We start from the raw sequence: 226,594 nt of genomic DNA, 5'->3' as shown, positions 1-226,594 counted from the left end.
TTTTTTAGGAGCTCCGTACATCGAAAGAAGAAAGCGAACGCCACTTGTGATGATCTCATGCTGAGTTGAATTACAGTTTTGGAAAACTTCAGCACATTCAACTAAATCTTGTTTTTCAAACATTTTGAAAACTGTCCTTTTACCCCTCTTATAAAATGCAGATGTCGTATCACATCCAGTTATTGCATGTAGAAATAGTATGTGATTTTGACACTTTGCAAAAGAAGATAAACTTTTAGAAGTATATATTTCCGATTGATGTTGAGCTTTTCCTGGTTTTAAAAAGAAAATAGTTTTTTCAGTTGGAGTTCGAGGAGTGAGCAATACGAGCAAATCTAGATCTTCACCAACAACAATAATTGTATGTGTCGAATTAAATTGCTCTATTGCTGTTTCAACAATCAATACATCAGCATCCTTATTGGCTTGTTTTACCAGTATATTTTCAGCAGTCAATTTTTCTTTCAACATTGAAATGAATCGAGACTTGTTGTGAGTATTTGAAAGAAATTTCTGTTGACTGGTCGGAACTGTCATAAGTTCATCAAATAAAATATCAGAAGATGAAGATGTTGCTAAAGTTCGACGTCGTTGAAAAATATTTTACCCTATACCATATAATATTACAACTCTAGAGATGAATATACGTGGCGTACTCATGCATGTTATGACGATTACAACTGTTACAACTTTTTGCACCGCTATATCTCGGAAACGGTGGCTCGTAGGAAAAAAGTATAAATACATTTTTTATAGATAATTTTATGATCTATAATTTTAGTTTGAAGTATTTTTATGATAAAACTTACCGTTTTGCTGAAAATCACGAAAAACTCATTTTTTGACACATCACCTTCAATAAAATTTTTTCCATACACGGGAATGATGGGGAACTTTCAGGTTTTGTTTATAATTGTATTTTGAACAATTGTACCAAAATTCAGCTTGTTGCGAATTTATGTAATTTCACCCCAATTTTTGGTCTAATTTGACCGGACTAATAGACGATAGACAGACGGAAATATAGAAACTTTCTTATTCTACAAGCTGTGCAACGAACGTACAGAAATTGTTCTTTTTTTTCTATATACTGCCGAACTTTAAGCTCAAGAAGTAAAAAATATTTATATTTGTCACAAACATACTAGTTATCAAATACTATTTTGCATTTTCTATTTCTCTCAATACACTGCATAATTAACATCTTTAATTTAACATCTTAAATTTCGTGTTCACCAATATTACAAAATCTTCAGTTTATCTGTCCTCGTTAAAATGTCGTAGTATTACCACATACCTAGTACACTTCGTCACTTTAATACCCCTTTTATTAGATGTTGGAGACTCTGCAATTGTTTAATACCGCATGATGTCGACATATTTTTTTACAATTTTAATAATGCCAAATATAAAGCAAAATTAACGTCCATTTGTAACAACTTTAATATGATTTGAAGTGTATATTTGATATACTTGCTTTATCTTTTCTTCCTATTTTGTAAGTTTTTTTATAGACATTTTTTCTATATTTGTTATTATTAATTTTATGTATTAAGTTTTCAATATCTGGTTGACCGAGTTTCACTCGGCTCGTTTGGTAGTATTAGATCAGATTAGGACAGATAAATATGCGTATAGTATGCATTTTGAAGTACACGCGCTACTTAAAAATACACATTAAAAAAGAAATTCCATAAGCAGTCTTTGTTTTAAACACTGATAAGTGACATGTAGAGATTAAAGAACAGAAAACTGGAATTATTGTTTGACATCTCATTTGTTACCCAAGTTTTCTCTCTGTCGTTTTTTTTTTCCTAGTTCTCTCTCTCGACTCTAGAAAAAGGTCACAACCACATTCTTACTGCCAGAAGAGTTTCGCCTCTGGTGTGGTTAACATACTGAGTTACCGTGCTCTTTTGTGTTATTCCTAATTTCTCAATCTCAACCCTGCTCCCGAAGATGCCATTTACGAAAGTGTGCGAAACGTTGAGCCCAAAAACTCAAATAACACGGTCCCATCCCCGAAAACGATCACATGTTGACACTGACCGTGGAACCTCTGAAATGAATGCTTGACAAAATAATCTCAATTCAACACACTTTCGTGTGCCTTTTATCCGCTCACTGTTTAGTTTTTGGTAAATTTTCTCACCTCAGGAGGTGAATTTCAACGTCCTCTATACAGTGGAGTATGTTTCGGTACGTACAATTGAAGATAAAAAGGTACGTCAAACGTACTGTCAGACTGTCACCCAAACTTCTCAAATAAAACAATCTCGTGTTCGTGTAGTGTCATCTGATGTTGCCTAGCAACAAATATAATTCACTGCCTGAAAATTGCTGAAAATGCATGAAGCTGTAATTTTCAGAAGTTAAAACTATGATCAATCGATTTCTTGACCCAAAAAACCCCTAACCTGTAAATTTCATCGAAATCGTTAGAGCCGTTTTCGAGAAACCCATTACATATATATATATATACAAACTTTGCTCGTTTAATAGTATTAGATTATAGACGATTATGGGCTGTTGGAAATAAATCTTTATTATTATTAATATTATTACTCTTAATATTATTATCATCTTTGTTGTCATACTAGCCGGTATCTTTTTTTAATTTTTGTATTTAGGGATGCACCAGATATCCACTGGTTGGTTCTACAAACTTTATTCTAAAGTTAGGGTTAAGTGAAAACTCAAAAATTTGCATTTCTATCGGTTTTAAGGTTTCTCCATTTATTTCTGTTACATATAGGTAGATACATCTCCATGTTACAAATATCCATAAACAATACCAATGACCAAGATAAATATAAAACATTGGTTAGAATCTTTAACAAATGCGGAATTTTGCATTCCTTACGGTATATTGTCTTTGCCAATAATCAATAATCAGTAATATTTTGCATAAACATTCAAAAACCGACATTATTAAAGATCCTTTTGTTAATACACTTAAAAGAAGTTAACATCTAAAAGAAAACTGCAACACTTTTGGGAATGTGTCTTGGTGTACTCCAGTAAAATAAACGTTTTTGCGAAAGTATGTAACAATAATTTTTAAAGAAATGTTACTGTTAACTAAAATCTATTTCGAAGAGGCATATAGAATTTGCAGCTATTATTAGATAGTGTCTACAGTGCTTGTTATCTATTAGTAGCTGGTGTATGAATGTAATAAAAAACAAAACATATTTAAAGTAAGTATACAAATAACTTTTACAATAATATACCTCTAATTTCTAACAGCCTTTATGTACCAGATTATTTCCTTCTCTGGTTAATTAATATTTTATGTAGCACAGTTAATCCACATATCGCATTAACATGTCCTAAATATAATTCGAAGTGTCAATTACAGTGTGCAGTAAACGTGACTAATAATTCTAAAATAGTCATTACCGTTGTAAGTATTGAAAATATTGTCATTTTAGGTATAAATTTTTAGTACTTTTCTATTGTTAGATATGCATTTGTTAATAAATTATGTCAAGTGTTGCAGTTTGTTGACAGGATAAGTTAGTAGAAGAACGTGAATCTACATATAAGTTTACGAGTTCGGGGTAACATAACTGTAGGTAACAATTAATAAGTAGGTATTAGATATTGATATACTTTTTTTTTAAATATGTAGTATGTATTTAAAACAGTTCACAAGCAAGACTTCTGAAGAAAAGGTACGAAACGTTTACGTTCCCTCTAAACATAATCATCAAAAAAAGGTTAAAATTTAGTTTTTCCAAAAATAAAATTTCCAGGATCAGAGGGGTTTTCTGAAGTGAAAAACTGTTTCCACAGTGTGACAAACTGCTCGTAGTTTACTTCTTTCTTGCCCTAAAAGCAACACACACTTAGCTGAAAAGAATCGCTAACATGAAATACTTACACAAGACATTTTTTGAAAAGCTTCTTTACACTCTGATGGTTCCAGTCCGTAGCAGGAGCAAACGCTTGTAAATTCATCAACATCGATGCTGCCGTCGCCGCTGGCATCTTCTAGCTCAAACATGAACCTCAAATATTGTGTTTGCCATTCTAACGCATTTTCGGGATTCTTAGCGTACTCGTTCCACATCGAAGCCCATTCCTCCACACTGACCTACAGAAAATATTTAATATTACATAACATATCGAGCAAAAGTTGTTAACCGCAGCTAGCAAGGCATGGTGTTCATATCTGCGCAGGAGTTGGTTGAATAAACTGATCTGACAAGTATGTGGACGGTTTTAAAGGGTTGCGACGAAGTTTAAATTATATGAATAGCTACCGACTTCCCTAAACAAATTTGCAATGTAAATTTTTTGTTACAGGCGTGCATGTTAATTTATATTTAATTAAATACATTTTATTTATTTATTTTTTGTTAATATAATTCACACATTAATTAAAAGCATTACACGACTAAAATAAAAATCTTCGAGAGAAAAGACTAGAAATTTATTGTTTGAAGAATGAGGAGAATGAAATATGATTAATCCAATGAGACACGGAAAAAATTTTTAACGAATTTTTCTCAACCATCTACTTCTATTAAATTAAATAATAAAATAATAAAAAAAAAAATGGGATTTATGCGCCACATTTGATATTATTAATTTCATCTGGTACAAGGTTATATCTAGAAAGTTATTCTTGTTAGATAGATTGATCACTTGCTACGTGCACGTACTAAAATCATTTTAATCGTACTTAGCCGAAAATTCACAATGCTTTTGATCTATTTCAACTTTATTAAGTTTGCATTAAATGGACGACGAAAAAAATAATAACTGTAATGGCTGTACAACTAATTATGGTATATGTTGATATTATTACTCATCCTGTCTCTTCTCCCCACATTTCATAGGAATGGATAGAGAAAAGTGAGAATAGAACCAGTATCAGCGTTAAATTTTCTTCTGATATTATTAGAGCTTTAAATTTACAGTTTTAAACAGTTTTTTAAACACAATTTTGTGATAACACACTTTTTTAAAGTGTTAATTTCTTACTAATTAATTAATAATAATATATGTTATACATTTGTATAGCTGGATAAATTATAACTATTAATAACAGTTGATTTTGCAAATTTTATTTATTTTTTGTGATAACATCACCTCAATACAATTATTAATATAAAAAATACTACTGCGTTCCCAGAATTTTTGTAAAATTAGATGATTAGATATTTAACAACATTTGGAGACGATGTTATCAATTTTTTGGCGATTTACTACGTTTGTGAAAATTTTGAAAACCTACATGTATGATGTTAAGAACTGGTTTGGTTGAAAAAAATCACTTGTACATGAACATATTATTTTTCACACTTTAAATGGGATTTGCTCAGTAAAATTTTGTGATATCGTTATGAAATTTTTGGTTGGGGTGATAAAACAAAATTTGGATACTGTCGAGTATTTACACAATAAGCTTAAAATACATTGACACATTAAACCAGTAGTTTCAATGATTATCTGTCTACTAAAGACTCTAGTAGACGATAGTCAGTTGGAAACGGGCGACCTACTTTTTCATATTGTGGAAACTGAAACTGTAAAAGGTTTAGAAAATGTGAAATTCGCCATCCGTCAAATCTAACCTAATGCTCGGACAAAATAAAAAGTGAAACATATTTTTTACGTTTAAAATTGAAGAGAAGGCGGCAAAAATTTTAATATACGAATACTTGCGCTTTGATAATTTCTTATTCTATTACATATTATATTGTCACGAAATAAATCCATACGTCGCCCCGATACGATGCCTATGGGCCGTCGAGAGCTTTTTAGTATTTGCGGCGGTGATGGGTGAGTCTCCGAAAAAACTCGAAACGGCGTTCTTGATCTATCGAGAGGAACGTATAGGTTTAAAAATAGAGGTCACTGTCGGGAACGAGGATTATTCAGTCGAATCGAGTCCAACGAATGTTAACAGAAGCCAACCAAGTTGCACCGGAATTATTTTGTACATAATCGCTATGTAATTAGACGTGTAAATTTGGGTTACTAAGAAATAAATTGTTGAGTTTTACCCACGCCGGTTTTTAATCACCGTTCAACAATGCATGTTTTACACGAACTCCTACGAACTTCAATTTCATTTTCCTGTAAGTTATGATTTTTTATGAATGTTTATGATGTTTAAAATATTACAGTTTTAAATGTCAAATATTTTACGATCAGTTTCCTGGGAATTGCCATAATTAGAATGTGCAACATTTCCCGATAAGTATTGTGGCTTCACTTTTACAAGTAGTTTGAATTCAGCCTGTTTTTTTACCTGAAAAACGAAGTCTAAGATACATGTAGCAACCTAAGTAAAGAATTAGGAGTGGTTTCTGTCAGATTATATTAGCAGTTTCTTTTGATCATCTGCAGATTATTGTGATTATTGATTAATAAAAACACTAATTTGTGGGTTCATTTTGTGCTGACGTAGATGTAAAAAAAAATTCTTATGGAGTATTATTTATTAATCATTATAAGTTTCAATGGTCAGGTTCAGGATAGTGCATGTTTCCATTCAATTAACACTTTATAAATGTAATAAGTGTATTAAAATGATGACGAAAAGTTATAATCAATTGTGAGTAGGTATACAGATGGTAAAAAATCTGAACCAAGTGTTCAAGCCATGTATGTAGTTTGGACTCCTGTCTTTTGAATATTTCTAATATTTAAATTATCATTTGGAATATATTTGTTGTTATTTATCAAATTAATTCGTGTAGCTTATCGTTAAAATTAAATCTTATACTGTTTTGCTGTTGGGCATCTAACAACTATGACACTAGTCTGATGTCTCTGAAATAAAATTCTAGCACCAATCTACAAGGAAACACTGGGGACTCGTAAGATGGCGATACTAAATCCAAATAAAAACTCTACTATTGAACAGAACAATCATACGAGAATTTGATTATTTCCCATACTACTACTACTACTACTACTATTGGCTACTTTAAAGACAAATTAAGGCGGGGTAAAATTACGGTTGAATTTTTCTAAATTTTTGTTTCAATTCAAACAATTTGGACTGAAATTTATAAATGTGTTTAACATATTAGAGGAAAATAATTTCAAACAATTTTTTTTCAGTGCAAAAAGAAAAAGTCTTAAGCTCTAAGGACAAGCAAATGAACATCTTCTCTTTAAATGATTTTTGTATACTTAATTTAAATAAAGAATAATACTCGTACATAAATTGAAATTACTTCTACAGAGAGAATTTAATTTAAGGGCAAATTAATTGTATGTTTTTCATTACATTTGGAATTGTTATTTATGATACAAGCATTTAAAATATTGTGGTTTATTTTACGAGTGCAGAAGGTCTTACACAGATAAGAAAAACTAAATTTTTAAAACATGCATCCTACAATATTTTTTATAGAGCTATTGTGAAATGTAATGGTAAAATTTTGGAATAATTAAATAATAATATTATTATTTTTATGCATATTGTCATCAAAGTAAAATACAACTTAAATATTGCGAGTGGTGTTATCAAAACTAATTAGTTCGTAGGATACTAAGCTTTTAAAACACTGAATTTACATTAATTTTAGTATTGTTATACAGGGTGTTATTTAAAAGTATGTACAACAAAATTGACAGTTCTTCGCGAAGTCTAAGAAGTCTGAAAAACTTATTTTGTATTATCAAAATTATAAGGGGAAAATTAACCCTTATCCAACCTTTTGACGCCACTGAAGGATAAATAGGTAAAATTAATTTATTTTAGTAAATCCTAGCAAATGTAACAATAAAACTTTTGTCACGACTAAATGTTGCTGTAGAAACGAAAGATGATCTTTTTATCAGAGGCGTACAACGAATTTGGACGTAAATTTTAATAATTTTTATCTCACTTTTACCTGAACTTGTTTTACTTTTAGCACCCATACTTCGAGAGCAATTGCCGATTTTATTTTGTACATACCTTTCAATAACACGCTGTATACGTTTTGTATATATATTTCTTAATTGTTGTAGTAATTAAAGTTATTTTGACAATTTATTCCATAGTTCGAGAACTCATTTTTAGTTTTATAGACTGACATTTCACTAATAAAAAAGTTGATAATTAGTTGTATATACATTTTACAAATTGATAATTAAAAAAAATTATTGCTAATTTAAAATTGACAGATGTCAAAATACACCAAATGTAAGATCTATGTAGGTAAGCAGTGGAATTCGAACCCCACGCCTCTCGCTCTCCGGGCAAGCATCCTAACCACTAGACCACGAGGCCACTTATCTTTGTCTGCATACCGACGTGTTATTGTGCCGCCACAATCTAAAACAATTTTTTGTAATTTTGAGAATTCTGGCATGATTTTACAATGAAAGCAAATCTATTTAATTTCAACCATAAAAACTATAATATAGTGCATAAATAGTAGAACAGTCAAAAATCGTTAAGCGTGCTTTAAAAAATAAAGGAAAAAAATAGATCATATTATGTACAAGTCAGTCCATTACTCATTATTCAGTTTTCTCAGTCACATAAAAAACTGTTTTATTCATAACAACTTGTTCATTCAAGTGTTTAGCAAACGTTCAGTAAAGAACTTTTTTAACTGGTTATTTAGTTATTTATGAGTTTTACTTGGACGGAATTTAAAGTTGTATATGTAGTTTATATTTGAATTGTAAAATGTACTAAATGAGAAAGAATTGTTAATGCCTAAGGATGTTTTAAATAAATACTTTAGCTATTAATCGAAGTGCTATCGACAAAAATGTACCTCTAATAAACGATAGAAATTCAAAATTAAAATTAGAAAAAGGCAGCTTTTTATTAATATTCACGGATAAATCAGTTCGCTAGAGAAATACAAATAGTAGAAATTTACCTGTCCATCCATATTTGAATCGGCTCTCTGTCTCAGTCCGTCCCAGATCTGGATCATGCTTTCGTACGTTTTCTTATACTGCTCTGTCCCAGATGCCCATCCTCGCAGTGTACATATTTTCTGAAAACATTTTGAGTGAATAACTTGCTTAAATAAGAGATAATTAAAAAACATTTTTTTATTTTTCATTAATGATGTAACTTTCTGTTTAAGCTCACGACACCACTATTATAGAAACGTAAGAAGATTAATAGTCCAGAATTGTGTTAACTAATTTCCCTAATTAATGTAGTTGTGCAGCTGTGCTTGGTGCACGAAATGGAATTCATACATGTGTGTGTCCCGAATAGATTTACAAAATGAAACGAGATAAATTTGTGCCAACTTTGGTTAGTGAAATCTGCAACAAAGGCTGCTGGAAGCGTCTAAAACCAAACATTTTGTGAAATAAAACTTGTTAGAATGTCAGGCCAAATGTATGTAGGTCAGCTTTACAAAGAATTTTTACAAAGTTATTACTATTGTCAACGGTTATGCTGCACATTTGAACTCATAATAGCTATTGATCGGATGTGCAGAACTAATGTTATATTTATCAGATGTAAGTCTACAGTACGTGACCGTTCCAATAGAGTACTTTAGAAATACTACCAGAATGTGCCGACATTGCATTTCAATGCAGACCATACACTAGAATGCTGATACAATCTTTGTTGCAGTTTGCAAGTCAGTTTTAGTAAAATATTTCTGTAGAACACTAAATAATTATTATAAAAAATTTCATCTTTTTCAGGCGTCGTCAGTGATTAATGGTCCACGACATTACGAATGCATTTGTCATTACCTGTACTTTTGACGTTTTTCTCATTTCTTATTGTTGTGATCATTAATTATTATTATCCTCAGATTTACACCACTACCATTACTTACGTACACTTTCATATAGCTGATGAGAAGGTGGCGTTGATAAATGCTGTGTGCTTAAGTGGATTCTTATTACGGTTTTCATAAAATATTAATTACGGACAACGAATTATTATTTTCTCTTTTCTCCACAAAATGCACTTAATTCATTAAAAATTTATATATTTTTTTTAGGTAGAAAAATTAATAGAATTTAGGCTGTAATACATAAAAGCAGTGTTATAGGTAACTGTAACAATTCATAAAAATAATGGTTAGTCAGGAATAAAAAATGTAAGAACTTAGTTACTAATGAAGCTTAATATAAGGGCGGAAAAATAATGTGGACATTCAGTGTTATTTTTTGTTATCGGCGAACTCTATGAAATAAGAAAATACTGACAAAGTATGCAATTGTGTTCAAATTAAGGAAAAATATTGCTACTTTATTGGTTAATTCTGCAGGAGACAGTACAGGTGTAAAGAAATAATTAAACTTCTCTACTTTAGTAACGATCTGTGACAGATTTAATTTTGATAAGTAAACATTGTATAGATAATTGACTTTATAGTAAAAATTGGTAATGACATCTTACTGTTTTTTAGATAACCACATTTTTACATTTCGATCAGCAGCTTTGTTTATTTTTGAAGTCGTGTATTAATATAAATTAACTTTAATAAAAACCATGTTTTTAATATGTTAAACTTAAAGTGACACGTTTAAAACATTGATATTGATACAGAGTAAATACTTACCTCTATTGCAAGCTCAAAATCCTTTCTATCGATGGTTCCACTTTGGTTAACATCTGCAAAGAGAAGATGTTTAATTAAAAAATGTTTGGTTATGAAAATATAGTAGTGAAAAATTTGTTCCCAGCACATGAAGAGAACAGATTTATTTTTAATATAGGAATGCCTTGGAGCGTAGATTTTAATTATAAAATTTGAAGCGTTTAGTATTTTTATTAACTTCAAAGATGTTGGTATGCTGTGGCTTATAGATTAAGTTAATTAAAATGTTTATACTACTTTATAATTTTTCGTAATTAAATTGCAACCTACAATATTGGTGGAGGCGCCGGGAGAATAATGAATTTAGATGCTCTTTTTATGACAAATAGTAAAAGTGTAATCGTTTTATAAATGTTTATAGAATATAAAATAATAAAGACAACGGTGTAGTGTTACAGATTAAGTTCAAATTGTCGCACGAAGTTCCCAGGCAAAGAGAGCTAGTGGTCGTTTCCTCTAATTAAACCTAAGTCGACAGAGTTAGGCAACACGTATTCGAATTAATCTTGGACTGGCGACCTTCTGAATAAAAATGGGTAAATTACGGCCAAACTGTATTTCTTAGAAACGTAAAAAACCTCATTTAGCTGTTTTCTAAAACAGTGCTGACTAAAACCTGAAAAGGGTGACATACAAATGACAGAATAAAAATCACTTCCTTTATAAGATTTTTAAGACCGAAACTGCTGCGATAAAATTCAAAGATGTAACTGGTTATTAAAAATTGAAATGGAAAAAATAAAGATAAAAGAGAAGTTAACAAAAGTAACACTTGGAAATCTTATAATACAGGAGAAACAAAAGTATTGACATTTTATTTTACGAGTACAATGTAGACTACTCCACAAATGGAATAGAACTACAAAATAAATAACTTTCATTTTAATTGTTTTCATTAAGATTATGAATTGGTTTGCTGAAATTAAAACTATTTAAGCAGATGTTTTATATGATAAATTATGATGAAGCGGTGAAATCAAATGTCAACATTAGGAAGTAAATATAAAATCCATATTTAAGTGTCCGAATCTTCTGATCAATAAAGATGAAATGAGCGTCTTATTTAAAATATCCAACATTAAAATAAAATATTCCAGTCGTTCTTTTATTTTACGATGCACATAATGCGGTTTATGGCTTCTGTTCGTCGTTCTAACAATCACTTTAATAGTATCTGCAAAATTTCTGCCATAAGGATTTGTTACGTTTCGATAACAAATTGTAGAATTTATTGCATGAGATCATCTCTTTAAAAAGAATTTTACTTGCTCTCATTTACAGTGTTGAACGCAGAAAATAAAAGACCATTTATGTCAAAAGGGATACGACTAAATTTTTGACTTCTTTAAACAAAGGAAAATTTCTAATAAATTACCCCAGCATTGGCTTTCGTCGTGCCAACTGCTGTAATCCTGAAAATTAATTTTGTTCTCGACGTTCCGCTTCAGGGAAAGTGGTAGTAGCGTGACAAGATCCTTTGAATTACATGAAGCATTTAATTCGCAAATTTTTCTTAAAAATGTAATAAACATCCAGACTCTGTCTTAATGTGGTAAAAGCGTTGATTAACACTAACACGTTTATTCTTAAACACTCTGAAAATTGACTCGATACAAATAGAGTTCCGTTTTGAACAATTGATTTATCATTACTAACCGTCGTAATATATTTTAAGACGTTATGATCCTTTAAAACTAAATAACTTAAGTAAGCATGCTTATAAAACATAAAGATAACTAAAACTATTATTAATAAAACTAATATACGTACCGAAAAAAACGTGAAAAACGTAGAGAAGTTTCTTCTTGCGAAAATCCGAGATGGGCATGTTTTGAAGGGGCGTCTAGAACAACATGAATATGGCGTTAATTTAAAACGTAAAAATAATAAAAATACTAGCAGAGGCAGTGGCTCTAAAGTGCAATTAAACGATCGTAATAACCCTTAACAGTAAAATTATAAAATAAGTGCGAACGTAAAGCTGGGTTATTTAAAGTATTGTGCAGTTATATTTGAAATTGTAAAACATTTACACGGTATGGAAGATTGGCGACAAAAATAAAAGAAAATGAAGTCGTATCTTTTATGCGCAGTTCTGAGGAAGATGTATCCGCAACCGACCCAGGCCATGACGAAACTGAAATATGTTTGTACATTATTGTCATCTTCTGTGGGAAGAGTTTTACCACCGTACTATTACCTAAATAACCTACTAAAAAGCAAGTAACATACCAGGAATTCGGATGGTAATTTTGGACTCGACGATACTAATTTTCTTTAGGTTCTTTGAGCACTTAAGTAGGTCTGGTTTTTATCAAGTTAGTGACGTTAATTGTTGTAATAGCCTTAAATGATTTTATCTCTCTTATTCAAAAGGGGTTTTATTTGCCATTAAGGAATTGAAGTTTATGGAAATTGCACTTGATAAAGTGTTGCAGGTTTATTTTATTTTATATAATGATGTAAAATGAATTAGCTTAATACGTGTTATCCTGAATAGTGACGACAATGGTTAAATCATCATTTCAAAATTAAAGTTATCTTCATTCGCTATCTGTTGATAATTAAGCTGGATAATCTTTTAATCAAGTGTCTACCTAATTTTATGCAAATAAGTAAGATTTGTATTATCTGCATTACATTATGTGCTGCATTATAAAATTTTAAAATTAGAAAAACTTGTGTCATAACTTGAGATGTAATTGTAACTTTCTGTAGAATAACTGTACTGACGAATTTTTTCGGATTATCATAGAAATGAATATCTCTGTGTTGCACTATTTGGAATTTTCATTTTAGCTGTTACACTGCTCAGAATTGTTATTGCGGACAGAATATGTTATCAAAAATTTATTATTATTATTATTAAATAAATGTGTTCGGGCAGAGGTGAAACCTGTTATGCTATTATTTACAAAACTATAATAAAAGTAACAATATAAAGTTATTCAGTGCGGTAATGGTCGTAGTTAATTATAAATGACAGTACAGAATTACTTAAAACTACGTAGTTCGGTAGTGAGTTCCAAGAACCAAAAACTCTATTTGACGAAAAGTGCTGTGTACTCCGGGTTTTGAAATTCTCTTTCTGACGTTTGAAAATATGTCCTCTAGTTCATGTATTAGGATTGAGAGAAAATAGGTGCCTAATAGGTGAATTTACAGTTATTAAGGCCTGAAAAGTTGTAATAACATCTCCTCTTGTTCTTCTTATTCTTATAGAGAGTGAGGGTAGGTTTATGGCGGCTAGTCTATCCAAGTGTTACGGACCATTTATACCATATGGCATTCTGGTTACTCTGCGTTGAGTAGATTCCAATAGTTTCTTATCTCTTTCCAGAACAGGAGTCCAAACGTTATTTGCAAATTCTAATATTGTTTGTATTCGTATTGTAATTTGTTTGAAAACAATATATTTCTTTTTTTAGTTCTTTTTCTGTACCTACTTCAATGGCTTCACGAAATTATTTATTATTTTATAATTTTATCAATGAAAAATTGACGTTATTGCCAAAACCATTGGTCCAAATTTCTGAGGAAATTACTTAAGGTTTGCTCATTGTAGATAGCGATATTCACATCTGACGTTTGTCAAATTGCAAATAAAACCATAACAGAATTAATAAGTATGGAGTCTTATTGTGTATTAAACATATTAAATAAGAGCATCACTTGGACGTGCTTTTAACTTACTATTTCAATAATCAATAATTAACTCAAAAGAAATTAAAGAAATAGTTACAGTTGATATATCATATTTTTACCAATGTTCTAGTTTTAGGAAATTGATTGCTGTAAATTTCTAAAATTGAAGACATTTTTGTAATTTTTCAACTAAAAGAAAATAACTATAAGTTGTACTTATGTACTAAAATTTTACGAGTTTATAAAATAACGTATTTACGGAATATATAATTGATGACGTATTGTTTTGTGATAATTATTTTCTTTAGGTTACTGTTTATACTTACATAGCTGATAGAGAGTGAAAGTTTATTGGAAAGAAATAGGACAAGCTTACGTGCGTTCATCATAGGCTCCCTTTATTTGAAAAGTTTTGAATCATAGTGTATTATAATATGTATAATTAAAAATTCGAAAAAATAGAAATAATCAATGAACCTACTGTTTCATACTCGTAGAATTGTATATATTTATTTGTTTATTTATTTATTTATTTATTTATTTATTTAAAAATGCAAAGCTGTTATGCCCAAGAGACCGTGATTTACAAATTTAATACAAACTTCTATTTATTGTGATCAACCAGGCATGTAGGGCGGTCTTGAAATTGGTTAATGGAGGACTCTGGATTATACTTGAGGGCAAGGAGTTTTACCTTCTCCGGTAAGAAAAACTGTCTCTTTCTTGTTTTAAACGCATTTTACGTAGTTTTAGTCGATATTCTCGTATTCTTAGGATCAGCAGTTGTTGAAAAAAGATGACAAAAGGTGAATCGATTTGGGAGAATATTTTGAAGGTCGTGATCGCATTTCCGATGTTCAGTTGTACAATTTCTTTATCTTACGGCGTACATAGGGGAAAGCTTTTTGAAAAGCAAAAGTCGTTCTTGCGGCTATAAGTAGAGTGTGATGGGATCCACCTTTAAAACGCTATAGACGCTATAGTTCTTTGCAAGTCGTCAGCGAAAAGAGTGACTGCGAAGCTGTTGGGCACGATCGATCATGTAAACGGGAACAGTAAGGGGGCCTAAAACTGTTCCTTGTCGAACCCCGTTTAGAATCTTGCTTGGATTAATGAAGCACTCATCAATTTTTACTCTAATAAATGTTTGTAACGACAAAAAACTTGTATTTACTTGAATAATCCGCTTCTCTCACTCCAGAATGCTTAAGTTTTTGCAGTAGGCGACGCGTTGGGCCTCATCATATGCTTTGATGCAGTAACAATAAATTACATTGTTAGGATGATCGTTGCCAACTCTTTTGAATGACATATACTGGATTCTATTAACTTACAAAGAAGACACGTTGCTAATCTAGAATTTTCTAACACAGTCGGTAAATCTGATCATGTGACAATTTTGGCGAATCTTCAATCACCATAATACCGACTCCAAACCAAGTTAGCAGGATGATGATGGGACGAAAATTTCTAGCGTCAAGTTGGTCATTTTTTTAAAGGTTGGTGTTCTCCAATCGTTGGGACTTAGATAGAAAAAACCCACATGTTTTCAGAGTGGCAGTGCTGAATTCGTCAGTTCCGGAAGATGTAGTTTTCTTCAACTTTCGGAGTATAATCTATATTTATTCCTCAAGGAACTTAAGAATCAGCTGATCAATAATCCAAGGTTTTTTAGTGTACTGGATTTCATAAAGACTTTAAGGTTGGGGTTAAGGTAAATTAGTTTTTGAAGCTGGGATTTAAACGCTTCCCAATTTTCGGATATAGTATCATATTATTGATGCCTAGTCAATTTTAAGCAACATTTGGTAGGTAACAGCTGTCTCTGTGGTAATGGTTACTTGGTTTAGCCTTGGTTGTTTTTACACCTGGTCGGTTCCGATACCACTTGGTACAGATGGGATTCGCTAATCAAATTTATCGCAATTGTGAAGACCGGTTTAAAGATCTGGAGGAGTGTAGTGACCATTTCAGCTCAAAATCTCCACAAATGATTACTCTATTGATTCGGTAGGATGGACAGCGTATTGAACAATTTTAAATCTCTATAAAATCGGTAGATGGAGCTCGATATACAGAACCAAGAACAACATCCAGATAACAAGACAGATGAATCAGGTAAATCTTAAGTAAATCGCGTTTCAGTAATAATCACAAAAAAGGTTTAATTATTTACACAACGGCCAATAGTTATAGAAACTTGGAATATAAAAAAGCAATTCTGACATGTATTAGTGGACATAAGAATAAAGAAGAAGCTAGATGAGTAACAATTAATGAGTCATTTCGATCATCCAACACTGTTAGAAAATTTTCTTTTTTTTTAATTTAAAGAATTTTGCGCTTGTAAAGAAAAATGTTTTTACATATGGTTTTATTCTTACAATTAAAATTTAAATAAGTCACAAAAGTGTTGAATGTGGCCTCGATCTTGCTATAAATGCAAACTAACAATTTTACAGAGACAATGTGATGTATAAATAAATTTATAGACACTTTTTAGTTGATTCTGAAGAACGGTTATCACCTGTAAAATTTTTAGTTAAAATGTTGGATCTTTCTTTAAAGTTCTATTTCAGAAATCATGTACTGTTTCTTAAAGCGAGGGCTCTTTTACAGGCGAATAGTGCGAGGGCTTAGGTCTTTTATGTATGGCAGCGTCAATAGGGTCGATAGGGTCGTTACTAACTTGTGTTAGATTCTACCAGTTTCAGTAACCATATTTTCGGATGTTGTGTTTGTTGTAGCAGCATTAAAAGTGGTAACAGCATCAATAAGATTCAGTAAGTGGGGCAAGATTGGGAGAATTCTATATCATGTATGTAGAATATGAGGTTTAACATTTAAAATTGTAAAGTTAATGATCTTATTATTTTCAAGATAATTCTGAAACCACAGAGAAAATATTTTTGAAAATTTTATGGATGAGGTATAATACGAGTATTGTATCACTTTCGGACATGTTCATTTGTTAGACTGCTCAGATCTGGACGGATCTATTATTTGACATCGCAGTGAAGTTTTGTATTGAGTATCAGCTAATCGTACGTGAACGTTCAAGTTTGTGATGAAGTGTGGCAAACTTGCCTCAGTTTTGTACGGTTATCAGCTAAAGAAAAATAGCATTGTTGAAATGTAAACAACATGCAACGTGAAAACTATGTCATGTTACAGCAAGAGAAGTAGTTGTGCTTTCACGCATTTAGCAGTCCGAACAATAATTTAATAGGGTATATGTTGAGTTTGTGTCAAAAAGTATCTTTCTAATTATACCGTGGCAATCACTTTAATTTCTAGTACTCCTATTAATCAAAATTTGGATTTCAATGTTATAGGGTTGTCAACTATCGTAACACAAATGAATTTATATATATACATTATGGTAGAAAAATTAGAAATTTTGGTAAAGAAGGCCGGCATGCTTAGCATAGCTGAGCTAACTCTAAAAATTGAGTTGAGTGAAAGCTTTTCTTCAAAGGGGTTAGTTCTTTTTTTATTTAGAGTTACGTAACATAGGTTGAATGTACAAATGACAAAATTTGGACTGTATTCTTTCTTTTAGTGGGACACTTTATGTTTAAATATATACGTAAATAATAATGAAACACAATATTAACAAAATTGGTTGATGAAATCTTCTTCATTGTTTGTATTTCATGTTTTGTATTCTCCTTTATTTTACTCTATTTCTTGTAGAAAATGTTCTATTGTATGTAAGATGTTAAAGTAAGGAATTTATACAAAGAAAAATATATTTTTATTTCTTTAATATTTAACGATAGAATTACCTCTCCATATAAAAATAGTTACATATGATGGTAAATATTTCATTATAATATTTTATTATTATTATTATTTGGTTGGACTAGTTTTGGACTATTATTAGGCAACTATTTAGTTTAACCAAACAAAACATCTTATCATCATATGCCCAAAATGAGTTTTTTGACTTTCATGGTATTTTTTTTAAGTAAACGGAGTTGGTGTTTGTGTACGAAGATGACGCTGCTGCTTTGACGAACCTCGGTTGTGGCGTCTGGTACTTTTGTATTAAATATTTATCCATTTAAATTAGTCGTCGCAGGAGGTGATATTTAAAAGGGCTGCATTGATTAATTTTATTCTTGTTTTATTCAGGTGTTAAAAGTCACAGTATACTTATTTATTGTTGCATATTTATAAAGAAAAACGTTGCGTCTATTTATCGACTACGATTTCTTGTAGTGTTATTTAAACATTTAAAAAAAATAAAACTTCCATTAGTTGCATTATTAGATTGTATCATACAGCTACCGTCTTCAGCTCCAAAAATGTTTAATTTTTCCATTGCGATTTAGTATTGGTGGAATAGCGAAAAATTCCATTTTTGTTGCCACGATAGATGACTGTACAAACATGAAGCATAAAACCAAGTTTACATTTCAGATGACACCGTAAATCTAAGGAAATATTGCTGTAGATTTTGTACAAAAGGCTTTCGACAAACTTATTGTAAATCCGTAAATGTTTGTTTCACTTCTGCGTTATTTAAATAGACCTTATCGAAGTTTTAGTTTCTTCCAAACAGTCTTGCTTTTGTAACTGACGGCCGCACAGAGTTGAGATAAGTTTATCATACTTCAATCCATGCGTTAAAAACCTTTTTTGTCTATTCCATTAATCAAGGGGTAGAAGTTTCACACATAATCAAGTGATAACCAAAACAAAACCTCGTTGCGATCTCAGTTGTGAGACTGTAAATCTGAGTAGTGTGGCAAATATATGTATTTAAGATAAGTACCTGGACATCGTTTTCAAATCAATGATGTCATTTATACAGTAACTGTTTTGATTTATTGACAATTTTATCGGTGTTATAAGATATGGTTTTGTATATGCTAATCTTATGTTAATAGAAAAGTGTGGCTACGGCTCTGGAAATAATATGTAAAGATATAGAAAGCTTAGATTCAAAAAATTAGGGTTAAAATTTGGTAAAATCTGTCAGACATTTGAAAATGTTGTTCATACATTTGTTTGGTACGAGTCCTTAGTTTTATTGTAAAAGCTTTGATCACTAGACTGTATTTTAAACACCAATTCAAGCACATTTCGTTTTCATTTTTAAAATTAGATTTGCATTGTATGCGTTGGGTATTGGTAGGTACATCGAATTATTGATAATTATTATACATTAAGTAATCGAATGTAGGTATGTATTTACATTTACTGTTAAAATGTTACATGAAAAAACGTTTAATATATGCGAATGCGGGTTTCCCACTTTATATTCTAATTTTTTTTTCGATTTACAAAATTATTTGTTGCAAAATGAAATAGAATATTTGTTGCTATTAATCTAAAGTATATGTACTATAGTATCTACATATATTAAAATAATTTAACCGGCAATTTCATGATATATCTAATTATCTAAATTTTGTTTAAACTTTACCGTGGATAGTTCATTATACAAAGGTTAAACATATTTTTTTACCTCATTTTTTTACATTGCTGCCAACTGTTAAAATCAGGAATTAACCACTCCAGAATCTGAAAGTCTAAATAAAACTTTTAAAATGTTGACGAATATAAAAAAAGGTATACAGGGTGAGTCACTGAGCGCGCTTTCATTAATTAAAAAAAAAAAAAAAAAGATGAAAGATGTACAGCTCTTGAGGACCATATACTAGATTATTTTTAACTATACAGAGTGTTCTGTTTTTAAGACATAACACAGCTAAATTTTCTTAAACAGAATATTCTATACATATTTTTATATATTCTAACTGACGTCTTCTTAAGTTTTATAACCATGGCTTATTATCGAAATTTCGATGAGACGTTGCCAAGTTATTCCAGGTATTTTGAATTTTTTTGGCAACTGAAGCGTTCACGAAAAAAATCGCAATAGAGTTGTTTTTAAAATATGGCTTACGACATTTTGTGAAAAAATAAATAAGGACACACGCTTTGTTGTGGTATAAATAAAATTGGATTCTAATGTAAGTATGTACAGAATAATTTAAAAAAATCAAATTATAACAATTTTCAAATATCGGTATTTCAGTTGTTCACCCTGTTTTATTATTGCGCCTTATTCTGTTTTTTGTTCTATTTCTTGTTTATTAAATATTTTCTATATTTAAAGTTGTTGTCTTCGAATTTTTTTACTTTTTTAAAGGGTGCACCGACATACTAAAAGAAAGCATAAAATCGAGTAAGATGCAGTAATAAAGTATGTGGTGTATTTTCTGAAAAAACTGAAATATCGATAGTTGAAAATTTTAAAGTTTAATTTCCTTTATAAATACTTTCAAAATTTTATTAAGTTGATACCATAACAAAGCGCGTACTCTTGTTTATCTCTTCATAAAATATTGTACCATAGATCTAAAAAGCTGCTTTTCAAACCTAACAATAGCCTAATAAGAATATGTAAAAATATAAAGGTTATGCTATTTAAGAAAATTGGGTTGTGTTCTATGCCTCGAAAACAAAACAGTCTATGCATAGTTGAAAATAATTTTAATGCACCCTACTTAAAGAGTTAACTTTTGTCTATCTGTAATTAATGAAATATCAAGCATCACGCTCTTATTGACTCACCGTGTATATTTTGTCCTGGATTGCGTGTTATGACTATCTTTGCTTTAACAAATGCTTTATCCACTATAATTTGATGCATTTTTGCCACATTCTGCCGTTGCTATTGTTGTGTCCATAAATGATTTGTGTATCAAGAGTGGCTCTGGACTCTCTTTTGTTAATAATTACTATACATATATGCCTCATTACCACGTTAAGACATATTTTTTATTAAGCAGTAAGGAGCGTTGAAATTCAAAGTGCTACAATTTTTTATAGATATAACATCCTTAAAATTTTGATGACTTTTTTGAATTACTACTGAATCTTTGTAAAAATTAAAGCTGAATTTTTGTTCAATGAGTTATATCTTGACAATTAGTAAAATGTTATACAACGTAAAAGAAGTGCATCAATGACTAAAGAAATCACAAGAAAAGTAATTACAATTTTAATGACAAAAAGTCGTCCAAGTAACATGGGTGTTGAAAAATCACTAAATTGTATACATGAGTATCAACCAGAGCTAAAAACGCAACGCAGGCGTCGATACGTTTGAATAGTACCTAAGCATAATCTTATAGGGTGTACCATATGATCAAAAAATAAAGTACTCTAGTAGGCCATGAAATTTATTTTTAAAATAAAGATGTTAGTAACACAAACGTGTTCCTTATTAGGTTCGACAGTTACGGTCAAATAACTGTAAAATAAATTGTCAAATATTAGTAATGCCAACATCGTTATTGGCATTACTAATATTTTAAAAATTAATTTCAGGGCCTACTAGAATTATTTTTTTTGATTATATGGTATTTTGCATGCTGTTTTTTTTTTCTAATAGTGAAATAAGATTTGCTTGTTAAATTATACAGGATAACTGTGAATATGCAAAAAAATGAATTTTTTCAATGAGCCTTGGAAGAATTATGTCTTCGTCAGGACGTCCGTGAATGAGTTGTTTGAGATTTTGTTGTTATTTCTGATTTTATTTTCAAACAAATATTTCACAGTCACCCTGAATAATATATAGTTCCTACAATAAAGCTGAACGCTATTTACTATTTCTATAAAAGCTAAAAGCGCAAGCTAAAACTATAATTTCTATAAAAACCTACTTCTAGTCAAAAATAAACTATGAAAAATATATACATTCTGCTCTTGCGAATATACCTATTTGTACGTACCCCGAAAACACGGGGCATTACGCGGGACATCATTTCACGCAATATTGTCTTTCCATAATTAAGCGTATCCATTCCAATATGGAACAAGTCTCCAATGTGCGACCTAGAATAACACAGTTTCCATAAAACACAATTAAACTGAAACATGAAAAGTTATGGTAATAAATTAATGAAGGTACGCTTGAAGATAACTTTGTAAAGGTTAGAGAACACTTCTTACTCCGGATAGATACCTGTCTTATTTATTTCGTAAATAAATTAACGAAAAAACCCACTAAACAAAAAACGAACTAAGAGTGTTGTGTAGTTTTGATGAGGTGAGGATGATGCATTGAATATATATCTGCACCGTCTCTCTAAGAGTACGTAAGTTCCCAATAAAAAGGAAATCGTAAATGTAAGCTTGTGTTTAGCAGACAATCTGCTGAAACACGGATAAGTAAAAATCTTTCGATTTCCCTAAGCGATCGTTATTCTATTCTTTCGTCTATATGCCACTTTCCACTTGTTATCTAAAAGAACGAGTCTCCTGTTTGTTGTAAAAATATATATCACTCGAAGATTGTACATAAACGAAAATTTTGTTATAACTTCAAAAAAGATATACAAATTGATTGATTATTATTACTAAGTTATAACGACCGTTGTTGGAGTGTCATATTAGTTTAACATTAAAATTTTACTTTAAATTGATGATGTTTTAAACACATGTAAATCTGTTTCAAATCAAAACACAGAATAATAGATTCATTACCAAACAACACTAGAAATTACAATAATACCAAATACTCACTCATAGTGAAATATAAATAGCGCTCGGATGGGTGCGAGTAAATAGACAAACCGCTAGGGCAATGATGCACTTGAACCTCCTGTTAGAGAGATTATCCTCCAGGTGGCTAATTGTATTTCACAAACAAGTATTAATTTTTGTTCAACTTTGTTTTTTGGAGAAAAATTTTGACAGAACAATGATTGTTAACGTACATAGCATTCATTCAGGCCTGGTTACTTAAACTGCAACTTAACCCTCAGTAAATGTAGCGAGAATGCGAGTCTATGAGCCACTTGAAGATTTTTCGCATTTGTTTCGGCTGTGGTTACAAAATATTTTCGAAAACTATTACATAGCTTATTTTCCTAGGAGCTTATAAATAAAAAATGTCTGAGTTGTTGTTACCTGTTTTACTACAATTGAAAATATAGTAGTTCACACAACTGACACTGGTTAATTGTGCCCGATTAGTATGAAAGTGTTTTGTTGTACTATTGTGCCAGTTTTTCCTAACAATTGCAAAAATGTTAAAGTTAAATTTCAACACTGCTAATTTCTATTTGGAGACCGTAATTTTTTTTTGGCAAAATGCGTGCAACTAAAGCTACAATCGGAACCTCACATGGGTTGAGAAAGCACAACGTGGTACAATGACCATCGGATTATGGAGTCTATTTGTTATTAACTCGAGAAAACAATGTATTCATGACTGTATTTTATAGATTGTCTTCAAAAGAAATTCATTTTATCGAACTTCAGTAACGTTGTTTAAAATTTTACATTACACATACCAAAACCATCATATATTTAGCTTCATAAAAATACTGTCAACATCCAAGTTTTTAGAATTATTATTAAATAAACTTTTATTACATATATGCATGAAGCCACGAAGTTCTATGGAAAGAAGATTATAGATTTTTTTCTGCTCCATTTTCACTGCAGATTATAATGTCGATGTCAAGTTTTAAGTGTCCGAATGCTACTGCATAGATCAATTAACATTCTTTGAGTTTAACGTCCTAAACTCAATTAAAGTTGAATGCAGAGTGCGATGAATGAACGTAGGCTATTAAGGTAACATTTTCTAAGCGGAAACTCGATTCTAGTTGCTTATATTACGTTACACTATCCTTCCTCTCTTTGAAATTCTGTGGACAAGTTTATACACTGGATATATTTATTAGATATTAACCCTAAGACCTTCTAATAAGATTACATCTTCCAAGTTTCTTAATGTACCACCACGACTAAAGCGATTTGATTCAATACAGTTTCAGAAGTAATTAAAGTTGTTTTGAAAGTCTAACTACAGTGTGGAACAGTGTGAGTACATACTATTTTTTTATATAATACGTTACATTAAAAAACCAGCTTGATTACTTTTGGTCACATTTTTATGTATGTAACTAAATACATAAAATGAACATGTGAACAGTTTGGTTTAAAAAATAAAGCATTTAATTATTTTATGTATTATCACGTTTATGACACCCCAGAAGCACCGAAAAACCGCAAAAATTACTGGCGCGGTTCGCTAACCATGTTGCCATTATTTAGGACCTAAAATATATTTTTGTAAAATTTTACGGAGTGTTTTATAATAATCAGCCAAGAATCTTGCAACGCTGAATGAATTGAAAGTGTTGTGACGTCTGATAAGAGTGATAACAAATTTCTCGGGGAAAGTTTATTAGCAAGATCTAGTCCTGATGTAAAACAAGATTTGTCATGATATTTCGTTATTTAGAATAGCACTTCTAATTGAATTTTTGTTGTGTTCAATTACATTGTGACTATAGAGTGATAAATCACGATGCTTCCAACCACCGCCGGAACATCTCTTAAGTACTTTTTGTTTTATTTCTTGTCAGTTTTGCTAATCTATAATTATTGATTTTTGTTAAATGAATGAAACCAATATTTTTAGATTCTTCTTCTACGCCAGAGTTACACATTATAACCTCAGTTATCAGATCACTATAAGTATGTGTTTAAAACATTTTCGGTCGCTGTTGTCATATCATGCAATAGATATGCAATCGCTAATGCCTTTGAAATAGATTTCCGCATATGAATCTGCGACATTAGAAAGTTATAGTAATTTTTTAGATATGCCAAAATTGTTTCTCAGACCTATTTTTCTCACATTTACAAAAATCAATAAAGGCAAAAAAAGTATTATGAAAAAATCATACGTATAAATGTTGTTTAATTTGTATAATTTGTTCTACATAGTAATGAATTACAAGTTGTGATTAAATTAAATGTACACGTAAAATGTTTTATTGTCCCAACAAAGTATTTTTAATTTGGTTAATTTATAAAATGTTGTGTACAGGACTTGTGTGCGAACCGTTTGAAAAACATTTCCATAAAAGATTTAGTTTCCTTAGACGATTTTTATTCTTAGCGAAACAAATAAAAGCAGAGAAGATTGCATTCAGCTTTGGTGAGTCGGTAGTTTACTAATGCAGTTCTTTGATAACGTTTGCAAAGAAGATCAATGCCACATATATAGACTTCGCGGTACTTGTTCAGTTAGCTTTTGGTTAGGAGATCTATTCTACCTGAATATTGGAAACATATGATACAGACGGAATGAAAGTATCCGAGGTAAATATTTAGCATTTTATATGTGACAACCGCTTTTACTTTCATAACATAACAGTCTTAAACTCGTGCTACAAAAATAGATATTATTATTATTTCACAAGAATGAATCTTACACATCGACTGAAAGTGTTAAAAACTTAGGTTATTTCAGCAGAAAAATGAAATCGTATAGTTTCTCTACAATTAAATCTCAGATTAATTATCATCTATACCATTTTTTACTGCGGCACGTGTAAAGATATTAATAAAATTCCCTTTATCTCTGAAGGACAACAATTACCGAATGCAGATCAAAATATATTTTCGAAAAGTTTTGTGATACCAATAGTGCTCAATAATTTTTGCCACAGGTACACCCAATTACAAGAAAATTTTACTATATTTATTAGCAGTATATTAACATATATAAAAAATTAAAACGAAACACCTAGTCGTTAAAAACAAGATGACTGACTGACTTGCCTACCAAATAATTCATTCCAACTTCTAAATAATTCCTTACACGATAGCATTGAAGTTACTAATACTAAGAAAAGATAAGATTTGATCTATTTGTAAATATTGTAAATACCATACTTATTTGTTTAAGCTGATCTTAGAAATTTAAATTCATTACCAGCTTTGAATTGAACAGATTTATAGTTTATTATATTAAATAAAAAAACGATATTAATTAAATAAGGAAGCAAATATACAGTACCTTAGTAACTAGTTATACCATACAAAATTAGATTATACAAAAATATAGGAGATTTATTTTCATGTTATACATAGATGATGAAAAATTGTTCCACTTTCAGGGCGCAGCTATTTAACGTAGAAGTTTTTTGCAACTTATAAGTCAAATAAGAAAGTAACGGTCGTAAATTATACTCCTGTTTTCTTTTTGCACCTTCGTAGTATCTAACGTAGTGTCCCCTGTCTGATAAATAGACACAAGTGTCAGAAAATTGCAGTTCGTAATTTGTTTGACAAAAAAAGCCATCAGTTATGTCGGACTCCTTGAAGTCAGTGTGCACTCCTTCAGGCTGATCATTACTACTCCTATTATTTATCATCCTAGATTCGTAATCGCTGATATCTGATATATTTTCTCTATAAATCCACGCTAATAAGGGGAAAATTAACCTGAACAATACATATAAATAGGTATGTGTTTATGTATAATAGCTATTTATGTATTAAGAGCATAATTAGAGAGATTATGGTACGAAGGAATGTTTAAAGCCCGACGAAGGAGGGCTTTTAATTTCCCGAGGGCCACAATCGACAATTATGCCCGTGGTACATACTGTATTACTTCCTGAGTGCAAGCTAATCAAATATTAAACAGGTATCGTATAGATGGTAAAACGCTAGCCAAAATTTGTATAATTATTTCCACCAACAACGGGATGACGTCATTTCCAAAATTTACAATAGTAAGGGTGGATTTCACCAACCTCAGTTAAAGTTAACGGACAGTTAAAAATAATCGTTGTTATCATTATAATAATCGCTTCTATGGATTTACTCTATCGTTAACTTTAACTGAGGTTGGTGAAATTCACCTTAAATCTTACTTAAATTTTATAAAATAAGATACTTCTGGACTTGTGGTTTATGAATCCGTGTTGAGTTTTTACCATAGACATCCAAATAAAAAAAAATATATGAAAATTTTATAACATTTTTAAATTTAGCTTTGAAACTGCTGATGACGTCATCTCAAAATTTTGCTGAATAAATTGTATCTAAAACATGCAAAATATGATCAGTTTCTACTTGCACTTGTATTCATATTGTCAAGAACTACAGGGTGACTCAAAAAGAAATGAATGAGACAATATAGTTTATTAATCAATTCAAAAAAGGCTCATCCTATTTTCCCGAAAATTTGATTATACTACACTTTTATTATTAGTATTACACTGAATTTATTCAAATCGAGATATGTTCTTGTTAAAGTGTTGATGACGTTATCATAAAATTTTGATGTCGGAAAACTCACTGGAAACAAACGCACAGCATGCTTCTTTACCTGTACTTTAACAGTCCACACATATCTTTATTTTAATTTATACGGGTTATCATAAAAAATTAAATTTATTTTACAATTTTTCGAAAAATCTGTATTTGTTTGTCTGTACTTTAGGAGCGAGGGAAGTTGTATCTAAATAACTTTAGACTAATTTTCTAGCTTTATTTCGTTGGGTTATTCATAGCTCTCATTCGTCATTAAAAAATTCTTTCTTTTTACTTCCCGAGCGTAAGCAAAGGAAGTATTGTAATCGAGTCCGTCGGCCGACTCTCTACTTTTACGTTTTCTCGATCTTTCATGACCCCTAGAAGACGAAGAAATAGGTCTCCCATTTCCGTCTGTCTGTCCGTCTGTCCGTCCGTCTGTCCGTCTGTCCGTCCGTCTGTCCGTCTGTCCGTCTGTCCGTCCGTCTGTCCGTCTGTCCGTCTGTCCGTCTGTTGTCACGGATTTTTATTAGACAGATAATCTCCGAAAGTACTCGACCGATTGTTGTGAAATTTTGTACTTATATTAAGAATATCATGTAGATGGTAAAACGCTAACCAAAATTTGTCGAATCATCCCCACCACTAAAGCGATGACGTCACTTCAAAATTGTACATAGTAAATGGGTTTTCAATTGTATAAAATAACATAGTCCTACACATGTAGTTTACAACTCTGAATCGACTTTTCACCCGAAACGTCCAGATTTTTGGAAAAAAAATCAAAATTATAAAACAACATTTTGAAATTTAATTTTTAATCTGCTAACCAGAATGCTTTGAAATGTTGCAGATGTTTTAAGGCTATAAAGAGCATCATAAATCTTTAGTCAAAAAATATTTGCTTATCCCCTCCAAAAACTTGATGACGTCAGCTCAAAAGTTTGTGGAATAAATCATATCTAAAATGTACAAAATATGATGAGTCTGTACTTGTGAACTATCACTCCATTAATATTTTTTGGATTTGCATATACAGGGTGACTCAAAAAAATTAATGAATGCGTAAATATATTTTATTGATTTAATCAGGAACTACAAAACCGAATGCTCTGAAATCTTGCAGATGTTTTAAGGTCATAAAGAGCATAATAAATGTTTAGTCAAAATATATTTGCTCATCCCCTCCAAAAACTTGATGACGTCAGCTCGAAAGTTTGCCGAATAAATCATATCTAAAATGTACAAAATATGATGAGCCTGTACTTGTCATTTATCACTCCATTCATATTTTTTGGATTTGCATATACAGAGTGACTCAACAAAATTAATGAATGCGTAAATTTATTTTATTGATTTAATCAGGAACTACAAAACCGAATGCTTTGAAATCTTGCAGATGTTTTAAGGTTATAAAGAGCATAATAAATTTTTAGTCAAAATATATTTGGTTATCTTCTACAAAAAACTGATGACGTCAGCTCAAAAGTTTTCCGAATAAATCGTATCTAAAATGTACAAAATATGATGAGTCTGTACTTGTGATTTATCATTCCATTCATATTTTTGGATTTGCATATGCAGGGTGACTCAAAAAAATTAATGAAGGCGTGAATTTATTTTATCGATTTAATCAGGAATTACAAAACCGAATGCTTTGAAATCTTGGGAATATTTTAAAGTTATTATAAGCATGGTAAACTTTTGTTCAAAATGTATTTGTTCATCCCTCCTAAAAAAATTGATGACGTCACCCTTAAATTTTGCTGAATAAATCCTATCTAAAATGCAAAAAATATGATGAGTTTGTACTTGTGATTTATCATTCCATTCATATTTTTTAGATTTTCTTAAGAGGTGGTTCAAAAAAATTAATGAAGTCAATTTATTTTATTGATTAAATTAAAGGCAACACTTATTATTAGTATTACACCCCAACCAACCCAATTTGGTAGACACAAAATTTGTTAAAGGAAAAACTCGGTTGAAACATAAGGGTAGCACGCTTATTTACATCGACTTTAACATTACAGACCTGCATTTGTTTTATGCGTTCACTTGATTCCGCGAATGTGAAATAGACATGTTTATAATCAACCAATTGTGAATTTCACCGTCAAGAATTAAAATAAAACCCAATGTTTTATATAATAAGCGGAAGTCGAAGCAATAAAACCGACGGTCGTTTTGTTTACAGTTTCTGTGTTTGGCTCTCACGTATGCTGTTACGCCTGTCAACTTAAATTAACAATGTTTATACATACACGATTTTCAGTTGCCTCTGATACGTAGGTATACGTGAGTAAATTGTTTCGTTATTTTATTGATTATTACAAATCAATATTCAAACGACCCAATTCATTTTCCCGAAAATTTGAGAATATAATAATTTTATTCTTAGTATTACACTACATCTATCCCAACTGATATACGTGTCCTTGCAAAAATGTTGATGACGTCATCGCAATTTTTTTTTAAATTCCCACTACAAAAATGTAATGAGAAAAAAAACACAATAGGCATGCAGTCGTCAAGTTTCCGACAGCGAGGGAAGTACTGTCTAAACTCTTTAGACCAATTTTTTTTTATGGATTTTATTGCATAATTTATGCTCGTCCATAGTTGATCTTATGTGTCTTCTTGTTTTGCGTATTCTTTGCATAGTTGAATTTTATCTATGTTCTTATCACGTAATGGTCGCTATCGTTTTTCACTCTTCTATAACTTCCAACATTTTGTAGGCTGCTTTAGTGATTACCAAAGAGCAGCGTGGTCAGTTTAAAATGTGTGCGAATTGGCACACGCGTGCACATAAACAGCGCGGTGCGGTATCGATCAATTAGTTGGCCGAATACATTTGTTGCACTGGGTCCACTTTTTCTCGTGCCCATCTCGAAAATCTCAAGCGAACACTTGTCATATATGCAAATGCTCGACGTTGATTAGAGTTCGACCAAAGTTGTGCATACCTATGAATTAAAACCGTCTCTCCGCTCTCTAGTGATCAATTTGATTTTCGGTATTGCAGTCCGGTCACCTCAAAGTTATTTTATTGATGTTTTTCTGTTGGGACAGTGGACCCACTATCCTCGTTCGTCTTTCATTTACAAATTCAACGAGTTTAAAACCATTTCTATTTGTGTTTTCATGTGTGCTGTATTTTCCAATAGCAGATTTGTAAATTTCTTGCTCCTCGATTTTTGCATTAAAGTCAACTTTCATTTTATTTCTTCTTCTTTATCTCCAATGGGAGCATGTACAGTTACTATAGTGGTCTTTCTCTGCCTATCTAATTTCTTCTTCAGCTTCTTATCAGTTAAGAATTCTGTACATATGTTCTGTTAGTAGATAATTTATTAAAGAAAATATGGCGTGCCATATCTGTAATATCTTGACTAGTCTTCTTAGTTTCTTGTGTGGCTAATGAATCAAATTTATATTTTTCCATTTCTTTTATTATAATCTGAAAAGCTTATTTCCTAGCTGTGCCCCTTACATTCCACGATGATACATGTATATTTTCACTTTTTCAACAAATCCTGTTTTTGTCCTCTCTGTTTCTTTTAACTCTACTGCTTTTCTATTTTAACTTATTCTTGTAAATGTTGTTTAATGAGATTTTCTACGCTACGTTTGAGAACTGTTTCATTACTAATATTTCCCTGGAAGCTGATTTTATTCTCTTTTCCTTTTTTCTCATAATATTCTCGTGTGAGTTTTTCCTTTGTTTCAGCCAATTCCTACTTTAATTTATTATTCCCTTTAGTTATTTTCGCAATTCGAAAAATCAAATTTTATGATTTTTCGAAAATGGTGTGGATATGTTACAATGTACTTCAGAGGCGAGGGAAGATTTGTCGAAACAACCTTCGACCATTTTTTTTATTTAATCTTACTGTTATAAATGGTCCGAACTAACAGTCATTATAACATTATTAATTTTTAAAATTATTTTATCACTATTCTCCAAAAATTTGAACAAACACACGTTTTCTATATTTTTTTTGTATAGGAAAAGTTTTGTTGCCGAGAATAGTTAATACATGATCGATTGTAAATGTCGAATCTGTTTTTTAAATTCATCACTCATTCTTGCTTCACACGTATGTCTTCATGCATATTATTCACGTGAGTTATTCTCTTTATTGAACGCCACTACACTTGACTGCACGTCATTTGCAACTTTGTCGATGTCGCAGTGTCTGCAAACGAATTCTGCAGTCTAAGTGCATCTTCCAGACTCTGCTGACTTAATAAAAAGGTTCTAAATGACAAATACACAATGGCTGGGTATCAGCTAAATTGGTGCATATTTTTTTTATTTCATTGTAATCTTGTGGTGCAAGTACGTTCACTCGTTTATAGTATTTAGGTCAAATCCGCTTATTTTTACAGTCCTGACATGTGCTTCATCGACTTAAATTTTCATTTTGTTCTTCTCCCGTACCGGGTATTAATTTAATCCATCCAAAGAAAATCGACTGTGACCTCAAAGGATTTATATTTCAGGGAAATTATAGATATTAAATTTTCGACTACATCCACTCTTTCCGGAGTTGCGGAAACGACGCTAACTTTTTTGCTAAGATTATCTATAAAACTTCTGTAGAGGTGCAAAATTCAAAATAAATTCATTAGTGGGTACTATTAATAAAAGTTAATATGTCTCATGTACCTACTCCTACAAATTTGAAGTACATTTCTACATTCTAAGTGGCAAGAATAAATATCGAAAGTTTATGCGAACTCTTGAATTTACACTTATTATCGAAGTTTTCACTCATGCAGAGAGTATATAATTAAATTGTACAGAGTGAGACACTAAGGGCGCGGTCCTCGATATATCATTAATTATTATTAGAGATAGAAAAACTTAATTTCATTTATACCACAATAAAGCGCATAAGATACTGTAAGATAGATTTTAAAAATAACCCTATTGCGATATTTTATGTGAACCGTTCCATTGCTAAAAAAATTGGTCGAAAGTTATTTCGACAGGACTTCCTTCGTCCCCGAAATGAAGTGCCACAAATCCCGCTTCTTTGAAAAATAAAAAAAAAAAGATTTTGTGAATTTGTATTCAATAAAACAAATAGCTACAAGAGTATGCTACTTTATAAAATTTATTACAAACAATTTTGAGATGTCATGAGCATGACATTGATAGGGAGATTGGGCAAATTTTGGTTAGCGTTTTACCATCCACACGATATTCCTGACATACATATAAAATACAATCGGTCCGGTAGTTTTAGAGATTATCTCCCTATTAAAAATCTGAATTTTATTTTGAATGTTATTATTATAGGTAATCCTTACCTTATCATTATTTCTTTGTTATAAAAACGCGCGTATTCTGACATTTTCGAGAAAATGGAGTGGCTTGTTCTTAATTTGATCAATAATAAATTGAATGATTTTTTTTTGAGTCACCCTGTATAAACAAATCTAAATAAATTGATTCAGTCATTAATTTTTTTCAGGCACCCCGTATAAGCAAATCTCAAAAATATTAATGCAGTGATAAATCACAAGTAGACTCATCATACTTTGCACATTTAAGATTTTTTCAGCAAAATTTTGGGGTGGCGTCATCAATTTTTTAGGGGGAATAAGCAAATACATTTTGATCAAAAATTGACCATGATTATCATAACTGTAAAACATCTGCAAGATTTCAAAGCATTCGGTGTTGCAGCTTCCAAATTAAATTACAAAATGTCGTTTCATAATTTTGATTTTGTTTCCAAAAATCTGGACATTTCGTGTGAAAACTTAATTCAGAGTCAGACACAGGACTATGTTATTTTATACAATTTAAAACCCATTTACTATGTACAATTTTGAAGTGACGTCATCACATTATTGGTGGGGATGATTAAACAAATTTTGGTTAGCGTTTCACCATCTACATGATATTTCTAATATAAATACAAAATTTGACAACAATGGGACCAGTACTTTCGAAGATTATCTGTCTTATAAAAATCCGTGATGGCAGGACAGACAGACGAAAACGGGAGACCTATTTCTTCGTCCTCTGGGGGTCATGAAAGGTTGAGAAAATGCAAAAGTAGAGAGTCGGCCAACGCACTCGATTACAATACGTCTTTTGCTTACGCTCGGGAAGTAAAAATTCAAGAAAATTGGAATAATGTGGCAACGTCGCAGCGGAATGTCAAATAAAATTGTGGTTATAACGCCTAAGAAGACGTCAATCAAAATAGTTGTTATAGTTTCGGAGATTTCCAATTTAATACTACATGTACTAAAACATCACCAATAGATAGAATAGACGATACATGACACTCGACGGTTGGAAAAACGGTATCTGCATTTTCGTATTCTACAAACTGCGAAACCTCGAGAAAACATGAAAACAGACAATTATCAAAATAACCTTGTTATACTATACAATACTTCCTTAAGCGAATTATTTTGTATCTGTTGTAGTCTGCCTGAACGTTAGTTACATTAGCTGGCATCTGAATTCAAAGCTTAATAGGTTCCCTCACCAAGGGATTGCGTATAGGTATATCTAATTTCTGTCTCAACTTTACTCATCTTGATATACTAATTTATGTCAACTTAGCAGCACTTATAGGTTAAAGTCAAAGTACATGTCTATTTTCATTAATGTCAGCCATAAAGGTGGTTTATGCTGACAAGTCAGAAGCTTTAATTTCAGTACCACTGGAAAATATGTAATAAGTATATAATATAAATCTTGTAACAACCAAGCTCGTTACATTATATAGTGGTACTATTTGTTTTGTTACGCAAGTTTACTACAATATACTTTAATGTATAATTAAATTTAATGGTAACTTTGGACCATATTTTGTTAATATAACCAGCAACCTAGGCTTAGGGCACAGTGGGAAAATATAGTTTGACATCAGATACTTTTTTACTTAGTGCTGTTTTTTTATTAATTTTGTGTTGTAATTTTGCATCAAAACGACAAACAATTATCTCAACTCTTTTGTAAAATATCGGTTTTCTTAACAGTTATAAATTTCTGCACGACATAGTTTAAAGAATGTTTAACCATTTTTTATTTTTTATTATATTTAATACTAAGTTTGGCATTATTTATATCATATTTGAACAGTTATTGGTATTTTCTGTTTTACCTTCTGTCATCGCGTATGCCTAATTCTAAATTTCAACATTGAAATCAGTCAGATTTGAAGTGCACAGGTTGCCATGCACTTCTTTTTTGGACATTGAATCTGTCGTTTTTATAAATGAGCATAAACTACTTTTTTAAAATATTAAATCATTTAAAAACGCACTTAGTTCCTATCTACGAACGTGAAAAACAATTTATTTTTAATAACACGATGTTGATCGATTTTTCGCAATTCTATCAATTCTATAAATTAAACAAATCTGAAACTTAAAGTATGCGTATTCTTATATTCTCTTAATATTTTTATTTTGAAGCTACTAGAAAATTTATTTCAGGTTTGGAAAAAACTCCGAAAAAGCTACTGTTTTGTCTTGTTTCATGGAAGAAAAAATACAACTTAATGAAGCTCAATATTCTCTTGATTTTGCAACTATAAAACTAGTGCAATTTTCAAATTGAGAATGAATTTTCTTCGTAAATGACATAAGACTAGTAATCCTATAGTCCATATTTGCAATAAACATTTTTAAGAAAACAGTCGTTTACCTATTTCACACTGTCTGTTAGATAATGTTCTTTGAATTGGGAATTCTAATTAATTTATACCGGAGCTTAAAAATTAGATTCGCCTGGAAATGTGAAAGGTGGTTAAATATGGCTTCCCTTTTCAGGGCTATGGTTCTCAGAAATTGAAGATGATTTTGATTATAAAAATTTAATATTAATTTTCCTTTCAGTAGTTATTAAGAAGTTATTTTAAATATATGTAATGGATTGAAAACACGTCTTTTCGTATGCTCACTGTAATATTAGTTAATTCTGAACAACTGAAGCCACTCGATAAAATAAATTAGGAGTTTATGCAGGAATTTTTGAACGCTGCTAAGCTGTGTAAACAGTTAAAGAAAAAACAATAATAAAAGAAAATTGCCGAAACACACATCGCAGAATGTATTTCTCAGTAAAGATTTATTTAATCATTTTGTGAGATGCCGCCATCAACTTTCTAGATTGAATGAAATTGTTAGTGAAATTTCTCTAATCTCTAGACTGGTGTTAGTCCTTTACAAAATTTCCAAGAAAGGTGTTATAGACTGTCAGATAAACTGTAAACTGTTATTTTATTATGGCAAAACGTCATGGGTTATGACAGAATGTAACTGAACTAGATTGTTAATGTTACAGTAGAAAAGTTACGAAGAGCTTGATCTGTAAAGGTGTTTACAGTTCGTATCAGAGTGAGTAGTAATATCATAAAAAACTGCTATTCATAATGAAATAATGGTAATTGATAACCATAGACCGGACTAGTGCGGGTGACCTTCAAACTGTCCGTAGGTTTGTGTTCTCGCTGCATTTAGTGATGGTTTGGTTACAATTTAAATAACTAGGCCTAAATTAATGCTACGTAGATCCGTTAATGATAATTACTATTGTCTCAAAATTTCCGCCCCCTGGACCGAGTTTGTAATGCGATCTTAGCTTTTTAATCTACTGTATAGTACAGACGGCGCTGGATATGCGTGAATTCGAAGGAAAAAGTAAGTAATCATTTTTTCTACAGTACCTAGCTACCGTTAGCCACCCGAAGTTTAAGTGGTTAAATGGTTTAAGCATTACGACGGGAGATTCAAATGCGCTGCTGCAATAGCAGTTTGTCATTTGCTCGCACTCCGCAGGTCTATGCGGTGATAACATTGTGATGTCCTTATGTAACTAATGCTAAATGTTGTTATCCAGTGCGTTGTCAAACGAAGAGATTAAAAACGAATCACATGGATAATGGTTCCCTGCTTAATTACTTTGGAATTTTTTTTTATTTTTGTCACTGCTAAATCTCTGAAGTGTACTACAGTTGTAATTTCGAAGTTATGCACACATTATTTTAGTAATTTACACAACTTGTTCGGGATAGCCTGTTTCTATCTTAGCTTAATTATAAAAATACTAAAAAGTAGAGTAGTTTTTACTAACATCTAGGCTACCGGTTTCAAGTTAACACAGTGCCCAATGTTTGCACGGTGACATTGGCACTGTGTTCCTGGTGCGACTATACCCACATCTCCTCTTTATACGTAATAATAATAACATATGTATTACACTACGAAGAAAGCATGGTGGTATTGAGAAAAAAAAAAATAAATAAAAATAAAACAGTCTGTTTTCAACTTGTACTTCTTGATTATAACAGAAACAAAAAACCGTAAAGTATGAACACAACATTTTTTTTATACTTTTTCTTTAATGTGTTAGACAGCTAATAAAAAAAATAAATAAGTTAATGTCAATTTTGCATTAAGAAAGTTGCAATTGTATTGTTCTTTCATTTTTAATCGTCAGTTATGAAAAGCCTAGTTTAATGTGCGCGGGTTGCACCGATCGAAGATGACCCACCTCACGCGCGTGCTCTGTGGGTTGCCTAAAAATAGATCAAATGGCGCATCGCGTCGCCAGCAAAGTTATTCAACAGTTACTGACATAAGTAGCACGCAAAACGAGCGAAAATTGTGTTTATAAACAAGTAAGTAGCCATTATATTCGAATTTCAACAACGTTTAATCGTTATTCATGAAAAACACTATCGCCTTAATGGTCGTTCGTGATGCAATTGTGACAGTTAAACTTAACCTTACTTTCTTGCTTCAGAAGACCCAGAAAACGAAACCATGAGCGATGAGCCCGTTATGGCAACCAACGACGACGCCAGCGAGTGCAAGAGGGGCGCCGTCCAGTTGGGATACTGGCAAGATAACTATATTCCTTACTTTGTCCGCCAAATTGAGAAGAGAGCCCCAGAAATCAACCGGGGTTACTACGCCCGAGTGAAGGGCGTAGAGCGTTTTATAAAGACCTTTTTAAAGAAGGCAGGGTCCTCTTCGCAGATAGTAAACTTGGGGGCTGGCTTTGACACTTTGTATTGGAGACTGAAAGACCAAGGCGTCTATATGTCGAATTATGTCGAAATTGATTTCCCGACTGTCACAGCTCGAAAATGTTACGCAATAAAACGGAACAAGCAATTGTTGGAGCGCATTCACGAACAAGACGGCGAGGTTAAACTCAGCGCCACTGATTTACACGCTGGAAATTACCATTGCATAGGGGCTGATCTGAGGAACATATCACAACTCGAGATGAAGTTGCAGCAGGCTGAAGTTAGTTTTGCTAATCCCACATTGTTTATTGCAGAGTGTGTTTTAGTGTACATTGAAAATGATTGTGTTAACAGATTGTTAGGATGGATTGCAAGTAAGTTTAAGTCGGCTCTGTTTGTTAATTATGAGATGTGTAATATGAATGATACTTTTGGGGATGTTATGTTGGGGAATTTGAGGGCCAGAGGGTGCACTTTGGCGGGGATATCGTTTTGTAAGAATTTAGAAACACAGAAAAGTAGGTTTATAAGTAACAATTGGCAGGGTGCCAAAGCTTGGGACATGGTACAAATTTATTATGACCTGCCTGCAGCTGAGAGGCAGCGCATAGAGAAAATAGAATTTTTGGATGAACAAGAATTGCTCATTCAACTTTTTCAACATTACTGCATATGTGTTGGGTGGTTGGGAACAGAGTTTGCTGATATTAGTTGTAACGGTGGAGACTAATAGTTTTAAATTTTATCTTTGTGGTCAAACCCTTAACGTTTTAATTTAATGTAAACAAGCTCTGTGATATTTTGAAAAAAATATAGCTTTACCTTAAGGCTAGTTTTCACACAAATGAGCAAATTGCGAACGATATTTTGAAATTAATGTACTTTAATTTAAAATAAAAGGATGTATACTTCATGGTTGACATTTTTTTGTGAAAATCTCGTTGAGATTCTTGTATGGAAACTTAGCTTTAGTGTTTGTACTGTAATAGAATGTGAATGTATTTCATTGTAATCATCCCTGAAAATTTGTGAATATATTGCTTTTTATTTAAAATGTGATACTTTTTAGTATTAATTTCATGTAATGATTTATTAAATTTATTTGTTGAAACGCGTTTTTTATGTCAACCACCTGTTTTTGCCGCATTGATAACCACGCGAAGGAAGTGTTAGCGGTTCAGTTCAACTGTTGTGTCATATTTTATGATGATCCGCACTATTTCGAAGCACAGCGCAATAAAAGTGCAATTTGTCTTAAAAAAAAAACAAAATCACTAATGTTTATTTTAACCAAACAGCCATAAATCGTAAAAAAAAGCGTAAAGGAAAAATACAAGCACAGGTCGTGTGGCTTCAGTGCTTTAAATTATACCTCATGTTTATTCAAATATAATTGTTTTGGATTAGCTTAGATTTTGATGAACCTGACGCTCACAATCAGTTGAAGGTGGAGTTAAAAACTTTTTGATTGATCACGTTAAACGATGAGTTGTATATATTTACCTTGTATATTCAAAATTCTGCTATTCAAATTTCGTTACTATTTTTGCAACATGGTATAATATCTAATCTTTGGAACTGCTAAACCCATTACTTCTAAATGGTGTAATCTTAGATTATCTTGAAGATGGTTAAATATTTAACACAATTTGTCTATTATTAATCCTCCCAGAAAAGTGAAAGACGCCATACCGTAATATTGATAATTAAGTGTTTTATGTGAAACATATTTTTAATCTGTAAGTATATGTAAGCTGTCCAAAAGAAACGTCTGAACTATCAAATTTTACAATTTTCTCATATAACTGCATACCTTGAATGTGTAAAAAATCAATTTAATTTTTTCGAAATTTTTGGATTGCAGTTATTAGCGTTAATCTGTGCGCACTAAATTAGTAAGAATAAAAGAAGACACAACCAGAAATATTTGATTAAAACCATCTTTTTGACATGCATGCGGTATTTGTTAAGCGTTGAAAACAAAAGAAGAAATAGAAAATTGAACCAGTATATTTGATACACATTTCCAAATTTTGAAAAATTTTTGCGTTTATGTTTTATTTTTCAAATCAAAGAACTGTCCTGTTTTTCGAAGTACATTCAAATTGTTGTTATGATATTAAAAAAAAAAAAAAATAATAACAACTAAAACTTTGGTGTGTTAAACTGGTTCAGTTTTCAATCTCGATCGTATTTACAAAACATTTTGTGGGCTATTACTCAGATATTTTTGAAGATTTTGGCATTTCACGGTAGGATGATGTGAAAAATATGTGGTCAAAATTTGAAATTAGTCTAACTCAGTAAAAAAAGCATCATGAGATCGATCAAACTGCGTTGATTTAAATTTGGAACATGGAAAATAAATAAAGTTTATTTTAATATCTAAAAATTGTTAATGTTTAATAATTAATATAGTTATAAGAAACAATACAATGCGAAGAAATAAACACCTTACATTAAAAAACGATATTTTTTAATAATGTAGAACATAAAACATTAAAGGATGTTGGAAACATATACAAGGCTATCATAAATGATTCTAACAGTGGACACTGCTATATTATGTTTCGCCTCTTTCGCAACGAAAGTTCAAATGACAATCATTCTGACATATGTTTGACATATTAACTATATTAAATTATAACTTTTCAAATGTCTACTATTAGGTACTAAGAAGTGGCAAATCTGTAATATTTATAAATTTCACAGGTCACCGGATGTAAGACACATCGATGAAAGTTCTGTATATGTACAAAACAAAAATTATGTATGTACTTACAAAAAAATAAAAACAATTATAGCTTATTACTTATTATGTTTAATAATAAAAATAAGTAATCAAAATCACTATCGAGTTCATTTCACGATCTTGTTGATCGGATAAAACTGTTGGTTGTGTTCTCTCAATTTCTACTTTCTTGCATTACATTTTCAAAAGTCCTGTTTGCTGTCTGTTCTGTGGCCAGTATTTTCGAATGTGTATATTTTGTAGCTTCACGTGTTTTCTCTGTCAACTGTCCAATAGGAAATAAAGCTGGAGAAAGAATAACGGTCCTATGAACGAAAATTTTATGTACCGTCATACCGTTGAGCCATCCATATGCGTCTACAAACACACTTTCGCTTTTTCAACGGCGTATGCGTTGAATTCCTTTAACTTTATTTCCTCTTCGCAAGAAATTGCTTTTAAAATCATAAAATCTATAAATTAATGTTTCCAATGTTTCGCCAACTTCCGCTGAAACTTTGGAGTTCTTGAAAAATCTTGTTGCAGTGTTTTCATCATTAGGTTTCGCTCCCTCCGCCCGCGGTTGGTCCACAATCAATCTTAGTTTGCTGCGAAATGAATCCTGATTTTTTTGCGTGGTTCTGCGTCTTGTCAACGGTTTTAACTCGTCATTTTTTGATGTTTAAACGGCAAGCGACTTGCAAAAGACATTCAGAAAACCTGATCCACGCATGTAAAGTAAACAAACTAATTTCAGATGTTTGCTTGCTACCTGCTGGTGTCAATTTTTCGTTATTTTGGGCAGGGTTTGTCAGTTCGACTACCAAACAGACATAATCCTTTTGACTGCAACTCAGTGGATTAGGAGTACCGGTCAGTTCGGCTAGCCCTGATATTATAAGGGTTGGGCGTGGGGACTACCAATCAGTTCGACTGCCACTGAGAGCTAGGGTTGGGCGGAGGATATATAAACTGTAAATACTGTGGGAAAGCAGAGAAAAATGTTGTGCCTCGGTGGGATTCGAACCCACGTCTCCACGCTCTCCGGGCTGGTATGCTAACCGCTACACCACAAGACAACTTATCTTTACTCTGCTTTACCCGCGTGTTATTGTGCCGCCACAGTACTCCCCCCCCCAGCGACACAGCGCGCGGTCGTGCTGGGGTGCGAAGGAGATAGTTGCTGGCGTCGCTCCTACCACTCTTACGGTCGTTGTTCGAACCCTGGCGGTGCTGCGGACCCCGAACACAGCGGGCACAGGGCGGTGGCAGAAGGATGTTGCGTGCGCGTTGCCTGTCGGAGGTCACCAATGTGGGAAAGCAGAGAAAAATGTTGTGCCTCGGTGGGATTCGAACCCACGTCTCCACGCTCTCCGGGCTGGTATGCTAACCGCTACACCACAAGACAACTTATCTTTACTCTGCTTTACCCGCGTGTTATTGTGCCGCCACAATACTATAGTTAAGTTATAGTTATAATTCATTAGTCCCTTGCTTATTGATAATATATTTTCGCCTTCAGTTCTTAGAACCCGAAGATGTGAGTGATTTTTTAAATAATGAATTACACACTGTGCTCGTCCATAGTAGAGTTGTCCAGTTTAGAGATATGACAATTATTGCGGTGATGTTGCGGTGTTTCCACCTTCATTTTGGGCTCCTGGCTACAGCTTTCCACATAGAACAATCAATGCTGGCGAATCATTTCATTATAGGTGCAATTCTTCGTTCTATGGAGGTCACCCTACTGTATCTCAGTTTATAAATGTACTCCTTAATTTTCGGACAGAAAATTATGTTAACTAATTATCAATAGACCAAGAAAAAATGTTCAACACAAAATTTACTTCATATCACAAAAAAAAAATGACGAATTTGTCACGTTTGTACGAAAGTTGCTTTCGCTTCTTTTGTCTAAATGTATAATAAATATGTTTGTCTCCATCTTCCCCTTTTACTTAATCCTTCATATCGAATACCGTGAACAAACTGACTGGTGTATTTTACAACCACCCGTTGCCGTGGTCGAACTGACATACCATTTTGAGAGTAGTTTCACAAATGTGGGGAATTTGGGTTAACATTTCTGTGAACGCTATTGAAACTTTACCATTAATACATCTATAACTTGAAGTTCATTTTTATTTTTAGAAATGTAGGTACTTTGGTGGTACAAGGTTTTTTACTTGTTTTTTCACTAGTAGTGTAGAAATGCACCGTTATCAATTTATCATGCTTGCCTTGAGTTGTGAAATTGTTTTTCTCTACCAAAATGATAACTAAATTTGATCAAGATTAATAATGGAAGTGAACTAATTCATTATTGACGAAGGTCTATAATAAAGCCTGAGGTTATGTAATACTTGACAATTGGCCATTATTACCAGATTTGTGAACTTACTTTCATGAGGAATGTAAAAGTGCTAACTGCCATAATAGAATCACGGAAAGACTACATAGTTCACTAGCTGACATATTTCGTAAAAAAATTAAAAGATATAAATTAATTCACGATTTGAAATTACAAACCTCATTACAAACCAACTTTTCAAATGTTGAAAAATAATGATGTCAGTGATGTTATGTTACTTTTAATAAATTGGGTGTGTTCTGTAGTGCGCTACTAGTGAAAAAAAATAGTATATACGCCACGGTAGTGAAGAGCTCACGATTATAGTATCCTTCGATGCTTCGTGTCTCGGGCTCTAATCTGCGTTCGGTCTATAGTGATTGTTTTCACTACCTTGGCATATCATGTATGCACTATTTTCCACATAATTTAGTTCTTTATGTGTTATTTTTACCCTTTCTTTTGCGATCTGAAACTTAATAGGGGGACAATCTTGTGGGAGCAGGACAGGGATTTTGCCAAATAATGTGTTTTTCGTAATCCAGCTTACTATATGTATATTTGACTCGGTCAATCCAGGATATGTATATTATTATTCTGTAGCCATGCTTTAACCCTCTGTGACGTATCCACGGGGCCGTTGTCTTGCTGAAATATAAAATTTTGATTAGGATAGACTCTTGTCACAGAAGGGAGCATAACGTTTTCGAGAATATTAATATAGACGTCGCTATTTAGCCGACCTTCCACATGCAGCATTAACCCAGGATTTACGCTGAAATCCATGCCCACATGTTTATAGCAATACGTCCACTTCGTTCAATCGAGTTCATAACGGGAGTTTCGTGGCCTATAAACTCGCACTGGAGCATTTGGACACGATTAAAATATTTTTTTTTGTCCGAGAACAGTACTCTGCTTCAAAATTCATTGTCGTGTACCAAAGTTTGCAACGCGAACCCGACTCTGGCTTCCTTGTGCTGATGAGTTAATTTCAATTTTCGAGCTGCCGCGTATGCCAGCTATCCTCAAACAAGACTAGCAGTTTTTGCTAATTACAGTTGCTTCAGCAGCATTGCTAAAAGGGCTCTCTGATTATATCAAGCAAAGCTTCGTTTTCGTCAGGTGTAGAAACGAGATGTCCCCCTGATTATGGACGACGTTCTACAGTCCGCTCTCGTTTCCACTTCTGCACGATCAAATTCACCGTGCTTTTTTGAATCCGCAAAGTCACGGAGACTTGCTGCTCAATCATAATGACGGTAAAGGTGCATTTACACTGACATTTTTTGAAATGACAAGAACAGACTGTCCAGGATTCTATGTCCCTCATAGTACTAGAATGTATAACAAACATATCATTGTCCGGCTGCCGTGATCTTTCACTTTTGAATTTTGGTTTTTGTTTTTTCGGTACTACTGATACCTTCACAGTCAAATTTAAACACAATGAAAATGTTTCCATTTATACGTTCTAAAATCCGTGATGCTATACGTCAAGCAACGACGGTAAATGTATTTTGATTTTATGTCAGTGATTTTCTGGCTTTGGCGATAATATCGGGTCTTGGCATTGACTAACCTGTTACAACTAGGATAAACGTTATAGGTTCGAGTTTGTTTGTTCTAGCCCCAATTAAATGAGATTGACGTTTTGTTACCAGTTCTTCGCTGATTCCTTCACATCCCAATAATAATTTCAACTTATATTAAATGTGAAATGTTTCCATTTATAGATTCCAAAATCCGTGATGTTAACATGGTCAACGACGGGAATGCATTTTTGAGTATATCAGAGACTTCTTGACTTTGGGGATAATATCTGGTCTTAGCACTCACTAATGGAAACTGAAAGATTTCGGAGGCCAGATATTCTTTGTTTTTTGACTAATAATTTGGTTGTGAAAAAATTCTCGCAACGTTATTATTGTGGTCGCAGCCGAATGTGCGATAGCCTTGTTGAAAATAATCTACTTCCATTGTATTGTCATAAAACTGTGGGATAAAACCGGCCAAAATTGTTGCTGATATTTAACAGCGGTTCAGTTATTTGCAAAACAGAGGACTAAAATTATTATTAATTAAACCATAATCGAACAGAATATTTTGAATATTTTAATTCTTATTTTATCGTTATTATACATATAAAGACGTGCGTATTCATTCACACAGTTTTAAGAAAATGGGGTGACTGACTCGTTCTTAATTTGACCAAAAAAAAATTTGTGATGACCTCACCAACATGGATAATACTAGTCATAGCACAAAAGAAAAGTAGTTACAGTGGATTAGCAGTGCAGGAAAAAAAAGGGAAGAGTCAAAATTCAGCATCGAACCCACGACCGAATATCGCCGCTTTGCCGATAAAGGCACTGACCCACTGAGCCATGATGAGTTCTATTCTGTGGTGGTAATACAACGTTATTATGCGATTGTTTTTGCGAAAATTTGAACGTTTAACGAAAAAATTGAACGCGGATTCGTATAGTACAAGTATAGGAGTATAATTTTATATAATATTAAAATTATTTTAAAATACGGTTCATTGAGATGACGTCATCAAATTATTGATGGAGAAGATTACCCAAATTCTGGTTGGCATTTAACAAGCATCTACATGATATTTCTAACATACATACAAAATTTGACAACAAACGGTCGAGCAGTTTCGAAGATTACATGTCTAATAAAAATGGATACAGACACCAGACAGACAGACAGACAGACAGACCGAAAAGGAAACCACTGTTTTCGTACTGTAGGGGTTATGAAACGTCGAGAAAACATAAAAGTGGCAATTCGTCCGATGGACTCGATTACTATACTTCCTTTGCTTACGCTCGGGAAGTAAAAATAGTAAAAATTAGATTCCTACTTTTCCTTAATAATATTTCTGTGTTAGATACCTACTAGTGAAGCCTGGTGTATCACCACTGTTACTAACTTGTGATTGTTCCAGTAAGTGCATACTTTAAACCATTTCTTCTCCATGCAACGATTATGACCATTAAAAATATAGGTGTTGAAGAGTTGCATATTAGACAAATCTATTTAAGTTATAATTATGAACAGAGAGCGGATTTTATGAAATTTGCATATCCGTTATTTTTTGCATATAAGTCTTGATATTTAGTATGTGAACGAATCATGCTAATTAAAAACGAATACAGCTATAAAAAAATTGCATATTTGCATATATTTGCCTTCTGCTGCATATTTCACGTAACGGGTGCATATTTTGCATTTTTATCAATTTTTGTTCTAATTTGAAAAAAAAATTGTCATTCTGTCGGCATTTATCTAGAAAAACGAAATTTCGTGAATCATATTGCAAATATTGTCCTGAGCTTCAAATTTCAAATAACTAGTAAAGGTTTGGGTTTTATGGTAGTCTGGAGAAACCACCGGGTGTTAAGCCATTTTTCCAGGTAAATTTGGGCTCAAATTACTTGTGGAAATACTGTTCATTCCCAATATTTTTGTTCGTTACTTAAGCGTATTAATGGTATGTTTAATGGTGGTCGAAGAGACGTTACCCTATTATTTTTCATCGTGAGTTTGCATTGAAAGCATTTAAAGCGATACAGGTGTGTCAATATGTCCACGATAACTCTAATTAATTTATGGATTAAACCTTTTCCTGAACTTATTCTTCAAGAAGGAACTCTGTTTTGTCGCGCCTGCTCTAAACCGGTAAGGATTTTTATACATCTGTGGACGTAGTACGCACTTTTTCTACTTACAAAAGCATATTTTAGAATCACCGGAAAAACTTTTTGTTAGAATATTTCGAAAAATATTTAAAAATAAACTGTTACCAAAGTAGTAATTAAATAGTCGATTACTCCTGTTTTTCAATTTGTTCTGTTTATATTTATTTTTTAGTATAACAATATTATCTTTAAAATGTGATTTATGTATTTTTTGTAATAAAACGTATGCTCGGGAAACCTGTTTTTGTAATTTGTAAATGAATTTAGTTCGGTTATTACGATTTTTTTTTAATTTTTGGAGCATATGCAACTGCATATCTCTGCATATATTAAGAAAGTTACTGCATATTTGCATAAATTTGATGCATATCATATGATCATATTTCCCAAAATTTTGCTGCATATTTTCCGCTCTCTAATTATGAAAATACTTCAATGTGTGCTTTGTGTGTGAAATTAAAAAAAAATCAAAATCACTATAACAAACAGAAGTTCAAACTTTATGTTGTTAAACGTCATGTGAAGATGAGAATAGAAACGTAACCTCGTACTTTGCGTTGTCCATAACTAATATAAAGTTAAAGTTGATCCAAGTTGTATTATTTTCGAACATATAAGCTTAACCATGCTTATGAATATTGTTATTAAAATAATATAAATTAAAATAAAGTTCGGATGTGTGGCGACATTTCTGAAGTAAGGACAGCGAAACTGGAAACAGCGCTATAAAAATGGTCGAGAGGTAGAGATATTTGTAATTCTTAATTTACTGTAGTGCAGCAGTAACTTCGGCTATTTATTTGGTAGACAAATTTTTGTTTCTTTAATGTCTCTACACTTTTTTTTGTAAAAAACCGATAACGAACAAAAGTACTAGGATGGGTCATTCTTGGAGAAAAACAAACCCAGATTTATGGACTGACGTTGCTAAAAGTCTCAACGGTGTTCTTAAATGGCAATCTTTATTTTTTTACAGAGGCATTTTTCAAAAATGTAATTAGTAACTATATGATTCTAGATGAATGTGATGAATGTGAATATACGGAATCTTATAAGTTTTAATTAATGTTTTCTTACAAATTTTCTCTACAGCCAACCGTGATGCAAATGTGAATATATAAATATACGTAAACATAACTATATGCAAAACAACTCATCACGGTTGCAAAATATGTAAAGTAATTCGGCGAAAAAATTCAACATCGTGCCATGTTTAATCCGTTCTACAGGAAGACTAAAAATTGAACTAAATATTAAGAATGAGACAGCATCGAAAAACGTTGCACAACTGTTAAAACCCGTCATCTTTTTAATCGTAACATTTGCTTGTCCAAAATACAGCTTTTGTTAATAAAAATACTGTTTTAACGTTTTTAATTGCGTTTTTAAAAATAATATTTTTGTAGAAGGTCTGAGACACATTCTGTGAATAAATTACGGGAAATTATTTTACGTATATATATTAAAATGAATATAAAAAACCATACAAAACTTGTTCGTGAAGCCTATTCCGAATGATTTTTGACTGAGTCAGTGACAGCAGAAAAGCTTCATTCTTGGGCACTAAAATATTATGCAGCTAATTACACAAATAATAAATACTCCTAATTATTAAAATAATTTTGAACAGTGTAATTTTTATCTGTATTGTTTACAGATATTTTGCTTGTGTTGTGTTAGTTCTGTTTCATACCATCTCCGCCACGTTAGAAAAACAAGATTTGGTATAATTACATACACTTTCCGTTATTGAAAAATTTTGAAAAAAAAAGCAGTCGAGTAGGCCACTATTTTATAAAAGAGATTAAGGTTAAAATTTTACGTAAATGTAAAAGTTTCGTTGGCTTAATGTCCTTCTGCTCTTATTACATGTGGTAAGTTATATTTCATTTGGAAGTACTGGTAGTCAAAGTATTACTTAGAATTTTAAAGTAACGGCAAAACACTGTGTATTTGCATTTCGAAAATAAGTAATAAGTACGGCGGTGCCCGGTTTTGGTAAAAAAATACGTACAGGAGCATTAATTTTATCGGTTTCCAAAACCTCTGTAATTAGCGTGTCAAGAAGATTCAAATAGAGTGGACCCGTTGAGTTCTCTCATGATAGATAAAATTGGAAATTGCCGCTATCCGTTGTGTTATCAGTTCCCAGAAATCTAAGCGCCTGTGTGGATCATTTTCCATGTGCCATCTGCAGTAGGGAAGGAACTTATGTCGTTTCATAATACGTCCAGTAGTAGTCACGAAAATATATCATGCTGAAACGACGACTCTAAGGGACCGCTCACCCTTTGCAGTTTTTTTATGTGTTTTATTTTGCGTGGCATCTGCTGTTTCCATCTATATTTGTCTATTAATTGCAAAAGATATTTTCAGTGTGCCCCTTCAAATTTTTCTTTTACTGGCGCACAGACATTACACCGTGTACTCGTTTCTCAGTGAAATGTGGAACCATGTTATGTTAGCTAGACGCGGATCTAGATCGTTGGAGGCCTGCTGCTATTATTGGCTAAAAATATTTCATTTACACATTTTCAATAATTTAATATAAAAAAAAATCTGAACAAAGGGAACATAATACCTTCTTACTACATTTGATTTCAGCATAAAATATGTCCGATGGCGTTCTCATAAGTAATTTAAATTTTGTGATGTCATTTTCTATTGCAGGGATAGACAAAGAATTTAACCTTTGATTTTTCATTCTCCATCTATATATTTATTCTTCATAAAACTGGCAGTGTCAAGTAGATAATAATTAGTTTAATTCGGAAAAATGTCAATGAGGTTTTTTTAAAAACACAGTCTACATACTTGGCATATACGAACATGTTACGTCATTTTTCTGAATCAAATCTGCTGTGAATATTCATTTTGCAATCTTAATTCGATGTCCACACTGTAACGTTGTAAAATACAGTTAACGATGTTTTCGTCAATATTTGCAACATGTTTATTTGTAGTATCCGCTACGAATATGAATTTCGTCCCTAATTCATTGTACACATTTTTTCTTCTAGTAACTTCGGTTATTAAAGTGTCCAACAATCGATTAAGAACTTCCACAAGAAAGACGTCACGACCTTGTAGTAGACTCACCCCTGTTATGCCGTCTGAATATTTATTAATTTTAATTCCTCGCATTACTATAACTTTCTTCCACTTTATTAGCTAACTTCCTTCGTTTTCAACTCGTAGCTAATAAATTTTTTATTCGATTTTTCTCGAAGAGGTTAGATAAATAATTTGAATGTTCTAATGTTATTATTGTTATAACATCTTCGCACAAATCTAGTTCGGGTTCTTCTAAATTTCTAATAGACTTGTTAATTATTTCAAGTTCTTTTCAAATGATAAATCAGTATAGCGGTTTCTAGTTTTAAAAGCTTATTGAATATTTTTTTAGATTCCATATTACTTACAGTCATATTATTCCGTAGTGTTATTATTAATAGCAGTAGTTCCTAATATACTTAGAATTAAGCGTAACTTGTATCGCCTCTAGATCATCTAGTTTGACTCAAACTTCTAACTGAAAGTGCAACTTTACATGTTGATTTAACATATTCCACTTGCAGCTTCGACTTCTACCAAGTTTCAAGAGTACTTACATAATCAGCTAAGTTGTTAACTTCCTTAAAACATGCGTGAAGTCCTTTATACATATTTTTCACATATTCGTACCATTTTCACAAGACGACCCCCAAAAATTTTTATTGAAAATCCATTTTCTTGTAAAAATAGATGTAATCTATTAAACAAATTATTTCCTGTGTGACTGTCAATGGACATAAATGACAAAAATCTTTCATCAATTTTTCCTTTGGAAGCGTATCTCACAATAATTGTCAGTTGGTCCGTATGTGATAAGATAACTGATAAATCTGGAGTAGAATCACTACATCACTACATAGGATAAAATAAAGTCTCTGCCCGTCTGTCTGGCTGTCTATCTGTCTGAACGCATCAATCTCAAAAATTACTGTATAGATTTTCATGCGGTTTTCACCAATAGATAGAGTGATTCACGATAATAATATGTAAGTACCCAAAGAATAAGTTGCAGTGTTAATTTTGAACAAAACCAAGATAATTATCTGAATACTTTAAGCACTATTGATTCCAATAAGGGTAGTTCCACACAAAATGGATTATGTAAGTGGATTTTTTAATTTTTAATACACTGTAAGATTTGCTGAGAAATGGATCAAGGTATCGTACATTCTTGAAACTAGTGAGCCAACAGAAAAGTAATAAACGTTTAGATGAAGATGAAATTTTGTTTTTCTAATAACTAAATTTAAAATAAATAAATTGTATTTTTCCTTAAGTCGAAAGAGGCTTTTTAACTTCGGGGCTCTGATGCTCCAGGATCCAGCATCACAAGCATTCCTATAAATCCGTCTCTAAGATTAATCTTGACAAAATATGACATATTATCTAACACGGAACATGGGAATGACAATCCTACCATGACATGTTTATTTGATTTAAAAAATGAAGGAGAGGGGTGGAGAATTGTTTCTAAAATTTGATCTATAGGTATATTATAATCTTCAACTTTATTGTGAATTTGGTGAACTTGTCAAATAAACGGAAACACTTCCACCTAAATTCATATTTTTAAGTTAAATATGTTTTTTGTTATTTCATAGTTTACTCAAAATTTTTTTACTCAAAATCTATTAGGTATTGCAAGGGTAGTTTGCGTGTTCACAGTTTAGTATGTTTAGCGGACATATCAGATTTATTTGATACAGATCTAGGTTCGGACTTGTCGCATCTTAAGTGATTCAGGTTGTTGCACCCCTATAGCACGGTCAATACCCGACTCACCAAAACCTCAACATTTACAACTGTTCAAAAGTTATGAACGACGAGGTGGCTTGTTGAACAGGTAAGGTATTTTCTCCAGACGAAATAAAACGTATCAAACCTATTTTTTTTTTAAAAAGCGTTAAAATAATTCAGTCGAAATTTACCCCTCCTGTTTGGGACTTTTAATTCTTTTCGTATATCAAAATCAAGCATTTTAGTGTATAACGAAGATTTTCTTCAAAATGAACAATCATTTTATTTTATTTATTTTCTCACGATTCGAACACAATTTTGTCGTGCTTCTTCAGAGTTAGATACTAACACTTAGTGTGTGATATTTTGGTTGGTTACAGATTCACACAAAGGACGGAAAATAAATAAAATTAAAACAACTGTGTTTCTTTTTAAGAACTTCAAACATCCAAAAATGCACACATGAGAAAAGAATTTTTCAAGCATTTGGAAAAGCACTTCTAAAAAAAGGTGACAGAATTTTAACATGTAATTGTAGTAAGGTCATTAGTCAAACATGAGCTACTGAACTTTTTAGTAAATTAGTCACAGGCAATGACCATTTTATTAAAAAATGTTGTCGCTGACGAGCAACTTTGATTATATCAACTTCAGATTTGTTTTTATATGTAAATTATACTGTAGATTTTTTATATCATGGTTGTGTGTTTAGTGATACATGTAAAGATTTCAGCAAGGCCTTTGACAGTATCATTCACAGCAGGCTTGTTCATAGATTGGACGATCATGGCGTGAGTTGCGTATTATTTTAGTACTTTGGATTAAATAAATTGTTAGATAATTTTCAGTAATGAGTTCTGTATGTGCCTGATACATTTAGATTTTTTATTAATTTACTTAATCGTTGATCTGCTAAATAACAATGACTCCTACATTAGGGTTTTGAAAAAAGAGATGTAAACGTAAGTTTATAAACATTGTTTCTTTTTGCACCCGTTATGTCCCATCTTTTGAAATGTGTAGCAAAAAATATGGTTCTCTGAAATTACTGGACAGATTGTCAAATTTTGTATCTGTATTATGAATATCATGTAGATAGTAAAACGCTAATCAAACTTTGACTAATCAAACGAATCATCCCCACCAATAATTTGATGACGTCACCTCAAAATTGTACATAGTAAATGAGTTTTAAATAGTATAAGAAACATACGCCTACACGCGTAGTTTATGCGTCCGTGTTGAAAAAAATCAAAATTGTATAACAATATTTTGCAATATACTTTTGAATCTGCAAAACCGAATATTTTGAAATTTTGCAGACATTTTAAAGTTATCGTTAAGCATAGTAAATTTTTAATCAAAATATATTTATTGATCCCCAAAAAATTGATGACGTCATCTCAAAATGTTGCCAAATAAATCCTACCTAAAATGTACAAAATATAATGAAAAATTTATCGTTGCATTAATATTTTTTAGAATTGTTTATACAGGTGACAAAAAAATCATGAATGGGTCAATTTATTTTATTAATTAAATCCAGGAATTCCAAAAGGGATTTCTTTGAAATCTTGTAGACGTTTTAAGGTTCTCGTAAGCATGATAAATTTTTAATCCCAATATATTCCTGTTAGAGCAAAATCAAATTTTGATAATTTAAAAAAAAGCTGGCAGTTACTTCAGGGGCGAGGGAAGTTCTGCTGAAATAACCTTCTACCATTTTCTTGTTTTAGCTTTCTTTTTGCTTGCTTCGTTCTTTCAATTGCTCTTAACGTGCACCGCTTAACACTCGAGAAAGTATTAAATTTATGATTAATCAACTTTTATAATTTGAGCCTCGACAGTTTTAAAACACTTCCGAGGCCCCTGGTGTCGTATGGTTTAAATTGTCTACGTGATAGATACTCTGTTCACGTAAATCGATTTTACCACCACTTGGGTTTTCTGCATCTGAACCGCTCTGCAAAATCAGCCTTAAACAATTGTTAATTTTTTAAATTGTCCTTTACTTTTTTTGATGTCTTGTAGGTTATATACCAGAAAGTTGTAAAAAATATGGAGTACATCAGGAAAAAAACACAAATGAATTTCAACAAAAATGTTTTAGCAATTCCCAATTTTTTATTTAAGCCTTGGAAACAACTAGAAATTTTTCATTTAAAGCTGTGAGAATTATGATGTAACAGACTGGGGTGTCCATATTTTGTTTTACAGACAATATTTTGCATTTTAACGATGCTGGTGCTATCGACATGTTACGAACGCCACATTTAATGACATTTTAATAATGCTATCAAAAGCGTTATGGGGTTACCCTACCTGCTGGCAGTCTGCTGTTCCAAACTTTTCAATTTTTAAATAAGTAGATATTTTTCTTAAAAGTCAAAGTTTTTTTCTAAGCAACGAATTTAGCACTTTTTAGATCTTTATCTTACACGTTATAAATTTTTCAGAAGAATAAATACACAGACTTTGGCTAACGCTTTGATATCTTCTTATAGTATATGTCAGATTTCAAAGTAATAGGTTTGATACTTGTTTATTATTTACTCAACAAAATTGAACTGAAGGTGGACCAATACAAATAAGAAGCTTGCCTTCATGTTCTGCCTGTCTGTTACAGTGTAATGCTTCCATTCCTAATTAGCAAACTACATGAGCGCGCAGACAACTTTTCAGTTTTATTTAGCGATGTTTTTCTGACAGCATTTAGGAATGATTCATTCATGTACGAATTTTGAAAATTGCCTAGTTTGGGGCTTGTAGAAAGCCTTCAACAAATGCTCTTCATGTTTATAAATAATAGGAGTATTTACTAAGATAGCGTTGCTATTAAAAAATAAAGTTTTACATTTTCAATCAGAAAATTTAGATTTGTTTTTATGTTTGGTGTGTTGTATATAAGTTGCCATTTTTCAAATTTATCGAGTGATAAAGATACTTGAGCCCATTTAAAAGATTGATTAGGCAAAGCTTGAGTAGTATTAAATATTTCAAATTTAAAAACCATTTAACATTTTATTTATACTATTATTGCTTTTACATTCTTTTAATTACAGTTCCTGTGTTATTTACTTAAAAGTTATATTTTACTTGTTTCAAACACGCTACAACTACTCATGCAATCTACACTATGAAAATTTTATCATATTAGTAATCATTTATAGGTTTACACGAACTCTGGTAACTACCTACTTTGTAACTACCTACTTTTGTGATTGATTAAATTTTAATAACACTTGTTGAAACGATTCCATCTACGGAAATAGCAGGATATCGCTTTTAAGGGGACAGTAAAAAAACAGTTTTTTAAGTGTGTCTTGTTATTTACGCACAACAATTGTCGCTTGTATCTTGGGCTATAAATATATTATCTTACATATCTAATGATTATTTGAGATGACGTCATTACGATTTTGGTGGGGATAAACAGATATGTTAATGTTTATGTACAATACAGTACTAATTATAACCTAAGTATATTGTAAATGAGTTTTTAGAATTTCAGCCCATTTTGAAATATTTGAGAAAATAAATTGGTTTATACAATTTTTGTTTAAATAGTGGTGTTAGCAATTTAAAAAATCATTACCAAAGCACAAGCACAACGGTTATAAAATTGTATTTATAAATACATTTTTTTAATTGATATCATAAACTTCTTGGTGCCATAAATACATTAATTTTGTTATGTCTGATCTAATAAGACTAAACATACAGTCATTGTATCTTTACAGACGAGAAACTATAGAAGCCGGCTCTGACCTAATTGATCCCATTATTGCTGAATAAAAATAATACAACACCTTAGGGTCTATTTTTAATAAGTAGTAATTTTTTTAGATCACGTAATGAACTTTTAAGAAGGATACGTCAATTTCGTTAGTGTTTTGTTATTCATAAATTTGTGCTAGCACTAGCGCTTATAATCCATAATTCAGTGTTAATACCGTACTAAGATCACATTCAGTTCGCATTTTTTTTTATTTTTGGTCAGACTAGAGTTTATTCACTCGCTCACGAATCGAACGGACTGCAGTCTTGACCTGGGCACTTCGATCATGTCGTTACAAGTTTCTTTGCACTGAATTATTCTGACCAAAGTATGGGGTCTAAGTGTTATTTAATCTCTGACATAAACTGCAAAATTTGATGCTTTAAACTTATTTTTTAGAAGAACATGTAAGTATACATAAAGTAAAAATAGAGGTGGATTATTGAACTGCATGCAATAAAGGCGAGTAATAAGCTTCAAGTAAAATTTACCTGACAATATCTTTAGATAACGTCTTTGTTTTTTGACAAAGGGACGACTTAAATCACTTTTAAATAATAATAATAATTGGTCTGTTAGTATCAGACAATTTCTATCGAACAAGTATTTATAACTAATAAACAAATAACTCGAGACAGGCACATGGAAATGAAAAACATCGGCATCTAGCCATTTACAGATATAAGTAGGTACATAAAAAAAAAACTGTTGTAATTGATCGTATTTTTTACTCGACTGGGACATTTGAACTAAGGATTATATTTGTGTTGTGACAAAATTTTCGACATTTAAATACTTACATTTTAATATACAAGAAACATCATGTCACACGACGAATCCAAGCATATGTCAATCTAGTTTTTTTGTAGTTTTTTTCTAGTACCTAATGAAAATAGCGGTCGGTAAGACCTACAGTCACAGGGTATAAACAACACGCCAAAACCGCTGACAATGACGTCAAGGATCCGTTGCAACCAAGACGCCTACGTCATTCTATACATATAACGACGTGTGTAGCCCAAAACTGATGTTAAACCGATCACTGGAAGCTGAATTTTCCCTAAATGTTAGACATCGATCTTTCAGCTGCGGCGGCTGCGGGCAATACCGGCAGCAGTACGTACGAGTAATTCGAGAATTTGTTCACGAATGCAGCCAAAGGCTTCGATAGTTTCTGCATTTTAGATTTTTTATTATTATTGGAAGTTTATTCTGTTTCAAGTTAGTAATGGGTTTTGTAACCAAATGGAAAACTATTTAATTAAAAAAATTAAACTAGATATCTTATTCGGATTTTAATGTTTTAGTCATCATTTGAATCAGGAAGTTAAGGAAGGTCGAGTTATTTAGACCGAACTCTCCGTGCTCTTGAAGCACAATTTATTCAACATGCATATTAAAGCGAAGAAGTAGCAATGTTTCCTTTATTAATATTTCGTAAGTACAAAAATTTTAGTTTGTAGGTATGATGAGTAGGTAGTGCAAACAAATACTAGCATTGTTCTACTAATTTCAGAGAAATTTTAACAAGAAGTTAGGTGGACCTTTCTGAGAAAACTGGAAACGTATTTTTGTATCCTATGTAAGCAGTCGTAAACAAGGAAACCAAATTCGTAAAATACCAGCAAGACCCCCACTTCAAAGTATATTTTTAAATATTTTTATTTAAGAATAATTGGAGATATCTGTATGCCTTTGAAGAAGATAAAAAATTAAAATTTGTTAATGTACTGCAAGCATTAAAGTAATGACAGAGAGTTAGTGCCATCAAAAATTTTAGATTAGTTCAGTTTTTGGTTCAATTATAAAATTTTATTTTAAAATAAAAGTAGGGATTTAAAGCCGAAGAAGAATGCTACTTTATGTTTTGGTTAAAATTTTCGTATTAAAATTTGCATAATGTCTCTTGAAAAATTAATATATCAGGTGATTTATTTTACTGATTGTCTCAAAAATAATTAATTTTAGCGTTAGTGTTACATTTTAGACAACAAAATTAATACATTTTTTGTTCCCATTTACTTATTCTTGATGTTATCTCAAAAATTATTGAGCATGTCTGATAAAAATACATACATACATGGGGCATTCGTTGTGGTTCAGATACAGTGAAAGTTTTCTGCAAATAGTTTTCAATTTTTTTTCTCAAGTATTCGAAGAGAGTAGACAAAACTGTGTCGGATGTAATAGTATTTATTTAATTTTGTTATAAATTGTAACCAAGATGAATTTAAATTCTGGGTCAGAATTCCAAATCGGTTGGATGTCATTATGACGTCACGCACACATATATCACAACCTTAAGACTTTTTTAATCAAATTTTCTAAAATACTAGGGTTCTTGGATGTTTTACTATTTTTTTTATAAATAATTTAAATTTTGATTTATTAAGTTAATATACAGTGCTTCCATATTCTACTATTTCGTTAAATAGACCTATATAAATAATTCGAAACGTTGTTGCCTACACTTATGTAGAGTGTACTGAGATGAAGTACGAAAACGCTAACTAATTTCTGCTAAAGCTTTGGGTGTAAACGAGTTAAAGTATCCAGATGTTCAGATTTGAGCAAAGAGAAAACAAGATGAATGCTAGTAAAATGTTCAAAGAGCAGTTTAAGTAATTAATTTAATATACCTAATAGATAATCAGTCGTAAATTTTTTTCAACAGAGATATCATTTAAATTTATATGCTTCGCGGAAATGGGTGCATAAGTTTTAAAATTCATACATACAATTATTTATTAAATTATGAAATGACTTCACGATGTAAATATTGAATCCTGCTAGTAAAGTGTAAAGGTGACAAATCTACAGTTCACAGCAAGAAAAAAAGCAGTAAAACAACATTATAAGATAGTGATATTCCAATTTTATCAATATTGGTATAGTTGGCAAATTAGGTCTATTTGAATGAATGCGTTTTAAGGAGTGACGAACCATGGGTTTAGATGAAACAGCGTAATCTCAGGTGCAATGTAGAAAATCAAAACTTATAAAACATGACTTGTGGGTGGCAGTTATGTCAATTAATTTGATTTACTCAAAAAAGATGGTTTTATGATGTGTAGTGTAGCCAGATACAATCTAAAATGCTTTTTAATATTCGCAGTGATTTATCTTTAGCATCGTCATAATTTTGGTCAGAGAATGTAGTGCGAAATATAAAAGAGTATATTTACAAATACATGGGAATACAAATATTTGTGGAACGAAACAAATCTAAATAAAAATGTCAGAGTGAACTTTACGGGAAATGTTCACATTTACTCGCAAAATTATTAAGGAAATTGATGTTCTTTGTGTGATTTACCTCAACTGTTAAAAATATCACGCTTTAATCAAGATAAATATTCACAAATTTCTATTATGTATGTTAATACTGTAAAAAAATTGCCAATGCGCAAATAACTGCGATCAATAAAAATGAATGATTAAATTTCCATAAATATCTGCGTACTCAGTCGGAAGCGATTGGTGTAACAATATAAATTTATTGTTTTCGTGCTAAAGAATAATTCGAGTACGTAACGAAATTTATTGAGTCAGATTTAATCAACGAAAATGGATATATTTGTTACATTGTAAATAAAAAGGTTTCAGTATTAAACCGTTCAGCCTCAGTGAATCAAAACAGTGGAAAAATTAATTGAAAAGGTGGGATTAAAATTTGCTGAAAAACTTTTTGTGGGTACTGTGGTTTGTTTCGATTTCAAGATGTCTACCGATAAATGAACAAAGGGGAAATGTTTAAAGTTATTAATTAGATATACGAACTTTTAATCGATTTTGTTTTTAGTGATCTTTGACAGCGGCTTACTACCCTGTTAAAAAAATTCTCCTTACTGAAATTAATTAACCAAAGCAATTTTATCAGCTTGAGATAAAACTTTCTGTGCTGGAGAACAAAGACTGGAAAACTTTTCTTCACATTTATCTAACTATTAAACTTACAATTTGCCACTAAGTAGTTTTAAAATACACACGTCCTAATGACGACAATTTCGTCCTTTACATTAGGTAGTGAATATTTTTCAACTAAAATAAAATATGTTTATACCCTGGGACTACAATAGGTCTTTTAATCTTGAGTGTGAAGTTTAGTTTCCGAGATGAAGTATACGGCGTTAATCATGAGGGGGTTTAAGACACACTTTACTCCTATGGTGTATATAGAAATAACGATATAGTCGAGTCTTGCAACCTTGAAAGGACAAAGTTGGTTCTGCGCTGCCGAGATTACGCAAATCATTTTCGATGAAATTACTGCATTCAAGCAGTGGGGAATTAAAGCGGCAATTATGAACTGCCGAAATGCGTGTAGGTTGAATGTATTCACGTTTTTAGGATATTTCAGCACGGTATTTTCTTTTATGAAATTTTACTTAGTATTTCATTCGCTTCTTAGGTAGGCATACTTTAATGAAAAACAATATTACTTAACTTTTGCTTTTCAGTTCAGATTAATTATTTTTTGGTTGGCAGATTATATTTTTACTTTAACATTTTTCAGCAAGGCGTGAATTTATGTTGAGGTTGGAAATTTGATCGATTTCTTTGTTATTTCGTTTGAGGATTAGGAACCACTAATCTTAAAAGAATATCCTTAAGTTAAGACTTGACATAATAATGAATATAGAAAGTGTATGACTTTTCAAAGGAAAAGTTGATTTTATGAACGTAATAATATTAACAGTAATAAATAATAATTGTTTATTTAAAACACTTTGTATTTTTATTAAATAATGTCCGCAGCATTACAGAGTGCAAGCAAATTGTTGTACTTAAAATCGCACATACAAAACGATTTGAATTTTATTCCTGAAAACATTTATTAAAAATGATTATTTATTTAGAAAATGAAACTCTTAAGGTGGACGAAGCTTTAGCAAAAATAAAAATTAAGCTTAATAAAGAATTTTAACAACTAAAAGAATTCAGTTCTCAGAAGAAAATGTTCATGTAAACGCTCGACCTTGATCTCGGGATATATCTATCAATCAATTTCGCGGATCCGATCCCTGTATGAATACCGTGTAAGTGGTAAAACGCTAACCAAATTTTGGCTAATCATTCCCATTAACAATCTGATGATGTCCCCTCATTTTTTTAATTTTACAAATTAATGTCCTGCACTTATGGTTTATGAATCGGCCTTGATGGCATGCAGACTTTGGCAAAAACATCCAACTTGGATCATCACATTTTACACCAGAATAAGAGCCCCGACGTGTGGTGAACTCCGTGGTCGTGTTGTAAAAATATCGAATTACTAATGCAAAGACCGCTGGTTCGATTGACTCGTGAGTTATAATTTTTACTTCCGGAGAGTAAGCTAAGGAAGTATTGTAATCGAGTCCATCGGTCGACTGTTTGTTTTCACATTTTCTCAATGGGTCATGACCCCTAGATTACGAAAAATGGATCTCCCGTTTCCGTCTGTCTGTCTGTGTTTATTTTTGTTAGACAGCCAATCTCCGAAACCACTGGACCGAATGTTGTCAAATTTTATACGTATATTATGAATATCATGTAGACGATAGAACGTTAACCAAACTTTGTCTAATCATCTCCACCAACAATGTGATGACCTTACCTCAAAATTGTACACAGTAAATCGGCTTTAAATAGTATAAAATAAGATAGTCCTACACGTGTAGTTTATGAATCCATGTTGAGTTTTTACCCAAAATGTCCAGATTTTTGGATCAAATTTTTATAACACCATTTTGCAATTTATTGAATTTATTTGCAAAACCGAATGCTTTGAAATCTTGTAGATATTTCAAAACTATCGTAACTATGGTAAATTTTTAATCAAATTATATTTGCTTATTCCCCCCCAAAAAATTGATGTCGTCACTTCAAAATTTTGTGGAAATGTAATCTAAAATGTGCAAAATGTGATGAGACTGTTGAGTTATTGAGATATTCTATTGAGTAAATCAGGAAAGGCTCAGTCCCTTTTTCCGAAAATTTGGGAATATAGTACTGTTATTATTAGTATTAACATTAAATACGTATGTTTATTTCAACTTATAGGGGTTCCCATAAAAAAAATCGCAAAATCAATTTTTATCATTTTTCAAAAATGCTGGATATAATTAATTTGATTTCATCAAATCATGAGCAATTCACTCCAAGTTATCGAAAATTTGAGTAATGTTACCCTAGCCTATATTTAATAATAATGAAATAAGTATTATCTTAATAACAGATACTTAGCCAAAATAATATGTAGAAGGTAATATATACAGTCGAAGTTAAGCATGTACTGATAATAAAATTTTACTCGTTGGTTATCTGTTTTAAATATATTTCACATTGTCGCTGTCTGTGCGAACTATGCCCTCCTTAGCGGGGCTACGAAGTGTTATTTACACCACTGCATAGCATGCTTCCTTACCGGTCCTCCACGCATATCTTTTTCCTAAGTTAAAGGGGTTGTCATAAAAAATAAATAAAATTCTCATTTTTTTTTATTTTTCGAAGCAGCTGGATTGGTTCGAATGTACTTCAGGAGCGAGGGAAGTTCTGTCCAACAGATCATTTTTTTAATATTAAAATTATTAATGAAGCATTTCACTGAAACTCTAAAATTATTCTGCACTTAAATTTTATACTTTTTTTGTTCACCTTTTTTATTCGTGTTTTGTTTTGTACCAAAATAACAACATTTTGCACTTTTATCAGCGTTAGTTGTGTGCAGAGTGGCATCTCGATTATATTTAGTATTACAAATAGTTTCTTATATTTGAGAAAAAAAAATTGACACAAAATAGTTTTCGGTGGGTACAAATTACAAATAAATGTATTTGATAATATAATTATGCAAGTAGGACAAGTACTTATTTAACTACGGTACCGTTGTAAATAATGTCTGTCACTCTCACTTGTCAAATAACTTAAATTTGGTGCGTTTAGTTATGATGATAATCTCTGGTCAGTTTTCTTAAGATTTTTACTCAAAATGTAGAAAAATGTATCTTAAAATGACTCAACGAAGTGCACTTAACCGTCTTATTAGGGACTTACAAATGGAATGGAGTAAATATTTTATATATTTAGAAGTGGAAAATAAAATAAATCTTTTAACGATGTTAAATAACGCAACAATGTGTACTTACAAGTGACGATAGTATTGCAAATTAAATTTAATCACAAATTAGACGATCATTTTCTACTATCTGCCACAAAGCCTCACGTTTTTCCACTTGTTAAATAAGAGCTAAAATAAATACCTCCACAGAGGTTTAAATATTTTAGCCATCATTTAATCGAATTTTTACTGTAGTTATACAGGGTGAGTCACTAAGCTTGCGATATCACATTTATTAAGCGATAAAACAAAAAGTCAAAGACCACAGTTGTACAGTTGTTTAAGGACTATACTATCAACTTTATATATAGAAAATACTTTACGAAAAGGAAAGAACAAAAAATGGAATCAGATGCAGTAATAAAATATAGGATGTTCTATTTGAAAAAACCGAAATATTGATATTTGAAAACTGTAATAATTATTTTTTTTATAAACACTCTGTATATGAAGATTTCATTTCAGTTACGCCGCTATTTATTTCTCGACAAAATTTTGTAACACAGATGTTAAAAATAACCCTATTGCGATTTTTTTTGTGAACCCTTTCATTGCTAAAAAATTTCAAGAAAATTAGAATAACGTGGCAACGTCGCATCGCATCTGGGTATCTGTGTTTTAAAAATATCTGTATTGTAAAGTCTGAAGAGAGGTCAATCAAAATACATATGTAAAAATATATAGGATGTTTCATTTACAAAAACAAAGTTTTGTGATACGCCTTTTAAAAACCAAACACTCTGCATAGTTAAAAATAATTTTAGAGTAGGTATAGTGCTCAAAGTACCATACAACTTTGGCCTTTAACTTTATCTCTATTTCTAATAATTAATAAAAGATCGAATAAGTGCGCTTAGTGACTCCTCCTATATATATGAGTAAATTTTCCGAAATGTTCTTCAGTGGCAGATTCACATTTCGCTATTCTATTTTAGGTAGTCATTAATATTACTGTTGTTAAGTAACGTGTTTTATTTATATTTTCACTGATCAACAACACTAAAATGTTGCATGAAGTTCAGTTCCTCGGACAGCTTTGAAGTTTCTGGTAAAGTGGTAATTTCTTCAGATGTACGGAACTGCTTTGTATTTCCAAGTTAGACACTATTATCCGATAATGCTATGGTTGGCGAGTTAAAATTACCTAACACTTTGTTGGGTAATTGTTGTCTCCGCACGGTTTTCTGTGTTGAGGAACTCTATCTAACTAATAACAGATCTCTCCGAGATTCCGCCAGAAAAGTTGCGGATGATTTTTGATAAACTGTATATTGTACACATTTCTTCGAGCTTGAAAAAGGTGGTTTATTATTTCAGGGATTTTATAAAACTGATTTTTCCCTATAACCTGACTGACCTATTTTCCACTGATGGACGATTGATTATACAATTTCTGTAAAATTTCTGCTATTCCCTGAATGATTCGCCGTTTCATGTAATTTTTCGTTTCAATAATTTTTGCCATAAATGACGTTCATGAATTTTAGAAGGCATTTAGTTCAGGAGTTTCGCATATTCCTCGAATTCCAAATATTAGAATAATCTACATCAAGGGTTGAAAATCGTGACATTTATACTTACTTTTGTTAGTAAATAAGATACGTGAGAGTTATTTTTTTGAAAATGTATTAATTTGTGCTATTGGAAAGATCAATCATTTAGCTCGGTGGCATTTTGAATTTTGATTGAAATTAGTTTGAAGTACCTAGAAAATACATTTTTTTCACTAGCAGCCTGGATGCATGCAAATGTCGACTCATTTAGTGGTAGCAAATTCAACTTTTGCTACCACGGGTTCAAAAAGAAAAATTGAGGTTATGTACGCAATGTTTGATGTGATTATTTCTTAAAAAATGAACAAATGTGTGCTACAAACATTACTTGAGTATACGCATGGTAGTTGGTAGACGGTAGAAGATAAAATGATTAACTCAGCGACAAGTATAAACGGTTTTCTTTGTGTTGAAGATTTAGATTAAGTTTGATTAGAAATCAAAACAAAATCATGTTGCGTCAAAAAATTGAACGTTTATTTTTCAGTTTATTGTCTTATGGTTTCTACTAGTGAAAAAAATAGTATATTAACCACGGTTGCAAAGCCACTTCTAGACCTCGCACTTAGAGCCCTCGACGCTGCGCGTCTCGGGTTCTAATTTGCGCTCGGTCTAGAATGCTTGGCTCTGCAACCTTGGCTAATAATATACTATTTTCTACTCATTAAGGTTGAAGTTTGTCATTTTCCCATCGCTGGCAGTGGATGAAATTTCATTTCACCCTCTAGTGGAAAAATACTCGGCCGTCTACGATTTTAACGGGTCGTCCAGCCTGAGCGTTTCGCAGCTAGCGAAACGTGTCGCGTATCGCCTGCACCGACCGCACCGTCCGCTTCGCGCGCTTCGAAAATCATGACGCCTAGGCTGGACGACCCGTTAGTGTTTGACGTTTAATACTGCTAGTTTACACAAGTGAAAACAATGAACATGAGTGAGACTGACGAAGTTTCTGAAGAAATTTTGAATGCTGCCAATGCGGCATTTTCGAATCTGATACCCGAAAAGTCTAAAAAGTTTTATGAGCTAACATACCGAAAATTTATGAAGTGGAGAGAGAGAAAACAATGCCGTTCATTTAATGAAGACGTTTTTGGTGCATATTTTGGGGAGTTAGCTAAAGACAAGAAACCGTCCACACTGTGGGCACAATATTCGATGTTAAGGGCGATGCTTGTAAATAAAAACAACATAGATATTTCGAAATATTTAAACCTACGAGCATTTCTGAAAAGAAAATCCGATGGGTATCACCCGAAAAAATCCAACACTTTCTCCAAAGAACAAATCATAAAATTTATAAATGAAGCACCGGACCATGTTTATTTATTGACAAAAGTAATTCAAACATTGTGGATCTACATAAGTAATAATTTCTAATTTGTTATAGGTGGTACTAGTAATTGGTATTTCGGGTGCTTGCCGCTGCGATGAACTTTATGGATTGAAATTAAATAACATGGAAAACGGTGAAAACATAATCATAACACTTCCAAATACTAAAAACAAAACTTCGAGAAAATTTGTTATTCCTGCTGAATATGTTGATCTGTGCAGGAAGTATTTTGCACTCCGTCCTCCCGCTTTAGAGAGTTCAAGATTATTTTGCAATTATCAATCAGGGAAGTGTACAAAACAATTACAGTTAATGTATTTCAAAAATAAAATACCTACCATAAACAAACATTTATTTCCTAATTTCTTAGAAAAAATAGTATATGCAACTCGCGGATGAAGAAATTTCAACGGCTCGAGTTTCTTTTTCGCACTCGCTCGTTGCACTCGCTCGTGTGAAAAAATCACTCTCGCCGTTGAAATTCAACTTCATCCACTAGTTCCATAATGTACTATTTTCTACTCATTAAGGTTGAAGTTTGTCATTTTCCCATCGCTGGCAGTGGATGAAATTTCATTTCACCCTCTAGTGGAAAAATACTCGGCCGTCTACGATTTTAACGGGTCGTCCAGCCTGAGCGTTTCGCAGCTAGCGAAACGTGTCGCGTATCGCCTGCACCGACCGCACCGTCCGCTTCGCGCGCTTCGAAAATCATGACGCCTAGGCTGGACGACCCGTTAGTGTTTGACGTTTAATACTGCTAGTTTACACAAGTGAAAACAATGAACATGAGTGAGACTGACGAAGTTTCTGAAGAAATTTTGAATGCTGCCAATGCGGCATTTTCGAATCTGATACAAGTGCAGTTATTGATACAGGAAGCAGCCAACTAAGTTTAAACAAAGATACAAGTTCAAATAATACTTACGATAAAAGTGTAAATATTATTGGTGATAATTGCACAAATTGTTCTATTACAGTTAATGTATTTCAAAAATAAAATACCTACCATAAACAAACATTTATTTCCTAATTTCTTAGAAAAAATAGTATATGCAACTCGCGGATGAAGAAATTTCAACGGCTCGAGTTTCTTTTTCGCACTCGCTCGTTGCACTCGCTCGTGTGAAAAAATCACTCTCGCCGTTGAAATTCAACTTCATCCACTAGTTCCATAATGTACTAAAAATTTCTAAGCATACATATAATTTAGTTCTGATTGTTTCAAACGTTCCAAAAGTTGGATTCTATATTTTTGTAATTTTTTACTTGGCAACATATTCAAGGCAGCCACATTCATTCCCTGTAATAGTTGTGATTGTTAAAAAAAGTCGGAATCACTATCCAATGATTTAAGTTTCAACTGCTATAAGAACGATAAACTCGACTAATTACAAAATAATTTGCAGTGGACAAACTTGACATTTTGAGTACCTTTTTTGTCTTCAAAGCAAAATTGTATGTAGTCGGTAAAAGCATAAAAGAATTTTTTCCAGAGTCTGTGCAAAATTCAACTCTTTGGAAAGTTTTTCGGTTTCATTTATTTTTTTCTTAACAAGTTATAAAATGAATGCCACTTTTTCTACTACTCCAATAATATAGTTCCAATTTGTGGTCAAAAAAAACTAAAGTTCTCTTTAAAAATTATGCCTAAAATTTGTATATACTACAGAAGTAAAGACTTGTTTTTTTTTTAAATGATCATTATATTTAGATATATATTATAATCAAAAGCTCAATTTTATTTTGGCCTCATTTTGCTACAGGATATAAAAATCTTGTGTGAAAGAAGAGGTAAAATCTGTTGCCACATTTACTTATTCCATTTGCTGTAATGAAAGACTGGGACACCCGGGGTGACTGGTATTTTATTTTTGAAAAACGAGATCTTAGTTGTACATGTTTCAACTTAATTTTTGCAAGTAGATTAACTAGTGATAGGGGTGTCTTAGCGTTCACGATTTATGTAGCTTCCTTTTACAGATAAGAAGAAAACTGTTCAAAGATTACGATGATGTCACAGGAAATTATTTACGTTTTCGCGCTAACTGTAGAAAGGTAGGCATAAAAATTAAAATATAGGGTGCTATACAATATTAAGCACAATCCCATAGGGGAGATTATATTCAATTTATTCCGCAGGAAGAGAGGACCTTGGAAAAAGTTAAACGAATATATCTGTATAGATTGCTATGAGATGGGTTTATACTCATGGGATAACGCTTTAAAGAGGGGCGTTCTTGCAGTATCTCTTCCATTTGACAATACGACAAGATTTCAGTATCTGAGAAGGCGACGATATATTCAATCGTTATCTGTTTGTAAATTTGAGACGTACTGTTTGTGAATGTGCTATACTTAACGCACCATTACATTCGTGTCGTAAATACAAAAAATATTGATACGTTTAAAATTATGTGTTTGCATTAACGTGATTCATGGCTCGTCTCGTCTCAAAAGAGTGTTTTCGTATAGTAACGAGGCATTGGTTGTTATAATTAGGAAACTTTTTAATGTAAACTTTATTGTCAACTTAGCCAAGGTAAAGTTGGAAAGAATTTGCTCAATAAAAAGTTTGTTAGCCGAATGAGTAAGTTGTGAGTGTCCTATGGGAATGTAAAAGATAATGGTCTTACTAAAATGAGAAAAGAAATATTATTTTTCCCAGTATTAACAAAAGAATTAACGTTATTTCGAGGGCTTAGCCGACGAACTAGTTAATTATAATAATAATAACGTAATTAATATAATATTTTTAGCAATAATATATTTAAAACCAGCGTACGTTCAGAAAGTATAAAAAGATTATTTCCACAGAACTTTCCTCGTCCATAAAGTACAGTACATCTTATCCAGCTGTTCCTAAAAATTATAAGATTTGATTTTGCGAATTTAATTTTTTTATAGGAACTCCTATAAATTGAAATAAACATACGTATATAATGATAAAGTAAATGTAAAGAAACGGGCTACGCGTATGTTTCAAATAAGTTTTTATTTTTCAAAATTTTGTAATGACGTCATTAACATTTTTCATTTCAAGGACACGTATATCAACTTGGACTGGTGCAGTGTAATACTAATAATAACAGTATTGTATTCGCAAATTTTTGGAAAATGGAATTAATACATTCATTTTTTTGAGTCACCTATATAAGCAAATCTAAAAAATATTAATGCAGTGATAAATCACAAGTAAAAACTCATGATATTTTGCACATTTTAGGTAGGATTTATTAGGCAAAATTTTGAGGTGGCGTCATCAATTTTCTGCGGGATATGCAAATATATTTTGAATAAAAATTTACTATGCATACGATAACTTTAAAACATGTGCAAAATTCAAGGCTTTCGGTTTTGCGGATTCCAACTTAAATTGCAAAATGTTGTTATATATTTCTGATTTTTTTTTCAAAAATCTGGATGTTTCGGGTAAGAACTTCACACGGATTTATGTACTACACGTGTAGCACTGTTATTTTATATAATTTAAAATCCATTTGCTATGTACAATTTTGAGGTGACATCATCACATTATTATTGGTGAGGATGATTGGACAAAGTTTTGATTAGCGTTTTGCCTTCTATATGGTATTCATAATACGCATATAAAATTTGACCACAATCGGTCCAGTAGTTTCGGAGATTATGTGTTTAACGAAAATCTTTACGGACGGCGGACAGAGAGACAGATAGACAGTCAGCCAGGCCGACAGACAGACAGACAGGCACGCAGAGAGACGGAAACGGAAGGTCCATTTTTTCGTACTCTAGGAGTTATGACCCATCGAGAAAATATGAAAGCAACCATCGTCCGATGGACTCGATTAAAATACTTCCTTAGCTTACGCTCGGAAAGTAAAAATGTATGAAAAATGCTTGGTCACATTCAACTTCTTTTTATTCGGAGGATATTTCGGAAAAAAAATAGAAATATTGCAACTTAATTTCAATTCAAATGTTCATTTTTTTCCATAATAAATACTTACTAAAAATTAAAATCAATTAAAATATTCTATAAACTCGCTCTTAGTGTTTTAGAAAAAAATAAATCAAGAAAATCATGCTTAAAAATGCTTTGCACGATTCAAATAGTTATATGGACTGACTGTATGTCTGTCAATAAAAACTTTTAGACGTTGCTTCCAAATTGTTACTCAGGACTACGATATAAAGGGGCGATTATTTTTATTTCATTTGTATGCTTAATTAATTATGTATTTTATTTGTTTATGGAGGACACGGTTAGACTTCTGTCAACTGACTCACGACATGCTAACTAGAACGCAAATGACCAATAAATAAGAAGAAGATACAGACGTTTTGTTCCAGGAAATGTTTTAGGGATATTTAGAAAGATTATTACCAACTGGTAATCTTATAAAGATTAAAAAGATAATCACGGAATGTACATACAATGTTGAATTTTTAGGAGAAAATCATTATTACTCAAGATATTGCACATATCTAGGTTTATATGGGCTATAATCGTCTGAATGAAAACTTGAAAGCTGTGTTTAAGGTTTCTCTGACTACGTGTATTTGGCCATAAGGAGAAACCGGGTTGTATTATTTAAACACTACGATTTAGTTTGTCCTGAAATTTGTATCAAAGGCGCTTTGAACATTGTAGAAGATCATATTGCAATCTTGTTGGTTTCTTTACATAAGAACAGAACAAATTATTGAGTGATCCAGTGCACTAGGAGTATAAGAAATGGCATATACTCAACAAACTAAAGCGCTGTGGTGGGAATGGTTACAATATGACGAAGAATCGATCACACTTATCACATATTGTTTATTTAAACCATGGAAATTAATACAACCCGTGTTTCACCTATTTTGTTCCATAAGCCGCAATGTTATTTGTTGTTATGTAGATGGTCAATAGGTAATAGGCAAGAATTTTAAACGGAAGTTAGTTTTGAGTTTTTTACATAAACTGAGCATTTTAGACGAATTATTTGGTGGCAGGTTTATGCTGACCAGTGGGGATGTTTTGCGTTACGAGGCTACGAAGTAGCCAAATACGCAAATACCGATGTGTCAACGAAATGCTCACTCATCTGTGGTGAACACATATTTTTTTTCATAAGTAGTAATAAAGTTTAATGAATAACAAACATCACCCCAATAATTTCAGTCGTTTGTCAGGTACTAATAATAATTATTATTATGGAAAATACTGGTGAAGTAGCGGACGTATTAATTTGTTTTTGAACACGTTGTAGATGCTGAAAAATAGTGGAAGTTGGTTTGTTGCCGGAAAAATCTAAATGACATTATGTAGGGGATTTGAGACGGCAAAGTGATTACAACTAGAGAAGTAGTTACTTAGTTATTTGAAAACAGTTCAATGAACTAGTCATTTACATGTACTATCGCACGCAAAAGTATTGTCGGTATCCAGCACCCAGCAGCGAGGGGTTTAGACTTCTCCGCCTCCTCTCTGTGGGTTTTGAATCCGAAACGAGACCTTTTTGAGATACATAATATTTTAAACTATACGCTAGGTACATTTATTTGTTGATAAAAATTCATCTACATTTAATAAATTTATTACGGATAAATTTTAGATGGGAAGTAGTATTTTTGCAGATCAACCTGATTTAATAGGCACTCGAATAAATTCACGAATATTGACGATTTAAAAATGGCACAAGACGAAATCTTGGAATGAAATTACAACGTTTGTGTCCGTTTAAATGATTGATGATCTTACCAGTGATTTAATTATTTCTTATTATAAGCTAAGGAAGAATATTAATCCAGCGACTACTTTTACGTTTTCTCAACGTTTCATGATTCCTAGAGTACGAAATAATAGGTTTCCCGTTTTCATCTGCTGTTTTTTTTGTGTCAAATGGTTGTTGCTGAAATTAACACAAAATTTGCGTACACAAATTATTTCATGCTAATATCTTTGTTAGTAAGTTTGAGCTTTTGTTAATATAGAAGTATTTAAATTTGAAAATTAAATTTCTTCTACATGAAAATAATAATTAAACACAAAATTGTATGCAAAGATTAAGGTAACTGGGCCCTATATGGTCTACCTAAGCTTTGAGAATTTTTTAAATTTTTGTAAGAACTTGAAATGGAAGAGAATGGTGGGAGGTGAAAGAGGTTACATTTTTGTACATAATTTTCAAATTTCAGACATTTTTAAAATTGTAGCGCCCAACAATACCAGGTTTAATTAAAGTGTGTCTTTAGGCCAAATTGAGTACAGTTCCATCACTTGAACAGTATCTAATAAAATTTTATTGGTATTTCAAAGTTAATCATGAAGGTTGGACCTACAAAACCATAAATCACAAATTCAATGCAACCCTGGATGTTTTTAGCCCACTATATAATGGCGGCACGCCCCTTTTATTGGCGTCCTACAATCCCTCAAAGTAGAGGTTGTAAAATTTTACTAGGTACTGACGTAGTGTAGGAGCTGTACATATATACCCAATGTGGCATGTTTTCAAAAATCGAAAAAAACAAAAAAATAGAAATAAGCACGGAAAAAAGTTTATTGACAAACAAATTGTTAATTTTCACAATAAGGAGAAATAAAAATAACTTTATCATATTTAGTGAGACCCACGCACTCCTCGTGCACGTATTTCTTACATACGGAGCATATTCTCATATCTTTTACAATATCTTCTTGCTACATCTCGCAAAAACAATTTTCTTGCTTCTTTCGTAAGCTTGCTTTTTGTTCTTAGTAATTTAAATCAGCTTATACACAAAAAAAATCAAACGAGAACTGCAGTATGTACTCAAGGCCTAGGCTATATTGATTCCATATCACAAGCGAACACGTTATCACTAATCCCAGCTTAAAAGCTGTTAAGAAAGTACAACTGATGCAGATCATTTAAAAGCGGAAAAAAGGAGCTACACAATTATAGAAATATGAAATTGATAACTTAATTGAGATTAAAACTATCCAGAGAAAACTTACCGGCATAAAATAGAATGCATAAAGTATGATGTTAAAGTATAATACATCAAAGAATTAAGTATGTACACGAATCTATAAAAATAAGGTGTCATTAAAGAATAAGTTGAATGAACGTTAAACACTAATTTCTTGAATCAGACTGTACTATACTGAAAACGACTTAATTTGGGATACCACATAATAATGTGCTCAAAAATATAAGACAGCAACGTGCCTGGGCTTGCTTGCATTGTATATACATGTTACATATTTTATAGTTCGGACTATTCATGACCACATAGTATAACGTGATCTAAGGGAAACCAAAATGTTCACCGAAAGACTGAATGGTTCATCACTACATCAATGAATAATTAAGAACTAAGTAAGTGAACGAAATGGACGATATTATTGATGACGGGGTTGTAGTAGGGACCGAACGTTGAAGGATTTTTCTACCATATGTTTGGGATCAGAGACATCTAACACCAGTGAAACAAAACACGACACTTACGAGGGCACCTTAAGGTTATGTTTTCTAAAATTAAAAATTGTTGTAACATATCATTACGTACATTTTTCTGTGTGGTAAAAAATGGATGGTAGGATAACACAAATCCCCTCAATTACTTTTTCTTTACTGCAGTAGGTTTCGAATGTTTTACAACTGACAGCTTCATCTTCAGACACCTTACAAGTGATAGGAATATTTATTAATATTTATTATTTAAAAACAAAGCGATTTTTAATGTTTTAATTAATTTGATTCTAAAGTTTCGATGAAATAGTAACCAGAGAAATGTTACAAATATTTTTGTGTTTGCTCCTAATACTTACACAATATGTATAACGTGGAGTTTTTTAAATTTCGAATCTAGGTAAGCTAGTGGTTTAGAAACGTATGTGCATGAGGGGTGTACATCTATTAATGTTAAAGTTAAATGCGAAACAGAGATACCTATCTAACCTAAAAAAGTCAACACGTTGAAAATTGGTGTTATCAACAACATGAATTGTTATACTAAAGCCAACCTATATTCGAAATTTAAAGAATTGCAGCAATGTGTCCGAAGTATAAATGGTTGAATTTCAGGAAACTTTGAAACTTTCGTCCTTTATTCCCGTTAAAAGCGTTGTCCAAATGTTTTATATACAGATTCTGTATTGTAATACAATATGCTAATCTAAATTTTATTAGACAGCAAAATTTAGTTATTCATAAAGAGTTTAATACACATTTAATTTAAAAATACATCAACCTGCAGAAATTACAAATAACTAGAAACAAGCTTAAGTTATTTTAGTTTTTATTATGGTAATTTCGCGGAAGTATGTCGACTGGTAACTTCATTCTATAAGCTCCTCAGTTCTAAATTGCACTTGATGTGCATATCGCAGAATATTTTCCACAATATATTTCAGCATTAAAATTCTTTACACACTTTAAACAACCCCTTTGTTGCCTTTGTATTCAGAACGATCTCTGCTTTATTCCACTTCATGCTACTTAATTGAATTATTAAGATCTATACTTAACTAAACTGAAAATTACCATTCACACAAGAGAAAATAGGATTAGTTTTGGGATTTGATAGGTCCAAATGTGTGCTGAATATTCTGATCGAAAGATTCAAGGCATTATTTATAAAAGATGGTGTGCAGGTAAAGCATTTTTTCTTGATTAAAGTTTTTATAAAACTAGGGTGGCGACTGGTAAGATAAATGAATTGCCACAGATACAATGCTCTTTTATTATCAGTGTGTTGTTGTAATGTTATTAAAAAAAAAGTACTTTTCGATGCTATGTACAGTTGATATTACAATTGTGATTAGTAACTTTGTAATACGATTTTATTAATGTATTCATAAATGACGGTAATATTCAAATTAAGCGCAGTACTAATTTCAACTATTCAGTTTTGAGAAATTAACGTAATTAGTTTTGTACATTTACATTACCAAGAACCACAGTAGGGACTAAATTAGGAGTAAGTATCTCACTTAGCTCTTATCCAGATTATAATAACACGGCGCCATGGTTAAGTTTTAGCGTCTTCCACCTACGTAGGTTGCCTTTTTCTGTTTTTATTTTTATTATGTATTTTAGTATTATCAGTGGTAATACTAATAAAAAGTAGTTTTTATTCTGTTAATTATGTATAATTTTACTTTATTTTCTACAATTTAGTGCCACAAGTTTCATTCTTAATGTGACATTTAACTGCAATTTATCAATTTAAAATTGAAAGTGACTGTCACTGAGAAATGATGTGTGTATTGATTTTATAATGAGTAACGAACCCAGAGGATAATAATTTATTCCAAACATTGCGTGACATATGATCTTAAATTTTATTGCATTAGGTTTTATTGAAACAAAGTGCCATCCTTTGAAATACCGACTAGAATATTATATAGTATTAATACGACACCATAGTTAAACTTGAGAGAGCAATTTACTAGAGATATCGATTCGCGTAATGCGTTTCATAATACTGGCTTATATTAAATACGGAAAAACTTAAAATAATATAAAAAACAATTACTTTGTTCTTAAATAAATCAGACACATTTTCTCAAAAGAACTGTGGAACGTTACGTACCAAGTATAAATGACTGAGTGGAATTCGAGTAATTATCTGCCCCATTTTAAGAATAAGTTTTAGCATTAAATGCTGTGCCGTTATATTAAGTGGAAAAGACAGGAAATGACGGAGCGAAATGTGCAATCAGGAATAATTTTTGCGCCGAATACTAATATCCGGGAAAATTGCTACGAAATAAGAAATATTTGCCTGAAAAATGTGATACTAAAATCACACATTTCTTTTTAATTATTGTTTTTTTAATGATTGTAACTTTGACATTTTATTCGTGACTACTGCATGCAGTAGGATTTTACTCGTCATTGTGTTAAACGTTAATTACGTTAATTTTTATTTTTTTAATTTGTACAGTATCTTAACTTAACTATATTCAGCATATGCTATTTTAAAGGCTCTCCATAAATTGAGCTTTATTAGAAGGAGTTACGCTTTGGATGATCTAAAGATACATTAAAGTATTATAGGTGGATACTTTACTTCGAGTATAACGTCACGTGGAGACTAGTGTATTTATCAGAAGCATTGGTTGTTGTGTACAATTTATTATTCACAGTTGCCTGACTTTAAAGTTAGTATATCCTAAAAGAAAAAGAACAGTCTTTTCTACTCATCACTATGATTAATGCGAGAATTCAGAACAAGCTGATTTAGAGTTGGTCAGTGTTGCAAACTGATTTCAGGTGTTCTATTCATGACATACACTCATTTGGTGACTTAGATAAACCACCCCTATTTAAAATTTTCATTTGCTGAGAGATTTTTTCCTCGGAGTCTTCTTTGAAGAATGTGTGGCAAATCCGCCGAAGATATTATTTTTGGATCAAGTTTGCGACAGTTCTTTGGTGTACATTGCAAAAGTTAAAGTTATGATTATATACTTACTTATTATTGGCATTTTTGGTTGATTTTAAGTGTGTATCCAAGACTTGATCAACTTAGTGTCGGTGGGAAATCTAAAAAGCTAATTGCATGTTTTCTGGACGTTTCATAACTCCTAGATATAAAAGAATAGATCTTCAATTTCCATCTGTCTGTCGTTTCTTGGCGATTTTGTTAGATAGGATAATCTCCGAAACTACTGGACTTATTATTGTGAAATTTTACTTGTGCCGAAGTTTAATAATCCACAACAAGTTGTTATTTTAACATGTAGCGCTTATGATAAAAAATCAGTCATATTATAAGAATACAATTTTATAATTTATACTAGCTGACCCCGTGAACTTCCTTTCACCTACAATTTAATTTTGAATCTGCAAAACCGAATGCTTTGAAATCTTGCAGATGTTTTAAACATATGATAAGCATAATAAATTTGTATTCAAAATATATTTACTTATCCCCTCCAAAAAATTGATGACGTCAGCCCAAAATTTTGCCAAATGAATCCTCTCTAAAATGTCCAAAATAGGATGAGACTATACTTGTGATTTATCATTCCATTCATAATTTTTGGTTTTGCTGATAGGGGGTGTCTCAAAAAAATTAATCACTGAGTCAATTTATTTTATTGATTGAATCAAGAATTGCAAAACTGAATTTTGAAATATTGCAGACGTTTTGAAGTTACTGTTTGACATGGTAGGTTTTTGATCAAAATATATCTGTTTATCAAGCCCAAAAACTTGATGACGTTATCTCAAGATTTTGCCGAACAAATCCTATCTAAAATGTGCAAAACATCATCAGTATATTTTCGTAATTTATCATTGCATTCATATTTTTTAGATTTGTTTTTACAGTGACTCCAAAAAATTGGTCTAAAGAGTTTAGACAGTACTTCCCTCGCTGTCGGAAACTTGACGACTGCATGCCTATTGTGTTTTTTTTCTCATTACATTTTTGTAGTGGGAATTTAAAAAAAAATTGCGATGACGTCATCAACATTTTTGCAAGGACACGTATATCAGTTGGGATAGATGTAGTGTAATACTAAGAATAAAATTATTATATTCTCAAATTTTCGGGAAAATGAATTGGGTCGTTTTGAATATTGATTTGTAATAATCAATAAAATAACGAAACAATTTACTCACGTATACGTATCAGAGGCAACTGAAAATCGTGTATGTATAAACATTCTTAATTTAAGATGACAGGCGTAATAGCATACGTGAGAGTCAAACAGAGAAACTGTAAACAAAACGACCATCGGTTTTATTGCTTCGACTTCCGCTTATTATATAAAACATTGGGTTTTATTTTAATTCTTGACGGTGAAATTCACAATTGGTTGATTATAAACATGTCTATTTCACATTCGCGGAACCAAGTGAACGCATAAAACAAATGCAGGTCTGTAATGTTAAAGTCGATGTAAATAAGCGTGCTACCCTTATGTTTCAACCGAGTTTTTCCTTTAACAAGTTTTGTGTCTACCAAATTGGGTTGGTTGGGGTGTAATACTAATAATAAGTGTTGCCTTTAATTTAATCAATAAAATAAATTGACTTCATTAATTTTTTTGAACCACCTCTTAAGAAAATCTAAAAAATATGAATGGAATGATAAATCACAAGTACAAACTCATCATATTTTTTGCATTTTAGATAGGATTTATTCAGCAAAATTTAAGGGTGACGTCATCAATTTTTTTAGGAGGGATGAACAAATGCATTTTGAACAAAAGTTTACCATGCTTATAATAACTTTAAAATATTCCCAAGATTTCAAAGCATTCGGTTTTGTAATTCCTGATTAAATCGATAAAATAAATTCACGCCTTCATTAATTTTTTTGAGTCACCCTGCATATGCAAATCCAAAAATATGAATGGAATGATAAATCACAAGTACAGAATCATCATATTTTGTACATTTTAGATACGATTTATTCGGCAAACTTTTGAACTGACGTCATCAGTTTTTTGTAGAAGATAACCAAATATATTTTGACTAAAAATTTATTATGCTCTTTATAACCTTAAAACATCTGCAAGATTTCAAAGCATTCGGTTTTGTAGTTCCTGATTAAATCAATAAAATAAATTCACGCATTCATTAATTTTTTTGAGTCACCCTGTATATGCAAATCGAAAAAATTTGAATGGAATGATAAATCACAAGAAGAGACTCACCATATTTTGTACATTTTAGATAGGATTTATTCAGCAAAATTTTGTGGTGACGTCATAAATTTTTTAGGGGGGACGACCAAATACGTTTTGATCAAAAATTTACCATGCTTATGATAATTTTAAAATATCTTCAAGATTTCGAAGCATTCGGTTTTGTAGTTCCTGAGTAAATCAGTAAAATAAATTTACGCTTTCATTTATTTTCTTGAATCACCCTGTATATGCAAATCCAAAAAATATGAATGGAGTGATAGATCACAAGTACAGACTGATCATATTTTGTACATTTTAGATATGATTTATTCGGCAAACTTTCGAGCTGACGTCATCAAGTTTTTGGAGGGGATAAGCAAATATATTTTGACTAAACATTTATTATGCTCTTTATAACCTTAAAACATGTGCAAGATGTCAGAGCATTCCGTTTTGTAGTTCCTGATTAAATCAATAAAATATATTTACGCATTCATTAATTTTTTTGAGTCACTCTGTATATGCAAATCCAAAAAATATGAATGGAGTGATAGATCACAAGTACAGACTCATCATATTTTGTACATTTTAGATATGATTTATTCCACAAACTTTTGAGCTGACGTCATCGAGTTTTTGGAGGGGATAAGCAAATATTTTTTGACTAAAGATTTATGATGCTCTTTATAGCCTTAAAACATCTGCAACATTTCAAAGCATTCTGGTTAGCAGATTAAAAATTAAATTTCAAAATGTTGTTTTATAATTTTGATTTTTTTTCCAAAAATCTGGACGTTTCGGGTGAAAAGTCGATTCAGAGTTGTAAACTACATGTGTAGGACTATGTTATTTTATACAATTGAAAACCTATTTACTATGTACAATTTTGAAGTGACGTCATCGCATTAGTGGTGGGGATGATTAGACAAATTTTGGTTAGCGTTTTACCATCTACATGATATTCTTAATATAAGTACAAAATTTCACAACAATCGGTCGAGTACTTTCGGAGATTATCTGTCTAATAAAAATCCGGGACGGCAGACGGACGGACAGACGGACGGACAGACGGACAGACGGACAGACGGACAGACGGACAGACGGACAGACGGACAGACAGACGGAAATGGGAGACCTATTTCTTCGTCTTCTAGGGGTCATGAAAGATCGAGAAAACGTAAAAGTAGAGAGTCGGTCGACGGACTCGATTACAATACTTCCTTTGCTTACGCTCGGGAAGTAAAAATGTATGGATCATCCAATTTATTTTAGAGAATAACTCAAGACTTGAAGAAATGACTTCTTTGAGATCTTGCAGACGTTTTAAAGTTATTGTAAGCATGGTAAATTGTTAAGAATATTTACTTATTCCCCAGAAAAAATTGATGGGACGGCCCACTCGATTTTCGCAGATAATTTTGGGAATACAATAGAGTTATTTTTTGTATTACACTGCACCAATCCAAGGTGGTATACGTGTTGATCGTAAATGTTGATTAGGTCATCACAAAATTGTGTGAAGAAAAGACTCAACTCAAAAATGCTGAATGTGTTTCATTATACTTTTGGTGCGAAGGAAGTTCTGTCGAAACAACGTTCGATCAAATTTTTGACAATGGTTGATATAAATAAAACTCAGTAGATGCTCATACTCGAAATACGAAGTATCTACTCGAATATCAAATCAAAATATTTCTAGTTTTTCTAGATGATGCTAATATTTCAGTAGGTAACAGTTGATGCTCAAGTAGTATCTCGATACAACAAAAACGGAAAACAGTGACAGTGTTCAACCATCAAGGCAAAAATCGAGTCACCAAAATATAAGTTAGTGTGGGGTAGACACCTAGAGTTGGGAATCTCTATGGTCAGTGTTAGAAAGAACGCACTGCACAATTTAAGCATAAATAAAAGCTAATTATCTTCGGACTTCAGTTTTAATTTATCGGATTCCGTGATTCCTTCACTCGACAATGTTTAAATTTTGGGAAAATTTTCGAAACGATTGAAGTCGGTTGATCAAAGCTATACATTTGCATGATATAAATTAATAAATTTTAAACATAATTAATATCACTTATAATGTTTAAATATGATAAGCATAAATATATATGATAATTAAACCGAAACTCGTTGTCCTAAAAGCCCGAAATTATTAAAAACAAATCAATTTGTTTAAACATTATTAAATTATCCCCGAAAATGTGCATTTTCCCGGCCAAAATATGAAAAATAATTTTTGCAATCTCATCGTGACGTACGATGACGTCACTGTCACCTGAGCTACCTGTCCGAAGGTCACGTTTCGCGGTCCTTTGTGTTCAGTATTAATTTCTGTTTGATGGCGGCAAGATCGTCGCTTCATTTTGGGGTAAAAGTGGAGCGTTTTAGCGAATTTTTACTTCATTATTAATAAATATTACGGAAAATATGTTGTGTTAGTGCTGTGAACGCTAACGAAAATGGATATTTTTCCGAAAAGGACCGAAAACGAGGTAAGTACGACTTCAGTTTTAATTTATCGGATTCCGTGATTCGTTTATTCGACAATGTTTAAGTTTTGGAAAAATTTTCGAAACGACTGAAGTTGGTGGGTCAAAGCTATACATTTTCGCGATATAATTAAATAAAATTTAAACATAATTAATATAATTCATAATGTTTAAATATGATAACTATTAATATATGATAATTAAACCGAAAACCATTTTCCTAAGAACACGAGGTTAGCAAAAACAAATTAGTTTGTTTAAACATTGTCAAATTAACCCCGAAAATGTACAATTTCTGATCTAAAATATGAAAAATAATTTTTGCAATCTCATCGTGACGTACGATGACGTCACTGTCACGTGAGCTACCTGATAAAAGGTCACATTTTTCGGTCCTCTGCGTTTACTTTTGATTTTGGTTTGGTGGTAGCAAAATCAGAGTCCGTTTTGGCTTAAAAGTAGGGCTCCTTTCACGAATTTCTTATTTATTATTAACAAATAGTAGTGAAAATGTATTGTATTAGTACTGTGAACATGAACGAAAATGGATATTTTTCCGAAAAAGACGGAAAACAGGGTAAGTACGACTTCAGTTTTAATTTATCGGATTCCGTGATTCGTTCACTCGACTTTGTTTAAATTTTGGTGACATTTTCGAAACGATTGAAATCGGTTGATCAAAGCTATACATTTTTACGATATAAATAAATAAATTTTAAACATAATTAATATCATTTATAATGTTTAAATATGATAAGCATCAATATACGATAATTAAACCGAAACTCGTTTTCTTACAAACCCGAAATTATTAAAAACAAATCAATTTGTTTAAACAATGTTAAATTATCCCCGAAAATGTGCATTTTCCCGGCCAAAATATGAAAAATAATTTTTGCAGTCTCATGGTGACGTACGATGACGTCAATGTCACGTGAGCTACCTGTATAAAGGTCACGTTTTACGGTCCTTTGTGTTCAGTATTAATTTCTCTTTGATGGCGGCAAGATCGTCGCGTCATTTTGGCGTAAAAGTGGAGCGTTTTAGCGAATTTCAATTTTATTATTAATACATATTAAGGAAAATTTGTTGTGTTAGTGCTGTGAACACGGACGAAAATGAATATTTTTCCGAAAAAGACCGAAAACAGGGTAAGTACGACTTCAGTTTTAATTTATCGGATTCCGTGATTCGTTTATTCGACAATGTTTACATTTTGGATAAATTTTCGAAACGATGGAAGTTGGTGGGTCAAAGCTACACATTTTCGCGATATAATTGAATAAAATTTAAACATAATTAATAGAATTCATAATGTTCAAATATGATAACTATCAATATATGATAATTAAACCGAAATCCATCTTAAAAGGTCACATTTTTCGGTCCTCTGCGTTTAGTTTTGATTTCGATTTGGTGGCAGCAACATCATAGTCCGTTTTGGCTTAAAAGTAGGGCTTTTTTCACGAATTTCTAATTTATATATTTAAATATTAGTGAAAATGTATTGTATTAGTACTGTGAACGCGAACGAAAATGGATATTTTTTCGAAAAGGACTGAAAACAGGGTAAGTTCGAGTTCAGTTTTAATTTATCGGATTCCGTGATTCGTTCACTCGACAATATTTAAATTTTGGGAAAATTTTCGAAACGATTGAAATCGGTTGATCAAAGCTATACATTTTCACGACATAAATAAATAAATTTTAAACATAATTAATATCATTTATAATGTTTAAATATGATAAGCATCAATATATGATAATTAAACCGAAACCCGTTGTCCTACAAGCCCGAAATTATTAAAAACAAATCAATTTGTTTAAACAATGTTAAATTATCCCCGAAAATGTGCATTTTCCCGGCCAAAATATGAAAAATAAATTTTGCAATCTCATCGTGACGTACGATGACGTCAATGTCACCTGAGCTACTTGTATAAAGGTCGTACTTACCCTGTTTTCGATCTTTTTCGGAAAAATATCCATTTTCGTTCGTGTTCACAGCACTAACACAACATATTTTCCGTAATATGTATTAATAATAAACTAGAAATTCGCTAAAACGCTCCACTTTTACGCCGAAATCAAACAGAAATTAAAACTGAACACAAAGGACCGAATTTATCTGTAAACCTCACTGCTAAAAGTACTATCTTATGTGCTGATGATACTTCCTTTCTAGGTGAAGGAGATACAAAGGAAAAAGTAATACTAAAGGGTAAGTAACTTTCAGAATCCCCCGAATAATTTAAATTACTTTCGTATACGGCTTCAGGAAGCTTGGGGGGAGATCCCACAGGACACCATAAACCACACATTATTGAATAAATTTTCTATTTCGCACGTTTTAGGCCTGTTATTTTAATCATTTACTTATTTGGTTCGATTTAATGCACATTTGGTAAAACTTTCAGTTTTATCAGTCAACTAATTTAAGGTGTTCGGATTTTTTGTGGAAATCAGTATATGTATCCTTGTTAAAAAATTGATGACGTTATCACAAAATTTTGTTATGAAAAACTCAGGAGCATTCCACTGTTACATTTGGGACATTTGTAACAATAATTTTGTGTAAAACTTAGTCATATTAGTTTTCTACAGCGGAAATGACCACAATGACGGCTATCTTAAAAAAATTTAGAGTTTTTTGAACAATCTTGGTCAATTTGTTTTTAGGCTTTTGTTTGCATATTACAACGAATTTAATACTAAAGTATGTCTTGCATGGGTTATGGGATATCAAAAATTCTCAATTTTGCTATATCTCCTCCGTTTCAATTACCCAAAAAGAGTGTATATGCTATATTAATAATAGAAGTACAATCTTTAATTTGGGTATTATTTTGAATTTTGCCCTTGACAGTTTTTTCATAACAAATTATTTTTAAACTGTCGGGTATGGGACAGTGTTGTCACGTATGAGACTGGTGTGAATAGTAAATTAATAAAAAATTCTAATTTACAATTTTAACTACAATGACAAAACTAAATATAAACAAACTAAATTGCAACAAATTACATGACTTTTTAATATTTTTTTAAATATTTGTAAGGTCTAAAGCATTTTTTCAAAATTTCAGCCAGCTTGCATCGTACGTAGTGACATGATGCAGTTACTGCCAAACATTTTGACATAAGTCAATTTATTTATGTGACATTTATGTTATGGCTGACTACGGGTTTTACGAACTTTAAGCAATCCAAAAACTTTATTGGTTTTTTTATTTTAAAAATTGCAAGTTTCTGTTTTTCGTGGAATGCTCCATTAAAGCATAAAACAAATGCATAGCATATTCCTTTAACTGTAGTTTAATAATCCGTACATATCTTCATTTTAAATTATGGGGGTTATCATAAAAAACATACAACTCCTTAAATAAAACTTTGTAATTAAAGGAAGTTCTGCCGAATAACTTTAGACCAATTTTTTGTTTTACGTGACGTTCAATCTTTACTTTTAGTTTTGCAAAGTTTCCTATATCAAAGCTAATTTGTTAAGAACTGAAATTAGTCGTACGTTATACCTTGTTACTACACACTTAGTTCATTCTAAAGTTTATAGTTAATTTAGTTAATTTAGTACCTCCTAACTTTGTTACAAAAGTTATTTAATGTGCTTCTAGATCAATATGTCAATGACATTTATAACATACCTATGTAGTTATATTTATGTTGCTACTAAAATCTATGAAATATATTTAAGCATGAGCAGTTATCTACGAAAGGATGCTTGTTTGCGCTTTATAGATTTTCTAATAAACAAGTCTAATCAGATTTGAAAATAATTTAGTTAAAAGCATGTATTAACGATAGTTTGATACCTGTAAGCAATAATTTGGTTATCAGATACCTCCCCGACAAATCAATATTTAGCGAAAGTTTAATTATTACCCATAAATATACGGTTTAATGTGGTTAAAACATCGTGGTACACATACATATCCAAGAATTAATAAGTTGATGTAGATTTTATTAATAATTCCCTTTGTGATGTAGCGCTTAGGTAATTTATCATTTTCTAAACAAAGAAGACAAAGGAAAAGTAGAAATTGATCGATACACTAGGACTATAGTAATAACATGAATATAGTATTTGAGTTAATAATAGATCTATGCCCTATATGCCGATGAGTGGTAGTCATCCACATTTTTAGTGAACTTTAACCTAAAAATTATAATAGTTACCTTAAGTTTTTTTTTCACGGTCTAACATGTACAAACTACCAAGACCCTTAAAGGTTTTTATTATTAAGTCCCATACACGTAGGTATCTTTATGTGTTTACTGGAGTTTTAAAATTTATGCAATTTTTTAACGTTGTAGTTAGTGTGAGTGAAAGGTATTCGATTTTATTCTTATTAATTATTTAAAAGAGTTACAGGTGGCTTCTGAATAATAAATGTGAAAATTCTGAACGTGCCATATGAAGTCGATTACTTTAAGAATCAATAGACTGAATTCTATAGTTGTGGTTGTAACACATCCCATTTTTTGTGGATGCTTCAATATTAAATTCAAATTCGTGGAAACATGAGAAAAATATGCCATGCTAAAGTAAATTCATAATTTCAGATGCGAAAGTGGTGCATGCTACAAATTAAGTAATTGTGAATGCATTTAAGCACTTCAACGAAAATAAAAAAGGTTTTCATAAAACATTGTTAGTTACATTTATTCATAACATTGCACGCGAAAGAAAATCTTTTTATTAGAGTTTCTTTTAAGCAGAAAAGTTTGTAAGCGAGTAATTGCAAATGTTTGAGTGAGTAACGCGAGGCTACAAGGTACTGTTTTAATGGTAAGTTACGATGCAATTGTTCCGTCTCAAATAAGTAATTGAGAAAAATGTATGTACATCTAGTTTTTAACAGCATCAATTGCAGACAACTTTACCTTTAAAACTCATTAAGTGGCATGTGAATTGCTAGTGGTGAATTATTATTCGAAGCACGTCTTTTCTGCATGAATAAGACTTGCATGCTATTTGAAAAAGATTGGTCTGTGCTGTTTTAAATTAATAAAAGTATGTTTGCTTTTGTATTTTGTATGAATAAATTTTGACATTATTTGCTTTTGAATATAGGGTTATCAGTTCTCTGGTTCTTAACATTTGTTTTATCTGGAAGTATTTATCCAGGCTCCGCACAATCTAAAATATTTTAGGTAATTTTTCCATTCAAAATAATCAAAATAATTTTTTTAAGTAATAATACTGAATGATTGAAATGGTTTAAATGTGGTAATAATGTAATAATTTTAGCGTGGATCGTAAAAATTTTTCTTATCTTTCGATATCAAATAATTTTAAAACATGGAACATATTCCGGGTGCGTTATTTTCCATTTCGAACAAGTTTCATAATATTTAGTTTTTCAAATACTCAAAAAAGGGAAATTTTAATTTACATTTCTAATATAGTTTCCGTAAGACTCTGATATAAAATTCATAAAAGAAAACACAGATAATTTAAATGAGTCACATTTTAAAAGAGAATGTAACGAGTTTGAAGTTCCAAGTTAAATTGTAAAAGTTGTGTTTTTTTTTAAAGACAGACACGTCGAGGAAATATAAGTTTTTCCTTGGACCGTAATACAGTACTTTCCTAGCTTACACCCGAGCAGTTAGAAACGTCTGCTTTTGTGCCAACGCAATTTTGACCTCTTTGTTAGAAACAAAACCATGGAAATCTTGGAAAAACTAGAGTTAGCCCAATAAAAATAAGTTTTACCTGAGTAAAATTAGTGACAAGCTAAAATTCGTTTTATAAAATTCTTTCATGATCGTCATTAATCTCTGAAATTTTATCATTGTATTTTAAAAGCATATTTTTTTGATTATGTAAATGTAAATGTATTTATTTGAACCAATTATATATACATTTTCTACATAATCTAGCGAGTCAATTTTACATATATGTCAAATATAATAATAATAACATACAAATGAAAAAATACAACATTAAAACATTAGGGTACAACACTATATATGTAATAAGGAAGAAATATCTACAATATTAGTGGAACATTTATATCGTTTCTGGGTTTCGTTGTAAGCATCGTTACGTATTCCTGAATGGAGTAAAAATTTTTTTCTACTTTGCGTTAACAATGGCCTCATTATTAAACCGAAACCAGTTTAATAATGGGATCAATTGTTAAACTGTATTTCAGGTGGCGTGCAAGAAGTGGGGCCCCTTCTTACATTTTTTGAGGCAAACTTAGGTTAGATTGTTAGTGTTCGGTGGTTAGATGTCAAACTTTGACATTGTGAAGTTAGCCACAACGCTACAACTAACCTTTCGAATTAAAAGGCCCTAAATTATAACCTTGAATTTTTATTAATTTTTTGTTTCCGATCAGATGTAAAGTAGAAAAAATAGTATATTATACTCGTTTAATAACACGCATTGTGGCACTTATTCCTTTGGAGCACTCCTCGCTGCGCTCGTCGTGCCCCAAACCCATGCGTGCCACAATAAGACGTCTTATTAAACTAGTATAATAATATACTATTATCTAATAGAAAACATTTTATTCGTTTCTTAAATAAAAAATGAGGTCTGATTATTTTGACGAAGTTAGGTAACAAATTACAGAGATAGCATCCAGCATATATGGGCGATTTTTTGAAGAAAAAGTGGTTGGGTTTATCTATATAGAAAAGAGATCTATTTCTTGTTTGATAATTATGTACATTACTACAAAGTTGGAATTTGGACTTATTATTACATAAATAATAATCGATGTGAAGTTTAAAATTTAAGTTGCTGTCGATGTAAGTACCCAGCATATATAATATATGTATATAAAAAAATATGAAAAATACAAGCCCAACAAAATGAAAATCGCGAAATCCAGCCTTGCCGTATTTGTAATAATAATAACTAAACACCTGATTTTTAAGTAAACCGCCTGATATCTTTTTGCTGTAAATGAAACGAAAATATAGTTTTTTTTCAAACAAAAGTTTTGTTATAAAAAAGCGAGCATCCTGTGATAAGTGGTTTACCAGTAATTGCCTTTAAGACATTAATTGTAATATAATTTATCCAATTTTGCTGATTTTAATGAATCATGTTAGACATAGGTATGCTTCAGAAAAAATACACATTTTTGCACAGATGCTGCCTTCGATTTAAATACGTTGCATAATTATCTCTCGTTAGTTTAACGGATTTATTCTAGTGGTGGTAAGCTTCCGTTCACCCTAACACATTGTACACAAGAGCTAACTAAATCAATTTGGAAAATATGTTTATTTAAGTTGAAATTGTGGGTAACCGCCGTTGAAATGATATATATATCCACATTAATCTAAATTTGAAATCAATAATTATGTTAATTGTACTGTTGTTAACTGTTTTATAAAATGAAAAATTACACGATTGAGAGTGTCGTAGAAATTTCGATGTCGTTCAAAGGGTATGATTTTTAAGAGAATCCATTTCTGTTATATTATAGTTCTTTTATTACTTACTTTACATAATTAAATTACATACATCAGAATTATATGTCTTCTTGAACTGTAAAGGAAAGATTTGTTATTTAATAAAAAAATTCTCATTTTGCACAACGTAAACTAAATACATTTTGTACCAAAATAAGCACATGTTTTAGTAGGTACACATTTTCCTTTCTATACTGTGTAATTAAAACCAAATAACTTTCGATATCCTGTCTGAAGCATCGTGAATTTTTGGAGATTCCCAGCTCCTCTTAAAGTTGCAAATACTTTGCAAAGTGAAAATTTTTATTAAATTTATTTTCCAAAGTATGTACAATAAAAGTGGACAGAGTAATGTCTGCTGCCAAAGTAGCAAACTGAAAAATGTGTTTTAGAAATATAATTTTAGCATTCATCACTTTTGAGTTATGTATGGTAATTCATGTTTTTTCTGCAGATTTACACTAGTGGAAACATGAAAAACGTAAAAGTTTTATTCTTCATTAATTGTGCTAAAAAGTTTTTGGATTCTGTTTTACTTTGAAAAACTATTTTGCTCTTAACAAAATAAAGTATACTTACTATTCATTTCATATGTAGCTGGCAGCGAACAAAGCTCATAAGCAATTCACTTTTACGTGGCTGATTTTGGAGCGGTGCCAGTGTTACCAATTTGTTCTTCAGTTCCCGAGGAACTCGGTACATAATTCCTAAATAAGTTATCAAAGAATTTTTGTCGTTCCGCAGCGTTAATTATTTTGTTTTTAAAAACTGTAAAACTAACCAAGTTAAAGTTGCAGATTATGTTCTGAAATTTCCAAATGAGAGAGATACTAAACTGATTAATAACGCTTTCTTCACTGGCCTGTGAAGATGGGCAATATTATTGAATCTAGAATAGACAACCCTTCTTCCTGAATAAATATGAGTGATTCAGATATTTAACAGTAACCTTTGTCTTTGAATAACAATGCACAAATACGACATCGTGTGAATGAACGCATGTTGTGGAAGATTCACTCGAATTTAATCCAGATTTAAAAACTGATGAGGAATATGGTTTCTTATTAAATAATGACAAAGTATAGTTTACTTTTTTTTGTCTCTGGTTGATTCAAATATATAATTAAATACGAAAAAATATCGTTCTTCAAATTTCAAACCACATTTGTGCAGGTTAAGAAATTTAAAGGTATTTAATTCAACAAAACCCAATTTGAGGAAAAAATGGAAAAAATCAAAACATCTTTGAAAGTGCAAATTTATAATTAAAACCAAATTTTACAAGTTAAAATAAAATTTCGGAGCTTTTGATGTTAAAAATCTGGCAACTCCGTCACGAATTTTTTTGTTTTATTGCTTAGATAAGGTTGTAGTCAGTTAAACCTGAACTGTAACGCAGAATGACATGTTCTACAGCATGTAAACTGGCGAGGAATTTCTTGTTGCCAAAAGATACACTCCATGAATAAAATTAGACGTTTGAGGACAAACAAATCTATTTGTAAATTTCAGATTAATGGTTATTTTATTTAATTGAACCGAAACGAACTGAATGAAATGAATATGCTAATTTTGTGAATGAAATAATAACATATTAATATAAATGTAAATTTTAATGATGTTATAGGTATGTTTAGTTATAGATAAAATATATTTAATTGATTTAATAAATTCAGGTATTGGTTGTTAAGCTGCATTTTTAGTTGCACAGACTATTTCATAAACGGAGATTTTTACTTATTTTGATGTTTTTATTTTCGACAGAAATGTAAAATACTATGTTATCTATTGTTTTATTTTTCCTTGAGCCTTTTTTTCTAAAATCTATAGTCAGCACAAGATTTACTTTAAAAAATGTATGATTTGGGGTAATCTTGGGATAATAATAATAAATTTTATTTACGCTTAATACAACACGAGTTTTTGTACAAGTCAATAATTTTTATTATTAATACATAAATGCAGGTACATATATTTATCACAGTCAATTTATGAGAACTATAGATTCGGGACAGCACTTATAAATTTCTCAAAAAAGTAAAAATCAGTACGAATTGAGAAGTGCCTAATTATTACCTTTTACATCTAAATTGAAATTTTTTACATTATTTGGTAATATATTAAGAAATTTAACGCCAAGATATTCTGTGCTATTTTGCATTAGAGTCATTCTAATATTTTTTAGCAAGTTAAAGTCTATTCCTAGTGTCAAGCTCATAAATCACCAATATCGCTATGGAGGATGTAATTACTAATTACACATTGATATTTGTTTTTACGTGAATTAAATGTAATATATACTTTCCGTGAGACTTTTAAGTTCGGTGAATTTATGTCCACAGTCCTCTCGATAGTTTATTTTAGGTAAGATTCGAATGGCTCTTCACAGCAATTTAAACAGACGATGTCTAATTGTTGAATATTAGGATCCTGTAAGAAAGATGAGTGGATAAGGGAGAAACAGGCGGTTTTTAACGTTCCTACACTTCTACAGTTACTCGGCATTCAAGATTTATAAGCAAGAACAAATTTTTACAGATTTTATCCGTTGTTGCATCTCCATGAATGTTATACTTTAAGATCTCTAAAAAAATACCTAAACATTTTGTTGAGTCTGTAAAGGTAGCGCGCTCTATATCTTTTTTAAGAGTAACAAGCATGTTTATTCTTTTTTGTTCATTTACAGTTAGCATATTATTATGCGTACCATTTTAAAGCCTTTGACTGTGCTTCCTGATCTATTAAACAGCACTGATCAGAATCTTTGTTTTAAGTGTTGTCATCATCACAAAAATGTATTAATATTCATAAAAAATGGAAAGTCATTTATGAAAAATAGAAAAGAAGGGGCCCCAAGATAGAACCCTGGGGCACACCATAGTCAGTGGGAAGACATCAATATATTTGATTTGATTTTTACGACTTGTTTTTTGTTACCGAGAAAAGGACTGATCGTTTTACAACTATTTAGTAGGTGTTATCCAATTTTTTTAGTGCATTGCGCATTAATTTCAATTCTCCGCCAAACCATTTTCTGTCATTCATGTTTTGATGAGTAACTTTTAATATCTTTTATATCAATAATATCTAAAGCATTTGCCCTCTCCAATCTGTGTTTGCTAATGTTTCGTAGAGATGGAATTTTCCTAACTTAGTTTTGTATTTCTGACATTCTCAATACAGTTTTTATATCTAGTTGGAAATTTAACAATTGCAAATAGATTGAATTCAGTCATCAAATCACATAATTTAACTTTAAAAATTTTAGAGTTAAATTTTATGCTGAAATCGTCGAATAGTATAATGCTATTATTTAAAATGTCTAGTCTGCTTAAGAGTGCATTAAGTCAAGAAACACGTCAAAATAGCTCCTGGGTGGCCTTTAGATATTAATAAAGACAATATTATAATTTACTAGTGTTACGCTAGATATCTCACAGTGCATTTCTGAGGATAAGTTCGTTAACATTGGCAAGGGTTGTATGTCTTCTCTAGCCAAAACGAGGGAGCCTCCATGAATGAAGTGCGAGAACGACAGGATCTTACTTTGTAGTTGTCAATTTTCAGTTCCTCAATTTCTGGTGACTTGAGGCAGTGTTCGGTAAACCAGCTACTAAAATATCCCCCTCTGCTAGGAAATATTCCAACTCAAGAATTTCTGATCGCATGGACAGGACATTAAAAATTAGAAAATTAGCTGAATTAGTGGATTATTTATTAAAATCTTATTGGAGTAATATGAATGAAAAAACCGGTTTATGTAAGTATGAGGAGGCCATACTGGGGATTCATAATCTTCTCTACATTGTTTAAGTCGGCTTTAATGACAAAAAATGAATATAGGTTTGGATATCGTACTCAACTCGTCCACTTTTTCAATATTGCCACAAATTCTTGAGATGGATCTAGACGATACGCAGCAACATATTTTTGGTGCTGCCTTTTAACGGACTATTTTCGGATTCCAGAAACGATTCAAGCACTTACGCACAACATTGAGCGAATTATTCGTGAAATAGGGTCCCAAACTATCGAAAATGTGTTGCAGCCACTCGACTGAAGTTGTACTGCATAACTAATCGGAAGGTTTACTTTTTTCACTGAATCAACAAACATTGAAAATATTGCTCAGTGTTTATTTTATAACATTTTTTAAAAGAAACCGTTTATAAGTTTAAATAGCATTTACCATATCAAATTTTATATGGTAAAATAAATTGTTGATGACTATGATCAGACAAACAGACAGATGCCGGATGGAAACGGCAGACCCAATTTTTGCTACTCTAGGATGGACCTTATTGGTTATTACAACACTTTCTTAGCTTATATTCGGAAGTAAAAACAGAGGTAGTTGTTCTGAAAATCTAAAATATTGGTTTTTACTTTTGGAGTGATAGAACTATGAACAATTTTGTGAAAGGATTACTTTAAGAATGTCTAAATAATTTCATAAATATTTTCGATCTATCTAGTATTTCTATATTTATTATTATTAATTATTTACGCCGTAACGTATGTGGCATATTGTAGATATATATCTCACATGTTTAACACTTCTAATAAAAAGTAAGCCAAAATATAGCAAACTGAAGCTGAATTAATTAGTTTCATTGAATCATCACGATGTGATGATAATTTGATAACAATATTGCAGTTAAATTATACTCCTATTCAAGATGTTTTGCTAACATTTAAATATTAACGGAAATGTCAATGTTCACATTACCTTTTCAATACTCTATTTTTCCTTTTTAATTTAGTGCTTGCTTTGCCTTATCTTACTTATTGTCAAGTTTAGCAAACTGAAAAAATCTGTACCCTATGTACTTATAAGTTCCAGTCAGGTGAACTGTTATTAAATTAATTTGTGTAGAAACTATTACACTGATATTTACTTAAATACTTTGACAAACATCCTTATCAAAGCACTGATGCGAAGAGAAACTGGGATTTATTTTTCATGTAGTGTAGTAATACGATTAGCGGGACAATCTGAATAACAACGGTACGATCAATACTGTAAAAAATTATAAAAATACAGGTTAACATTTGCCTTGCTAACATTTTTGTCTTAGCTAATGACGCACGATTCGACTGCTCTTTAAAAATTACATTTGATATTCGAGTTTATAACATCAAAAAATATGTACATACAGGACACAAAGTGGAAATCGTCATATCTAAAGGGTCATCGTATCTTTGACAACCGGTGTAAATACCATGTGATACGGATGGATGAAGGGGTGTAAGGTCGAGCAACGAAGCTTCCATCTCAGCGTCGCGTTTTATGATAAATGGTTTAATATCTATACCTATGCTTTTTCAGTGGAAACTTCAAACATTTTCTCCTTTAATGATTGTCTGCATTTGCGAAAAATCCATCATTTTTTTTTTACTTAAATGGCTTTTAGTGCCGGAATGCAGATTGAAATTTTACATAAAAATACCTTCTTCGGAGTCGATCCAAAAACTTATTTTAAATTCTTGTCGTATTTAGTTCAGAAACTGTTACTTCACTTCTAGCGTTAGTTGAAATATTAGTTGGAAAAGTTATGAATGTGACTTAATTTTTAGACAAACGATTTTTTACCAAGTTTTATTTTTTCTGTGAAGATTTTTTTGTCAAAGTATAGGAAAATAGTGAAGGCAGTAATAAAAATGTTGTTTTTTTTTTGGTAAATGAAACAACAAATGGTATTCATGAAATGTAGAAAAAAATTTACAAATTGGTATGATACCAAAACACGAGGGCAATAAACGAGTATGTGCATGTTACCAGAGAAATGAAAATTCATTAAATAGTTAATTCATTTTTTTCTACCTTCATTTTGTAACAGAGATATTAAAGCACCCAAATCAAGGTTAATTTATAAAGGAGAAGGTTGGAGTATAAGCGAGCATTTAGGCAATTCGGTTTACAGGGGTGAGGGGCAGCAAAGCACGTTGTGACGTCAGCGCATCAGCTGTCAGCTGTCGTGTGTCGAACTTGTTGAAGTCTACGGTTGAAGTGTTCGACATTTGACAGGAAAATTTTCAAAACAATACCCCTCACTCGGCCAGTATTCTTATATGCTTCGTCAAGGTGTGGAACATGATTATGCACTGCCATCTTGGGTTAATCATGTATCCTATGGAGGCTTAACAGAGGCATCAGATTACCTGAAATCTGAAACCAAAATTTTGAATCGCCGATTCAAGACGATTCATCGCCGTAACAAGTTTCGTTACAAAAATTCGGTAGTAACTAGGATGACAAATGTCTTGAAAAACCTGGTTACTTTACCAGAAGAAGTTACAAGGACATTTCTTAAGCAGCGGACGTTGATAAGAATAAAATATTTAAATATTAAGTGTAACAAGTCTAACAAGACCTGTAATAAATTAAAAAAATTAGTTAAAATTGTTAGAAACAATAACAATTGAAATATATTTTACATTGTTTTACGTGCTGTCATATTTTTCTTAATTTTCCCATAGTTTGTAAAGGTATTTCTCTGTCCGGCAAATAAAACAGTCAAATTACAGTGAAAAAACCATGTTCCGTATGCTTTTCCGTTTCTATTGAACGCGACGGTATTTTATGGAAAATCATTCGATTTTTAAATTTCCCGCTGTTACAGCACCTTTTGACGTCATTTAATGGCGGCATATACTCCAACCTTCTCCTTTATAAATTAACCTTGCACCCAAATGACGTCAAAGCGGTTCGTTAATAGCGAAAAGGGGTTCTGAAATAAATCTGCTGTAATTTGGTTGGTAGCCATGACGAGAAATGTTAGTGGGAAATGTCAAATTAAAATTTCCCGTATTTCTGGAGGTGTAAGGACTTCACTAACTTCTTCACAAGACATTTTAACCAATTTTAACTTACAAAAATTCGAATTGATTCGAATTACAATTGTTGTTGTGAAAATTCGAACATCAAATGTTTCGTGGTTCGTGTCACATCAACCAGTATCAACTACGACAAAATTCCCCATATTTAAAAAAACTCAAATTTCAATTAAATTTTGCGAAAAAACGTGCGCGGTAGAAAAAATAGTATAAATAACTCGTTCATAAGGCCATTGTGGCACTCATCCTTTATATAACTCGCGGCTTCGCCGCTCGTTCTATAAACTTGGACTTGTGCCTTAATATTTGCCTTATGAAACTCGTTCTTTAATATACTATTTCGAGATAGTATTCAGTGGTGGTATAACAATATTGGCAAGATCTCTAGAGAGAAGGTTTAGGTTTTCGATTTTATTTTTAAATGAGTACAAATATATTCTAAATAAAGTGCAAATGTCTTAAGAACTGTTAATCAGAATAGCTTGTTACCTTGTTTATAGAATGCCCTAATAAAATTAAAAATCGTGAAACATGGAAAAGTTTTCGCGTTTTTTTGACTTACAGTAAATGTTGCGACAATTTGAAAACAAGTTTTTACTTCATTAATTCCTGTTTAAAATAATACTCCTATTATTTACTTATCACATATTTATAATAATACAATAAATTATTCATCTGCAAGAAAAACTTTTGAAACAAGAAAAACGTATTTTATATTTAACAAATAGAAACCCTTACTACTTTTAGATTATTCATGATTGTTTTTTGTCATAAAAACATCCAGATATTACCATGTTGTAATTTTCGCAATTGAATAAATTATGCACGTTTTATAAACGAGATTCTTTATATAAGTAAAAAGTAAGAGGCTACCGAAACGAGTATCGATTGTGTTCTCTAAGTTTCATATAAATTATTAATTACCTATAAATCGTTAAACAACAAAACATAGCATTGCAAATGCAGTGATTGGCTTTTAAAGACGTCGGAAAAAATAAACGTATGCATGTTCACATGTTCACATGGTATCGTTAAAAAAGTGAAAACTTAAATAACTTACAAAACGTTATTATAATGAATTGCCTATCCAATAGGCATCGTTAATGAAACGATTCAAAAGAGATCGTCTGAAATAATTTTACACACAGAAAAGGTTTACCGGAATCTTGTTTATTATCGCGATATAGCTCTAACAAGCTGAAGGTTTAAGATATTTACTACGATTTGAATGTCACTCCAGTTTTAGGAAAGATATGGGATGCAGTGGTAATATATTCATGTTATCCTTCATGATACAGATACATGTTCGCGTAAAGTTAAGAAAAATATTTGCTGCTCATATAGATTTTAAGCGAGCTTTTGACACAGTAAATCATAGCATATTGTGGGCGAAACTTTCTTTAATTGGCCTTAGTTCTAAAATTGTACGTGCTTAAACTAATTACTTTATATAAAGAAGCAACTATAAAAGTGAAAGTTGAAGATGAGTACACTAAATCATTTTTGTCACTTCAGGGGTCCTCCGTGGAGAATGTTTGAGCTCTTTATAATTTTATAATTTTTAAGGATATAGTGACGATCTGATTTTGTTAGGTGACTACCTAGTTGAATGAATGTTTTAGAGTGCTTTTGTTATCAAATGAACAGTTTAGACGGTAGCAAAGACATATTTAGCAAAGTAGTATGTTTTTTCAACAAGTGGGCATAAAAATAAGGAAACACTATTTATAATGAAAACTGTTTAGAAGTGGTGTACAGATATGTAGTTAAGCGTAAGATATATTGATTTAAAAAATCTACTATTTAATTAAATTTTCAAGTACTTATTACACCTTCCCCATAACCATATCTGACCTTAAAGGCACCAATTTGTTTGAGTAGGATAATTACTTAGATCAAACTTCACGGCAGGAGCAAGTTAATCTCTAACTGATCGAAAGGTCTGATTCATTCTATCAACTGTAATGCAAATTGTACATTTTGAAATCAATTCATGAATGATCCTTTTTACACATTTTATTGATTTGACCTTCTAGCCATATCGCTAGAAATGATAAGACACCTCATCTTATAAATGATTTACTGTATGAGGTGATGTCGAGAACATAAATAAGTTTTTTATGAATGTCATAAAAATGAACTTTCTGCTTAATGATTAAATTGTTAACTTTGTAAATCGACTTATTCTGTTTGTCTACAATTATTTTAATATTAGGTAAACAAAATTTTCTTCATTTTAACGCATCAAATATATTATTAATATCAATGTTTATTTATTTTTTCATTAACATTGATTAAGTCCAGTCAGAAATATTTTTCACTACAGTAAAAATATGTAAAAAATAAATGTTTAACTTTGTCACATACAAACTGCCTGACTTCTTAAAGCTGTCTAAAAACACTACAGGATGTCAGATTAGGTCAGATCCTGGTAGGATAAACCAGGTCAGGTAAAAATTTAAAACTTGTCACAAGATGAAAAGCTGAGTTCATAATTCCCATAAACCTCAAGTGAAGGTCATGTTTTTTCTTTTAAGGAAATACAAATTACAAATTTTATTGTACCACCTTTCTGTTCTGTTATAAGAGACACCAACATTCTTAAATTTTTGAACTTGGTTTTATCTAATTTGTTTGTTTATATCATCATATTTATATTAAAATGTTTGTTAATTAATTAACTTGTGAATATTCATTATCTGCCGATGATAGTGCAAAGTCTCGTCATAAGCAAAAGGTTAAAAATATGTTCCATCTCTTTAGTTTTTTAATATGAATAATACCACCTCATACGAACTGTACAATTTATTACTAGGTTTTCATTTAACTTCTCCTAAATTGTTTGGTCAGTTAGAAAACAAAATAAAAAAAAATGGATAAGAGACGCATGCGCTGTTGCTTTGTTGTAACGTTTAGTTTTTCACATCTGACAAATTTCCAACTTTTTAAGTCTTGTATAATTAGAGTATAATATGTTGAATGTCTTTTGATTAATAAATCGATGTCAACTTTTTAAATTAAATGATAAATTTAAACTAAATGAAAGTTAATATAGACATAAACTTGTACCTACGTGGATCTACAGTGGTTCATCTTTTACGTTCAATGATAAATATTAAATGTAAATGTAAATGAACGAGTATAAACACACCATTAATGACATAATCGTTATTATCATTTAACGAGTAATTATAATATTTATAACCTATCTCTAATCTTTTTAAATGTGATCCTTCCCATATGTTTTTATATGTTTTTACATTTTTCGCGAATGCAAAGTTGCGTAAAAATTGCGATATAGTTATTTTTAACATCTGCGTTACAACATTTTATGGCTAGATCAACAATGGTATGCACTATGTTATAATTCAATAAAACTTAATTTTAATATATAAAGTGCATATATCAGTTTTTTTTTTAATAGAACCCCCGCATGGTATTACTATAATTTGCTGTTTTCACCAAAAAATGTCAGTTTAGTCTTTTGAATTTATTCATTATTATAATTTGGTCGTAGCAGATGATAAATTATATCTTTTTATCATCATCGTTCTTCTGGTTTCCCTCGATGACTTTTACTGAATCCCTCACAAATCGCCATCTATGTACGATATGTGTTCTACATATAAGTTTTTGTCAATAATTTTACAACCTGAAAAGCGTTTGAAGTTAAACATGAGCCTATCAAAAATAAATTGTCTTATAAATTACACAAAAAAAAATGTCCAAATTCAAAATTTAAAATCATTCCATGGGGGAAATGCTTTGGTGCAGAAAACTAGTCCCCCTCCCCCCTCCTTGTAGGTGGGGCGGGGGTAACTTTGAAATCTTAAATAGAAACCCCGAATTTTTATTACAGATTCGGATTCTACGGCTATGAGCACGTAGGATTTGTCTAAACCATTTTTACTTCCCGAGCGTAAGCGAAGGAAATATTGTAATCGAGTCCATCCGACGGAACTTTTATGTTTTCTCGACGTTTAATGATCCTTGAATTACGAAAAAAGCAGTTCCTCGTTTCCGTCTGTCTGTCTGTCTGGTGTCTGTATCCATTTTTATTAGACACGTAATCTCCGAAATTACTGGATCGATTGTTGTCAAATTTTGTATGTATGTTAGAGATATGATGGTTAAAAGCTAACCAAAATTTGGCTAAACATCCGCACCAACAATTTGATGACGTCATTTCAGTAAATGGTATTTTAAAATGATTTGAATGTTACATAAAAATATACTCATATACTTGTAGTATACGAATCTACTTTAAGTTTTTTTGCTAAACGTTCAAATTTTCGAAAAACATTTGCAAGGTTTAATAACGTTCTATTCCCCACACGGTTTGTACGTTTCCGTGGAGCAGTGGATGTGTTGGAAAAACGGCGACCTTGCGGTACTGCGATTGTGGGTTCGATGCCGAACTTGGCCCTTTCTTTTTTTTCTTGCATTGGTATATAATGATAAATAAGAATTATAATATTCAGAACATTTTGTTCGATTACGGTTTAATTAATAATTAAACTAATTTCTACGTGACATTCTATCGATGTTTAAACATAAACAAACACATAAGCTTCAGATTGCTATTACCTAGTGCTGAAGGACAAGAGGTGTTAATTATGCCTTAGGTTTTTACTTTACAGCGGTTATCACAAAACGATAATCGTAAAATTAAATTTTATAATTTCTTTAAAGAGCTTGATTTGTCGAATTATACTTATAGCCTTCGAGCAATTTTTTATTGATCAAATTAAGAACCTCATTTTCTAGAAAATGACAGAATATCCACGTCTTTATTTAATTGTGATCAAATAAGAATAATAATAAGCATATTCAAAACATTTTGTTCCATTGTGGCTTAATTAATAATTTTAGTCTTTTTGAGAAAACAAATCATTCAAATTAAACAAATTTCTATGCGACATTCTTTGAATATATAAACATAAACAATCGAAGTTAAGCATGTACACTGATAATAACATACCCTTTTCCGTTGGTTATTTGTTTTGAATACATTTCATATTGTCTATATAACTGCGGATGGCACCTCCTTGGAATTTGCACCCTAGCGTACGAAAATTTTGTTTTTGTGCTAGAAAGCGAAGACTATGAAAATGGTTTATTCTGTTGAATAAGACACTTTCGTTGTTATGTCTTATTATCGCAGTGGGACATTCGTAAACGGAGAGTGAGTGTATTCTGTAATCGCTAGTATGTAAGAATATCTGGCCAAATACCCTGATTTGCAAACTCAAGAAACGTCGTTAGAGGCTCACATTGGAGATGTAATCAACAGATTTGTTCGAACTCGCAGTGTCCACAAAAGAAAATCTTCTGGAAGACCTTCAATATCTGAAGAAGTTGTTAATGATTTGAGACGACTCGAGCAGAATCTACAATCATCTTTGAGAAGATTGTCTCAGTAGTTAGGAGTTGCTGTTGCAACATGAAATTGAACAATGGGTCCAAAGCATTGACGAAAAGATATTACAGAACCTTTTGAAAACTAATAAAAGAGAAAGAACATGTAGCTTGAACAAAATGATGAACGCTTTTAATATTTACTCTGATGTTTAACCACAATAAATTTGTTTATTTTTATTATAAGTTTTATTTTTTAATAACTTCATTCAGGCAAGTAGTTATATTTACATGTGTGTGATATTTGTGGCGCGTTCTTGGGTATTTAATAAGATACACATAAAGTGATAGGCGGCACGCTTCCATAACCCACTTCGATCCCATAATCATTTATAGAAACCTTGTACTACACATGTTAATTATATATTAATCTTAATCAAACAGTTATCAATTAATACGACTAAAATATTTGAACTTATTACTTTATCGTTCTGAAATTAAATTTCGAAGTGTTCTTCTTCATCATTGACATAATTTAGACGACTTCAAATTTTCCATGATATAACACGAACATATCGTAAAGTTCCTAGATAAGGAAACTAACTTAAATCTGCGTTTTCAGTGGTGACGAACGGTAAGATAACGATTTTTAAGCTCACAGAAAATGTAGAGGAAAATTTGTAACATTCGTCGTAAAACGTTTCTCACACTTCCCGTTGAAAAAGGTGTTCGCATGAAAATCAGTTAAACAGATTTTACGTTATTCTGGCTGGAATAATTACGAATAATATTAACACTATGTGAAGAATTAACTGTTTTTAATGATATATAAATAGTTGGCGCCAGTTTTGATAATATTGATAACAAAGTTTTTGTTCATTTCCACAAGTATCAAATCTAAAATGGCTGATTATTATAAAGCTTTATAAAAGATAAAACTGAAACACGATATTATGTAAAGTGATCAGGGAATTCAAATTAAGTGAAAGCGTACTTTACATCCACTTATATTTTGATGGCGGTAATAAAATCTCGTGAATAATAATGTGAAACTGATGACGTGTAAAGACCACTGACTGTTAACATAAAAAAAACTGGTTGGACTGAGAATCTGCAAACTTCAACTTCTACTGTGGACAGAACGCTATTTCGACATACTTATTGCGTTCTGTTTTTTATAATTTCTTTATGTTTAAATCTTTAGAATTACGAAAACGAAGTGTCATGTACAATGATATGCAGCCTACAGTTCCTAAGAGTATGAAAGAGTGAAATAATAGATTGAAAAAAGCTTGCGTGCAACACCTCAGGTCAAATAACTTCAACAAGCTCACGCAGGGAAAGCACGACAATTGCATCATTTATGTTTTAAGTGGTTTACGTGATAATCTTTTCATATTCAAAATATGCAATATGGAACACAATAGCAGTTCTGTCAGAAAACACAATACAGTTCAGATTAATTAGCTTCACAAAGGCTGTACATATGAAAAGATTTATTTTTGCTGTGTTGTGGCGGGTTCAATACTAAGAAACTAATTTAATAAGATATTTTCTGTCTTCCCAAGTATTGATCTATTCCAGAAGGATATCATTAAAAGAGAATGTTAATATTTTTATCACAGCGTAGTCGATAAACATTTGCTATAATTAAATTAAAAGTTTAAGGGGCCCAACTTTACTTTTATTTAAATTAATGCTAAGTAAGTTTACTACTACTTGCATAAACTCGCCAGTACAAGTTTACTACAAATTAATTTAATGCGAAGAAACTGTGTTGCAGTACAGTTAAGATGTGCACTTTTCCTTGAGTTAGCATCAAGCACTGAACATTAATTATGTAATAAAATTTTTATCCCAGTCGTAAGAAGTAAAAGCAACGTGCTAGTTTCAAGATCAGCGCACATTATTTTAAAGTAACGTGAATAGTTGAACTCTTTATTATTGTCAGCATTTGAATTTTAAATTTTTGCCTACAGCAATTTTTATTGAGTGGAAACAATTTGCAATCCTCAGCAACAAAGTCTTTATGAAGAAAAAAAGTTCAAACTAAATTACAAAAGCAAAAAGCTTCTGCCTTGATCGGATTAGAGATATAAAAGAGAACCTGCAGTATTTTCCATTCTTTAGATAAATTATAAATTTAAATTTTGCACCTAATTTGACATAAAATGAAGCTTCATGAAAAATTATTTAAAAGTTATCAAACAAAGATTATCCGACGGATTACTGCGCGCATTAGAAGAAAAAACCATCTGATTGGAAAATAATGTCACCGTTTTAATGCGATTCTTAAATCGTTATTAATTTAGTAATTATAATCGGCACAGTAAACACACACATATATATTTATACTTCATCGACTACTATGTTCATGCATTATGAAAATTTTCTTCAGCTCTGTGTTAGGACTGGGCGTTCTTATGTGAATTATTTTTCAAAGGGCTAAAAATTCCAAAACTAAATATTTAGCAGAAAAAATGTGTTCGTTTGTGAAAGCGACCTATATAATTTAGTTAAGAGTCCCATTAAAAGCTCGTTGCATAATGTTCAGCGTATACAGTTACTGCACATTTCATGTAACACTTCCTCCTCGTTTCCAACTTTTCATTTATGAAGATAAATCTCTAAAATTCGGAAAACATACCTATGTTTTATTTACGGAAGAATATATGGATTTAATTCACAGGTTTAAATTTTGTGGTGCAATAAATTTTCATATACAGCGCTTTATTGAAAACTTTAAATAAAATGTTTACTTAACATTTAAGTGTTGCACATTGTAATATTCTTTGCATGTTGTTGGTAACTGTTTGATTAAAAAAAAAATCAGATTCACAGAAAATGTAGAAGTTAAAAATAATTTCGCTTCAGTGTGATATTCTGATTCAGATTAATTTGATCCGTCAATAGCTCAAAGTCCAAAAAGCGGAAAAATTTGGTGTAGTTATACACAAATGTCCAAAGCAGTATGTATGTAATATAAATATTACTGGTTGCATTTAATTTAAAATAAAGAATAATATAAATATATAATTAAACTCTGTTGTGCCTTAACAGTTTTTATTATTTTCTTTCAGGTTATTTAATAATACTGTTACGAAATAAACCCATTCGCCGCCCCGGTACGACGCTTATAGGTTTATCGAGGCTTTTCTACTATGTGCGGCCGTGATGGGTGACTCATCGTCGGTGGCGGCAGCCGGGCGGTGTTCGCATAAAGGCAAGCTTGGACCGGGTTACCGGAAGTCTCGATTGCAGCATTCAGAAAAACCTCGAAGCGGCATTCGTGATCCTTCCAGAGGAATGTATGGTTTTAAATACAGGCCACTTTCAGGAATGAATTCATTATTCAGGCAGCGAGTCGAGTACAGTGAACAAATTCAGCCAAGTTGCACCGGAATTATTTGGTACATAATCGCGGTGTAATTAGTCGTGTAAATTTGAATTACTAAGAAATAAATTGTTGAGTTTACCCACGTCGATTTTAATCACCGCTCAACGTAACAATACTACAAATAAGTGCAGTGTTAAAAAGACAATGTTGCCTTAAAATTCCACTGTTGCAGTAAAATTTATTTACAAATGATAGGAGTATACGTTTATTTCATAATTTTCATATAACGATCTATGTTTATATTTTACCCTTGAATTTTAGTTGATTTAACAGCAATAAATAGTACCACTTTTTGATGATTTATTAACATAAATTATAGCAATAAAAATAACGTAAATCCATTATTTTTATTTCACCGTGAACTGTTTTATAACTTATAGGTATCTTCACGAAACTATAAATCAATCTGCCCTGTTTTCTTGTGCACTTTACATAAAACAATGCAACAATATTGCGATCATGTCTGCACTGAAGCACGATGCTATCACATTCAAGCAAAACTGCCTGCATAACGTGTTTAATAATAGTAATAATAATTTTCTTGGTTGTGTAAGACAAACGGTTGTCAATTAAAGTATTTTCAGACAGCATTGTTTTTGATATTAGATTTGTAAAACAATATTTTACAATTTAAATTAGAAACTATAAAATCGACTGTTCTGATATCGTGCAAACGTTTTACGTTTATCCTAAACATGACAAATCGTTAATAAAAAAACTTGCTGACGTCATTTCAAAATTGTGCTGGATAAATCCTCTCCAAAGTGTGCAAAATATTCTTGAACTAAATTTGTGGTGTGTCACCCATTGCATCCATATTTTTTAGAACTGTTTATACAGGTCTTAAAAAATTTAATCAAAGAAGAAATTTATTTTATTGGTTAAATCGAAAACGGCTTATCTCATTTTTGTAAAATTCGACCAATGCATCTGTCGTTATTAATATGTATTACATTGTATGTAACGATATTTTCTACGAATTGCAATAACCTGATCAGAATGATGGCCTCGATTACGACATTTAGCGTACTCTCAATAAGTAAAAATGGCCTCTCAGCAATAACTTGAAGTGTTTATGTTTATACATCATAAGAATGTCATGTAGACATTAGTTTGATTTGAATGAGTTTGTCGCCTCAAAACACAGGATTAAAATTATTAATTAAGTCACAACCGAACAACCTATTTTGAATATTATTATTACATATTATAATTCTTATTTAATAACAAGAAAAATTAGGGATTGATTGATTTTATTAAATTTATTTTATCTAATGAAAAAAGGGGGTAGAGTGGTTAATTAGCTATATTTTGATTAAAAATTTACTTTGCTTGCCATAACTTTCGTCTGCAAGATTTCATGGTATTCGATTTTGCAGTTCCTGATTTGATCCATAAAATAAATTGATTCATTCATTAATTTCTCTGAGTACCCGGTACAAGCAATTGTAATAATATGAAGACAGTGACCAAACGCAACATCATATTTTGCACATTTTGATAGGACTGATTCGGTAAAATTTTGAGATGACGTCAAATATTTTTTGGGAGGATAAACAGACAGTTTGAATAATAATTTACCGCTTGCGATAACTTTGAAACGTCTGCCATATTTCAAGGCATTCGATTTTGCAGTTATTGACTCATTCGATAAGTATTTTAAGACACCCTGTATAAGAAATTCTAAAACTATGTAGGCAATAATAAATCGAAGTATGGACTCATCATATTTTGCACATTTTCGGTAGAATGTATTAGACAAAACCTTGCAATGACGTCATCCATTTTGGAGGGGATAAACAGATATATTTTGATTAAAAATTTATCGTGTTTACGATAACTTTAGAACGTCTGCAAAATTTCAAAATATTCGGTGTAGAGATTCAAAATTATATTGCAAAATGTTGTTATACGATTTTGATTTTTTTTTGCAAAAATCCAGTTCCCTTGGGTAAAAACTCGCCCCGTATTCATAAACTACATGTGTAGGAGAATGTTATTTTATACAATTTAAAATCCATTTACTACATACAATTTTGAGATGACATCATCACACTGTTGATGGGGATGAGTAGACAAAGTTTAGTTAGCATTTTACCATCTACATGATATTCATAATACACATATAAAATTTGAGAATATCTGTCTAAACAAATTCATACTGACGACGGACAGACAGACAGACACACAGACAGACAGACAGACAGAGACCTATTTTTTCGTACTCCAGAGCTCATGAGCCATAGAGAAAATATGAAAGTAACCCGATGGACTCGATTATAATACTTCTTTCACAATTATATGGTATCCGCAGTACGACATATATATAAAAAACATAGAATCAGTACAACGTAAATTCCTAAAATTTTTATGTTTTCGCTTAGATTGAGTTTACCCTGAACGAGGTTATGACCACGCTCAATTATTAAATCGGTTCAACTTCATTAGTTTACAAATTCGACGTAACCTCTTAATAGTGAAGTTTCTGTATAACTTAGTCAACAATAAAATTGATTGTCCGTTTTTGTTAAAAAAGCTTAATTTTATTGTTCCCCGTATTAATTCAAGACAAAATTTAACGTTTTATACTTTTTCTTTCAAAACCAATATTTTACGTAGGTGTCCAGTTGTATTAATGTCAGAATCGTTTAACAGAATTTCATTGTTCTGCGACATTAATGCAGATTCATTTAATGTGATAAAACAGTTATTGTTGCCAGTTTAGGTTCATACATGTTTATTTTTCATTTTTAACTTTTATCAAGTAGTAATTTGGTTATAATATTAGGATCCTATATATAGTTTGTTTAATTTATTTTTTTGTAAGCATATCTGCCACACTTTATTACACAGAGCTAAGTTAATTTTTCCTGTAATTGGGTGATGTATTACCTGTTCGAAATTTATTTATTTATTTACTTATTTATTTATTTATTTATTTATTTATTTATTTATTTATTTATTTATTTATTTATTTATTTATTTATTTATTTATTTATTTATTTATTTATTTATTTATTTATTTATTTATTTATTTATTTATTTATTTATGCTCGGGAAGTAAACGAAAAATTCAAAAATTAGTGAAGTTTTGTTTATAAATCAAAGTCCCAATGTAATATTCGTTACGATAATTTTGCTTCTCTCTGAAATAGGGAGTTGCTAAAGCAAGCCCAATTGGTGGCAGCGAAAATTGATCGCATATAAATTTATCGCGAGGTAAAATTCATCGCAAAGTATTTTCTTTTCATCAAATTAAATGTTTTGTATTCCGGTTCTTGATTTAGAGTAAATTTAAAATAGGAATACGACATAAACATTAAGTTAAAAACAATTTTCTTGCAGTTAGTTAAGTAACGAACCTTGTAGTTGTGCTTTAACATTAAAAAGAAATACGAGCTTAAACACCTAGTCCATTTTTAATTAAATACTTTCCGAGAAAACATTATTTTGTGCGATTGTGTGACTTCAAAAATCTGCCTAGCGGTTTAAGACTTAGAAACTTCATAAATTTAACTTACGTCTAAAGCTTAAGTTAAACTTTGTAATCTTTCAGGAAGAAGTATGCATCATTGTAGAATATTATCTTATAAATTTCCTGCTCTATCACCTACAGAGAATGTAAGGTGTAATTATTTTAAGTTAAACAAAGTGATTTTTTTCACATTTCATCAACCTCCTGGAAAATTTTATACCTATTTGATCCGGGAAATAATGTTTATTTTATTACTCACCTAGTTTTTGGCTTCAATTTAGAAACTAATTTCCACATTTATATTTTTTTGAAAAATAATTACGTGTTAAGAATAATTTAGGAATTTTAGCAACAAAATATTTCCACATGCAGTCAAATTGATATAAATGTGACGATCAAAGTTATGTTGTTATTTAAATATATAACCTGAACTGCTAAAACCTATCCAGTTTGTCTTTAAACGTGTTTGTATAGAAATATAATTTTAGATTGATCGTGTGTAATATGCGGTGCCACTTGGGCATTGTGACTGTATTCTGTCCTGCATAATCAAAATGGTTTGGATAATGAAGGTTGCATATTAAAATCTACGTAAGGAGATAACACAGAATTTGTGAGTCGGTAATCAGAACCCATAAAATACTACATCCACTGAGTGCAAATTGTGTCACTATGACAACAAAGAAAACTATTTCCTGTATGTGTGCTACTACAAAATTTTTACACAGTCTGACCGTATTTTTTTTTCACCGCAATGGACATAATACATTTAAATCTGTAGATACTGTATAATATGTACACTGCATGAGCATATAACAGATGATCAAACAAGAAGAGTGGTCTCCCAAATTTCGTAAATCTGTATATGGCGGAGCTAAAACATCACTCTTAGTGCCAACTTATAAGTCAAAGTTATTAGTTGAGCAAATACAATTGGTTTTATATCTACTTATTTCCGTAGCGCTTAACTTCCATTTAACTAAACTGTGAAAACGACCTAAATGCACAACTGTGTAGCTTACGACACCAGTTCATACTGTAGACGCCTAAAAATGTTTCATAAATCATTTTTATTAATTTGTTTTTTAATAAAGCCAGTCAATATTTCCGCAACGTTTCAGTTATGATGTTATGATTTTTAATAAATATAAATTTTGATTTTGATAGAAACTTAAGACCTTAATTAAAAATAATTTAAGCTTTAAATAGGCTTTCTGTACGGATAGAGTTTGTAGGTTCGATTAACGGATTTCCGCAACTATAAATCAATTTGATTTACGGATAATTTACTTTTAATCCTTACTATCTCTTAGACACATAACCAAAGGTTTATCGTACAATGTTAAATTAATTTATTATTGAGTTTAATACTGTTATGTCGTTGACTAGTTTCATCGTAATGAAAAATTTAATAACTGAACCGTTTGGTGTTTTATTAAATCTTTAGCAGCAGTATATTGAAGGAATTTTTATTTTTCGTGTTATTTAATAAGCTCCTGACGGTTTTTATTATTGAAACGCCATTAGGTAAATAGTACGTAACTTAAGGCGCTTTAAAAATGTCGAGTTGTGAGTGGAATTTAATAAAACGACTCATAAAATATAGCAAACAAATACGTGTATTAAATATTTTTTAACAATAGATCAATACTGCGATTGACAGACTAAAAAGTAGTTTCGATTATGCTAATACTAGATAAAAGTATAGTAATTCAATTAGATAGGCAAGATGGACGAGGTTATCTCGACGATGCATACCTACATATAAGTATATTTTTTTAAATAATCACTATCTTCAAAATTAGAATTTATTTTCTTATTCCGTCGGTGAATAATTTCCCTGGATTTTTTTAAAACAGTTTTGGGCTGTGTCTACATATTCGTGTCGTCTGTCAATTGAAATACTTTGTGTACGACTTTGAAAAAAGTAATCTTTTGGTGTTGTCAAAACGACTTTGTTTGCTGACGATTCTTTATCGTTGTTCACAATATCGTTAAAAATGTGTTGTTGAGCACGGTCCAAGGTGTTTCTGTAGCAATAAAATTATATTATTGACGTACTTTTTTACGGTTTTTGTTACGAGTTGAAAAACAAAATAAAGTAATTTGTTGCAAAGTAATTTGCATTTTATGTAAAATTCATTGGCAAATCAATAAAAATCAATTTCACGGAACTGTTTTGTTACAATTTAGTTGGACAGAGAGTTTAGTGTAAAACTCGTTCACGAAACGTCTAGAGCGCTGCTGAATGATTTTTAATTCAACTATGCCTCGTCAAATAAACTTGATTCTCGTGCGCCAAAGTGCCATTATATGTGCACTAGTTCCACAAATAACTATTTCGGGTTTAACTTTGTGTTAAAGACTATGGTTAAAAGCACACAGAGTGTCACAGTACGTGCCTGAGTTTATTGTTTTGGTTTTAAAAGATATTTTGTATGAATTATTTTCCTGCTAGAGAGATTTAAAATTTAAATGTTACTTTGCGGAAATTCCTTTCAAATATTTTTTACATCTGCGCATTTATTGCCATGATATTTTTGTAAAGCTGCTGGAATTGAAAAGATGTGTAACCTTCCTAGGTCGAAGAATCGCTATCTCTATTTACAAAGGAACACAGGTGCAGAACTCATTTAAAAATTAAATGTTGTCAAAGTAGTTTGTTGGTGAAGAGTGAAATTTACACTTTATTTCTGGGTTTAGAGAATGCGTATAAAGTTGCACAGTGAGTAATTTCTCCAAAGAACAGCGAGAAGAGTTTATTTTTCAATTTATAATCCAAAAAGCAGCTTGTTTTTGTTTTCATTTTTAACCAGGGTTGTAACAGTATAAATTTTTAATTCAACTGAAGTTAATTTACTAATTAAAAGTAAAACTACCGTAAGAACACGTATACTATATTTACAAATTCAAAAATATTGTGAAACTATTTTCTACGTTGCAAACTTATAAAAAACATGTTGAGTAATTAATTAATTATATTATTAAATTGCTCCCTAAACTTTGTCGGTTTTGATGGTTGCCTATAAATAAAGAAAAATAAATAAGCTTTATATAGGCACATATCTATTAAATTTTCAGATTAATTGTTTCCTTTCGAAGATTAGTAAATATAAACGCAACGTGCTAATCGATGGCTTAACTACGGTGATTCCCCATGGAATACTATTATTTGAGCTAATGCATTAAAGGGGTGTAATATTGATTTAATAAAATAAGATAAACGTAGAGATGTCGCTACAAATAACGTAACACCGTTTACCAAAACGTGAGCTTTGATTGCGATACTGTAATCTAAATGTTAACGCAACTCTGTTTTCAGGTGTAATATATCAGTTTTTGAAAACTAAAATACGCAATATCTACTTACCACAAGGGAGCTTTCTGGTTCACTTTTTAGAGGATCTTCATTTTTCTAGCAATAGTTCTTTAAAAGTTAACGCGAAGGTGATTGACTTTCGGCTGAAATTTAATGATATGGTTTTCTAAAATCACATCAGAATAAGCTAAAAGGTTGTGTTATGATATATTTTTTTTTGTATTATTGAGTATTATCTGTTCTCTTTAATGGAAGGCTTTTTGTTAAATGCGCACCACCTGTTGAATTGTGTGGGTAATATATTGACACACATAATTACCAATGGTATAACTGAAGCGATAAACTTTAATCGGAAATTGAGATTTTTTTCTCTTTTGTTAAGTTAATGGTCTTACTCAGCAACGCAGAAAAAATACTTGTGTGGACAGGAATCGTAATTACATAATCGTCTGATAGGACCCAATTTGTTCTTACGTTTTGATTGTATGTGTTTCCACTCTTGTAGTTATTTTTTCAAATCAGGAAAATGGTGATTTGCGTAACTAAAAAATTTGAATGGCGGGTTCATTCGCCAGCTTTAACACTCCTTGATTTTTTGTGACCAAACAGTTTTGACGAGAAGAATCGAATTCGACTAGAAATGGGCAATTGTACCTCAAATACTATTGAGTGGGTAATACAACGTGTTTACACACATGCTCCAAATGGTTCGTGGATAGCAGTTTGAACATTACGGTAGTTTTGTTGTTTTACTGTAGAATTTCGGTTCAAATTGTAGTAATAAATCGAATTTTGGTTTTTTCAAATTTTATAGAATTTTTACCAAAAAAGTATTTATGTAATGTATCAACTTTTCTACAACATATTAACTAATAAAAAGATCTATTAGAATCTCAAAGAAAAAATTGGGGTTTCCATTTAAAAAATCGTTGATGACGGCGCTGTGCAAGCTGATTACAAAAATATTTTTTTGTCAATTATCAATCTCAATTTCAGAAGAACAATTACTGTGGATTGATCAACTTAAGAAAATTTACTACTTCCGAGCGTAAGCTAAGGAAGTATAAGTAATCGAGTTCATCGGACGAATGGCCAATTTTTTTTCTGACTACGCTGTGACAAAGAAAGAATCAGAGAAATCATCTTTGCAATAATATTTTAACCTAGGTGTGTTCTTGTTGCATGAATGTTTTCGGTTAGAAAGAGTACCAAAAATTTCAAACCTTCGACAATTTCAAAATCTTTTTGTTAGCGTTAAAGGCCAGTCGCTACGTTTTCTGAGTGGAATTATCGGACTATTTTCAGAATGTAATATCTCCGTTATTAACAGACCTATGATTTTGAAATTTTAAATATATGTTGTCCATAACTTTCTTCATATAACGCCAGGGCAATTTTGTTAAAAACAGTTTGTGATCATACTTTTTTTTTATTTTAGTGAAATTTTTGCATAACGTGTTTTTAAAAATCAATATGTCAATTATTAGAAGAAATTTCAGAACACGGTTTTCAACACTGTTTTCAGCTTACAAAACTCCAGAAATCGTATTAGAGATATCGTCGATATTATTTATTAGAAACGATACACAGTTAAAAAGACTTGTGTCGTAGAAGTTGCTAACTTTTATTTTTACTATATCTCAGTCCTAACAAATAAAGTCAAAATTAAACCTAATACGATTTCTAAAGTTTTACAAACTGAAAACAGTGGTGATAACCCCATTCCAAAATTGCCATAAATAACTGAAATATTGATTTTTTAAAATATGTGATACACAACTTTCAACAAAATTTAAAAAATGTATGACAATAAATTGTTTAAAAAAACTGCCATCCAGTTATGTAGTGAAAGTTGTGGACAAGACATTTAAAATTTCATAACCATAGGTGTGTTAATAATGGAGATATTACATTCTGAAAATATATTGACAACACCGTAAGAGCCAAACGTAGCGACTTCTCTTAAAAGCGAATACGTTGTTGCAAAATATTTTAATGGGGTTCTGATGAACTCGAAGATTCAAATTATACAGAAAAAAACAGATTCACAGACAAGCGGTCGGATCCGACTGAAAGCATTGAAAAATTTCTAGGGAGGTGCTCAAACACATTAATTTCTATATAAAATTTAAATTTTGATATCACTGAATTCTCAACATTACCGTAAAATAACTACAACGTAAATTTTCGTAGCTTTAAAATTAACCTCGTTAAGACAGAAGGAATATGTCAAATATGTATAACTTGTTATATTATTCACTATGCTTGAATCCTAAGATTTTACATTTATTGTCAGAGATATTCAATTTGGTATCGTTTAGGTTAGACTGTACCATTTCGAAGGAGCACTGATAATAATAGAGGGTGTACTGAAATGTTTTTAAATAATTTCTAATTGTTCGAACCGATTATCTTTTATGCCTTTTTGTTATAATTACTGATGTTATGTTGTTTCCTAAATTATTATCAAAAAAGTTTCGCCTCTGGTATGGTTGACATACTGAGATACCGTGCTCTTTTTCCTTATTCTTAATCCTGCTCCTGAAGATGCCACTTGTGAAAGTGTGCGAAACGTTGAGCCCAAAAACTCAATTAACACGGTTCCAACACGGAAAACGATCATGTATGTTATTATTATCATCATTGAGGAAATAATATTTGTATTCTTATAGTTGTTCCTCTATGATTATTTTTTGTCGGCCGACTCTCTACTTTTAGCTTTTCTCGACCTTTCACGACTCCTAGAGTACGAAGAAATAGGTCTCCCTTTTGCGTCTGTCTGTTTGTCTGGCGTCACGGATTTTTAGTAAACAAATAAACTCCGAAAAGACTGGGCCGATCGTTGTCAAATTTTGTACTTATATTAGCAATATTATGTAGATGGTAAAACGCTATCCAAAATTTGTCTAATCACCCACACCAATAATGTGATGACGTCACTTCAAAATTGTACATAGTGAATGGGTTTTAAATTGTATAAAATAACATAGTCCTACACATGTAGTTTATGAGTCCGTGTTTATTTAGTTTTTATCCAACACGTCCAGATTTTTGACAAAGAAATCAAAATTATAAAACAGCATTTTACAATTTAATTTTAAATCTGTAAGACCGAATGCTTTGAAATCTTGCAGATGATTTAAACTTATGATAGGCATGATAAATTTTTAATCAAAATGTATTTACTTATCCCCTCCAAAAAATTGATAAGGTCAGCTCAAAATATTGCCGAATAAATCCTATCTAAAATGTAGAACATATGATGAGTCTGTAATTTATCATTCCATTCATATTTTTTGGATTTGCTTATACAGGGTGACTGAAAAAATCGAATGCTTTAAAAACTTGGACATATTTTAAAGTTATCATAAGCGTCGTAAATTTTTGTACAAAATATATTAGCTCATCCACTCTAAACAATTGATGACGCCACCCCAAAATTTTGCTGAATAAATCCTATCTTGTGCAAAGTATGAGTCCATACTTGTGATTTATTACTGCATTAATATTTTTTAGATTTGCTTATACATGGTGTCTCAAAAAAATTAATGATTGAGTCAATTTATGCTATTGATTAAATCAAGAATTGACATTTTGCAGACGTTTTGAAGTTATTGTAAGCATGGTAACTTTTTAAGTAAAATTTATCTGTTTATCAACCCCAAAAAATTCATGACGTTATCTCCAAATTTTGCCGAATAAATTCTATCTAAAATGTGCAAAATGTGATCAGTCTATACTTGTAATTTATCACTGCATTCATATTTTTTAGATTTGCTTACACAGAGGGACTAAAAAAATTAATGAATGAGTCAATTTATTTTATTGAAAATCAGGAACGGCTCACTCCATTTTCACAGAAAATTTTGGGAATACAATACAGTTATTTTTAGTATTACACTGCAGCAATCCAACTTGATATACGTGTCCTTGCAAAAATGTTGATGGCGTCATCACAAAATTGTGTAAAGAACTCGACTCGAAACTGCTGGATATGTTTCAGTGTACTTCGGGAGCGAGGGAAGTTCAGTCGAAACAATTTTCGACCAATTTTTTTCATAATGTCATCGATCATTATGTTACATACTTTGTCTTAATGTAATATAATTGTTAAAATAACCATAATAACAACTAATTGTTAGTAGGTATTCGTAAATATCCTGAAGTATTATTGAAGCAACGTTACTTTGTTATTATATTAGACTTATTATTATTAAAACTCAAATGGAAGTTGCTCGATCAACATCCACTATATTTTAGAGTTGATCTATGTATTTTGTTCTGAAAAGACTTTCAGATAAAACTTTCCAGACTAATTTCCTATTATGTTTAGTATGGGCTGACAGTAAAGAAATTCTTTGTTTGCCAGATTTTTTTCTTAACAGTTTGCTTTTCCTGTAAGATGATGAAAGTGTATGTTCTAATATCCTAAGTAAACTTAATTTTGTTTCTTCTCAGCGGTATGGTCACGATGCGTTACGTTTATGTAGGTAGATCATCGATAATAAATATTGTTTAAGTTATTCGGTTTGAAGTAATCCTTATGGATAAGCATCTTTTTTTGTTATTAGTGCTAAAACAGAAAAAAACATTTTTATGATTTGCTATTATTTAAACACATAACAAATATATTTTTGCAATACAAATGAGAAGGGGTTATCCCTGGAGTCCACACTAATGCAATTTTGTTAATATACCTTACTTATCCTTTTTTTGCGTTCCAGTTAAGTTCCTCAGTTTTTAAGTGTCTTCAGGTATAATATGTTTAAGTAAAATATCCCCTGTAAAATACTATCTGAAGTCTCAATATAATTTTCATTAACCTCGCCGTCTTGTTAGATTTAATCGAATAATTAAACAAGTGCAAACACTTAGTCGCTGGTGATCGTTCTAAATTACTGCAGATTAGAATACACGAAGATAAGGATAACTTATGTAGTCTACTAAGTATACATGTGTCTTCGTAACATCTAAATTTGTGGGATACGAGGATACGGTATTTAGTATGTTGACATTTTCGAATTGACGAGATATGAGCTAACAGAATTTTTAATTAACGTTCCTCTTACGCTTTCAATGGTCCCTTCTAATTTTATTATCCCGTGCTATGTGAACGTCAAGTAAATTATGTTGCTTTAAAAATGGATTTAGTTATTTTCTTTGTCGGCAGTCTAAATATTCAGCTAAATAAAAAAAGAAACCTGCGTTATTCCCACACTTGTAACGTAGTGTAAAAGTACAAATAAGTCCTGATGTTTTTTGAAAGTGAGCGAAACAAACGATTATTTAAAAAAATTAAAGCATGATTGAAAAAAAAGAAACATTTAATAATAGCAGAGTATAGAGAAGAATTAAGTCTTAGAAAACTTTGCTCTGGAATTGAACGACGTTATTTTTATATTTAAGATACATTCAACACCTGATACACGCAACATGTATTAGAAAAACTGTACGATATTAAAAAATATAGAATGATAAATACTGGATTTGTTCAAGAAATGTATATATTTATATTTCACCTTCTATTAAAAATAGATATGTAAAAATCTCTTATACTTTTAATTGCAGTAACCCTTTCCTCATAGAATACGATTAAAGATTTTCTTCATATGTCATATGTACTGTTTAATTTACACAAACTAGAACAGTCCGACGCTCGAAGATTACTTAAATATTTCTTGCACTGCAATGAAAGAATATTTTGGTGCAATCTGAAAGAATTATTTTAAATCTACGGTCTAGAGTGTGCTGTCAGTTATTTGTAGCGTTCTTTTTAAAAGTTACAAACTGAAATTGGATATTTTTAAATAGGTCATCCCATGTACAAAACAATAAAACGATATAGGACACTAGGGTTTTCTAGTAAACAGCTCTAAATAATTTAATGGTGTAGATAGTGTTGTTTAAAAAAGGTATATAAAAATATGACGCTCCGCTAGTGAAGCCAGTAATTTTGTGAAATACTTTTTAGTTCCTTCCGCTGAGCTACACAGAAATTAAACCTAGTCTGCAACGTATTTTATACACAGCGCTTTAATATGCAATTGTTATTTTCCTTATGTTTTGAAAGAGCTTTTTCCGCAATATCATTGTTTGAGGTTTATTTTTAAATACGTTTTTTTTATTGATTGGGGTTTATTTTATTTAATATTGACAATCTGAAAATCTTATTTCTACGTGGATGCAAATTTTCCACTGAAATAGCTTTTATTAAATGGGCTGATCTTTTACGTAAGATATCAGTATATCAGCCATTGTAAACTTTATAGACTTAACGAATTACTTTTGTTTTGTCTATTGATACATATTGATTTGAAAAAAAGATTAGAAAGACGAGAATATCTAAAATGTTTAGGTGTTATTAATTTTGTTATACATATTTCTGTTAAAACCGTGTAATCACAAATTTTTCTTTGACAGTACTTCCACCTTGAAAAAGGAGCAGTAATTTTTTTAATATAACTATGTCAAGTTTTATTAGAGTATGATTTTTTTTCTAATATTTTTTTAAACAAAAATTCGAACCCAAAATTAACTATCCATTTAAACGGTGAGATTAAAAGTCGATACAGAATCAAGTTTGTTAGATATTTCTCGTTAAAAATGAATATAATAATAATAATAAGAATTAATAAGTAGAGTAAAAAGAATGTAGGGAATTTACACTATTGGTATCATATTGATTGTAATCCTACACACATAAATATTGCTTTTTGGTTTCACTGAACATGACACTTTGGTTAAATGTCGTGATCCATTTCTAAGATGAGACGATAATTTTTTCTGAAATATTGATCTGGTACCACACATTTTTACAAAAAAACTGAGTAGTAATTATTCTTAGACTCCTACGCTGAAGTTTATTGCTTCTAAAAAATTCGTCTCGTCTCCTACTGCACGTCTTCCACTGGGAGTGGCTGTCCCTTATAAAAATAATCAATTTCATTTAATAAGTTGCTTTTAGTTTAACCGAAGTTGTGTAGAATACTTACATTTGGAAATATTTGATTTCCAAAGCACTATTTCATTGTTTGTTCGTAATAATAATTAGGAAAATATTATATATTCTATGTCGGTAAAGTCGGTTAAACATCCCATACATACTGAGTTGAGAGGGGTGTTGGTAATGTATAGATGAGGATAAAAACTTTTCTATACGTTGTAAAGGTAGTAACTGCATAATCAAATTAACCATGATCGATGATTAATTCCTTGACGTAACTTTAGATGTTAAAGAAATACAACTGCAATGATAAACAGCAATATATTCTCATATATATATATATATATTCTTTAATCTTATGTCTACTGCAATGAGTTTACTATTTCTGGGAGTTTTTTCAGCTAACCTATGAAAAATACAGTGTATAATTGTATAGTCCAACTTATGATTTTAATGTGGTATTGATTGAGATAGAATGTACCACTTTGCTCTACAAAATAAATAAATACCTTTGTCACTATAGGCCATGACTGAAAGAAGGTTCGTCTAAAAAAATTAATTCAGTTTTAAATTAACATAATTAAATTAAAATAACAAAATTATCTATTCTATTGTACGAGTTATCATGTTGGGTAGACCTAAACTTGACTCACCGCATATAGTACAAAATGTCAAAGAATGTGCTCATCGTACGTTTTAATATAACCCACATTTAAAGTAATCAATAGTATTTATTATTTTATGCTACAGAATTATTAAACGGTTAATAGGGATGCTTAGAGACGCCAATTTGAATGAAATCCATTATGGCGCACGACTCTGAGATATTAATTTATAAATTGTTTTCTATAGTTAATTGTTAGGAGGGATCCCTCTACAGGGGTATTGTTCGTAAACAAATGAAAATTGTCCAGGTCAAATGTAGCATAACTGATTGTGAGATATTAATTATCAATTAAAGTGTTTTAAAGCACTAGTGGCGAAATGTTCTCGTGGTCCCTTGTTGTTAATAGAATAATGAAGGTTTTGAAGAAGCAATTAACAAAAATTAACGTCTTGTTGCTGAAATTTTTGTCAGCAGTGCAACTGGAAGGGTTGATGGAACCGTCATGCTCATGACCAACTAGAGCAGAAATTACAAAAAAAAACAACCCAATACTAAAAGTAATTGGGCTTTTCTATTTTTTTTTAATTTAACCACGCGCTCTAATAAATACTTTAATATTAAAACATTGCTATTTCCACAAATTAGATTTTTTTTATAAACAGATAGGTTCAGGGCATTTTTATTTGAGTTACACATATTTGCAAGAACGTATTGGCAAGCTGTTCGGTGATGAATTTTAAAACGACTTTTTCACAAGAAGTATCGATGCCTGGTTTGAACATAATAATAGACATATATTTCGTTGGTTTAAAGGCATTAACGGATTATAAACGTGCTTTCACTTTGGGTATTGCATACCACAAGTTTGAGGTTATAAGAGCATCTGACTTTGGTGTTACTATCTTGGAACTATTACGGGATTAAGTTTTAATGTTGCCCACAATTTCGTAATTACCACAACTCACACAAAGATAACTTTATTGCTCCATAAAACTGTGACGAGACTCATTAAATTAACTATTTATTTATTTGTACAACTGTCTTCGAACCTCGGATTGATTTGTAATGGCTGAAAGAAAGTAACAGCTAATGGAATAATCATGCTGGATTAAGTTTTCCTTCTCGAAGCATTTTGTTGAATGCTGAAATTTTAACAGTGTATTATTAAAGATGATATAACTCAACAAGTATTGACAAAAATACTTGTGTAACTTTTATCTCCTTTTTAATATAGCAAAATTAAAGTACATTTTTAGGTAACTTCTATAATTGTTTTCTATTCTTTTTTAAAAATGCAAGTTTGATTACGTACAACATAGAACAACTTCTAGTAGAAACTATGAAAGCCAAAGACTATTTTAAAAACGTCGCCATCTTAAATGTTTTTCTTAAACAAAATCAGGCATTAAAACTTTTGTGTTCATTTTACATAAGAAACTGTTTTTTTTTCAAAAGTTAAAATATGCACGCCTGTGTTATGAGTATTATAAGGTAAGAAATTTTTGGTGTTTATTTAAAACACGAGCCTAAGCACAACCGTCAGTTCTGTGGTTGTAGAGTCTTTTGTTATCGTTCATAATGAACTCGATTATATCAAGACCTTAGAATATAATGCATAAGATAGGATGTCCTAACGATGGTGTAAGCTTACCCGCTTTCTGAAGGTTCAGAAAATACGTCTTGACAAATTCCGCTAAAATTAATTTGCCGACTAAAGTGTTTCTTAAATTTGTATGCTCTTATATAGACATCATGGCCACAGGCTTTCATTTTTAAATATAATGGAACCGTAAATTATTAAGCGAAAGTATCTTACAAAATTTTACTTAGAACATCAAAATCATATCGCATTCTAATTGCTTCCATGTAAAATTCATGTGAAAAAGTATGTATAAGTTTACTCTGTTGATACAATATTGTTAATTAGTGTAGATTATCTGCCTGGTTAATGTATTTTGCATTAAAGCAAAGTCTTTGAAGCTATTCGTAAATAATGTAAAAAAAAACAAAAAGCGAACAGCGCTAAAAAGGACTGCTAAATAGATTAAATTTTGCATTTAAAGGTTTTTTTAAATGTGATTAAATTTATTTCACGAATCCTTGATACGATTAACGCCTGAGACGATATTCTTTTTTACCTGTATTTCTGCATATACCGGGTGTTCCTATTTACCGATTCCGTTTTAATATAGGGGTTATTTGAAAAAACAGAAACTTGAAATTTGCAACAGTTAATTTACTTAAAAAATCGATAAAATGAATATGTATACGAAAAGGAATATAGCACCTTCGATTTTTTCCGAAGTGACAGAATTTTTCCTTTCAAGTAAACTAGGGTATGATTTTAAGTGCAGTTTTCTTTCACTGGTGTAGCACGTACTACATATAAAACTTATTTGGTTTATTAATGTTTTATATTAGCATCTTAGTTTACTTATTCCACTACAATATCTGTTCTTTGACTTATATGAAACGACAGAAGTGTGAAATTTGAAATGAAAAACAATAAAATCAGTATTGTTTGGGCATCATTTTTCACCTCTCATTTTTTTTTGGAAATTACATCCACTTCTTGTTTCAAATAGAAGACTTATTTACATTAATTAGTTCGAAAAAATGCTTTAAACATTAATATTCACTCAGTATATAATACAAAGGTGTTAAATCACGGATAAAAAACAACATTTGAATACATACCCCAATCCATTTAGTATTAAAGTTGATGTTATTTACATAAAACCCAGTACAGATAATATAACAATGAATAGTTTCAAATCTTCATTTTCTGGCTTTTCAAATATTTGATATACTTATTGTAGTGAAACAGGTAAGCAGGAATGGCGTGAGTAAAAAAAGCATGAGTTACACACCAAACAATAAAGAAATCTTCTATGAAACATACTTAAAAAACATACTCTGTTCCATTTAAACCGAAAAAGTTGATGTTGTTTCCGAAATAATGGAAGTTGATATGGCGCAAATACTAATAGAAATGTTATATCTACAAATTCGTTTTATGGGATTCTTTGTGCTAATTATGTCAGTATTCTATATTTCAAACTTCTGTCTTTACAAATGTTAAGGTGAAGAAAGTAAACTGGGATATCCGGTAACAGACTACTTGAAATTACTTGACAGTTGACATCTCCATTTATTTAGAGACATAATAAAATTTTCACCAAAAATTAATTCAAAAGTTAATACAAGTAAAATTTCAACAGTAATATCGCGAGACTGTCTCAGATTGCGGATATTTACAGCCAATCTAGGACGGTCGAGCGTTATTTTGGCAGATTTCCTGAAGAAAGTTCCCCATAGAGCACTAAAATGTTACTTTTGTTGGTTTTTTCGTATCTGTGGCAACAAACAGTTTTTCAAAACATTGTAAAACTGAAAAAAACGACTTCAAAACTTTTTGTGGACGATTCTTGAATATTGTAGACAAAAACGTCGACAACTTAACGCCAATCAATACTAAGAAATCAAAAGCGTACGCATGGAAAGCAGTTTTCTGAAGAAAAAAATTATAGTTTGCAGTCCGCCACGCCTGTTATATAAATTGCAGTTTTTTGAAGGATTACGGTTTTAATATCAGGAAACGAAATGTAGAACACTGCAAAGAAGTGATTCATAAGATTCACATCCATTGATATTAATGTAGATCAAATGTACCTAATGAGGAAAGAGGACCAAAGAATATACTGATTATTAAGCCAACGTTTCGAGACTGTATTTTCTCTTCTTCAGAGCTACTAATCACTTTAAAATATTATATTTAACATTGTTTATTTAATAAACTAACTAATACATGAATAAAATTTTCGTTAAAACGGTTGAATGATGAACTGTTAAAATTGTCCATTTTTGGACAATTTTGACATTTCATTTTGGAATACGATAGCAAAAATTTTACATGAAAAGTACAAGGAAGTGCACAGCATTCATTTCGATCTATTTCGGGATGTTATTTTCCTTACTTTAAGTGTTAGAAGAGCGCGAGATTAATGATAAATATTAATACAGACCACTGTTAACTTTGAAAATTCTTTTCCACAATATTCAAAACCCCTGAGACTTACGCAAAAAAAACAATGTATTCAGATTTCTATAGTTATGATTATTAAGGTAATTATCAAAACATTGTTTCAGTGAGCAAATAAAAATCATTCTAAAACAAATTAGAAAAAGGGAAGGTTTTCTAAAAAAAGAAAATCAGTGGACGAAGCAAAATCATTCAATATTCAACATTGCTATGTTTTTGTGACCCAACGCTTGAAAAACATGTTATAGAAATAAGTGCAGCCAACCTATGAATTTTATTTGTTATTAAAAAATTATAATCTGAAAATGATGCACATAAATAAAAAAACTTGCATTCTTAAAGAAAATGTCAACAGCAACAAGCGATTCCTTCATAAGCTCTGAAAACTGAGTATTAATTTATTTCAGATTTAATTTAAGTCAACTTTATTTTGCTGCTGCAACAGATTTATTTATCCAAACAAGTTCCTCAAATTATGGGCTTCATGATGACAACCTAATTTAATAAATTTATCTACTATTAAGGTAGCATTAACACCGTAAATAATATATTCAATTTATTTTTTATAGCACTCGTTGCGTTTTGCAAGTTGCCGCATACTGTATAAAAATATCAGCTGAAATGCAATTTCCACACATATTTGGTTAATTGGATGTGCTGCAGTGTAAATTACGTGTTTTTTTTAATCCTTCGTGCAGTAACGATCCTGATTTCAGACAGAGAAGTTAAAAACAATGAAAATTTAAGTGAACACAACATCGAGAAATGAAATTAAAAAATGTTGTTACTTATGTGTTAGAAAACCACTGTTCATTCATAGTAGATATTGTCTTAGGGTTAAATTACATTAAATTTTGTGTTCTTTAGCGTCTAGTTGCTAAGAAATCATTTCTAAAACATAAAAAGTTTTGAGAGGAAAGTGACACTTACACAATATTTTATTTATTTTAATGAGTAATGTCAACAACACATTTAGGAATTTGGTATTTTAGATATACTTCTTACATTCTAAGTAATTTTAAATTCAAAGTATAAAAAAGAAAACAATCTAACAACCTGAGAATTTTTCCTTTTTTAAAATAACTAAATGTTCTACATAATAATAATTAAGTACTTACGTTATCTGCCACTTATCAAACTTACCTGTAATAAGAATATAAATTAATTAGTCATGTATGCACATAAAATATGTATATGCAATTTATGAGTATAGGTTGCATTTTTCTAGGAGTGAACAGAAGTGATCTAAAATAATGACAGGAGATAGTTTTTTTGGACCACGATTTTTTATTGTAAAAAAATTAAGTTTATTAACTCCGTTTATTTTGAAAGTAGTACGAGTATCTCCGTCAGTCGAAGGCGTATTTTTTAAAAACAAATTCATACAATAATTTATTAAGATGACGTTGTATGTTTTTTAGTGACCATAAAAACTTTAATTTTGATATACATAACCAAACCATTAGTGTCGTGTCAGAGTTTAAGGAACTAAATAATCTATACTAGATTAATCGGTATCGAATATTGGAGAGGAATGAAAAAAAATTGCAACAGTGAAACGGTAGACGACAGACTAACATACTAAAATGGTAGGCTACATTTTAGTATTCCAAGAGCTATAAAACCCCTAGAAATACCAAAAAGACGCTCATAAGTCATAACTATAACACGAGAAGAAACTGTCGCGTTCTTTTTTTGTAGAAGATATAGCTCCGACCGAAGTTTCATAAGAGTAAAATGGTAAAATGACGACTTGTAGTAAGTCTGTGAACGGAATACTTTTGTCTTTTACAAATCTCATATGAAATTAATCAATTTGAAAAAATACAGTTCATATAGGACAAACTTTTTTTCGTGAACAAAATAATTTAATGTTAAATTTTACACAATTACAATTATGTTAGTAATATTATAATAACAACACTATGCAAATGCAGCTCGACCCTTCCCCTTGTTAATGTAAAATAAAACAGCAACAAGTTTTTTTAATAGTCATTGCAGACCGTCAGTTTACCACCGATTCTTATGTAGAAACGGCCGACTCTAAGTATTTCTTCTGAAGTCTTATGTATCTATTCTGTTAGATTATAATTGTATTTTTTTTGTTCCTGTCGTAGTGTCAGTAGGTACATTAAATTATTCATTGTTTGTAACTCTATTTTCTAGATATGTGGTAATTTTTACACAATTATTTGGTTCACCTGAGTTATCGAGTTGAAACGCTGTGGACATAGTATGTCATTTTAACCTCCAGATTTGTACTTGATTAATGCAACAAACTGCAAACTGGTTGATTGTCATCACCCAAATTAGCATCCTGCCATACATGACAAGGTATAATATAGACACAACAAATTGAAACTTTGTCAAAGTTGTGCCAATTTATCTCAAGGATTACCAGGAGGATTAGATCGTTGAATAGCTTTAGTGTTTAGTGAAGATGCTTCTAAATTTTTCCGCATAACGCCATCATACAAAATCAATATGTCAAACACGACAACGTTTCAATACGTTTTGCGCTATTGTTGCTATAAGTTTGTCTAAATAATCGAGAGTTTTTTTTCTTTCCAGATCTGAATTTATTTCCCACTCATAAATTCTAACACGCACTACTTCGATGACGAGGTACTAATAACACTTCACATGCAACATAAAGATTTAAGAAACAATATTTTGGATGTGGAGTTCTGGATTTAACTGAGTGCAAAACTGTCAACAAACCTAGAGCGAATTTTGTGTTGTGTATACTGGCACATTAATTTATTATTTTTGTATGAGTATTAATTTATTCATTAATTAGCTGTTATAATTATTCGATAAATTTATAAACGAATATGCTACTACTAGTTCCTGACATTATTTTGTTCTAATAGAAGTAAAGGGCAGTAAATTTTGGTGCATTCTGTAATACAATAATCATGCCAATTAATTATAAGCAGGGTGTTATTTATTAGCTCCTCTGATTACAAGAATAAAAATTTGCATATTTTTAAATTATGGAAATTTGAAGGAATCGAAAAAGTTAATACATTTTTTCTCCTCAAGCCAATGTAGTCGTAAAACACTTTTAATCTCACCCGTAAAAGAAAAGACGTGGAAAGTGCAGAATCGGTTGAAAATGGGTCAATTTAGCTTTTATGGGTCGTTAAGGTATTATACTTACTTATTATAAATATGACGTTCAGTGTTAGTAATGATTGTTCATACATTTTTAGGATTAACGCTTAATAAATGATGTTTAATATAAGATTATAGGCGTTTTATATTTGTTTCAATAAACGAAAAGTTGTTAAGACTAGCTACTATATTAGTTCTCACGTATTTTAACTTGAAATTTTGATGATATTTCACAATTTCTACGAGACGATTGTGGTTCTGTGTTTTACATAAGCCGTTGTTACACAAAAGGATCAAGCTGTCCGTATAGTTTCGTCCCACGATAAATCATGTTTATACCCATAAGTTAACTATGAATCATTCTGAAACTTTTGTAGCCACGTAAATTTATAGCCCTAAAACATCATTTTTTCGCAATTCCGTTCGAATTATTTGAAATAAGCGATAAACTTGTGGTGGCGATCAGTTTGAGTGTCGATATTATAAATGACCTAGCAAATGCAGTTCTCTAATTTGGAAATTATACAGCGCTAATTTATAGCTAAAATTCCCTTTTTATTATTTTCACGTCTGCGCTACTTCGAACCGTTCAAATAATTTATTATGTTAAATAATATCATCGACCTTAAATGAAGCTTTTATCACCAAATTTACCGAAACCTAATTTTAAGATGACTTTAACATGAGTTACCGTGTTAAAATATTCAAACATGTTTACTCACCTTACGTCAACTCCGTTTTATTTAAAAATTTAATCATTAAATCTACATAGTTATTCAAGTAGAAAATAACATGCACGCAACTTGTTAAAAAAATTAAAACAGTCATTTTTTAATAGAGGTTGTGTTAGTTCATGGGTTCGAGTTTTTAGCTGCTCTAATTCCAAATGAAAGAGTAAACTTAATTAAATCTACGGCTTAAAAATTCATTAATTCGCTAAACCGTCCACTCGGAGTATTTTCTGTTACGACTCGATCCATAAATTTAATTATTGCTTTTCTCTATTTGTACGAGATTGACAGTTCAGTAAAAATTTCAACACCTCAACAAGAATTAAATTTATATTCCTGTTTTAATATAAAAAAATGTTAAAATGACATATTTGTTTTTCATCAGCTAATAAAACACATCAGTCCATCAGTTGTAATTAATGTGACAATGATAAAAATTTTTGCAATTATCAACTGTAGGTATTTTCAGAAATCAATAATCTTGTGATGTGACAATTTGGCGTCGTAAAGGGGAACAAGGGTATGCAATAGCTCTATCGTATTAACTAACTCCTGGACTACTTCGCTTAGACGGTAAACTTCCCAAAATCGGTAATAAAATTTTAGATTGAGCAACTAATGTTAAGTGTTGCAAACTTAACAGTCCGATTACGAGTAAATATTGTGCATTTTTTATTTAATGTGGAAGAAATCAATTCTAATTATTTTCAGTTTTTTCGACTTTGCTAAAGGTTTAGTACATAGTAAGTTATTAATTTTGGATTGCTTAAACGATCTCTCGCTTGTGATTTTAAATATTTGCTTTTAAACCAGATTTGTTTTACATTCAAATATTAATTTGCCGCTTTTTTCAAATACAGACTCGACGCTTTAAACCTTTTGCTTCATAAATTTCAGATTTGCCAGATTTGCGAATTGCATGTAAAATAAGTAAGCAGCTATTATATTAACAGTTATAGTTAATATAATGAATAGTTAATCGTTAAAGATAAATGCCTGTATGACATAAACTGACAGAAATTTTAGAATATAAAATTAATTTTCAGTATATATATTTATATGATTTTTTGATAAGTAGGTTGCACTTAATTTCTTTATTGTTTAGGTTAGCGTAAGATTTAAAAAAGTAAAACTTGATTTTTTGAGCACACGAATTATGAAGGCATTTAACTTGTTTAAACTCCATCATAGTAATAATATAATAGCGTTATCGAGTGTTTTTAAAGTAAGAAATCGAAATTTTAGTTTTGGCTTGAATTCATCAAACATTAGCATGAGCAGTAATATTTCTGTTCCAATTGTGTATTAGAAAAATTGGTCTAAAGATTTTAGACAGTACTTCCCTCGCTGTCGGAAACTTGACGACTGCATGCCTATTGTGTTTTTTTTCTCATTACATTTTTGTAGTGGGAATTTAAAAAAAAATTGCGATGACGTCATCAACATTTTTCAAGGACACGTATATCAGTTGGGATAGATGTAGTGTAATACTAAGAATAAAATTATTATATTCTCAAATTTTCGGGAAAATGAATTGGGTCGTTTGAATATTGATTTGTAATAATCAATAAAATAACGAAACAATTTACTCACGTATACCTACGTATCAGAGGCAACTGAAAATCGTGTATGTATAAACATTGTTAATTTAAGATGACAGGCGTAACAGCATACGTGAGAGCCAAACACAGAAACTGTAAACAAAACGACCGTCGGTTTTATTGCTTCGACTTCCGCTTATTATATAAAACATTGGGTTTTATTTTAATTCTTGACGGTGAAATTCACAATTGGTTGATTATAAACATGTCTATTTCACATTCGCGGAATCAAGTGAACGCATAAAACAAATGCAGGTCTGTAATGTTAAAGTCGATATAAATAAGCGTGCTACTCTAATGTTTCAACCGAGTTTTTCCTTTAACAAATTTTGTGTCTACCAAATTGGGTTGGTTGGGGTGTAATACTAATAATAAGTGTTGCCTTTAATTTAATCAATAAAATAAATTGACTTCATTAATTTTTTTGAACCACCTCTTAAGAAAATCTAAAAAATATGAATGGAATGATAAATCACAAGTACAAACTCATCATATTTTTTGCATTTTAGATAGGATTTATTCAGCAAAATTTAAGGGTGACGTCATCAATTTTTTTAGGAGGGATGAACAAATACATTTTGAACAAAAGTTTACCATGCTTATAATAACTTTAAAATATTCCCAAGATTTCAAAGCATTCGGTTTTGTAATTCCTGATTAAATCGATAAAATAAATTCACGCCTTCATTAATTTTTTTGAGTCACCCTGCATATGCAAATCCAAAAATATGAATGGAATGATAAATCACAAGTACAGACTCATCATATTTTGTACATTTTAGATACGATTTATTCGGAAAACTTTTGAGCTGACGTCATCAGTTTTTTGTAGAAGATAACCAAATATATTTTGACTAAAAATTTATTATGCTCTTTATAACCTTAAAACATCTGCAAGATTTCAAAGCATTCGGTTTTGTAGTTCCTGATTAAATCAATAAAATAAATTTACGCATTCATTAATTTTTTTGAGTCACTCTGTATATGCAAATCCAAAAAATATGAATGGAGTGATAAATGACAAGTACAGGCTCATCATATTTTGTACATTTTAGATATGATTTATTCGGCAAACTTTCGAGCTGACGTCATCAAGTTTTTGGAGGGGATAAGCAAATATATTTTGACTAAACATTTATTATGCTCTTTATGACCTTAAAACATCTGCAAGATTTCAGAGCATTCGGTTTTGTAGTTCCTGATTAAATCAATAAAATATATTTACGCATTCATTAATTTTTTTGAGTCACCCTGTATATGCAAATCCAAAAAATATTAATGGAGTGATAGTTCACAAGTACAGACTCATCATATTTTGTACATTTTAGATATGATTTATTCCACAAACTTTTGAGCTGACGTCATCAAGTTTTTGGAGGGGATAAGCAAATATTTTTTGAATAAAGATTTATGATGCTCTTTATAGCCTTAAAACATCTGCAACATTTCAAAGCATTCTGGTTAGCAGATTAAAAATTAAATTTCAAAATGTTGTTTTATAATTTTGATTTTTTTTCCAAAAATCTGGACGTTTCGGGTGAAAAGTCGATTCAGAGTTGTAAACTACATGTGTAGGACTATGTTATTTTATACAATTGAAAACCCATTTACTATGTACAATTTTGAAGTGACGTCATCGCTTTAGTGGTGGGGATGATTCGACAAATTTTGGTTAGCGTTTTACCATCTACATGATATTCTTAATATAAGTACAAAATTTCACAACAATCGGTCGAGTACTTTCGGAGATTATCTGTCTAATAAAAATCCGTGACAACAGACGGACAGACGGACAGACGGACAGACGGACGGACAGACGGACAGACAGACGGAAATGGGAGACCTATTTCTTCGTCTTCTAGGGGTCATGAAAGATCGAGAAAACGTAAAAGTAGAGAGTCGGCCGACGGACTCGATTACAATACTTCCTTTGCTTACGCTCGGGAAGTAAAAAGCGAATTCTTTGACCTTTTTCTGTACGAGATTGGGTAGATTGCAATTTGTGTTTTTTGAAAATTTATAATATGTACCTGAATTAAACAGATTTATTTTTAAAGAGAGGAGGTACCAAATTATATGTACATATAATATACAACTATTTACTTGATTAAATAGAATTCACTTTAATTTTTAATGCAAAGAACTAAAGTTTAACTCTGTCTACTTTACTAATTAAATTCATCCCTAAGCAGGTGCCTGTAAAACTTTTTCAATAATATCACATACCTTTTGATTATTAGGTAAGCTATCATTTGTTGATTTACAAGATAATCCATCTTTAATAATCTTTCTGTAAGTTCAGCATAATATGCAGGGCTCACAAATAATGTGTGCTGCAAGCTGTCATTCACAATTAGATTACAATAAGTTCATAAAGTTTGACACATATTAAGGTCTGCCTATTTAAAGCTTATCAAATTTGCGTTCAGATAGTCTTAGTACGTGTCAATCTGACATTTTAAATAGTTGCGTAGCTTAAGAACACGTGAAAACTTGAATGAAATAACAGCTTTCTCGAGCTTTGTAAGTTAATGCAATTCACTCCATACGTCTTATTTTCGAATTGCATTATCCACTTATAGAAGGTTGTCTTGGATTTGTTGGTGGCTAGTAAAGATGTTAGCTGTTCCCCTTTATCAGATTCATTCAGAAGTAGATAAATAAATACAAGACCAAATCACATTTTGCATTGGTTTCAGTACTTTATAAGATAACCAACAAAATAAATGGTTGGAAGATGTTTTTCTGAGATGTTAAATGTAAACAAATAAAAAAAGAATAGTACTGAATTATAAAAAATGTCTCATTCATGGAATTTGCTCAACAAACTAATGGTTATGTGAGATGTGAGTGATAATAATCATAATAATAATTTATTACAGCAGATTTGCTCCAATTAGAGAATAGCAAATTTCATAAAAGTTAAACCACATACAGACAAACGAAGGACGGCTGCAGATTCGTGTTGTACAGACTGTGAAACGCAAAGAAAACAAACATAAATAATATTTGTGTAACAATCCTGTCATGGTATTTGTCTTAGATATTGTGCGGGACGTCAAATGAAAACCCATTTATGGGTGTTTTATGTGTATTGTAATTAAATGCAAAGAAAGTGTAGATTTTGAATGGTTTAACCTAGAAACAATTTGTATTAAGCATTTAAAATTGGAGACACAGTAAAGTAGCTTTCTGTTATTCTCGATGTGCAAAACACTTACTGGTTCTCGACTGGTTCTGAATTGTGAAGCATCAAGCACAAGTATAATACATTTTAGGATATAGAGCTTTTATACCGTTAAACACAGACACGAATTTGTCAATCCATTTCTTGGAGACAGAATACAAAAATTATTAGATTTATATTTATACGTATTTATAAGTATTTATAATAACTTAACGAAATTAATCAATCAAATGTCAATAATTACACCTGCAATTCAGAGTAATTTACTTCGACGACGAGGCCACCTTCGTCACATATATATGTACATGTTTTCTTTTCGTGATTGATGAAAATTTCGTACCGGAAACTTGCCTTCCTAATTTCTTCCCATTTTTTGTTGATGATTTGATGTATATAGCCCTTTACCACTTCTGCTCCGTCATCAGCTAAGAAATGTTGCTGATGAGCGTCTAAAGCAGCCCACTACGTTGCGCTAGTTCAAGCAGATCCATATATTGCGCCGTTATCTTTGGAATTTTTCCAAAAGTGTTCATCCAGATTGCTTGGAAGGTATCTTTCCCCTTCTTGTATTGTACAAAGAGACGATTGTGACTTGATCCGGATGAGAACCGGCGTATTATGGTAAATGTGCATAAAATTTATGCTTCCTAAACTATCGCCTGACGCTTTTGTCGTTCGAAATATCATTTTCAAGTTGACAATTTAAGAAAAATTTATCATCCGTACTTTTAAGAAATGGAAACTTTCATACTTTCTATTCGAAAGTGTATTTCATTTGTACATAACTTAATTTACATACAATTCCATTTTTTAAAGCTAACGTATTTTTAATCATTTAGTTATTGAAATATTTGCTTATGAGGAATAGGCGGGGTACGTTCTTTTCTAGAAGCTTAGCTTATAAAATTAAAAAATGAGACACCGAAATTATTCTGATATTCCGTATTTTCAATATTTGCACGCTTGCAGAATTTGTTTGAAAATGCAAATTTTCCTGCATCCTGCATCGCCCAGTTCGTTAACAAGATGTATTATGAAGCAGGTATAAATTTAGTGTGTCGCCAGTACTGTTGGAGATCTAAAGACTTTGCTATTATTTCACAAGGCTCAAGGTTTTGCTTCTGAGTCAATATTCTTGTAGGTAAATGTATTCACGTGGATATATATTTAATGACTCAATAGAATTGGACGAGTTCCCAGATATCTTAATACAATCTAATCTAGAACCTTCGCGGTTGTAATCTCATCGATCTCACCGTGTTAAATTTTATAAAACAAGACAATATGCATTCCGTTATAAACAGGCAAGTTCATCTCATTTTATTCGCCTCAACATTTTCAATTCTTTTAAGCAGATAATCCTGTATTTCTGGAAAGTGTAGGCACGGCTTTCCTGTTCTTTGTACATGAACTATTACATTTCAGAGTACACCACAGGGGTATATTGTATGTTCAGATATGAAAACATCGTTTGTATTTTTTAAATAATTACAAAAATAAGGTCCAAATTAAAAAAAGATTTTAGACGTAATATTTTACTGAACCGGGTGTGCTGCTCGTTGATTTTTACTGACCTTTTGTAACTAGAGTTTCTATGAATAAAATTTGATATATCTACCGCTTTTAATAAATGCTGTATATGTAAAAGTCTTTATTAATAATAAATAATGATCTGTCGAACTAGTTAACAACTAATGTAACATTTATCCACCACGATTGCCGAAACGCATCGGCATATATTTTGTGTTTTCGGTATTTTTCGTTGTTGTGGGGGTATATGTTATAATGTTATAGCCCACCTATCGAAAAGATTTCTAGTTCAAAACTAACTATTCCATATTATAGAACAAATTGTTTCGTTAATTAATTATATAAGGCTGGATATCTGACCTTCATTGTGTAGATATTATTGCGAATTATTGTTAGTAATGGATGTGATGAAGTATTTTCAATCATTAGATATAGATTGATCCTTCCTAAGGCATTGTAAAGTAATACCATGTGATAGTATTGAAGAGATCAAAAAATAATCACGTGAAGGCGTTGCGAAAAAGAAATGTTTTACGCTCTAATAAGATAATTTTTCAAAAAATCCGACACAATGTGAAAATTTGGTGACAAAAGGTGACATTAAGTTAAAAAAAATTAAGGGAAGTAATAGTACATTCAAAGTTTAACAAGGAACGTCAACTCTAATTCATTTAGTTTTCGATCGCACGGTATTTTGAAAAGCTATTCTGCTACACAGTAGAAATTCTGAAATTTGTGGAGCGTCTAGGTAACTCCTGAAATAAGTAATAATAATAATCTTAAACTTGTAGTGGGGAGTTACAACTGCCAGTGGAAGAAAATCAGTTAATATTATTTTTCGTTATAATACATAGTAATAACGTTTTAAGGTCTTCTATAACGACTCATTATGATCTGGAGTTGAACAGGGATTTTATAAATGATTCTAATGGCGTAGTTGGACATGAATTTAAAAAATCCCGCGTCGTTGAAATTATGTCTCATTACGATAGTTCTCACCACAGACCATTAAGCAAATAGAAAGACGTTCAAAAACCACTACGATTTAATGTGGCGATTACAGCGCTGCTCGAGCTCCTGCATGAATTAAATCCACTGATTACTAGATTATAATTACTATAGTAGTAATTTTATTTTTAATTACAATTTTAATTCTATAAAAATGAAACTAAATTCAGTAATGAAAAACATATATTTGATAACAATGACAAAATTACAAAACAACTCTCAAAGAAAAACAATTTCATTTCGAAATACCTAAAAAAAATAATTTAATTACAAACTGCTTAAAAAAAACTCTTGAAACTACGGGTAGGTGTTAATTTTAAAACCTATTTGAATTATTAATTCTTCTACGATTATGTACTTCAAATTGTTTTTGCAGATTGGTCAATTTTTTATTTATTATTAGACGCACTGCCAAATTAATAATTTCCGTTCTTAAATCAGCAATATGAATGTCACAGTTAATCCAAGTAAAGTTAATTGTTGCTGTTATATGTTCTTTTAAATTTCTTGCAATATTTGGAACTTCTCCAAAATTATCTAAAAAGAAGACTATGGTATCGTAAATCTCAGCTAAGCATGTTACAAATTCTTTTGTAGCATATTTCAACCTTAATTTTTGATCCTGTTCTTTGTAAAGAGTGAAAATATGATGTTCTTCGGTTTTTTGTGCAATTATACAATTTTTACAGTCTTTACATGTGATAGCTTTTAATTTTTTTATTAAAAAGCCACAAACATATGTAATAGCCTGAAGATCATATAAATCTTTAAATGCAGCTCTATTAGTTGAGCTAGAATTTTCTAAATTTACCAACTCATTGATATTTTCTGTAAACTGAAAATTTGTTGGTTTTGATGACGAGGATAAAAATATTCTAAGATTATCGAGAAGTTTTCCTACATCTTCTTCACAATTCTTACCATATGCTTGATATGCTATCAAATTATTCAAAATACTTGTTTTTAACGCCGATATAAATTGAAAACACGATGGATTACTATTTCCTGAACCGTATTGTCGTATCACTGAAAATAAATTTTCTAGAGGATCCTGATTCAACATTCTTGTTCGCAAAAATTTGAATTCATTTTTTTCACACATCTGCCAAAGAAGTCTAATTCCACGAATGTTATTTAACCAACCTTCTTTAAAGGGCATAGTTGTTTTGAATTGACTACGTACTTCGTCATAAAATTTCCAACTTTCGATTTTTTTTTCCATTTTATTCCAAAAATCAAAATGACCAGATTTCTTTGTTAAAGCACATCTTAGCTTTGGATTGCAGTGGTTGTTACGCATATTAATACCAGTGGAGTTGAAACTGTCGAATAAATCATTTGCGTCTTTTACAAAGAAAGCCGTTTCGATTGCTTCTGAAGGAATATTTTCTTTTGAATCTATTAGAGTTTCAAGTGCAGCTGCCATACTGGCACTAAGTGTTTTTGCTGCAATTGACACTTTCATCTTTAATAATCTGTATCTGTTCACGTAAAGAAAGGGTTCTCGGATTTTATGCAAAGTTTGAAATCTTCGAGTACTATCAAATTGATAAGCTTGTCTCAAATACCTTACATAAATTTAGCTTTCTTGGTTTCATCATAATAAATCGTATATTTAAGGAGAGCATTTCTTAATGATTTCAATAAATGGGGACTATCATATAAACATACAATTTTTTTTTAATTTACCTTAAAGTATGGTTCCTTATACTCTACATTTGATTCTTCTTTTAACAAACGTAGAGCCTTTACATTCGAACTGGCCTGATCACAAACGGTGCATATGACTTTTGCGCCGGCCATATTAAGTTTGCTAATAATTTCTTTAATTATTAGTTTTAATTTTATACTTTTAATAGAGTCCTTAACAAAGTAGTACGCTATTGGTTGTTTCCATCCGGAACTAATACCTTGTATCATAAATACTAACGCATGGTTAGCATAATTTTTATTTCGTCCTAAAGATCCCAAATCCTCAAAACCAATAATTTTGTCAGTAGATCTCGAATAGGTTAAATTTGTAGATAAAGACACTTCATCAAACATAAGCTTGCATAATCGATCTCTTGGTTTCAGTTTCTCAATTCTCATTTTTAACTTATCAAATAGTTCGTCATTCACACCACATTCAAAAGGTATATTTTTCAAAAATTTGTACAAAGTTGTTTTTGACGGAAGTCTGAAAAAATGTTTTAAAAAGCGATAACATTTTGGACCTCTTTTGTACATAGCCAAGGCAAATATTTTATTTTCAGTTGACCATCTAGGAATTTTTTTTTTCATGTTATCAAATTGGGATTTTATAAAGCTTGCACTTACAGAATTGCAATTTTCTTGTAAAATGTTAATTAGATGATTTTGGGGAGCACGTTTTAGAAGATCCAAGTTTTTTTTTGATTTACATAATTTTAAATTTAATCTGTTTATTGCCTGTTTCTGGCGTTTTGTTATTCTAAATAAAGTTTGCTCTCTAGGAGTTAAGTCGTCCACTCTTTTGCATCCTACCTTTTTCAAAACACTGGGTGAATATTTTCTTTTTTTCGGAGTATGTGATATTGTCGTGAGAGTATCACAATGGCGTTTGCGTCTTTGTGAATTTACGCTACCATCATACTCAGATTCCGGAATAGTTCCGACTAAAAAAATAAAAATTTTATAATTTTTTTGTTCACTTTTACTGGAATACCCATCACCATTAGTATTAATCACAGCTTGACTACTGTCCTTAAAAATAGTGGGAATTGCGTATTTATGAAGGTTCAAACGAACCACAAACACACACACACAAACGTGCGGTGCTCGTAAAGTAATTTTTACTGAAATGATCTTCACAAATGTAAGCTTTTTTACAATTAACAACAATTTTTTCTGTGCAGGAGGCATTAATGGTATCTATCCACTTTTGTTTTTGAACTGGAGATTTAGGAAAAATAAAAAAATGTTTATTTTTGTTCTTGTTGATTCCTGTTGCGTATACTGACGGACAATTTGGAACTTTGCATCGATATTTATTAATAATTTTCATTTCCGTTGTATCTGAAGCAAGTAAAACTATATTAATATGACTTAAAAATAGCAGATATAATAGCCACCAAACTTACTACTGAAAACCTTTTGAAAAAATTATAATTTGGCGTTTGAATTTGTTGACAGTAAACACGATCTATTACGAAATTTACACGAGTATAAGCGAATGAGTGTTTGCTCCAGCCGCTCGCGCAGCGCTAGTGTCGCTTCCTAGACTATACGATTAAATGGCAATGAACTGTCTTCCTATTTGTTTAATGGTCTGTGGTTCTCACTTGTCATTAATGTCAGTTGGAACCTGTCATTCAAAGTCATCTCTTTTATTGTTTTACGGTTTTTCAAGTGTGAATTACAGTAATTCTCGTTGCTCCAAGTTCAAAACAACAAAACAGTCGTTTTCAAAACCTTTGGCTTTGAAGTACACACTCGGTTTATATATAAATATAAATACTAGATACAAACTCGCGCCTAGGTGACTCCTGAAATAAGTAATAAAATAATTAAAAACCGCCTTTAGTACTGACAGGAAATAAACATTTTGAATATTATTTTATCTACTGTTTAAATGATACGAAAGGTAACCAGAATCTGAGGAAGCGCTAAAATAGTTTGCCCAAATTTTATTATTTTTTTTTTATAGTAATTATTGTAATATAGTTTACATGTGCCATCATACAATTCGTTGCTTCATTTCAAAACTTAAAGGGGTGCACGGGGAGTTTCTTTTGTGAAGCAGTAAAAACATAATACAACGGGTTTTTATAAAAAAAAATTGAGTAATGATAATGAAAATTGCAGAAGCACTAAAAGAGTCCATTCAAAACATGCCTGTCCTTTCAAGCTGATTTTTTTGTGAAGTCATTATGTGCCCTGTAGGCATTTTTTTGATATCATAGTTTACATAATTTGTAGCCAACAATTTGATTTTGTTCGTTTGTTATAAGTGCTTTTCAGAAATATTCTGTTGTTGTAATATCAGGTAATATTATTGTTACACGAGAAAATGCGCACCAAAAGTGTAAGATGCTACAAAGTGTCCTAATAAATTCAAGTTTCTATGCAAAGCAGACCATCTTGTTGTTTGAGACTACAGCTAGTAGTAATCAGATTTGTATTGTTGTATCATAGTTGTTCGAAAAAATATTTAATTTGTATGGTAATAATTAATACACGATTTTGTAAATAGAAATCTCCGCATCAGTTTCGACATCTTCGCAGATTTTCTTAAATTAACATTAAACTGAGCTTTCACATGGAATGTAAATCAATAATAACAGAAAATAATTATTACTCTATAGATATTTTTTTTTAGAAATCTGGAAATCAACCTGAACGCTAAATGTAAAGAAAACACTGGTTTAGAAAAAAAATAAATAAATACGCTGCTACACATTTATAGCATAAAGTATATTTTAATTACTTCATTTTCAACTGTCAGGGAGCAGTACGGCTCAGATAGCCCCTAGCGCGGCGCAGCGATAACGCTCATGAAGCAACGCTGTCCGCAGTCACTTTGTGGATGGGTGGCCAAGATCGCCATACCTATCTGAGCGGCTCGGTGCGTCTCCCCCCTCGACACCCAATGGGTAAAAGAGGGTAACAGATTATATATATATATATTTTCAACTGTCGTAATAAGACTAAAGTAAAAGCTGTAAGATGCGCTCTTCAGTATGCAGGAGAAACTAATCAATGCTAAAATTTAACGGTAAATACATACTTTGCCGTCGATTATTAGTTGAAGTTTTACGATAGTTGCTTTTTAACAACTTTTGCCCAATAAAAGTGTATTCATACTCACTTTTTCTTTCAAACTTAAACGACTACCGAAAGATGTATGCCTAAAGATGAAATATGGATTTAAAAGACTGAATCGATAAAATACACATTTTGCCGCAAAATATATCGAAAGGGGTGACGCGACTAGTTTGGCGCAAGGCTGTTTTGGTGCAGAGCCAACTTAGTTCAAGCTATCTGGGCGCAGGGGCAGTTTAACATAATTTGATTTATTTTTAGAGCTTTATCTTTGTTCCGTTAAACCGAATCCCTGTTGACACCACGTCAATTTTATAATTATTAAATTAGTTAAATTACCAGTGTATTAATTCCATTGTTTAACATAAAATTCCGCGGTCTAATTTCCCGGGAACGGTTGGAGAGATTGAAATTCTGTAAAAGCCTTTGTTTTTAGAGTGAAGAGGGACGTTTAATTTGGTACACTGCAATTTTGAAATCTATGGTGTCGGTGTCGCCTATATTTTTGTTGCAACGTATACATACATATATTTTTTAACACATACATATATTGATAGATCAGTTAAATTACAGTTATAATGACAAAAAATTGGTCGAACAGAACTTCCCTCGCCCCTGAAGTACAATGACACATTTTCGAAAATTGATAAAATTTTGTTTTTTTTATGAGAAACCTTATAAGTTGAAATAAACAAATAAACATATGTAAATATGTAATGTTAAAGAAATATAAAAAAGCGTGCTACGCCGATGTTTCAAATGAGTTTTTACTTTACAAAATTTTGTGATGACGTCATCAATATTTGTGCAAGGAGATGTAATATCAACTTGGATTGGTGCAGTGTAAAATACATAGCAGTATTGTATTCCCAAATTTTCGGGAAAATGGTATGAGTCATTCTGGATCACAAATATAGAATGATAATATTTTGCATCATTCAGAGAGAATTTCTTCGACAAAATATTGAGATGACGTAATGAACTTTTTACGAAGGGATAAATGAATACAGTTTAATTAACGATTTACCATGATTACGATAACCTAAAATGTTTGCAAGATTTCAAAGCATTGGGTTGTGCAGTTTCTGATTTATTCAGTAAAATAAATTAACCCATTCATTATTTTTTTTTCGAGTCACCCTGTATACGGAAATCTAAAAAATATTAAAACAATGACAAATCACAAGTATAGACTTAGCATATTTTGCACATTTTAGATTTTATGTTATTATTATATTTAGATTTATAAAGTACACGTGTAGGACTATGTTATTTGATAAAATTTAAAACCCATTTACTATGTACAATCTGAAATGACATCATCACTTTGTTCGTGGGGCTGATTACACAAATTCTGGTTAGTGTTTTCCCATCTATTTGATATTCATAATACACATATAAAATGTGACAAAAGTCAGTCACAGACAGAAACGGGAGACCTATTTTTCGTACTCTAGGGGTAATGACCCATCGAGAAAATGTGAAAGCAGCCAGTCACCCAATAGACTCGATTACAATACTTTCTTAGCTTACGGTCAGGAAGTAAAAACACTTGGGTATTTATTTCATTTTCAGGCGATAAAAAAATAAAGTTTATAAATATAAAAAAAAAATTAAGTTGGGGGAAATAAAATAGTGGCACTTTATTTTACAAACTATTTTGTTGTAATATCTGTTTTACGACAGTCATTTAATCATATGTTCGCACTGACATTCTGCACACTGAACACGAAAGTTTTTATTAGTTTGCAACTCGTCGCGGTTAGGGTAAATCTTTTATGTATCACCACAAAAATCACTATAAAAATAAAAAAAATTGGTCGAAAGTTATTTCTACAGAACTTCCCTCGCCCTTGAATACAAGTCCACTTATTCGAAAATCATTTGATTTTGCGAATTTAATTGTTTATGATATGATAACCCTTATAAGTCAAAATAAAGATATGTATATTAAAGAAAATATAAAGAAACGTGCTTCGCGTTTGTTTCAAGTGAGTTTTTGCAATAGAAAATTTTGTGATAACGTCATCAACATTTTTGCAAGGACCATATATCAGTTTGTACAGGTGAAGTATAATACTAATAAGAGCGTACTGTATTGCCAAATGTTCGGGAAAATGGAGAGAGTGGTTCTTAATTTAATTAATACAACAAATTAATTTTTTTGACTGCACCTGTATAAGTAATTTTAAAAACTATACATCCATTGGTAAACAACAAGTATAGTCATAATAGTTTGCAGATTTGAATTAGAAGTTATTCGAAGAAATGGAGTCATCAATTTTTTAGGAGGGGATAAACGAATAAATTTTGATTAACGATTTACCAGGACTACGATAACCTTAAAATGGTTGCAAGATTTCAGAGCATTCGGTTTTGTAGTTTCAAAGTTAAATTGCAAAATGTTATACATTTTCAATTTTTTTTTGCACTGCAGCACGGAGTCATATACCGCAAAAATTAAAAAAAAACAATACCATTGCAAATTTTGGAATGACGTCATCTCATAGGTGATTGGGATGATCAGCCAACATTTGGTTAGCGTTTTACCATCTACACGCTATTCCTAATACACATATAAAATTTGATGACAATTGGGACGGTCATTCTGTCTAATAAAAACTGACACAAACGACAGACAGACGGAAAAGGGATACTACATTTTTTATATTCTAGGGGTTTTCAAACGTCGAGAAAACATGAAAGTGGCAAGTCGCCCGATGCATTCGATTGCTATATTTCCTTAGCTTAGGCTCAGGCAGTCCTTCATACGTATATCGGAAGTGATAAATAATGACAGTATCTATTGCATTCTCACACCGTGAAGAAAATCGGGTGCCTTTTTTGTTTTGATGGGGGAAAAAAATGCAACGCTGTAGGATTCGTACTCGGGACATCCACTCGGAAAGCAAGTCTTATACACCCATAATAACGCTTAGTTTACGGAGTCGTGTATAATGTGACAAAAGAGGAGGAAACTTAAATAAATTGACTGCTTCAACAATTTTTTTGACTCACCTTGTATAACCTAAATAATCTAAAAAATAAGAATGCAATGATAGTCTGATCATATTTTGCACATTTTCGAAAGGATATATTCGGCAAAAGTTTTAGATGATGTAATCAACTTTTTGGGATTGATAAACAGATACATTTTGATTAAAAAGTTACCATGATTACAATTAATAACTTCAACAAGTCTGCAAGATTTCAAAGTATTCAGTTTTGCAATTCTTGATTTAATCAATAAAATAAATTGACTCAGTTATTAATTTTTTTGAGACACCTCTTATAAGCAAATCTAAAAAATATTAATGTAGTGATAAATCACAAGTAGTGACTCATCATACTTTGCACATTTAAGATAGGATTTATTCATCAAAATTTTGAGGTGGACCTCATAATTTTTTTATGGGGGGATGAGCAAATACATTTTGACAAATCATTTACCGTGCTTATGTTAACTTTAAAACATCTCCAAAATTTCAAAGCATTCGGTTTTGTAGTTTCTAATTAAATCAATAAAATAAATTCACGCGTTCATTAATTTGCAAGATTTCAAAGCATTCGGTTGTGCAGATTTAAAATTAAATTGCAAAATGGTGTTTTATAATTTTGAAATTTTTTTCCAAAAATCTCCGTTTCGGGTAAAAACTCTATACGGAATCATAAACTACATGTGTAGGACTATGTTATTTCATACAATTTAAAACCTATTTACTATGATCAAGTCGTGCTTAGATTTTTATGCTAGTGTTGTTTATAAGAAAATAAATCTTTTTTCTAAATTAGCCTGATCCATATTTACAGCGTAAGGTATAACATGCACGATAAAACATTAATTTTTTGTATGTTCACTAATTACAAAATGAGATTTAAAATGTTATGTTTAATAATATAATAATAAAATAGTCACTAGAAAGAGGAAATTAAAAAATGCATGTTGGTCATAATTGATGGGACACGCTGCATAGAGGTCTACAAACTTGATTGTCTTCGGCCGTCCATTGAAAACTTTGTATCTTGAGTTTGCCAAGGCAATCAGTTTCCATAACATTTATTATATGTCTAACAGAATTCGGGTTTCATCACTTTACGGTTATGACGTTTCAAAACTCAGAGTAAAACCTTTCTTTACATTTTTCACGAAAATTTATGGTAAATGTAATAACCAGGGAAAGGTTTATGATGGAACTTCATTGAAATTAATAATTTTGTATTTACGTTTAGTAATTAGAAGTTAAGTTCTGTAGGGTTGTTTTGTGTACTACATTTGGCTTGAAGCCAACCATTACGCATTATGCGTCAGACCAATGTGAATGCACTGACGCATGTTTTTTTTTCTTAGCGTATTCTATACCCCCATTCTGCGGCATAAGAGACAGACTAGTCGGATCCTTATCGTCCTGTTTATTTACTAGGTCGTACAATTTTCTAAATATCCTGTGTTGCTTTGAAATATTCGTACTTCACTGACGCTGTTTTGATAATTCTCAAATAAAACCAAGTCGATTTAAAATGTATAAAATTCAAGGAAATAAAATTGAAATGTATGATAGGACGATGGGAAGGAAACCTTTAACAAATTGGATAACTGAATATAAGTGCATTTAATACCTTTGGGAATTTTGTTAAAATCATTTTGTAAAAGCTCCTTTGTTACAAATAGCTTACGTCTTAGTGTGACTTATGTAACGAAATATTTTTCTCACACGAAACAATAATTTGGGGGCGCATATCCTATTCGTAGCTTTTAGATATCTGTCAGGAGTTAAGTGTTGAACAAATATCTATTTTCTATTCATTCGTACATGATTTATGGCTTTCAGTCTCGATTTGGTATTCAGCAGAGGCCAGTCGCGATTTTTTGTTGTCGAAATGGGTTTTCATGTAATCTTTAAAATGAATAAAAACACGATGGAGTCTGAAAACTGTTACAGTGTGTTCATACTCTATGAAACAAATTTGATAAAAAATAAAATGTGTTTTTTTAATCTTTTACGTTTTTAATGTTTTATGAAGATATTTAAAACATGTTTGCCGAGTTTAATCAAAGTTGTTACTTTATTTCTGTTATTCTAATGACAAAATCAAACCTGAAAGTGATTTCTTTTATTTATGAACGCTTAAATAAAACAAATGCTTAAGAAATATGTACAATTACATACTTAAAACTGCAGATATAAAGAAAGGTAAAAGTACCTGAATAATTTGAAAAGCTTTATATCTAAGACGAAATTCCAAAATTTTTTAAAGTTATAAAGTTATTAATAGTAGTTTAAATTCCACTCTTTGGGAACAAGTTTTGTTCGCGTACTTTCGAAACTTAAAAAATTATGGGTTTCATTCGAAGTCGTAGAAAAAGATAGTATATAACACGTTTATAAACTTCTAACGACATTCGGTTAGCTTTGTTTGTTTATACAATCATGCTCCGATTATTATTAACATAACGTAATTTATTCGTTGTTATAGTATACGTATTACCATATAAAAGTATTAATCCTAATATATTTTTAAAAGGTTGATAAATATAAAGCGGTTCATATTTCTACTTTCTTAAATGATTTCTTGGAAATGATGAATGATGTATTTAGTATCTTGCCAAAATTTGACAGATAAGTTGAAAAATTTAATTGTATAAACATAACTTTTATGAATGAACATTAAAATCAAATATAAACCAGCGGAAGTTTACAAACATACACAACAACAAACATTATAAATCTTATCCTCAGGAATGTAAAAGTTTGCTGCATGACCCGAGCCCCAAATCCTCAGTTTGAAAAATAAGTATTTCATTTGCAGATTTTACTTTACCTACTATCATTCTCTTGTTTTGATACCACGTTCTCTACGAAACGGTAATTATGTAGAGAACGCATTAGATAATGTTGCTAGGGAAAAGCGCTCTCCTGTTTTAATTTCCCTTAAAAAATTTGAAACTCACAGTTTTTATGGAAAAGTGATATTCGTTTGTGTAGATAAAATGAGATATACAATCTGAGCATTCAAGTTTGTTTTTCTTGTATTATCACTTCACTGAAAAGATTTTTAAAAAATCGAACATGAAAGACAAGCGCTAATAAAATTTTTATTTAAGTAAAAATTAAGCTAAACTAAATACAGTTTAAAAAAAGTAAATAGAACAGCGTAACTTGGGGAAGTATTGTAATGGGATCCACTTGACGAATGGCTAATTTAATTGTTTTCTCTACTTTTGATAACTATTAGCACACAGTAAATCTCTTGTTTTCGTTTGTCTGTCATCTGTTGGCGATCTTATCAGAAAGTAATCTCCGAAACTACTAGATACATTTGAAACCAAAATTTGTCGTCTCTTCATCGCTACTAAAATTTGATAACATCTAACTAAATTTAGAATTTTAGAAACAAAAAATACAGTTTGTCCTAAGAATTACAAAACCCATTGCTTTGAAGTTTTCCACATGCTTTACGTTTATCTTTCCTAAAAACTTGGAAACGTCATCTCAAAATTTTGACATATAAATCTCATATGTGCTTTCTTCTTGTACTTTTATATTTTTACGTGAATGTTTATGCAGCGTCTCGCAAGAAATAGAATGAGACAGTTTATTTTACGTATTAAATCAACGACGACCTGTTTCAGTTAAATCATACCTACTGTTTTTGCTTTAAAACATAAAAGAATCAAATTCGCAGAATCAATCAAGTTTTAATATTTGTCTACACAATGGGACCTGCCTGATTGTATTTCACAGTGAGTGAAGTTCTACCTAAATGACTTTAGACCGATTTTTTATGTGCAGCGTTTCTAAATCATGTTATATTGTTGAAACATTTTTATAGTAAAGGTGTTTTATAGGTTTGTTCTAACGTTTGGTAATGTAAAAGAAATTTAAAGAGATTTTAAGCTTTCGTCTAATCTCCCCGTAGTGAGCCAAAAATATGGTACAGAATACCTAAGGGTCATGTACTTTTCCAAACGGCGTTCGTGTAATACAAAATGTCATTAACTTTCCACAAAAACTAACATCTTGCCTTAAATAATAAGGATACCAATAAAGGTTTAAATTAAATCGATACATCCGATCTTTATGTAAATTTAGCAATTATATAAAAATAAGTATCGAATACAAATTATTCCGTATCCGCCAAGATCCGACAGGTTTTGATACTTTTACACGATACATTTGATATTCTATAATATCGACACTTAACGCTTTTACCTTTAACTCTTTTAGACACACACAATATTTTTTAGTTTCCCGGAAGACCACTGATTTGATCACCATAGTGAATAAACTTATTGTTTAAGTCGACTAAACATTAATAAATTATTTTCTATAACTGTGTTAACAATATTTTATTCATTTTATTGTTTTCTTTGAAGTTTAGAGAATTGTATGACTTTTGGATTTATTTATTTATTTCAGAGTAGAACTTTTAATGCCGGGGGGAGTGCAGCACTGCAGAGTAAGTTGCGAAGTAATTCAACTTTCAAGATTACTTAAGTATATTTCACTTTGATGTATAACATAGATTGTAGCAATGAAATATTTTACAGTAATTGCCACTGGGATTAGGTATTTCATTAAAATATATTTATGTAGATATTCAGATAATCAGGAGCACAGGGGTATACGTACTGCATTCCAAATTCTAGAATTGTAGAGAGCTTCGCAAAATAATGAAACTTGCCATTCGCGCTATTATCATATTTCGAATTAATTACGAAATGAAGGGAAATCTATTTTCTGTTACAAATAGGGACCTTAAGAAAATTATATTTGTATTTGCTGATAAAATGCCGTGTTCTTGAATATATTAGTTATATGACGATTTTGTTTTAGAAAGTGAAACATTTCTGTCATTCTCCTAGAAAAACACCATACAATATGTATAGATCACTTCTCGACTTTTGCTACAATTTCATACAAAATTGCGTACTTATTTGTTGAAAATATGTGATATTCTATGAAGTTTTTGCATAGGGTATTTCTTGAGTTTCTTCCTGCAAGAATGTTCCGCAGTATCTATTTTCACCAAGATCCTGTTGGGAGACAAAAATTACATACCAAGCCAAAACGATAAATACGTGGTTGGCAATGTTCTGCTGGGAGTTCTGTCGTGTAACTGCAGTAAAATGTATTAGTCTGGCTTTAGTTGATGTTCATTGCATTAGAATTTTGATACTAAATGAGATTATTTGATCAAAATGGAAAATATTTTGATTTTCTTTTAAACAATAATAATCAGCATATTCTGCAGCATTAATTTAAAATAGATTTTTTCTAATTTAAAATTTTCATCTATCTGATAATGCGAATTCTTGAGGATTTTTTAATTAAAGTCAAAACCACTAGAATATATTGCTCCAAACTAGGACAGTGTTCATGGCCCATTCAGACGGATTATCCTTTTCCCTGAAGGCAGTCGCGCTAAGAAGGTCTTATAAGCAGATTTGCATTTCTCGAGCCCGGTAGCTAAAGAACGTCATTGTGCGACAAATGTCCAGCCTACTATGCAATTTATTTTATAGTGGTGTAATTATCTTCTATGGTCATGAGTGTCGTGACACTACCAAACTATATAGAATGTGTAATTATTAAAATGTTGGAAGAATTTAGAAATTATAAAGCAAGTGTCGGAAAAAGACTCAAGCAGAAATATCCTGTTACATATATTCATTATTATTCCAGAATTCGAGCATTCTTTAATATTATTAGCTCAAATTTTCAGCGACAGTATTAATGTTATTTGAAATGAAACGTTTGCTCTGGTTATTAGTTATTGATTTTGGTTATCCTCCTGAACTTTACATATTTATGCGGTGGATATGTAGAAAAGCACACCTCTTACCTTTTCTTTATAGAAATTGCAAACACGCTACTACGTTTTTATTAGTTTCCCGAGCCATACATACTTACTTCACATTAAACATGACATTAACAAATTTTGCCTTATGAGTTCATTACAGTTAATAAATTTGTTGAAACCGTCGTACAATTTTGTGTGTATTAAAAAAAAAGTGAAAATTTTAAATTAGTGTGTACGTTTTTTCCAGTTAATTAATTTAAAATTGCATCTGTTGTCGAATCATGGGACCGTTTTCAGGAGAAATTGTACCGACATCGCCATATTGGGGTCATTAAAAATATTTTTTTATAGCACGTATATTAAATATTAAGTGTAACCGTCGTTTAGACATATCTCCAATTTGTCTGATACCGGTAAACCCCTTAACGTTTGTGATACTTATTGGATGCATGATTAAAAATCAGTCAAAAGTTTTATCTAATTTGTTTTAATCGAATATTTTAATATTCATAAATTAATTTACAAAGAAATAAAAACTACGATTCAATAATTAAATATTACGGAGATAAAATTCAAAAATTGGTCCTTCGACAGAACTTCCCTCCCCATAAAGTAAAGCTATTATATGCTAATAAAAGTATGTATCTAATGTTTGAGTAAAGGTAAAGAAACTTGCTAACCGTTTTTTACAAATTGTAGTATCCTCCCTTGTTCGCGGCCCCACGTTAGGGCGACAGATTTGTAGTAGCTCAGCGGTTTATTAATAATAAGAACAATACAAATCAAAAGTAGGGTATGGGTTCCCGAAGTGGCGGCAATTCTCGTCGGGGATGGTGGCGGCTCCTGGGACTCGGAGCGTCGTAGGGGATGACGGCGGCGATGTATGTAGCACAGGGCACCTGGACGGTGCGACCCTGGAGATGACGATGTCGGCGATGCGGCACAGGGGACCTGGACAGTGCGACCCTGGAGATGACGTCGTCGGCGATGCGGCAAAGGGGACCTGGACAGTGCAACCCTGGAGATCACGTCGTCGGCAATGCGGCACAGGGGACCTGGACAGTGCAACCCTGGAGATGATGGCGTCGACGATGCGGCACAGGGGACCTAGACAGTGCGACCCTGGAGATGACGTCGTTGAAGCGGCGCAGGGGACCGTAAAACAGTGCAGCCCTGGTGATAATCTCGAAGCGGCGCAGGGGACCGTAAAACAGTGCAGCCCTGGTGATGATCTCGAAGCAGCGCAGGGGACCGTAACACAGTGCAGCCCTGGTGAAGATCTCGAAGCGGCGCAGGGGACCGAAAACGGTGCAGCCCTGGTGAAGACCAGAAGGGGACTTAGACAGTGCAGCCCTTAATGTGGAGATGGTGGCGTTCCATCTGCCTGAAAAGTGGTCACGGTGGCCCTTTTATAGGCAGGGTTGAGATGCGTGGGAGTATACTATCCTCAAACATATTTGGCGTTTATGACTTCACACCAATTTGACTCCCATTATAATTCAATAGACCGTCACAACCGGATGTCTTAAACCCGCTCACCGATACCTACCTGAAAAGACCTTTTCTGGTAAAAGCACAGGGCAGGACTGAGTTTTGCATTTACCGACAACTGCGCCTTTCGAGTTTTTTATTTTAAGTAAAAACAAAGTAACTTTGTACTCAATCATTTTTTATTACAGCACAACTATTTACTTATTAACTACTACTGCTTATTTATTGATCGAAATAGTCACTGTCATCATCACTCGACTCTTCTAAATTAATAATTAACGGTGTTATCAACCGTGCCCTGTACTGGTCTTCTTCTTTTGTGGAATGTCGTACACAATTGGCCCACATTTCGGCAGTTATTTTGGAAGCTTCTTCCCTAATTATCTCAATTGTTGCACTACTAAATTTTGGTGCCGTATTATTCCTTCTTATATTATTTTTCATTTGCGACCAGATTAGTTCGATGGGGTTAAATATACAATGGTACGGCGGAAGTCTAATCACCCTAAATCCACGATCTCGCGCTATAGCATCTATTTTATATTGTTTCTCAAATTTTCGAGTGTGTAACACTTCTAATAATTGTGTCTTTGTGTAATTTTCTTCAAAGTATAAATCATGTTCTGTAAGGAAATTTTGAAATTTGAAAATTTTAACAAACAAAATTACTCTGAGTCCGGTCCTTCGCGTCTCGACCGTCCCTGGCACGTCGAAAAGGTCTTTACAGGTAGGTATCGGTGAGCGGGTTTAAGACATCCGGTTGTGACGGCCTATTGAATTATAATGGGAGTCAAATTGGTGTGAAGTCATAAACGCCAAATATGTTTGAGGATAGTATACCTGCATAATGAAGTAGCTTCAGGTGGGGTGCGTTCCAGTGGGGGTGAGCTTGGTGGGGTTGATACCAGCGCTGGCGAGGACAGCGCCCTCAAGAGGGTACTAGCGGAGCGCTTTGAAAGCTCCGCTACAAAATGAGTTTTTCTATTATAAAATTTTGTGTTGATCTCATCCACATTTTTGCAAAGACGCAGATATCTGTTTGGATAGATGCATTGAAATACTAATAATAAAAATATTGTATTATTGTTATTCTTGAATAGTGATTTATAATCAATAAAATAACGAAATAATTTAATCACCTCTGACGTGAGTAATAACAGAGATCTGACTGGAAGACTGAACTGAAAATCATTTATGGTACTCGTAACTTAAAACAAATAGCGATATATATAATACTTATCAACCTCTAGACGTGAGAGTAAAACAGAAACTAAACTAAAATATGTTTTCTACGAATTGCACTACCCGGATCACAATGCCAACGGTCTAGACTTTTTTATTGCTCTGACTTCCAGTTATTGAATAAAACACTACATTTTATTTTGATTTTCGATGTTGTAATTCACATTTGGTTAATTATAACTTGTATATCTAAGGGAGGTCGGAGGCTCAACATCTCCTAGCCTCCCCCTAGCTACGGCTTTGTCTAGGGGTTATGAAAAATCGAGAAAATATGAAAATACCAAATTGTCCGATGGACTCCATTACAGTACATCCTTAGGTTATGCCCGCGAAGAAAAACAACTTGAAAGTGTTTATGTTTATACATCTGAAGCATGTCACGTAGAAATTATTTTGATTTGAATAAGTTAGGGGACGAACAGAGAATCAAAATTATTAATTGGTAAGCTACAATCGAGAAAATGTTCTGAATATCATTATTATAATTCTTATTAAATAAAGACGTTTGTATTTTCACATTTTCGTTAAAATGGGGTTACTTGTTCTTAATTTCATCAATAAAAAATATGAAAGCAATGATGAATCATAAGTAAAAATTCATCATATTTTGCAAATTTTGAGATAACGTCATCAATTTTTTGGAGGGAATAAACAGATTCATTTTGATTAAGGGGGGAATAAACAGATTTATTTTGATTAACAGTTTACCATGCTTACTTTAAAACGTCTGCAAGATTTCAAAGCATTCAGTTTTGCAATTCTTGATTTATTTAATAAAATAAATTCACTGAATTATTAATTTTTTTGAGTCACCTGTATAAGCAAATCTAAAAAAATATTAATGCAGTGATAAATCACAAGTATGGACTCATCATACTTTGCACATTTAAGATATGATTTGTTCAGCAAAATTTTGAGGTGGTATGAGCAAATACATTGTGATAAAAAATTTATCTCATCTCCAAGATTTTAAAGCATTTTTTTCAATTTAATTGTGAATCTGAAAAACATCTCCAAAATTTTAAAGCATTTTTGGCAACTTAATTGTGAATCTGCAAAACCGAATGTTTTGAAATCTTGTAGATATTTTAAAGTTATCGTAAGCATGGTGAAGTTTTAATAGAAAAATATTTGCTTATCCTCTCAAAAAATTTATGACGTCATCCCTAAATTTTGCTGAATAAATCCTTTCGGAAATATGCAAAGTATTATGACTTTATGCTTGTGATTTATCAGTGCATTTATATTTTTTAGATTTGCTTATATAGGGTGATTCAAAAAATTTAATGAATGAGTCATTTTTTTATTCATTAAATCAGAACCTGCAAATTCGAACGAAAATTTGGGTATACAATACTGTTATTATTAATATTACACTGGACCAATCAAAGTTCATATACGTGTCCTCACAGAAATCTTGATGAGATCAAAACAAATTTTTTAAATTTTTAAACATACTCGTAACACACTTCTTTACATTTACGTTAAGATTATATACATATGTTTATTTCAACTTATAGGGGTTCTGATAAAAAATAAAATTCGCAATTTCAAATTTTATAATTTTTTGAAAATACTGGATATGTTTCATTATACTTCAGGAGCAAAGGAAGTTCTGTCGAAACAACTTCGACCAATTTTATATCTCTACTTTGATTGTCCACACATCTTTATTTTAAGTGATAGGGATTTTCAGAAAAAAATAAATTCGCAAAATTAAATTTTATAATTATTGTTGGCGGTATTTTGTAATTATTTAAATTTCAAAAACAATTGCATATTTTTAGCATATACAAGAAATTAGTTGATCTTTACTTCAAAACTTAACAATTTATTAATTGAACGTATTGAAAGTTTTAATTGTAATTGTATTCATCTTTGTTGACTTATTGGAACGACTTTATAAAATATTAGTTTTGAAGATAATTATTAGTTTATTCCGTAAGTAAGGTAGTTAGTTAGTTTCCACAACGCGTTCATATCATAAGATTAATTATAACTTTATAACAAATCTGTATCTCAGAATTTCTGAGACATTTAAGAGGCGGTTTCTGAGATGGTTACTAAAATAGATCGATCTATGAATAATATTTCATGTGTGTATATCATTTTATTAACGTTCACTAAAAGCGTTTCTAAAAAGCAAAAGCATACAAAAATATTTTAGATTATACCTACTCTTCAACAGTATTTATTTAATATATTTTTTTAAAGTTAGAGTATTTTAATAACTGATGCAATATTCGCGGAGCAAAGTAATGTTAAATCTCCACAAAATTTCAGTTCTGCTTTTGTATCTAAACTAAATTATCACCATTATACTTAGGTGAAAATTTAGCTAGGAACTTGAAGTATTTACATTTAATTGAATTAGTAAAAAATATATAAATATAAATTCTAATTGATCATAGTAGATTAGCACAAACCAGATTAAATCAGAACTTGTCTGTAGTCACTTGTCAGGAGGTGCGTGATCGGCGATTACACAAAGCATCTGGGGATAATGTCATCAATGCATATTACTAATTCATGTTAGTTGATATAGGTCTTGCCTGAATGCCTGCCAATACTGATAATAATTGTTTCATTCCACAAACATGCAATTGTATTGAAATTATCAAGTACCGCATCACCGTAAAGAATAACTTATCTGTAAATAATGTAAGCCTGGATACAGTGGTGACTACGCACACAATGGTATAATCTAAAATAAATTTATACAAAGTTAAAAAATGTTGATATCAGTAAACATTATATTGATTTACACCTAAAATTTTAAAATAATTTTTGGTAGTAATGGAGATTGTCAAAGAAACGCGATCAGGCAACAAACAGACCGACGGCAGATAACAAGTAAGCAGAAACTGTAAACGGACAGCTTCGTATTCTACTTACTTACTGTGAAACGTGAATACAAGGAAATTATAGACATACTCATTACACAGACCTTTGTTAACAAACTTCCTTCAGCTATTGTTTGGAAAGTAATATGGAAATAAGTTGAATAAGTAATTTTTAGTAGTGTCGTATTCCAGGATTCACGTCCAGAGGAGTTATAATGCCAAACAACTTCCAAAATAGGTAAAAAACAAAATAAGTTAAATAATCTAAAACAGCAAGCACGAAAGAACTGAACATGTTTTGAAGAAAAAGAAAAAAAGGCCTAAGTATTCATTTTATTTTCAGTTTAAATGTAGAAGTCCCCAGCAACGTAGGGTTTATCGAAAAACATGAAAGATTTAAGAACAGTATTATTAAGACAGTGAAGACTATTAAAAAAGCAATGATTAAAAATATGCTTTTACAAATATTAAACATACAATTATTATAATAAATAATACTAGACACGCCTTCTCACCGTTTCGATCTTTCGTTGACACTTTATGCATTGTGTTGTTTTAATAGTTTTATGTTAATTCAGTGCTAATTCCAAACCCCTAATAATTAGTGAAGAGTAGAATTTTTTCTAGTTAACTGAGCTTTATGTAAGATCAAACGAGAATATAATATCACAGCATCCATCTAACTAAAATCATTTTCGATATCGCTGCTACATCATTAATAACGCTTCGTCCCTTAATGTAGTCACGGGATTAAGTAAGTTGCTCTATGTATGGGTGCAGTGTCGAAGTAAATTTCTATGGAGCATCTAAGCATACATCAATACGTTCTGGTTTTTATTATGTAAATCCTAAAGTTGATAGATATGTTTACAACATTACATACCTCGGAAGTAAATAAGTGTTAATGGAAAAGGTCATTGGATGTTTTTGTCAATTGAAATAACGTAAATTAAGTTTCTGGTCCATTTATTTAATGTGTAGGTACATCATAAATAAAAGCAACTTCTTTTAAAACTTCAGTGGATAACGTTGTTTTGCACATATTACATCGTGCTATTACCGTGATATGAAGTTATAGCGAGATTAGAAACCTATGTTTGTTGTAACCTTAACGTGATGATAAGGAAATAAAATGAGTCACATTTGGATTAATAAAAAAAAATGCATTGAGGCTACCGTTGAAGGAATACATGTCTTTCACTTGCAACACAAACGCTCTATCACCGAGCCTATATACCGTTTAGCTTTATAGCGCTGATACTACTAGTACATAAGTATGTACAAAAAAAACTATAATTAAAAAAAAGACAGACGACAGTTTATATGTCAATGTAAAACCAACATTTTCGTATTATACAAACCATAAAATATCGAAAAACCATGAAACTTGTCAATAATCTTATAACAGTAATTTCCTAGTTTACGATGAAGAATTTTTCGTGTAAAAGTTTAGATCTATCAATTTTTGAAAACCATTAGCCACTTGGGTTAATTTTAATTTTAAAACACTCTGACAGCGTAATATGACATTCCTTAACAGAAGGGTGAACTCAAGTTGTAGAAATATCCATACGGAAAATTCTCTTTTTTTTCCTCGAAGTTGCACTATATACTTAATCTTAATTTTTTCAGACGTTTTTTTACTCGCAGAGAAAGATTCTTTTTAGTGGATGAATAATAAATAATAAAATCACTCTAACAAATGTAACTTAAACTTTTCAGTCCTTAAAGTATTAGATTTTTACTGTCCTAGATGTCTATCTCCTTGCGTTGATTTTCTATCACCATAAACTTTATTTGTTAAAAAAATAACTTCATGATTAATTATTATCAATTGCCAAAATAAACAGTTTAATAAATTTAAATAAGTGTAATTAAAACGTCAGCCTTTTAAGAATTTTGTTTGACATTTTGAAATAAAGGACAAAAAAAACAAAATGCGGAACTGTACTCTAACAATTCGTGAATGCTCAATTGTTTGTCTCTTTGTATAAATGTTTGTTTTTGTTTGAAGTTAACATTTTTTCAACTTCCATTTTCATAATAAACGTTTCGTGTGGCGAAATGTAACGCACAGCCAAATATCACTTCACCACTCAAAAAATATTTTCTGTGTAAGTATGGCATGATCCAAAAATTCGTGCACGTACGTTTATCGAGAACTTTAAAAGCTTTAGGATTTTCCTGGGAAGATTTAAGGTTTAGTTCTAAGAGCAAAAATTTTATCATAAAAAGCTGTGAGTGTGTGAAAATAACCAGAACACATTTTCGCCGTTATTCAAGGGGAAAGCCAAACTTTTGTATATCTGTATAATCAATCAATCAGCGAATAATAATAAAAAAAGTGTTTTGTATTATATTGTTAAGAGCAGAATTAAGCTCCGAAATAGATAGGTAGAAAAATCAATTTTATGTTGAACTTGTATTAGCTGGGCGATAATAGGGCACAGAAAATATGGTCTAATCCCATTTTTTGCTCGTGTTGTTGAAAGAACAGAGAGTTTTCTAATGCAGGTTACATTAAAGCGCGTTTCTTCTAAGCGAGAACGCAGAAAATTTAATTCTAAGAGCTCGGCTTTCAGTTCATGCAAAGATAAATAAAAAACCGCTACACCTTTAATTAAGTTCATCAAAATTTTAAAAGGATTATTGATTTTATTGTATTTTAATCAAAGGTGTTTAATAAAAACCAAACTTTTCAAAGCGGAACAAGGGGTTAAAAGCCGACCGTTTTTCAACGTTATTATGTTGTGCGAGATTAACTTGATTAAAAAATTTTCGTCTTTTATTTGCGTACAACCCAGTTCGTGAAAAGAAACATTTTTTTCTAAATCAATAAAAGATGTTAGAAAAAGTTTGAAGTTACTCACCGATAGTTGACTAATTGTAAGACGTTAGTCCTAGTCCGTCAAGAGGACGATTACACAAGTAGCACAGCAGGAACACAAATGAAGGTGTGCGCCGTTTCCTGCGGGTTGAGCTTTATACCTCGCGCTTGGCCTGCGCTCTTCTCTATTTTGCAGGACTGCTATTCAAACGCCAGGACTCGGACAAAATTCGTTCCTTGTATTTTTATGTTTATATGTGTTTGACACGTTTAACACTGCCTCTGTTTATTGATCTTTCATCGATAATTTAATAGTTTGCCAAGATAACCACAAAGGAAATGCCGCGAAATTTCACGCCTCAAAGGGGGAAAGAATTTTCTTGCGCCCGACTGGTTGCGTTCATACGCACTTTGTTGTATGGGTTTAAAGCGTAGACGGAAAAAATTGCTTCACTGCTAAACGGTTTACAGAAACGGTTTATTGTAAAAAAAAAACAGATATGTAAGCCACAGGGAATATTGAGGGACAGATAGAGCATAAAACCTCCTGGAATTGTATGGATTCGCAAAATAAATGAAACCATAATATTTACGATGAAAACAAAAAAACAAAAATTTCGTTGGTTGTTCTGAAACAATTCAAGTTTTACGGAGCTGAGGACATCCCAGAACACAAAAGTTGTCACGAAGAACTAATATTGAAATAGCAAGGGTATTGTATGTACTGACGTTTCTTGTACACTCATTCCGAAATCGCTGTCAGTTTAGCTTATATGGCGTGACCATAAAAATAAGTAATTTAAAAAAGTTGAAACATGGGAGCATTTTTGTGCTTAGGGGTATTAAATCTAGTATGACCTCGTAAATACATGTCGAATATTATCTCTTTATACAGTACAGTTACAAATGATTCTGGTATCAAGGGTGGCTCTGGAATTTCTTTTGTTAATTATCGTGCTGCGTTAATAACATTATTCATTTGTTATTTTTTACTTATTCTCTTTTATTACACAGGCAGAACTTCTTGCTTAGACACTACTAGTGCATAATAATTTTGCTTTCCAAATAAATTTAGCTTTAATATTCTGATTTATCAACAAATAAGACATGTGACTAATTATTGCCCAAAATATCTGGATCTAAAGTAAAAAATTGGTCTAAAGAGTTTAGACAGTACTTCCCTCGCTGTCGGAAACTTGACGACTGCATGCCTATTGTGTTTTTTTTCTCATTACATTTTTGTAGTGGGAATTTAAAAAAAAAATTGCGATGACGTCATCAACATTTTTGCAAGGACACGTATATCAGTTGGGATAGATGTAGTGTAATACTAAGAATAAAATTATTATATTCTCAAATTTTCGGGAAAATGAATTGGGTCGTTTTGAATATTGATTTGTAATAATCAATAAAATAACGAAACAATTTACTCACGTATACATATCAGAGGCAACTGAAAATCGTGTATGTATAAACATTCTTAATTTAAGATGACAGGCGTAACAGCATACCTGAGAGTCAAACAAAGAAACTGTAAACAAAACGACAATCGGTTTTATTGCGTCGACTTCCGCTTATTATATAAAACATTGGATTTTATTTTAATTTTTGACGGTGGAATTCACAATTGGTTGATTTAAAACATGTCTATACCACATTCGCGCAACCTAGTCAGCTATGTTTCAACCGAGTTTTAACTTTAAAAAATTTTGTGTCTACCAAATTGGGTTGGTCCAATGTAATACTAATAATAAGTGTTGCCTTTAATTTGATCAATAAAATAAATTGACTTCATTAATTTTTTTGAGCCACCCTTTAAGAAAATCTAAAAAATATGAATGGAATGATAAATCACAAGTACAAACTCATCATATTTTCTGCATTTTAGATAGGATTTATTTAGCAAAATTTAAGGGTGACGTCACCAATTTTTTTAGAAGGGATGAACAAATACATTTTGAACAAAAGTTTACCATGCTTTTAATAACTTTAAAATATCTCCAAGATTTCAAAGCATTCGGTTTTGTAATTCCTGATTAAATCGATCAAATAAATTCACGCATTCATTAATTTTTTTGAGTCAGCCTGTATATGCAAATCCAAAAATATGAATGGAATGATAAACCACAAGTACAGACTCATCATATTTTGTACATTTTAGATAGGATTTATTCAGCAAACTTTTGGGGTGACGTCATCAATTTTTTAGGGGGGATGAGCAAATACATTTTGATAAAAAATTTACCATGCTTATAATAACTTTAAAACATCTCCAAGATTTCAAAGCATTCGGTTCTGTAAATCCTGATTAAATCAATAAAATCAATTGACGCATTCAATAATTTTTTTCAGTCACCCTATATATGCAAATCGAAAAAATATGAACGGAGTGATAAATCACAAGTACAGACTCATCATATTTTTCACATTTTAGATAGGATTTATTCACCAAATTTTAGGGTGACGTCATCGATTTTTTTAGGGGGGAAGAGCAAATACATTTTGATAAAAAAATTACCATGCTTATGGTAACTTTAAAACATCTGCAAGATTTCAAAGCATTCGATTATGTAATTCCTGATTAAATCAATAAAATAAATTGACGCATTCATTAATTTTTTTCAGTCACCCTGTATATGCAAATCGAAAAAATTTGAATGGAATGATAAATCACAAGAAGAGACTCACCATATTTTGTACATTTTAGATAGGATTTATTCGGCAAAATTTTGTGGTGACGTCATAAATTTTTTAGGAGGGACGACCAAATACATTTTGATAAAAAATTTACCATGCTTATGATAACTTTAAAACATCTTCAAGATTTCGAAGCATTCGGTTTTGTAGTTAATGAGTAAATCAGTAAAATAAATTTTGCGCATTCATTAATTTTTTTGAGTCACCCTGTATATGCAAATCCAAAAAATATGAATGGAGTGATATATCACAAGCACAGACGCATCATATTTTGTACATTTTAGATAGGATTTATTTGGCAAACTTTTGAGCTGACGTCATCAAGTTTTTGGAGGGGATAACCAAATATATTTTGACTAAAGATTTATGATGCTCTTTAGAGCCTTAAAACATCTGCAACATTTCAAAACATTCGGGTTAGCAGATTCAAAATTAAATTGCAAAATGTTGTTTTATGATTTTGATTTTTTTTCCAAAAATCTGGACGTTTCGGGCAAAAACTGAATTCGAAGTCATAAACTACATGTGTAGGACTATGTTATTTTATACAATTTAAGACCTATTTACTATGTACAATTTTGAAGTGACGTCATCGCATTAGTGGTGGAGATGATTAGACAAATTTTGGTTAGCGTTTTACCATCTACATGATATTCCTAATATAAGTACAAAATTTCACAACAATCAGTCCACTACTTTCGGAGATTAAATTTTAATTCTAAAAAAAATCCGGGACGGCAGACGGACAGACGGACGGACAGACGGACAGACGGACGGACAGACGGACGGACAGACAGACGGAAATGGGAGACCTATTTCTTCGTCTTCTAGGGGTCATGAAAGATCGAGAAAACGTAAAAGCAGAGAGTCGGCCGACGGACTCGATTACAATACTTCCTTTGCTTACGCTCGGGAAGTAAAAATGATTTTATCCTCTTCTCAGCATCCAAAGTAGGCTTTTTAGATAATCATTTTCGGTGCAGAAGAAATTCTGTGGAATCACCAGCTAGACTGCCAGATCTGCCGCCACTTTTTTTGAAGGACAGCTTAAATTAATAGCTGGCATATCAAAACCAGAATCTTTAGAAGAAAAGTCACCAATATTCAGGTCCCTTGGTTTATTGAAGTGGCAAACTATTCTCAAAAATGCAGTGACAGATACATTGTGTTTGTGAAAATAGTAATGAATTGTTCAGTTACAATAGTTTAACGTACCTTCGTTTGCTTGTGGCCAAGGTAATGGTAATGTTATAAAACATTAATTACATGTACAAGTACATTAGCAACATTACTAACATTTTGATAACAAAAATATCGTAGTAAATAGGATAAGGGAAATTACTTAAAGTAATATTTAGCTACTGCGTACTGCCTGACTGTGGACAAATTGCTTTTATAAAACTTAGTCATACATATATATTTATAACTTAAAACTTGAAATTTACGCATCTAGTAGGTCCTGAAAACCAATTAATTGAATTAAGGATTATCGAATTGAAGTAAAGGTTAGAAGTTGCTAAAATGAGAAATTGATGAAAAACGGAAATTTTGTTAGCCCTTAATAACGTAATATGATAAATCTAACTAACAAAAACTATAAATATTGTACATAGTTAATATGGTTCCAGTAGTGAGCCACTTGTGAGCTATTTAAAAGTACTTTGACATAAGATTAGGAAGACATTAGTTTTCATAGAATGATTCGCCACAAACACAAAAAACAGAGAGGAATAAAATTCATGTATCCTGCAAAGTAAAAATATCCGTGGAAAATGTTGCATTCTTTGTGTGACACTAAAACATGACATATGTAAAAAGGTGACCACAAGAGAGTACCATAATAATGGCAGTCCCTGCCGAAAAATTACTAAAATTTATAAAATAATTTTTATCCCCACAACATAGAAAACACAAAATATTAGTCGACGCGTTGTGCTAACCACCTTGACATTATTTAGACAAAGCGAAACCCTAATTAGAATCGGAAAGATCGACGGGAAAATTTAACGAATACCTTGGCAAAAATTCCACATTGTAGCTTCGGTTATACCTTGGCCATCAGACTGCATACTCGTCTATAATAGATAGTTTTTCGTGCTTGGTACATAAATAATTATTATATTTTTTTGTGTCAAATCTCTAGGAAGTGCAATTAAACCTTGAAACTTAAAACAATAGTTAGAAGATAATACAGAATTAACTTCTGAGTGGGTAACCTTAAATTTTAATACTTTGAAACCAAAATTTATGAATATAGATATATTCTGAAGTCACGATAACTTCATATGACGTCACTAATTTTCTACTGTTATTTTTACTGTGTTCTTTAACTGTTTTTGAATCTCTAAATTAAAGTGTACCACCACTTCGAACCAGTTTGTTTTTTAATCTCTGAGATAAACTATAGAATGTTATGGCCTAAACTTAATTTGATGGGGGAACCCGTATATCCATATATGTTACGATAAAAATAGAGGGGAATGGCTGAACCCCAAGCAAAGGACTACGCTAGACTGCATATCTGAAGTATGATTTGTTTTGCAACTGTTTGCAGGAAATGAACGGACAAACTTTGTTTAGCATTCTACTATATTTATCATAATAATATCAAATTAATCGTTAAATAAACGACAGACATGTCAAACTCGCAAACAGGAAATTTTAATGTAATTGACAACCACAAGGAAAAAAAAACAAATATTCTGTCAAACAAATTTTAAGTTCAATCACACAATAATATTCTTTATAGGTATATGTATAATTCTATATCCCTCCTGAATTCAAGATAACCCTCAATTATGAGATGTACCTACTGTTTCAGAGTTAGTCTGTAAACAAGTTCATGCATAGGTTACTCTAGTATATTTTGTTTTGGTGATGTCATCAACATTTTAGCAAAGACACGTATATCAATTTAAATAGGTGCAGTGTAATACTATTAACAACGGTACTGTAAAATGACGTCGCCAGTTTTTAGTGAGGTCATAAATCGATACATTGTGATTAATGATATACCATGTTTCCAATAACCTTAAAACTTTTGCAATGTTTCAAAGTATTTGGTTTTGCAATTTCAAAGTTAAATTGAAAAATATCATACAATTTTGATTTTTTTTTTATAAAAATCTGAATAAACTACAAGTGGAGTATGTTTTATTCATTTACTACTGTAAAAATTGTAGGATCATTGTTGGTGGGAATGATCAGACAAATTTTGGTCAACGTTCTATCATACAAAATTTGGTAACAATCAGTCCGGTAATTTAGAAGATTTATCTGTCTAATAAAAATCGACACAGACGTCGACAGACAGCAATCAGACAGACGGAAACGAGAGACCTATGTTTTTTTACTCTACGGGTCATAAAACGTCGAGAAAGCGTAAAAGTAGTCAGTCGCCCGATGGACTTGATTACAATACTTCCTTAGCTTAGGCTCGGGAAGTAGCTTACGCTGGGAAAATAAAAATGCGTTAATTTGTATCTTTATATTCAACAATAAGTGAAGATGGCAGATCGTTGTCATCAGAAGGGTGAAAGTAAATTTGTCTTCTAAAACTGAAGACATGTGTACTGTTTGTTTTCGTTGAATGAGGTGCTTGCACTTGCAAAAATAAACGAACAACTTGTATGCCTATTCGTTGTACAACAGTTTCTAATAGTTCATTTGGAATCGTAGGGTACAGGTTAGATAAAATGAGACTAAAACTAAGAGATGGTACTATGAGACATCGACATTGTGCTTTTTGTCCTGCTACATTCAACGATGGATGAAGTAGATAAAAGTTTCCACTAATTCAGATGTTGATAAATATATATGCAGATCCACCGTTTATTCAGGAGAGAAAAATAAATTATATTTTTGGGACCAGTTATTAGAGAGCCAACTATAATGCCATAATCGTTGAGTTTAACACCGTCGACAGCATGAGGAATTTTAGGAGACTTTGTTACGACACTTACGCGTTTTTGGTCAGGTATTGGCGTTGTTCCTTTAGAAATTTAAATGAAATGAAAAATACATAGGCAATGGAATTTCACATTTGTATAATTGGTTGCTCATTACCGAAAAGTCAGCAAAAGAAGACTGTACTCAACAAAAACGTTGCTAGGATAATACATTGATTATAAGATAAGGGTACTATAATACGTACAATTCTTCGAACTTTAACAAACTTCAAATTCTTCCTTTTCGAGGGACTGCGTGGACAATTTCCTCCAACGTCTTTTCAGTTAGTACCGTTAATAATAATCCATTTCTGGACCATTTAAATCAATTTTTCATTGATAAACACCGATGACTGAACAGTCGCCAGGATTACACGGACTCCGCACAAAATTTCACTTGAGTTTTTCACGATAGGCCTGTTAATTCGACGAGGATAAAAAGTTTCAAATTACCTGAGAAAAGTTGTCATAACACTCATAATTTCAGTCCTAGGTCGCACTAACCAGAGATCAGTTTAATGTTGAATCATTTTTTTCGTCGAACATGTTTTCCACGAGACGACATTGTAGACTGTATAGTATATTAGATACCGAGACGGAAACTATTTCATTCCTGTTGAGAGAACTATAGTTTAACTAGAGACGCAACCTCGAGGAATTAGTTCTCGAGACACAGGAACTGTACTTTTGTCGAGGTTTGTATACTATTTTATTCAATTCAATAATTCAAGAAACAATACAATAATAAAAAACCTACCTCTATAATAACACATGTGTTTTCTTTTGGTAAAATATACTCCCCCACAAAAATTATCGCACCATCCTCAAAATTTTGTGTATCGGTCAAAATTACATAAAATATTGTAATTATTTGGCGGTGTCTTGCATACATTTATCCCCAATATGAACAATTTAGACAGCTACAGCGACAGCTACTTCGGTGTTCACCAAATAAGTAATTTCCAAGCTATGCCCCCACACTTTTCGAAAACACCCTGTATAAAAAATTATCATGCACCGATTTATGTTTGAAGCTTTTTATGTTCAATCAAAGTTTTGTGCAATTGCTAATATTATTTCAGAAAATTTATTTGTAAAATCACAGGAATAATTAAGAACTTTAAATTAAGATAAACTTTTAAAATTTCATAATAACACATTTTGATTCTAAATCTCGTACCCAGACAGTAACACTAGAAAACCTACAAATATTACGGTCACTGATGACTACAATTCAGCAATGTTAATATTCTTGTAATTTTTTTTCAAAACTTTGGAGTTGATATTCGGAAAATTTTCCAAGGTTGCTGTCTTTTATTTATTTCGAAAACGAATTGTGAAAATCTATGTAATCTTTTTCGATGAAGTTATCAGTTATCACGCAACAACATGGCATTTGCTACGAATAACAACGCATAACATTTTTTTTAATACTCTGGATCAATAGCTCTTTTCTTTTCAGCGTTTCACGCTTTACGTTACATCAATAGGCTTTTGAAAATTCAGTTTTATTTATTTAGAACTTCTACTATATACGCTCCTCGAAGTATCTATCGATTATTACGAAAGTTTTTTTTTTTAAATATGTTAAAAACTACAGCCTTTAAGGAACAGAAACTAAAATTACTTAGGACTACACAAAGCGTTCTATTTTTGAGGAACATCATATAATTTACTTTAGTTTAAGTGGTCTCTCTTTAGGATTTAAAAGCATATTAATTTATTTTCATGGTAAATAAGTCGAAGCGTTTTCTACTCTTGCCCATTGTGACAGGAATATCTCCACTAAATGTATTCACAAGTTGAGGATTAATAGGATATTATAATTTTATAATATATTTTCACATATCCCAAATTGGTGCACTAAGAATCTTTATGCAGAATTTAAACGTGAAGTGTTTGCAATAAACATGATTAATAGAATTATCTGCGTCTTATCATTAACATACATAAATTTTAGTCAAAATCCATTGCGACGAAATTCCGGTGACAGTCCGGAATTTCGCCGATAACGCGTGGGGATGGCGTGCCTCGATGCCCAGCTCTGGGCCGACTAGTGCCGCTGTAAAGAAATACGTCTGGCCGAATTAGGCTTATGTTGTTACCTTCACGCCACCTGGGGTCCCGCCTTCGGTCGGGAGGAAAATTAAAAATATAACCGAGGTTTTATTCCCTGCTACCAGCAGGCTAAAATATTTAATAATTTTTTAAATAATAAAATTACAAGAATAAAGCGTCCGGCACTGTCGTTCCCTTCGTGGACGGCGACTTCCTTCGGGACGGCCTCCTCATGTTCTTGGGGGCGGCGAGCCTGGAATGGGAAATCGCGCGGGGACGGTGCGGCGATCCGGGAGGAGAGCGCGGTGGGTGAACGCGAAGAGTGCTCAACGGTTTCGGCTTCTTGCGGTGGGAGAAAAAAAAAACAGTGACGGCGGTATGGTTTTTCGCTGGGAGGCGGTGATTTAAAAACGGTTCGAAAACGGGCAGACGACCCAAAATGGTATTTACGGAGGTCGGAGGGTCGGATTGCACAATCTGCCACACTTCCCAAAAACTTTAGAAAACTTCCAGAGCCACAACACAGGGGCGAGACACTTCCTCCTAGGCGAAGACTTCGAGAAAGAATCCCCGTTTTCAGGCTGCGTCGGCGAGGCGATCGCGGATTCTCCGCCAACTCTCTTGGCACGCATCTTGGTTTCCGGCCCGCGAAAATTCGATTCGTTCCACTATATGTACAGGTGAGACTGCTTTTTGGTATCATCACTTAAAATAATTTTCTACTATACACAATGCTCTGATTTTCAGCAGTTACATATATCTAGAATATAGTTTTTTAAAGATGCTACCTTATATGCAGTATGCAGTGCTTTTTTTTTAACGCGGGCCATAGGGATTTACGTGCTAAAAAGTGTAGCTCGTGTTAATAACTCTTCTAGCAGGAATTTTCAAGTGAAATTTGGCAGAATATTAGAACAATGTTTTATAAATCAATTCCAGTTCATTTTATCGTATAGAATAAAGTAATACATGGAAAACAGGGTACTCAGCACACACGACGCGAATGCCAATTATACTTAAACAAATGTATAAATATTTTCAAAATATTTTAACCTGTTTTTAAAAAATATATAAATTATTTGAACATTAGCTCGGTTGAAAAAACATATTTTAAAATCATTTAAAAACATATTTTGCATTTGTTTTATGTAGTGGGCTACTTGGGCTTTTATGATAGGGTAAATGTGTACAAGAGTACGCACTTAGTGGAAAACTGTCAATAACTTTTTAATTTTTTTGGATAGACAAATTTTATGAAATGCGTTCGACATATACATGTTTAGAGATCAGATATATTTAATTGTGCGCATTACATTTTATGAAAAAATCTTTGTTTCTAAGGTGAAAATAAATGGCGACAAGTGACTACAGACTACACATACAACGGGATCCACATTTCTTCGTACTCTAGGGGTCTTGAAATTCGAGAAAACTTAAAAGTAGAGAGTCGGTCGACGGACTCGATTACAATACTTCATTCGCTTACCCTCAGGAAGTAAAAATTAAAAAACAAACATCACCGTAACCACCACGACACAACTTGAGAAGCAGGACAAAGTAGTAGAGTTAAATAATTCATTATAGTATCATATGTATATATAAGACTACGTATTGCAAGTATTGCGCACTCTTATACAATACCTCGCTGCGCACTCTTGTACATTTGTACATAACCTAATGTTTTAAAAGCTAAAAGCTTTTGATGGATAGAAAGTATAAAAATGCTAGTGTATAACGACACCTTAAAACTTACAGCTAATGAAAATTATTACTGTAAAATAAAAGAACTGATACGTACCTTACAAAAAACTAAAACTATGAGCGGTAAAAATTACATCCACACAACGCGCAAACATAAAATCGTCAATACGATCAAACTATAAACTGTATTAAGATCACTTTTGCACCTTTATCTCAGGTTTAGCATTAAATTCTGAATGGTATAACTTCATCTTACCTAGATGGCACTAATAAACAGAAATCAGCAGTGCGTACTCTTATACATATTCGCACTCTTGTACACATTTATCCTAACCAGAATTCTTGACGCAGATTGCGTTGAACGTCTAGTTGAGAAATTAAAATTAAATATGTGCTATCAGTAGTCTTTTTCTTGGATAGCTATCTATGTAATCATAAATTTAGTGTTAGCATCACTGGAGTTGTATTTGGAACGATTGAATGCTGTTCGGCCGTCCCTCAAGGCTCTTCTATAAGTCCTGCATTTTTTCGCTCTATGGAAAAGATTTAAAAGATATTTTCCTGAACTGTCCCTTTTAGTGTATGCCGATGATTTAAAATTATTTAAGTTAACTGTGTACAAGACTATGTTGATCTTCACATGTATTTAGATATATTTTACACCTGGTGCCTTCTAAACTACTTTGTGCCCAATATAAAAAAGTGTAAATCATATGCGTTTTTCACGCAAAGCTAACCGTATGCCTGAGTTTACTTATGGTACAATTAATGTTCCTATGTTATCGTTCTAGATTAGCATTTAAAGTTTGCAATACAGCATTCTCTAGACTTTTCCAATATTCTTTTTTTTTACTTTATATAACTCATTAGTTTCGTCATATTTGACTACTGATTTGTAATCTGATTAAGTGATTACCATATCTAAACTTCCTTAATCTTATTAGGTCATATCAGTGGCATAAATAGCACCCCCGCAGACCCCTCCAATGCGGGGGGAGGGGGGGCAGTGCCAAAAGGGGTGCAGATCGTAAGGTAACCGATATATATTTTTTAAATGTCCAAACGAGTAAATACATATTTATGTTACTTTTTAAATTTGGTGTATGGGCGGCACTTACTGTAACTGCAGGGGAGCGCAGTGGAAGATAGCTACGCCACTGGGTCATACATTTATTTCAAGAAATTAGAGTAACATTCGCGAGATAATCGACATATTAAATGGATCTACATAATATTTTTTCATCAGTTGTGTAAAATATCAGTAGGTTGCTAAAACATAAGTACACTTAAATATTTATTTAAAGTCGAGTGACTACTAATGTTTGTGATGTTTTGTGTCAGGTTGACAACATATTTAAAATTCTATGATAGCATAGCTGATGTAAAATTGAAATTTTGGGCTAACATCTTCACTGACTGACGTGCAACATTACTGCCAATAGTTCAGAATTGCCATTCCGACTCTGACCTACTGGTGCTAATCTAATCTGACTGACATGATCAGACTGTTCAAGAAACTTACGAACAATATGACATGTTCCTAACAGCTTTTTGAATTTTGACAATTATTGAATCATTCAAATGCAAAGACTTTAAATTCTCAACTAAGCTATTTGGAACTACTAAAACTGTTAATCATCATTATTATTACTTTATTGTTATTATTATTAAGTAGGTTGGTCAAGAAGTGTTGTAGACTAGTATATAGAAAAATAAATACAGATCCTGACAAGAAATTATGTAACTTGAACTAATCACTCTAACTTACTGCTATTTATGCAGAAGGTAAATAGTTATAAAGTCCAAAGGTAATCGATATAAATGAAATGAAAAGTGATTATGAGCATAAATCATATTTATTTTGATGAAAGCTGTAATTAGCACACATTTCCTGTAAAGGAGAATATTATTGAATGCCAGTGCGTGCTATTGGCAAATAGCAGAGCTGATGAGAGCGCGATGATGGCGTAGGTATGCAAATGACTCCTCGTATTCAAAACAAATAACATAAATAAATTTAAAAAAAGTTAGCTAAATATAAAACTAACTCATATTCATGAGTGTGTTAGTATTTTTATTATTTTGTTTTAATGTATTCTTTATTTTGACGCGTTTTTTTTGTCTCTAATAAGACGAATAAATATGTATTATTATTGTTAAGGCAATATTGTAATTGTAGGTTTCATATGTATTTCCTCGATGACCCCTAGAATACGAAAAAGTAGGTCCCCCCTTTTCGATCTGTCTCTGTGTCCGCTATCTCTGACCGAATATTGAAAAATTTTGTATGTGTATTATGAATATCATGTAGACAGTAAAACACTAACCAAACTGTCTACATAGTCATCCTTGCCAACAATGTGATGACGTCTCTTCAAAATTGTCCACAGTAAGTAGGTGTCGAGTTTTTACCCGAAACATCCAGATTTTTTATATAACAACATTTTGCAATTTAATTTTGAATTTGCACAACCGAATGATTTGAAATCTTGCAGATGTTTTAACGTTGTGATAAGCATACATTTGCTTATTTCCCCCAAAAAAATTGATGACGTCCCTTCAGAATTTTACTGAATGAATCCTATCTAAAATATACAAAATATGATGAGTCTATACTTGTGATTTATCACTTCATTCACATATTTTAGAATTGCATAACATAACATGGTGACTCAAAAAAATTAATGAATGAGTAGGTAGAATTTATTTAATGATTAAATCAAGAACGGCTCACTCCATTTTCCCAAAACTTGGGAATAAAATACTGTTATTATTAGTATTATTCTGAATACTCTGTACTATCCACATTGACATACATGTCCTTACAAAAATGTTGATAATGTCATCACAAAATTTTGTAAAGAAAAAACTTATTTGCAACAAACGCGTAGCATGTTTCTTTATATTTACTTTAACATTACATACATATCTTCAGGGAGGGAAGTTCTGTCGAAATAATTTTCCACCAATTTTTTTTTATATGTATTTTAAACCTTCAAATTTCGAGAAAAAATTTGGAACTCCCAAACTATGAAAGGCAACAAATCTCATGAAGTCAAACATAATAAAAACAATTCTAGAACATCAAATATTTGAAAACCGTGAAACAAATTTTAATAGAGAATTACGTTCTTTCAGTAAAGTTTTAAATTTGGAGGACCGAGATTTCTTAAACCATAAAAGTATATAACATTCTAGAAAGAACGATCAGAATTTAAATGCCGTATTTAAAAAATGTGTAAACATTTAAAGCAGAAAACACTCTACATTATGCATATTTCAATAAAGATTAAGTAGAGGTACATGTTAAAAATTTACAAATTCCAAAATTAGAGATCAGAGATCAAATTCCAAATTTTATTTTTAAAAATGAATTTTTTATATATTATGTATTCTAAAATTTTGAAGGCTTTTGTATTATAAAATTATCATATTCAAAACAATGGTAGAATCCAATCAAACAATGAAAAAAGCACGGACTTCAAAACTTTGTCAATTTAAACGAAAAAGTTTAACATAGGTTTTTTTTTCAATTATCATTATATACCGTTTTTTCATAATAACATAAAATCAACATAAACGTAAACCAAGCAACATTAAGTGGAACTCATAAAAATCCATTGTATCATTTTTTGAAGCGTGTGTTTACGCAGTTAACCATTATTATTTTTAGTCGTGTAGCTTTTTGTCCATTTCCATTCCCCATTAATTTTCCGTTTTTTGTGTTAATACTTTACTAAATATTAATTAATTTATTGCTTTACATTTTCCTTAACTGTTTATAACATATCTAACGTTCCTTACTAAATTTTTATGTGACTCATAGATAAATAGAATATTATATGCTTACTTTCAAGATGGCGGCCTAATGACCCCACACCTACTCCTGATTGATTACTTTATAACATTATAAAAATACAGTGGTGGCCCAACACATTACATTTACAACTAGTGTCCTGCAGCCTGGTGATGTTTCGAAACAAAACACTGTTCATTGCTTCTGTATTTGAATTACTTGCTGTAATGAAACAACATTTCACACTAAATTGTCCATGAGAACATTTTAAACGATTTCTTCGCTTCAAGATCAAATTTTAAAATAGCGCGATTGACACTGCGTGTCCGATATTGTCTCGCCGAACAGTTTTTAGTAAAAAATAATATGTTCGTTACCACATTTAGGAAATTTAAGCATTTCCTAGATTAGAAATCCAGAACCATCGTGACTGAATCCTTCTCTTTCGCTTGTTCGTTTGTAATTTGAAAACCAGATCGTTTCAGATGTGGACCATTACCCATACGGCATTTGGCGTTAACCGCTGATACACGAGCTCTAGAACATGTATACTGAGAAGGAATTAACTGGGGTCCAGAAGCGTATTTTGATGTGGAGTACACTTTTAAAGTCATATTTAATTCTTGATTTTTCGAAAAATGTTTAGATATACTTACTACACGTATTTAATATGTTTAAACTATCGTATAAGTACTTAACGGACACTTATGATAAATAAACTACAAACATTATTTATAATTAATTCAATTAATTATTTATTCATTAACAATTTACCACATTTATTAGTAGAATTTAAAATTACTATCTATTATCAATTTTTACATCCCAAGCGTAAGCAAGATATATCCTGGAATGCATTATTTCTAATTTTCTCGACATTTCATAGACCATAGAGTATAAAAAAGTAGGTGTATCGGTTCCGTCGTTCTAGCGTCTATCGTCTGTTGGCAATTTTATTATTACAAAGATAATCTCTGACACTACTGGACCGACTGTTTTACCTGCAGTTTAATAATATTTTGTGAATAATAAAACGCTAAACATTTGTCTGATATCAAGATCAATAGTTTTGTGGCTTCGTATTAAAATTTTGCAAAGTAAATACTGTTTAAATTTTGTAAAATAACATACTGTGGTTTATGAATACATCTCCATTAAAAATCGAAACATCAATACATCATTTTTTGGAGGGCATTCAATATATCAACACCTGTTCTGATTCTTTGGACGTACAGAAGATTATACCATAATCCCATCCAGATTTTGAATAATTTCTCATATTATTAGACAAGAAAATGGAAAAAAGGAATTACTTGGAAAACTTGGAACAATTTATGCAATAACCGCCAGTCTTAATACCTCTCATATGCCTTGAGACTATTAGAAACATTATTCGATTACGGACGATTCGGCTTTCTGCAAACATAATCGCAGACCATTTCAAAATTTTTAAGGAAACTATATATTTAAATAAACCTATAAAACCATAAAATCTCCTGTTAAAACAAGCAAATGTAAAGAAAACATGTCAGACAATCAAATTTTTGAAAAAAAAATTGTTGAACAACATGTTACAGTTTAAACTGCAAAGCCCTATGTTCTCAAATCTTCCGAACATTTTAAGGCAAGAATGGAAAAATGAATGAATGAAAAAAAATATTTATCAAATTAAGAAAGACTTACTCCATTTTTCCGAAAATTTGGAGATTCAGTACCTACTATATTATTATTAGTATTAGACTAGTACTAATAATAATAACTAATTGATATAGGTACGCGTTTGCCAAAAGACGTCCCCGAAGATTGTACGATAAAAAATTAAGATATTTAAAATAATTAGGTAATAATATTTGGTTTTAATTCTCTAAAATAATTTAATCAAGCAAAAATTCATAGCCATATTCGTACTGTGGTTATTCCAACGTAACCTCCATACAGCAGCAAATCATTTCCTACTAAAATCGTTAAATCGGATTCTATACGGAAATTTGTTAAGCGTATTATATAATACGCTATTTCCTCACGAAGGATGTAGTCCGATGCAGGTAAACGTTGACTTATGTATACTGTATAGCCGTGTTCTAATTTTGAATTGTGATAAGTGGTAAAATCCTCACCAAAACTTATTGTTCATTCTCATCAGAAAACTAACGATGTCTGCTCACAATCTTGAAGGAAAATCACTAATTTTCCTGACATGAAAAGTTAATAACGTCATCTCACAAAACGATTCATTGTTCAGTACAGTGCAACGTGCTTGTACTCTTTATGTAACTTTACAGATCTCTTCATAACGTCTTAAGAATTAAAATAAGTTAAATGCGTTTGTTATTGCTTCAAATATAAAAATATAGACTTTGTAAATGCAAAGTCAGGGGATTTTTTTAATCCTCAGTCCTATATTCTTAAAAAGTGAAATGTCGTTATGACGTCAATCAATATCAGATTCGCTCCAATTTCAGACATTCTAACTTCAGAATAGTAGCAGAGATCCGATAGCGGTGATTTTCATTACTTTCAACACATTTTTTTGTAAGCAGTTTAATTACCAAACCGATTCCTTTGTTCAATACACAGAAAAAGTAATCTCGTGTGATTTCTTTTCGGTCTAATGCCCTACAATAAAATTTGCTTGCACTATTGATCTTCTTTCAACACTCGTATTCCATATTTCAGTAAAAGATGTCTCAGAAATACATAACCGCCTTATTTATTTAGTAGGACCAAGCTCGAAAGTGGCTGGTGAAATGGAATGGGAGCGAACCCCATTCAGTTCTAACAGCAGAATTTATCAGTAAGGATCATCAGTAAACATACAGTAAATTATGAATTATACTTTTTGTCGGAATACTGCTATTAACAAAAATCGTTTGGAGTAGAGTAGTAATATAACAAAGGTACACAGACGAGTATTAATACTATTTACAGTTGCGTGTGTATATGAAATGACTACGAATACAGAAATACAATGAGTAAAAAAGGTTGTGAATGCTATAAAGAATGTATGATTTATTTCACAAATAATTTCTTATAGTGTTCTATATTTTCTCATTTACGAGCTTATGAGAAAATTCCTCTGGTTCTCTAGTTAGCAGGAATAGAGCAAACATATAATAAAAAAGGTCGCTATGGGTCATGCTGGAACTGCTGTTTAAAATACAAGCCATACATAGACATAGCCTCAGTTTGTCAATTACTGAATAAAATCCAACTCTTTTCATTATATATAGTATATTATAATTTATATTAAATTGTCAAAATTTATCAATCTTATATTAAATATCTCCAGCATGCATGTAGATTTCTAAAAACAAAAATATAATTCGTCCGAAAAAATTTATAAATTAACTTAAAAATTCTTAAAACTTCGTAAATATGTTTGCAGTCAGTCCCATTATACACATCAAAGGTGAAGTATTTTTTCCCTTTAAAAAGTTGATAACTAATAACTGTGTATTCACTTTAATTCCTCTAAAAACATATGCTGTTGTATTTGTGATTTGTTGTATATTTTTTTTTCTGCAATACTTAAGTTTGTGTTGTTAACATGAATTTATTTGTATCATTCCTGTAACTGTTAGAATCAAAGTATTAAATCTACTAAAATTACTTAATTTCATATTATAAACTACAACGATTCATTTTTTCCTGAAATTTATTCTGTGCTGTAGGTAATAAACAATGTAAAAAAAGTAAGCAACAAGTGATATTATGAATGTAATTAGTTAATTACACAAAAGCAACCTAAACTAAAATATATTTAATGTATTATGAAAGAATTACCCTGTAAAATTAGCACTGTAAAAACACAATAATTTTGGAAACTAAGTAAAACAAGCATAATTTTTTTTCAACACAAATTAGCTAATTGTTTTCCGCGCCAACTATACCTCCTATAAACTTCACACAAAAAGTAATGAAATTAAAAAATGGTAATAAGTGAATAATTAAGCGATATTACTACTCCATTTTACATTTTTCGTGGAGTATGTAAGCAATCAAAAAAATTTATCACATTAGTTTCTAATTAAAAGCTTTAGGTACAGACAGATTTAATTACGTCAATTTTTCCGATTACAAAGGATGTCTAATTCTTTAATCGAATTGTTGATGCTTTTATTTCGCTAAACTAACAGACTACGGTAAAGGTTTTTCAATTAAATTTTTATTTACGCAATGAAGTGTTTGATACATGACGCCGAATGTTCAAGCAATCATTTGTAAGTACCGTATTAAAAAGACATTAAGCTGAGTCAGTAATTATATAAAATAAGTGTTCGCATATATTTTCTTTGAATTTCAGCTACTAACTTGCACATTGCCACGTTTATTGTGTCTTATAAAGTGGAAACTGCATGAACTGAAAGCTAAATATTTTTGTTTAAATATCAATGATGTTTTTAAGATAAATTTAACTGGTCTATAATATTTAAAACCAGAAAATGTAATCAGTTGAAAGAAATGAAAATTATGTCCAGAAGTCAATAAGATAATGATAAAAGTTAATTTGAAAACAATTATTCGATAGTTAATAACCAAAATAGTTTTTAATGTTTTAACAAACCTGAGAACGAAATAGTTTTTTGAGTCACGTCGTCTTAGATAGTTCAAAATGTCAAAAACTATTACTTTATTTGTTTTTGGTAAGTACACAACAATATGTTATTCACGTTAGGTATATATCAGGTTGTTATAAAGGCCATAAAAAACAATAAATGACTAATAATATTATTGAAAAAAAGAATGTTATAATGTATTCAAAATGAAAACATACATATAACCATATAATCAAACCAAACTGTCGTAAATTCGACACATTTTCAGTTATTCTTTCAATATTTGAACATGTTTTATTTTTAATTATATGAGAAGATTACATTACACAAGAAGACAATTACATCTAGATAAAAACAATACGAAACTCCAGTACGTACTCACATAGTTTTACAAAATATTTGATCTAAAAAAGTTGATAATCACTTCCAGAAAAACTTATTGATTATCCTATACATTAAGAAAGCATAGGTTTTCGAATCATTTAATTTTATGTTCCACGAACCACATTACTCATATTAAGATAGCATGATCCAAAACTTTGCAGATAAAGGGAGGTTGTGATGAGCGGAGGTAAGTTTGTCCTATTTCTTTCCAACAATCTTTCGATCTCTATCTGTCATCCTAGACGTACGCTCGTCACAGCCTCTGTTTATTTGAAAAGTTTTCAAATGGTAACTGCACTTACTTAAAAATGGATACGAATACCAAACTGAATCACTGTGTAGGTATATAAATTATGTGGTATATTACTTACTAAAGCATCACATCGTATCAAACGAATTTAATCTAAATATTGCATTAGCCGTAATCCTGTTATTTTCTTTGTTTTAATAATAACACCAAAAGAAGCTTCCTATAGAAAGGGAATTTATAAATATTAATATCCGTTGTTATGAAAGTAATTGTTTTCATGAAACTTTAGTGAATAATACTTTATTTACATATCACAATTAATTAACTTACTTTTGTTTACAAAAAATTCATTCTTTACATTCTGCAAAAACAAAAAAAAAAATTACTTTCAAGTTTCTTTATTTCTTTGCTTACTTTAAATCTGATGCTATATGCAGAAGATGGGGTATTATTGTATGTGAATATAGCCAGCTTCAGTTATAGCTTAGACCAATTTAAAAGTATTTTTATTTTGTATGATATTTATTCTTCTAAAGTATTTTAACTTGTTATATTTGGTTGTCAAAAAAAAAAAATTCTTTGAAATCCTTGTTCCACAAGTAATTATTATGAATATTATCCGACCAAAATAAATCTCCCGATCTAATTAAATTATCTGTGGCATAGTGTTATTGAATATAATCTAAAATTATTTTACATAATTACTCGTAACAACAGATTTGTACGTGTATCTCTTCAATTCGTTGGTTTTGTTTGGTTTATTGGTAAGAGCCTAGCATTTCAGTAACTGAATTGGGAAATCTTTGACCTTCGGCGTTATCTTTAACACGAAATGTTTAAACTACAGTTTTAATGATTTTAATATTTCTGTTTTTCCAGAAGATAAGTAAACGATTTATTGAAATATTTTTTTTCTACAAATGATTCCCTTTATCTTATTTTCTTTGTTCCATAATAAAAGCTTTTTAGAATCGCCTGCTTTAAATTTTATGTTACAGCACTGGAACATGGACTGAAATACATATAATAGATATTGTCTTTTCGTATTTCTGAAGACAATTATAAAAAAAAAAATATTCACACAATTTTGAATTATGGTCCAAGTAAACAGTTTATTAGTAATTAGTACTAGACTACAGATACACATCGATTTAGTAGAAACTATTGGTATCTATAATGCTACGTTTTATAACTACTTCTTCAAATCCTTACTTGTATTTTATATATATATACTTATAGTAAATGTCTGTCTCCTAAATATTGCCTGTTGTACTGGTTGGGAGTGGGAAGACGAAGATCCATATTTTTCGACAACTCAACGACCAACGAGGCCAACGAGACCAACCAGACCAACGAGGCCAACGACACCTCCAATTACCACGCCTTCGGATAAAAATTTCAGCAGATGTTTTAAACGTTGTCCTAGTACAAATGAATACAACCCTGTATGTGGTACTGATAATCAAACCTACACCAATCACGGAAAACTGCTATGTGCCAAAAAATGTGGTGCTAGTATGTGCATTCAATCGAAATTTGCATGCCATAAGAGTTATTTTTTTTAGTGGTCGATAAACTTTATGATGGTAGCTGTGATGGGCAAACAAGCACCACTACAGGAAGTACAACAACAACAACTGCAACACGACCAACAACTGGACCACCTGTTACTCCTAACCCCGTTTGTTTTAAAAATTGTCCAAAAACTGTCGAATATAACCCTATTTGTGGCACTAACAGCGTAACCTACGACAATCCAAGTCGTATGCGGTGTGCACAACAATGCGGTATTCGTAAGTATTTTCTAACAAAATTGTATTAAGAAAATTTAAATCCCGTGACTTTCATAAATTCTTTATAACTGTGGCTAAAATCATCTGTTCACTGCAGAAGTTGAAAAACTGTTCGATGGACCTTGTGGAACTCCAGTTCCTTCTAGTACTTCTCTTCGGCCTGCAACTAGACCAACCACCTTACCTCCAAATTTTAGACCTTGCATAAGGCAGTGTATTGTATCATCCCAATATCAACCGGTGTGTGCCACAGATGGAAGTACTTACAATAACGAAAGTGAACTGCAGTGTGATATTTTTTGTGGACGAGGTAAGTTACTAATAATCTGTTGTCAAGCTTTAAGATAATACATTCTATCACTTGCAGACATTAAAAAAATGCGCAATGGTGCATGCTAAAATCTAAGCTGCAAACATGGCAAAAGGATTTCTAAAATTATGAGATATACATACTTATAGTAAATACAGTTTTTATTTTTAGGTACATACAATCCTAATATGGTGTTCTTTTTATTTGGTTTGTTACTACTTTAATTTAAAACATAAATAACATATTTTCCTAAAATTTAATCAATACGGTTCAGTAATAAAAGAGTATAGGTATATCTGTAAATATGTAGTTAACTTCAGAACCTAACACAAATAAATTCGTGGCATCGGATCTTTTTCTGAAAAAATCATGTTGCTCAATAATAATGACGTTTTTCACAGATGAAAAACGTCATTATTAACGTCTGTTAACGATTGCTAGAGAATTTGAGCATGATTTGACAAATATTGTTGAGCCCCTGGACAAGAAGAATTATTAACAGTACATTAATTATTACTACCTGAACATGAGTTAAGGAAGTATTGTAATAAAACCCAAACTGTACAACAAACTTTTATAAATACGGTGATTCCATGATGATACTGGTAAAGGCGGTGATTTTGGAATTGGCATTCCGAAATTGTGGCGCATTCGATTCCGCCTCATGCGTCTCTTTATTTATTTTACCTTGTTACTGCTATTATTAACTATACATTTTTTTTATGTATAGAGGTTATCGCAAATAAAATGTCGCAAAATCAAATTGCATAATTTTTCAAAGAAGCGGAAAATAACATACTGTCAAATTGGAAATACTTTTCAGAATGTAAGATCTCCATTATATTAACAGATTAATGGCCAGTTTATACAATATTTTAAGTGAGATTAAACTGATTGGCGTAGAATCGGTTACAACTTACTTTAACACTGTTAAGAATTTAATCGCAATCAACTACTTAAGTAAGCTTCTGTAAACCTGGTCTTATTGTTATAAAATTATTAATAATAATTTCCAAAACTACTGCACCGATTATTGTCAAATTTTATACGCATCATTTTCACCACTAATGGGATGACTTTATGTCCACAATTTACAATAGTATTTTTTAAATTTTATAAAATAATATACTCCTGCAATTGTGGTGTATGAATCCTTGTTAAGTTTTCACCCTAGACATCCAAATTTTTAGGGAAAAAATCAAAATTATATAACAATATTTTGCAATTTAACTTTGAAACTGCAAAACCCAATACTTACTCTGAAATTTTGCAAACATTTATCGTAATTGTGTAAATCATTAATTAAAATTTATTTGTTTATCTTCCTAAAAAATGGACGATGTCATCTCAAACTTTTGCCGAATAAATCCTCTCGAAAATATGCAAAATACTATACTTGTATACTTATAGTTTATCAATGGACTCATAGTTTTTAAAATTCCTTATAAAGGGTAACTCAAAACATGTAATGAATGAGGCAATTGATTGTATTAATAAATCAAGAACGATTCCCTTCATTGTCCCGAAAATTTGGGAATATAGTACTGTTACAAATAGTAATACACTGCATCTATCCAAATTTATATACGTGTCCTTGTAATATAATGATGCCTTCATCACAAAATTTTGTAATGGAAAAACCCACCTGAAACAAACGCGTAGCCCGCAATATTACATGCATATCTTTATTTTAAGTTATAAGAGTTAACTTAAAAAAATAAAATTCGAAAAATCAAATCTTATAGTTTTTCGAAAAAGATGGATTTGTGGTACTTTATTTCAGGGCCTAAAAGCAATCTTTTTTCTAATTTTGATATGAAAAGTAACATTCTTCAAAACTGATTGAAGTTTTATGAAATATTAACAAAGAAATTAACGTTGGAAAGTTAAATCATACCTATTTTTGATGTATTTTACGCTCATGAAGTAAGAAGAATAAAAAGTAGCATTGGTAAAAGTATCGATAATTCGATAATTTTGCCTACAAAATGTAACCGTTTCAGTAGCCGTCTAATGAGATTTAAAGGGATTAATTATGTCTTTCGAAATATCCCACAAACACACTCCACCTCATTTTACAACATAAAAGAGTGTTGTGTAAAAAACCAAAGAGATTACGTAAACGTAAACAGAATCCAAACTATTGTCTGGATTGTTTCTTTGTACAAAATATGTTTAATTAAAAAGTTCGTGTCCACAGTGGCAACAACATATTGCTCGACATAAATTAAATGAATAATCCGGGTTTCTAAACCAAAAAGAAGCCCCCCGATTCTGTAGACAGAGAAATGCTAATGGTTAAGCCAAATTGTTCCCCGCGGATTTCGTCGGGATAGATTTACCAATGTCTGTTTATTGTACCTCTTTTAAAGAGATATAGATGCTAATACTTAGCTAGAAAAATGGCTGACGATTTATACTAGCGTCACCTGGTTGCAAACACATTACTACACTACGTAATTTTAATTTGTGCCATTTATTATAAAAGAGATATTCCGAAGCGATCAGTTTGAGAAACTTAATTCTCGGTAGTCACACCGATTAAGGTAAGTATAGGTATTTTGGTATCAATAATCGCAAAACTGATAAAAAATCTAATATTAATAACCATATAATAGGTATGATAAACGGTCACGTAAAGGCGACTATGCCTAATCCATTATTAATGAAGTGACTCGCCGAAATATATGTAAAACGTACACGCACTAACCAGAAAAATGGAAAGACGACATAAACTTTAACGGCACCTGATGCAAATAAAGGTTCTGTAATTCTCATAGTCAAAATTTGTTAAATGTATGTTTGTTTTATTGTTTTAAATCAACCGTAAAATAAAAAAATATTTAAATATCTTTACGAGGGTGATGAATGACTTATTGAATTCTGACCCTATCATAAGGGTCACTGACTCACTAAACTTACCTACCATGAAAAATGAAAGGCTATATTTTGAAAGAAGTATCATGTATTGACAGTAAAACGTGATACCTAAACTCAAGCAGGATAAAGAACTAGCAGATAGAAAACCTTTCAACTTTTCTTTTTCATATTTTTGCACAAAACTATAGATCTTTCACACAAGCGATATTTTATTAATGAATTTTTTATGAAGACAGCACGTGTGGATATTACAATGCGGTCGTGCGAAATTTTAATTAGAATTACCACTGTGTAATCTGTAAACAAATAGTAAAAGTTTACCTAATGTAATTTTTGAGAAAAATATCAAAATTTGATGCTCAAACCATATTGTCTGTGGAATGAGTAAAATGAAAATTACTAAATCATAAACAAATTATACTTTCCTTGAGATTTACTTTTCATGCCGTCATACATTTTTTAAAAGTGATAGGTAGAGAGCGGATTTTATGAAATTTGCATATCCGTTATTTTTTGCATATAAGTCTTGATATTTAATATGTGAACGAATCATGCTAATTAAAAATTAATACACCTATAAAAAAATTGCATATTTGCATATATTTGCCTTCTGCTGCATATTTCACGGAACAGGTGCATATTTTGCATTTTTATCAATTTTTGTGTTAAATTGAAAAAAAATCATTATCATTCTATCGGCATTTATCTAGAAAGACGAAATTTTATGAATCATATTGCAAATATTGTCCTGAGCTTCAAATAACTAGGAAAAGTTTGGGTTTTATGGTAGTTTGGAGACACCAATGGGTGCTAAACCATCCTTCCAAGTAAATTCGCGCCCTAATTACTTTTGGAAATACCGTTCGTTCCCAATATTTTTGTTCGTTAGTTAAGTGTAATAATGGTATGTGTAGTGGTGTATAAACTAATAGTATACTATACTATTAGTTTTCATCCTGAGTTTGTATTGAAGGCATTTAAAGGTATACAGGTGTATCAATATGTCGAAAATAACCCAAATTAATTTATGGATTAAACCTTTTCCTGAACTTATTCTTCAAGAACGAACTGTGTTTTGTCACGCCTGCTCTAAACCGGTAAGTATTTTTACATCTGTGGACTTAGTACGCAGTTTTTCGATTTACAAATACATATACTTTAGAATCACCGGAAAAACTTTTTGTTAGAATATTTCGAAAAATATTTAAAAATAAATTGTTACCAAAATAGTAATTAAATACTGGATTACTACTATTTTTTAATTTGTTCTGTTTATATTTATTTTTTAGTATAAAAATATTATCTTTAAAACCGTGATTTATGTGTTAGTGAGATGTAATTAAACACTTTGCAATGTGATGTATGTATTTTTTTGTAATAAAACGTAAGCTCGGGAAACCTGTTTTTGTAATTTATAAATAAATTTAGTTCGCTTATTAAGCTTTTTTTTAATTTTTGGATGCATATGCAACTGCATATCTCTGCATATATTAAGAAAGTTACTGCATATTTGCATAAATTTGGTGCATATCATATGTTCATATTTCTCAAAATTTTGCTGCATATTTTCCGCTCTCTAGTGATAGGTATATGGATAAATTTTGGTTTGCGTTTTTGATAATCTCAAGTTACATTACTTAAAATCTCAAAGTATTCTTTCATTCAGTTTCATGAAAGTAATAATAGTCTTAAGGAACGAGGGAGGAGCCAATCCGACGAACGGTTAATTTCAAGTTATCTCGACGTTACATATCACCTAAAGTTTGGAAAACATTTCTGTCTGTTTGTCGTTTATCATCTGTCGTCTGCTAGTGATTTCATTAAACAGATAATCCTGTATATTTGTGGTTTATTTATTACTTTCACATTTGGATTTTTGGAAAAAAAAAACAAAAATTTTATAACAACAATTTACAGTTTAACTGTAATAAGTGCAACGCTTATGGCCCCGGAATGTCACCCATTGTGATTTTGAACTGAAAGTTAGACTTTCTTTTCATTTCCCCAGCGTAAGATAAAGAATTCTTGTAATCAAACTCATTGGACGACTAGCTGCTTTCAAATTTTTTCGATGGGTCATAACCTCAACCGACCAGACTTAAACTATGATTTAAAAGCATTCGAGTACATTGTTTGTTTATAACCTCTAAAGTACAAAAAAAATGCGTCTCCCTTTTTCTTCTGTTTGTCTGTCTGTCTGTCTGTCTGTCTGTCTGTCCGTCCACCCACCATCCGTGTCGATTTTTGTTAGATAGATAATAATCTACGAAACTTCCAAACCGATTGTTGTCAAATTTTATATGTATATTATGACCTTAACCAAACTTTATCTAATCATCCCCACCAACAATGTGATGACGTCACCTCAAAATTGTACATAGTAAATGGGTTTTAAATTGTATAAAATAACATACGTGTAGTTTATGAATCCGTATTGAGTTTTTACCGGAGACGTCCAGATTTTTGGAAAAAAAAATCAAGGACATTTCGCAATTTAATTTTGAATCTGCAAAACCGAATGCTTTGAAATGTTAGAGATGTTTTAAAGTCATCATAAGCATGGTAATTTTTTTTTCAAAATATATTTGCTCATCCTCCTCAGAATTTGTATTTGCCTGTAACGGCGGTTCGAAAAAATTAATGAATATGTCAGTTTAGTTTATTGATTAAGTCAGGAACCGCTCACTCTATTTTCCTGAAAATTTAGTAATACAATTTTGTTATTATTAGTAATAGACTAAATCAATCCAAATTGATATAGGTATGTACGTGTTCTTGCAAAAATGTTGATGACGTCATAACAAAATTTTGTAAAGTAAAAATTAATTTGGAACATACGTGTAGCACAATTCTCTACATTTACTTTCACACTACATACATATGTTTAATCCAGCTTATAAAAAAATTTGATTCGCAAAATCAAATTTTATAATTTTTCGAAAATGTTATATATGTTTCATTGTACTTCAAGGGGCAAGGGAAGTTCTGTGGAAATAATCTTCGACCAATTCTTTTTGCGGACTTTGCGGCCAACCCTTTTCGAGACTGATAAAATATTGGTGATTCAAAGACTGCAGTATCAGTGAATAAGTCCATGCCCTGGAGCAGCGAAAAAATTGTCTAATTTTATCATTTTTCGAACATCGAACTGTACTACAAGAGCGAGGAAAATTCTGTCTAAGTAACCTGAGACCAATGTTTTCGAGCGAAAACGCTCTAGTGTTCAATAAAAAGGACCTCCCACTGAAAGTCTACAAAATAACCCATGTTCCATGCACAAGTAATTGTCGCAGCCTCTTCCAAGCAGATCTTTTTAAATCCTACGAGTATCTTCAACAAGGTGTCGCGTATGTTTCCACATACGTGAAAGGGATCTCTTTTGCGGCACGGTGTGATATGTTAAAAATTCCTATATTTAAATTTGATTATGTGATATGACGCTTCAGGACGTTATATAGTCAAGATTTACGTATATATAAATATATGTAAACTTTATGAATAAATTTAAATTAAACTTGTGACCCAACAAGTTATTGATTCGAACGCTAAATTCAGTTTCGACTGTAGTAACGATTTCAGCACATAGATGTCTCCGCCATCCTTGACTCCGATTTTGTGCGAACGCTGTTCAGCACTGAAAGTAGGACATATAAGATTTGCTGGTTTTTGGAAAAACACAGGTGTGTCATTCATATTTGAAAACATTGTGGGTCAACTTATTAAAGGCTTGTTTATTAATTGTTTACTGACACGTTTGCGAATTCAATGTGCCGAATTTGAACATTCTACTATAACGAGCATATGTAAGAAACTTCAAACTAATCAATTAATCATTAATGTTATTAATAAACGCGATTTAATTCATTAAACAGTATACGACATATTAGGATATATCTTGTGATGTTCTATTGTTCTGTTTTAAAAGTAAACAATATTTTCTCAAAAAAAAATTTGAACGTATTGATCAGTTTATTTTGTCGGTTGTCTCATCTTCATAGAATTTTCTGCCTCTCCATGCTTATAGGTATATTGCAAATTTACGTTATTGTCAATTCATTCTTTTCTTTTGGTTTAGAACACAGTTTTAGTTTTAAAACTTCTCTTACCAAAAAAAAAAAACATATGAACTATTTAACGAAATATTACAAACATTGCTTTATTAATTTTCTTTAAATTTTAGAATTCATTCAAGACAAACATTGTTTCCACCAAAAATTCATTTTTGAGAAAATGGGCTGTTTATTTACTACTCCTATATAATTTATGTTCCTTGTTCAAAAACTGAAAAATTGTTCTATGTACGTATATACGTATTGTGATAACCAAACAAACATCCCGGCAAAGTTTGACATATGAACAAAATTTTTTTAAAACCTACGAAAAATTCAAAATTTGGCCTTGAACTGTCATTGTCAAGTAAAGTAGAACCCTACGTTTTATAGCGGAATGCGTTCAAATTCAAACTGGGGAATCCCAAGGTTGGAAAAGTGTCCCTAAATCAGACATAAAGTATGCAGGACAGAAACCGTTCACTCCTTCACCCTGACGAGAAAAAAACAAGCTGTGACTTAAATGCACTTTGGGCAAGTTGGAGGTCCCTTAGTTTTCAGCCACAAAAACGGTGTAGCTTTCAAAATCAAATCAAATAAATGTTCCGAATCAATGTAAATATTTGAATATTACAATTTTACAAACGCTAAGAAAAAAACTGAATGAAAGTAACTGGATGCAAATACACAAGTTACTACGGTGGTGTAACGACAAATTTAAATATAAAAATCAAAGTCTATATATCGAGAGTCCCAATCTTATATCTAGGTCTAGGTGATCGAACTATCCTCAGTTTTCAGTTTTTCGTTATCTTGTGAGATTTTTGGGCTACAACACATACTAATTCCAGCGGTGCAAAACTGTTACATAACTGACCGCTCCATCCACTTTCTTCATGAATTACCAGACCGAAAGATTAACGCATCCCACGAAGAAGTAGGTGCCCCACGCAAACAAACTTAAAAAGGTTTACTAGACAAACTCGAGTTAAGGTCTCCCTTCATCTCATTCCTTTTGTTGTTGATTTTTGATGAAAAGACTTTGCATAATGTTAAATTATGTTACACAACAACAAAGAATTTACAAGATGTTAAATATGTCACAGTTTATCAACAATTTTGAATAAAATAAAATTATTCGTCAATGCGAGTTAGTGATTAAATCAAAGTACATTCGCAGATTTCCTCGTGAATAATAAACCTCCACATCACATACAAAAAAAAAAAACACATATTCAATACGATGAAAACACAATAACCTGATTAAACTTGCAAAAGAATAACACAGTAGAACAATTTTAGAAAAAATTCTTGTTACAAGCATTCTGAAAATGTATTCTGAAAGGTTATTATGTGCTGAATAACTATCTAATAAGACATTATGCCTAGGTCGTCAAAAAAATTTTTTTTTGGAGATTGTTCATAGATAGTTCCAGCTAAAGTTCATATTGCACATAAACTGCAGATTCTTTTGTATGTTTGTGTTTCACTCATAATTAAGTTGTTTCACAATTATATAATTATTTAATTCTTATTTTGTTAATTGCATTATACTATGTAGGTATTATACAATGTGTTGTCCTATAAATGGTGTATACTGTTTGGCAATAAATGCTATTACTATTATTATTATTATTATTATTATTAAAAAGGTGTACTATTGCATAATGGGAATAAATATCTAGTACTGCCGACTACATACTCCATACAAACTGCAGAAACATATTAGAATATTCAACACTTGTGAAACTGTATTAACGATAAAAAAATTTAGTGCAATTTGATAGGCGATTTAAAAATTGTAGCTTTAGTAACTGGCTTCCAATCTGGATATACCAATCATATGTGCTTCTTATGCAAGCGAAATACAAGAGAGAAAGCATTTCAACATCTGAAAACAATATTTCCTAAGCTTTCTGCTGCTAACATAAAACAAGGTAAAAACTAAAAGATTACAGTGAATTTCAGTTTTCATATTATGTACGTTTTCTATGTTTAGGAATTTTCATTGGGCTTGAAATTCGAATGAAGGATCAAATGTTCTACGCCTGTTTGAATGATACGGAAAAATTTACTTGGGAATCTATTAGCTTAGTGATCAGTGAATTTTTAGGAAACAAACGTTCCACAAATTATGTCTCATTTAAATTTCTTTGCTGATAATCTTTTCATCGAGAAATCAAGAAAGTCGAAGGAAGATTTAAGAGAAAGACCCAAGTATTCATTCTTTCCGAATACATGAGGCTTTTATAAAGAGTTAGATCCTTCTACATATTCTAGACCGCTTAAATATTTATAGACGTAATTAAATATTTGTCGACAGAAATCTGTAAATCTATGTAAAATTAGAATTCACTTCATTTTTTCTAATTGTTCACCGGACGAACAAAAAAATTTGAATATATTTTTTTTTTGACGACATGGATATATTATCTCTTTTAAGAGTTGTTCAGCACAAAATTACCTTTCCGACCATATTTACAAAATATATGTAACAAAAACACTCTTCTACTGTGTAATTAAACCTGATACTAACCATTAAACCTGTAAGAAAAAATATTAAAGCCTTCCTGTTTTTCGAGTCCACGAGGGTATGAATTTGATGGTGGAAATGTTAAGGTCCTTTCTCTCAAAATAGATCAACATGATTTGTTTAAATGTTATAATTATAAATGAACGATTAGCAATCTCGAGTAAAAAGCTAAGAAGTTGTTATGTTATAAAATATAATAAGTACTTAAGTAAAAACACCCAGAAATCTTACTCATAATTCAATAAACAAAACAATAAGTGAGTTTGCTAACACATGGTATAGGTATATGAACAATTTCATGACTGTTTAATTGTGTTAGAAGCAAGAACACTTGAAAAGCTTAACATAAACTGTGAATTTACAAGCAATCAACAAAAATGTACACCACGTGTTGAAAGTTCACGATGTTTTTCAGATTAGAAAAACATTATTAATAACACTAACCTGCAAAATTTACATGTTAAAAATCAGTTTTTGTTTCAACAACTATTTTGCACGTTTGTTGTATTCCTAATGACGAACATGAACTTCATTTTTTGCTATTACGTAAGATTTATTTGGGAGAAAATACAAAATACTAAAATTTAAGAAAAATACAATTTCAAAACAAAATTAGATATTTAATTTGTATATGCAGTTTTTATATATTAACTAAAATACTACTATCCTCTTATTAAACACTAGCTTTTCGCCCGTGACTTCGCCCGCGTAGACGATTCGTTGTGTTAAAGAGGATTATTACCAAGCTTCTGGTAAAAAATGTGTTAAGGGCATTAATACAAAGTTTCCAGTAAAAATTGTCATAAAAATATTTTTTCTCATACAAATTTTGTCACCCCCTTTCATCGTCTTAACGGTGGAATCTCGAAAAAATCTGAAATACGTGTTTCATTATTTGTGTTGAAGAGTATTACCACCAAGTTCCACGTAAAAATTTACAGTAGAAATATTCTTTCCATATAAACTTCGCCACCACCCACTTAGGGTTTGAATCTCGGAAAATGCTTAAATACGTATTTCATTGTTTATGTTGAAGAGCATTAACTCCAAGTTTTAAGTAAACATCACCATAAAAATAGTTTACCCATATAAACTTAACCACACCCCTTTTTACCCACTTAGGGGTTGAATCTCGGAAAATTCTTAAATACGTGTTTCATTATTTGTGTTGAAGACCATTAATACCAAGTTTTAGGTAAAAATTTAAATTTACAATAGAAATATTGGTCCTATATGATGTTTGAAAGTTTCAGGTTAAAAAAATCACCCTGTATAGTAAAAACCAGTGGTGTAAATTACACCTCGAACCCCCTGCGCCCCGGGGGTGCAAATTCCAAAGATTTCGCAGTTATACAGACAATATGAAATGTATTCAAAGCAAATAACCAACGAAAAATTGTGTATTTTTATTATCAGTGTACATGCTTAACATCGATTGTTTATGTTTATACATCGAAAGAATGTCACGTAGAAATCTGTTTAATTTGACCAATAAAAAATTTGTGATGTACATGTATGGATAATTCTAGTCAAACCACAAAAGAAAAGTAGTCACAGCGTTGTAACAATGCAAGAAAAAAAAAAAGAGAAAGGGCCAAAGTTCGGCATCGAACCCATAATCGCAGTACCGAACAGGTCACCGTTCTCTCCGATACACCCACAGCGCCACGGAGACGTACAAACCGTGTTGGGAATAAAACGTTATTATACCTTGCAAATGTTTTTGCGAAAATTTTAACGAGCGAAAAAACTGAAAGTGAACTCGTACACTTATATGATTATATTTCTGTATAACCTTTAAATCATTTTAAAATACCATTAATTGAATGACGTCATCAAATTATTGGTGGGGATGATTAGCCAAATTTTAGTTAGCATTTAACCATCTGCATAATATTTCTAACATACATACAAAATTTGACAACCATCGGTGCAGCAGTTTCGGAGATTACGTGTCTAATAAAAATGGATACAGGCAGCAGACAGGCAGGCAGACAGACAGACAGACAGACGGACAGACAGACAGACAGACGGAAACGGGAGACTGCTTTTTTCGTACTGTAGGGGTTATGAAACGTTAAGCAAACATAAAAGTGGACATTCGTCCGATGGACTCGATTACAGTACTTAATAACCTAAGTATAAAAAACAAAGCGTTGCGCCTGGGTGGGCTAACACAACTTCTCCACTTAGAATGACGCTTACGGTCCCTGACGCTTTCGCGCTCGGTGATTCAATTCCCACCCTCGACGCGAAGACTGCGTCGGGTGATGCCACCACATCCAGTAAGTTGCACGGAGAGACGCAATTCCCCCGACCCAGACGTTCGCAAGAAGCATATTCGATTACTGACTTGTACTTATTTGCCTTAATAAATCTTTCTTGTGTAATGTTTTATAATCATAGTTACCATTGACTTTGGCTTGTACTTAGTATATTTTTCACTCGATTTTTAAGTAATTCAATACGAATTTTTCCATCCAAAATTTTATTATACCGCGTGTCTGGAAAATGGGGGATTAACTCAGTACGTTATATACGGGTGTTTCCGGAGTCCCGAAAAAATAATAAAAAAATAATACCTCCGGCTTACTTTCTGGTTTCTTAGTAACGATGGTGACTGAAATCCACCCTCGTTTTATATCGGACAAACATTGTTGTTAAATGGAATTTTATCAAATTATTACAAAAACAACACAGCATATTTTTGTGTCTTCTAACTGAAATGGTAATTAAACATGGTCATGGGCAAGAGAACTATTAACTAAAAGTTTTATTACTAATTATTGTGATAATGAATGTGTTGTTTAGTTGTTAACCATAGCAAAAGAACCAATTTTAAAATCATTATAACTCCACCAAAATATGAGAAGGAATTTTTTTACTATTTTTCCCAGACTCACCAGTTTATTGTTAACAGCGTAGCGGAGAGTTAATCCGCCATTTTCCAGACACCCGCTAATCTCGTACAAATCGAAAAGTTTTTGATAAAGAAATAAATTTTGTAACAATTTTTTCCATCTTTTGTTAACAGCCACCTTTCAAAATATCCTTTACTGAATTCAGAATTATTTGTACTTTTTGATACAATTGTTTTTATTTGAACATCCAATTCTGTACATTTTATTCTTTAGTATCAGCAACATATTTATACTGAGATGTATCTGCTGAATCTGCTGTGTCTGGATACCAGCATAACTGTGATGCTGAAATATCAGATACGTCACCTGAAAATTTAAGCAAGTTTGAAAAATTGTTTTATAAATTTGTTTATTATTGTTTAAACAATGTAAATACCTACGCGCACTTTTAGCAATGTTTCTGCTTTCAAAAAATATATTGAAATCAACATTTTAAAGAAAGCTTCATCAAAATTGCGTCTGTTTATGAGAATTATAAAGTTTTGGTGGTTTTTAAGCTTAATTGATTGGACTACTATCATATGTAACATATTAAGATGCATTGTGAGAGAAAGTTGTTTAAATCAGAACTATTATTTTTGCAACTGTGGAGCAGACGAATTTAATTTTTAAAAACACAATACCTGGTGGATTGCATTTGGTAGATAAGTGTCAGGACAGTAATTATGATTCTATAGGTACTTGCGGTTTATCGATACGTTCATAGTTTTTAGAATTACTTATCCAGGACGATTAAAATAAAGATTAATTAGGCAATTTATTTTACACATTAAATCAAAAACGACTCGAATTTCCAAAAATTTTGAAATACAGTACTGTTATTTTTAGTTTTACATTGCATCTATCCAAATTGATATCCGTGTTTATACAAAAATGTTGATGACGTCATCACAAAATGTAATGTAAACTTGTAATAGAAAAACTTACTTGAAACAAATGTGTGACACGCGTCTTTACTTTAATATTACATACATATATTTATTTTAACTTATAAGGGTTATCATAAAAAAAATGTACTGTATTTCAGGGACGAGGAGGTTCTGGTCGAAATAACCTTCGACCAATTTTTATTTATAAGATTTAGTTATTTTTATACAAACTTTATACTCTACTGTAGCAAAGATAGAACTATTTTAATAGATACTGTTTACTGCCCCAATATGCAAAAAAAATTAAATAGTTTAAAAATATTTATTACATTTTTATTTATTTTATGTCGGCATGTATGTACAAACGTAACTTTTGTTAAGTTTTATATAACAATTTCATATAACTAAATTAGAATAAAACACTAGTTCGGATTATTAGTCTTATTATAATTGCTCAGGTTCAGCTAAATAATATTTTAGCCTAAATCTTTATATCGAAAAGACGTGTTACAGATTGATGTTTAACCAGGCAAAGTTCGAACTTCCTTCAGCTAAATTTGATAGTTGTTATGTTACTGTTAAACCCAATTTCGATCAAATTGTTACATCGCGTTTGTCGCCTTGTTTAAATCTAGCCATTCTGTCAGTGTCATTATTTTGTCGATCTAAATACAAAGTGAAAACGTTTGGAAATTTAAACATTAACACTAAAACCTTTGTTGGTAACTGCATAATATCAATGAATAATTTTAATCTGAACAAAAACATGAAAAACGAAGCTAAGAGGGTTTCTATCCGCTCTTGTTTTTTGCTGCTTATAAGGCTGATTTTTTTCTTTCGAGGGTCAGTTTAGCATTTGCATGGAGACTTTCGGTTCTCCCGTTCTCACACAACAGACACGCCGCGATATACGTAAAACTTAAATGTTATTTTCTGAAAAAAAATTTCCTTGTTTAAAATATGTAAATATCCCCCCATAAACAAATATATTTTTTCTTCAAACGTCAGAAAAACGGACCTTTCTATTCCACTCCACCATATACATAACAAAACACGCATTTCAATGCCATGTCTATAAAAATACTTTTTCTGCCGTCTTTGTTTCTGCTATTAATAAATCGAGATTATCACGCGTACTTGGTAAATACCGACAGTTATGTTAAAAGTAAATACCCCGTATGGTAGAATTCATTGCAAACAGTGTTCATGGGGTGTAGTTCCTGATTGTCGGGTTGTGTGGTGGTATGAAGTAGTCATACCAGAGGTAGTGAAGTTATGTAAAAAGAAATGTGTTACATTTTAACTTGATTGAGATGTTTGTTGCATTTTCGTGCCTTGCTTCGCTCGGCCGTCAAACTTACAGGACTCGCCACGAAAAGTAACACTTGTGCTCCTAATAAAACAATACACTATTTTTCATGCCTTCGTCCATTATTGTAGGTTTTATAGAACTCAAAAGCGTCCGGGAAAATGGAGTGAATCTTAATTTAATCAGTAAAATATCGAAACAATTTAATCACGTCTGCAATGTGTAGTGGCAGCAATGCGACTGAAGTGAAAGCATTTCTAAGTACTCTGAATTTAACACATAATAACGATAACGCTTGTCGAGTTGTACACGTAAGAGTGAAACAAAGAAACTAAACTGAATGAAATTTTCTACGAATTGCAATAACCGGATCGCAATGCGATGGTCCAGACATTGTTATTGCTTCGACTTCCGCTTATTAAGTAAAACATTGCATTTTATTTTGATTTTCGATATTGTAATTCACATTTGCTTAATTATAACTTGCCCAGGACTAGGGGAGGCAAAAACCTCTCTCGGCAAGCCTCAGCCTCTCCTGGTCTCCCCCTAGCTACGGTCCTGTCTAGGGGTCATGAAACGTCGATAAAATATGAAAGTACCAAGTCGCCTGATCGACTCGATTACTACACGTATGTGCGTTTTCTCATATTTTCGAGAAAATGGAGTAACTCGTTCTTAATTTGATCAATAAAAAATTAGAGTGATTCATTTTATTAAATTTATTTTATGTAATAAAAGAAAAGGAGTAAATCTAAAAATTGAAACTTCTGATCTATCAACTAAAACTCATATGATCAACAAAAAGTATATCTTGGGACCTCTGACGGAAAGTGTGGAAAACAGACACATGTTTCGTGCAAAAATTAATTATCGCAGCCTCTTCCAAACAAATCTGTTTAGTTGCTACCTTCGGGAAGGTGTCGCTTATATTGTCACAATATTGAAAGGGATCTTTTTTGTAACAGTGTCTGATATGTTAAAAATTCTATATGTTATATCTATTTAAATTTGATTATGTAATACCAGAATTTTGTAGGATGTTGTCTAGTCAAAATTTAAGTTTATATAAATTTATGTTAAAGAACCAATTTTATGAATGAATTTGAAGTAAACTTGTGACCAAACAAATTATTGATCTGAGCGCTCAATAGTGATTTCAGCACACAGATGTCTCTGCCATCTTTAACTCTAATTTTGTGCGGACGCTGTTCAACACGTAAAATGGGGCATATATTTTTTATAAAAACACAGTTGTATCATTCATCAATATTTTAAAACATTATGATTTATGAGTTAGCTTATATGAATGAAAGGCTACTTAAAAATTAGAAACATAAACTAACCATTAATCATGTTATCAAATGCCATTTAATTTAAGTATTCAGATTAGGAATTTTGAATTTATTATTTTGAAATTAATTATACTAAACACCAAGAAATTTTGCGCAAAGAAAAAATGTATTCGTTTTAGGGTGCTATTAAATTTGGTAAGTTTTTCATAAAGTTAGCGCTAGTTTTCGAGTTTTTTTTCCTAAAAAAAAATCATTTCTGCTTCATTTTCTGTATTTATTGTTAAATAACTTCCATTATATCTAAATAATATAATGAAAGTTATTTAACAATGTGTATATATTTAAAAGGCTAATGTTAAATAAATGTTTCCATTTAAGAGATTTTTAAAATGTCAGGAATTCTGCAAGCAGATTGCTTATTAAAATTTACGGAAAGCACTACGAAAAACAGAACTATGTTTAGTTCCTGATAAAAAAAAGATGTTCTAGATATTGACGTTTTTGTCACCAGGTAGAATCAGACAAAGTAATTCTTCCAGTTCCTTTTATTTATTTTTTTTTTTTAACCGAAAATTAAATAAATATCTAAGTATTGTATATCACTGTAATAGCGATTTAACTGTCAAGCAAAAACCGTTAAAATTATTTTTGTACTACACTTAAAATTTTTTCCATGTTTGCAGACGAGAGGCAAATTTATTTATCCCTATTAATTGAATTAGGTGGCGAGTTATATTGGTGTACGTATTTTATTTACTGACATAGATTTTCCTCTAAAAAAAAACGATTGTATGGATCAGCTTATTTTGTCGATTGTCTCATCTGAACTGTTAGCACCCCGTATTTAGGATTATATTGCAAATATTGAGTATTAAATAATATTTTAGTTTTGATCTTCTGTTACCAATGAAACACTTGTGAGCTATTTTACGAAACATTACAACGATCGCTTCATTGATTTCCTTCAAATTTCTGAGAGATGTACATTGTTTCCCCCAAAAATTGATTTTTGAAAAATTGGACGGATTGAGTGGTATAGATATATTCTTTATTATATGATTTATATGTCTTGGAAAAAAACTGAAAAAATGTGAGATACCTATGCAGATGTATAGGTTTAAAAGAACAGAAAACAAAATCAATGGAATTCTTTATACTGGACTTTCCTTGCTTTAAAGCACAATAAATGTGATTTTGAGGTCTTCCGAGCTGAAGGTTCGATGTTTCTTTAATTTTATTATTTTGCAGACAGTGAATATATGAAAGATGAATTATGTTTTTTTTTCACATTGAAGTCTAAAGTATTTTAAATTACTAAATTAAATAAATCTAACGTTGCAAAAAGGGGCAGTTTAAGTTTTAATGTTTAAAATTTTACATATAAGTACTTACTCAAAACTAAAAAAAAGAGAATGATTTGAATTTAATAAAAATCGCACTGGTAAAGAAAAACATACATATTACTTATACTCATCAGACTAAGGAAAAGAAAATTACTTTAAAAATAAGAAATATACGAGAACTGGAAATGTACAGTAAAATATATAGATAAGGCAGACTTCCTGAAAAAGTTTCTAAACTATGTATAATTAAGTATAAACTGAGTATAAACTTTTAAATTTAATGTACTCGTATTTTTACTTTCCAAGCAAAATTACTTTCAAATTTTAATGATATATAACTATTAAAAGTATAGGAATAAAAACTGAGGAATTTGTTTTAAGATTTTGTTCACCCATTCATTATTCTGTTACTTACTAGCCTGATAATTTTATTGAATTACTTATTGTTTAATAATCCTCTCATATAAGTTTATGCCAAAGATTTCTCTTAAAAATAGCAGAACAAAAATTACAACTTATTCCCAGAATTTCCATAACGAGCTGCCACCACATTTACAATAATTTAGGTATTACAATTCGTTCGTTAAAATTTATGATTTTATTCCCTCTAGAAAGTTGACGCTTTTATTAAAAAAAAAAGAAAAAAACCCTTCGAGACATGCGTGTGGCTTGCGATTTAGTTTTATTTGTTGAAAATGATTACCCACTGTCCTCAAAAAATTGTGTATAATAGTATATTGTTTTATAAGGAGCAAAAATGAGACTTTTCGTGGCGAATCTGTACGTTTGACGGCCGAGCGCGCGAGGCCGACAATTACAGATGAGCCACGAAAAGTCATTTTTCTCCGTATAAAACATGCTATTTTTTCTTCAAACGTGAAACTGGATCCAATTTATTGGACATGAAAATGTTGAAATCTAAGAAATTGTGACAAAAATCACTTAGAACTGATTCTTAAAGCACTAATACGATAACCAACTTGTATTCTAAGGTCTAAAACATTCAGACACTTGATCATAAATCATAATCACCAAACAGGTAGGTACCTACCCCTTACTTTTTCTGCCGCTGATGACCGGCAGAAAAAATGCGAAAACAGCCTAGGCAGAAAAATTGGAGTCACTATACTCTATAACTGTGTGATTTTTTTCTTTCAGTATCGATATAGTTTTTCACTTTGATGTGAAAATAGGTCAGTGGCAAATTTACTCACCGCGAGGCCTTTTCTTCTTGTTTAATATTCCAATTCCAGCTATTTAAAACAACCTTCACCTAAATATGCCACCTTTAAAATCTGTAGAGGACAAGTTCTAGCAATCAAAATACCTTTGATTCCATCACGTACTCCTAGAAATACTATCATTTTACAATATTTTAAATGTTGTTACTTCGGTGAAATTTTACAAAGGGCACTTCACGATTTCACACAAACTGTTTGTGCAAAACTCTTGTACATCACCCCCTGATCACGTTCCTTACCTTCAAAAGTTGTGGAAATGCTTCTTTGTGTCACAAAAAAATATTTAGTGTTCGCCCCTTTCGCCCTATGGTTTGCACCCTATTAGTTGCGCCACATGTAGGCAACCAACTACACACATAGTTGAATTCGCACGAATTCCAATGACAATGATCCACGGAGCAAGAAGTGCCACGTTTAGGGGTATGTATGCAATGGGGCGCAGGGCGCGAAGCGCCCTGCCTTCACTAAATACCCGACGTTACATGTACGCGTGTTGTTGACTATAAAAAGTTAGGTTATGTTGGAAACGGCTTCCCATTGAAAAGTGGGAAATTTAACAATTTTTTTGTGGCAAAAGTAAGGATTTCTACAACATTTGAAGGTGAGGAACGTGTTCAGGGGGTGCTGTAGAAGAGTTGTGTGCAAACAGTTTGTGCGAAATCGTGAAGTGCCCTTTGTAAAATTTTACCTTTTTATATTATTATAAGACTTCTTGATTGCGCATGATGATTGGTTAATTTAAGTAACAGTTATAATTCGAATCTTCGGCTCTGACCGACTGAATTGTGACAAATGACATATGACAGTTGTCTGTGATTGACATTGGCAGCACAAAACACTGGTAACAGTGAGAACATCAACATCAACACATAAGACGGCTAGGCTTAAATTTCATTGGTTGATTCAGCGGCAGCAAAAAATTTTTGCAGCCTAAGCAGAAATTTTTTTTCCTGTCAAGGCAGTGAAGTAGGACTTTGTATTTATCAATTGAGGTATGCAATGACCCGTATTTCTGACGTTTGAAGAAAAAATAATTTTTCGTCGTTTATTTACATTGAATCCATTCAGTAAATTATTAGTGCTATAGTAGTATAGTATATGTCAAAATTATTGTATCTATCTACAAAAAGAGTCAGGTCAGATTCTTGGTCTTCTAGATCAAAGGGACGCATGATTAATTCCTCTGACATTGCAACTGGGGCATGTTTGAAATGTTTTTCCGGGATTTACATCATATTTTTTTTAATTTAGTTTATCTAAATAACAAATCATTTCACAATGTGTTCAAATATATATATATATTGTGTTCACATACGATGTGGGACATACAATATTTTTTTTGTTTGCTGCTCAAATGATATTTGATTTTTGAAAATTCTAGTAAAAATGAGGTATTATTCCTATAAACCTAAATCGCACTTTTTGTTGTATGTAACTGCATTTGTCTGCTTAATCAGTAATCACAGTTAGAATAAAGAATTACAATGTTTAATTTGTTGAATTTTTATTATAAAATTGGGGTTTAAAACATCATTGTAGAAATTTACCCTCGCCCCCCTTCCCCAAGTTTTTTTATTAACGACCGTTATACTAAGAAGTTGCCCAAAAAGATGTTTCTTTATTATAAATTAGTGGAAGCAAATATTTCAAGAATTTTGAAACGATTAAAAACGCTTTACAACTTTAGTTTGGCGAAAACATCTTGTACATGGCGAAACTACTTTATTTTACTATTGAGACGTTGCCGCTGTCAAAACTTGACTCTTGACTCTTGTCAACTTTCGACAGGTATTAATATTAACCGGCAGATACAGACGCTGCCCGTTCTGACAGCGACGTACAAAGAATGATGTTTGATTAGAACTGTTTATTTTTTACATTTTCGGTTCTAAATTTACAAATACGTTATGGATAAATCTGACTACAGTTATGGATTATAAATCAGTGACCATAAATCACCTATTAATTAATTACTTTATCTACGACTATTAAATTATATGTTTATTATTCGCACGATTTCCATTCATTTATGGTAACTTTTTAAAATGAATTATTATGGCGCCTATATGTATCAACTCATAATTGCATTTCCATGTATTGCCATTATTTCGTTATGTATTTACCATAATAACTGTATTATATTTGAGATTAAACAAAAATTATCGTCGTAACTAAGTAAATATTCAATAATAGTGACCTGACTTATCAGATTTAGCGGAAGATATTTTTAATTCCAATCTGTTAGTGTAGGTACTTACCAAACTAACTCTGAAGTATAAATCATCAAACTATCAAACTCGTGGACGATCTATTCTATGTGAAAAGCAACACGAAATATTCATCATGATATTAACATCGAAAATTATTAGTGTCTTTCCTGAAACGAAAGTCTGAAGGTTACAAAGCTGAAAAAGCTGCAGTTTTTACTCCAAATGCAGTTCGTGAATTCATTAATAAAGCAACAGATAATAAATATTGTCTTCATTATGGGTATAATGGGTTGTTGTCGGCCGAATGAATTATATAAAATGAAAGTACAAAATGTCCATGATGATAATACTGGATTTCTTGTCAATAAACTTGATACAAAAAAAAGCAGACCGGCAATTTTCAATAAGGAGAGAGTATACAGGGTTAGTCACGAGAGAATTACTTCTGAAAATTATTTTTACGCAACCCAAAATACTAATACCCTGTACCACTTGATATTATCTAAATTTAAAATGAAATGCCTAATCCATGATTGCTTTGACTTTGGCAGTGTCACTTTGACGTTAATTAATTTTTAACATTTTTTTTCATCGTTGACTCGCCTCTAGAGCTCCATTGGATCGACGACATACAGTCAGATCAATCTGGGCTATACTGAAGCCGTAAGTGCTCTACCAATGTTGTTCGCCGCTAATGTGCATGTGTTAATTCGTCATCTCTGCGTCACCTAGAGCCTCTTCGAAGTGCAAATCTGCAACCTCTGGACTTCTTCGGCTATCCATTTACAAAAATGCCCAACATTTTCAACAGATAAGTAGTTAAATTATTTACTTACTTGTTTGAGTTTGTGTTGTAACCTTTAAATAAAATGCCGTAAAAGGAATTTTTGAGAAATAATTTTCTCGTGATTAATAGGTTGCAAAAGATCAAGAGGCACACTGACAAATTTATTAGCGGCGCCGGAGGAGATTTCCGACTGGCTGTGGTACCACCATGGACACTCGCGTAACCTCCTTTTCCACAATTGTCAAAATGAGATTGTCAAACTCAAAGCAATCATGGATTAAGCATTTCATTTTAAATTCAGTTAGTATCAAATGGTACATGGTATTCGTATTTTGGGTTGCGTAAAAATAATTTTCAGAAGTAATTCTCTCGTGACTAACCCTGTATATTAATAATATAAATAAAACAGATTTCTTTTTGAATTTTCATAATGGCAAATGCACAGTGCAGACAATAGGAATTAACAAATTCCGATCATGGAAAACAAATACATACGGTCGCGAGCATAAAATTCTGGTCGTCAATGTTATTTGCAGTTGTTCTATTGCCTCCTTCTTCTTTTAAACAAACTTACTTCCTCTTTTTTCTATTTTCCGAGAACTCCGACAACAATATATGTAACTTTTATCAGAATGTTCATGTGATCACTACCGGTTTTTTTCTTTTTGAACGAGAGCTGCACATTGAAGCGTTTTGGCCCATTATTGTGTGCTGGGTCCAATAAGAGTTCTTTAATAAGTAAAGTCCAGTATACAATTTATAGGCACATTTCAAGTGTCATTAATCCCACAGAAAACATAATTAAGTATTAAATATTCGGTTGATTCAGACTCGTTTTCTTCTGCTCGGCTGAAAAATAGCTTTTGAAATCAGAAATCACATATACATATTTTATTCAGATAGAAATTTTAATTTCAAGTCTTTGCGATCGTTGTGTTCATGTTATCCAATAGTTCTTTTACGCCTTCTGCAAACAAGTATTTTTGTATTAATGGAACAAATAATTATTTTCTAGCTTCAGTTTATCATTATTAATGAGGATAAACGGACAAGGTTTCATTGTGCCATCACGCTATTTTTGATAATCTGGTATTAATATAAAACAATAAATATAGCAGTGCAATTTCTTTACATTTGCCAAAAATTGAAGCCAGGAAATAAAAAATAAAGAATCGTGATGATAATTATTCCTTGCAAAACTACATTCTTTAAATTTTATTTATTTTCTTTATACTGATATTTGTTTATAAGTAAGAAGAACAAAAATTTAAATTACAATCAGTTACGTTCTCTGTTTGAACTCACTTACGTTTTACCAACGATTTTAACAAATGTCTGATTCACTTTACATGATTTTTTATTTCTTAAATCGAAGACGATAAATTAGATTCGTTTTCCCACATGAATCTAAATATTTACGCTTTAAATGGAATAGAACTTCGAGGGAGATATTCGTCGCTTTAGCATTCTAAGTATTCAAAAGCTCAATTTTACAGCGGAATATAAAACGTTCAAAAAACTACGTAAAAACAGATTCATTGTATAACTTGTTAAAACCTGATTTTGTTCTATTTAACAAAAGTGCATACCACAAAAGTTGCATTATTCTTGTCATCACCATTGTTATACTTAACCTGAAGGAAGTTATTATTTATCAAATGTTCCTTAATAAAAGATAGTTTAATATAAAATGAAACATACGAAGTTTACATTACGGTAGCACTGGTTACATAAATTAAAGTTCAGAAACTGAGTACATCTTCTATAAAACCATTAAAGAAATTAACATCACGGGTACAATAGGCCTCACCAAGGTAGGTTAAATTTAATATGAATTAGCGTCTGACGGCAATCTAAATTTAACCATAACTTATTAATTTGTTGAGAATTTGGATACGGAGGTTATATTTTAATAATAAATCAAGCATACTTCTCGTTACATAAAACTGAGTGTTAACTGGCCAACTGTTTAAACTTTTGTTATTGAAGTTAGTACTTAAGGTCTTGTTAACGGTAAACTAAATCACGATTCCATTAACTATAAATTTAGGGATGTATGTTTTAATTTGAGGTTCGTAATAAAGGATGCACCGCACTAACTATCGACGGATTCGTAAGCAATCTAAATAGCTTAGACCGGAGTTTATTCTCCTAATGTAATTAAATTTGCCTCTGCTTCATTACTACCTCACAGGGAGCTGCGTAATAAAATAACTAGCGCTTTTACACCATTATTTCGTACATATAAACCACTAAAATTAAGATTCTAGGAGCAATATTTTTAAATAATTATGACTTTTATAATCCACAAAAATTAGATGCGATTTTGAGAAAAAGCGGACAAAGTTTGGTTAACACTGTGACAAAGATCTTCGTTTAATAATTCTGTGTAATGTACTAATGAAAGTCCCCGAAGTTTGGAATTCCGGAACATCCTTTCACCAAAAAATTGTAATAAGTTTAGTTGTGCGATGAATTTTTCTGCCTTAAAAAAGTTTAACATTCGTTTTGATTGTGTTTGCAAGGTAAGTAAACTAATAATTCACTTTGAAACAAAAATTTTAAACATGTTCGTACACTAAACAGAATGAATAAAAATAATTGTTAATAAATATTATGCATTAATTATAACTGGGAGAAAAAATTTTACTGTTTCTAAATATCGTTGGATAAACGTCTCTTTTATTTTCACAGAGTACTGCCACACAAGTTATGATTAAAGAAGTATCGAAAGGAATAAATGCGTCAGTCATAAAGCAGCACAAAAAACAACAACAGATAATATTAAGAATTTGATTTTTCTACGAATTGCTGTAGTGATATCCGTTGCCATCGCGCCAATATGACTTTATCAAACGTGCTTTTAAATGAAACAGTATTATTTCCTTTTGTTTTATTGGAACTAGGGGTGTGCTGTTTAGAAAAATATGGTATATTATGATTTGATCATCAAAGCTACTTGAACTTTCTCAACTAACTGAGTTTTATGGACTTATTAGACTTGTAATGGTAAAAAATTTACTAATCCGTTCAATTACGACTGACTAACATTAATTCCTTAGAAATTAAAATTATTAGAAACTTTTAAATTAAAAAAATCTTCGGTTACGAATTTGTTTAACGTAGGTATGTTGTCGCTAAAGTAACGAATGTAGGGGGTGTAATTAGTAGAAAATGACGGTTATAATATCGTCGGCACCATAAGATGTATTAAATTTACAATTGTGAAAATTCTGTTTATCATTGTCTACTACTCTATGGCGTACCGACAGACTGAAATTATTATAAAAATTAAGGTTCAGACTGTTTTCTTGGCTCTGCAAAATGTATCGCAAATCATATTTAGTGGTGCGAACTACATGTCCTATAGTTCTGTTTCTACCTTGTGCGTATCTTTATACCATTTAATTTCGTGCAGTGCATATATGTATAGTGTTGATGTGTGTTATAGCTCCTGCTTTTTGTACGATGTTATTTACGGTATTTTACATGTTCTTTTCAGATTCAGAGTTTAGTTTGCTTATGCAATTCGTTTACCGTGCTTTTGACCGCCATAATTTTCCTTACTCCGTATGAATATATAGTAAGTAGATTTTCTTTTGACTTTTACTTAAAAATAATCCATTGGTTTCCCTGTTTCACCACGAAAACCTTCAGAAACTGAAAATGGATTTATGTCTAGTTCGTACAGTAACATGTTATTTTTCTGTTTTTAAGCAGGCACATACAGCAAAGCTTAGTACAATTTTTATACATATCAGGTTTTTAAGTTTTACATTTTTGTTTAAATGTAATATTTGAAAATCTTCGCTTTTATTAACATACTTGAAAAAACTGAAATGGGTTTCTTTCTGTGTTGTTTGTAGGGTATGTAGAGTTCATCAGAAGAAGCAAACAAAGTTTTCGTAAATTTTGAAAATATGTACTTATTATTTACAAATTATATGCATGTAACTTCTTATTATTAAATAGAAATAAATTTATAATGTAAAAATTTCTCATATTAAAGCACTTCACAAGATCGTGAGGTTAATTACTGACATAATAATAATAATATGATATGATTGGATAATGTATAAAATGCTGCTGACATAAAAATCAGTCCATTGTAAGTTTATTTTGTACATAGTTATTTACGAAACAGATCGAAGGCTGGGAAACTTCACAAAAGTAACAAATAAATATATCATACTCTTTTCACACGATCGTTGCTGGATACAAAAAGGAAAAAACAAGTTTATTTTACTCATTAAAAGTAAATTGTTTTTGACAATTAAGGATTAGAAACAATAGTTAAATATATTGTTTGTGATTTAGCGGAAAAATCAGAAGTTTTGTTAACTGCATAAATTGATTAGGTGCTGAAAAATTAGATAAAAGTCCAACTGTTGAACGATTATTATTGATTAGATGTAAAAGGATATTTAACGGAGGCATTTTAGTTAATACAGTACAGTACAATTCATTCTGTCATAAAATCGTTCGTAAATATGAACATGGTGATCGTTGTGGGAGCTCTTTCGCAACCTGTGCCTGCTTGGCCTTTCGACTTTAAGGCATTCCCCGAAGGGAGAGATCACCATCAAGAAGCTTTTCACTACCTCCTTGAGTGCAACACTAATGCAGGTTAATACCGGAAGACGTCACTCATCCTGAGGGGTTTACAACTCGCCCCTAGGTCCCAGGCTTTGTCTGCCCAGGACGCACCTCCAACAAGTAGGTACTGATGAACCTTCGACAGACTCTCTTTGCGTTGTGAGCTACAGGGCTACCCCCCATCCTACCGACTTTAATTCAGAACTCATGGACCCATGAAATCCCCGGGTAAACTTTTATCATGCTACCCAATCTGTACCATACGAGGTGAGGTTTTAAAATATGCCAACCCCGCAACTGCTGAGTTAACTCGCTCTAGACATCATTCTACCAGAATAACGTTTTTATATTCCTATCTGCCAGTTTCGTGCAGGGCTATATATCTCCTCACCTCCCATCCGAGTTAAGCTAACTCACAACTTTCAAAACCTAAGCGTATCCAGTTTAAAGTTTCGTGCCACTGCACAGTTAGTCCTCGGGTCTATTAATGTACCGGCGGTTCGGTAACCAGTTTTCCGCTTTTCCAGAGCCGTCAAAGTTTCCTCATAGCGGAAGAGATAAAAGTATTGTTACGAAATAAACCCATACGCCGCCCCGGTACGACGCTTATGGGTTTTCTAGTATTATGTGTAGCGATGATGGGTGGCTCATCGTCGGTGACAGTGTCCGGACGGCGTTCGCTAAAGAAAAGCCTACTGCGTGCTGTTTAAATGGGAATCACCGTCGGGAGCAGTCTGGTAGTCAGGAATTATTGTGTACATAATCGCTGTGTGATTAGTCGTGTAAATTTGAATTGCTAAGAAATAAAATTGTTGAATTTTACCCACGCCCATTTTAATTACCGATCATCGTAACAGTATTTCCTCCCGCACAGCCACAAGGTTTCCACGTATCCTTTACCGTCTCAGGATCTCATATAGACCATGGTATCAATCTATCAATGGCAGCGGAAGTACCGATTACTAAATTTTGCCTTTTTCAAGGAACTGAAAGCTTTGATTGGAGTCCGCCGGAACTCCCGATTGTGAAAACCGCCAATACCACGCGAAGGTGGGAGAGCAAGAGACGTTATGTCTCGCTTCTCTGGTCCATAAAGTATGTCCTATGCTAAAAGTACCGTCAGGCTCATATTGCTCCTTTCACGACGCCCTCCTTACTGAGGTAGCCAGGTTGCCAATCTGCGTTTCCCGGTCCCGAAGAAGCCAGGCCTGTATGAACAACAATCGACAAATTAATTGCACGCTATTCAAAACCTTTTTAATGGCCATTTACATTACAAGTGGGATAGAAGCATCATTAGACAACGAGTGTGGAGATTGTCTCGACGAGTTCGTGGAACGAGTTGTGGTAACCACTCAGTGGCGTAAAGCAGAAGAATGGACCGATGTTCAAGATATTAAATGGGCCCTTGTTTCATGCAATTTCTATACGAGATATCCGATTATTAGCAGGTGCTTGATCAAGACTCATAAAGCAACAAAATGTTATATTAAAAAAAAATCAAAACAAAAAAAAATAAAACAAAACTCATTGCACATTTAAAAACTGTACTTATTTAATAACTACTACTACCTAAGCGACCAACGAAAAAATAAAAATCTAAATCCATTCAAAACACAAAACACATTTTTAACACTAAAATCTAAATTTAAACAAAACAAATGAAACATTCTTTTTTTAAAAAATAACCGTTAAAATAAAATATTATATACTTATAAACTAAACAAAAAAAAGTACAATCTTATTTCAGGTACACCTACCTGCCTCTATCGAGGCAAAAGTTTCGATTAATCGATTTGTTTGGGTAGTCTCGTTTTCAATTGATAATAGGTATAGCTAAAGCACTGAGTCGAATTTGTGATATTGTGCTTCTTAAGTAGTTTTTTATTATTTTTAATTCTGAAAAGGATCTTTCTGCTGAAGCGACGGTAACAGAAGTATCACTAAAAATAAAATTATTGCTGTGGTAACTTCTTGGAAGGAGTTAGCTGAAACATCATAATCTAGTAACAATAATTTTTAAATCTCCATAGGTTGGCTAAGTTTTGAATAATTTTCTATAAAGTATGTTTAAATTGCACAATATCTGTAACAAATTTTTCTGATAGATTATACTGGAATGATAATTGTTCAGCTTCTACTTGAATTTCTTCGTCTGAAGATGTAATAAAAAAATTAGGAGTAACAATGTTAAAATTATTAGCAATTTTATGTAAACTGGAAAATCTCTATGGCAATTGTCCAATTTATTATATCAAACGATAAAATAAACACGTTTATTTTAAAATCACTTTCGGAATCTGATATCCTTTTGCCACTGATAAAATTAATTTGGTTTGGAAATCATTATTTTGCCAGACCCAAACACTATAGTTTGAAAAAAAGTCCTGAACTTTTTTTTTAATTCTTCAGTCTCAGTGGGCCCCCAATCCTGGTGGGCCCATATTCACCGAACACTCTGAACACAGGGTAGTTGCGCCACTGTAACCACTGTTGTATACAATTCAAATCTGACATCAGAGTTCATTAAATTTTTTGATACCATGTGACTAGTTGGATGTTTTCAACAACGCTTAATTTTACGTTTTTCGTGACACGAATTTTATGGTGAGTGACTCGGAGAGTATTTCCGCAGATATAGAAGAAGCTGCAACCAGTGTGCTATCTGCGTTATTAGCAGCAAAATCAAAATTGAAGTACTAAAACTTACCAGCGGGGTCTGAAATGGTGTAACGCGAGAAAAGTGCAAAATGTAATCAGTGAGAAGCTTCTGCTACCATACTTCGACAATCTGTCGAAAACCTACAAATCCTCCAGTGTTTGGGCTTTCTATTCAATGCTGAGGGCGACGATTTCCATGAAAAGCAATGTTGACATAAGCAAATGCAAGCAGTTGATTGCATTTAAAAAGGCAGTCAGAATATTTACGAAAGATGACAATCGAAAATTCCTGAAAGAAGCTGACGATAAGCAATTTTTGATTACTAACTGGATGTACTGTAGTTAATATTAATTCAAATTTTGCCAAGGTTGCATTGATAATAACTGGTATTGGTGGAGCTTGCAGAAAAAATGAACTCACTAATTTGCTCCTAGAAAATGTTAAGGATGATTAAAGTTGGTTTTACATATACAAATCCCAAACACCAAAACCGAAATTTAAAAAGAGTTTTTTGTACCGGTTGGTGGCATCCAGGGACTTGATATTTGGTATTACGTCCTCAGCATACCAACCATGGAAGATTTTTTGTTGGATACAGAAAACGTTTTTGTACAATACAACTTGTTGGCATCAATATCTTTGGGAATGTGCAAAAAAACATCGCTACATTTTTGAGTTATCAGATTCTAAAGAGAGCACTGGGCATTGCTACAGATGCTCTTCCACTTCGATGGTTGCCAACTTTGGAACAAACCTCTTACCCGTAAAATGCCATGGAGACTGGAAATCGAATACAGTGGAGGAGGAGTACATTGATATATCAAAAGTAAATGAAAAAAAGTTGCGACTAAAATTTTAGGAGAAATCAGTGATTGGAGGAATTGCTTTTTACACTAACATCCAAAAGGTCAAGAAAAAACGTGTTAGAATGAAAAAGGCAGTGAGTGATTTATTTTATTAACGCATTTGCTACATATACACATCTATAGGATAAAATAAAACAAATAAATACTTCACGCAAGAGGACTATATCCATAATTTAAATTACTCAAAATTTTCGTCAGTTAAGGCATGACGTTTTGTCTTTAAAACTTCCACGTCAACAATAAACATTCTTTCCACTGCGACACTAGATAGAATTGTTGTATTATATTTTATGAACATGTCTCTAAAACATGGAGCACTTTCTTTCAATAGATCTAACTGAAAATAAATTATTTCAGTACTGAAAATATGTATCCGCAGATTTGAGGATGCTGCTAAACTGCACGATAATTTTTTTTTTACAGATAAACAAAGCTTACATTGCGCTTTATAGACGACTTCTCAGTGCATTCAAAAAAATTTTCATAGCCAGACCAAGGTAAATGAAGATCACTGTTTATGATGGTCATTATTGTAATAATAATAATCACGATATAACTCGCAATTACAAGATCGACAATAATTAGAAGTTTATGGTCCGAGGGAATGTTTAAAACCCAACGAAGGATAACTTTTAATTTTCCGAGGGCTGTAATCGACAATTATGCCTGTAGTGCATGTAACGTTTTATTTTATTTTAGTTTTGAAAATTTTTTAACGAAATATTGAGTATTTCCGGCATGATTGCGTGAATTGTCCCTTGAGAACTTTAATACATAGCAAAATGCAAATTGAAGAAACGGAAAGCTTTTTTTCAAAAGAAATTTTACAAAAATTTGTCACCCAGGGAATGATTTGATGAAATATGATTTTCTTCAACTTTAATAAAAATGTTGAATATCGAAGTTTATTTAAATAATAATTAATTGATTTAAATGATTAATCGATCGTTGCTTAGCAATTTTTGATTGATCTGTGCCATAAAGGCTAATTTATGCCCGCATTTGAGCGCTTAGAAATAAAATTCTGTTTTTAAAATAGAATAAAATTTACAGTAAGAGTTCTATTAACAAAAAATTGAAATTATTTTTGTTTACATAGGTATTTGTTCCTTAACAACATCAGGCATTATCATTTTAAAGGAATCAAGACTATAAAACCGCTTACTTTTACTGATGGTAGAACGAAAAACGAATATAATAATATTCGTTGTATAAGTGTTATTTTTTAAGCAATAGTAGTATTTGTTGTTCTATATTTTTTCGAAAAATTGCTGTTTTTTGAGTAAATTAACTTTTATGTCTATCTACATTTATTTACTTTTGTAAATTGCAAATTTAAAGATCGAACTATTCACTTTTGACATACCGCTATTCGAACAACCTATTTGATTTTGGAAATAAATATCATAACCTAAAGTTTATTATTTAAATAATTTGAATGAAACATCAAAATTCTAGTAGAAACTAAATATTAATTTTGGAATAAAATTTTTTAAAACATTCTGTAAACCCAGTGCTGCTCTAAAATAAAAAAAACTATTTTCGCGTTTCTCAAGAATTCATTGGAGTAATTAAATTAAATGTAATTAATTACTTTACAAAAAAATGTTTTTTTTTTAATTGCAGACATGTTGTTTTACTTGACATTTACATTGTGGATTGAACTATGTCTAACTATATGTTATTTGTTAGCTATGCTAATGCTTCAATTCAATAAAAAATAAATAATCAAATTTTGATTGTTAGCTCCGAACAAATAGTCCGCGACCCCGAAGTAAACACCTTTATTCTCAATAGAATTTTTCTAATTTTATTTGATGCATTTGGATCCCGACAAATCCCTTAATGTTGCTGTTTGCACGGCAAACACTTTTTTCTTTGGGGAGATATGAAAGCTTTTATTTAAATAAATATGTGGTAGGAGAAAATGCAGACATAATGTAAAATAAATGCTAATTTATGAAGCAATAAAGTCATGATGTTGGAATAAAAACCGTAGGTAGAAATTAAAACAAAGGTTTATACTCGCGCAGATTATCGTGTGAAAAATTTAATAATGTCAGCCCGGTGCTGAAAAGTTATGACAGGATTATGTAAGATATGTCGAATAGAAAATTGAAATGTTTCAACAATTAAATGTTTTGCATCTCTCCATTACAACGTGTCGGACTAGTTTTTAGTTTTAATTAATGTTGGTGGGAGAAATATGTTCTTATATTTATCGTTTTTTTATTACTTGGCGAATTAAATCCTATCGACTAACTGGATGGACTGCTTGATGGATTATTGTTTCAATAACGATAAAGTATTTTTTCTTTAATGGATTAGAGAAATAGCTGTAATAGGTTATTTTTTTCAATGACATTTCAGATTTTAGAACGCAGATGTAATGAATCTTTAGTATTTTTTAAGTACATACCAATGAATTGTTCTTTTGTTGATTAATAATATCAACCAATGTCTTAAACCCATAGAATGAATGTTTGCAGTTCCATTCGTAGTAGTTACCTTTTGAAATAGATACACGAAGCCATAAAATAGTATAACAGTTGACCAAACGACTATTTTTTTCTAATTTCAGAAAAAAATAATCTGCATCTCATTACTAAAATTATTTTTTATCACCTACAAGTATATGTGCGTTAATTAATGAAATACAAGTAATTGTTCTATATAAAAACAGTGAAGTGCAATTGTTTAACATGAGTGAGGGTATTTTCAGCTGTGTTGAATTCAAGCAATTACAATGGGACTAAGAATTAAAAAGTACCACAACAACGACGTTTCTTAATGAAATAAAATCTAGAATAATACGAGATAATTAATACATTATAGTTCTTGTTAACCAACTGTTTTTCCTTTTTCTCGCATTTTTCATTGTTATATGCATTAAACATAATAAACATATGCTTTCTGAACGTTTGCAACAACCCTAAGACTGATTACTTGTATGGTCAGGTCGTTTTCGTTTCTGTTTAATTTTAATACAATGAAAGCGTAAATTATTATCAATGATGATGAATAGAGAACTATTTATATTTAGCCCTTATTGTCTGACTGTCTTATGTTATAATTACACTCCTAATTACTTTCTTCAACGCTTAAACACTAAATTATAGGACACGGAAATGAGAGTATAAAGACAATTTAATATTAATTAAACTTTGACAGGAGGCTCTAATATTAGGAATTGTATAAGTGATATTAAAATGTGTCGAAATCGCTGAAACAGTAAAATCATACATTAATTTTGACTAAAATCGTTCTAGATATACCTACATGTATCATTATTAAGATGCTACTTGTATACAGAGTTGTGATAATGATAAGATAAAGTTTACAATTTGTAAAATAGTTATCCATTACAATAATAAAAAATGACCACATTATGTATATGACAAGTTACTTCACTAGTCCTAGTAATCAAATAACTGCCATGATACCTCAACAAGTTCATCAGCATTCTTCATATGAATTTCTTTATTTAGTTTGGTAGATTGCAGTTAAAGCGTTAAACATTTTATAAAATAAAGGTGTCACAAAAATTGTTGGTATATTAAAATGTATGTCAAATATGCATGACTCTATAATTTAGGTGATTTAAAAAAATACTTACAATATCAATAAATGCATCGGAGAAATTTATGAAGTGAAAAATTTTACGCTGGGCCTAGTTTCTCGGTACTTGTAACCAGTTTTATCCCAGTAAAATTTCTGACATCATCTGCATGATGTATTTCAAGGAACGCCACACGTTTATATGAAATGAAACTCGAGGGTGTGAAATTCGGAAAAATGGAAATAGGACTATATGTAAAGATCACGAAACCAAGTTTTGTTAAACTGTAAAAATATATTTTTTTTAAACTATCGAAGTAAGATAACGTCATTTCTCTTCCATAACAACAATAACGAACACACTAAGTAATAGAAAATGAAGTTTATATAGGCCCATACTTTCCCCTATGTTTACCATCTTTCACTGAGGCGGCATGTGCAGGGACGGTAAAAAATTGTTCTCAATTAATTTGTTTATTTATTTATATAAATAAAAAACTGATTGTAATCTCACTATACCTTCGTGAGTTGACACAAGACAGAAAACGAGCTCGAGAAAGGGAGAAATTAAGGGCAATCTGAAGCGCTATAGATTCAAGGGGAGAAACGAATATGCAGCAGGCAGCCTTGGGTATACCTTGAGGTCTTTAATTTTAGGTAGACATAAGCCCTGAATTCTCAGACCGTTGCCGAATCCCAGGCAACATGATGTCGTCTTTTTCACGTGAATAAATGGTCATCATTTACGTCATAGTGACCAAAGATTTCACGTGATATTGACGTACCAATGACGGTCAAATGTCTCGTCTAGATGACGTCATTTTCTCACGAACTATTGACGTGATGTGCTGACGTCTTAGAGTCGTCATTTTGTAACGAATTATTGACGTGATTCACTGACGTCCTAGAGACGGCATTTATTGTCCATTTTAAAACGGTTTTTATATTTTGATTTTTAGAAAAAAATATGCAATAAATAAAGCGCTGAAATAATTTTATTTTTTTATATTGTGTAGCTTAAATAAAATATTATAATTCGATATAATCACCAAGTAAAGCCCAAAACAAAGTATATATTAATTAAAGTTAAAACAAATTAGTGTAAAAAAATTAAATTTACTACAATTTTGTACAACCAACAATGAACTTCAATAAACAAATAAAAAATATGTCAATAAAAAAAAATTAAAGATAAACCACTCCTAAGAACACAAACAAATCTACATACAGGTAATTACGAGTATAATTAGTATAAACAAAAAAAAGGATATTGTACAATATATAATCAAAAATAAACGTTACAATAAAATATGCTATTTAAAGAAAAATCAGTTTTAAAAACACAAAGAAATCTATTTACAAAAAATATTTAAAAAAAAACTAGAATAAAGGGAAAAGACAATTGAATCGCATTGTTGAAGTTATTTGATTGAAAATGCACTGTAAAACCACAGTATATGTAAAACTATCTAATTCACGACGACTTGACTGCCCCCAACACACAAAAAAGTACCGTTAAGAATTAATTCTGTTTTAACAATCATATCAATAACCTAAGTTTTTTAAGTTTGCCTCAATTTATTGCACTGAAAAGAAAAACCCGTTAGAATGCATGGATTAATGGAAATGCAATCATTTTTTCACCTATGGGCAATAGCAAACATTTGACTATTATTAAATTTAAGGGGTACAGCTTAAAGCAGAAGACAATTTCTGTATTTTTAAAATGCTAAATTTACTTGAATCTAACGGATAATCGTAAAATGGTTGCATTGACAAAAACGTACAGCCTATCAGGAAAATCTCGTTGTCAATACTTTTTACAATGAAGCGAAATGTGTATGTGTAAATAGTAAGTTACCAAAAAGTATCGTAGTATTACAGGCATCTACCGGTATATAATATCCAATATTAATGTTATATATGTATATATGAATTCATTGTATTTTTTTAACTTACAAAGAAATCTGCTTGTTCTAATATGCAAACATAATCTTGTAATTCGCCAAAATTTGTTTAGGTGTGGTTTTGGCGGCATAATTTCTGTTTTTGTTTTCTTTTTCAGTTGTCAGATTTGATGACCTTTCCATGTTGGAGATTTTCCACTCGTTTCCTTTAACATTTCTTTCGTTTTGCACATGTGTTTTGTATTTGTTTCAAATCTAAAATAAAATTATGTTCATTAGCATTAGTTCATAAAAAATTGCAGTAACATACCTTTGCAATATTTTATAGCGCCTCATTTTCAAAAACAAACACCGTAAGTTCTTCATAATCAGTGGGAGTATCTTCAGTAATTAATGGTGTTCTTTCCAGCTTATCTGAAAAAACTGCTTTTGTTATCTACGTACAGTTATCAAAAATAACAGAAACACGTAAAAATTAAAATGATTACTTTATTAGATATTAACTTACCTACTATAAATAAGTACAACCCACACTGAATGGCATAAATTTGCACAAAACTGGGTTAAAAATGAAGTGAGTAACGGATACACGAGAAAGTTTCGGTGGTTGAGAACCAACTGGAAATATTGGAATGCTTCTCTGTGAAGTGCAATAAACATAAATACCGAAAAAAGGGAAAGTCCGAATGCACACCCCAAACATCTGATGTATTGTATAGTAAATACGGATAAGAATAAATTTAATAAAACTGAATATTAATCACTCTCGAATTTTTTTGGTAACCGTCATCACTTTATAAACGTCTTTATAAAATCAAAATTCGACGAAGGAATTCTTCAAAACCTTGTCCCGTTTTAGGGACAATGGACAAAGAATTTTTATGACTTTGTTTGTGTCATTGGGCCTTTTCGCTCAACCCCAGATGTTCAATTTATAATTTGCCAAGCAGGTACTTACAAAATAACAGTTCCAGAGTAAACAAGTTTTCAGAAATAATTATTTTATTAGAAATTATTAGAATGAAAAAACTTGTCTTTGGTGTATTTCTAATTAAGCCGTTGTATTTTTTGCTCTAAATATAATCAAGCATGAAGGCCACTTTTTAAAGAATACGACGACCCACATCTAATTGATCATAATCTATAAAAAGTGACGAAGAAAGGACGGCCTTTTGACGTCATTAATTGACGTCAGAAGTAAGTCATAAAAATCTCGTCATTTTCACGTGATTTTTTGGGCGAATGACGTCGCCGACGAGTTATGACCAAAAATTGACGTGAATTAGACGACAGTCTGCTGCTTGGGATTTTATGCAGTTTTTTTTTTTAATATACATACTTAAACCGTAAAGCACCAGGCTGACTTATATCAGTTTATATTTTGGTTGATGACTTATTAAAACATTCTAATTGGAATTTCTTGCATTCTTCTTCCGTCAACTATTAATTTTTAAAATATTAAAATAGTAAATATTAACAACAGAAGCTATAATGAGTGAAAACTCATGTTATCAATATATATAATCAGATATAGTAATTAAAATAGTATTAAGAAACAAAATCAGAAAAATGCAAATGAAAACATTTTATTAATGAATTATAAATTTAGTACCGAACAGAACTATTTTTCTGACTGTACATGTCATACGTAGTTTTTATTCAAATAATTTCTCCTCCTAATGGAGTGAACACAAACAAAGAAATTAGGGTCTCTGTTAACATTAAGACAATTTCAACTTTTTACTTTCCGAACGTAAAGTAAGTTTTGTGGACGTGTCATGTCTTCCAGAGTACGAAACAATAGGTCTCTCGTTTCCGTGTCTCTGTCTGTCTGCCGTCTGTCTAGATTTTCATCAGACAAATATTCTCCGAAACTCCTGACCGTTGTTGTCAAATTTTAGATGTATGTTATGAATATTATGTAAATGTAAACCTCTAACGAAAATCTAACCACCCCTACCAACAATGGGATGACATCTCCAAAATTTACAAAACAAAATTTTCTTTAAATTCTATAAATTATAAATTAACACACTAATGCACTTTTGCCGAATAAAAATAAATACTTGTATACTTGTGTTTTATCAATGCAATAATATTAATATTTTTAGAATTACTTATACATGGTGTCTCAGAAAAAATAATTAATGAGACAGTTTATTTTATTGGTTAGATCAAGAACTGCTCACCCGATCTTCTCCAAATCTGTTAATATTAGTGTCACAATGCGCTTATTCAAACTGACATACGTTTCCTTGTAACATGTTGATGACGTCATCACAAAGTTTTGTCATGGGAAAATTCACTTGGAACATACACTTAATATACTTCTTTACCTGTACTTTAACAATCCACACGTATCTTATTTAACTTACAGGGTATATAAAAGCATAAAATTCGTAAAATTTAATTTTATCATTTTTCGATTAATCTGAAACTTCTACTACTTCACTGTTCTGTCTTCGCTTCTGTTTTTTCTATTTTCGATTTCTTGGCACCTCTTTTTAATTTTGCGTCGATGAAAAGTGATCGCTACCAATTTCATGTTGCCTTTTAAGTCGTAGGTACGTCATCGTCCTACGACTCCTCTTTTTCCATCAGAGTAAATCAATCACAGATTTTTCTTTCCTACTGCGACTCATGTGTATTTATGAATGTCCACGTGTTCGAAGACTGTATTCGTTACAAATAAATCACCATACAAAAGCCGATAATTCGCTGCCCATTTGAGTTCAATACTTGTTCATCAAATCTACCAATACATTTTTCACCGCGTATTTTGTCGTTCCCAACTCTAGAGTTAAAATCTCTCCCTATTATAGTTTTGGAAATTTCATTCTACCCTATAAAATTTTATTGACAATAACGAGACGGACAGTAGTACAATTGTAAGAAATATTTATGGTTCACACCAGTTCACCCGAATTTGTCGGAGAACATTTAGCAGGTAGTTGGACTACCTAATAAAACAATGGTCATTATCGTTCGTGATGATGATCCCTGTCCGGACCTGGATTATTCTGCTTTCTAACATCTGATGATTACCGGCACGCGTCAACTTGCTACTGTACTACTATCCGTCTCGTTATTGGCAATAAAATTTTATAGGGTAGAATGAAATTTCCAAAACTATACTAATCAGTTCCTGTTTTCTTTCTAAGAGCTCTTGTAGGTTTGTATCAAATTTATCCTTTATCTCCGAGTTATCTGATTCATTGTATATATACTACATTTTTTGTATTTTTTGTTGTTGTTATTTAATTCCAATTTTATACTCAAAATTCTCTTACTTCATTTAGTAATCTTTGGATATCATCACAAACTTTTATTATAGAAAAACTCATTTAAAAGAAACGCATAGCATGCTTCTCTACATGTGTTTTAACTAAGAGTCCACACTTAACTTAGGGTAATTAGTATGAAAAAGCAAGCTGCATTTCTTCGACTGTGAGGGAAATTCTGTCTCAGTTTTTTTTAATTGCTCACATAGAATGTTCAAAAGATTAATTCGTGAACTGACCTAGTTTTATTTTTTATAAATTTGCAGTCGGTAAATTAATAAATAATAACATTTCATAATAATATTATATGTAGCATTAAGTTCTTGTGCAATAATAAGAATGTAACTGGTATCCTGATCGTGTTTCCTATGTCTAAATCTAATTGTCAGTCAAATTATTCCAATTCTAGCTGCTGCTTTTACCACCAAAGTATACACTTCCAACAAAATTTGTTGAACGGCCCTCATTTATTAAATATTCGACATGTTTAACACCATTTGAGCTAAATGAAACAAAAAAACATGTCACTGGATTTACGGTTCTGCTCATCAGATTTGGCTGAAATAAAGACAAATATGACGAAATTAAACGGCCGATTTATGCGTTTGAGCGACAAAACTGCATTTTACATTTATCCACACCGATGGCTCCAGGTTAGTCGGCTACGTCAATGTGTACGAATTATGTAAACGAGAGAGATGTGTGACAAGACTCGATAAAATTTCATTCAAACTGAAAAGAGAAAAATCATTTTGAATACATCGTTGAGCTTTGGAGATAGACTGACAATAATATGCGTACCTAATATAGGAATTCTCAATTTCAATTCGTGTATTTTTTCTTGTTTCAGAAAAGCTGCAGCCCACATCACTTGCAATAAAATTATTCAAGCGAATGAAGGACTATTTGCCTATTTTGAGATTCAAGGCGGCTACGAAATTTAACAAGCATTCAACACATTGTACCAAAGTTTTCAACTTTGGTACACTGCACTCTGAATTAGTTAAAATGAACGATGTGTAGAATCTGTCAGGCAGGTGGCAATACGGCAGAAATAATAAAATTTAGTAACAATAAATATTTAACTTCATATTAAACTTAAAATTGTTGTTAACTTTTTTTTAAGATCAAATAATATATGTAGTTTGAAACGGTTTGTAAAAGATTGAACTACATATATCTACACATATAATGTCATCACGTTTTACCTTAATTTTCAGGATTATGGAACTTTTAGCTTTAATTTCTTGGCTATAGATTTATAATCTAAACTAATCAAAGTCGTAAACTAACTTCGTTAGAACAATGTAGCGACTTTAATGTCTGCAGTAACAAACAAATAAGTGTGTGTTAAAATATAGTCAATTAAAACGAAATGCAGAGATTCAAAACACTGCTTTTAATGGTGCTTGGATGTAACTCTCAGCAGCGCAAGTCAGTTAGTAATACATTCTAATGCAAATTTATAGCTTCCGTTTTGTTGCGTTTTGGGATAAAGATACGATAAATATATAATTCCTATGAGTGTAACTGGAAACCGAAAATTAAAATGGTCTTGCAACTATGAAAGGTTTCTAATCTTACCCAACAACTAGATGTCATTGATCCAAAGAATTTAGGCAGTACATACGTCATTTTCGTTCGGGAACATAAGCCGTTTTATGAAAGGGTTTTTCTACTGCGGCTTTTTTTGACGAGAATTTTAAATAGAAAAAGGAGGTATGTACAATTAACATTTCCATAATGAAAATTTTCAAATGACATCATATTTTTGATGCCGATAAATACAGGGTGTTAGGGAATGGTCTGGACAAACTTTCGGAGCATATTGTTTGAAAAAAATGCTCTCAAAAGTTTTCATACCATTTTTCACAAAAGTGTATAGTTTTGTTAAAAAATGGGCTTCAAAATAGGTACCCCACTGTTTTGCAACCTTTCAAGTATAAAATTGGTAATAATGGATTGCATTGTTCTAGTCGTGCTTTGTTCTCTAGATACAAATTGAATGACATAAAGCGAGCTTTGACAGGAGGATATTTGAAACTTTACAAAAATGTCATTGACAGTTTCAAACGGCCGTGGTTTCAACTCTCAATTTATTCATCGTTATTAAAAAAAATGCCAGAATTTACGATTGCAAAATATGTCGACATGCATTTCGTCTTTGGTGAGTGCGGTGATAACGCTAGAGCTGAACTTATATAGTAAGGCATTCAACATTTGTAATAAGCTAATAAGTACCTACAGCGTCAGAATTTACAAAGTACGGCGTTCGTCAACACTGCTAATACAAAATTTAAATCTGGATGTACAAGGTCAGAAATCAATATGGATACATAAATTACATGTAAAATTACATGTTACAATACGCTCGAGAAGTAAAATCTAATAACAATAAATGAATTTAAAGGGAAATCGTGATATCTTCAATATTTTTTTAAGTGTTGTATCTTTTTTAATTTTTTTACTTTTCAAATGTAAATATGTCCCTATACTATAATAGGATCCATTTGAAGAATGTTTAATTTAACATTTTCTCTACGTTTCAGAGCTCCTAAGATATGAGATATAGTTTCCCGTTTCCAATTGTCTACTACTTAGTTAACGATTTTATTAGACATATTATTGTGAAATGTTACATGAATTTTAAGGTATAGGTGCTACAATGCTAACTAAACGTTTTCTATTTATATCCACCAATAATTTGACTATGTTGACTCCAAATTTGGATAAGTAAATACTATGCATAATATGTAAAATTATACCCTTCTATACCTGCAATTTATAATCTACTAATACATATTTTTATATATTCAAAAATTTGTAGTTATTTTTATATTGTGTGTTTTCCCCAAATGCTTATAAAAATGTATGCCTACCTCGATTGAAAGCGTGTTACGGACATGTTATTTTATTATTATTTTTAACACACTTCAGTATTTCATATGAAATTTGGTAAACATTCGGTGAAATCAGTTTTCCCAACTTAAAAATATTTCTATCGTATCTCTTGAAAGAATATTTAACAAAAGGTTCATAAAATCATAAATTCTTTGTCCGTTGTGTAAAGGAGGCTTGTTTCCCTCGCAAGTGCAACTGTATAGTGGATACGGTTCCACAATTAACACATTTCAACCGCTTAAACGCCCAAATCAGACTCGACATCAATCAATTCCGGGAAGAACAGTGGTCGAACACTTGCGCAAAATTAGACTACCGAAACGGAAAACAATTTTGGGGCAAATTTAAATTACTCACCGGACAAAAAACACAAACCACTATCCACTTAATACAAAACGATACCTTCCTATCCACCCCCGAAGACAAGAGCAACACCTCTCCAAGAAATACACGAAATCCCACTAGACCTCAATTTCAACGAAGACTTCTTTAACCTCGTCTCCGAAGAAATGCACGATTTCCTCGAACAACCCTTCCATCCCTTACCCCTCCTTAAAACAGCACGTACCTGACAATGACGACGACTTAACTGACGAAATGTCCCTCCAAAAAGTCTAATCCCTCATCAAATACCTGAAAAACTCGGAAGCCCCATGGCCAGACGAAATCAAGGCGATACTCCTTAAAAACCTTCCGCCAACAGCTACTCAAATTCTGACCAACATCTACAAGAAACAGAAGTCAAAGAAGACTGTTCAATCTGCCTAAGAAAGACATGACAGATTGCTGTCTCGGAAACGAAAAATAGAAATTACACAATCACAAAAAAAGGTTTGAGTTAAAAAAATTTGTAAGACAGATGTTTTTTTATATTGTACATGTTTACTTAAATTTGTTCCATAGCATAAAAATTAATAATCAATATTTATAGGTAGCTGAAAAAAAATTCTCAGACATAGATTGTGTAAGTAGTGTGTACACAATGAGTCAACAGGTGGAGATATAGCGATAGTATCTGGTGAAAGTGTTGACTTTTCTGGTGAAGGTTCTCGATTGCATGAACAATTTGCTACGCTTAAAATGACAGTTGAAAATTTAACAAGTAAACTGAACAAAGCTGAAACAAAAATACAAGTTCTTCTTTATACAGAATTAACTTTTAAAAACAATGATTTAAAAACTAGATATTACACTGGCCTACCAAGCTTTGCTGCTTTACAAAAAGTTTTTGAGTTGGTCAGTTGTGATCTACCAAAAATCTATTTTCTGTCAAAATTTCAACAATTTGTGTTAACTTTGATGCATTTACGTTTCAACCTTATGTTTTCAGACTTGGCTTACAGATTTCAAATAAGTGTGCAAACAGCGTCACGAAGATTTTACAAATGCTTAAATATATTATAGACAAATATTTAAGACATTTTATAATATGGTCAACTAGGGATGAATTAATATCCACAATGCCAGAGTGTTTTAAAAATAATTTTGATAACAATGGTACTGTTATTATAGACTGCTTTGAGGTGAAGATAGAAAAATCAAGTAACTTACTGACTCAAGCGGCCACATGGTCAAACTATAAACACCATAATACTTTAAAAATATTAATAGGTATATGTCCTCAAGGTGCTATAACTTCTATTTCAAAAACTTATGGTGGTAGCGATAAAATCGTAACGGAAAGGTGTGGTACAAATTGGCACCTGGCGATTTAATTTTAGCAGACAGTAGTGACACCTGGATTGGTAAAGGGTAGGAACCAAATTACTCCATTTGAAATTGAAAATACTAGAAAATTGGCAAATGTCCGGATTCATGTTGAACGAGTAATTGGGGCTGTAAGACGAAAATACAGGATATTATTTAATTTGCTGCCAATATCCACAGTAAAGCAAAAAAATATTGAATTAAGTGGGCAAGCTATTGATGAAATTGTCGTAACAACTTGTAGTAACAAATCTTTGTTCACCAATAATCAATTAAGATAGTAAGGTATTATAATTTAACTGGTGCTTCCATTTCCAAGTTTTTAGATGTATAACTATATTGAATTTTGGCCTATTTTATCAACAGTTATTTTAACACGTTCTGAAATTTGCTTTGCTTGAAAACTAAATTTATATATTCCCTCCCGGTAATTTATTAAATTAACTTTTATTTTAACTTTAACTCTGTATTTTTTTTCATTGTTTTATTTTACAATCGACGTATGTTGCATATTGTTGTTTCTTGTGTATATTTTTTTATAATTACAACAAAATGGAAACATGAGAACAATAATGTATTTGTTTATTTTGTATAATTTCTACAATACCAAGATTTTGGTACCCGCAGCAAACCCACACATGTCATGTGAAATTTTTGATGACATTTTTTGCACCCCACTTTTTTTTTTCCTTTTCTTCCTTTTTTTCGTTGCAAATGTATCCTGCCGTACTAGCCATTGTTTCTTCCACCTTTTTATTTGTAAAGTATCTTTCTAGAAGTTCCGGCAAAATTATTTTATAAAAGAATTCGACCGCGAGATTTTTTTATCCTGCCAGAATTTTATATTAAAAAAGACTTTTTCCCAAAACAAATCTTTTGGTCCCCACTCGATAAAATCGCAGTAAGGCCTACTTGCTATGGCCATCTGCATTTGAATTTGGTAATAGTACCGATGATTTCTTGATTTTATGCTTTCACCAAACTTTTCAAGGCATGAGTCTTTCACTTTTAGTAACTCAGTCACTGAACAGTCTTTTACGCCTATACAATATGGACATTTAATTTCTACACATCCATCTCCACACACATTACAACTGACTAATCTGTCAGGACTTGCACCGAGTTGTGGATGGTCCACGTAGACACTTTTAATTCTGCAGATGGATGAATTTTTTTGTGTTGGCGCAAATACTCCTGCAGACCATCATGCATACATCCATATTCGGTCTGCTTAAATTTACCCTTCTCTGGGTAACAAATAGATTTAATTACCGATAGACAAGGTTTGTCAATTGAGGTGTGACATACTGCCTTTAAATTTGAAGCAGTTATTCTACCAGTTCGGACTTTAAACCATAACGTGGACTTGCTTTGTTGTTTGGTCTCTTCCCACATTTCCAAACGTTCCTCTTCAGTAAGCGTAATTGGAAGTTGTTGACCAATTGTTTGGAGATTCCGTAAGTAATATTCCTCATATTCACTTCTGTAAAAATTAAATATATATTTTTTATTACAGTCTGTGAAAGGCTGTAAAATCGAGTGGAGCACAAACACGCAGCCAGCGTCCTCCTTAGAAAATTCAATTTCTTTGCGTGAAACTCCTGAAACTTCACTTTCTGCACCATCTGATTTTTTCCAAAGTCGTTTTGGGGTAGTGAAATTCATTTCGGACACCTCAAAATGAACCTCCTGTTTTGCAGAACCAATCTAGTACACCAGTCGATCTGTTACAGATTCACGTTCCTCTAACGTAAACAATAGAGCTGCAACATGCGTGCACACCTCCCCTAAACCAGCAATGCAAGTGCAATGTGCACAATTAACTGTGTCGCCGTTTAAAATAACCAATGGTTTTAAATTAGCCTCATTCAGTTTTTGAGAATGCATAACCTACAAAACATGATGTTTGTGAGTAATAATTAATAATAGATGGAGTATTAATTTTGGTTACTTTTCCAATGACTGAAACGACGTCATTAAATTTTTTAGTCCATAATTTTTTCGTGCTTCACAATGGGCAGGTCCGTTCCTTTGGAAAACTCAGCAGCAGAAAGGGAATAAGGATCCACTCCACCAATAATTTTTATTTTATTTACGTAGCGTTCCTTACTTTCTGCCGCAAGGTTCATCACTACTACTTCATAAATACTAGTTAACTTTTCTTACCGGTTTTTTATTGAGAAATTGACACTAACACTTATAAACTAATAATAATGTTCAAACCTATCACTAAATAATGTTTAATAACAACACCAAACACACCTAAATAAACTAATATAACCAATAAACAAATAAAAACTGTGAAACTGTAATACACTCAATGACACATTATGCAGTGTTTACCTCCCAAACAGCTGTTGCCGCCATATTGTTGTGGGGGAAATGGAAATCAGGAATTGGAGTCATTTGCATTTATCTTTTGCTGGACTTTATGTGTCGCTGCTAAAATGTTGATGACAATCGCCACCGCCATCGTTTGTTATGAAAAAATTCCCTTCTTTACTTGTAGTTAAAAGTCCACTCATGTCTTTGTTTTAACTTACAGAGGTTATAATAAAAAATAAAATCCGCAAAATTAAATTTTATAATTAATTTTTCCAAGAATCTGTATTTATTCTCCTGTACTTGAGGGACAAGGGAAGTTCTGTCTAAATAACTTTGGACCAATGTTTGTCTTTCAGAAGGTCTAGATTTTTACCATTCTACTGATAAAAAAACTTAGTTTGATTCGTTAGTTCATCATCACTCTACCTCTACAGGGTGTTATTGAAAGGTACGTACAACAAAATGGACAGTTCTTCGCAAAGTCTAAGAAGTCTGAAAAACTTATTTTGTGTTATCAAAATTATAAGGGAAAAATTAACCCTTGTCCAACCTTTTTAGACGCCACAGAAGGATAAATAGGTAAAATTAATTTATTTTAGTAAATCCTAGCAGCTGCAACAATGAAACTTTTGTCAAGAGTAAATGTTGCTATAGAAACGAAAGATGATCCTTTTATCAGAGGCGTACAACGAATTTGGACATAGATTTTAATAATTTTTATCTCTAAAAGGAGAATACTTTTACCTGAACTTGTTTTAACTTTTAGCATCCATACTTCGAGACCAATTGCCGATTTTATTTTGTACGTACCTTTCAATTACACACTGTATATATATTGTCAAATAATTTTAATAAAGAAGGTATTGTTCCAGCTGAAACACTTGGCAATAGTTTCTGTGTAATAGTTATATGTTCTAACATTGCAGACAAAAATAATTTCTTCAACACACAAAATTTATTTCTACATCAAGAAGATGCACTTTCTATTTAGTCAAATAATGTGCTTACCATCTTCTTCGCCGTTTTGTATAAAGTGAAATTAAACTGTCTTCTTCGCATTCAAGTTTTAAAATGCAAAATAAAAGGAAAAATTACATTACATTTCAATTATAAATATGTCCTGCTGAAATATCACATTTATTTATGACCTGTTAACTTCACCATCCTGTCATAATTTCATCTTATTTTTCTCTAATTTCTGTTTTGTTCACAGTCGTTGTAATTAAAACAAAAAAGAGAAAATACTCTCTTCAAATAATAATTTGCGGGCTGGTTTTGAGTTTTTATATTTTAATTTGGCCAGTTAAATTAAACACGAAATCACTGAACGTAAATGTCTCTTTTCAGAGAAACAAATCATGGATAAAGAACGCTTTAGCGTAAAAAATGCTTTTGTTGCCTTATGTTTGCTGAAATCGAATGTGCATTATTTTATACCAGTGATATTTTGTATTATTCAGACACATTTTAATTCACGAACGCCCATAACTGAGGTAAAGTGGCAAAAAATTATACTCGTTAAAATTACACAAAAAATGCATTCGGCTTAAAAAAACAATGTGTGTTTGGTGTTAATTTAAGTAATAAATTTATATAAAGAGTAATAAATTTTGTTTAAATAATACTCTGAAAATCCCTAGTGGAGTCTTCCCTCGAAGCTCACACAAGTCATGGTTGTGTACTGAAAGATTTATGGATTCTTTCAATGCAATGATTTAAACAAAGAAATGGAAAAGTGTATGCATAAATCTGGTTTCTATTGACAGTTGGCTGTATCTGGTATGATAAATTTCTCCTTAAGGCGAACGGATAGGATGCGTTCTGATGTTACTGATGGTAGGCCATCAATTAACAAATTAACCTGCCGCACAGCCCTTAAAGACATTAAGTAATATAATATTCGATTTGTTGTGGGTGTGCAACTCTTTAGTCACGTCAACAATATTCCAAAACTTAAATATTGATTAGTTTGCAAATATGTTTCTCGCATCCTAAACTTGTACATTATAATAGTATTTATAAAATAAAGAATATGATTTTTATTGATAAAATGCGTATTTGACAATTGACGTAACACGACATGTAATAACTAATAAGAGTATTAGCAGTTGGAAAATATTTGACACTAAATGAAAGACCTACAAAAACTTACGGAACAAAAAATATGTGAAAAGTAATCAAAGAAAAAGTGACGCTCTTTTTTATTTTTGAAACCCCTGCATCTAGAGATACAAAATTTAGCCTACATCAATTATTACACGTAAAACATTTGAAGTTGCATTGAAAATGAGCATTTGAAATAACGCGAATTACTATTAAAAATTACTATAATAGTTGTTATTATTAATTTTTAAAAAGTAAGACATTATTGTTTCAGAATTCTTATCAAAAATTTAAAATTCAAAATTTTGACAGTTTGCGAATATTGACTTATGTTATGCGCTCATGACATTAAGAGAAATATAACTGATTATTGCTTATAAACATGCTATACATCCTTGTAACTATAACAATTTTTTCCACTTTGTATTTCATTGTAATATCTTCGAATCGAAAATTTTGTATGGGCTGACTGCAGTACAAAATCGTAAACTATGTAAGTAGATCATATTTGGAAATGTGTGTAAATCACACTAAACTGTAAACCTAACTTAAAAGTAAAACAAAATTTTGCAAAAATTCTGGCCAACTCTTAGAAAACAAACAACCAGAAAAAAATTCTAGGTGTAGATACAACATATAACAATATTATTACCGACAATATACCGGGTCATTTTTAATGATTCAAGCAAATTTTATTGACATCCGTGCTAGTACAACACTTCACAGTTGTCAATTTTGACATGAGCACACTTAACAAATGTGTTAAGGTGCTAATTTAATGTGTAGGTTTTACCATCATGTAAATATTTTATTACTTTAGGGCATCAAGTCAGAAGAGTAAAGTTGGTATGAACCAAAAAGCAAGACCCACATCTGAATGATAGACAGGTTAATTTTTTCAGTAACTCAGTAATTGAAAGCTGAATTGTAATACAATTGTATGATGATGTAAACATGAACTTTAGCATATTTAACTACGGTCGAACTTATTATTTTGTAATGCGTGTTATTTTAAAGAAAGCAAACAATTTACATGTTACAATTTATACATAAACTCACAGGCCTGATAAATGAATAAACACAATGTTTTCCTAAATAAGTTTAAGAATTCTTTAAATTCTTCTATACTGGTGCAAAATATTTAATCCAGCTTACTCCACAACTCAATTCGATTCCACGTAAAATCCCTTCCATATCCCAGTGTTAACAGCTATATCTGAAAAACTTCATCTTTTCAAGCTGGATGTATATTTTATGAAATAAATAATAACTAATCGACGCATTTATGTAGACTTTCCACAGTAACATTATAATAAAAACATCTTCAGCGAAGTTATTTAATATCTGCATAGTGAGGAAAACTTTCTCCGGCTGCGTCAAAGCCACCGCCGTACTTCTTGTATAAAAATAAAATAGTTAATTTTGCTTTTACGTTATTTCTAAAATGTTTAAAAAGTTATTGACAGAATAATACTCAGATGATAATAATAATTACTTCTTCTTAGATGGTCAGTTTGGATTAATGAAAAAATGTTCTATTTCCATCGCCATATTAAACTGTTTGTAAAAAGTTGCAATGAACAAAAAGTGTCCCCGTTGGCGCTCAAAAAGCAAACTGTTTTTATCGTCGTTTACTATTCGCAACGGGAAATGAGAAAATAGTTAAAAATGAAGCCAACTGGAGCCAATCTGTACTGCCCCTAAAAATTACATTCATGCCAACCGAGGAAACGTTCCTGACAGAAATTTTCTTGTTAAAGCTATTTAAGAAGTGAAAACCTCGTGTATACGGACATGCTTCTATGGTCAAAGAATTTGTACCGTGAATAATACCAAAAAACTAAAAACAAACGTTTATGGCTAATACAAGTAAATACATAGATAGACGTTTGGTTAACTTCCAATACGAAAACGTTGTTAAATTTGAAGAAAAGACAACGTCACGAAAAATACCAGAAATTTAAATTAAACCAGCTGAAAAGTAATGAAGCTTATACAGAACTATTCCTCCTGCGTTAAATTAATTCCAAAGCCAACAAAGGTCAGCTTAAAAAATCGTACATACTTTATGGATATTATTGACATTTCAACAGATATCACATTACTAATTTTGATAAATTAAAAAAACGATTCGATTAGTCAACTGTTACAGATGCGCTCATACATATCTTTACAGGTGGTAACGAATGACATTTTAATTTTATTTAGGAAGTTCAGTTTACTACAGTCTAATTTATAATTTTTTTCTAGATATAACTTATTGGAACAATTCCGTACCGATTTGAAATTTATTTTACGTAAAAGTGGGCCTTAACATTAAATCTTAGTCGTGGATTTGTGAATGAGAATTATCACACCCTAAACAAGGAATTTGCCTACTTTATTAGTTGCAAAAACTTTAAAATTTTAACTGCCGAGGTGTGTGTTTTGAGGGCATATCAAAGAGTGAATATGTGACTCCAAACACATTAAAATTTATAGTAAAATATTCATCATAAACACTTTCAAAGTTTGGTAATCATTGTTTGTACTTGGTCCGTACAAATTGTAATGTAAAAGTTGTTTATGAATGAGCGTACATATGTATTTCAATAATCAACATGTACAGTGCATCTTTTTTAGAAGTGGCCATAGAGATTCCCACGTTAAATTTTATACTCCATGTTAACTGATGCTTGAGTAAAGATTCAGAGTTGAAATTTTTACTGGATGTAATTTGGGTTATCTTTCGTCGATTTTATTAAAGGTCAAGTTTTAAATTAAAGGATATTTCTTTTAAAAAAATTAAAATAGTTGGATATTTTTGTCGGTAATATTGTAGGCGGCCATGTAAAAACAAACATTTACCTGACGTTTCTAAACTTTGATTACTCGTTCGATTACTGGTTTTTAGTGGCCGAAATTCGTCAACATGCCGCAGTACACAATTAAAGAAAAAGTGCAAATGGTCACTGATGGATATATTAAAGCCTTATCGACAACATAGAAACTGTGCAAATTTTTGCTGCAGCATTTCCACATCGTTCCATACCCGGCAAGAGCACATTTTGAAAATTTTATGACAGAGTTATAAACACAGGTTTTTTCGATCGTAGACATTAAAAACGCAATTTCAGTAAAATTATCTTTAATTTTCTTCATTTATGTTTGAATTCCATCATTCTGTTTCTTTTTTAAAAACTGGAATAATAGCTATTTTTATACCGCGCACGTTCTTTGGTTTTCTAATAGAGCTATTAAAGCACTCAAATGACGTCACAGCAGTTCGTTAATAGCCGAAAGGAGTTCTGAAATAGATCTGGTGTAATTTAGATGGGTAAGATTGGTAGCCATGACGAGAAATGTCAGGTGAATGTCAGTGACAAATGTCAAATTAAAATTTCCCGTATTTCCGGAGGCGCAAGGACTTCACTAACTTCTTCACAAGACATTTTAACCT

At 31.4% G+C, this 226,594-nt stretch overlaps 2 protein-coding genes across 5 annotated transcripts; one reads left to right on the top strand and one right to left on the bottom strand.

The window, feature by feature from the left end:
- Positions 1–2,703: 2,703 nt before the first annotated feature.
- Positions 2,704–154,453, bottom strand: LOC135129204 (calexcitin-1). 3 transcript variants are annotated; one of them, XM_064056325.1, is made up of 7 exons: positions 154,367–154,453; positions 21,947–22,049; positions 12,318–12,390; positions 10,509–10,561; positions 8,847–8,966; positions 3,887–4,099; positions 2,704–3,834 (listed from the first exon to the last, which is right to left on the bottom strand). In XM_064056325.1, exons 2-7 carry the CDS (start codon positions 22,016–22,018, stop codon positions 3,724–3,726), a joined length of 642 nt encoding a protein of 213 aa, XP_063912395.1. In that variant the 5' UTR covers positions 22,019–22,049; positions 154,367–154,453; the 3' UTR covers positions 2,704–3,723. The 3 variants fall into 3 exon arrangements, with proteins under 3 accessions (XP_063912395.1, XP_063912397.1, XP_063912396.1); XM_064056327.1 differs by lacking the exon at positions 21,947–22,049 and having other exon boundaries at positions 154,367–154,447; XM_064056326.1 differs by lacking the exons at positions 21,947–22,049; positions 154,367–154,453 and adding an exon at positions 12,780–12,885.
- On the top strand, positions 36,845–40,105 carry LOC135129189 (leucine carboxyl methyltransferase 1). 2 transcript variants are annotated; one of them, XM_064056307.1, is made up of 2 exons: positions 36,845–36,940; positions 37,069–40,105. In XM_064056307.1, the coding sequence occupies exon 2, from the start codon at positions 37,086–37,088 to the stop codon at positions 38,022–38,024; it is 939 nt and encodes a 312-aa protein (XP_063912377.1). In that variant the 5' UTR covers positions 36,845–36,940; positions 37,069–37,085; the 3' UTR covers positions 38,025–40,105. The 2 variants fall into 2 exon arrangements, with proteins under 2 accessions (XP_063912377.1, XP_063912376.1); XM_064056306.1 differs by having other exon boundaries at positions 37,066–40,105.
- Positions 154,454–226,594: the final 72,141 nt, after the last annotated feature.

This window comes from Zophobas morio, unplaced genomic scaffold (assembly GCF_036711695.1).
Source record: "Zophobas morio isolate AGI-343-1 ecotype UQ-CSIRO unplaced genomic scaffold, CSIRO_AGI_Zmor_V1 ptg000014l, whole genome shotgun sequence".
Classification (NCBI taxonomy): Eukaryota; Metazoa; Arthropoda; class Insecta; order Coleoptera; family Tenebrionidae; genus Zophobas; species Zophobas morio.
The sequence above is the reverse complement of the archived record's forward strand: the minus strand, read 5'-3'. Positions and strand labels throughout refer to the sequence as shown.

Excerpts from the sequence above, each read along its gene's own strand:
- LOC135129204 (XM_064056325.1), bottom strand. The coding sequence starts at position 22,018 with ATGGATACGCTTAATTATGGAAAGACAATATTGCGTGAAATGATGTCC. Across the intron at positions 12,391-21,946 it reads TAATGCCCCGTGTTTTCGGG|ACGCCCCTTCAAAACATGCC; the intron begins GTACGTACAAAT and ends ATGTTGTTCTAG. Across the intron at positions 8,967-10,508 it reads ATTTTGAGCTTGCAATAGAG|AAAATATGTACACTGCGAGG; the intron begins GTAAGTATTTAC and ends AAATGTTTTCAG.
- LOC135129189 (XM_064056307.1), top strand. The coding sequence starts at position 37,086 with ATGAGCGATGAGCCCGTTATGGCAACCAACGACGACGCCAGCGAGTGC.